We start from the raw sequence: 288358 nt of genomic DNA on the forward strand, positions 1-288358 counted from the left end.
CGCCACACAAGACTGACATACAGCCAGGTTTGTCAGTCCCTGGTCACCTCTAGCAATGAGAAATTGTTCCCTAGGTGAGCAGGCGGTGACTCAGAGTTTGTGACTTACAGCACAGTCTGAAGGGTAAGGAATTTTTAAAAATCCACTAGATGGACTCAATTGAGTGCAGATTGAATTCTAGTCAATTACTGAGCCAGTACTTTCACTAGATCTCTTGTCCTTTGTGCTGTAGAGAAACTCTGCTGTTTGCATCCCTTTAGGCCGCTGAAGACATGTTAATATTGGCTTTAATTATTGCTGGACATTTTCTTAATTCTGTTGGTGTTTGGGCTATAAACCACACTGGGATAATACTTGATGAAGGACAGTTTAGAAATTAATGAAATACGTATATAGATTAAATAAACAGAAGATTGTCATCTATTGCTCTGTGAATGCAGTCTTAGGCTTTGGAAAGAACTCTTTTATGTTCTTTCATTTGCCTTTTCCTTGCCCCGAGGCCGAGTCACAGGAAAAGGTGTGAGGTAAACTCTAATTAGCTGTTGCATTTGTTGCAGAAGCTGCAGCTGCCCTCATAAGAGAAAATAGCCTGGAAACGGCTTGCATGCAGAGTTGAGGGCTAGGTTAAGACTGCTTACCCAGTAAATAAAAATGGGTAGTAGACTGTATTATTTTTCCATGTCCTTGGGCAGAACTCCACATTGTGTACTGTATCTTGATGTGAAATCTGTACACTACGACTCTTGTATTCATGGAAGATAAGGTCATCAGTGCTACTAGCCACAATGGCTACGCTGTGCCCAAATGGTTGGAGGCAGAGATGCTTCTAAATACAGGGGTACCTCGAGTTACAAACACCTTGGCTTACAAACACTTCGGGTTACCGACTCTGCTGACCCGGAAGTAGTACCTCAGGTTAAGAACTTTACCTCAGGATGAGAACAGAAATCGCATGCCAGTGGTGTGGCGGCAGTGGGAGGTCCCATTAGCTAAAGTGGTACCTCAGGTTAAGAACAGTTTCAGGTTAAGAACAAATTAAGTTTGTAACCAGAGGTACCACTGTACAAGTTGCTGGAAACCACACAAAGGGACCTGATTTTCTGCTCAGATCCCGCTTGAAGGTTTCCCATGGGTGTCTGGGTGGCCACAGTGAGAAAAGGATGCTAGACTAGATAGGCCATGTTCTTAAATTCTTATGATGTGCAGTGATTGCCTGAGGGGTTAGTTCGAAGTCTATTCTCCATTGAGTGGACAGGAAGGAGATGGGGATGAGATTTATCAGGAGGGATGCCTTCACTTGTTCCACCTCTTGGGGGGAGTATAACATAAGGTTGCCAGACGTCCCTGTTTCCCAGGGACAGTCCCCGGATTTACAAATCAGCCCCCATACAAAATCCATTGAAGTTGAAGTGTCCCCGGATTCATTGAAAAAAATCTGGTAACCTTAGTATAACATTACACCTCTACTGATGTGGATTAACCCCTGACCAAGTTTAGAATTCCAGCAAAGGCCTACTTCTTCCCCACCACATCCCAGTTCCACCCACTTCCATCCTGCACTGGCAGCAGCCTGCTGCTGGCACAAGGCTATCTCCGCAGCAGCAAAATTTATTATCTGGTGTAGCTTTGCTCTAATGCCAACACCAGGAGGGTTTGGGAGGAACTCTGTCATGCTCAAGCAGGGAAAATCCAAGTACACCATGGCTCTTTATAATATTTCTTATCTCTGCAGCCAACTAGAAAGCTCCGTACTCAAGTGTGTGATCATAGACTGAATGTGTAAGGCAGCCTAACAAGCTGCCCAGTGCCTTTCATGATTATATCACAAGTGGTTTCCATCAGCCGACACATCAAACACACACAAAGCTTGCCACCAGAGCTGAAACAATGTTGTTCGCAACCACCAGATGGTTTAATTAAAAAAAATTTTTTTTTGAAAGCAAAAGTTTTGAAAAAAATATGGACCATTCTTTTAGGCTCCCTTGGCTAATCAACAAAGGAAAGCATGGCCTTGTTTTGTTTCTAGAATCAAACAACCACCGCCTTGTCTAATTTCCCCCTCCTTGGTGAGAAGAAAGATAAATGTAAAGCTAAGCAGCCTCTGTGTGAAAATTAGCTATGGACTTGGAGTTGTTACATCGTCACAATGTTGTTACATTGGAGCAGCTTGTTGTTAAGCCATTTAAACTCAACATGTTCCATAGTGCTGTAGTATAATACATATCCAAAAGGATGCAGTCATGTCTGTTCTGATACTGCCATGTCTTGGCGCTACTTGGATAGTCTTACATTACATGGAATTAGTTCCACATTTCTTATTTTGCCATTAGCATATTAATGCACAAAGCTGATAACACTAAAAGCCAAGATACTCAAGCACTTCTAGTTTCTTCACCACAGAGCCATGCTTCTTAGCTTTATAAAGCTGCATGAATGGATCAGCACATATTATTTTTATTATGTCCCCTGTACTATAGGTGATATACTTTCTCTGTTTCCTTGTTGATGGTGGAGGTGGTCTCAAATTGGTTGAAGTGGGTTTAACGATGAAGCATGGTTTGTTATGGTTTTGATTTCAATCACATCTTGTACCTAATAGTACATCATTTGGGCATAGGTATGATTCATTTAATTCAGGGGTGCCCAACCTTTTTCCAAAGAGGGCCAGATTTGATGAAGTGAACATGAGTGAGGGCCGACCTTTTTTTTTACAATTTTACCTCAAAGTTGTTGAGCTTTTTAAAGGATTTGACCCCAATAAATAAACTGCCACAAGGGCTGGATTAAACTGGCTGGGGGGCTGGATTAGGCCCCCAAAATGGACTTTGGGCATGCCTGATTTAATTGAAGCTGGGGGAACAAATTATCACACTGAATTTCTCCAGGGGAAGGAAACATTCTCCCAACAGATTCTGGGTGGATAGGGTCACCATCTGCAGTGACAGTAGCACACATTCTTCCTTTTCCTTGAAGTCTTCATATTTTTGCTGCTGCTGCAGCTTGCAGGGGCATCATCTGTGTTGCTAGACTGACCACCATTTTGCATCCTCCACCTAGCATCGTTCCAGAGCATGGCGAGTGGGGAAGATGACAGCTAGCACTAAAATTGGTGGAGAACACAATTCACAGCAACTGAATAATAGTTGCTGGAGGAGAGAGGGCTCCTGAGCTTGGGTCCTGCTTCCAGGATTCCCATCAGTATCTGGTTTGCCACTAGCCAACAGGATGCTGGCCTACATGGGCCACTGGCTTCATCCAGCAGGGCTGTTCTTCTGACTGAGTGGCATTCTGATGCATGCTTCTTTGAAATTAATTTCATTGTGTTCAATGGTGCTTGATCTCAGGACTGCAGTTTTAAATCATTTGAGCTCCCCTAGTAATGCAGGGTTCCTAGTCTGATGTCTGCACTGTATTATAATATGACAGACTTCAGATTATTTTCATAAGAACTCATACTCTTCAAAGCTATGCTGGCTAGAGCTGATTGGAGCTGTGCTCCAAAATGTCTGGAGGGCACCAGATTGATAAAGGATGAACTAATATATTCAGAGTGTAATAATAATAATAATAATAATAATAATAATAATAATAATAATAATTTATACCCTGCCCTTCCCGGTTTAAAAACCGGGCTCAGGGTGGCTAACAGCAAATATAAAACATTGATTAAAATGTGACTTAACAACAGCATAAAACAGCATCAAAATCAATAAAATTCAAAAATTCAGGGGTCATTTTGGGGGGAAAAAACAAAACAAAACAACCCAGTCAGCAGACAGCAAATGATCACCGGGGCTAACTGGCCAAGTTGGTCCTACTAGGGCCAGCAAGGAGACCAAGGAAGAATTCTGGGGTCCCAGAAAGGGTTTCTTCATAGAAGAGGAAAGGGAAAAGGCAGGGGTGGAGACTCCACACCCAGCGCAGAGACTCCCTTCCACAGTCCCACAACAATTACAGGCACTTCTCCACTTGTGCACGTTTGAGATGCATGCAGCCACACACAATGCCATTTTTGGCACTGAAAGTGGGTGGGGTGGGGGTGGAATGGGGCAATCCCCACCTGCGCATGTCCCAGTGATGCATGTGGCGGCTGGGAACAGAACCCTCTGCGTAAGTGGCGATTCCCCTGTATTCTTGAAACCATTATGCTGTTTTTGAGCCTAAATGCTGGAAGTGGGCAGGTATTTTGATATGGGAGTCTTTTTTGCAGCAAGGGAGGGTGGAGTTAACCCTGTGCAGCACCACACACACACACACACACACACACACACACACCTTCCCTCCAAAAATCACCCACCTGTACAGCAATTACACTAGAAAACAGCCTTCTATTAGTGCCAGTTTAAGACTGCATTCAAGAGTCCAATTGCTGCATCACAGAGTGTCAGTCTTTGTGGAGGTTGCATCTGGAGAAGGAAGGGCTAACCAGGGCCAGCCCACCCAGGGAGCAGATTGGGGGGCAGTTGGGAGGGGGGGCAGATCCAGGCTCCAAGGAGTGTGCAACATCAGTCGCCACCACCGTATCCTGTTGCTGCTCCGCTGCTACCTGCCCCTTTCTGGCCTCCTTTTTCTCCCCCACCAAAGGTAGCAGGAGGGAGAGGCAGATTCAGTGGGCGGGCCGGGGAGTGGGGCTTCAGTGACAGGTAGCATTTTCTGTTTTGTTTGGCTCAAGCAGCAAAACATCCTGGCCTGGCTCTGGAGCTAACCATTCTCTCTTTGTGAAGGTTTTCCTTCTCAGCAGCAATTAAGGCTGGTAAAAAGCTACCGCACATGCAGTGGCGTAGCGTGGGTTGTCAGCACCCGGGGCAAGGCAAATAATTTGCGCCCCCTAACCCATGGATTTGCGCCCCCTAACCCTAACCCCCAGATGTTGTGCCCGGTGCGGCCGGCCCCCCCTGCACCCCCCACGCTACGCCACTGCGCACATGCTTTTTCCAAGGGAAGTTGGTGCTGGAGTGGAAAGGAAGGCATAAGAGATGTCATGCATCCAGACATGTGAATTTTGGATCCATCTGTGGGTTGCTGCCATTGGAAGGTTGGCCACTACTGGACTGAAAAAAATCACCTGCTCCTTCAGATTCCTTCCAGCACGACACCTATGCATTTCAGGTAGTATCTCTTGATCACTGTGGACAGACGAAACTCATTCATGCTAAATTCCCATTGTAGAGTTGTTGTTACTTATCATCCCTCACACGAATAAACTACCAACCCTACAACAATAGGTTCTGAATTGCATCTTCCTTCTGCACCACAATGGAAATTCTAAAGGATGACCTGGATATTTAGATGGAAACCAGATTACTGCCTGACATAGCTGACATGTATGTGAGCACTTTTTATGGTGCATGCTAATACGCAGGTGTGTTTGCAGTATCTGCAGCGTTGTAATGGTCACATTCTGCGTGACTGCTGAAACTCTTAATCAGTCCCTCCTGATGAAACATTAATGAACTTTGTAAATGCAGGAAGCAGTGGGAAATAAATGAATTTCAGCTGGGGTTTGAAGAGCTGTCAGTTCCTCTTGCTGCAATGTTTCAGAGGAATGTCCTTTCTGATAAAGCCTCTGAGAAACGTGGAGGAGTTTGGAAAAACAGGATGCCGAATGGCAGGCTTTACTAATGTTTAGCATCTGCAAAGAATTCAGCAACAGCACACGGTGCAAGTGAGGGGAGTGCTAGCAAACAAGGGAAAGTTGTTAATCTGAGAGTGATGGGTGAAAGGGGAGAAATTAGTCGTCTGTCCCCCTTTTTCACTCTCCAGCTGGAGGCCTGCTAGCATTTTTCAGTAGTGCTACAGTGAACAGACTTGATTACAGCAATAATGAACAATGCTACTTTGTGTGCCTGTAGATTCTTTCATCCTAGAACCATAAAGGACTTCACAAACACCATGTAAGTTCTGGACGTTAAGTCGGTAGGGATCTTTCACAATGGGACATTGATACTCTTAGTAGCTGATATTAGCAGTATACAGATTAGTAAACAGAGGTATGGGGGGGGGGGAAATCATAGAAGTATTTAACTGTCTTGATTTTTACAACAATTCGTAAAAATAAAATAGTAGCACTACATTTGATGGAATCTTGAAAAATTATAACTGATTGGTGTCAGTGGCAAAGCTGGCATCTAGGTCACAACCTATTCAATGCGTCCATGTTCTTCTCTTATTGTGTATCACCAAGTAATACCTTGTTTAATTTTACCAATCAAACTGCTGCATCCACTGAGATTTTCTGCGAAGTCCAGCTATCTCAAAGGTGTGTTTAGTTATACACCTTTGCTGGTCTTTTTTGGTTCAAAGACTCTGGAATTCCCACAGTAATAGGCTTGCCATACGTCTCTAGCAGTGTCCGGCAAAATGTATGGGAAATATCCGGACGTATGGCAGCCCATGTCAGCAGTGCCATTTTTTCCAGTTTCCCACAAAAATATCTCAAAAATGGCTTCCCCCTTTTTTTCTTTTGCAATCTTGCCAAAAAAATGCAAGATCTTTGGGCAAAATGAAAAAGAAATTAATCAACTTTGCCCCCCCCCGAAAGCTCAACAACTATATGTTAGGTTAGTTACCACAAGTACAATGTTCACAAGTACCACAGGTACAATGTTCATATTACCTGACTCAGACATAATTATTTTAATATAGTTCATACGTTCACTTTGAGTATCTCAGTGTCAAGGCATCCAGCAATAAAAGACCAAGTGAAATATGCACATGTGTGAAGCAGGCTAAGCCTCCTTGGCCGTGGCTGCATATCACATATCACACCAAATCATAGTTTAGTCCAATGTGCCTGACCTACAACATGCCTCCAAATTGTGTGCTTCTGCTCCCCACATCCCCGCGTGGCTAGGAAGAGGTTTGGCTAACTAAAAATGTTACTCAAAGCTTCCAAAGTCCTCTTTCTGGGCATGCAGGGAAAGGAAACAGGAAGGGGGAAATGTCTGATTCCTAGACCATCTTTGGCTTATGTACTCATGCTAAACTGGTTTACTGTGATGAACCCGGCCTGTGGCTCACTTTTAGGCTGCAGTCCTATGTGTCCTGGAGTAAGGCCATTTACAAACAGTGGTGCTTAATTCTGAGCAAATATGCATAGACTTGTACTGCACCTCCTAGTGATAAATCTTGCACTTGTGGCTGGATTAGAGGGATCTATTTGTCTATCAAGAATTGCAGTAGTAATATAATTGGCCTTTTCGTCACTGGTCCCCGAAACTCACTTCTGGCAGCCTGTTGCCCTACCCACAATCCCTGCCAAAGCCATTAGTGGGTTGTGCAATGTGATTCCAAGATCATAGCTATTTATTTAGGCCAGATTTCTACTCTTCTCTGCGGTGATTGGAATCTTTGGAATTCCACAAAACTCTTCCTTAGGAAATTAAAGCCATTCAGTAACCCGCTCAAACCTTTATTTCCAGGACATAAAACATGCACCCAAGAAGTTAAACATATTCTCAAAATCTTTGCTGAACTGAGATATAAAACATTGTTGGCTGCAATGGTAGGAATGTGAGAGTGATTTTGCAGTTTACTTATTTTATTTATCTCTCCTTGGATCGTTATGGCTGGATCATTGCAACAGAAAGGCATTCAAAACATCCTGATCTCTATCAAACGATATAACCCGAGCCTATAAAATCCAAGGACTAGACAATTAAAGTACGTAAGCAGGCATGAAAAATACAGAATTTTTCAAAGCTAAAAACAAACATGGTCCTGATCCAATGAACAGCTGTACTGATGTAGTATCTTGAAGGAACAGGCAGGAAGTCTTTTATTTGCTCTGTCCGAAGAATTCAAAGTTTCCTGATTTCTTGGGCGGGCACAACCTTACAACATTAGCCAGACTAGACTAGATAATGTAGCGCACAGCTGTGGGTCTTGTTTTTTTTCTACCTAAGCAACGATACTCCTCAGAACGAACACAGTGGGTGGGCAGGAGAGGGTTATCTCTTCCTTCCGCAGTACATAGGAAGCTGGCTTATCCCAATCAAACATTGCTCCATCCAGCTTAGTATTAACTACTGGCAACAGCTGCTGTCCAACAGTCTCCCCCAGCCATACCTGGAGATGTTGGGGATTGAACTTGAGACCTTCTGACTTCAAAACAGATGCTCTACTGCTGAGCTACAGCTGTTCCCCAAAGCATGGCTGGAAAAACGCACACCCTAAACATGGCTGGGAGACTTTTCTCCTAAGGTTCCCTAGCTGTACAGGGAAGGGGTGTTGTTCCAATCATGCTGGGTAAGTACAGCCTCCCCTCTTCACTTCCTGCACTCCCCATCAGGATTTGTCCTTCTCTACATGCTTGCAATTTAGGAAGAAAAGACAAGGTATATAGATGCATGTACCTCTAGCCCTCAGCTGCCTCAGTAACAAATGGGATTGATATTCTCCTCTGTGTACCACTGGCCTGTCCTAGGAATATGCTTTAGCTATGTCAGTGGGTGGCGCTGTGAGTTAAACCACAGAGCCTAGGACTTGCTGATCAGAAGGTCGGTGGTTCAAATCCCCACAACGGGGTGAGCTCCCGTTGCTCGGTCCCAGCTCCTGCCAACCTAGCAGTTCAAAAGCACATTAAAGTGCAAGTAGATAAATAGGTACCACTCCGGAGGGAAGGTAAACGGCGTTTCCGTGCGCTGCTCTGGTTCACCAGAAGTGGCTTAGTCATGCTGGCCACATGACCCGGAAGCTGTATGCCAGCTCCCTTGGCCAATAAAGCGAGATGAGCGCCGCAACCCCAGAGTCAGCCACGACTGGACCTAATGGTCAGGGGTCCCTTTACCTTCACCTTATGTCAGTGGGAAAGAAAAGATGCCTTTTTGGAAAGGACTTCCAGTGACACCTTGAGCTGAAGTAGACAAGGAAGACAAGTCCCATTGATTTCAATAGAAAATTTCAAGGAAATGAGCTTAGGATGACTGCCTAAAGCTATGTCGAATGACTTTTAAATTGGTCACCTTCAGTTAAATGCATTATAAGTTGTTACACAGCGCTTCATTGGTGATTGGAGAGGGAAGTGAATTTACACATCTCTGTTTTGCTAACTGGAGGGAATTGTGAAAAAGGCTGGAAGGACCGTTCCCCCACTGCCTATGAGCTTTCAGAATTCGACTCACGGGGTAGAGAAGAAAAATTCAGGAAGAGAACTTGGGTCCCCTTTTGCAGCTTCCATTGGGTATTATGCTCTTCAGTTATTTCAGAAGCTTCCTTAATACTGAATCTTTTCGGATTCAGTAACTGTTAGGTCCTCAGCAGGTATTTGTGGAATAAATGAATCTTCTTCTTATTACTATTGTTATTTATTACATTTATATATCACCCTTCATCCGTGGAGCACAACATCTGAGGTTTACATTATAAAACCACAAAAAGACATACCGTAGCAAGTAGGTTTAGGAATGCAGTGTAATTTATTTCATTTTATTTAATCGTTAAATTTATATTCCTCCCTCCTAAAGGTGCCCAAGCATTTATGTGAATAAAATTGCAGTTAGAAACGAACATACTTAGAACTGTTAAAAACCTATAAAAACAATAAAACACAATAACACATCTGATGCAAGTTTAAGAACAGGAAACGTAAGTCAGGGAAGTGTGAAAAAATACACCCACTCTTTTATATGGCAGGGCAAACTGCTAGTATGAATGCATGGAGAATCATGCTGTACAGAATAAATAAAAAGAAGAAGACAGAAGACAGAAGACAGAAGACAGAAGAAGAAGAAGAAGAAGAAGAAGAAGAAGAAGAAGAAGAAGAAGAAGAAGAAGAAGAAGAAGATTAGGATTTCTCACCCCAAAGGCTTGGAGAGCACAACAAATGAAAAGCAGGGTACTAAGAAAAGATGAGTCCCTTCTTGTTTAAGGAGTCACATGACTTGATGTGAGGAATCTGTCTGGGATTGATTGATCTTTAATCTTGCTCACAATTAGGCAAGTTATGTCTCATGAATCAGATGCAGATTTAACAGCGCACAGGACTCTAAGCATAGCAAATGCAATTTTAGTTACATTACACTTTTGACAAATGGAAGTGTGTTTGGCTTTGCAACTACACAGAACTCACTTTTTCCTCCAGGGTTCCGTTTCTGATGGAACCAGTATTACCAGAACTGGGAAGGTTTCCATCTCCATTTTGAGCTCTTCCAGAATGGAGGTCTTTCAATCTGGCATTTTAAAAAATAAAACAAAAATACTCATCACTTTTTCTGAAGCCATACTCTGAAATGGAATACAGTATTTGGACCCAGCACCTAAATACGATAAATGCATGTGCAAATTATGAATGCAGGGTGTCAGTAAGGATATGGTTGGGGATGAAGTGACTTGAGACATCTTCAGCTCTGTGAAGGGAAACAGCTTTATTATAGATTCCCACACTGTAAGTCAGCTCATCAAATGAACGACAGACCTTTTTGTAATAAGCCGAATAATCACATCTGTTTCTCTAGCATGAGAAAACTTAGAAAGCGATTCAAATTCCTTAAATTGGCACTGCATACTTACGTTTTTATCAGCCTCCATGCAAGAAAGATGTTTGCATGTAATGGACCCCACATCTGTAAATATATATGCAATTGCAAATACTATCTGTATTTGTTTAAATGCATCTGTGTGAGGAGGTACGGTATATAAAGATAATACGTGACTCATAGAAGCCCTTTCCCGGTATTCAGTATCTACAAGAGTGGGGGCATCCTGTCACCCCCTCCCTCCTGCAGCAACATGTCCCAATCTTCTTTTTTCAGCCCTTCATGAGTTGGAGGCTTCCCATAGCCATCTGGCTGGCTGCTCTGAAGAGGATGTTCAACTACAAGGGCCTTTGGCCTGATCCAGCAGGCTTTTACAGGGTGAACTCCTGTAATTGCGGAAATTCCCTGGGCAGATTAGAACAGGGATTGTGCAATATTCTAAATCGCACGGGGAGTCTCAATGAGCACAGGAGGCTCCCTGCTTCAGAAGATCACACGCTAGCTGCATTGAACACCTGAATAGGTCTGTTTTACCAGCCAAATTCTAATCACATTTATCAGGAAGTAAAGCCCTATATTTTTTTTTACTTCCATGTAAAATTGCTTAGGATTGTACCCATCCTGAGTAGTCTTATATAGTAAAATTGCCACTATATTTAGAATGCGTATCTGCCTTCACCATGGGATTGCAAACAGAGGATTCAGGTGAGGGCGCAGCGAAATTCTTTAATTAATGTTGGTGGTACAGTACTAGGGGGAATTAACCAGATTATGGGAAAGTGCATTATCTGTTGAAGTGTTTACAGTTCCAAATAGTTCCGTTGCTCTCTTTCTTTCTTTCTTTCTTTCTTTCTTTCTTTCTTTCTTGTGATAAATAGATTAGGCACCAGAGGGCAGGCTTTCCCGTGTCTGAATCGCATAGCCTGGATCCACAGCTATTGTTATGTTTATGCAAATAGCCTTTGACATAATAGCTTTGAAACAGTTGAAAATTGGATTGTGCCTTGAGGCCAAACATTCAGACCACCACCTTGGCTATATTCATCTGCCAGAGTAAATTGGGTTCAGTGTAGGCTCCACGTGCTGTATTTCAGAGCGAGATTACAGGGTGGCAATAACTTTTGTCCAGGAAAGACAAACGCAGGTTTCTGGCAGGAACAGTGGAAACACTTAGCCTCCCACTATCTGATGAGATATAGATTGCACAGAGAATTTCTTTAGACTTCCAAGGACAAATTTTCAAAGTGGGATCTCCATTTCTAGCTTTTGCCTGCATCTCAATCAAATTAAGGTTGAAACTCCTGAAATAAATACCTAGTAACGAATTGAAGCTATTCAAAGAGTGAATTTACTACCCAGCACAAATCCATATCTCTTTACCTGATAGTGCCAGAAGGATTGAAGGTGCTATTGAAGGGTTAACTGTTTGCCTTTCTAAAGTCTTGCCTTTTTTAAGGCTACAGATCTGTCTGCCACAAGACAAATTATGCAGAATGTAAGTGGTAAGAGTAAGCCAATCATTAAATCTCACAGTCCATTCTGCCTGTCATCATGAAAAACTGAATGAAAGGAAAAGGAAGAGAAACAGCATCATCTAGGGCTGGAGTGGCCTGATGTGACTGCAAGGCCTCAAGAGAGATGTTTAATTTTGTTTTCATTCCAACCAGAGCTTAATGGCTCTTTTTGTTTTAGTGCTCATGAATGGTCAATGACGTGGTGCCCTCCAAATGTTGCTGGTCTATTACTCCAATCGTCCCTTGCCATTGGCCATGCTGGCTGGGACTGATGGGAGCTGGAATCCAACAATTGTTGTTGTTGTTTTTGGCATCTGTCTGTCTCTTTTTTTTTTTTGCATATAATTTTTTATTAAAGGTTTTTCTTATGATCTCATAACATTCCATTTACACATCACATAATTCACTTAATGGACCTCCCTCAATTCTCCTGGTAATCATCCGTAATTGTTTCTTCATCTACGCATTCCTAATTATTATATCACCTTTAAATAAATTTTTCTATCTACCTTTTCTTTTTTGCAATATTCCTTAATTTTTTCACAAAGCTTCTTTAAAACATACTAGCGTTATATGATCCTCACATACAGTTTCCAAATACTCCCTAAATTTTCCCCAGTCCTCCAAAAACTTGTGGTCTCTTTGAAATCTGATCTTTCCCGTTAACTTATCCAGTTCCGCATAGTCTGTTAGTTTTGCTCTCCATTCTTCCAAAGTCGGTGTCTCCTGTTGTTTCCACCTCTGGGCCAGTAGGGTTCTCGCTGCCGTTATTGCATACTGAAAAAGTTTTCTATCCCTCTTATTTATTGCATTCTTGGTTACTCCTAGCAAAAAAAATTCTGGTCTCTTTACAAAATTATACTTCAACATTTTTTTTAACTCACCATATATTGTTTCCCAGAACCCCTTTACCTTTCTGCATTCCCACCACATGTGCATAAATGTACCCTCCTTCTCTTTGCACCTCCAACATTTATTACAAGTTTTGTACATCTTTGCAAGCCTAGCAGGTGTCATATACCATCTGTACACCATCTTCATAGTGTTTTCTTTCAACGTGATACATGCCGTGAAGTTCAAATTTTCAGTCCATATTTTTTGCCATTCCTCTAATTCTATACTATATCCCAAATCCCTGGCCCAGTGAATCATTACCTCTTTCACCTCTTCGTCCATTGTTTCCCATTCCAATAAAATTTTGTACATTTTAGATATTATCTTATAATCGTTATCAATAATCTCTGTTTGGAATTTCGAGTCTTTTTCATTATATCGTCTCTCTTTTATCTCCTTTTTAAACATTTCACTTATCTGAAGGTATTGCAGCCAGTCATAAACATATTCTTTTACTTGTTCGTATGGTTTTATCCTCCATTTATCCCCTTCTTTCATGACCAAATCATTATACGTTATCCAGTTACACCCCATATTAGTTTTCTTAATAGCTATAGCCTCTACCGGAGAGAACCAATGTGGGACTCCCCTTTCTAATATGTTTTTATATCTGTCCCATACTTCAATTAACGATTTCCGGAAGATATGGTTTTCAAACGATTTGTGACCCTTTTTCTTCTCTTTCCATAAATGCACGTGCCACCCGAATCTAATATCAAATCCCTCCAGATCCAATAGCTTTGTATCTTTCAATTTTATCCATTCTTTTACCCAGCAAAGACATGATGCCTCATAATATAACTTCAAATCTGGCAGGGCAAAACCTCCTCTTTCCTTTACATCCGTCAACAATTTATATTTGATTCTTGGCTTTTTGCCCTGCCAGATATATCTGTCTGTCTCAGGGGACAATGGAGGAGTGTGCCTTTGAGCGTGAAGTCAAACTGTTGGAAGGTTGCAACGCCTGCTATGGCTGTAGAAACCGATAGAGGAGAGGCATGTTTTGTTGCAGCTGGGGCAGATGTAGGCGTCTGGTTGTGCTGCTGCAGATGCACCATGGTGTTTCTTCTCTCTGTGCTCCTTCCAGTGGTCATTTCTCATCTGGTCCCTGCTATGGATACGCAATCTGACTGCCTGTCTCCAGGCACTGCAGCAAGGGATTCCCAAACGGCGGGGTTTAGGTTGCCAGCCTTCATGCCGCATTTGCAGACCTCTTTGTAATGCAGAGTTGGTCTGTCAACAGACCTGGTGCCTGAAGCCAACACGCAAGCCTGGTAGACCTCCATCTTGGTATTAGATGTTAGCGTCACATTCTCCCATACCCTTTTGGAGAGGCGAGCCACTGCTGTAGCTGCCTTGCCAATACGCTTGTCCAGGTCGGCTTTGATGGAGTGGCTGCTGGTTATGGTGGAACCCAGGCAGACAAAATTGTCTACCACCTCAAGCATGTGTTCACCAGTGTTGATGTGTGAGGTGCTGGCAATGTCCTGACCCAGGAGGTTGGCTACCCCTGGGTAAGTTATTTAACTGACTGAAAGGCTGAATGTTATGAAGGTGGGCCAGAAAAACATCTTGCTTGACTGTGGGTATTTCATACTGAAATGCTCCAAAGATTGCAACATACAAAATTTAGGGACCTCTTAAACATGATGCCATGTCTATTTTAGACAGCCGTTGATTTGTAATAGAAGCAGGCCTGATCCAGAAGCCCTTAGCCATCACATAGGTGGGTGTGGGAGAGAGGTTGGTTAATTGTGGTGTGGATAGTTAGCACTGAGGAAGAAGCACTTGGCTTACACTTGGCTTATACTCTCTATCGTTTTATGCACACCAGGGCTGCTCCTTAAAAAACAAATAAATGAAAATAGATTCCAGGACTAAGCCCTGTGGAAACCTGGTTTGTTTTTGATAGTCCTTTCCTCAGGCATATACTAGAATTTGATTCTGATTTCACATGCAGTGATGTACTTCATTGATTACTGTTACCACTCCAGGTGAGCTGCATTGTCCCTGGGTCAGGAAGACAAAATATGGTTGTTCCATCTGGTTACATAGGATGTTTTCTCCAGACACTTAAAAACAACGTAAATCACAGTGGGCTGAAATAGGTATCCTGAATATTTATCGCATCTCACAGCTCCTTTGTATGTCAAAAGGTAAAGGTACCCCTGACCATTAGGTCCAGTCTGACCGACTCTGGGGTTGCGGTGCTCATCTCGCTCTATAGGCCGAGGGAGCCAGCGTACAGCTTCTGGGTCATGTGGCCAGCATGACTAAGCCACTTCTGGCGAACCAGAGCAGCACATGGAAACGCCGTTTACCTTCCCGCCCGAGCAGTACCTATTTATCCACTTGCACTTTGAGGTGCTTTCAAACTACTAGGTTGGCAGGAGCAGGGACCGAGCAACGGGAGCTCACCCCGTCACGGGGATTCGAACCACTGACTTTCTGATCAGCAAGTCCTAGGCTCTGTGGTTTAACCCACAGCGCCACCCGTGTCCCCCTTTGTATGTTACACAGCAGCAAATATTATATATTTCATCCCATGTATAGAATCCAATCTCCTATATCACATTCTCTATCCTTATATATTGTATCCACACTGCCTACAACTTCCTAAATATGTCACATGTACTCTCACAGTCAGTTCCAATTCCCTATATCAGTATGCATATCTATCCATCTGTCTGCCTGTCTGTATAATGATTCCCCAGCAGCTAACACAAAACAACAACAATACAATAATAAAACATAAAAACAACATAAAATAAGAGTAGCAGAAAAGCCAATAGCCAGATTATACATAGAATATTTAAGGCCTAATTCAGGAGTAGCTGATATAGTGCCCTCCAGAAACTGCTGCACTTCAGTTCCTATCAACCTTAGCCAACAGAGCCAATGGTTAAGGATGTTGGGAGTTGTAGTCCACCAACACCATCAGGAGGGCACTATGTTGGCTGAGCTGATCTGGTCTTCGAGAGGTATCAGAATTTGGAGCCAGGAGAGTCTCCCTGGGGTGGCACAACTGAAGAGGCTCTATATCAAGTGATCCCTGCCTCAGTGCCTCCAGTCTGAAAGTGCAGGTGGAATGGGACCTGCAGGCTAGCTTCTGAGGCCAACCTAAGTAGTCAAGTACGATGCTGGCAGGACTTAAGTTAACATATATAAAAATGTACGTTATCTATAACATGGTCCTTATTTTTTTCCTCAGCTCCTGGAAGCCTTTGATTTGGGGTGGTTGGGTTTTGGGGGTTGTCCCCCCCCCAGAAGGCTTTGTAAATGAGAACTCTTTTTGCTCTCCCTACCACTTTCCATTTCTTCTCTGTTTCTTTTACAATTAATTAGCTAATAATTTTGCTACTGATCTATTCCTCATTTAAAAAAAGAAAAGAAAAGCTGAATCCCTGCCTTAGATCTGGTCAGAACAAAGGTGGGAGAATTTATGTCTTAATTTTAGTTCATTACGGCAGAGAGAGCATCTCCTCCCATCACTCTCGTGCTCCCCCCTCCTTCCTCCCTGCCATCCTTTGGAGTATCAGTTATCCCCGTGCCCCTAAACTCCTCACACTCGGCAGCGGCACTGGAAGAGCCATCACTGCCCTTTATCTTCCGCTGCCTCATTAAGAGAAATGAACCTGAGTCTGAGAGAAATGACACAAGGGAAATAAAAATGTAATCCCTCGGTGCCACCTATAATGAATTGTTATGAAAACCATGAAAATATCTGTCTGCGGATATTGTTCTTTGATTTGAAGTCGGTGTTGTAAGCAGTAATTTTTGTCATTAAAGCTGTTAATCTGTTCGGTGCTCCTCATAAGTTTTTATGAAGAAAAACAGCCCTGCTGCCTACATGCTCATCGCGGGGAGCTCCTGAGCAACGCACCACAAAGCGGAGTGCATTTGAATAATTAGTTTTAATTATGGCTGAGGTCGCTGTCTGTTTCGCCTGCAAAGTTACGGCGCTTGTGGCGGCTTGTCCACAACAGCTCCATGTTGGGCTGATCGACCCACTTAGCTTGTCACAGTGTTAGCCTCCCCCTTGCCACCTCTGACAAATGCCAGCTTTGTGGTGGGTACAGCATGACACACCGAAGAACCAAGGCAATTCTGGCTGTTCCAGAAAGGGAAGGGACCATATTTGAGAAGCAGGTCGTAAGCTCTGGTGGCTTCCTGACAGCTGCAGAGTTAGGAGGACACTGAAGGCAGAGCAAAGGGAGCAGAAAGACCTCCTAAGAGAGCTGGCACGTTCTCAAATATACCCATAGCTTTCATAGTCTTGCTAGCTTTAGGACACAAAAAGTATTTTTCATGCAATAGGGAATGAGTGTGAGGAATATGTTATGACAGAGAACTAAAACACCATCATACATGGAGACTGAGGCCTATTTGTCACCATCAACCATGCTAGGCCAATGTGCAAAGATTAGGAATTAACTGTAGAGACTGGATTAAATAGAAACTGTTTTATGAACCTCACTGAGGCATCTGCTGTGGTGCAGTTAAGGGATTGTAGACTCCAGACTAATTCTTTTTTTAAAGGGGAGGGGCTCTATAAATAGTTATTGTTGATATAGCAGAGTCCATTTGCACAACGGAATGATGAATAGTACGTGCCACATGCTTTAAGTTGCTTTATTTTCAGTTCATTGTAGAGAATTTACAAACATGCATCTTGCCTCTGCTGGAGCAGAGAAGCAACCGTCCTTCTTCTCGGAATAACGAACACCCGAGAGAACAGTGAAAAACAGGAAACCAGTGTAACGTCACATCCAGCTTCCCATTCCCGTGGGAAAACCCAACAGTACTCTGACTGTGGAATGTAAACATTGTCTTGTGACAAGCACTTTGCTGCACAGTGAAGAGAGCAGAAACCAACATCCTCCCCCTTTCTGTGAACATCACTGGGCAGCGTGTTCGTACAATATCAGTACAAACCCAACTTCTGTACATAGGTACAGTGTTGATCCCTTGATACAATCTTGGACAATACATCAGCAGGAATTTCATTACCTGGCATATAGGACACCGTTACGAGTCCCTTCTGAATATGTTCCCTAGCATGTTGCAACTTCAATTGCAAGTGCTTCGTGCTTTGCTTACAACCTTCCGAATTCAGCAAAGCCAAACATGCTTTGTTGTCCTGGTAAACCTGGATTGGACATTTGACAGGAATTTTCATGTCTTTGCACAATTGTAACAACCATTCACAATCCTTAAGTGAATAAGACAGTGCATTTAGTTCAGCTTCACAAGTACTTAAGCTAATTGTTGTTTGCTTCTTGCATGACCAATCAAATAGACCCTGATTGTACATGTAGCAAACTCCAGACGTACTTTTCCTGTCTGTAGTGTCACTTCCAAAACTTGCATCTGCAAAAATCTCAAGACCACCAGACTTCTGATTGTTAAATCTCAGTCTGTAATGCATAGTGCCTTTCAAATAGCGTGCTATGCGTTTCAGAGCTTTCCAATCCTTAACAGTAGGATTGTTGACTTGTCTGCTTAGCAAATTACAGCTAACAGCAATGTCAGGTCTTGAACATCTGGCAATGAAGTTTAGCTTGCCTAGCACACTTCTGTACAGTGTAGTGTCAGAAAATGCTTCTTCAGTGTCTTCTACCTGATAACCTGTTGTCATCGGTGTGTCTACAGGGTTAGCATCCATCAGGTTTAGTTTGCTTAACACATCAGCAATCTTTCGTGACTGGTGTACTAGAATATTACCACTTTGATCTTTCTCTATTTCCAGAGATAAGTAGTTGTTTACCTCACCAAGATCTTTCATGTCAAAGTGCTCTTTCAGTTGAGCTAGGGCGTTATTGTACATTGTGACATCTTTCCAAAAGAATAAAATATCATCAACATAAAACAAACAGTACAGTTTCTTTTGCCCCTCCTCTTTGACAAACACACATGGATCAGCTTTCCCTTGCTTAAAACCTAGAGAAAACAATGCTTCAGTGAGTTTTGTGTGCCAACACCGTGCACTTTGTTTGAGACCATAAAGGGACTTTTTCAGAGCACAAACAAATCCCTGTTTTACCTGTACGCCATCAGGTGGAAGCATATAAAGTGATTCACCTAGAGATCCATACAAAAACGCTGTATTCACATCGTGGTGACTAATGTGTAGATTCTCCTCTGCAGCTAGCTTGAGCATAAGCCTTATGCTCTCATACCTCACCGTGGGTGAGTAGGTCTCGTGATAGTCTTCACCTGGTACCTGTGCAAAACCTCTGGCTACCAATCTGGCTTTGTGCCTGACTATCTTGCCATTTTGATCAGTCTTCGCTTTGAAGACCCATTTGCTTCCAAGCAGTTTCATTCCTGGAACTACTGGAACTAGCTCCCAAGTTTTGTTCTTTTCTAAGGAATCAAGCTCAGCCTTCATGGCGTTTAACCATGGCTCAGCTTCCTTAGAATCCAAATCCTGGATTTCTTGGAAACTTGAAGGTTCAAATACCTTCTTGGAGCTTTTAACAGCTGCTACTGCTGTCTTAGCAAATTCATCAGCAAATCTCTTTGGAGGTCTGCCTTTTGTGGCTCTTTGTGACCTGCGAATCAGCCTTTGGTCTTCAACACTCTCCTCTTCCTTCTTAGGAGAAAAGTGACCTATTGTGAACAATGGTTCTTCCAATTCCTGATCAGAGCTTTCAGAGGGTCGCATAGAGGCTTTCACACTCTTGAAATCCTCTGAAGTATCCGATTCAGTTTCAGCCTCAGAATCAGAACCTTCATCAGTGGGTGTGGGTTGTTGTTGCTTATCCTCAGTCTCATCACTGTCATCAGGATAACATTGAAAAATTCCCACGTTCTCCCCCCACTTGGCATTGTACTCAACACTTCTTGTGAGCCTAATTGTCTTAGAGTCAGTCATCATTATTCTGTAAGAACCTTTCTGATAACCTAGAAAGATACCATGCAATCCACGTTTGCCTAATTTGGAGCTTTGTGGTGAGTGAATCCACATATCAGAACCAAAAATTCTCATGTGTTTGATGTATGGTTTCTTACCAAACATCTTCTCATAGGGGGTACAACCAATCGCTGATGATAACCTGCGATTGTAACTGTAAAGAAAACACGAGAGAGCTTCGGCCCAATAACTCTCTGGAAGATTTGCATCATGCAGCAAGGTTTTTAACCCTTGAAGCAATGTTTGATTTGCCCTTTCGCAAAGTCCATTCTGCCATGGCGAGCGAGGACTGGACAAATCGTGTTGAATTCCTTTCTCAGTCAGAAAAGCTTCAAACTGCTGAGAAGCGAATTCTCCCCCGCGATCTGTGAAAAGAATTTTTATCTTCTTACCATGCACATTTTCCAACCAAGCACAGAATTCCTTAAACCTTGGAAACGCCTCTGATTTCTGCTTGAGATTGTACACGTAAATATACCTGGAAAATGCATCAATGAGAACCATGAAGAACCTATTGCCACCTAAAGAGGGCGATAGTGGACCTACTAAATCAGCATGAACAATCTGGTATGGTTCTGTAGCTTGCCTACTAGACACCTTACCTTTCGCAGCCATTTTCACCTTGTTTGCTGCGCATGCCTTGCACTTCATGTGGTACCTGCAGGGTTTTATAGTCATACCTTCAACCAAGGCAGGCATTTTAGATACTGCCCCAAAATGCAAATGACCAAATTTTCGGTGAAAATCATGAATACATTCTGCATGCAAACTTTTGTTAGAACCTGCAATGCAACAAGTCTCATTCTGCACAACATCATCATAATACAAAACAAACAAACGATCAACACATTCAGCATGCAATACATAATCGTCTTTCTTTGTGATGGTGCATTTCTTGTTCTTGAAGGAAACGTCAATGTTCCGTTCATTCAGCTGCATCACACTGAGAAGATTGTGTGTGGCATCTGGAACGTAAAGTACATCATGTATCTCTAAGTCCAAACTGTGAAGAACAACAGTTCCGTAGCCTTGACTGGGGATCGTGTGGTCATCCGCCTGGTGAATCGCACCTTCCTGCGGTGTAAAAGACACGAACAGTCTCTTATCGTTGCACATGTGGTGGGTAGCTGCTGAATCAACAACGAAGAAAGATCTAGACGTCTTCTGGACCTTTGCAACCTTTGGAGTGAAGCGTGAGACCATTGCCTTGTGCTGCGTTGTCCTGGACACCGGACCTTTGCCTTTGCTTTGGCCTTTTCCACGCGATGAACCTCCGCTGCGCTGCTCTGTCTTGGCCCTGGGATATTTGCATTCCCTCTTCATATGGCCTAGACGTCCACACGAGTAGCATTTCTCTGCCTTCAAAGCTTTGGCGCCCTCTGGTGGTTCCACTGCACTCTGGGATGACGTCTGTGAAGACTCCCCCTTTCCCATGCAGCTAGCACCCCGGCGATCTGCTTCATTCTGGATCACGGCAGTAACATAGGCTACTGTGAGCTGAGCAGTTGGTTGAACAGCAATCTGAGTGGCAACGGACTCCCAACTTGGACCCAAAGAATGTAGTATCATAAAGGAATACACAGCCTCTGGAAAGTTGAGTCCTCTCTGTTGCAACTCATGTCTCAGATTTTGCATCTCCATCAGGTGTTTACGCACATCTCCACCTTCAGCAAGAGCCATATCATGCAGCTTGGCATAGTAGTACATTGAGGAACCAGCCTCTGTCCTCAAGTGAGCCTGTCTTAAAGTGTCCCAAATTTCTCTGGCTGTGGTCTTTCCACGCAACAGACAGAGCTCTTCTGGGGATACTATCAACGTAAGCGTTCCCCGTGCTTTGGAATCTTTAGCAGCCCATTCAGCTGTAATTGGAGCTGGGGGGTTGTCTGTAATAACATTAAACAGACCTTCTTTCCGCAGAATTGCCTCTGCATACTGCACCCACGCCGTGTAATTTTTCTTATTTAGCTTAGGAATTCCAAAAGCCTCAGCCAGCTTTGCGTTTGCCATTTCTGCTGCTTAAAACGAGCTGCGTCACAGTCCTGCAGCTTTAGCCAAAAGCACTTTTAAAAGTACTTTCGTTTTCCCAGCCATCCAAGCCTGTGAGCTTGTGCCTTTTGGAGCCTTTGCCTGTTACGCGGCAAAACGGCTTTAAAAGTTCAAAGTCCAGCCATAAAGCATAAACAAGGAGCTGGCAGGCTGCTCCGGGAGCATGAGCACATACCTTCATCAATCAAACTTGACGCGCAGAGCAGATAACACCGATCCGTTCCTCTGTTCCTCTGCCGGCATTCCTCAGTTTGATTTACGTCTTTCTGGGCCCGGAACCAAAATGTTGATATAGCAGAGTCCATTTGCACAACGGAATGATGAATAGTACGTGCCACATGCTTTAAGTTGCTTTATTTTCAGTTCATTGTAGAGAATTTACAAACATGCATCTTGCCTCTGCTGGAGCAGAGAAGCAACCGTCCTTCTTCTCGGAATAACGAACACCCGAGAGAACAGTGAAAAACAGGAAACCAGTGTAACGTCACATCCAGCTTCCCATTCCCGTGGGAAAACCCAACAGTACTCTGACTGTGGAATGTAAACATTGTCTTGTGACAAGCACTTTGCTGCACAGTGAAGAGAGCAGAAACCAACAGTTATGTCTGCCACTTCACAAATAATACACCTAACTTCAGACTGTGGTAAGCCAGCCCTGCTGTATTCTGGGAGCCCTCCACATTTTGCTGAACCCAGGGCAGGACTCACCTAATGAATCCCATCAGTGGACTTCTGCTTCCAGAACACGGCTTTACCCCTTTCTTCTCCTGTGTGCCCCCCCAAACTGGCCTGGGAGGGTAACAGGAGAACCCTCTCCTCTAAAACACTATGCAGGGGAAAGAGAAAAGTTCCATCTGGCAAAGTGCAGTGTTTGTGTGTACGGAACATTTGTCATAGAATAATACTGAATTCCACCACAGGTGGTACAAAAGATGCAAAACACTTTCTGCTGGGTTTGGGGGGGGGGGTCTTCTAGCAAAAATATTTAATCAAATTTTGAGTACATGTGGTACATGTGAAAAGGATCTAGGAGTCTTGGTTGACCACAAACTTGACATGAGCCAACAGTGTGACGCGGCAGCTAAAAAAGCCAATGCAATTCTGGGCTGCATCAATAGGAGTATAGTATCTAGATCAAGTGAAGTAATACTGCCACTGTATTCTGCTCTGGTCAGACCTCACCTGGAGTACTGTGTCCAGTTCTGGGCACCACAGTTCAAGAAGGACACTGACAAACTGGAACGTGTCCAGAGGAGGGCAACCAAAATGGTCAGAGGTCTGGAAACAATGCCTTATGAGGAACGGCTAAGGGAGCTGGGCATGTTTAGCCTGGAGAAGAGGAGGTTAAGGGGTGATATGACAGCCATGTTCAAATACATAAAAGGATGTCATATAGAGGAGGGAGAAAGGTTGTTTTCTGCTGCTCCAGAGAAGCGGACACGGAACAATGGATCCAAACTACAAGAAAGAAGATTCCACCTAAACATTAGGAAGAACTTCCTGACAGTAAGAGCTGTTCGACAGTGGAATTTGCTGCCAAGGAGTGTGGTGGAGTCTCCTACTTTGGAGGTCTTTAAGCAGAGGCTTGACAACCATATGTCAGGAGTGCTCTGATGGTGTTTCCTGCTTGGCAGGGGGTTGGACTCGATGGCCCTTGTGGTCTATTCCAACTCTATGATTCTATGAGCAGGGGTGCCTTATGTTTTCAATTCAATATAGAAACTCTGAAGGGGCATCATCCCCTCCCCCCTTTTAACGGCAGGTTGAGGTCCAGCAGTGCAGATGTGAGAACTTCTCCCATCATCATCATCATCATCATCATCATCATTTTCTATACTGCCCTTCATCCAAGGACCACAGGACCATTTACAATGTAAAATGCGTGTTTTTGTCATTCAATTTTATTTATTTCCCTGTCTTCCACCTTTCTTCTGTCTTGGAACTCAAGGCAGTATACATGTGGTTCTCATGCAGTTGCACATCCAGATGCTGGTCAGATCTAGACCTGCCTAACTTTGGTAAGGTGGTGGTTTCATGTGCCTTCAGAGCAAAGCTGTGTACACACTATGCCTTCTAAAGCACATCCGAAGCACGTTCCACTCCTCCACAAAGAATTCTGGGCACTGTAGTTTATCACAGAAATACAATTCCCAGCAACCCTTAACAAACTACAGTGCCCAGCATTCTTTGAGGCAGAAAATGTGCTTCCAGTGTGCTTTACAGGTGTGTGTGTACACAATCTGTATCTGGTCTGAAGCATTACTGGAGGAGAGTGGATCCAGCCATAGGGAGGTTTCAACATGTACATTCACCTTGAATAGTAAATAAGTAAATAAATTTCTATCCCACTCTACATTCCAAAGGAGCCCAGGGTAGCAAACGACAAAGCAGCTAAACAACACAATTTAAAAATAAATCTCTGAATGAACAGAGATTATTGATATTTTACATGAACAGTGTTGGGCTTCAGCATAAATCCTTGTAAGAATGAGTGGCAGATACAATCGAAGAAACAGCGGGTGGATGCATAAGAGAGATGAGGCTACACTGATTTTTAACGTTTTCTTTAGGAAAGTGGAATTCTATGTAGGGCAGATTTCTCTGTCCTTCTCCTGAGTCACCTGCATGCAAAACAGCAAGCATGTAAGCCCCCTGCCCCCTGCTCTTCACATCCAGGAACATTGTTAAGTTATTTTATAGTGATTTTCTGAGTCGAGGACAAGATGATTGGTGAAAGAGAGGTTTTGAAGGCACCATTAACATGGTAGGCTGAGCCCGTTGACAATAAGTCAATGATTGTTTCTGACGTGACTCTTAAGAGTAGCAAAAGGACATCTGTAGGATGACTCATATTAATGGAAGAGGAGTATGTATGACTTGAGATTTAGGACAGATGTCAAGTTCAGGAAAGTGTAGTGTAAGGAAGATCATTTTTATCATCAGAGTAGCAGGAGACAACTTGTCAGATTGATGTTGACTCCCTTCTTTTTATTGTTTTGGCAGTTCTGTTGGCAAAGGAAGAAAGAGCAGAGGGAGAGGAGAGATACCAAGTGGCAACCTTGACCAAAATACTCTGTAGGTAAGGAGAACGACCTCCTCTGAAATATGGCTAATCTACGACCACAGCAGGGCAGAGGGAAATGGAAAGGGAAAGGGATTGGGGGTGGGCGAGTGGGAGGAGAAAACTTTGATATTAAAAGGAAGTGTTAAGTGCAGGTATCATGGGTTTCTAATGCTGCAGTTCTGTGCACACTTACATGAGAGTAAGCCCCACTGAACACAGTAAACATACATAGGATTTCAATTCAACACTTTCGTTTTGTTTGTTTGTGTTTTACTTGTTTTGGGGTGTGTTTTGCCTGCTTTAGGGAGAGGGTTCTGAGTATCGCCTGCTTTTCATCTGTGGGATGGGTATCTTGTGATGCCCACAGCTGCCCTCACGCTCTCGAAGCTTGGGCACCCTGGTTTTAAACTTGGAGTTTTGGCTGCTTCTTTATTCTCACTGTTTATTTACATATGATATTCAAAGAGATATTTGGTGTTGTTTACTTTCGTGGCTACTTGATATTTAGTTGCCTATATTTGCTGCAAGTTGAAACCAATTTAAACTGTGCGTATTCCAATACAGAAGTTATTAACAGCAGGCTTAAAATAGCTACCATGTTAAGTTCAAAGTGCTGGTTCTGGTGTATTTAGCCCTATACAGCTTGGGACCTGAAATATCATCCCACCCCTTAAATACCCCTGCTGCAAGTCAGTTCTTTACAGTGTGTGTAGGTATTGGCCATTAATGTTGTGGCACCTACCCTATGGAATTCCCTCCCACTGAGTATTAGGCAGGCACCATCACTGTTCTCTTGCCTCCTCTTTCAACAAAACTTTTAAGTGGAGATCTTTCCTGATCTGCATCTGTGCTGGAATGGTTGTTAATATGTTTTGTTTTTTTAAAATTGTTTTACCACTTTTTTGCTGCCCTGGGCTCCTTTGTGAGGAGGATTTTTTAAAAAATAAAATAAAATAAAATCAGATATTTTCAGAGGTGGTCTACTACTAGCAGAAACTGCCAGGAACTCCCCATTGCTGGCATGGCACCCCAGCTATGACATCACTTACGGCACCATTTGTTTTAGCTTTTGCAGACCGTGGTCAGTTCCTTGTAGAATGTACCATATCAAAGAACTCTTATTAGTAACAGGGGCCTCTTTCCTGATTAGTGAGGCATTGCCTAGGCCTTTGTTGGCTTTTTAATATTTTAAGCCTGCTGTTAATTTTTAAATGTTGCACGGTGCTTTATACATTTTAGTTACCGTATTTTTTGCACTATAACACTCACTCTTTTCCTCCTAGAAAGTAAGGGGAAATGTCTGCGCGTGTTATGGAGCGAATGCCTACGGATGGTGGCGGGATCTGCTGCAGTCGTGAGTAGAGGATCCATGGTTCCCCTTCCTTCCCTCCTCCGTGGCTCACTTTGAAACAGCAAAGCGGGAGAAGAGCTGCTGAGTGGGGAGGAGAGAGGGACAGAGAGCCTGCTTGCTTTAAAGGAGCAAAGCAGGAGAGGAGAGGGGCTGCTTACATGAGTCCGGAGCTGTTTTTTTCAGTGAGCCGGGGAGGAGGGAGAGAAGCAGAGCCTTTAAAGGAGCAAAGCGGGAGAGGAGAGGAGCCTTCTCCTCTTATACCCCTCTTCTGCATTATTAATAGCATCCTTCTCCACCCACCCCATGCGTGTTCCTTGCCCCTTGAGTGCTTTCCCCTCCCTCCCCACTTAAAATGTGGTTACAAAGCACGGATCCACATGGATCCTCAGGATTTTTGCATTGGGCTACCCCAAACTCACCGTCAGATCACATGTCTGGTGCCACAGCATGAACCACAAAAATCATACATCCACTGTTTCGTGTAGAATATTTTTTTCCTTGTTTTCCTCCTCTAAAAACTATGTGCGTGTTATGGTCAAGTGCGTGTTATAGAGTGAAAAATACGGTATTTTAAAAATATTTTTTCAGTGACGATTATGCTGTGTCATCATTCATGAAGGGACCATTTTGTAGACTTGCCAGTCTAATTCACATTTCTGTAATTTCTGTAACATTTCTCCCCATCCTTGGGGATTTGGCCCTGGATAAGGGAAGGGGTGGGACACGGGTGGCGCTGTGGGTTAAACCACAGAGCCTAGGGCTTGCTGATCAGAAGGTCGGTGGTTCGAATCCCCACGATGGGGTGAGCTCCCACTGCTCGGTCCCTGCTCCTGCCTACCTAGCAGTTTGAAGGCACGTCAAAGTGCAAGTAGATAAATAGGTACCGCTCTGGCGGGAAGGTAAATGGCATTTCCATGCGCTGCTCTGGTTCACCAGAAGCAGCTTAGTCATGCTGGCCACATGACCTGGAAGCTGTACGCCTGCTCCCTCGGCCAATAAAGGGAGATGAGCGCCGTAACCCCAGAGTCGGCCACGACTAGACTTAATGGTCAGGGGTTCCTTTACCTTTACCGAAGGGAAGGGGTGGACCACATGATTTGCAGGCAGGAAAATCCCAGGTTCTATCCCTGGCATCTCCAGGAGGATTTGGGAAAGGTTCCTTCCTGGAGAACCACTGCAACTCACTGTAGAGACAATACTAAACTACATAGGGAAACCATTGGGCTCAGTATAAGGCAGCTTCCAATATTCCTATATATTTATTTATATCTGCAAGTGCAACAAAGGAATCAGTACAGGTAGGATAACATGCAGATAGAGGTCCTTCCCCGTAGAGGTGCTTCTGGCACCTTTATTGTCCAGCTGTCCTCATATGCTGAAGGTACACCTCTCTGCCCTTTGACACTTGAGAGGGATATTTTTAGGACCTGCTCTGGTTGTGATTGTAATTGGTTTTAAACGCTGTATTTTGTATTGCTGTAACCTGCCCCAGAACCTTCTGGTGAAGGGAGGGTAATAAATCTAATAATAACCAAACTAGTACAGTGGTACCTCGGGTTACAGATGCTTCAGGTTACAGATGTTTCAGTTTACAGACTCCACTAACCCAGAAATAGTACCTCGGGTTAAGAACTTTCAGGATGAGAACAGAAATCGTGCAGTGGCAGCGGGAGGCCCCATTAGCTAAAGTGGTACCTCAGGTTAAGAACAGTTTCAGGTTAAGAACGGACCTCCAGAACGAATTAAGTTCTTAACCCGAGGTACCACTGTAATAATATTATCCTCCTGATGCTTCATGGAACGTACACCACAAGTTCCCATGTTTCTCAAACAGAGGAGAGCTTGCAGATTAGTTGAGAAGAACGTTATGGATAATGTAGCAAGTCAGCTAGGACTACCCACCTTTCTACAGTGGTGGAATTTGTTTTGGGATTGGTTGGATCTCTGTCATGGAAAATCCCAGCACTTGTATCCTTTTTTTTATCTTGATCCAAGATTAAACCAGTCCAAAAATGTTAAGAGTTTCTCTTAAATGGCTTCTTTGGAAAGAGAAATATGGAAACAATCCATTTCATTCAACCTCATCTCCAGCTGTTCAAATAGCAGAGGAGCATAAACTGGATGAAGAGCCTGCAGATCTGATGGCTGACACCGTTGGACTCAGAGAGACACAGCCCTCATTTTGGCCTAGAAGTGTGAGAAGCTTCTGTGGAAGGGAACAAATATTTTTTATCAAGAGTTGCTGTTCTGGGGTTGCTTGTTCTAATGCTTGTACAACATTTGGTTTGTTATAACATGCTTCTAGCACAACAGAATGGAATCTCTTGCCGAGGAGTGGTTAGTGGTGGCAGCGGCTGGATCTGGCACCTGAGGCTGCTGCCTGAGGCAACCACCTTACCTCTATGAGGGCCGGCCCTGTATACTAGGGTAGAGTGTGAATTAAAATATGCATTGTATGAACACTTTTACCCTAGTATATGCATCATCACATCTTAGTAAAAAACTACAAAGTTGCCTAATATTAGGGAAACCTGCTTGCAAAAATAATGCTTAGGAATAATGTGTGCATGAGGAGAAATTTTCACGAAAACTGATGAATTTTCATGGGCACTTTTAAAAAGAAGATTTTGCAAATTCATGTGGAAATGTGGAGAACTGAGCTTAAGATTGGAAAAATGAGAATAAGAGAGAAACTGAAATTGACAAATTTGCCCTTCCCTATTCCAAGCAACTAGCATTCAGAGGCATACTGCCTCCTACAGTGGAAATGGAATGCAGGCATTATGACTAGTAGACTTCGATAGCCTTATGTTACCTTTCCCTTCCATCTTTACCTGTGTGCAGTATTGCAAGCAATAAAAAGAGCCTCTAGTTTATTTATGGCATTTCTGTAGTTCGAACTGCCAGCAGAGGTAGAATGTTGTCTCTCTGTAGGAGGAGCTTGGAAGTGAATGGGAGCTGAACTCTGCCGAATCCAGAAGGATGGGACCTTTTCATGGGAGGATCCTCTCTCCTTCTCTGAGGTGAAATACGCAGGCAGGGCTGAGCTGTTTGTGCTGTGATTTGCTTCAGAACTCTCTGTGTTCAGTTCAGCCTTGAAACAGAAGCTGCGGGATGAAACATATCTTCAGAACCCATTTGGTGTTACGGTGCAGCTAAAAGGTCAGCTTGTGTCAGCAAACAGCACTGTTTGATTCTTGAAGCAATGTCGTTCTCTTTTTGCCCTGTGTGAAGCCCTCTATTGCTGTAGCTTCTGGACTCTTTTTTTGAAAAAAGGATGTCTGCATTCAATGACACTATGTCTAGCTCTCATCAAAACAAGTCTAATGAAAAAGCAAACCTCGCAGTCCATCGTCCGGTTCACATGTCCTTTAGGATTTGCTAATATTGCAATGAGTCAAGCCATAACTCCAGTGCCTTAGTTGTAGTGTTTTATGGCTGTGCTGACCTGGTGATGTCACACAGGCATCGGAGATGAGGTGTGGGGTTAGCAGCATGCCATCTCCTAGGAAACGGCAAAGTTACATGGGAGATGGGAACGTATGGCCCGAAACCAGCAGCGGGGAGCTGGGAGGAGAAAGGAGCTGTGTAGGAGTTCTCAAGGCAGGATTTCAGTGGCCCATGGAGGAAATGTGGCTTATTAGTCTGCTTGCCAAACTTTTAACCTGACCTCCCCCTTTACCCCAAACCAAATATATCCACATTCTCTTTAACAGACAGGATGTAGTTGCCAGTAAGCTCTGACATTGCAGTGACCCACACTGAGCAGAAATATCAACAAATCAGCACAGGGGAAAGTCAATGGTGAGGCAGCAGAAAGTGCCTATGTAAATTCCTTTCAACTAGGACCGCCACTTTTTCCATCTAGGGACTTCCTTGGATCCTGCAGTTTAATCAAAATAATCCTGTGATTACTGCTAAGTAATTCTTTAGAAATCAAGAGATCAGTTATGTTAGCATTTTGATGATACTAGTGGAATTAAGATAACCTCATGTAAGAAAGTGTATCCAGCAGATTGTGACTACTGAACAGTATTCCTTTGGATATGTTTCTGTGCTTCTAGCTTTTCAAGAAGGCTTTGAGGAAGCAGTTGATGTGACTTTTCTGGACAGAGACATTGTTAGGTAAATTATTTCATTTTACAGTATTTAGGGCAATCATTGGATGTCTTACTTGTGGCCACTAAATGCATTTCCAAATTTAGCTGTGGTCCCAAATTGATGTACCTCTGAGTAAACACACTGGGCATCACACTGTTCATGTACAGCTACCAAAAGTCAGTCAGTCTCACAGTTTACGGCAGAAAAGTAGCTTGGGATTGGAGTGATGCCATCTGAACAGCAAAAGTTGGTGCCACCAAAAGGCTCTGTTTGGTTGACCATAGAGATGGAAGGGGGAGCATGGAAAGCAGGGCTTGGATGCACCATAATGGAAAGAAAGGTTAATATAGGTTAATTATAGATATTAAACCTAAGCTAAATAGTGATCAGACCTTTTTGGCTTTACAGGTCAAAACTGTTCTCCTGTAGTGAAGCAATTAAGTCAGATTTTTTTGACCAAATTGTGCACTTTGGGTTAAAAGCATCAAAGTTGCCATGGACATCATCAGTTTATTTTTATACCACTTTTTTTGCCAGGGCCCCCAAAGGAGTGAACAGATTAATACAAAAGAAAATACAATAAAGCAGCAGTAAATACAAATAAAAAGTACAATACAGCAAATCAATAAAAACATAAAAGAGCAACAATCCAAGCACACCATGAATCACACTTTATACATCCACGAGTTGCATTTGTGCTCTCACCGCAAACATAGCTACCATCCACAAACAACTGACCATACAATAGGCTTCTCCCTGCAAACAACAAAATTCTTACACTTGCCCTCCAGGTCAGGGCTAGCTGGCTCAGCCTTCTGGCTCCTCAACAGGTTGCAGATCTTCAGGTAAAGGAACAGGAGCAGGTGCAGTAAAGGGTGGGCTAAAGCTGGTATTCACCTCCCACCCAGCAATAGTCCTATTACTGCTACCTATTACTGCTGAATGGCATGCAGTGATAATGCCTAAACATTTCCTGACATGGATCCATCCTCATGTCTATTTCTGTTTCAAAATAAATGAGTTTTAATTTTACACCGTTTCCTTATAAACAAATATTCTCTGCATCAATAGAATGTTCCCACTGGTAGTGGTAGGTCCCAACTGAATTAGATAACAAATATAAAATGGATATTCCCAGACAATAAATGCAAAACAAGAAAACAAACACAAAACGTATTTCATAATGTTGTATGTGATGGGAATTAGTAAGAGGACATATTAATTATATTTAATCCTCTACAGACCCACACGTGTGGGTTAGCAAACAAAACAGCTGGTGCTTGTTTTTTTTTTTTAAATGTAGGGCTTGCACATAAAGAGCCCCAGTAGCAAATCTTAAATCCCACCTTTAGGCAGATTTAATGACACATAGGAATAGGTTTTTAAACCTTCTTTTAATACATTCCAGCTCCTTGAGGTAGCTGGCCCGCTTTACCCCACCTGCAGAGAAACAGACCACACGCTGAAGTAAGTTTAAAATATACTTTACTTACAGTCATGCATTGCCCTTAGCAATGACAAATTGCAGGTAAAATATTCTTAGTTGAAAACTATAGCAAAGGCATCCTCAGACACATATCTGAGGCACATACATATGTTGAGGCCAGTCTTCCTCCATCATGTGCAGCATGAGAGAGAGAGAGAGAGAGAGAGAGAGAGAGAAGGAACAGGAAACAAATCCTACTTCCTTCCTCTCAGGAGAAGAGGGGATGTGACATTACTGAGCCTAATCTAGCAATCAGAACTCTGTGGTCCTTAATTCCTTCACATACTAACTAGAATAGTTAGGTGTGACAGTGTCTTCCACAGTAGGAATTCCTGTAACATCACTTTTAAATAACTATTTCATAAAATAAAAATATCCATATGCAATTATTTAGTGTAGGTCAATCTGTGTGTGTGCTAAGTTTCATAGTTTTAACCCAAAGTGCATGATTTTTTTGGCTGAACCACTCCACCACTGAACTATATCTGAAAGACAATAGGCAGCTGGAGCAGATGCTAGAACCAGGATGTAGGTTGCCAGTGTGTGAGGTCACTGCTATCAACCTGCTATAAGTGTTGTCAAGAATGATGGTGTATAGGAGGCTCAAGATACAGCTGTCTCACCACTGAAGAACCTTTAGACTAACTAGGCATGAAAAGAAATAAGTACTTGTACAGGGGAGAAATGCAAAGGCAGTTTTAGTGACCTCCATTGGAGTTCCAGCTGCAGAATATGTGAAAATACAGTTTGGACTGGAAAGAAAAAGGTTGTCCTAGAAGCTCTGTGACAAGAGATGATAAATAACATGTTAAATATAGATCCAGGTAATTTGTTGCAGATAAAAGCCACACTTGCTTATTGAAGACATGTAAAGAAAAATGATGTTCTGTGTTGGGATTTTGGGGTCAGAGGAAAGATGGTACGGAGGGGGGGGGGGACCGCCCCACAAAATGTGGTTGGGAATCTCAGTTAGGAAATTATACAAATATGAAAGAGAACACACTGTGGTGGTGGTAAAGAAGTCCCTGGCTGACCATTTGAAATATGGGAACAGCGACCTTTCTTACAGTGTTGTTCTAAACTAGCCCTACTGAAAGCATTCAGAAAATAGCCCTACTGGAGCATTCAGAAGAATGTGTGAACGCTCACACTAGGGAGTGAGTGCCTTCATGCATGTCAGGTGCACCCACTCCACTTCTGACCTTCCTAGAAGATCTGAAGGGGGCTTGTTTAGCAGAATAAGAATAACAACAATATTTTTAAATTTATATCCCTCCCATATGTTGCCCCAGCCACATAAAGGATACCATGACCTTGTTTGAATGTAATGCTAAACCATCATTGCGGCTTATGAAGATTGAAGGCATTTGTCTCTCTTTTAAAATTGCTCTGTGGCTTGTTGTTACCTTGAACTGAGACAAACTGTGATTTGTTTTAACCATGGTTTGTCTGAGCAAGCCAACTTTGAACAATGGTTTATATTGGGGTAAGTAATCCTCAGTTTGGGAGCCTGATCCACATACACTCACCACAGTAATTTTTTCTGTCCCCATATGAACCGACTTATTTTGGTGAGAGTAGTAAAAATTAAAATAAATAAAGTATATGCAGCACTAGGGTGTTTGGAGCCCAATGCCTTTATGGAGATGAAAAATAGCCCCCCAGTCATCGGTTTGAACATCTGATGAGCAGAGAGGGGGCAACAACCCCCCTCCTCAGCTGACCTGCATGGGTAAACTGAGGACTTCTGAGTAAAACAAGGAGTAGCAATCCATGGTTTACGTTCTTGACTTGTTTTGATAAACCATAGTTAAAACTAAACCCAACAAATGGTAGTTAGATACAAATGTAAGTGACTGAAGCTGTGCTGGTGGAGGAGAGGGAAGGAGGAAGCATTTGAGAACGGAGGCTTGCAGAGTTTTGTTCCTGTAGCACTAAATAATGGTTTGAACAGTGGTCTTGTTGGGTCACTACAACAGAGTTGGCAATTGCATCCCACAAGGCTTGTCAGTGTACATTACGTGTGAAAAGTGCTAAACTTTCTTGTCCAACCTAGAGAATGTTAGAGATGCCCAAGTCCACAGTGGGATTTAAGCACATAATTAAAGAGTTTTATTCCCTGCAGAATTGCACATTTTGTGATTAGTCTACAATCTGTCTGAAGTGCCTGGAAATATTTGCAGTGATAACCAAATTCACTTTCCTTATTGCTGCATAATAGGTACCTTTTTATACTCTGCCTGATTAAACACCAGCCCTTTAGCAAATTGAGTACTGTGTCAACTACTTATTTATCTGGCACTTATTCTAATAAGCTGTAGATCTTTAGTACGTTTAACCTCACTACAGCCCTGTGAGGCAGACAGCTACTATTTACAGACCAGGAAGGAAGGCTCCACAGTGAATCTATTGCCCCGTTCGCACTTGAGGCAGTGCCATAGGCTGTTGAGCTTGTGGCTGGGCACCACTCGCGCAGAGGTGCTATTAGTGAGAACTGGCCCCACTATGTGAAGGGTGGACAGAACATGTGATATATTTAATAACAGCTCTCTTTCGGGCCACCGTGCTCTTGCAAAATTCTTACAAATGGCACCTCAATTTCTTTATTTAAAACATTTTAATCTCACCCTTCTTCCCCGCCACCCCCAAGCTTCTGCAGTGGCAGACATATACTAGTTCTTAGTTACACAGATATTGTAATGAGCCAGCTGGAATTGAGCAATTTGGAAAGAGAGGAGCCAACTGTGTCCAGTTCTGGGCACCACAATTCAAGAAGGACACTGACAAACTGGAACGTGTCCAGAGGAGGGCAACCAAAATGGTCAAAGGCCTGGAAACGATGCCTTATGAGGAACGGCTAAGGGAGCTGGGCATGTTTAGCCTGGAGAAGAGGAGGTTAAGGGGTGATATGATAGCCATGTTCAAATATATAAAAGGATGTCACATAGAGGAGGGAGAAAGGTTGTTTTCTGCTGCTCCGGAGAAGCGGACACGGAGCAATGGATCCAAACTACAAGAAAGAAGATTCCACCTAAACATTAGGAAGAACTTCCTGACAGTAAGAGCTGTTCGACAGTGGAATTTGCTGCCAAGGAGTGTGGTGGAGTCTCCTACTTTGGAGGTCTTTAAGCAGAGGCTTGACAACCATATGTCAGGAGTGCTCTGATGGTGTTTCCTGCTTGGCAGGGGGTTGGACTCGATGGCCCTTGTGGTCTCTTCCAACTCTATGATTCTATGATTCTATGATTCAAATGTTGCTAGTCGTTCAGTAGAACTGATGCAAAGTTCCTGCAGTCTCGTTTCTCTGCCATAGCCTGATGGAATGGCTGTGGCAGATGGTGGTTGAGAGTGGAGGAGCCTGATGGAGCTGGTCTTTGGTAGAGTTGATGGAGAGGCCTTGCTGTGACTGTGAACCCTGCAACCACTTCCATGAGTTTCTGTGGCGGGCACCATAAATGTGAACTCAGCTTGTGGCAGAGGCGGAAAGGGAATTGAGCTCAGCCAAAATCCAAACACCTTGCACTAAGATGTTCTCATTAAAAGCCTTGTTTTGATTTTTGTACATTATGAATTGCCCACAAGTGTTCACCGCAGAGCTCACCAGCAGCCACAGTCTACCTTACATCAACTCTAGTTGCAGGGTCTTAAGTAAAAGAAATAAAAGAAATAAATAAATAAGCAGATTAGTATGGAAGAAATGTTCCAACTAGCAATGAGTACAGTATATGCAAGTAACATTGGAGCACTTTATGAGGATGCTGTTTTAAGGTAGCAATGTAAGATAGGTTCAAAAAAAAAATTGTAAAGCATTTATAAACTGCTTAATATTTAAACATCTCAGAGCAGTGTATAAAAAATAAGCAATATCATTAAAGCAAAAATATAGCCTGAAACCAATAATGCTGCAGAAGAAAAGCATCTAAAAGTGTATAAAAACAAATAAAAAACAGGAATTTGGGGGATTCAAACACATAAAATGGGGTTCAATCTTATTGGCCATGGAAAGCCTGAGCAAAAAGACAAGCCCAGATGATCCTAAGTGGTCTTACAGGTCTATACAGGGGCAGCCGGTCTTTCAGATGACCTGGTCCCAAGGGCTTTATATGTTAGCAAGAAGACCTGGAGCTGATTGGCAGCCGGTGGAGTTCCCTCAGCACAGCTGTAATGTATGTATGTGTCCAGGTTCTCCACTCAACAACCTGGTTGCAGCATTCTGCACTGGCTGCAGCTTCCAGACCAGTCTGAAGGGAAGCCCACAAAGAAATTGGACAAACGTGCTATTGCAGGTGTCCTTATCTGGTTATTGCACATCCCAAGAAAGATGGATGATGCCACATCTGGGCCATAATACATCTGGCAAGTCTGAAGAAATAAACATTAAGAAATCCTTCCAAGGAAAGGTATTTCTCACTCTTTTTCCCCATCTTGCTAATTAAGGGCTAATGAACCACAGACTTGTTACCAAGAAGGAATATTGTTTGCATTGATTATGTACCTAAAATAAATGATAAGGCATTGAAATGCATACATCTTGGGACACAAGCATTCCATGCAAGGAAGTTTTGGAATACATTAAATGTTAAGAGGCCGTGCCTGTGTAGCAGTACTGAAAGTTGTAAGAAACCAAATAAAAGTGGAACCTATTCCTTCATTTCCACAATAACATTGCTGCCATTTAGCATTTGTTCTTCTGTTCTTCTGTACTGTCAAAGCTCAATTAATGCTGCTTCCAAGTAGGGACGGGGTGGAATTTTACTTATCTGGACTTTCTGTAATAAAACGCAAACCAAAATACTCAGCTATCCTCTGAAATTCATCTTTTCCTGAATGTTGCATTGCATTTCTTCAACCAGAAACTATACAAAAGTGCCTATGTTAGAGGAAAGTGGACATATATTAGTGAAAACAACATATACATGATATTAGGGTATATCCTTGCATAAATATGTTTGTTGGGCATAACTGCATAGAAAAGTGCAGTGCTTTTTTCTGGGGGGAAGCAGGGGTATGCATACCCCTAAACACTTTTTGAAACTACGTTTGGCCTCATTGAGGGGCAATATTTAAATATGAGTAGGAAAATGAGAGTACCCCTAAACATTTTTTAAAGAAAAAAAAGCACTGGAAAGGTGTATATTACCTAAACCACATCTTAAAATGCTCAAGAATTGTTCTGACGACTTTCCCCCTCTAAACTGGTGCAGAGATGTAGCAAACTGGAATTAAGATTGAAAATATGAGCAGCTGGAAGAAAATGAAATTTGACAGATTCATCCATCTCTGCTTCCAGGTATACTTACAGACTATAACCTAGATCCAGCTTTCTGAAGATAGCTAAGGCTGTATTTGAATACTAGTGCTGTGTACCTAGATGCTATCATTGTAAACCTCCACAGCTGCTCTTGGAAACCACAGCAAGTTCAAACTGATGACACTTACCATTAACCAGCCCTGCCTGCTTTCTCTCTGCTACAAGGTTGGGACTGCCAGGAACTGAGCAAGCTGCCTGCTTCTCTCTTACTTCTTAATGACGGCTGTGCTAAATGTAGGTTAAAAGCAAAAACATTGAGGTGCATCTTACTGCTGTGCTTCAAGGCAGAACAGCAAATTTCAGCCTTTCTTCTAACCCTGCTAATTCTAATATAGGCATCTCCTGCTTAGATTGTTAATTAGGAGTTAATTAAGCAATTTTATTTATTTATTCCCGTTTGCCCTATCCCAAGTTAGTGATATTAGAATCAAAATTCAACGAAACCCATTAAAATCCCAATTAAAAGTGCAGAATCAGAAGTAAAAAATATTCTGTAGTTGCTTTATCCCAGCTGTAAAAACCAGACCTACCTTCCTTCCTTCCTTCCTTCCTTCCTTCCTTCCTTCCTTCCTTTTTGTCTCTTCCCTGGAAAATATTGGCCTTTGGCAAATCTACTCAGGCAGGGAGTTTTAAAGCTGTTGGGCTGCCTCAATTTGACATTGAACCCAACCTTCTAGTGATTATTGGAACAGTCAACAAGAACTAACAGTACAGGAAGAAGCTGGTACCTGACTCTATCTGACAAAGAGTATCAGTCAGTATTGGATCTTTAGTGGCTAGTATTGGATAAAATCTGACAGCTGGAGAGCTCAGTTGGTTAGAGCATGGTGCCGAAAACATCAAGGTTGCAGGTTCACTCAGCTGCATCTTCCTGCATTGCAGGGCACTGGACTAGATGTGGTGTAGTGGTTAAGAGCGGTAGTCACGTAATCTGGGAAACCGGGTTCGCGTCTCCGCTCCTCCACATGCAGCTGCTGGGTGACCTTGGGCTAGTCACACTTCTGTGAAGTCTCTCAGCCCCACTCACCTCACAGAGTGTTTGTTGTGGGGGAGGAAGGGAAAGGAGAATGTTAGCCGCTTTGAGACTCCTGAAGGGGAGTGAAAGGCGGGATATCAAATCCAAACTCTTCTTCTTCTTCTCTTCTAGATCAGGCATGTTCAACCGGTCGACCGTGATCTACAGGTAGATCCCCAGGTGATCGCTGTCAATCACAGGCTCCTTATCTATCATGGGATGGAAAATACTTGGGAATGAATGTGTCCGCCTCCCCCACCCCCAGGTCCCTCGCTCTTCCCTTCCATTGCATGTTGTGGTGGGTCGTTTTGCGTTTGCTGTTGACGACTGGGGATATGATGATTGGCTTGTGCACTGCGTGGTCTTTTTAGCGGTGGATTTTTAGGTGACCGATTTAGAAGAAGAAGAAGAAGAGTTTGGATTTGATATCCCGCCTTTCACTCCCCTTAAGGAGTCTCAAAGCGGCTAACATTTTCCTTTCCCTTCCTGAACAAACACTCTGTGAGGTGAGTGAAGCTGAGAGACTTCAGAGAAGTGTGACTGGCCCAATGTCACCCAGCAGCTGCATGTGGAGGAGCGGGGACGCGAACCTAGTTCACCAGATTATGAGTCCATTGCTCTTAACCACTACACCACACTGGCTCTCATTTATGCCATTTCCCCTTTAAAGAAGCTCAGCAACTCTGAGCAATCCTTCCCAAAATAAGCTCAGCAACTAAGGGCAATGCTTCCAAAAGCTCAATAACTCTTTGCAATCCTCCCCTTCCACCCACCCACCCCACGCATGCTCTCCCTCCTTCCAATGACAATGGGTAGATCACTGCCATTTTTTCTTATACTGGGAGTAGATCGCAGTCTCTTGGGAGTTGGACGTGCCTGGACTAGATGATCCTCAGCGCCCCTTCCAACTTTATGATTTTATAAGATATCTATGAGATGCAGCAGAGTATTAGATAAACTTTGCGCTAATTCCCTCTACTAATGGTTAAGCTTCAAACATCTCTGAAAACAAAATAGACGGCAGTATTTAAAATCTGAAATGCTTTGTATACAGTCAAGATCATAGCTCTACTTTATGCATTGTGGGACCCTGAAATGAGGGCTGCAAATATTTAGCAAAATGTAGTTTGCCAAATTGCCTAGGAACCCTCTTGCGAGGAGGATGAGATGTAGACCTGAGAGCCTCATTGACAGGAGTTATTCTCTTTCCTTGATGATAGGTTCTGGTCTCTTCTGTTTCACTAGGCAGTGTTTAACATCACGCCAGGTCTGAGCTGGAAATCACAGTGTTTGACTGGGAAGTTCTTTTCCCAGTGAGCTGATTGTGATTAGGGATGAAAGCAGTAAGAAGACAAGATGGTCAGTCTGCCCCTCCCAGCTCAGTGCTTTGCATATGGTTCAAACCCTGGCGTTGATGTGAAAGACTCTTGACTGAAACTCTAGAGTTGAAGTCAGTATAGACCATGTTGGGGAACCTAAGACACAGGAGCTGATGTGGCTTTCTCTGTTTGGCCATTGGAACTCTTTCCAGGCCACACCCTTAACACCCACCTGGAATCATTTTGTCTGGTTAGGATGCGCCCATAAACCCTGACAATGCCCCTTTGCTTTCCTGGATGGAGGGTAGAGAGTGGTGTCTGAGCATGTGCAGAAAGCAGTCCACTGCACAAAGGTCATTGCTATGCCTGCATTTGCCTCTGGCCCCACCTGCCGCTGGAATATGGTCCCCAGAAGGTTGCCTAGAAGGCAATGCGGCTCTTGGGCTGAAAGAGTTTTGGTTTCACTGTGGTAGTGAGCTCATGTTGGAGCCCACAAACTAGAACAAAAGCATTCATTAACAAAAATGAAATGATTGTTATGTTTTCAACAAATATTTCTCATAAATAGCTGTAGCAACCATCCAGCGGAGCCCTTCTGTGGCCATGCCTAGGCTAAAATACTTCCCTGCCTAGAGAGGCTGACTTGACCACTTGAGGTGGTCTTCTAACATTTCATGCAAAAAAAGGACTTTGGGCCTAGTCAAGTTTGTAGTTGTTTTATGCTCTCTGGAATATATTTTTGTCTAAATAAATAAATAAACAAACCCCCACTCTTGTTTTTCTTTCTTAAAGCTTTTATATCGTGTTTGTATTTTTATGCTTATTTGTTATTAACATTCACTCTGTAAACTGCCTTGAGTGCTTTTCTTTTTTTTAAAGCAGAAAGTTTGGGGTATACATTTTGTAAAAAATAAATAAATGGATGAATCCCGTGTCTCCTTGGGAACGAGCTCATCTTTCCCATTGAATTTCTCCTTCTCAGAGTTTCTTGAATGACACCCTGTTTGTTAAATGCTCCTGGTGTACAATTTTGGTCTTATCTGGCCTACTTCAAAAGGCATTGTGTGAGCTGGAAGCTGCAGTCAGTTGATATCCGGGCCTTGACGTACATCATTATGAAGCCTAACAAAAGAGTGCAGTCCAGGTCCTGTAGCCACTCCTCTCTCCCTGCGCCCAGCTTTGCATCAGATGTGTTGTGCGGAGGTTAAGAACCTATGATTATCAAGTGCAGGACAAGGGTCCCACCTGTTCCATCATTTCCCTAATGTCTGTGTGCAGCCTGCCCTGAGAGGATTCCAGCCAATTAAATTATGCAGCTAGGTACTAAGTACAATGTGCAGCACATGGTGGTGTAAAATTATGGAATTTGGGGGATTGTTAATGAGCTCAGGTGCTATACAAAAGAGTATTTTGGGGTGTTGTTTCCCCCTCCCCCCGCTTTTGCCTATAAAATTATATGACTTGGAATCAGGGCTTTTATATAACCCAAACACAACCATTCTAGTTAAAGAAGTGGAGGGAGGAATGAAAGGGGCATAACACAGCAGTAACAATGCCCGGGCCCAGTAAAATTAAATGCAGGTTTCTTCATAAATCCTTGGCTCCAGCAGATGTGTAACACATGTTGGAAATCCAGAATATGTCACTGGGACTTGAAACATAGGCATGAACCTGCTCCCAAAGACGAAATATCTGTTCACAGCGAGGGGCTGACCCTGCTCTTTATGCAGAGATCAAGCCTCTGCACAGCCTATTGTGTATCTGCCATGTGTTTATGCTCCAGGATTGGGGACGAGGGCGACTCAAGGAAGGCCCAAATGAAAGAAAATAACAAATTGCACACATCACAAAGGGGGCAGTGGCATGCCGGGGGCAATAAATGATTCGGGCAAAAGGTGACTTAACTACCACAGCCGTCAAGAGCCCAATTAAGCTGGGTCACTGGGAGTGTGCCAGCTTTCTCATCTGTATTTTTAGGGACTCACGGTCCCTTGCCCTCTAGCAAAAAATATTGTCACCCACTCCATAATGGCAGATGGCATAATCTGCTTCAAAATATGGTTGTGTGTTCCCTGCCTTCTTGCTCCTTTTGTTGAGTGGGGACCTGCCCCCCAGTAGCCTGCAAACACACCATACATTTAAAGGACATGGTTTCCCCCATAGAGTCCTGGGAACTGCAGTTTCCACCCACCAACAGCTACAATTCCCAGCACCCTTAACAAACTACAGTTTCTAGGATTCTTTGGGGGAAGTAATGTGCTTTAAATGTATGGCGTGTACGCAACCATAGGTTCATGGAACATGGCAGGGTAGTGCTGAGGGGAGGGCAGTGCAGACACACCAGTGGCACCAGTCTGGCACTCCTGCTGGTGTGCCTGGCATGACCTCATCCACCTCTGCACCTTCTTGGTGTGCGGCGGCAGTTCTGTTGGCAGGAAGCCAGATATGCAGTGCTGTTCTGTTGCTCCTGGGGGTAAACAGAAGGGAAATGCCAATTTATTCCTACTTATATATTGTACAGCCTGTTGACTTGCATTGTTTGTAAACCCAGCCCCGATTATGAACACCAGCATCTCTCTTTTACCTTACTAAGGATATAGGAATTTGCAATTCTCAGCTATGATTATGGTCAGGGGAGGTCTCATGTGAGCATTTCTAGGTAGGCATTTCTAAGCACATTTCCTTCTGAGAAACAGCATGAGGAAGGAGCTCCATTAGCTAATATGGCTTTAAAGTGTTTTTGTGGCTTTGAAACTCACCAATCATGACACTGTCAGCGCCTGAGCAATTGACAAAGTAAAGCTGGCTGTCAGAGCTTAGACACAGTTTCCTTAAACTGGAAAATTTTAAATGTTCCCAGTGGCCCAGCTATTTGTCCTTTCACATGACTACTAGTCAATACGGTGCCGGGGATATATATTAAGACCAAAAAAGGGGCAAAAAAGGGAGACAAGAGGCATTATTATTAATAAATGAATGGAGCTATTTGTTATTTATTATTTAAACCCTTGATACCAGCAGACCTGAGTGATACATGAAATATAGGCCAGTAATTTATTTATTAAGGAAAATAATGATTTCTTTGGGTGCATGGTGTAGCCCTCTGTGACCCAAAGCAGCGGGAGGTTTATCAAATCCAAATACGATAGCGTGTACTTTTAGAGCTTTTCAGAGTGCTGTAACTGACAAGCTTTTTAACATAAGTACGCTAAGCAAATTATTTATAGAAGTATTCTGGGAATATTTTAGGGTGTTTTATTATCACTTCTGAAAGCTATGCTGTGTTATTGATCTTGGTGTTTTAATAGAATCGAAAAGTGAGGGCACATGTAATCCAAATCAGCATTGATGGCATCCAGTATATCTCACAAGAGGAATCCTTGGAATGGAGGTTAAAAATTGGATAGCATATTATAGCCCGTAGCTTAAGGTAATGAATTTTGGTCATTATGGTGTTTCTTAACTTAAAGTGTCAGAAAACACCCTATACTTTCTTCTTTTATCCTAACCTTTCCGCTCACCGTTCTTCTGAATCTTTATTTCTTGCATTAGTATAATGCAATTTGCATTGTATTTATGAAGGCTTCATCCCAAGGAAGGTGTAATCATCATTATCCCTTCCTACATGCTATTAAAGTAGCACATTTCTCTTTAAAATTGGATTGCTTTCTTAGTTGAGCCTAAAAAAAAAAAAAAAGTTCCATGTGAATAGCTGCTGTTTGGGCTGTTTCCATATTTGTCTTTGAGGACTGCTTCTGACATTAGTGTGTTTGCTTGATGGCATGCACACACGAGTTACTTCTCTCAGGGAAACGGAAACATTGAGAGGTGCAGTGCCTAAGAACAGGGGCTGTAACCTGGCAGTCCCAGGTTCACATGTCAGATCAGACATGCAATTACTGACATGCAAAAGTTGGTGAATCATTCTCTGTTTCAGGCCTTCATCTGTACTATGGGAATAAGACTGGCCTACCTTGAAAGGCTGATTTAAGATTACTGAGGTTGCAATGTGGTGGGGACAAAAGAGATCAGTTGGATATGTCTTGTATTGATCAGCTGCACTGGATGTCTTTGGGAGAAGAGGAAGCATGGGTGGAGTAGATGGGAAGGGGAAATTTTGTTTTAAGACAATATAAAATCCACAACATATGGTATTCTTATTTGCGGTTGCCAAAGCAGCAGGCGACGGGGGAGAATTATACATCGAAAATAATGTTGGAAAGAAAACAAAACATGACATGTTAGGAGGCGGGAAAGGCCATCTGGTTTCCAAGGCTGCGCCTTTATAGCAGGCCTTAATCCCATTTTCCTGCTTTTTTGCCATGTGCTTGTTTGTGATGAAATGTGGACCTCCTTAACAAGTGCCACTGCATTGCTGGTTATCTCAATTGGCGACTCCTAATTAAATCAGAAAGGAGCTTTTTATATATGTCAGGAGAGATTTTCCTACACCTTTATTTCTCAGTAAAAACTCCCTTTGCTCCTTCATAGCTTATGGCAGGGCTGATGCCTTTCTGAACACACCATGTTTCTGGCAGTCCTGAGTGGTTCCCTCCACTCCTTTACTCTTTTGTCATTCCCCCTTCCTCCTTTTGCCTTTCCCCTCATTGGAGATTTTAACATTTGTTTTATCCTTTTTTTAAAAAGGGGGGGGGAGGGGAGGAGGAAATGCAAATGACACAGGAGACCCGGTACAGTTAATATGCTTGTTCTCAGAGGAGAGAAACACTTGTGTTAAAATATAAATTGTGTATTGCTTTTTCTATTATGCTTATTTCCCTCGTAATGGACAATAGGTGGTTTCGAAAGGATAATCACATTGTGACAGACTAAATGAGCCTCTTTAGAGTGCTAGGAAGCAAATATGCAAATGCAAAATTGTTTTAGGGAATAATCTTTCCAGTGATTGAGGCTGGAGATTCTGCAAAATCACTCTTCCAATCCCCTGGGATGAGTTGCACTGTGCGGAGGCCTGGAGCCCCATAGGAATTAACCTCTCACCCCGACTCCACGAACATATGCATGAGAGTGATGTATATACATTTGACTAATATATATTCCATACATTTGCCCCAATGATTGCTTCCAGATACACTCTCTAGGGCCAATTCTGCGGTAATACAACTAGGGCCTCTGGAGGACCAAAAGGCAGGGAATAAATAGAAATAAATTAATTTTCTCTCCCTCTTTTGAGGGTTAGGATGGTTGTATACATAAATGGTAGAGCAGCTCCAAAAAACAGACGTGAGTAGACCTCAAGAGAGTCTAGAAAACAGTGTATTAAAAAGGTCCTGCTTTGCTTTTTACCAATTCTTACGAGCACAGGAAACTGCCTCACACTAAGTTCATCTATTGGCCTACCAAGCTCTTCATTTGTTTACCCTGGTTCTCCAGGGTTCCAGATAGAAGCCTTTCTCAGACCTACCGGGAAATACCTGTAATTGAACCTGGGATGTAAAGTGTGTACATTACCACCAACCTACAGCCCTTCACTATGGTAGTTAAGCCAGCCCTCTTCTCTTTCCCTTTCCCCAAGGTAAGGCTTTCATTTTTGTTTGGGGAAGGTTTGTGAGGTGTTCCTGTGCTCCTATTGGAAGTTTCTGATGCCTGTTAAATTAATCTGTGTATGGGGCAATTGTACTCTAGGACCACAGTGGTTTAACAGTCAAACCCTCTTTCCAGGGATCTCTGGGAACTGCACCCTTAATAACGATGATTCCCAGGATTCTTTGGAAAAAGCCATGACTGCTTAAAGTGGTATGATACTGTTTTAAATGTATACTGCAGATGGCTTCTTAGAGAGACAGGGCTACTGTCCACTCAAGTTCTGCTGGTGCAGTTTCTTCTATCGCAGTGTCCCTGCAATACCATACCTGCAAAATAATCTATTTATAGCTGTTTGGAATTGAGGTACTGCATCCACCAATAGTTGAGTACAATATGGCTTCCTATAACATTATATGTATGAAAATTAAAGGTACGCTTGCATCATCAGATCACTGTTGCTCATGCTCGTTCTACATGGAAACTGCTTTCTGGGTAGAAAATCACATGCAGCCAGCATTGACAACAATCAATATAATATTAATAATCACAAATGATCCTCTGCTTGCAATTGCCAGTGAACCAATCCTTATCTGGAATGTTTTTCTAGATTTTTTTTAAAAAGGGAGATCTTCAAAACTGCAAAAATGTATCATGAGATTTTTCTATTGATTTTTCATCTGAATTTGCAGAGCACAGAATGTTATAACTTGTGACATTTCATATCTATAACTTGCAGTATCTTGTTATACTAGGTGAAAGTGTCATCATTGACCTGGTATAACAAAATATGTAGGTTGAAGCCAGGGTGCTTCTAATTCACAATTGATTCAATGACATTTAACTATTGCACTTTATCAGAAGCGAAATAATGTGAAGATATTTGGTAAAAGAAATAAATTCCTCTTCCATGTATGATCATTAAACTTTTTTTTTTAAAAAAAGCTGCAGTGAACTCGTTTCTGAAAATTCTTCTCATAATTCTCCATTTTGAATAGCAATAGATGTCAGATTCCTCCTCCCCATTGCCATGGAAGCATTCAGTGTCCTGGAGCAACCTAGGCCCAGTGTCACCAGTGCAAGCCAGAGATGGAATAGGAAATGACTTTGTCCTCATTCAGACAGCACTTTATTCCGTCTTTGCGACGTATCCTTACCTGTTAATTTTATCCAATGTGCTTAGAACAGGCCAAGTCTCTTTCTTTTTTTAAAAAAAACACAACAGCAGCTGAGGGAGAGGAGAATCTAGATTTGGACCATAGTGTGGGAGAGGGGTAAGCTTTTTCCCACACACTGCCTCCTTTGGGAGCAAATACCATAGTTTAGCTATGCACTGCATGAAGAAATACTTAATCTGTCCTGAATCTTTGAACATTCAGCTTCACTGGATGTGCACAAGTTCCAGTGGGGTGTGTTTGTGTGTGTGTGTATGAGAGAGAGAGAGAGAGAGAGAGAACGGTTTCTCTACACACTTTCTCCTTGCCATACATAATGTTCTAGAATTGTATCATGCCACCTCTTATTTGCCTTTCCCACCTAAACTAAAAAGTCCCAAGTGCCACAACCTTTCCTCATATAAAGTGGCTCATAGGAGTACCTCATAGGAGGTACTCTTAAAATGTATTTCAGAATACTCTTTACCTGTGTATTTTCTCTCAAACCACATATTATGACACGTGTAAACTACCAAGAAGTGTTGTAATATTAAAAGGAGTACAAAATCTTGTGGATAGCTAAGTTCTGATCCACATGTTAGCTGATTGGGTCATTTTGTAGGGGAATCCGCAAAAATCCAGCCCCTCCAACATCCCTAACAGAAGGTTTTACTCCAGCTGATTAATAAATACATGCACAAATTCCCAGATATGGCTTATAACCTCAGGGAGTTTGTACACACTCCGATAGTAATCTGTAGGGCTATAAACGCCAGGTAACACCATTGTTTTCTCTGGAGTTTTCCCCACAGCAACTCCTAGCTCTGAATGAACCATCAAACAGCTTCTCATACGCTATTTAATGATTTATTATAAGTATTTTTATAGTACCCTTTAATCATATTCTTAGGGTGTTTCACAAAAACAGTAAAACGGTAAAAAACAAACAAACAAACACACCTGTCTGACAGTATATGTATGCAGCCCACTCAGGCAGGGTAGTGTATAGAATCATAGAATTGTAGAGTTGGAAGGGACCCCAAGGCTCATCTAGTCCAACCCTCTGCAAAGTGGAAATCTTAAGCATCCATGACAGATGGCCATCCAGCCTCTGCTTAAAAAGCTCCAGTGAAGGAGAGTCCATTACCTCTCGTGGGAGTCTGTTCCACTGTCTAACATCTCTTATTGTCATAAAGTTTTTTCCTGATGTTTAGTCGGAATCTCCTTTCTTGTAACTTGAAGCCATTGGTTTGAGTCCTACCCTCCAGAGCAGGAGAAAACAGGTTTCCTCCATCTTCCACGTGACAGCATTTGATATATTTGAAGATGCTATCTTATCTCCTCTCAGTATATTTTTTTCCAGGCTAAACATACCCAGCTCCTTCAAGTGCTCCTTGTCAGGCTTAGTTTCCAGACCCCTGATCTTCTTGGTTGTCCTCCTCTACACACGTTCCAGCTTGTCAATATCCTTCTTAAATTGTGGTGCCCAGAATTGGACACAGTAGTCCAGGTGTGGTCTGACCAAGGCAGAATAGAGTGGTACTATTACTTCCCTTGATCTGGACACTATACTTCCGTTGATGCGGCCTAGAATAGCATTAGCTTTTTTTTTTTTGCTGCTGCATCACACTGTTGACTCATGTCCATTAAGACACCTAGATCCTTTTCACATGTACTACTAGTAAGCCAGGTGTTCCCCATCTTATATTTGTGCAGTTGGTTATTTCTGCCTAAGTACAGAAGCTTACATTTCTCCCTATTAAAATTCAAGAATATAATGTACATATACACAAGGTTCTTTCATAGTCAGTATTCCTGTCAGCATTTCAACAGAGAATGGTTGAGTATTTTCAGTCAGGATGAATGCAGGTTCCCACCTAGCTCACAGTGGCCATCAGTTATCCCTACAGTTGCAGCCTTAGGTTTGCCCTTTCTGCAACTTAAAAAAAAGTATTTTGTAAAGACAAAATAAAGTTACTGATTGCTGGGTTTTTGACATGCACTTGTTTGTATCTTTTCCCTGAATATGTTTAAGATTTTAAGTGAATAACTGGTGGCTTAACTCATACTTTCTCTGTTGTTTTTCTGTTCAAAATTTCTGCTTTTCTCCATAAGGGGAAAAGATTCTGGGTAGGGGGGCAGCCGTTTGAAAGGAATAAACAGCACTTTCCTCTGCTATTTCTCTGCTTTAACTCATAGCTCATGTCTGCTGAGGGACACAGGTGGCGCTGTGGGTTAAACCACAGAGCCTAGGGCTTGCCGATCAGAAGGTCAGCGGTTCGAATCCCTGCGACGGGGTGAGCTCCCGTTGTTTGGTCCCTGCTCCTGTCAACCTAACAGTTCAGAAGCACGTCAAAATGCAAGTAGATAAATAGGTACCACTCTGATGGGAAGGTAAACAGCATTTCCATGCACTGCTCTGGTTCGCCAGAGGCGGCTTAGTCATGCTGGCCACATGACCCGGAAGCTGTACACTGGATCCCTCGGCCAATAAAGCGGCACAACCCCAGAGTCAGCCACGACTGGACCTAATGGTCAGGGGTCCCCTTTACCCTTTACCATGTCTGCTGCTGCTGTTACTGTGAAGAGCCATAGCTCAGTGACAGAGCATCTGTTTTGCATGTGGAAGGTCTTTGGTTCAATCTCTGGCATCTTCAGGTGAGAGAGATGCCCACCTGAAACTCTCAAGAGCCACTGTTGGACCCCACAGACAATACTGAGTTACATGAACTTATGGTCTGGCTCAATATAAGGCAGTTGCCTATATTCTTATATAGGCAGAGGTGTGTGTGTGTGTGTGTGTGTGTGTGTTGGGGAGGGAGATACAGACGACTGGGTGTCATGCCTACTTTAGGCTTTTGCGTACCAGTCACATCAGTTTTATGCTTCCGATTTGGTTGGTGCCAGTGCATTTTTATTTAGGCTTGATAATGAACGGAACAGTCAGGTGCAAGATTTTAGGTTTCAGTGCAGATGAATTGTTCACAACACATGCCGAGCAGCCAGAACGCCAGCAACTCTCAGTGACAGAATGCATTACTCACTGCTGCACAAGCTCTTGGAGGTTGCCGCAGAAAGATGTTTGCAGTTACCTGAAAGTCATGTTATTAGAGCCTGCTGTTGCATTAACTCACTGATGTGCAATCAAGTCAGATACCAGCAGTGAGTGCCTATTAGGGCCAAACTGGATGTGAAGGCAGCAGTTCCCTGTGTTTAAAAAATGTGGAACTTCCCCAACCACATGTAAAAAAAGAAAGTAAGTCAAGGGTCTGGTTTTAAGAGCACAAAGGGCAAGGAATGCAGAATGCTTCACCCTGCCTTTCAGCCTACCCTTCTCTAGTTACTCTCTACTCTGGGTGTTTTTCTTGTCACCCAGATGCCACACATGACCCCTGGCTGAAAGACAGGGATGTGAATGCTCTGAGTAATGAGGCCCTCACCTGAATGAGCCCCTTTTGCCCTTTAATCAGTTTTAAGTAGATTTAAGCCCAAATGCGTTCATTTCAAATCTCTTATGAAGGGGGCTTCTAGGGATGTTTAATCTGCACCAGGTACTGATTGGTTTCTATGCTCAATTCTTTAGAGTCCTAAATGGTTTGACATCTGGGTATCTCAAGAACAGCCTTCTCCTGAATGTTCCTCCCCATGTGTGCTGCTCAACATTAGAGATCCTGTTCTGTGTCCCTGCACTATTGGAAATACAGCGGGTATCTGCAAGGTGCAGGGCCTTTTCAGTTGTGGCACCTTTGCAGAATGATGTCTCTTGGGAACCCCACCTGACTCCATTTTAAAGTGTTGTTCAATGCCTATGTCAAAGATAGGCTTTTCTGAGAGGCCTTTTAGGGTGTCTGACTACTTCTTGCTGCTGCTTCAACTAAGGTGTAAGGTTTGTACCTCATTTTGCTGTTTACTTGTTATTGCCACCTTCTTTTGCAACTATTTTTAATTGCCATTGCTGGCTGCCTTAGTTCTTCATAAGAAAAGAAAACAGAATGTCATTTTTAAAATGATGAAATAATTAACAAAATCACCTTTTTAATGTAAACATGTGGACACTTGGGACAGCAAGACTGTGAATATTTTCCTGGACTACCTGAAGAGGCAGCCATGATGGAAACCCAGATCTTGACATTGCCACCATGCCAGTCTTAGAGGCACTGGGAGTAGTACCAACATCACCAAGGCTCACAAGCCCTGTGCCTTTAACCAAGAAAATTCCACTTCCATAGGGAGAGGACATGCTGAAATACTGTAGATGATTTTCATGCCTGAGAATGCTTCAGACCAGCACTGGAGCAGTGCTTCCTGCTGCCTCCATTCTATCCAGCTCCCACAGGAGCTATCCAAGGTTCTGACCCTAGACTGATTCCATTATCTTCTCCATCACCATCTGCCAGCCAGTCCATAAAGTCCTGTAACCCATTCACTGCTCAAACATCAGGTAATTCACAGTCTTCATCATCCCCACCAGTAAACATTGGGTTTTGTCAGGGGCAACAAAATTAACACCTGAAGCAGTATTCATAAGAGTTTCACATCACAATCAGTGTTGCTATTTAGGAGATTGAAAAACACATGCTCTCCTATCACTGAGCTCCCCCATTATCTTTTACAGAAGGAGATTCCTTGTCATTTCAAAAGATTAACTATCAAATTTTGTCACTACTTGGGCTAGTTGTGTGGTTCAAATGAGAAACTCCTGAATTGTGTAAGGGCAGTTCTGCTCACTGCGAGCCAACCAAAAGCTTTTATACTGAGGATATTAAAGGCAAAAGGAAAATGTGGGTTGTGACCAGGAAATTAGGTGTGGCTGGAACAGTTCCATATGAACACCAGTCATCACTGGTGGGCTACATCTTCTTAGTACGTTTTAAAAATAACCCAAGTGGACATAAACATATTAAAATTGGTGCACATATCAGCATTACTGTTTTAATTAGAAAGAAGCAAACAGAAACAAGGAGCCATAAGTGATTCAAGGATGCCTGCTACTCTCTTGCTTTAATTATTTATTGGAGTCAATAAAATTAAATATTTTCATAGCAATCCTGAACAGGATCTGAAGTAATTACTCTGTCAAATTCATCAAAAATTCCCTCATCAAAATAAAAACCTTGATGTCACTGAATAATTTATAATACAAATACAGGGAAATTGTAAAGTATTATAAATAGAAATCTGCAGGGTAAGTGAACATGAATTAGTTAGGGGTTGTGTTTCTGAAAGAGGCTGTCATAAACTGTATACATTTTTAATAAGTTGTTTTTTGAGGCCTATTCCACTCCCCGCCCCCCCCAAACACTGTATACCAACAACTTAAGAAAAGAAATAATGGTGATTTAGGAGCACAGCTGTTTATGATACCAGATGAACTGAATGAAAATTGATGCTCAGAGATACAAGCAACACCTTGAATTAATGATATTTGCTACTGAATGAAAGCTTGTGGCTCAATACAAATCATTTACTGGCACAGCAAAATACATTCAATAACCTCCCATCTACTATGAATGAGTAATATCTCCCCACAGGTTGGTCTTCTACTGTGGAAGCACCATGAAAAGAAAAAGGCAGCAGTATTTATTGCCCAATATATGGATAAAAATGCTATTGCAGTTCCAGTGGGGGATGTGTGAGGTGCTTTGAGCCAAGCAGTCTGACAAGCAAGAGAAAAACAAAGTCAACCTCTGAAAGTAGTATATCCTTGTATAAGACAAACAGACCACCTTGGTAGAAGAGTTCTCCGCTCTTGATAGGCATCTTGGTTGTTGGACTGGATACTAAACCATGGGTTTCAGACAACAAGAAAGTGAACAATTTCCACAAAGTGCAGCCGAGCTGTCATAACTCACTGTAAATCATCAAGCACACCACCACCTCACGTGGACTGCAAGAATAGCATTGTAAGTATGGACAGATTGATGGATCTCAGTAGATCTGCATTGCTTGCTGTCTTAACAGAATGGAAACAACGTACTTTTCCTCCAGTTGTAGGTCCAGGGGGGACAAAAACAAAATCTGGATAGATTTCCCCTCGTTTATAATTTGTACCATTTTTCTTAAAGGATCTTTCAAGTCGATTTCTCCAGTCTTTTCTAGCATGTCCATTCTGATAGACATGTCAGTTTTGTTTACATCTAGAAGAGCCTGGGCCAATGTTGATCTTTTAGGAACCGAAAGCTTGCACTTAAAAATAAAATAAGATCAGTATACATGTAACATATCAGTACAATGATTTTCAAGCTGCTAACAAGACATGATGGCTGCTATATACTGCCATCAGGATCAGAGGCAGAATGAATACTTCTGAATGCCAGTCGCTAGGGAACAGCAACACAAGAGGACTATTGCCCTCTCATGTCTTCCTTGGGGGCTTCCCATCTGCATCTGGTTGGCCTCTTCAGAAACAGGATGGTGCACTAGAAAAAGACCAGCCTTTGGTCTGATCCAGCAAGATTCTTCTTATGTTCTCAATTAAAAAAAAGTAGAATAAGATGTAGTGTTTGTTAATCTTAGTTTATGCCATCTCTATTTCTAATATACTATGGCTGGAATCCTAGACACATTAAACTCAGTGGCACATACTTCTGAGAAGACATATAGAGGATCGTACTGTTAAGGTTATTTTTGAGTCATGGGGACATGTCTCAGTTCCATTTACAGCAGAGTTATCCTTGTGATGTACCTAGCATGTAGACAAGTAAATAAGCCAGACATTCCCGCAAATACTTTCAGTGCTGCTGGAAGTGTTCTTGTTGAACCTAATCTCTTTAAAACAGATATTGAGTTGCATTACCCCTGTGTTTGTGCAGTAGTTTGGAGACAAGTGTATTATCAGCTCTGGCATTTTGCAAAAGCTGTAACGGAATATAACGTTCAAACTCAATTACAATAGAATAGAGCCAAGCAATGTGTTCACCAATAAGGGCACATTGAAAACAGATCACGAGAGCCATATATTCCTGCAGCACAATCAGATATCTCCGTGTAGATGCTCTCCAGATTTCAAAACACACACACATGCGAGACAGTGCAGTGCTGTGTATGTGGCAACTCATTATTTAAATGTACTGTTTGACAATGAAATTACTTATTTTGTGTATTAGAACATTGATATCCTTCCCTTTTAAGATGATACAGAAGGACTTATTACTCCATTGGTGGAACTGACCCAGAGTGTGAGCCAGGAGCTCCCCAGTTCACATGTATACGGAATATACGGAAAATAACTCTGATCTTGTAAGGATTATACTGGGAAAGCAGGAAAAGTGCTTTTAACTCTGAAATGCTCCAAATGAATGCTAAGTATAAGTGGTTTTCCCCCTACTACTACAACTGGGTTTTTTTACACAAAAACCACAAAGTTATAATATGTAATATGGTCTTTCTTTCTTTCATAATTGTAATATGTATTTCTTTCCATTAAGAGCACCATATGTAGAATTACTGTGGCTGTTGTGACTTTTCAGTTCTTTTCAATTCCTTCTTTTCTGTCGGCTGAGTGCTTGACAACCTTCTTTTCCAACTCTCTCGCTGGCATTCAATAGCAGATCACTCTTGGCCATCCTCTAGAGATACATCACTGGGACGTACGGATTTGGAATTCAATTCCTATTTTGCTATTGATAACTCAACCCTTTTGATGATGGAGAGCTTCTCATTTACATCTTAAATGCTGATCGTCATCAATCTGGTGTGAAAATGAAACAAAGTCTATATGATATTTCCAGATTATTCTTGGGGCATTCATGATCCACTTGCTCGAAAGCATTTTTACTTTATCCCCTTGATTTCCCCTCCCTTTGGGTTTGGAGTCTTTAAAGGTTTCCTCTTCTGTTGCTTGTGGTTTCATTGAAATGTGATTCTTATCATTTTGTCCCCTTCCATCTGTTTCATTTTCTACTTGACAAGGACCTCATAGATTTCTTTTGGAAGTCAGATGGGACAACAAAGAAAAAAGAAGAACCCTACCATTCTTTTTTAAAACTATGAATAGCCCCCTTCCCCCAACTTTTTTATTTTTTAAAATAAAGTTCTGGTTCATCTGCAGCTGAATTTATTGGAATGTGTGGCTCAAAAGTTCAGCAAGTGAGTGAAATTCTCAAAGATCAGAGGCCCTCTGCTGTTTCTACTGTCTCCCCTATTTCAATCCCACAATAGAGAGACATCTTTGGGAAGTATCAAGGTCAGCCATGGGTCTATTATTATATTGAATGGAAAGAAATTATTTTGTAGTTGTATCCAACTTCTCATCTTTATCCTGAGCCCAATGGTTTCTTTGTAGTCCCTGGAAGCCTAGGTGCCTCCTCTGGCCCTTTGTAAATGTTGTGACTTGGTTATTTTAACATTTTCCTAACTTGTATAAAAAGAAAAAAAACTGGTCAGGAAATTCACACTAATTTTTAACTCTATTAATCATTTCCCCCCGATTTCCTTTCAAAGTTTAAGAGGGGAAATGTATGTCACTGAGACATTATATATATATAATTATTATTCTCATGTTAGAAGCGATAGAACAGAGACAGGAAATAGAAGGCAAAAAGAAAAATACCTTTTCTTTTGGCTTGATTTGATGCTCTGTGCATAATTATTGCTCTGGGATACTGCCCTGCGCACCAGAGTAAATGCCACACAAAGCACTCTTACTAGGAAGAAAATCACATCAAATTTAGTGGGTCTTAGAGCCAGAGGTGACAGCAGCCACGAAATTAAAAGACGCCTGCTTCTTGGGAGAAAAGCAATGACAAACCTAGACAGCATCTTAAAAAGTAGAGACATCACCTTGCCAACAAAGGTCCATATAGTAAAAGCTATGGTTTCCCCAGTAGTAATGTATGGAAGTGAGAGCTGGACCATAAAGAAGGCTGATCACCGAAGAATTGATGCTTTTGAATTATGGTGCTGGAGGAGACTCTTGAGAGTCCCATGGACTGCAAGAAGATCAAACCTCTCCATTCTGAAGGAAATCAGCCCTGAGTGCTCACTGGAAGGACAGATCCTGAAGCTGAGACTCCAATACTTTGGCCACCTCATGAGAAGAGAAGACTCCCTGGAAAAGACCCTGATGTTGGGAAAGATGGAGGGCACAAGGAGAAGGGGACGACAGAGGATGAGATGGTTGGACAGTGTTCTCAAAGCTACCAGCATGAGTTTGACCAAACTGCGGGAGGCAGTGGAAGACAGAAGTGCCTGGCGTGCTCTGGTCCATGGGGTCATGAAGAGTCAGACACAACTAAACGACTAAACAACAACAACAAAGAGACAGAGGACTTCACAGGAGACAGTCCTAATCCACCCTGAATCTTCTAACATTCAGCTTCGTTGGATATCCACTGGGAGAAAAACCCAGTTTCTCAATGCCATGTATAATTTTATAAACTTCAATCACATTATGTCTTGCTCGCCTTTTCTCTAAACTAAAAAGTCCCAAAGACTTGCTCCACCCCCTTGATCATTTTGGTTGCCTTTTTCTGAACTTTCCCCAACTCTATAATATCCTTTTTTAAGGTGAGGTGACCAGAACTGTACATAGTATTCCACATGTGTTTGCATCACAGATTTGTATAATGGGATTACGATATTGGCAATTTTATTTTCAATTCCTTTCCTAATGATTCCTGGTATGGAATTTGCCTTTTTCACAGCTGTTGCGCACTGGGTCGACATCTTCACTGAGCTATGCATTATAACCCCAAGGTCCTTTCCTGGTCTCTCACCACCAGTTCAGACAACGTGAAATTAGGATTGCTTACAAAAAAAACACCATTATGTAAGTTGTGGGGAGGAGGCAAGGATACTAATTGAGATCCTCTCTGCCCTCAGAATGACAGATTTGGGGGCTTCCCACTGGCTGCTGCTATTGGGGATCACTTTCCAGCCTTTGCCCTCCAAATTTCCTCTTTATTGGGAAATGCCAGGGATTGAACCTACAAAACACACACTCTACCACTGACTCATGGCCGCTCCCATGTAAAGTCAACTCAGATCTGACTTCTTCTAACTCCTTAGTAAGGTTTTCCTAATATTCTCCACCCAAAATGTAGAGTAGATCTGTAACAGACGGCCAGAGGTTTGGAATAACAAATGATTTTATGCATGCTTGGTTAACCTTTGGTTACATGGTGCAAGAACTGAGGTTCAGATAAACAGGCGCCCCCAATAGTACTGTTTGCCACAATGCCGTCTCTCATTCCTGGTCCAAGGTATGCTTCCTCCTTTTGGGGTTGCCATCAGTGACAGTGTGATAGATTATTCCAGTCCTCTTCCGCACTCCATCATCATGCTTAAGAATCACTCTTGTAAGCCATCTTCCTCTCTAGTTAAAATAGCATCTGCTAACTAACACACTGGTCATTAATCAAGAGTAGCAATAGATTTCACCAAGATTACAGTTCTACATGCCGTTTTTAAAGGGTGCTGGTGCTGGGGAACCTTCGCCATTTTATTTGTACTCTAAGAGTGATGTTCTTTTATTATTACATTTCTTAAAAGGATTATATGGAACATCCATGGTGATACGATATAAAAACACTGCAGAGAAACACTTAAAGAGAACTGCTACTTTACTTTTTCTGTTTTACAAGACGAAGAATCTATTCTCTGTCATCTTTCAATGGGTTTCTCTTGAACAATACGCCAAAATTAGCAATAAACACTAAGCTGTCATGGAATAGACACCATATTTTACACTTCCTATGGGGAATCGCTTTTAAAAGTCTATAACCTACAGTAGTCTTTTTATATGAGCGACTGAGTCATATAAAAATAAGAATTGATAAAAAAAGTAATAAGCCTGGATTCATATCATGAAATGAGTGAACACTAAATTAAAGGGTTGTATTAAAACCTTCTGCGATGCAGACAATTAAAAAGAGCAGGCTGAAGTGATTTGGATATCAGTTCCTTACATGAAACAAAGAGGACATCCCTGTGCTACTTTGTGACTGGACCTATCCTAGCAGCTATTCTACTGACACCACTGTTTGCAACCTATGCCCCGCGTAAAAGGAGATAGGTGTGCCCTCTTTGTGCCAGTGCTAGGATCTCGTCACATAATCTTTGCATCAGCTGCCATCAGTTCGGTCACATTCCTGCTGTGCCCCAACTCATTCTTGGTGCAAGGCTTTATGTTTTCCATGGGATCGCAGGGGTCATCAGAGCAATCCTGAAACTCCATTACTAGTGCAATACTGAACCTTTGATGTTGAGCAGTTAATGACTTTGAGAGGCTTTTCAATGACCAGCTCCACTGCTCTTTCACACCTGCTATGTTAGGAGACAACTTTTGCTATAAACAGGATAAACAGATGCTTGTGCCAGGACAGCTAAGATGCCCTTGTGGGTTGTGACTGCCCGAAAGCAAGGAGATGCTCCTTCTTACACCAATGCAACATAGGGGTGTTTTAAAACAACTTTAACGCAGAAGTGACTATCTAGGGGTTGCATCCCACAGCCATCAACACACCTGTATAATATATGAATGCCAGGATATTCCTTTCACCAAGTCAATATTATGTACCATTAGCAAATCACTGTGGTGTGCTTTGTTGTTGAACAATGAACTTTCCCCCTTCCTTATCAGTGGTTTATTAAGATTTTCCATTACCGATAAATCATACCAGAAATGAAAGTGATGAATTGTAACTAAAAGTAGAACAAAAACTAAACTTTCCCTTTTTAAAAAGAAAACAACTGCAATGTACCTTTGGGTGGTACAAAGCTCTTGGGAAGGAAAGCGTCTTCTAATAATCAAATTTTGTTCCCGCTGTTGCTGCAGTCTTGGGCTTCTGAATAATGGAAAACTCAATCTTTTGTTTCCAGTCAGGTAAGTAAGGTGATAAGGAGCAAGAGAGGAAAAGATAAACAAAAGTGCAAAATGGGGCAGGCAGTGGAGTAAGTTGTTATATTTATTTGTAGCAAGCGGGTGGTGCTCACTGAGCTTCTTGGGCTTGCTGATCGGAAGGTCGGCGGTTCGAATCCCCGTGACAGGGTGAGCTCCCATTACTCTGTCTTAGCTTCTGTCAACCTAGGAGTTTGAAAGCATACCATACAAGTAGATAAATAGGTATCACTGCGGCGGGAAGGCATTTCTGTGTGCTCTGGCTTCCATCACGCTGTTTCGTTGTGCCAGAAGATGTTTAGTCATGCCAGCCACATGACCCAGAAAGCTGTCTGTGGACAAACGCTGTCTCCCTCAGCCTGATGTGAGATGAGCACTGCACCCCATAGTCACCTTTGACTGGACTTAACAATCCAGGGGTCCTTTACCTTTTTTACCTATATTTATTTATATCCTACATATTCCCCAGACTCAAGAAGGCTTGCAGATAAAATGGGGAAAAAGCTATTGGCTTAATTATTATTTTTCTGCTGTTTGGATTCTTGTAATATTCTTGTTTGTTTCATTTGTATCATGCTCTGAAACTCTAATAAACATTGAAATAAAAAATGATGATGGCCACCAATTTGAATGGCTTTAAAAGAAGATTACAGTAATACCTCCACAAATGTCCACCTTGTCTAGCGTCCATTCTGGCAAACATCCACAGCAAACCTGGAAGTACCAGAACGGGCTACTTCCGGGTTTGCCTCTTGCGCATGCGTGGAAGCGGTAAATTGCGCTTTGCACATGCGTAGAAGCACAAACCGCTCCGCGCGCAGACGCCCTGTGTCCTTTTCAGCTAGTGGCCAGGGCTCTGGAACGGATCCTGGCTGCACAACGAGGTACAACTGTAGACAAATTCAGGGAGGACAAGGGTTACATTGGCCATGAACGCAATGCAATTTTCCCTAACCAATGTTCAATAGCAATACTTTCCTGAATTTCATTTGCATTTTCATTTATATTTTAATACAGCTATCATTATTATTGCCATTCCTATACCACTTAATGTGTGAAATATTTCTAAGTGGTATACAATAATTTAAAACATTCAAATATTTAAAAAACACACCCTGCAGATCTCTTGATACAAACCAGTTTTATGCATTGACTGAGTACATATTGTACTTCATATACTTCATTATGAAAGCATAAAGTGCTGCTTCACATTCCTTCTGAGTTTGCAGCCCTCTTTGTACGATGGAGAGGTGGGTATACACCACCCCTTCTGCCATGTACCACAAACCAGATGCTTCATGGAGATGAAGTACGGTGATAAGTCTGATTTACACAAGCTTCTCTTCTTCGTCTTCTTTGGTTGAGGGGCAGGAATTCGGCCTCCATGCTTATGAAATCCCATGTGAAGTGCCTGCCTCTGATCCTTACTGTGCATTGTTGAATGTATGCCTGTGCACAAGTTATGCAAAGAGGATCATCAGCTAGATAAGAGTTGTGTTGCCACATGGACATCATTCAAAGTCTGGTTCACAAAGTTCTCTGCTGAGTAATCTCTATATAAGGGCTGTTTGATTCTCAGATTTGCATGCTTCTAAGCAGAATGTCGTCTGTAACCTATGGCTTACAATACATACATGTGTTCGTGTTAGTCCACCCACTTCTTGCACAAATACATGTACCCATACGCTACATTCACGATGATGTTCTACGCATAATGGCAATGGAGCTTCTGTGTGCAGAGGGAAGGACTGAGTGAACTGTTCCTCAAACTAGGAGTATTGTAAGGAATTCAAACGTCTTATTCTCTCACTGATTCCAAGAATAACCTGTGATCTCAAACAGTATTACAAGGTGAATTAAAGGTTTCTGGAAATGAATGTTTCCCTTCCTCACTGAACAAATGCCTCTTCAGTATGGGAAAGTGAAGCTCAACCCTGCTGGAATCTATTTAGGTTTGGAAAAAACAAAGTGCACCAGCTGGAGGGCTTGAACCCACTCGCACAGCAACCTCTTATCATGCAAGCCTTTGTTTTCCCCGCTTAGCCTTCTTGGGTGCTTGGGGTCAGTGGCACAAGCAAGTTGTAAATGACACAACATACAAATCAGTTGAGCCTGACATTGTGCTGGGGCATTCATTACAAGCTGTAAAGGAACACAAGCAAGAGAGCTCTCAGTTCTCCGGCCCAATTTTCCATCGCAATAACCCAATTAACTGGTGTGTGTTTGTTTTACAAAACTCTAAGCTACAATAAACCACGCAGATACACAGGCTGCAGAAAGCCTCGTAATTAGGACAAGGTGTACAAATTAAACCACTCTTTTAAAACTTCAAACCAGCTAACTTCTGACATACTGTACGGCTGGGGCTTCTGGGACCAAACCCAATTAACATCTTAGTATTTTATAAGCATCGTTTTAATTGCATTTGTATGCAATCTTCTCTCCAAATGCCTTTCAAGGTGCTAGCTCTTGTTCCAATTTTATTACTTCAGTGATTTAAATCCACTTTCTCTGCGCTTCCTGTTAATAATGACTGGTGCTCCTTCAAATGATAGGCCAACATAAACCACTCTCTCTAAAGAATTATACATGAAAACTATTACATTTAACTTTATTATTACCCTTAAAAAAAGAAATCTCTCCCCATCTCTGTTGGAACATAACACCTTGAAGCATTTTTTTATCTAACTGCCAGATCTGAAAAGTGCCGCAAAGAAATGTTGTACTTTCATCACTTTGCTATGGTTCTTTTTTCTGGCCTACATATGGCACACTCTGCCTTATGTATTGCTAGAGACAGACTTTTGCCCGTGAACGTTTAGTGACTAGTCTAGAATAATGGGGGTTTAAAAGGGGTGTGTGTGATAGAACTATCCCAGAAGCTCTTTGCCCTTTTAGATGGACAATATAGGGATATACCCTTTCATTGGCAAGAATTGTATCTGCGATGAGTGTCTAGGGGAGGGCATTTCTTAGTATAGATGGGATTCAGCTAACTAGTTCTGTTAGCAGAAACCTGCACAAGGATTGCTGCTGGCATAGTAGGACTCCTTCCCTCTGCACCCCAGAAACTGGCTCTAGGGAGAAGCCCAAGAAGTCCGCTCTCCTTTTCGGGTGGGCAGGCATCAGGGCCCCTGCAGTGATCCGGCGGGGGCAGAGATTGGCGCTCCCCTTTGTTTCCATCTGGGCTGTGGTACTGGCACCAGGCGGTCCCCCACCCAGGGGTGGCCCCGCTGTCCAATCAGCACCGGCAGGAGACAGGACCGCAGGAAACCTAACCTGTGGTGCGGCTGGGGAGAACTCCTCTTGCACTTTTTCGCCAGAGGGGAAGAGAGGGGAGGTTGTTCCCTCTGGCAAGCTGAAAAGCTTGGACTGCTGGGCGGTTCCCATAGCGCTACACTGAATTCCTCCCTATATGTTGCAGTCCTCTTATTTAGCAGGAAATAAGATGGAAAGATCTGGTTATTCCCTTTGACTGTGCTAACTCCTGTAACCAGCAGAAAACCAAGTACCTGCTTGCTAACACAGATGGGGAATGCTGGAAAAGTAGTTTTCGTTGCTGTTGCAATGGCAATTTCAGCTTGCGGTAGTTTGTTATAAGGGTAATTAGATGTTTTCTACTGTATTATCTGCTGGTCTGTAACTATTTTCTCACTCATTGCACATAAGAGTCTGAGTACATTCATTGTTTGGTTTTATAAGGCTGTTATTTACTAGTGATTTTGGCCTATGGTCTAGACTAGTGGGGTTTTAAAAGAAAATATCTTCAGGGGATGCTTTCCACAAAGCTTGGGAACGTAAGAAGAGTCTGTTGGATCAGACTCATGGCCCATCTAGTCCAGAATCCTGTTCTCACAGTTGTTACCTAGATACCTGTGAGAAGCCTGAAAGCAGGACCTGTGACAGTGGAGGTAGAACATAGCCATTATGGCTTGTGGTCATTGATAACTTTATCATGAAAATGAAGCTTGCCTGCCCAGTGATGGATCTGGGTTTTGTGAGGCCTGCGGACAAGATGCCAACAGGGTGCCGGAGTGCTGCCACTTCCTCCCTTATTGGCTGTTTTAGTTGCCTATTTGCTTGCCTGTTCCTCTAGGCCCAATCAGAAAGGAGAGATGCAACTCTGAACTACTCTCTTGTTATTGGTCTTAACTTCAGTGGGTGGTGGGTCTGCTGATGAGTTCAGAAATGTATTTTCCTCAAGGGAAAAACTGCTTATATGATGCTGGTAATTCAAACCAAATGTTCACATCCACACATATTAATGTTTCTGTGTGCACAAAAGTAGGGATAGGGGAGAAACTGATTCATATTTTAACAAGAACCAAACTAATTTACGCTTTTTGAACATACCAAAATGAAGCTAGTCTTCAGAATTCATACTTCTCTCAATTTTGCAGTGCAGTTTTCCAACAAGAATGATTACAACATTGCATAAACTAGGGGAAAGTGTGCACAAAAGGCACATATTAATAGTATACAATTGTATTCTGTTAAGGGAAGCTGCTTTCAAACAGTGAATATTAGGCAAAATTGCATACAAAATGTGGATACTGGAAATCTGTCCTAAAATGCTGACAAATTTTCATGATGATTTTTTAAAAAATAGACTGATGTAGAATGTGGCGAATTGAATTTAAATGGGGGGAAATTAGAAAACGTAAGAAATTGATTTGCCCATCCCTATAGAGGCTGTGGAAGGACTTCTCTTTCCAGACTTCTCTTTCATTAATCTAAAAACACATGACAGTGTTAGTTGCAAGCCCTTAGAAAAAGGCTGAATATCAGAAGAGAGAGGAGACAAACATCCTCAAAGTATTTACTGCTGCTGATACATCACACTGACTAATCTTTCACCAGTCGGTCTGGGATTTCCATTTCTAAAAAACATATCACATAAATAATTTTTAAAGATTCTTTGTTTTGAAAATGTTTGGCAACCTCAAATGCAAAATTCCCCAAAAGCTTCTTGCTCTGTGTGAGCAAACACATTTATTCTCAGATTCTTGTATAAATACAAGCCTTAATGAACATTAAGGGTTATTCTCTTATATAGTGTGCCCTGGGCCTAATCTGGAAAGGAAGCGCCACGCTTGAAGAAAGAGGGCCTGATCCTGAAAGCTGAAATCAGAGAACTATTCTAGATTCAGGGTTGTTCCCAAGAGGTCCATGTGCTTGACATAAGCAGTGGGAGACTTGGTGGGACTTTGCCCTTTGCCCCCCTCATCTGAACCTGACAGAACTGAAATCCAGTCTCATAGATTATGTCACATATCCAGAAAGCTTCTTTTTTTGCAGTAATATTATTTCAATATTGTTATTATTAGCAGTAGTTGCAACAGCCTACAGCCACAGCTACATGTCTCTCCAATGGTTTGACTTCATTCCCAAAGGCACACTCCTCCATTGTCTCCCAAGGCAGACAGATGCCAAAAACAATACACCTGGTTATCACTATAGCAAAAATGTGGCGCTTTGTGTCTCATTTGTTAAGTTTTTATTTTTAAAGTAAATTTAGTGGTTAATTAAAGAAAAATAACTTCCATTAAGTTTTAGTTCCTTTAGTTTGTTTGCTAAATAATTTCCTTTATGAGTGAGTATTCAATGTTCCCTTAAAAAGAATTTCCTGGGTGCAAACCCTACTGGCAAGTGCTGTGAACACCTTATATGCTACTTTTCAGGACAAAGGCCTTCCAAGACACCTTATGAAAGATAATTATTTTCACACATGTGTTCCACATCAGCTAAAGACTTAAACATTTAAAACACATCACTGCATGTGGTGTGTGTTGCGGATGCAGAGCATAGAATTTTCATACCTCTGGAACACCCCGAAACCAGGGAGAAGACTAGGCCAGGGATAGTGATTTTTCCTCCCATAGCTTCCTATGGGAGGAAAATTGCAACAGACAAACAAAAAGAACACCCCAAAATGATGCAGAACAAATAAAAGGAAATAACTCTAATGTCTACCCTACCAGTGTAAGCCAAGATGGCTCTGCCTTCTCCCTCTGGCCAAGTCGGATTGGCCTGCACATTGTTAATTAAATAAAAGCACTGGACAAATTCACAGTGGAGGAATAGATCTAGTAACCACCTCTGTGCTCAGAGGCAGAAGGCAGTGAATACCAGATTCACAGGGGAGGGCTGTTGCCTTCATGCCCCGCTTGTAAGCTTCTCAGAAGCAGCTGGCTGGCGGCTGTTGGGAACAGAATGCTAGACTACATGAACCTTAGATCTGAACCAGCAGGACTCCTCTTCTGTTCTTAAAAGGAAGTAGCTCGGGAATCTTTCTCATCCAATTAACAAAACCATGCATACAGAGTGCATGATGAGCCTTTCCCGCCAATGTGGTATTCATGCACTTTCATATAGCGAAATGAAAAAGGAAGAAAGAGAGGCTATAGGAATACTTCTGCTAGTCCTGAGATGATAAAATGACGAACGTGTTTATGTTAGCCGTAACAGAAATGTTGGCAACTGGGCTCACAATATCCCCCCCCCACCCCTGCCTCACAGAACGCAGCTTATGGGGAATGTATACTAATGTTACTCATTTAGGATTTCTGTTATCTGGATACAAATATTGGGTCTTAAAAATGCAAAAGGCTCCTCCTGGAATATTTTGAACCTTTCCTCTTGATTGAATGTCTTGTCAAACAAAAGTGGCAGCAGCTCTCTTGGAGCTGTCTGAAGCTATGCAGATATGATTTCTATCATTTCTTTATTATGTGTAGTCCATAATAAGCACGAGCGTGTATAAATCATCGGCAGCTGGCACTTCGGATGCAATGCTCAAAGGAGAGAGAGAGAGAGAGAGAGAGAGAGAGGAAGACATTTCTCTCTTCCAGTGTCTAGCAATTTCAGATATTATACAGCCCGTCTTCCAATGGCCTTGCAACGTTCTCTTCCATGCAAACCTTCCTTGGAAAGAATAAGGCTTTTATATCTGCCTTGTGACAGAGTCACCGGTAAGATAAGAACTGCAAAGCCGCCACATAGCTACCTTGGTGAGTCGGTGAAGTTGCTTTCCAATGATTTTTGTGATGAATTTGTACAAAGGAAGTGGAGTTATATACCTGATACTCTCGTATAGGTATAATATTTTCTCTCTTCGCTTGGCTCAGTCTTCGATAGTGTATTGAGACACACAATGTGTATACAGAAGCGTTTATCTATATCGCTTTTCTGTGCCTTGCACCTCTCCTATAATGTGTTAGACACTTTCCAACACATATGGAGAAATCCTCTTCTGAGTCCAGATGGCAGTCATGATCCCAGGGCACACCCATAGTGTCTCCATGCATGAGTTCAGACTTGGGGAAGGAAGTGCTGCAGTTTTCTGCCTTCGGTAGCAATTCCCAGTTCAAAGCAAGCTTGTGGACTAATATGGTTCACTACCACAGCCATCAACATCTGAAACCTGGCCTTCAAGGATCTGTATGTAGGGTCTACTCATAAAAAGGTAAAGGTACCCTTGTCCGTACAGGCCAGTCGTGTCTGACTCTAGGGTTGTGCGCCCATCTCACTTAAGAGGCCGGGGGCCAGCGCTGTCTGGAGACACTTCCGGGTCACATGGCCAGCGTGACGAAGCTGCTCTGGCGAGCCAGCACCAGCACAGCACACGGAAACGCCGTTTACCTTCCCACTATAAAGCGGTACCTATTTATCTACTTGCACTTAAGTGTGCTTTTGAACTGCTAGGTGGGCAGGAGCTGGGACCGAAAGACGGGAGCTCACCCCGCCAAGAGGATTCGAACCACCGACCATACGATCGGCAAGTCCTAGGCACTGAGGTTTTACCCACAGCGCCACCCGCGTCCCTTCTACTCCTCATAGGTGATTCCAAATTGGGACTTCTGATGAGTTGACTGAGATGACTGCAGTATATAGAATCTTATACACTTTGTATAGTCTTTGTACACTTAGGAGAGATTTTCCACTCATGCAAAATACCATGTATGATAGCTCATAGGATATGGGGAAATCTTCTGTGACTCAGTCCCTGCTCTCCCTAGTAATGCACAATATACCAATGAATAGTCAGCTGCAATAGTAACCTAGAGCAGTGTTCCCCAACCCCTGGGCCGTGGCCCGGTGCTGGTCCGTGGATCAATCGGCACCGGGCCGCCCGAGGAACTTCAAATCATTTCACTGTGGCGGGTGGCCGAGGTGCAGAGCATTGTGCCCTCTCAAGCCCGCCCATTGTGTGACAATAGCGAATGAAAATTCGCTATTGTTACACTGATGCTCCTCCTGGCCAATCAGGGGGGCGGGTCCTCCCGCTTCCTGATTGGCCGAAAGGCAAACCTCATGCCATTGGCCGAGGAGGAGGTGCCACGGGAGGACTGAGGACTCGAGGTCAGAGACGCGGGGACTGAAGAGAAGCTGCCGTGAGGTAAGTGCATGCGGGGGGGGGGGGCTCAAAACAAGCGGGCCACGGAAAAATTATCAAACATTTACCGGTCCGCGGCGATAAAAAGGTTGGGGAGCACTGACCTAGAGCATCACAAGATGTTCCATGCTGGATTTATTTCCTAGCACAGCAAGGCTTAGGATAATGTTGTAAGTCAGTGTTTTCAGTTTAACACCTCTCATTTATAGGGACTGTTTTGTTCTGTTTTCTCTTGTAGTTTGCAGTGTTGTTGCTGAGAAAATGATTGAGAAATCATTGATGACATGCTTTGTAAAAACACTTTAGGTGGGTGAGAATGTACACAAGCTTTCAACTTTCTCAGCCTTATCTTATATGTAAGGGTTCCACTACTCAGCCAGGAATAATGTGATCTAAGGCAGGTCATTGTGTTTTTGCAGCGGCTGGGATCTGTGAGTTCGTTAGAGGAGCCAAATTCCTCTTTGCATGCCAGCTGCATGTAGAGAAAAAGTACCCTGACAGAGACCTTGGAGCCATTCCTTTAGCTCTGCTTCTAAGACGCCTGCTTCTCCTGCCAACACTCTTGCTGCCATCATTTTGAGAATAATGTCTGTGGTGTGGAGCCTTCTCTCTCTGAGTAGAGCTTCCCGCAAGATTTAGAGAATTCAGGGAGGCAAGAGAAGCCTCCACACATCAAGAAGGCTTCCTGATGCAGGCATTATTCTCAATACAACAATGGCAAGGGTGAGGAGAGAAGATTTAGCATGATTTTGGAGGTTGAAGCTAAATGTTCACTCAAGGGTCCATTTCAACATGCCTTCCTTGCATGTGTGAGTAATGTGTAGCGAGCTTAAAACCAAGAATGAAATAAAGGAAGTGAAGTGGCTTGCTCTGCCCACTTTTGCCTCTGGCCTCACCCACCACAGGCATGTGGCCCCTAGAAGACTATCTATATGGACCGAGAGGGTTTCCCCTCATAAGAATCCCTATTCTAGTGGAAACATTGTTCATGGAATTTGTGTGAATTCTTTGCAGGTTGAATTTTGACCAACCACAACGTGTAGCTATACATGCATGCTTTTAATAGCATGAGAAGTTGCATTACTGGGATCAGGAAGGTGAAAACAGGTGTTTTTAAAGTATGATAAAGCTTTGATGGGTGATAATAAGAAATTACACTTCTTAATTTTGATTCCTCTGTTAAACATAGCAAACTACTTGGAAGGGTACTATTTTCTATTGCATGAGCAGATAACAAATATGACAAATGATGACATTTTGAGTGATCTCATTTAGCAGACTCTGTTTCTTTGTTTCCAGCCACATTGAACAGGTTAAGGCACATATGTTGGCTCTGGGTTGATGATAATGGAAACCCGAGCTCCGTTAATTCCCAACTGATGTAAACCCACACTGTTCTCATTGAGAGGAACAAAGAGTCTTGTGGAATCTGAAAGTCTAACAAACTCTGCTATGACATGAACTTTGTAGAATGGAGTCCATTGGGGTCACAGCTAAAGGACTTGCTCTGAGTATTCACTCAACCCACTGTCCTTGCTGGTGTCATGTACTGGTATCAGGCACCAAGAATTTGAAGGAAAGCATCTGGAAATGAAGTCCTTGGTCGGATGCCCTCAGCACTGACCAGAAAGCACTGGGCAGTCCCCAGCACTGACCAATCCCCCTGCCCACCAACACTTGGGCTGCCTGGTAATGGCATTGCTGCAGTCATTCACCTCCTCATGCTCCCTTGTCTGCTTACTTGCAAGTAGTGGTGTCAAGAGTGGTGTCAAGAGTGGTGGTGTCTTGGTGGGGCAAGAGTTGAGCCACCATTTTACCTCTGAAGGTCACATGATAGGTATCATATTTTATCTCCAACAGTACAGGAAGTGTTAATTTGTTTATTAGTGTTGCTCCTTAGGTGAACCTGCACTAGGGATAGGGGAGAAATTTGATTCAGTCCACAGTTAAAGGGGAGTTTACCCAATTCGCTTTTTCGAAAACAAGATGCAAAGAAAAAGACAGCTATCCCCAACACTTATCCGAATTTTGCAATGCAGTTCCCCAGCCGAGTAGTCGGATTTTAAATAACAATCTGATGTGGAAATGTGGAGAACTCAAAATGAGAAACTTATAGAAACTGGAAATGAAACTTGCCCATCGCTAGCCTGTACTCAGACATAAGTGCATGGGAGAAGGCAACACTGATGTGAGGGTCCCAAGTGGTAGTGAGTGATGGTGGGCGAAGACTAGGTGCCAGTTCAGGTGAGCCCTTAAGACTCATGTGGGTCCTGGCAAATGCCCAGTATGCTAGGTCTGTGAGGCACCTTGTGTTAGTATAGAAATAGTTAGAAATAGTTCCTTTTCAGCCCTGGCCCCGGTCTGGTGGAACACTCTGTCGCAAGAGACCAGGGCCCTGCGGGATTTGACATCTTTCCACAGGGCCTGCAAGACGGAGCTGTTCTGTCAAGCCTTTGGTCTGGGCCCAGTCTGACCCCCTTCTTCCTATGGGATCATGTATGTAAGTGGCCTCCTTGGCTCTCTCTATCGGCCCATATAGGACCAGCAAGTGGACAGGCCTCGTGAAGTTTTAATTCCCTACCCCTACGGTTATGATTCGTGGGTTCCCACTTAATTTTATTTTGATTTTAAATGTGATTCAAATTGTATTTTAAACCAATCGTTTGATTTTGTGTTTTTAATGTATTGTATATTTGGTGTTAGCCGCCCTGAGCCCGGTCTCGGCTGGGGCGGTCAGAGTATAAATAAAATTTATTATTATTATTATTATTATTATTAGTAGTAGTAGTAGTAGTAGTATTCAAAGACCAGAGGATCCTTTCTGATTCTGTTTCTAAAGGGAGGGAAAAGCAACTGAGCAAGAGAATAAAAGGGAAGTAACACAGCCCAGCAGTATCAATTTTCTCCACCTATCTGCCTGTTCAAGGAAAAAATGTTGGCTCGTGAGGGGAGGATGCATGACCCGCAGCTGGTAACAAAGAGAGGGCTTCTTTGGCCATGAGTAGTTGCCAGAGCTGATAGCTGTTGCACGACATGGAGGCTTTTGAATGTGTGGGGCCTTGTTTAGATGATTATATGTGGGCCAGATCTCTGCACTGTGTCACAGCTGAAGAGAGTACGAAGGATGGACATTTTCTTTCTCAGCTATCACCAGATGGCACACAATAGGGAAGAACACACCTGGTCTACGCAACACAGCCTAGCCATTCAACAGAGGGTCTTTAGAGACCCTGAAAGGCTAATACAATGTTTAATGCATGGTCTTAAAGTCTTTGTTGTCATAGGTAGTTTCTCCCTGAGACTTCCTGACTGAGGCTTCCTGTTCCTCATAGCTGCCTTACAATAATTGGCACATTTTCTGCGTATCTCTTATGACTTGTTGTGTAATCTGGTGTTTAAAAGGGGTAACCCGACTGCTATTTATTTACTCCCAGCTACATGATTTGTTTATACAAGGGAAGGGGAACATTTCCAGACGTTGTTAAGACTATAATCCAAGACCATTGGCCAATGTGGGCTGGGGATGAAGGGAGTTGAAGTCCAACAACATTGGAGATCACAGATTCTCTATCCGTGGTTTATCCAATGGAGATTAATCTCTGTGTCAAGCAGCCTTAACAGGATGGGCATTTTCAACCTGCCAAACGTATGATACCACTATAGTTACATTGTCATGCTACTGGCATGATTATATCTATTCAACCAGAGTCCAAAAATATCGAATTCAAATGCATCAGATTTGCCTTAAACATTTAAAGCTTTCACTAAAGGAAATAGTGGGCTCCTTAAATTCAGTGGGACTGAAAAAACAACATTACAGGGTGCACGTGATTGCATTCAACTATGATCACTACTAAACCCTGTGAACATGGGTCTTTAGGAGCAGTGTGACTATTAAAGGAAACAGATATATTGTGGTACGGAGAATCAGGCAGCTTAGCTTGCAAATATATGTCTGCTTTAGATTCTCTAATAATTAGATAGGAACTGCTGTAGGCTTTACAGTTTGAGATAGGGCAAGTCTGGTTTGCAAGACTTCCCAGGAGTAAAATCCATAAACAAAATGATTTTATTTAGAGAACTGTTTCATTAAATGCAACTATTAATTGCTGTGAAAATTGGGGAAGTGTGCAAATATTTATGACATGGCAAGCTGAAAATACAAATACGACCAAGCAAGGATGTTCATGGCTCAATGCAGAAGCTCAGCAAGGCTGTACAGTAAGGCGTTTTAGGCTTTGCACAGCTACAAGGATAATTCACGATGAATTATTGATCCAATGAATCTTGCCTCTTTTTTTTTTTTTTTGTCCTGTAAGCAAATTGCCTGCAATAAGCATGTGAAATTTTCAAGTGAATTAATTATGGACTAGAACAAGTCTCTATTATGGACCTGATTGACCAGTGCCCATAAAACAGTGTTAAACCCTTGTTTGAGTTTGTTTTGGAGTGAATATGACTGAGCTGATTCCAGTGTAATATGGATCAAGCCAGGTTAACACCATTCACCATCTTCGTCTTCACTTTCTTGTCTTCTTCTTTTCTTTTCAATATTTGCATCATCAAAGACAGGATGATATTTTGAGGATAATTAGTGGAGAGAAATCAATCAATAGGCTAAGTAGCACAGATAAATTATTAGCTCATGGTGGGGAAATATCCTACATTGCAACCCTCTGCATGACTGTTCAGAGGTAAGTCCCTTTCATTTCAGGAAGGCTTTCTTGTAGGCAAGTGTATACCTGAGAGTAAGCCCCATTGAACATAGTGGGTATTACTTCTGAGTTAACGTACACGGTATTGCACTGTAAATGTAATATTGAACTCCAGGCATGCATCGGCATGGGGCCATTGTTATAAGCAATCAATTCCTTTATACAAGTGGCAGCTCTGATTAAAAATCCACAGTTATAACCTGCAGTTAACAAACAGATTAAACATATTGACAAATCAGTTTCAGCCGACTATTAAGTCATAAAAGAAATACGTTTGACTGGAGTTGCAGGGCTAGCAATACTTCCTCAGTTGAAGATGCTACTATAACTAGTTATACTGTGCGAATGTGACCTACTGTGTTTGTAGTCAAAGGAGGGAAAGCAGATTCACAGGATTTTTTAATTTCTCCAGATTTTTATTTATTTATTTTGCTGTTCTAATGTGGTCTTATTACCCACAGTGGTTCACAACAATTAAAATATCACAATCCATTATAAAACAATGATAAAACCAGGACTGGCAGATTAAAAAGCCTGAAACATCAAGACAAAAGCTGGCCAGAAAACGAAAGTTTCACCCTGCGAAGCCTCCACAATTATTTGTGCAGTTTCTAAATCCAGAATGTAACCATTAGGAGATAAAGGGAGAACAAGATGCTCAGGAATATTGTCCAGTAAAAAGTCTGCTTTTCAGACTGTTCCTGGAAAACATTCTCAAATTCAGGGGCTTAATTTATAGTTGCCAATTGAGCAAGCATTCCTGGCTTTTCTTGCTAGATGGCGCTGCTTTCTAACAAAAGTTAGTTTCGAGATTGCCTTGTGTGGTAAAAGCTCTGTACGCCAAGGCCACTGCCAAAGAAGAAAGAATTTAAGTTAGATCAGCTTAAATACTAACACTAAGTTATTGGGGTTGTTATTATTTAGTTGAATTTCTGTCCTGCTCCTCAAGACTTGGGGTGAGTATCAAAATACTTAAAGTTGACCGTAATAACAGAGAGCGATCTCTACCAGAATTAAATGTCTTGAAAGTGCCCCCGATCTCAGTTGGAGCGATTTATGCCCATCTCTCTCTACACACACACACACACAATTCTAACCAATGAGGTGTAAAAGTGGCCAGCTTGTTCTCGTAATAACCAATTATATTAAAATTATCCTCTGTTTGCTTAACCAGCTCTGTTGATGCCCAGCCCAAATATTCAAGTTCAGTGTTTGGTGGACCTTTCAGGGCAGGGAGTCCCTCAGTGATTGGGAACTGAATACACTTTGCTTTGAATGTTTGTATGTATGTTTTGTATGTTTCCTGGCTCTTGAATGCTTTAGCCAGTGCTCCACCCCCCTTAAAAATGTTTAGGGGTACTCTCGTTTTCCTACTCATATTGAAATACTGCCCCTCAATGAGGCCAAACTTAGATTCACAAATGCTATGGGGTATGTGTACCCCTGCTCCCCCCCAAAAAACCCACTAGGTATAGCCAAGAGTGCTCTCGTGTGTGTGTGTGTGTGTGTGTGTGTGTGTGTTTTATGCAGGGGCAGCACCAGAGAGGGGCAGCGGCAGCCCCACCTGACTCCCCCCCACCTGGTTATTTTTCTTTCAGAACTCTTAACATGTGGGACACAACTCGACCACCTAGAAATATACTCTGTCTCTTCTTTGCTCTCTTCTCCTCCCCCGATTCATTTCCCCCTGGTGTCACCACTGGTTTTAGGGAAGCGATGGTTTCAGGTAGGGAGATGGATGCTGAGGTGAACTCTGGCGCATCATAGGAACTAAGAGCACAAAAGACTTAGGGAAAAACCAAAACACAAAACTCCCCGCTGCAAACTTGACAAAACCGAGATAGGATAAATGTGGCCTTCCTTGTTCCTTCTCTTGCAGGAATTCTCACACATGTTGTGGAATAAAGCGATCAACTCTGTCTTCATGTTTATTGATTTCTGCAAGTTTCCCTGTGTGAAAGTACTTCTTTGATGAATTGCAAAACTGGACAGGTTTCTTATGACACACACACACACACACACACACACACACACACACACACACACACAGTAGTAAATAGTAGTAAATGTTTGGATAACACTCACAAGAGTTCAAAGCACTTAATATGCATTCACTGTTCAGCCAGATGCATGTTATCTGCTGGTTTTCATTCACACATATAAGCATAAGCCAAGTCTGACTTCCTTTGTCATCTTACACTGACTTCTAAGCTCCTTGTTTTTGACATGTTTTGGGTTTCTTTACCCAACATCTACCAGGAGTGTCATAAGCAAAATAGCAGATGGCATGGTGGGGCCGCTCTGCTCACCTGACTTCCCTTCAGCTAAGTTGCTGCTCCATGCCAGGATGGGAGGGGCAAAGCAGCAGCAAGGTTGGCACAGTGCTATTATGCTGGCAGGAGCACCGGATTGGCTTGATGCCACCTTGCCCCTCCCTCTCTCCATCCTAGTATGCAGCCGAGACAGCAGGAGGAAGGTCAGGTGAGTGATGTAGCTCCACCATGCTACTCACTAATGCAAAAGTATCACCCCTGACCCTCATCAATAGGGGGGTTGCTCTTGTTTTACTTGAACAGGATGTAAAGGGTTATAGAATCCTAGAATTGCAAAGCTGGAAGGTACCCTGAGGGTCATCTAGTTCAACCCAATGGAATGTAGGAATCTCAACTAGATCATCCACGACAGATGACCATCCAACCTCTGCTAAAAAACTTCCAAGGAAGGAGAGTCCGCCACCTCTTGTGGGAGTCTGTTCCGCTGTCAAACAGCTCTTCCTGACAGCATGTTCTTCCTGATGTTATATATATATTCAATATCTTTTGTCAAAGGAAATCTATTCTGAATACCAAATGCCTCTTTGGTCAATGGGACAACTCTTTATTGTTTCACAAGCCATTTGATCCTTGGGAATCCTTTTGCATGCCTTTTAAGGTCTGCAAATGGGTCATGTGGCTCTGTTGCATTGCAATTCCCCAGAACCAAACTTTTTTTGTTTTAAGCCAGGCTTTGGGGTTGTTTGTGTTTCCCCTCACAGCTTTCCTTGCACCCCCTGATCTTGTGTTTATTTGTGTAGAATGTTTGCACAACCACTGCTGGGGGCTGCAAACCCATCTTCAAATGTTCATTGAAAGGATGAAAAATGTGCCTTCCTTCCCCTATCGGTAAACAAATGGAGGGTAATGCAAGGAAATGTTTTGACCCAGTGGTTATTTCCATGGAATAGATGAAATAGACAGTTTCATGATAATAATCTCAGTTTGGAAACATTGACTATTCAATGGTTCTCAACCTTGGGTCCCCAGATGTTTTTGGCCTACAACTCCCATGATCCCTAGCTCACAGGACCAGTGGTCAGGGATGATGGGAGTTGTAGGCCAAAAACATCTGGGGACCCAAGGTTGAGAAAGGCTGACTGGTCAGTGGAAACATCCCCCTCTTCCAAAGTTATCACAGAGCAAGTTTAGCATCCTCCTGTTATATTAGTCAGCAACTAGTTCCTGAATCATCAGTCTCTGGCTTCTGGGCTGATCGTATCCACGGCCCTTTCTAATAGGAAAGGAGAGATTACGTAGAGGAGGGTAGTTCATTTGATTTGTAATTGGCCACCCTATCATGGTTTTGTTTCATCTCACTTTTTTGGGAGGGTGGGGGTTCAATGGAGAGGAAAACAATTGCAAAGAAAAGGAGCAAGCAAGCTTAAGGGCTGCATAGACAGCAGCAACCAAAAGTCTCTATTTTCCTTTCTTCCCTCTGTCTTTTCTTCTGTGACCAAGATGCCTAAGTGTTGCTAGTGTGCTGACTTCTTCCTTGAAAGGGCAGCAGGGGAGGAAAAAAGAGAAGAGATTAAGGTCATCAAGATAATACAAAGAATATTCAAACTGGAAGCAGAGTTTTGTGGGGGATATATAGAAGGTCTGCTTTTCCAATAGTATAAGTCATCAGGCTACAGGAGGATGTAATTTGCAGATTAGGGAAATGAACAAAGAGGATAAAATTAATTTTATAACAGGGAGGAAGAAAGTTCGTTTGAAGGGGACGAAGTAAAAAATGGATGGGAAAGCTCCCATAAAAGGGTTCTGGTTGATACAATCTGACGGCAGATTTAAAGTAAGCTGGAAATATCAGCAAATAAAAAGAAGTATGTTTCTCTCCCTCTTTATCCTTGTGGTATAAGCTGGTGCGTCTCCAAAGTTTGATAGTCGCGGCAGTCAGTTCCCAGAGTGTGGGTGGAGATGGTGCAGAGGAAGGGACAGGAATGTCACGCGCTGGTACAGGGCCAGTCCTTTCCTCTCTGCATAGAGGAGGCAGACCTCACTCTATCAGTCTGTAAATCCGGCAAAGGAGAAAGAACAACCCTTTTAAAAAGCCTCAAATCCTGTCTAAAGTACTCATTAAGCTCAGTTATTTTCTCCTACCTTTCTCTGGCTTCCAAAGTCAGGCACCCAACGCCTGATAAACGTCTTTGCTCACGTTGTAAGATAACATATTTTGTGTGATGCTGGAAGGACCCAGATGCGCTTTGGCCGCACACATACTGTGCATTTAAAGTACATTTCCTCCCCACAAAAACCTGGAAACTGTAGTTTTAAAGGGTGCTGGGAATCGTAGCTCTGTGAGGGGGGTAAACTACAGTTCCCAAGATTCTTTGGGGGGAAGCCATGTGCTTTTAATGTATGATGCGTATGCAGCCTTTGAACGTCTTGTGACTTTTTCTGGAATCTGTTTGCATTGTCACTCCAACATAGCCACTCTCTTTGCACCGATCATAAGGGTATAATCAGGGTTCATGCCTTTTCCTAGTCATATTTTCTGTAGATATCAGTCTCGTAGCCTTTTCTTGCAGGGCTGATGCTCTAATCCAGGGAGGATAACCTTTGGCCCTCCAGATGTTGCTGAATGGTATCTCCCATCTTCTCCAGTGGTTGGCCATGATGGCTGGAGCTGACGGGAGGCAGAGTCCAACTGCACTCTGGATGACTACAGACTCCTCACCCCTGTTCTTACCACTTTATAATTTTGTAGTGCAATATCTATGCATGTCTACTCAGAAGTACACTTATCTGGGGTCTAGGCCCATGTAAGCGAGCATAAGATTACAGCCTTCCTTGTCCCTTTCTTTACCTTTCCCAACATTTTGCTATTCTTTGTAAGGAGAACCAACCAGAACAGATCAGGTTCTGAGAACTGACTTTAAGACTGTTTCCAAGATATAAGTTCCTGGCTGTTGCATGCAGAAGCAGCCCTTAGAGTATTTATACAATCAAACACCCCCACTAATAACGGCTGCAAGGCTGGAATGTTTAAAATTTATACACTGCACACAGATGTTAGCATCCGTGGAAACTGGTATTACAACTCCTGCTTTGGAGCCTGGGGTACTAATAATCAAAATATGTCAAATCTTGTGGAAGTTGTTGGGAAAGGGACAAGTATTTATTAGAAAAGGAGAAAGAAAAGAGAAAGAAACCTATATATCAGTCATTCAGGGGAGAACTACAAAAAACCAAAGGAAGTTGCTTGGCTGGTCAACTGTTCCGGGTGCAGTAGCCAACGTGGTGCCCTCCATATGTTGTTGGATGACAACCTCCCATCAGTACCAGCAACCATGGCCAAAGGCAAAAGAAGAGTCCTGCTGGACCACGCCAATGACTAGTCCAGCATCTCTTCTCACTGTGATCAGTCAGATGCACAACATCACCCTGCCCACCTGTGATCCCCAGCAACTGATGCTCAGAGGCGTTGTGTCTCTGACTGTGAAGGCAGAACGTAGCCCTCGTGGCCAGTCCCCATTGATAGTCTTATCCTCTGTTAACTTGTCAAAACTACTTTTGAAGCTATCTAACTTGGTGGTCGCCGCTACCTCTCCTGAGAGCAGGTTCCGTAGTTTAACTACACACAGAGTGAAGAATGTGCAAAAGGAAGAATTGCATGCAATGTCCAGAAACCTACACAATGACTAGGCTCTACCTCTGTAGCGGGAGGCAGCCATGATTCTGAATATCAGTTGCTGGAAACCACTAGAGGGGAGAGTTCTCTTGTGCTTGAATCCTGTTTGCAGGTTTTCCATAGGTCAGCCACTGTGAGAAGAGGATGCTGGACTAGATGGGTCATGGACCTGATACAAAAGGGCTCTTACGTTCTTATGGAATTGTTTTCTTCCATACAGGGTAAAAAGGTAAAGGACCCCTGGACGGTTAAGTTCAGTCAAAGGTGATTATGGGCTTGTGGCGCTCATCTTGCTTCAGGCTGAGGGAGCCAGTGTTTGTCTGCAGGCAGCTTTCTGGGTCATGTAGCCAGCATGACTAAACTGCTTCTGGCACAAAAGAAACCAGAGCACACGGAAACGCCGTTTACCTTCTCACCACAATGGTACCTATTTATCTACTTGCACTGGCATGCTTTAGAATTGCTATGTTGGCAGGAGCTGGGGCAGAGCAAAGGGAGCTCACCCCGCTGCAGGGATTCGAACTGCCTTCTGACCGGCAAGCCCAGTTGTTACCTTTGTTCCATACAACTGATGTACAAAAGAAAAATTCTTATTTTATTTTTTAAAGAAATCTAATCCTAATCTAATAAATCTCCTTTACATAAAGTGGAATAAATAGGACAGTTTAGATAGAGCAGAATATATAGAATAACACTTCCATTCTGCCAGTGTAAGTTAAAGGTTCACATACTCAGTACACCATGAGTAAATTAACCTAATACAAGTCGTTACTTTACCTATTTTGGATCGCCATGCTGGCATTTCTTTTTCCAAGATGTAAAAAATTTCATTTTTTTTATTGAAAAAAAACCTGCCTTGCTGGTGTTTGCTTGCACATTTATGCAGTAATGCCATGGAGCGGGTGTGCTTCATTTAAATAAATACTTTACCAAACCTCTATTTTTCCACTTTATTTAACATCAGTTCATGTTGCATTAAATTCTCCTGAACTGAACTGTAGCTTGTGTATTACCCTGCTGAAGATTTTTATGCAAAGGAGGGGATAACCCCATTTCCATGCTAAAGTTGCCTTAGCATCCCAGATGAATTGATCTCGCATACCAGTCTTATACACATGACAGAGCAGAGTTTGCAGGAGCTGAGTCAGTCTTGTTGTGTGCCTCCGGTCAATCTGTGCTTTCTTTAACATGAATAACATTTGAAATCTTCAAAGATTGTAGAGATTCCACCACTGAGAGATTATCTTTGAAGATGTCAAACACTAGGTTAGACAGGCTAGTTTCTGAGACAACCATTGGCTCTGCTTTCTCTTAGAGAAGAGGGGCCATGGATGTTGGTTTACTTTTGTATTGGATTTCAGTACAACTAATGTTCCCTCCATGCTCCTACCACAGGCTTGCCATTTTATCATGTGGCTGGCCTGGCCTGGCAACAGCACCTGGTATGCTTAGGCAAATACCAGGTTGACAGGGGCTGACACTCCTTGCAGACATCCTTCCTTTTAAAACTGTTCTCTCTTTACCTAGAACAGTGTAATACAAATGGAAACAATTGCTGTAGCTTCCAACCATCCTCATTTCCCCAGAATGCCTCTTGGCCCTCCTTTGGTTTGCAGCATACCCAGCACACTAGTACAAAAGTTAGGAAGAAAGAAAGACAAGAAGACCCCAGTGTGGCACAGTGGCCACCTTGGACCTTGCCCTGGCCCTCCTCAACCCTGGCACCCCCTCTGTGCCTGCCACATAATATCTCGAGAATATAGACACTACAAAATGGGGGTTGGAGTAAGTACACTCACTAAATTTGGTAGATGCTTTGACACCAAACTCATCTGGTTTGAGGGTTTGCCTGTGAGTATTTGAGAACTGGACTTTGTGGGTCAGAGCTTACTTTTATAATGAGTCTCTCTATTGTATAGAGACTCAAGAGCACTTACATTTTGTGTGAAGTCCACTGTTCCCGGAGTCCACAGTTTGTGGGGTCACAGCAGCCATTGCAGCTTCAGCCAACCATTCCTGCTTTCCATAAAGATTGGCTTGAAACGAGGCAGGTGTAACTGCTACTGTTCTTTCTCCCTTTTGGAAGGAGAAGGCAGCTAGCAGGCTGAGGCAGGTCTAAGAACTGCCTGCTATGGTTTGGCAAATCCTGATCATGTGCTGTTTTATGTCGATTACATTTGTCATGGTTCATCTCAGTTGTAACGCCTGTCGGTCAATTACACAAGTTTGGCTGGCTAAAAACCCACAAACTAAAGATGGGATAAACTCCATTCCATCCCAATTTGACAGAGTTTATGAAACTATCATTCTGGTACAGATCATTTGTAACTTGGGAATGCAACAAACATTTGTATAACATAGATGCACGGGTTATCTATGGGTGTATGCGCCCTGTTATGTGTCTACTCAGTAGCAAATCTGGCTTTTCGTTTGTTTTGATTTATACAGGAATTTGTATCTCACCTTTCTAGTGCTTGAGAGCAGTGCTTTTTTTCTGGGGGTACCCAAGTGTACACAGTACCAGCACATTTTTTTCTAGAAGAAAAGCACTGGTTAGAAGTATGGCACTTAATGTAACAACTTCATGGCGACTGACACATATTTTTTTCTAGAAGAAAAGCACTGCTTAGGAGTCACACAGGGTTGCTAACAACCACTACAAAATACAATACTTTCCAAAAATACACAACCGTATTTTCCGCTCTACAGGACGCACGTACTTTTCCCCCTCCAAAAATGAAGGGGAAATGTGTGTGCGTCCTATGGAGTGAATGCAGGCTTTCGCTGAAGCCTGGAGAGTGAGAGGGGTCGGAAGCTATCCCCAGGAAGCTATCCCCAGGCTTGCGGATAGCAGCCTGCATCCCGAAGCCCAGGGAGTGCTGCACAGTGCACCCCGGGCTTCGGACAGATATCCGCAAGCCTGGGGAGCCTGGCGGGAGTTCTCGCTGGGCTCAGAAGGCTTGCGGATAGCAGCAAGCTCCGGGAGCGAAGGCGAAGTTGTGCACAACCTCGCCCCCACTCCCGGACCCCTTCTGGGGGCTGGGGTCGGGGGAAGCTCGGGCTTCCCCCGCCCCAGCCCCACGGCTAAAAAGGAACCAAGACAGCGAGCGGGATCCATTTTTTCCCCTTTATTTCCCTCCCAAAAAAGACTAGGTGTGCCCTATGGTCCGGTGCGCCCTATAGAGTGAAAAATACGGTATATTAAGAACAGAAACTGGTGCAGCAGATTTAAGCAGGCACGGGACAAAACCAGTTCTCTGTTTACTAAATCAGAAGCCCATCTAAACTTTTAGGACAGGTGTAATATGATGCATTTACTACAGTGGTACCTCGGGTTAAGTACTTAATTCGTTCCGGAGTTCTGTTCTTAACCTGAAGCACCACTTTAGCCAATGGGGCCTCCCACTGCTTCCATGCCACCGGAGCATGATTTCTGTTCTCATCCTGAAGCAAAGTTCTTAACCCGAGGTACTATTTCTGGGTTAGAGGAGTCTGTAACCTGAAGCGTATGTAACCCGAGGTACCACTGTATTTACTATTGCATTTGGACCCAACACAGTTTCAAGGTAGCGCTAGCGTACCTTGTATTGTGATAATCCCGTCAGATGGCTAATTATGGCATGTGTCATAGTGGATGGGCCTGACCTCATCAGGAATGGATGCAGTTGGCATACCAGCCTAAGCTGGACAAAAGCACTCCCAGCTTCAGCTGCCACCTGAGCATCCACAGTAGATTTCAGCACCAGGGACAAGAAAGGTACGCAGACCCTGAATTCTAAATTTTATTGCATAATTGGTCTGAATAATAGAAATGCTTGTGCGTAGCATATCAATAACAAGGGTTTATTTGAGGGAGGGAGGGAGGGAGAGAGAAGGGTTCTGAATACTTTGCTTTATTGAAAACTTCCACCAATGCTTCTGTTGCTTTAGTTAATCAAATTCTTCTATTGCTGCAGTGGGAGTTTAACGCATTCTTGTAACTTCCTGCCTTAGTCCCAAAGGTTTAAACATTATTTCATAATTAGCCTTTACAGTTATGCTATATGTTCAGATAGGAGGGGAGAAAGGAGGCAAGTAGCTTCCCTTCCCCTCCTTCTTTTTTCTTTTTACAGGTAGAATGATTGTTTCTATCTGGGGATTAAAAAAGAAAAAAGAAATGTATGCATGTATGTCAGAGAGAAAGAGCCAGAGTTGATCTGCTCATTTAATAAAAAAAGTTCTTCTTCCGTTAACACAAGAAACTCCAGCTCGTGATCATTGGTGGGATCCACATGCTAGGCTGAAGATAGAAAACACCATATGAGGCTAGATGCTCCTGTTCATGGCTGGCTCATTCAAAGCATAACCCAGCCCTGAGTATCCTTCTACAGCAGCAGCAGCAGCATAAGGGGCGGGGCCAGAAAGAGTGACAGCAGGGCCCTCTTGGTGTCCGCAGGGCTGCGCTCACTGGGATGGAGATGGGTGAGGTGATAACGAGGTCAGGGGAGTTCTGTATTGGTTTCCTATTAAGTGTTTCTGCAGAAAGTGAGTTGTGCATCCACCTGGTGTGGTCAGACAAACTGCATCTCTCCCACTCTCACTCATTATATATTTAATAGGGTACAGGCAACAACACATTGAGCATATCACCATTTTGTACAAATAGACTAATTGAAATGAACACTGCCAAATCTGTCACTGACAGGATAAAATCTGGCAAAAATGTGCATTTTTCACTTTTTAAAAATTCAGGCTTTGTGTGAGTGTGTGTTTAAAGTTGTTTTGGTTTTAATGTATTTTTTAAAGCGTTAAAAAAAACCTTTCCAAAATTGGAGCAAAGTTAGACTGGGATAATTTTCCAGCAACGTTTTGAAAAGAAAATATAATTATAGAAGAATACAGGATTCCCTGTGTGTGAGCGTGTGTTTGTGCGTTACGGTTTCGGCAAATAGTAAAAATGTAGAGTTGCCTTACAATAGCCCTGCTAGGAGCCCATTTCCCAAATGTTTTGCTTAGAAGGAAGTTATCTGCTTTGGCTCAGCCTATAGCCAAAGTCTTTATAGGAACATTTTCTGAGGGGCAAGAAAGAACATGGGAATCAAATGGTTAATTTCTGCCTTCGGCACCAGGAAAAAAGAAAATACATGCAAGCAAGGAAAAATATTAGTCTATGTCTTTTGAAAGCCTCTGAAAAGATTTGTCTGAAGCGTGTATTTTAATGGGAGCCATACAGGTGTTTTCTGAGCTGTGGAGCGCCTGCGAGCAGGGCCTGGGGGCAAACCCAGGAATATGGTATAATGTAACAAGAAACCTTCCTCCACCACTCTGCATGCTTCAGTAGGAAAATGCAAATCAACTCATTTCCTCTTTTGAGGAGGACTTTAGATAAGGGGTCCTGGGGCAAAGTAACCCCTTGCGCATTCCTTCTTCCATCAGCCATTCTCCTGCTTTGCCTAGAATGTGCTGTGGGGGTAACAGCAGGCACTGAGATGAGGGAGCAGATGCATACTAATGAGCTGGGGGTATAAGAAAGAAGAGCCGTGTGTGTGTGTGTGTGTGTACGCATACATGCCTATGTGTGTAAAAGGGGAGCTGCTTTTTTTTTTTGCCAATTCTAAGCATGTTCAGAATCAGGTTGTCCAAAAGATTTGTTAGGAGCCAATTGTGCAATGCTCTCACTCACTGACAGTATCCCTGCATGCACACATTGAATTAATCTCAACTGAAAATCGCTGCAACCTGAAAATAAGTCATCTTGCTCCCCTACCTCTGTGAAAAACGCAACAGACCCCTGTACTGCTAAAGAGGCATGCTTATCACTGAGTCAGTTTCTGCTTCCTGATTCATTCCAACCCCCCCCCCCCATTTTGTTGTTTTATTTTATTTCGTGCGAGGTTAGAATACTCTGTTTTGTTTTTCCATTTGTCTGGAAAGGTAAAATACTCCCATATTCGTGTTAAGCCTTTTAGTGGTGGTTTAGTGACAATAATCAATGCTAGTCATCATTATTACTGTTTATTTCCCAGTTTTTCAGGGGACTTAGAAATGATTTTGATATGCCACAGATCTTTCATCCTCTTTACTTGTTTAAAAGGCGCTTCCCCCTATGCAACTACTAACTACTGCTTAGTGCAGAGATAACCAACATAGTGCCCCCTGATGTTGCTAGATTACAATTTCATCAGCTCCAGCCAGCATGGCCAATGGTCAGGTGCACACAACATTGGCTACCCCTAACTTAGTACTATGCAGTTTAAGGTGAACACAGACATCATCCTTAGGACTGTTGCTGACATATCCACCAAGCCCAATGGAAGGTAAGCTCAAATGAACAAAAAGAGAGGCAGAGAAATTATTGTTCATCATCTTCATCATCATTGAAATATATTGCTATAATTAAAGGTGCAGTCAATGCTTTAAAGAGAATCAGGCATTTGACTAACACCACAATCATAGCATGGACCTACTCAGAAGTAGGTGGCGCTGTGGGCTAAAGCCTCAGCGCCTAGGGCTTGCCGATCGAAAGGTCGGCGGTTCGAATCCCCGCGGCGGGGTGCGCTCCCGCTGCTCGGTCCCAGCGCCTGCCCACCTAGCAGTTCGAAAGCACCCCCGGGGGCAAGTAGATAAATAGGTACCGCTTACCAGCGGGAAGGTAAACGGCGTTCCGTGTGCGGCTCTGGCTCGCCAGAGCAGCGTTGTCACGCTGGCCACGTGACCCGGAAGTGTCTTCGGACAGCGCTGGCCCCCGGCCAATAGATGTGAGATGGGCGCACAAACCCCAGAGTCTGTCAAGACTGGCCCGTTCGGGCAGGGGTACCTTTACCTTTACCTTTACTCAGAAGTAAGTCTGACTGTGTTAAATGGGACTCATTCCCTAGCATGTATGTTTAGAATTGTAGGCTTAAAATCTCTAGGGTTCTGAGGCTGCAATCCTGTACCCTCTTACTTGACATTAAATCCCATAAAACCCAAGGAGACTTACTTCTCAGTAGGCACAAAAAGGATTATACTGTGATTCTATTAAGGAATTATTAGCTGCTTAATCACCTGCCTTTAAAGTGATTGATAAATCGACTGATTATGTTTACATATGCCCCAAACTTCAGTATAGGTACAATTTTTGACATACTGAAGGAAATCTAAGAGAAAATTCAATAAACACACGTGACTTCTCAGCATTAGGAGGAAATAACGGATTAATATGATGAAAGCTTGCAGCCCTAGTATTCACATACTATGGTTAAATTTCTATGGCCCTTCAATGCATTCCTGATGACTGTGGAATTTGTGTTTTGTATTAGACAGCCACTTTTGGGCCCCCCAAATGGTTATTCAAAAGCACAACTTACACCTCATAAGAAATGATACCCTGCTTATACCACTCTTGGACTACTGAAAGCTACTGAAATTGCCACACTGCTGGACAAATTCTGTGCCCTATGGTGACATAAAATTAAAGCACCATCATGGCTTTTCCATGGGTGCTCACCGTACATGTCCAGATCATCATGATGATTCTGTGGAAGAGGCTAGAGATCACAGATGTGGTGCCTGCAAGGCCCAAACTGGGATCCCATCCCCAACCTGATTATTACCCAGCAGTGGTGGCTTAGTGAGGGTGCTCGACCTCCCCCTTTCACAGAATCATAGAGTTGGAAGGGACCTTGAGGATCATCTAGAACAACCCCCTGCAATGCAGGGATATGCAGCTGTCCCATACGGGGATCGAACCTGCAACCTTGGTGTTATCAGCACCATACTCTAACCAATTGAGCTATCCAGGTGCTTTGTTTGACTGCTGCTCAGCAGACATGGACTTCATTGTGCAAACGCACACAGACAATGAGTAATAAAACAACTCAGTTGATCTGGATAACCAGAGGCAGGTATTTCAGCAGCTACTGAAGCCACTTCTGAAAAGGCATGAAACAAGCCTGAGTCTCTATAGCTCCAGTGCACTGTTTTTAGCGTCTTTATTGCAGGGGTGGGAATGGGAATGTGCTGTTTTTGCCTATATGCCATATATTCCTTTGTTGCTGTCTTCTTCGTACCTTTACCAGTTGTGGCCAGTGTTGTCCAGCAGTCAAGCATCCCTGGAAGGCAGCAGAGCCCAAGATGAAGGCGCCAGATGAGAGTGGAAGGGAATGGTCCGGCAACAATAATTCTGCTTCCTCGTTGTTCTGTTCTCCTCTCGAAGTGACTGGTGCCGCCATGGAAATTGAAATCTCTAACCCTCAGACCAGAAACCTAACTTCACAGACTTACTTGGTATGTAAAAATATTCCATTTAAATCAGCAGTAAAGCTAACATGAAAGTGCCAATAAATAATATATGCAAAGAGTTTTTTTTATCAATATATAAAGAAAATGTGGAGTTGTGAAGCTGTTGAAAACAAGCATTAGGAGATGTAATGAAGCAGGAATTAGAACAGCACAGTTCCTCTGGCCATTATAAATGAGAACACCGGGTACCTTGAGAACAGGAAAACTGATGAGTACAGTCTGTTCAGGAGAGAAGGAGGGAAATTTCCCCCAGGAACACATTTCAAATTACTTATTTATGAACTGATGAACTGGGAGACCACCTATAGAGAGATAGGAGCAAGCAGTCTGCTGCAGACAGCTACAGAACTCCGAACTAATTGTGCTGCTGTTTTCTGTTATAACTCCTGCTATCCAGCTGGGCTTTGGAAGCAGGAAATTTAGGCACCAAGTCAAAGTCGCGCTTTCCCTCCTTCTCGCCCGCATAAATATATATATACATGGATATGTTAATCTGGCAGAACCACTGGTCAAGGGCCTGGGAAACAGCTGCTGCCTTTGTCTCGCAAAGTGTAAGGGAGGGGCAGGGTATAGCGGTGGGCAGGGAGGAAGAGGACTTTCAAAGGAGAGGCTCTGAAACGGCAAGAGGTTCTCCTGGAAATGTGCAAGTGTGAAAGACGTCATGCAGCTTCTTGTAAACGTATACCGCATATATGGGTGTAGATCAGCTTTCCCAAATGGGCACCCTCCACATGCTATTGGATTGCAGCTTCCATCATTCTGACCGTTGGCCATGCTGCCTGGGGCTGATGGCAGCGGGTGTCCAAAATGCCTGGAAGGCTGGCGTAGACCATGAGAATAGCTTCTGATCCCTTATTGACCTAGGGATGGCAAGAGGAGTCCTGTATCTGAAACGGAATGCCGTTGAACATATTGTGATGACGGAACCAGTTCTCTGTTTAATAAATATTATCCCTTCCCATTCATAAGTCTTTGTCTCCAACTCACTATTTATGAGAGTGTCTGGATGTAATTCTTTTGTCACTGAAAGCTCACAGCAATATTTTCCCCGCTTTAATAATTGCACAATACCGTTGTCAGATAAGTCTCTGTAATCACTCTTTTACAGTTATGGAATTGGGGAGGGGAGTGTTGGTCATCCAACAGGTAATCTTGCATCAAACTGTTGATATTTGACCTCTGACATCCAGCGAATGAGACCAGGATTCAACCCGCTGAGCCTTGTGCATGAGGGTGGGCTGATATACACAGGGAAGTGTTGTATAGGGTTTTCAGTAGAGGATGGCACCTCTGCATTCATCAGTCAGTAGAGCATGGTGGGTAGGGGGTTTAAAGTCCCACACTGGGAGAAAGATTCTTGCATTCCAATTCTACAGTGCTATTATTCCACAGGGGCCAGGTTGCCCCCAAGATTGAGGGGGTCCAGGGCGCATTGTGCGTGTGTGTGATATCGCAGGCATGTTGCATGCTTGTGACATCGCATACAGAATGTTCGCAAAGTCATGTCCTCTGGAGGAGGCCAAGTCCTCTGGTGGAGCCGAGCACTGAAGCTGCAATGTGTGTTGTGTGTGATGTTGTGTGTGCGCAATACACAACTGGCCCCCTCAGCATTGAGGGGGCTGGGACCCCTTGAAACAAATATCGAGTTGGCGCCCATGCTCCAATATTAAAGTCAACAGGGAACTGAGTCAATGGAGCAGGAGTTCTCCATTTCCTTCAGTGTGGGCAGCTTGCTGGGATGGCCTTAAAGAATGGGAGATGCTTCTTGATCTAATCCATCATGCTTGGAATGATGTGAAGGGGCTGCCACATCAAGGGCCTGGTCCAGAATGGAAACAATACATGGCAATGCCTCAGCTCAACTGATGTCAAGGACTTCAAGAATCAAAACCTTCCTAGGATTATACAGCAAGTGAGAATGCTATATAAATATCAGGAACTTCCTTTTCTATTGCCTAGTTAACAAAGCTATACTTTCTGCTGCACCTTAAGCCTCCACTTTCATACAGTGGTAACTTGGTTGGGTTGGTTATGGACTTCCGGGTCAGTGCCATCGGTGAATGGCGGAGTTCCTCCATTTGGAGGAACGGGTTCTGTGGAAACTGGGTCTTCCCGCCGCGGCAAAGGTGGGGACCCGCTAGAAATCCCAGGCGGAGGAAGCCTGGGAACGTGGGGTTCGGCAGGGCACCAGGAGCGCCCCCCTACTCGCACGGAATCCCATTTAGGGGCTCCAGAGCAAAGTGGGGTGAGAAGCGTGGTGCTGCGAACTGACTGCTACTTTCACGGAGTGAAGCCGCACAGCCATTGCCGGAGAGCGCGGACTTTTTCCTGTGGACAATTGCATTTAAAACAAGTACCCGTGAGTAGAAACGGAAAATTGGATCAAGAAATTTCTTAATTTGGTAACGAAGCGGGAAGGTTCAAAACAGGAAGTCTGCCTTCCACTTTTTGTATATAGACTAAAGCAAAAACTTTGTAAGCTAAAGCCTGGAAAGCTGTCAAAAAAGTTTAAATTTCCTGCATTTAGAATTACTGAAACCCCCTTGGAAGCAGGAGAAAAGGGGGGAACTTTGTTCAACCCTAGCAGGAGAGGGAGTGAAGAAGGATAGGTTTCCACCGTCTCTAACCTGGGAACGGGGTGTCAGAGACAGAAATTGTTGGAGAGGTTCATTGACTGTCAATGGAATATTTTGACAGATAGCTAAAGAAGAGAAACAAGCTGATTTCATTGTTGCCTTTTGCATCTTAAAGAAACAAAATATTTGAAAAATATCTGAAAAACGAAAGTAATTTTCCTTTGTTGGACTTGCCTAAAAGAAATGGATACAAATAGAAATTGCCTCCTCTAGAGGGAGCTTGTCAAATTGTTGCTGCAGTACATTTGAGGGCTCAACAGATGTGAGATTAAGACCGTGGGAACAGGCTTTTCTGACCTTGACTAAAGATGAGTTGGAAAGAAGAATGGGTGCTTGCCTTATGCAAGACAAGTGCCCTGCTGGAACAGATGCATGAGAAGATGGACTTGATGAATGAGAAAATGGATTTGACTGTTGCAGTTAATAACTGTGGGCAAATAGGGAATATTGATACAGAAATTATCCAGGGACCAACTCATGAGTCTGTACTGACTGGGCAAGTGCAGAAGATAATGGAGGAGGATGTGGTTGCACCCCAAATAATACAAATGGAGAGTCCCGAGGCTCTACAGGAGTATGAGCCGTTGTCATTGAAGATTGAAGTTGGAGTGGGCCAGGGGGCGTCTGGAGTTGAGGAGGTTCCCAACGTTGGAGAGACCTTGGAATATGCTTTTAAATACTTTTTGGACTATATTGAGGATTGTGGGGAGTGGGACTGTGGGGAATGGGCGGGTTTGATGAAGGGAGATGGAGACAATTTCGGCTTGGAATCCCCCAGAGGCCTACCCCTCAATGAGAAAGGAAAGAAACTAAGAAAGAGACCAACAAAAGACAAGGAAAAGGGCAAGTATAAACAACAAGAAGAAGAATTGCAGAAGGGACATGGAAGAGACTTAAAGGCCTCGGACATAAGGCTTCCAGGTTTATGGACTAGATGGAATGGACAGTAAGGACTGACACGATCCAAGACCAGGAAGAAGGGACGTTGGATGAAGATTGGAAGAAAATCTATAAAGAAAATTTTCTATTTGGGGAATTGGTTAAAAATTAATGAATATTAGGGAAAATGTTGGAATGAAACTATATGACTTTAGCAGAAATGATATCAGGAGTAATGTATATTTGATAACTAAGATTCAAGCTTTAAGGTGTTTTAGGGTAAGACAAGGTTAAATTAATTAAGGTAATGTGAATAATAGAATATGGGGAAAGATGGAAAGGATTGGTTGAGTTAATTATTAGATTAAATTAGGTTAGGATAATTTTTTTAACAAAAATTGAGAAAGATGGAAAGAATTTGCTGAAATAACTAATTAAACTAGAATACAAAAAGGGAGGTGTGAGGAAGTCAATGAAACAAGCAAATGGAAGTTTTAGATATGTAATTTGGGATTTGTGTTGTTTTCTTTTTTCTTTTTGTTGTATACTTGTATTGGTTTTTGTGTTTTTTCTTTCTTTTTATCTATTATAGTGTTGTTTTTTAATGTTTTTTCTTCTTATTATTATTCTGAAAACCACTAATAATTTTTTTTAAAAAAAGATAAAGGGTTGGTTATGAATATATTAGCTGAATGAGTCAATCATAGTCAAACTTCTTTCATTACATTCCCTCTAGCTACATATAGGGAAGAGGTCACATTTTCTATAAAAGATGGAAGACCAGGAGCTTTGGGTGTCTTCTGCCTTTGTAAATTATGCTCATGCAGGACAATCATATTTGTATTGTGGTGGCCAATACAAATCATTTGTGGCTAACTTTGGAGAGCACAAACAACTTGGATGTTTCAGGCATCTGAATTGGGACACAAAAGAATCAACACCCATCTAAGAACACGTCCCTGCATTAGTTAGCAATTCAGAATGATTTCCAAAAGCAATCCGTAAGTCTCCAATGATATCTGTCTGACAACTACTTAATCTCACCGAGAACTGGTGTTAAACGACCTGTCATCAATACTGCTTCATGGTGCTATGTCTTGAAAGAAGGGGATGGGGGCTTCAATCATTTGGAATAAATTATAACTTTTTTAGAAGACTGTCTGCTGATAGCATTACTATACTGAACGGAAAATGACAGTTACCATGTAGACAGGATGGCACAATGAAAACTGCCAGCTACTAGTAGATTCCATACCACTTTTGGGCTGCTGAGCTATCAAATTAATGTCAAAGTAATTGTCACTTGTGAATATAACTGCCAGCATAACCAAATTTGGATTTTTTAAATAAAAAAAATAAAAGGGGAAAAACACTGCAGTTGATCAGACTCACAAACTGTTCTGTTCTGTTCTGTTCATTTTTTAAAAGTTTCACTAAGTCCATTAAATACTCCTTTCTTTCAGAGAAATTGTTTTCTTTAAGTTTAAGCAGTGTAGAAAGTTTGAAGGCTTGGATTTAGAACCAATACCTTGTGTGTGCATGTGCACGTGCCAATCATTTAATAATTACTAGTTTCCTTGTTACACAGTTATTTATGTATCAAAACATTTACACCCCGACTTTCCATTGGAAAATAAATAAATCAGAACGCAGCCAGTGATCATTAAAATCCAGCACAAATATCAAAGCCAGAATGTAATCAGAACAAATTAAATCCACAACAATCTATCAAAATGACATCAGCAAATGAATACACATTTACTCCAGAGCCATCATACAGTTAATGGAAGAACACCTTTTCAGCAAACCAGGGCTTCCCATCTACAAGTTCAATGAATGTAGAAGGGAAGAAGTAGGATCTCAGCCACAAGTTATGCTTGTTCCATGTTGTTGCTGATCATTGTTGCCTTTGCATTTGGCAGTAGTGTAAAAGGGAACTATACTGAATACGGACCATATCTCTCTGCTCTGAAGAGGAGGAGAATTTAGAGGAGTAATGATAATGTTTCAAATTTAATGGACTCAGAGCATCATTAATATCATGAGTGAGCATATTTGGGCAAGTCTCTGTTTAATTCAGGCACAATCACATCATGTTTTAATGTCTCCCTGAAACTGATGAATGAGATTTGGAATTGGGTGTCATCAATATGCAGTGACAATCAACCTTGTTTTTCCTTTAAATTCCCCTTAAGTAGTATTTCCCAGCTTTGTGCCCTCCAGATGTTTTGGACTACAAATCCCATCGGCCTCTGCCAGCATGGCCATTGAGCAGGATGGCCAAACTTCTGGGGAGTTGGGGAAGGCTGCCCTAAAGGACCAGATTCACAGACAGAGAGTGCTTACTGATCCAGCGTTGTAGCTAGAGGCTTAAGTGGCATCATTAGCATGGAGTAACAGAGGTGGATTCAGGAGAGCGCAACCAGTTCAGTCGTACTGGGCACGGAGCCTCGGGGCTGCAACTTTGACTTACTACAGAGTGTGAGAGGCACTGGATTTTGGCACTGCTTAAATTTGAGACCCCAAGAGCCACCACTGGGAGTACCATTCACCAGCTGAGCTTGGTGTGCAAGCTATTGTTAGAGAAAGCTTGCCTATGGTTTTCCATATGTTGTCCATGTTCCTGCCCTAAATAATATTTGTCTAACCTGAATGACTTGACAAGTGGGTTAGGCAAATCAATTGAAGGTAAGGCTACCAATGGCTCCTAACCCCAGGGCCAGCATCCTCCCATGGGGCAGCACTCCTACGGGTGCCCCACCCACCACTGCCGATGCTAGAGAAGTGAAGAGAAGTGGTGGTGCTGGCTTCTGATGAGAGCTCGGGGGGTGGGGTGGCACCTCAGGCAGTGAAATGGTCCAGACCACTCCTGACCAACCCTGATGGGTATTTCAACCTCCGCAGTTGGAGCCAGTATGTTTCTGAATACCAGTTGATGGAAACAATGGGGGAAGATGCTCTTGCTCTCAGGTCAGGCTTGTGGGCTTCCCGTGGGCTTCTGTGATGGACCACTGTCCTGATCCAGTAAGCTCTTCACCAGACATTAAAATGTCTGTAAAAATGTGTCATCAGCAAATTCTGTGATGCGTCCAGCTGAAATCAACAGAATTGTTGTGACTGACTTTGGTAGTTTATGAGAAGGGTTATGGATCCACAGTGAAGAACAGATGGATCCCAACAGGAAAATCAACACTGCTGTGTAATATATATGGACGACATGAGGAATGGATAAGCCAATGGGTCAGGCGATTAATTGACAGTGTGCTTGATGATACAATGGATGGGTGAGTGGATAGATCAATGGATGGATTAATTGACCCCCCCCCATTTTTTTATAAATTTCCCATGAAACCATGCCTACAATAGTCTCTTGGAAAAATGACCATAGCAAGAATACAGTCAGTTTGCATCTGTGACTGAGAGACTGGAGTGTATCTCGCTGAAGAATAAAATGTCTTCTGCTAATAACAATTGAAAAAATAAGGAGGAAAAGTTGCATAGAAAAATTGCAATTCGTAAAGTTAAAATGGCATTACATTTAAAGGATAATTTTTGTGCATACAGGAAAATGCTGCTGCTGCTGCTGCTGCTGCTGCTGCTGAGTCAAGGAGAGCATGGGATTCCTGAAAGGTCTCCTATGAAATAAGGCATTTGCTCATTTTGGCAAACCAGGGCCTCAGTAGCTTCACCCTCCGACTTTGTACATTGTAGGCATGAAGTGCTATGATGACTAGGCTCCCTAGGACTATTAAATGTGCACTCTTCTTTTAGTAGCATTTTTAATAGCTGTTAAGGAAGACTCCTGGGAATTTTTGGCAGGGGGGAAAATGCTTGGAAGCTTAATTTCTATATGAACGTACCCTGCAGGCCAACAATGCAAGATCTGAATGAATTTCGTTCTCATGCATTGTAAATGGGATTACAATGAAAGCTAGAAGGGAGTTCGTTCATAGATAAAATTGTATATATTCTTGCAGTTCAGTGTGGATACAATGTGGCTGTAGTGGTTAGAACGGGAAAGATCTATGGCCAAATCTTCAGTCAATCACTAAGGTCATTGGCTGCCTTTGAGCCAGGATAACTAATTTGTCCAGAGGATAAAGAGTGAGGGGACCCATATATAGGCACACAGCTCTAAGCTCAGTGGTGGAAAAGTGTGTGTGTGATCAACATGGACAATATTTATAAATGCAAAATACTTTGGCTTCAGAAGGACATGGAACAGTCCCTCCGATGTGTCCAGAGGAGGGCAACCAAAATGGTCAAAGGCCTGGAAACGATGCCTTATGAGGAACGGCTAAGGGAGCTGGGCATGTTTAGCCTGGAGAAGAGGAGGTTAAGGGGTGATATGATAGCCATGTTCAAATATATAAAAGGATGTCACATAGAGGAGGGAGAAAGGTTGTTTTCTGCTGCTCCGGAGAAGCGGACACGGAGCAATGGATCCAAACTACAAGAAAGAAGATTCCACCTAAACATTAGGAAGAACTTCCTGACAGTAAGAGCTGTTCGACAGTGGAATTTGCTGCCAAGGAGTGTGGTGGAGTCTCCTACTTTGGAGGTCTTTAAGCAGAGGCTTGACAACCATATGTCAGGAGTGCTCTGATGGTGTTTCCTGCTTGGCAGGGGGTTGGACTCGATGGCCCTTGTGGTCTCTTCCAACTCTATGATTCTATGATTCTATGAACAGTCCCGCCCACAGGCAGCTGACTTACTAGATTGGAGAAGTCTTGTGTTTGGTTGGCATGTTCTATATTATACTAATGGTAATGGATTATTGCCATGCTTTCCTGAAGCAATCACAAAAACCCCCAAACCAAACCCCTCACTAAAATTTACGTTTTTGGTATCAGAAATGTTCAACCTTGAACCTCCAGACTGTCTGTTTAAATGCACTATGGATATTATCAGTAATGTATCAAGCTGTCTTCATGCAGGATGGCAGAAATGTCTTCAGTACTTATTGCTATAAAGCATTTCCCCCAGTTTTTATTTATATGCACATTAGCAGAGTAGTCTTGGAACTGTAGCCAGCAATTGGAATTGGAAGAATACACACACACACACACACACACATATATTTCTCTAGCCAGTGGCTGGGGTGCTTGAAAGGAAGCAGTAGCTCTATTTAAACCATCAGCATCTGGATAAATTGGAAATAATTCTCTATTTAGAAAGCAAGATGTAAGCCACTTGGCAGTCTGGGTCCCAGCATAGCAGGGTTATGCTAAAGAGACTTTTAAAATTTCATTTTCTATGCCTATGGGACAAAGACATAAAATTTAACTTTATACTTCTGCTATTAAACAAAGTCCTAAGAGGGAGAAAGGCTCATTTTTAAACTTCCTCAAGTGCAATGTGGAACAAAAATTCACACACATGAATAGTAACTGATTCACAATAAAGTGCTTTGCACAGTGTGATGCCAACCACTACCTACTAATGATTAGTTGAAGCATCAACAACCGGCTCAGGCTGCAATCCTGTACCCACATACTTATACCCACATAGCCCAAGTGAATGAAATCGGACTTACATCTGAGTAGACATGTATACGATTGGTCAAGGCCAGGGGTCACCAATGTGAGGGGGCTCTTGTTGCTTTTAGACTACATTTCCCATCATCCCATTTATGCTGGGTGGTGCTGGTGGGAACTGTAGTCTAACAACACGCAGAGGCGCCATATTGATTACCTGTGGTCTAGACTTGCTTTGGAGCAAAAGCCCTATCTTCAGCTGTGCCCATAACACCACGAAGATAATCTTTATTTCGTTTACTTTCTAATCTTAAAATAAATAAGAGGTGGCCGCATGGTGTGTATTCTTCCTTGTAATTTTTTTCAAACACTGCAGCTTCATACCAGCTTTTCCGGTGCTATTTTGTGCCTCCAATAGCCCCAATGCTGTCTAGAAGGATGCCTGTGGAGTTCTGAAGAGCTCTAGGGAGGGGAGTTGCTTGCTTTCAGTCAAATAACAGCAATGTAAGTTTTTTTTAAATAAAAAAAATCAATGAAGTTTTAAAAACTTTAAATAAATCCCGTGCTTCTGTATGTTATCACAGGCCCGCTCCCTGTGCTTTTCAGTGCTCTCACATTTTTAGACAGCCTCACTTCTTGCAAAGCCGACGGCTATAGGAAAACATAGAATTATAAGCAGCAGAACCAAAAAGAGAACAATTGGGAGACACAAGGCTTTGTGTGGGGCCCTGATAACTCAGGGTTTTTATTGACATACCACTTCGACATGGGAGAGGAGAAAGACTCTTGAATCACCTAATTTGCTTCGTTATTTGGCCAACACAATAGCAGCTATGACCACCATTGACTGGTAGTCTTATGCCGCATGAAATTTTCTAATCTCCTTTTAAATCCATCCAAGCAAGGGACCGTCAGTACACCATGTGGTAGCAAACTCCGTTGCATTTCTTCAGATCTTCCATAACATTTTAAAAGATATGTTTGAAATGCTGCTGAGTATTCCTTTCCTCATTTTGCTGCTTTGAACTTGGTTCAAAACATTTGCCAGTTTCTCCAGGCAGGATCTGTTCCATACCACTAATTCAAATTATAATTTCTGATCTTTTTCTTTTAGACAGGTGGTGGGCCACTGTGAGTAACAGGATGCCAGACTAGATAGGCCTGTATAGAATGATGCAGCTGGGCTCCCCCTTTTACGTTCTTTGCATAGCTAAAACGATACAAGTATCACACCCTCCAAAATTTCTCTGATGAAAGTAGGGACGTCCTAAGGAAAAGTGGAACATTCTGGGATCGAATCAGAAACTGAGACAGCTTTTGTCAATCTGGGACTGTCCCTGGAAAATAGGGACACTTGGAGGTTCTGGACCTATTAGCCATGTGCTTAGAGTAAATTGTAAGGGGAGCTAAAAACCACATGACATTTTTAAAAGGGATATACGTCAAGACGCTCTTGGGTTCATAACTCTGCTTATTACCTTTGTGTAAAGCCAAACAATTAGATTATCACCTTTCCTACCGTTCTCCTTTATCTTTTTTAACCTCTGAGAAGCTGAAATGTCAACACAGATGCTGAATTTACTCACACCCTTCCTTGGGCAGGATATGAACCGCTGGCGCATTTGTCCTTCCATTTGCAAAGCAAAAGCCAAACAGAAAAGCGAGCTGGAATCCTGTCTGTTAAATTTGTTTAACCTGAAAGGCAATCTGCAGCGCAGCCAGAAGGGAGAGAAGTCATTTCTGAGCAAACATGCAGCCTAGCCGATATGACCACAGGCTTTCCCCTCCAGTCCCCTCCCTCACCCCAAGGGGCGGAGGGGAAGAACGTTGAACAAATAACAACGATATGGCGTGCATTAGCATTCTTGCCTCGAAGAAAACTCCCCCAGCGGAGTCCCATGTGCCACTACGGCACTTTGAACATTCCCATTGCTCTTATGCCTCAGACAAATTAAATCTGTTTTTATTCTTATATCCATATTTTACCATGCTGTTCAGCACTTACAAAAAATAAAATAAAATAAAATAAAAAATAAAATAAAATGATACTATCTGCAATGTCTTGCGGTTTTAGCAGGCAGTATACGTTGTGCCACAATATGTGACATTCTTGTGTGATGATTCTTCCTTCAATCAACTCAAGGCTTGCATTGCTGCAGAATGAGAAACCTCTTGAAGCTGCTGCAAGTCCAGGGAAAACGGCTATGGCTGTGTTATAGCCGTGCCTCCAAAAACAACCCCATTCACACCACTGAAACAGGGCTGTCCCTATGCGCATGCCCATAACTTTGACATTTCCTGGCCAAAGGAACACAAAGGTCCTTTAGGGGTCTGACTGCCGCCACTGATGTTTTCTAAATTCAGGCAGAGCCTGCCACTAGTGCAGAAGGGAAAACCCTGCACTCACTCCCTAATAATAGTGACATGTGAGCGAAGGTGCAGACCATCAGTTACAAATTCACTTTTAAGAAGGTTGGACCAAGCAGCAACTATTCCACTATAAATAGTATGTGTGGAAGCCTCCTTAGCTGAATACCAGTCATAGAAATGACACGTGACTAGCTGTTTCCAAAGGTCTGGGCAAACAGGTGTGTCTTCAGCTGCTGGAAAAGAACATCAGTGATTGAGCCAGATGCACTTCCGGGGCGGGGATCATTCCAGAGGTTTGGTGGCACCACAGAGAAGGCGGTACCTCATGCCCCTAGTGGCACACCTCAGTTGGGATCAGACCCGCCAAGAGCACTCCATCCCTATGGTCTTCAGCACAGACAGGTTGATATAGGGAGAGATATTTATCAGTGATACTAAAAAGCGTGAGGTAAATTCCAGTATATAGTAAATCTAGATGTGCTTGAGATGGCTTTTTTCTCCTAGGATGTTGATCAAACAATTGGCACAATAGTGGGGATAGTTCTGATGTCCTTAGAAAAACAAAGGAAGTTACTATCACTTTAAGTACATTTTAAAGCCATATTCTAATTAATAGAAAGCACACAGAGATGTTTTATGTTATGCAGAGATTAGTTCATCTCTCAGCATTTTGTGAGAAAATAGAAATATAAAAAAGCTTAGGGAGAATGCAAAATAGTTTTGTATATCTACTGTTCGGAATTCTTTTATACTACTGTATGGAAAATATAAGAACTGTATGTTATAGCCCAATACAGTGGTACCTCGGGATGAGAACGGGATCCGTTCCGGAGCCCCGTTTGCATCCCGAATGGAACGCAAGATGCGACAGCGCGTCTGAGTGTGTGTGTACCACGTTTTGCCACTTCCACGCATGCACGTGATGTCATTTTGAGCATCTGCGCATGTGCTCCGTTACTTTCAGGTTGCCACGGAGCGCAACTCGGATGCGCTCAACCTGAAGTGCATTCAACTTGAGGTATGACTGTGCCATTACTTTACATGTGAGTAAGAAGAAGAAGAAGAAGAAGAAGAAGAAGAAGAAGAGTTTGGATTTGATATCCCGCCTTTCACTCCCCTTCAGGAGTCTCAAAGCGGCTAACAATCTCCTTTCCCTTCCTCCCCCACAACAAACACTCTGTGAGGTGAGTGGGGCTGAGAGACTTCAAAGAAGTGTGACTGGCCCAAGGTCACCCAGCAGCTGCATGTGGAGGAGCGGAGACGCGAACCCGGTTTCCCAGATTACGTGACTACCGCTCTTAACCACTACACCACACTGGCTCTCATGTGACAAGGGCTTGTATCTTGACTAGATGGCTGAATTTGATTCAGTATCTAGGTACAGTTTACAAAAGGCAGAGATAACCCCTCCTGCAAAGGATCCATTGCAGCAAATGAAAACTTGCAGAATGCTGTGCTCTTTTTAGAGCTCTGGGATCCATTCCCTTTTAGATTCCTGCTTCAGTAAAAGTCAGAACAGAAAGCCGTTTTGGAAACTGGGCTGAAAAATACTGGAAAAATGATCGTAGTTTCAAACAACACCCAAAAGAAAGTGATAATTGTAGTTTTGACACATTATTGCAGCAAATTTGTATTAACTGAAACATGTAAATGAACACCAGATGCTTTAATATTGTAAACATTTTTGCTATAAAATTGCCTTCTTCTTGTATCCAGCTTCTTCAGAAGCACCTATAATTGTGAGGTGTTTGTTTGTTTTTTAAGTACTTTTTACTTGGAATAGGGAATGTGAAACATTATGAATTTTGTACCAGAGGGATTGGCTTTCCGTTTAAGGCAGCTGACTGATGATGAAGTCTGGGGAGAAAAATAAACAAAGGTGCCAAATGAAAATTGTGCCATACTACAAACATTCAGGTGCAGTAGCCTAATGGACAATAAGTCTGTCAATGGCTACTAGCCATAATTGAGGCTGAGCTCTGCCTTTATGGACCAGTGCGCTTCCATGGTTGGAGAACAGTATGATGCAGGATAACAGTTGGTGGAAACCATGAGAGAGAGAGAGAGAGAGAGAGAGAGAGAGAGAGAGAGAGAGAGATGTTGTATTCAGGTCCTGCTTGCAGTTTTCCCATAGGCACTTGTTTGGCCACTGTGAGAACAGAATGCAGGACTAGATGAGCCATTGGCCTAATTTAGCAGGTTCTTCTTTTGTTCTTCATTCAGGTTTGTGGTCAATCTGGGGAGTTGGTCAGGGCTTAGTGGCTAGGGTTGTGTTTTAGAAAGAGTAAGTCGGCAGAGGCTGACACTTCCAGCTGCATTCTTTGTGCATTAGAATGCATAGCTCACTTTGTACCCCGGCTCTCAAATCATCATTCGGATACAGGTTTTACTGCCTTAGGAAACTGATCATTGTTCTTGAGGAATGCTCTAGCATAAACTGTCACAGCAGTCTGTAGAAATGCTTGTCAGTCTCATAGCATTTCATTTTTTTGAAGCTGTCATTTCTGTCACAGGATCCTGTCATTTCAATGACATCTGTTTGCTCCTCTCTTAGGAAAGCAGAGAGAGGGCTACAAAGTTGCAGTTCGGGGAAGTCTGGGGTCTTGATCTTTTAAAAGCATTTGACTAGCCATGCCTTTGCTTCAAAGGAAAGTCAGATCCAGTGCACCCCACAAAAAAGACACTATGCTGCTATTGCTTTTAGCTGCTATTATTTTGGTGGTGTGAGCTTTTAACTAAATAATCAAGAACATGGTCCTGTCCTAACAAAGGTACCTGCCAGATGTTTTGGTCTACAACTCCTGCCAGCCCCAGTGAACATGGACAATGGTCAGAGATTATGGGAATTGTCACCCAAAATATCTAAAGGGCACTACACCGGGAGAGGATGATCAAGTCCAGGGATAGAGAAGCTTTGGCCTTCTAGATGGTGCTGGACTACAGCTCCCATCATCCCTTGCCAGTGACCATGCTGGCTAAGGCTCATGCAAGTTGGCATCCAATAACATCTGGAGTGCCACAGGTTCTCCACCTGTGATCTAAGTACTTTAGTGCCAAATGATTTCAAAGGACAAGTTAAGCATAGATTTCCCCTCATTGCTGTATTTATTTATTTTTTGGAACTTGCTTAAAACATTTTTGTTTAGGCAAGTCTCTCAAGACACGTAGATTCTGTTATGTTTTAATCGCTTTTTAGTTTACTTTTTAAAATGTTTTAATCACTTGTTTTTAAACATTTTTTATTGATAATTTTAATGTTTCTCGTAAACTGCTTAGAGGTTTTGTTACAAACAAGCAGTGTATGCATTCTGTCAAATCAATAAATCAATAAATAAAATCAAATAGATAAAGAAAAATAAACAAATAAAAGGAAAAGGAAGAAGACAGAAATGGAACACTACAAATTTTATTGATTTTTGCAACAATAATGCTTTATATCAAAATATTAAACCTGTTTTTACAAAAATATAATTAGAGGAAGTTGGGATCAATCATAGGAATTATAATATATGAAAAAATATTAAAGTAGATGTTAGATGCACAATGCACCATAAGATGTTAAAGTATATTATATATATCCAATGACCAAATAACTTTTATGCAACATTAAAATTTATGTAAGTATATGGTCAACATGCCACACTGTGTTTTCTTGTATTAGTAAGATCTATGTATTAACGTCATTGTGGAAATAAGATATGAGTTCTGTTGAAAAGTAAGTAAATTAACAGAAATGAAAAGTGCTTAACTTTGGCTGATTTGTGCCTCAGGTAACTAGTTAATGTATAGACATGGTATGAGATTTCAATATTGGTGATTCTTTTAATAATAGAGAAGGACTAGATCAAAGATACTACCTCCCTGACCCTCACTACTTCCAAATTGTGATTGTGAAATCGCTAGAAGCACTAGATTCTCTAGGTATAAAGTCATATCATGTTTCCATGCATGAGTCTCCAAACCTCACACCAAAATATAAGGGAAGGCTGTGCCCATGTTAAAAAGCTTTCCATTTTGGCCATTTGTGGATATAATCTCACAAGGACTTATTCCTAATGGGTCTGCAGTTCATTTTTAATAACTGGTAAGATGTTGCATTCATAATAAGATTTCGGCAACTTTATGGCCACAACCTACTTCTACAGGTTTGCGAGGAATGCTGCATAGAGCTCTACCCATACTTTTCTGCATGGGGGAATGTTCTGCATAGGCAATGGCCACCTCTGGTTCACTGGCATTTTAAGTTCTTTTGTCATTCTCCTGAGCCTCTTGGCAGCCTTTGGTACCATTGACCATGCTATCCTCTTGGACTAGCTGGCTTGGTTGACATTTAGAGTATTCTCTACATTACAGAGCCAGTGTGGTGTAGTGGTTAAGAGCGGTAGTCTCGTAATCTGGGGAACCGGGTTCGCTTCCCCACTCCTCCACATGCAGCTGCTGGGTGACCTTGGGCCAGTCACACTTCTCTGAAGTCTCTCAGCCCCACTCACCTCACAGAGTGTTTGTTGTGGGGGAGGAAAGGAAAGAAGATTGTTAGCTGCTTTGAGACTCCTGAAGGGGAGTGAAAGGCGGGATATCAAATCCAAACTCTTTTTTTTTTTAACAGTGGTTCTAGTTCCTCCTATTCAGTTGTGTCCAGAAGATGGCCCTTAGGGACTGCTGTTTGACACCTCAACTTATGGCCTATGTTGTCCCACTGGGTTCGTTATTGTCCCTGCTGTTATTAAATATCTACATTAAACATCTGGGGCAGGTCATTTGGAGTTTTGTAATGAAGTGCCACCAGTAGGTTGATGATACTCGCCTCTATTGCTCCTCCATCTAATAGCAAGAAAGCACATTGTTCATTACTTTTCTTTCTGGTTGCATGTAGTATATTCTTAACTAACATTTGGTATGCTCACTATTTATCATTTGATTCTTTGGCTAAATTTAAGGGGAGCCAGGCATCTTTTTATTTTGTAGAAAAATCACTTAATTGAAATTCTGCTGTTCCCCTTTCTGGTTTTCAGTACTCCACTTCCCATAATGTTGCTTTGGGGTGTGTTTTTTTTTTTACCTTTGAGAACTCTGTCTCAAGACATCTGCGTTAGACAGAAGACTGATAGGATAATGATGATAGCATGTTAAATGCTATCTATGTAAATCACCTCCATCAATGGATACAAGATGCAGCTACATTACACCCCTTTTTTGACATACATTTTCATATTTTAAAGGGGAGAATACTGAACTATTATTAAGCTATTTTAGAAATACCTTTGCATTACCCGGCATGTTGCTATTGTGCATAAAGTCATATTAAATTTTGGGATGATGTACAACATAATTTTACTTTAAAGGGCGCTTTTAACTTCTAAGCATCTCTTTTGTGGCACTGGCTGAGCATTTTGTTTATGCTAACTGGAGATGTGAGCGGGCTGAGATTGTTGGGAGTAATTCATTACTGTCCTTCTATAAATCTTGATGGAGGCAGATTTGAAAGTGCACCTTTTTATTTCAACTGAATGAGGTTGGATTGACTCACAAAAGCCATACCCTTAAATTCAACTGCATGCTCTAATGTCACTGAATGAAAAACAGCAACCATATATGAACCCCTTGGCTTCCGTGAACATAGAAAAACTGACGGGGTCATTTACTTCTACAGCTTTGTAGCTTACTTTCTACCTCCCACTTCTCCTACATGACCCTCTTGTTACTTGAGACTTTATGATTAACCTGAAGTTGCTGTAACTTTAAACTTGCCTCCTAAGATTAGGCAACATTTCTAGTCACTGTTGTGAACTGGGGGCAGTACAGATACTATTCTGGTCATCCCATGCAGAAGATCTCAAGCTGAGAAAGGCTCCTTTAGGGCCTTGCTAGAGTGAGATGAGGAGGGAGGAGGCACAAAGCAAGGGAAGAAAGGTGGCACTGACAGCATATGAAGAGGGAGAGAGGCCACAGGAAGAGATGAAGAGCAGGAGTGAGATGGTTGTGGCAGTGACTCACGCAGTGCCCTCTCTTGTGCTTGCAATAATGCCTCAATAAGTAGCTCCTACCAGCAGCAGAGGCTTCTTGAGGGGACATTCTAATGTTCTGGGGCTCTCTCCCAAGAGAGATGTGAACAGCTTCCTCCCTACTTACTGGCTTTCCTGATGTCGACGAAAGCTTTGCCTTTATCAGAAATACTTTGGAAATGGAGTCTGATCGTTATGTTCTGTGCTCTGCTTGGTCTGCTAGCCTTTTAGTACGGGTGCTGTTTTAGCAATCGTTTTATTGTATTGTAAATGTTGTTTTTAAAATTGGAAATTTGCTAGATTAAAAAATAAAATAAAATGAATAGGCCCTGATACCAACAAGTTGTGCTCTGAAGAGACGACGCAGCTGGCGCCAAAGATATAAACGTCATGATGAGTTACACCACTGACAACTTACTGTCCTTAAATGATGTGCAAATTCTGCTGCCTCACTTTGCCTATTAACAGGGGTAAAGGTAAAGATAAAGGGACCCCTGACCGTTAGGTCCAGTTGCGGACGACTCTGGGGTTGCGGCGCTCATCTCGCTTTATTGGCCGAGGGAGCCGGCGTACAGCTTCTGGGTCATGTGGCCAGCATGACTAAGCTGCTTCTGGCGAACCAGAGCCGTTTACCTTCCTGCCGGAGCGGTACCTATTTATCTACTTGCACTGTGACATGCTTTCGAACTGCTAGGTTGGCAGGAGCAGGGACCGAGCAACGGGAGCTCACCCCGTCACGGGGATTCGAACCACCGACCTTCTGATCAGCAAGTCCTAGGCTCTGTGGTTTAACCCACAGTGCTACCCGCATCGTTGTGAGGTAAAATGAATAAATAAATCCTCCTGCAAACCTGTTTTACCTCACTATCCTCTTCGCAGTAAAGAATAACTGCCTGGCATTTGGTGAATTTGTGCTGAGAATAACATCAGAAAGTAGGCAGGGACTGAGTAATAATGCTTAACAACAGCAATGGAGGCAATATAACACTCTTGCCACTGCAGCCTGAGCCTTGCCATTGCCCTGCCCTGTCCAGGCAAGCTGTAGTGATCCTGTGGCAGCCCTGTGATTTTGTCCCACCACACCAGCCACTATTGTTCTCAGCACTTCAGAAGGGAAGTAGGGAAGATTAGCCACCCCTGGTGAGCACTTCAAGAGCCTCCTGGATTCCTTGCGAATAGGGATGGAGCCTTCATTCTAAACAATCAGAACTAGGCTGCTGTCCAAGAGGCAAGTTTATTTATGTGGTTTGGATCTAGGGCAACTGTCAGGGGAGCAGGGAAGGGGTGGCAGCGATGGACTTCCTTGCAAGGTTCTCCTGAGTGTTCAAGGATCCATTTCTGCTCAGTGTTTCTGGGGATAAGCCATGTCAACTGCTGTGCTTTTCCTTCTTTTAGTATGCTGCACCTACCTACCTTCATGTGAAAAATCCCCAGCTGACTGCTACTGAAGAGATAATGTGCAAAGAGGCAATTTCCATTATCCCATTTGTATAAGATTCTCATTTCTGTCATATTAGCTGGCTGGCACAATTTAATTTAGCTGCAGGTGGACACATGAACTTTTTGAATTAGGAGAATTGAAGGTGCCTGAATTTGTCACTGGTCACAGCAGTACTTCCTCATGTACCATGGGTCAATGGGTGATGAATTGGGCTTTGGGAGGACCTAGACTTTTTTTTAGCAACCCAGTTTGTAGATATCATCAATTATCAGATTCTTAGGTTAGAAAGGATCAAAATATGAGTCCCACTGAAAGTATAGTACTGGGCTCTTTAAAAACTTTTTGTTAATGGCAAGGGTTTAAACTTAATTCCCCCCCCCCTATAACAAATGGCAACCTAAATATGTCAGTAATGATTTAGTGTCCAGAGACTATGGAGCTGAAAATGTGGGTGAAGCTAATTAACCTAGCCCCCCCCATATAAAATGCTGCCACCTTCTGAACATGCTGTGGTAGATACTGCTTTGGCATCCAGTCTGTATGTCACATCCTAAATGGAAATGAATGGACTCAATATACTATTTTAGCCAGTCCAATGCAGAATATGTAAATTCTCAGTAGATGGCATATCCATTTGGATGTGAAAATGGCACAAGTGTGGAGATACGACACTTGCATGTGTATATAACACTCAGTGCTGGTTCCTCTGGGAATCTGGCAGGCAGGATAGACCCAGTTGGCTGCAGATTTCTTATCTTCCTAGTAATAATGATGACAAAGTAAGGATGCCACTGAGGCCAGAGGAGAGCTTCAATGGGAAAGAGGCTCATTGGTCTGTTATTTAATACACTTATATCCCAAGGCGACATAGATGGGATTCTCCACTGTGGTACTGACTAGAACTAGACCTGCTTGGCTTTAACAAGGTGGCATCAGGAGACCATGCCCTGGGATAAGCCACTACCACTTAAATGGCAATATGAGGAGTTCAGGGCAAGATTGTCTGAATGTATACTGAAGGGTGTAATGTTTTCCTCTAGCCACCCATTGCCTAACTTTCTATCATAGAAGATTTTCACAGGGAACAAAAAGGTCACAAAATATGCCCCCAGATCTGGTTTCATCTCCAAACCCAACTTCTAAGCTTTCACACTGAAGCCTAATTAATCATTGGCTGTAATAGGGAATTGATGAATTGCATTGTTGCTCTTTTACTAGTGTAAATCTTTGATTTAATGATTGTGGTCCTTTGATTTATTGTGCACTAGGTCCGTAATCAATATTTATGGCATGTGGATAATTTTATGGACTGCTTAGTATGTAATATCGTCTTACATATGTATTTATTTGCATATCTATAACTAGATAGATAGATAGATGATAGATATATAGATAGATAGATACCTATAAACAAATACTGTGTATTGCTTTATAATTCTACAACAGGGGATTGCCCACGTCTACACACTGAGAGCTGCATTTCCCCCCTGAATTTTAGAACTATTCCTAGGTATTATATTTCTAGAGAATCAAACACTGTCCATTATATTGATAAAATGAGAGAGCTTGATATTTTGTGCAACGACGCCTTCCCTTGCAAGACAAAGAAGAATCTGGTCCTAATCTCCAATCAAAGAACAAGGACCAAGTTTGCAAGAGATCAGCCCGATTCTTACTCTATGGTGTGTATTTAAAACTCACGTTCTCTTCTGGCATTGCCAACTGACCAGCCTCTTTTGCCTTTCCATGAACCATAGGATTGCATCCTAAAATATGAATGATATCAACATGTAATTGATATTATAAACCCTCATCTGTTTTTTTTAATATTAATATAAAAAGGAAAACATAAATGCAGTATTCTGAAACAAGCACACAGGAGTATACTGCGGAGCTACCGTAGCTGAGGAAACTGTAGGTTTGAAGCTGATAAAGAATAAAATGGGAAAAGATAAATAGTTCTTCAAACAGGATACTTAAGAAATTGATAACCAAAAAAAAAGCTGATCTAGATGCTGTAAGTGTCATATACATGAATTTTCACAAATAAACTTTTTTCATTAACTCTATAATAATAATAATAAAAATTCCTATCACTTCAATGAAAAGAAATTTTATGGCATCACTTTTGGATCACCTTGATATAGAGAAACAGAAACCAAGAAACAGAGAGCAAAGACTTTGGGAGAATGTATCGTATCTCATAACACGTAAGACATACATAGACCCAATAATGTATAATGCTAATTAAAAACAATTCTACAGAAATTTGGAGAAAGAGGCAAAATGCTACTACAAAAAAAGCAGGCAAGTATTAATATTAAGAATGATGATGATGATGATGAAAAAATGATCTCTTGAAAAGTGACCTGGTCCAGACTGATGGCTCATAATGCCGTAAATATAAATGGTTTCTTTTCACAGCCATTAGAAGTAATATTATAAATGACTTGGAATTGGAAATCAATGATATGGAAGAAAAGGTTGGGAGAAGGACAGCTGAAAAAGATGTAAGTTGGAAAGCCCCTGGAAAGGATAAAATATAGTATAATTGGTGGAAACATTTTGAAAGTACACATAAAAATCAATTGGTATCATTCAATCACATTTCTTTATGACATGGCGTCACATACGTGCTCTATGTGCCCTGAGGTTATTTATAACTAGGGGCAGTATAAAAATTTATTGAAAGAATAAATAAATATAAGCCTGGCAATCCATGTTGCCCTATCACCTGCTTACCAGTTATATACACCACCTCAAATTCAGTGATATATAAGGGCAATGGGTGGCATTCAACTAAGTTTTGCTCAGAGTAGACCAATTGCAATTAATGGTCTAAACTTAGTCATATTCATTAAGAAAGGAAGATCTGAAGGAGATAGAAGGAGATGACACACATGTTCAAACTGCGAAAAACAGGCATCACCATTCCATAATTACTTGGAACATCTGAACACTCAATTCTCTAAGGACTCCAGGCTGATCAAAAGTTTACCTCTTGAAAGCTGCAAGAGAAAAGCTCTGTGTTAACAGAGGGGATGTGAATGTAAACCTCATCAGTGAAGTGGTTCTCTAGCTTTCCTGAAGCTACCTGAGAGATCTGTGTGCCCTGAAGGAAAGACGGGTGAGAAGTCCAGGTCAGCAGGGATCCTGCTGGAGTGGGCTGCCCTGTTTTGCCCAGTACATAATTATCTTGCCAGACACAATGAGGTTGCAAAAATTCATTCACTGCTAATGGCACATGCGGAGCCAACTAAATGGTTCAGAAACATTCAGTTCCTACAGAACTATAGTGTTGGCCCTGTTCTTGAGACTAATGATTACACCATGTGTTGTGATAGAATTATTAGCACAGATAAACAACAGATGACAATAGACCAAACATACATTTAGGTGCACAGAAAAACCTCTGAAACAGACATTGTAATACTTCTTGCACATCAACAGGGAGCAAGGTATGTGTCAGGAAATCATCATGAAAATGAAAAAACCCAGCCTTGGAAATACAGGATTTCTGGAAACTCAAGACACTTTATAACAGCTACCAGATTTGTTCATTGGTGATATCCTGAAGCAAAACTTAGAGAGTACATGTGCCATTGTAACTATGAACTACCAATGTACAAGGCAAAAGCACTAGAGATGCCAGGAATTGAACCTTGTACCTGCTGCATGCTGAGCTATGGCTCCTCCTCCCTAGAAACACCTTCTTGATGGGCAGGATATACCTTTCTAACCAGCTAAGCAGGGAATTACTAATGAGCAATTAACACATAGCATATTTCATATTTAAAATATCCCGTTTCTTTCTTAGCAGTCAGGAATCAGATGCCCATGTAAAAAGGTTTCTAGTAGCAGATTCCTGATCCTGCCTCAGTAAACATCAGGAGTGCTAAGAAGAAATGGAAAGAGAGTTTCTAATATGAATTATGCTACTCTTATTATTTTTTGGTACAGTCCAGAATCATGCCACCTACTGCCTTGTTCAGAAGAAAATGTGTAAATTTACTCGGAGAAAGCTGCCAATATGAGATGAATTGGAATAGGAAGCTTCTGTTGGTGTGTATTGATGAAGCTCAAGGATTGGAGATTTTCTTGCATTCCTTTTACATTGTTCTTCAAAGCCTGTCAGTTCAATGTGAATCCGATCTCATGGATTATTACATAGGAGTCTGACTGTCTGCAGTCTTTTTGAATTAGAAACTAATTGTGGGATAAGAGCTATGTATAATTTAAAAGCTATGGATTTGTTGTCTTGCTTTCAAAAGGCTCCTTCTCCTGTCCCTATTGCCGACCATGAATTATAGTACAGAAGGCCTGCGACAGGCAATTGTTCTAGGTTTCTGTACCAAGCTGGGCAAGAGAAAGCAAAAGTAGAGCTTGTTTGCTGATGGCCACCACAATATTGCTTAGGCCAGGAATAGGCAGTGTGGTGACCCTCCTGATGGAGTCCAACTCCCATCATCCCCAGACAGAGTGGCCAGTGGTCGGGTATGATGGAAGTGGTAGTTCAGCAACAGATAACCTTTCCTTTCGCTGTGGAATGACAGAAATTTAAAAAGAAAGTTTTTGCCAAAATGTAAGTAGAGCAGTTTCTGGCTGAAAAGAACAAATCGTTTCAAGATCATGTGTGGCTAGGCAAGAGGAGAGCCATGGCTGCAAAACAGGTGTGCCACTGCTGGCAAGTGTTATTGATAGGACATTTCTTCAGAAATGCAAGGCAATTTTCACAAACCCCTTTCACCTGCAGCCCTTACCCCACTTTGCCTCCCAAGCTATTCCAGAGTGTTCCTCAACACTCTTGAACCAATTTCTGAGGGTATATAGGGCTGCATAGAGAAGGGAGAATCAGTAAATATTGCTTCCCTCCTTCCATTTACAAAAACCCTTGGAACAAAGATCTTTCTGTGCACAAAGGGAAACCACTGGACCCAACCTTTTGCATTTTCTGGCCAGTGTAGAATGTCTAAGACACTCAACAAAACCATATTTGTGCTGTTTCATTATTAAATGCATGGAATATTCTCCCCAGGGAGGCGCATCTGGCACCAACCTTCTCATCATTTCAGCACCTGGTAAATAAGTTTTTATTTTCCTGGGCGTTTGGGCAGCATCAGTAATATTATAGTTAAGTCGGTTTTTAATATGTTTTTGTATGTATATATTTTATTATTGCACTTCTCCTTGCTTGTAAATTGCTTCATGATCTGATAGTGGGATAAAAAGGTAAAGGGACCCCTGACCATAAGGTCCAGTCGTGACCGACTCTGGGGTTGTGGCGCTCATCTCGCTTTATTGGCCGAGGGAGCCAGCATGACTAAGCCGCTTCTGGCGAACCAGAGCAGTGCACAGAAACGCCGTTTACCTTCCCGCCAGAGCAGTACCTATTTATCTACTTGCACTTTGACGTGCTTTCGAACTGCTAGGTTGGCGGGAGCAGTGACCGAACAACGGGAGCTCACCCCGTCGCGGGGATTCAAACCGCCAACCTTCTGATCGGCAAGTCCTAGGCTCTGTGGTTTAACCCACAGCGACACCCGTGGGATAGTGAAACTTAATAAGAAACCTAAGGTGGTGCCACTTTGTTTCTGGGAACCAGAATGGAAGGGGCTCACATGAGTGTTTAAAGCCCTGAACGTCTGAAATATCTGAAAGACCCCATTCCTACCAACCTTATTGAGTGTTAAGATCTGCAGAGGGGGCTGTCTTGGCAGTTCAGAAGTACCCTCAGAAATACCATGAATGTTGGCTTAGAGGTTTTCTCTGGGGCAGTCCCTAAATTGTGAAACTCCCTCCCCACAGTGATGCATCTGGCATCTTCGCGGTATGGCTTTCGCCATATGCTGAAGCCACAACTCTTACTCTGGCCTTTGCTGAAATCATACTGTTCTGTTCTATTTAGTTTTATCCGTTTTTGATAATGGTCACTATTTTCATAACTATATGCTGTACTGTTGTAACTTGCTCTTGAACCTTATGATGAAGGGTGGGTACAATATCTCCTAAATAAATAGAACAAAACCTGTATAAAACCTGTATGTAACTTGATTGAATCAAGGGACCAGCAGGGGCTATGACTAGCCAACAAGAAGAGCCTGTTGAATCAGGCCATTGGTCCATCTTGTCTACCATCTTGTTCTTACTTTGCCAACTAGATGCCCTTGGGAAGCCTGAAAGTAGGATATGAGTACAACAGCACTCTGCCCACCTGCGATTCCCAGCAACTGACTGTCGAGGTAGAACACCTGCTACTGTCCATCTCTACTTTTTTGGATGGTCATGTGTCCTACTTTACAGTGGAAAGTCTTCTACAAGAAGGAATCCTCTATTTGAAGGGCTGCCTGCTCCAGATCTGGTTTAAAGAACCACCAGAATGGACAGTAGGGGCCTTGAAGCTTCCCATCAAAAGGTAGCATCTTCAACCACAGATTTAAGTAAGCACAAAGGTCAACTTGTCAGTTTCCCCCACTATGATGAATGGTACTATTCAAATTATTTTTTCAAATTTGCATCCATACAAATTTTACACTGGATCCATGCCCTCTTTTTGGGCGATGCATTTCTTTCTGCATAAGTGGCCACCCGACACACAGTTGTACTTCTATGAGCCCCCCTTGGGACCTGATTATATCCTAAGTGGGAAATCCAAAGCATGAGCTACCACAAGCTCTGCTTCTTTCAGTGCCTAAATTGACTCTTAATATGCTTTGCTCTGTAAAAACAGTGCATTATTCCATATTAGAATTGACCATGGGGCCCGATCCTCAGTTACTGAGAGCTGTCACAGTCCAGCTATCTGTGATGGTGCAGCTCATAGAGGAATCTTCCTGGAAGGATAAATCAAATTAGCTTTAACTTCTCGTTTCCCCACCTCTTCTTTCAGTGAAATAATATTGACTCTCTATTGGAAGCAGACAGTGGGGCCTCCTCATTGTTAACATTTTCAGTTTCAGTTCACCCATTCCTACAAACTAACCAATTCCTGCTGTTCTGTATTATTTATTTTGTTGCACTGAATACCAAGAGTTATAGCCAACATTCTTCACATATTGATATACATTACGAGAGTTGAGAGGGAAGCCATTCATCTGCCTTGCCTCTCTCTAAGCCTGGATTTCCTTGATTGCAAAATGAGATAAAAACTCCTATCTTGCCTCTAAATACTCTGGGAAGGAATGCTCTCTCTCCCTCTCTGGTCGCTTCCTTCCCTAAAGCATGAAACACACTTCGCTCTCCCCACCCCCAACTTCCTGTTGATGGGCTGGCAACATCCTCGCTTGTTTTCTTGGCAGGCTGGAAGTATTACAGCTGAAGATTCAGGAACCTTTGAGGCCTCTTGGGGGATATCATTTCATCCCCTTTGCTTCTAGGTCAGGAAGGTAGAGACTGATCCATTGAGTTCATTCCCCTTGATGTGAGGATGTCCCCCCACTGATTAACAACACTGGGCCAAGCTTGGCGTGCACAATGGCTCCATCAGGAAACTCTGGCAAAGCATCTCATATTCTTTCATTTATATTTATGGGAATGGAAGAGAAAGAGGTGGATGCTATGCATTGTCCCCCAAAAAGAGGATAAGGAGGGGTGGGGTGGGTGGGGGAGGAATGCTTATTGCTGAGCCAGAAAGTCAATTTTGCATTGAACACAAAGCCTATCAGCCATTGTGGCTGACAGGACAGCTGCAAAAGCAATGGATACATAAAGTGAAAGAAAGGAAAAAGGAGTGAGAGAAGCTCTTGCTTCAAGAAAAACATAATAAATCCATGAGCTACATGTAGCCCTGGGCGTTTTATGACCAGGAGCAAGCATGAGGGAATGACTCGAACTTAACTAAAGCCGTTAATTACCTGGCTACGATCAAAAGCCTAAGTAAAGGGAGTATATTTATGATGCACCTTAGAGGAGACGCTTCAACTTTCTGCATTTTTTTTATTAATTGGTTTGATTAAATAGATTTAAAGAGCCTAGGCAGGGATTCCTAAATCATACCCCATATTGATCTAACGAAATACTCGATAAATTTTCTAATATGGTTCCTTTCCTTTCTGAGGTCTGGAGGGAAATGTTGCTCTTGGCAATAACTCAGCGCTGAGCCCTCTGTTGTGACATGTGGATTGCAGAGAGAATGCTGCGCAGGGTGGGTGGCAGGGGGAGCCTCTGCTGCGATATGCAGGAGCACACAGCATGCTTAACACTTGTTTTCCATGCTCTGCCTCTTAACTGGGGCTAGGCAAAAGTCATAGAGGAGGGAGTGGCAGAAGCCTGGACAAATGGTCTAGTAGTGGCAAAGCCGGCCCTATTTTAAGCCAGAGTGAGGCTGTGTCCCCAGTTGGGAAATGCTGGAGGACAGGGAATGGAGAGAGCTGTGTATGCAACAAGGTGTGCCCTGTGCCCTCCAAGCTGGTTTGCTGCCCTCTGGTGTAGTGGAGGACACTGCCCCATTGCCCATGCCAAAGTAAGATTCCATTGCCAGTCTGATCAGTTTGTGTCAAGTGGGGAAAGCAGCGAAATATCTTTTCTTTTTAGCTCCACCTAGTTGCTAGATTATCAATCCAATCTTCTATCACGTTTTTTGTGACTTGCACATCTGAACTGACATGACTATTTCATTGGAAGAGCTCATCCCAGTGTAGTCCTTGTGCATCATCATTCATCATTATTTGGTAGGCAACAGACATGTCGAAATTCAATGCAGGAATTCTCTATAGAAGATGAACAATATATTTATCAAAATGTACAAATAACCCAAGTTGGTTAATTCGATGTTATTTTCAAGTTGGTGCAAAACACACACAACTGTGGACATGGCCCACCGACCAACATAGAAATTGAAGAGTTAAAAAAAGAAACCAGTCTAGCTGTGAATAAATTGCATGTGGCTCCAAATAGAACCTTGCTGCTGAACCAGATGAAGGAGGAAAAGATGAAAAGCATAGTTCAAAGTATCCTTCGAGCAGACTTCCTCCTTATCTCATCTCTCCCTATAGTGGTGTGAGATTGAATCAGCCACAACTTATGTGGGAAGTCTGTGGGATAGCTGTGCAATTCAAGGTAACTCTGGTGTTCCAGCCCTTGAGTCCTTGCCCTCTTATTGTGTTGAATAAAGGACAACTTCCTTTGTTAGCTAGCTGGTGTTGATAGTCAAAGAGTAATGCTCATTTTTGGGGTAGCAGTTTGAAGTTTACTATTTCCAAAGCTCAGAGACCACAAGGCATCACAACTTCTACTGTATTCCTCAAACATGATCCTGTTTCTTCCCACAATGATCCCAGTGAACAGCCACAGCTTTTATGCATGGGATGGAGGTGCTCCACCGACCCAGAGCCCCACAAACCCACTCACTGAAGTAAAGCCTGTTGAATTCAGTGGAGTTTACTCTCAAGTAAGCAAGATAAGGATTGCAGCCTAAGCACCCCACCTGGTAAATTTGCTTCCACTCAAGTGGCTGGTTGGCAAGAAGCCTGCAAATCTCTAACTTTGAAAAGGCACTTATTACATTTTTTATTTTTCTGATTTTGGGGGAAAGGAGGGAGGAATTCAACTCAGTCATGGGGGAGCAGGAGGAAGAGAGAAAGAAATTGATGCTGATCTGCAGCTGCCTGCTCTATGCTTGGCTGATTGACAGCCATGGGCCCGCCCCCTAGCCACCTTGTCTAATGCCACATCTTGCCACACTACTGCAGTTATTTTGCTGGTGAATTCTCACTTGCACGTTCTCTGATCATAGAATCATAGAATCATAGAGTTGGAAGAGACCACAAGGGCCATCGAGTCCAACCCCCTGCCAAGCAGGAATCATTTTACCTTCATACCGTCTTGCCATTGCTCCTACCACTCAGCTCCCATCTCTTATCTGAGATGGATACTCAAGGCCTTACAGATAACTGGAAACAGATTTACGGGGTGACTTTTGTGCCCCATCTGGGTCTATGCCCCCAGCAGAGGTAGCTTCCACCAACCCCTAGGTACACCTCTGCTGGAACTTGCATAGGAATCCTTGGAAAATAATCTCTATCCATCCATGCATCCATTTATCCATCCATTCCATGTGATTAATAGTTTGTCTGGAGAGAGAAAAAAAGATCCCAGGTAAAATGACATTTGTTTGGAAACTTTAAAAGCTACCTAGTTAAACTGCTGGGCAAGATAAAAATAAAATAAAATAGCCTGACTCAACATAAGACAGAGCAGCATGCTCATATGAGCACATTCTTTTGTGGTGTAATGCAAAGCGTTGGAGAACACAACAATACTTTTGTTAATTTTAGGTCCTAACTAGACATTGCCGAAAAATAGAGTAGGAAGTCACAGGAGCCACACATGAATCCCCCCCCCCTGTTGTTGGAAGTGGAATGCACAGGTCTTTTTGAGTTACAAACCCTGAGGTCTAAAAGTCATCTGCATCTAATAGATCTAAGATTCCCAAATCCCACTTTGCACATTAGAATGGAATGGGGAAAACATCAGAGTGTCAGAAGATGACTGCGGTATTAGGCCAAAGGTCCATCTAGTCCAACATCCTGTTCTCACAGTAGCCAACCAGATGTTTATGGGAAGCTCAAAAGCAGGGCTTGAGTGCAATAGTACTCTCCCTACTTGTGATCACCAGCAACTAGTATGCAGGGCTTGCTGCCTCTGACAACGGAGGCAGAACATAGCCATCATGGTTAGTAACCACTGATAGCCTTATTCCCCATGCATTTGCCCAAACCTGTTCTAAAGTTGGTAGAAAAAGAAGAACCAGGACTTACCCATTATTTTCCTTTCGTTATGGACAAACCAACAGTCTGATAAACGAAGCCTATTTAGCAAAGAGAAATTGTTCTTTGTCAAATAATTCCCCCCCCCCAACAGAGAGCTGGATTAGAATTAATCAGTACAGTTTTTGACAGTCAAGTCTGTTTTTACTGCAAGATGCAGACTACATGGCAAGAACTCTGCTTATATGCTTCAGCTAAATTATTCCTTATTTAGAGGAAAGTGAGAGCAAAGGATCTAATTGCCCTGCATTTTCATGTAAGTAGTGCAAGAAAATTATATATATTTTTTTCTTCTGTTAAGGCATAGGCCTGCGGAAGTAGCAAAGGAGGAAGTCTTGAAAATAATTTGTGACTAATGTGCAGCAACCTCTGAGCATATAACAACATCTGATAGCTTCTGAAGGCTATAACCACGCCAAAGGGTACCTGGCAAAGAATGGATAAGTTGTCCCCTTCCTGTGCATTGGAGGAAATGTTATATCTGCACTGTTGGAGGTAAAATACTTCTGGGTACCAGCTGATGGAATACAGTGGACAGGTGAGCACTACTGCACTCAGATCCTGCTTATGAACTTCTCATTGGCATCTGGTTGCCCTTGTGCGAAGAGGATGCTGTAGTACATGGGCCACTGGCTTCACCCAGTAGGATCTTCTTTACTTAAATGGAAATGGCCAAGTGCCATGTGATCTACCCAAAGATGCAGCAATCTGGGATTCCCGAGGAATTTCCATGATCAGCCTGTGAAAGAAGACTAGAACACCACTCGAATCACCTAGCGTCTGCGAGCTTGCCTTCCTGCTGTTCACTAATGAGAGAAGCAAAACAAATGGCACACTTTAGCCTTCATCTGAATCAAAGCTTTACTTCTAGAACACAAACGGCCGATGGAAATTAAAGGAATTAGCTGGAGGATTGCATTTCTCATTAGTATAAGATATTTATTTTATTGGAGTTTTTTTTAAAAAAAATTAAAAGTTTTTTAAGGAAAATGCAGAGGGAAGCACAATTCTTCCAGTCACCACTTTTGTTTTCAGTGGGGCTGTATTTAAACAGTTCCGTCGACAAATGCAAGGGATGTGGGGACGGTTAGTGGGATCTGGTCTCCCCTTTTCCAGTTCCACTTGCTCATCATGCCAGATGACAGCATCATTTAAGATGAGCTATGCTTGGGGCTGTGTATATTCACTGTCCCCAAACATCCAGACTGCGCGACAGAGAGAGCCCCAGAACCTGCTCTTGGAATAAATCATGTAAATTGTGGCCATATTGACAAAATTAGAATAATTTATTCTTCCAAGAAGCGTGTTAGTCAGAAAAAAATAGGAGTGGCAGAGTGCAAAGAGAGAGAAAGACATTTGGGGTGATCTGCAGTAGGAGTAGTAAGTGGGAAAAGGGAAATGTCTGGACATTAGAATTCATCTGCTGATGGGTCATTGCTGTTGTGAGCGTATAAACAGCTGGTATGAAACATCTCCATTGGCTGTCAATCTGTTTCAGTGCCCAGCGCTGGTGTGGCCTTCACCTTTAAAGCCTTGAAGAGTTTGGGTCTTGTTGTTGCTGTATCAGCTCCCCATAGTTCTCCTATTGAAATCATGTCTGGGTACTATCCTGAGGGAGCAATATGTGGCTAAGAACTGGAAACCTAGTGAGAAGGAAAGTGGCACAGTTTATGCAGATCGAGAGGAAGGGATGAAAGAGGGATGTAGAAGAGGGAGTGGTGCCTCAGGAGAAAAAAGGCAGGCAAGGCAGTTTGGGTGCTGGGAGGCATTTAATATGGAAATTTAAGTAATTTCAACCACAGGTATATTTTGGCCACTTCAAGTCACATTGATTGAACACGCTATGATATCAACTGCCCAACAAAGCAGGGTTGTATTAGTGAAGAATGCTTCCTCTTGGATCTTCCTTGTGCTACTTTGGTCATATCACTGCCACCAACTTTTATTGAAACAACAGCGGGGCGGGGGCGGGAACTCATGTTTCCATAGTTTCCTCTTTCTCCTTCAATTTTCCATCGTAAGACACTTGTATCACAAGGTAAAATACAAATTGCTTCTCTTGAACAAAGTCAATGGAATTGTTTATATAGTACGTTCTACAGGAGATTTAAGCTGTCGTGAATTTGTGTGTCCTTTATTCTACTCACAAAGTCATGAGACCAACTCATTAGCATGAGGAGGTCATTCCAGGTCTCTAATACACTTCCAAGCATATCAAATCACTTCCATACAATTAAAGGCACAGTGGACAACTTCGCAATTAGTTATGCATCATATTTTTATATTATTTTGTGAGTGAAGTAAAAAAACCTCTCTAAAGTTGTTTCCATTTCTCAGCTTACCTACCTGCCTGTCAACAACAAATTCATGCAGAAAGAAAATTGAAGGCATTATTCCCTCTCCCGAAAACAAGCCTCTCCTTAACTTCATTTCTGAAAACTACACCCAAAACCACATCTCCAAATGTTTACTACCTAATATATTTTTGAATGTTTTAACTGATATAAGGCATTTGTAGAATAACATTAACATCTGGGCTAACCCTAACTCCCCTACCAAGTTTCGGCCTGATGTTAATTAAAACAGGCAAGTTATAAACCTCAGGAAATGGCAGCTGACCCTAACTATGAATGTAATGCTATAATAATATGCAGTAAAAATACAGCATCGGAGAACTGCTACCCAAACCACTCTGGGAACGATACTCTTTCTTTCCAGAATATATTCTTTTTGCTCAAGGAAAACTGGATTGTAACTCCATTCCCTCTTCACCACCATCATGGTACCTTGGTAGGTTATCTTTTTCAATTCGGTAGGTGGCACTCTCTTCTATGTTGCTGTGAAAACAAATATCCATTTGCTACTTTAGAAGTCTTTTGTATTCCCTAGTCAATATCTTCTGGGGAAAGCCTTAACAAAACTAAAGCTAATTCAGGTTCTGTTCACTAAAGTTTTCTTTCAACATCTGACCATGGACAATTTGGGTTCTCCTTTTGTAAAGCCATACCAAGATGTTCTTTGAAAATTTTGAATTCATTGACTTTTATCAGCTTTGACTGATGTACCCAACCATGACTCTGTCTGGACAGAACGAATCCTGCTACAGTTTTGTATTCTCTGATAAACTCCTGTTTGGATTACTGCAGTGTGTTATACATGGGACTACCTTTGAAAGCAGTCCAGAAACTGGGACTAGATTGATCCAGTAATATTACACCAATGCTTTATCATCTTCATTGTCTTCCAGTTCATGTCCTACCTCTATTCAAAGTGCTGGTCATAGTCTTGAAAACCTTACATGGATGGGGCCAGGTTACCTGAAAGACTGCCTCCTCCCACATCTACCTCCCTGGATTATCTTCTCTGGCTCCAGGTCCGAAATAAGGAGGGACAGAGAAGGCCTAGAGTAGCAGTATCTCTGCTGTGGAATGTTCTCCTTAGAGATACTTACCTGGTATCCACATTGCAACAATTCTGGTGCCAGACTACCTTTCCTTTACTGCTCTTAAATTGTATGTGTCCGTGTATTTAGATCTGTTGTTATCATCTGCCACTGGTTTTATTCTACTGTTGGTTATGTTATGTTTTAGATTTTATGTTCTATTTTTATACTTTATGATCTTAATTCTTAATTGCAAACTATCCAGAGGACTTTTCTTAGTGGACCATATTTAATATTGTAAATCTCTCTCTCTCTCTCTCTCTCTCTCTCTCTCTCTCTCACACACACACACACACACACACACACAATTCTCTAAGGCGAGTGGTTATTTGTGCACCTAGAACCTTAGAAGCAATATTCTTTTTGTGCCTGTGAAGGGACTGGAAAGAAAAAAATCATAATTGTTCTATTCATGTGCAAGATGGTTATGTAGATAAGGACCCTCCATGGATATGATTTCAAATGACAGCATTTGCTATTTCAGTATTGTATTAATTGCACATGGTGTCCATTTATTCAAAACATTCCTCCAGTTTTAGTACAAGGAAAATAACCCCTTTCAACTGGATTGTCTCATGCAAGATTGGTGACTTCTCACAAAGCGCAAGGCGGGATGGCAGTGCTTTTTATACAGCTGCAACAATGTAGAAACAAATGAAGAACTACGTGCCTTTTCACATGCTGAGCTGTAACGTTGCTATCAGGAAAATAGGAAGTGCACCAGGAAATACTTAATTAAAGTGTTATTCCCTGCTATAGGTATTTGATCTGCTAGACTGGGCTTTGGCAAGACAGTGGCTCTTTCTTCCAAATCAGGTCTTCTAGACTGTGTAGATCAGCAGTCATCAGAAAAAAGACCTACACATTTATCTTATGAGGAATTGGCTCTGAGTGCTGATTTTATACAAGCATTACATGTAGAAGTATCCAAAGTAGCAGAAAGACCATTCCCCTTGTTCACTCCACTGTGCGTTATTTATGTTCTTGATGGTGCAGAAAAGGAATATGCAAGCCAAAATGACAGGTTGAAAATGCCTGAAAAAAATTCATCTTATGAAATAATTGTTTTTAATAGCAAAGTGCCATGGGGAATTCATGTTTTCCTTGGAAGCAGGCCCTCTATCTAAAGAAGCTAGTATCGTGTAGTGGTTAGAGTCCTGCGGACACCATGGTTGCAACCCCCATTCAGCCATGAAGTTCATTGGGTGGCCTTGGTCTAGTCTCACTTACTTACCCCAACCCAAGTGGAGATGGAGAGAACCATGTATATTACCTTGAGCTCCTTGGGGAAAAGTTGGGCTATACAGTGGTACCTCAAGTTACAAACGCCTCAGGTTACAAACACTTCAGGTTACAAACTCTGCTAACCTGGAAGAGTTACCTCGAGTTGAGAACTTTGCCCCAGGATGAGAACAGAAATCGTGTGCCAGCGGCGCAGCGGCAACAAGAGGCCCCATTAGCAAAAGCACACCTCTAGTTAAGAACAGTTTCAGGTTAAGAACGGACCTCCGGAACGAATTAAGTTCATAATTAGAGGTACTACTGTAAATGTAATAGGTAAGCTAGCAAGTTTTAAATAGACCTAAACAGTTCAATAGATATTGCTTTTCCTAGCAGTAGACATGCAGTGATGGTGAACTCTTCAACAGCTGAATTTCAGTTGGTCATGCCACTGTTAAAACGCACAAGAACCTCCATTGGGGCAACACTAGATCAGTGGCCCTGCTCCATTAGCTTCCTCTCTGGCCACCTGCAGCTCCGTGCATCTCTCCCCCCCCCCCCGGCAAATCTGATCCACAGGGTTCCCCAGCTCTGCAGAGCAGATTGTGAGGCTATTCAGAGGGCTGCAGGAGTCAAGAAAAGAAGGTGAAATCCCAGTTCACGAGTGGAAGTTTATTCACTCATGCATGGGCAGCGTATACAACCCTAAGTCAATAAAATTTTGCTGTATCTGATTATATATGGCTGAAGCCAAGGCCCCAAAATAAAAGGATGCCCAGCAGCAGCAGCAGCAGCAGCAGCAGCAGCAGCAGCAGCAGCAGCAGATAACCAAGTCATTACTGCCATTGGGACTATAAATTAGTGGCAGCAGAGAAAAAGGTGATGGGAGATTGTGGAACTTTTTATCACCCAATAAGACTTCTGAAGCAAATAGGTCAGCCTTAGTGAAATCTGAGGTGCTAATAGCAGACTCATGAGCACGTTCATCTCCAAAACCTGGAATTGAAATATTCTCTTCACTTTTATTTACTTGGTTGAGTCGGTGTGGTTAGATGAAGGGTGCACCAGCAGCAGCAACAACAACAACAATAGTCTTTCCGGCACTGCCCACTGGGATTATTCCCTCTCACAATTTGTAGGTAGCTGAATATTAGGAAGTATGTTTCTCCCTTCTTAAAGATACTTAATGCAATCAACTGCAAGTAGAAAATCCTGTCAACAGGCACAGCACATTTCCTAAGCAAGGAGAGTGGCACAGCTGGTGGAGCATTCAGAGAACCCTGGATAATATATTGCTAGGGAAATGTTGGGGTGATTTGAGTTAATTATGGTGATGATTATATAGTTATTTATACCCCGCCTTTCTTCCTGATGGGACTCAAGGCAGCTTACAGATAAAAATAAGAACTGCTAAAAGCATAGGGGAAAACCAATCATTAAAAACAATTAAACATTCTTAGAATTTAAAATATCTGCCTGCCTATCTACCTACGATATATTAAAACTATACAAATAATTACAATGAAAACAGTATGCCTGGGATAATTTTCCCTAAGGGGGAAGAGAGCTGCACAAGTCAAAAGTGTCACTGCTTATTGGGCAACTTTGCTCAGGACAGACATGGCCTTGTCCCATGTTAAAGCCGTGTAGGGGAGAGTCAGGCCCTGTTTGTCACCTGATGAGAGCCTTTCTTGCTGGGAAATGAGAGGTCACTACAGATGCCTGGGCTGGCAGAATGATGTCTTGACCAGAGGTCTCTGGCCAGTGAAGAGCTTGGTCAAGGAGAGTCTAGCTCAAAATGAATTGACCACTAATGAATTGATACTGATGCAGATTCAGGATTCTACCCTCTCCCTGGCTGAAAAGCACAAGTTATGAAGGCATGTCATTTGAATATTCTCTATACAGGATCTACCCCAGATGGATGTAAACCAAGCACTTGGGAAGAGGAATATTTGGCCCTTTATAGATAGTAATATCCTGGAAGCCTACCTAAAATGAATATTTCAGGCCTTTCTATATGACAAAAAAAGAAAGAAAGAAAAAAGAATCTCTTAGTTGGTGGGTGGGGAAGCCATGGTCTCTTTATGCAAGGTCTGAAAATACAAAGACAATGGTAAAGAACTAAATTAGTTGTAAATAAAATAAAATACTAAAATAAAAGTGAGATTGAGTAGATGCATTTTATGGTCTGTGAGAAGCTGATGCATCGGTGATATGCATTCTCCAAAGTCAGGGTTATGATGGATGCCCCCACAGACCTTCCTTCTGTTTATGGCATGGGAAAGGTCAATTTTTGTCCTGTACAATGTGTCACTGCTAAAAATATGACTCCAATAATTTATGGCAAATTGCTCAGCTAATTTACCACAAACTATAAATAACACTGCTTGAAAACAGCACAATATGCTCCTGCAATAAACAAGGAAACTATTCGCTTGATTCAAACCATATTGATGATAACATGTTAATTGGCACGGCCTAGTCTTTGAATTGTGTATTCTCAGGAATGTGCTTTCCCACTTTCAGTCAGCATTCATGTGCCATTTTGGGTGCAATTAGATAAACCTACTGGCAAAGTTACACTTCTTAGGTGATGAGAAAGCATTGACACAAGCTAGATCTGGGCCTTCAACTATGTCCATGCTGTGTAGGATGCCAATAGCATTCTGGAACCCCCAAGCTTCCTTTTGAAGCGAGCTTCTATATCTTAATGCTGCAGCGAGAAAAGGACCTGAATACTTGACAACAAAGAATCCACAAAGTGAAGAAAGAAGTGAGCCAATTCATTATGACAATCAATATTTCAGATCTCATAGTTTCTAAATATATATTTTGATACACCAGCTAACAACAAGAACAACAACAACAGCAACCAATTTATCATTTATATGCTGCCTATCTAACTGGGTTGACCCTGCCACTCTGGGCAGCTCCCAAGAGAATATTAAAAACACAATAGAACATTAAAAACTTCTCTATACAGGGCTGCCTTCAGATGTCTTCTAGGTCAGATTGTTGTTGATTTCCTTGACATCAGACAGGAGGGTGTTCCACAGGGCGGGTGTGACTACCGAGAAGGCTCTCTGCCTAGTTCCCTGTAACCTCACTTCTCGCAGTGAGGGAACTGCCAAAAGGCCCTTGGAGCTGGACTTCAGTGTCTGGGCTGAAAGATGGAGGTGGAGATGCTCCTTCAGGTACAAAAAGAAGAAGCAAGGCGGCTTGATATGGGGCTTATATCCCTAGGATAGTTATATGGCGATAACAAGAACCTCCACACAAATATTTCAATAATTTTGCCATATAGAGATAATGTTATCAGGAGTTTCTCAAACCATAGAAAACTTGCCTCGCTTTCCAACATACTACAGTTTTGGGTGGATTCCAAATCAAGAACTGAAATGAGCTACTTTGGGCAGATTTGGCACTTATTGAAGTCAAAACAGGATCTCTGGAAAAATTCCCTAATCCAAAGTGGGCACCTCTGAAGTGATTTGGTGATTCAGATTTTTTAAACAACAACAACTATGCAGATACTGTGTCTGCAAAAACTGAAACATTTCTCCCCTGGCTTGTCAAACAAAATGCAGGGATATTTGGACACAACAAGAACAACAACAACAACAACAACAACAACAACAACAACAACAACAACAAAGATTCTGCACATTCAAGTATTTCTGTCCACACATCCACCTCTGTCAAATCAGCTTTACACTCAGTTTCTCTGAACTGTAGTGTCAATTCAGCAGAACATGAGCTTGAAGCTGCCCACCTACATTCACCATAACTCCCACACGCAGTCTTCTAATATTTTCTTGGGGCACTTCCACAATTTTTCCAATAAAACCACAGGGAGGGAAGAAATTCCCTTTAATCCCCTCCCTATTTTAATGCAACCTAGCACAAAAGCCCCCAGGCTCTATCTATTTGAGGGGGGGGGTTGCTACGATGTTTGCAAATTCCATTCAATTCTGCCAAACCTATAATCTTTTAGAATTTCCCTAAGGTAGTGAATGAGGGAGGAACAACACCCCCCCTCGGAATTGGAATTGGAATTCATACCTAAATCAAATTACAAATGCTGTTTTCTGCAGCACCAAATCAGGATCCGATCTGAATCTTGTGGTTGGTGCACATTTCTTTACCTTAATGGTCCCTTAGGGATGGAAACACTGAGTATAAATATTTCAATAAAGAATAAACAAACTTTTCTGAAAGGTGCAGTTAAACCTTTTCTATTCCATCCTTTTTATAACTTCACCATGTCCTGTTCCCCTTGCCTTTTTGTGATCACCCTGTCCTGTGCAATACTTTGAAGAAGAGAAAACTGTAGCTGGAACTAACTGTAAAGAAAATATGCAGTGTGTTCACCTTCCATAGCCTCTCAGCCTCCAAAGTTCATGTCCATTCTATGTCAAATTTATGGCAATGGCACATGAAAGCTACTTCCTTTCAGGGCATCTACCACCATCAACTCAGTAACTATCCCTCATGATAAGGTTCCGATCTCCAGTTGCTCTCCGATGACTGGATATTCCAGTGACTGCTAGGAGCACCTACCTATGCGTGTTGAAAAATGTTGTGAGAGTGACCAAGCCTTTTTGTCAATGGCTTAAAGCTTAGATAAGCTCAGAGTGTTTAAATTGGCAATTCTAATAGCTACCCGAATCCAATTCAATTCACTGCGGCTTGACTTGTAAAGCAATTGGTGATACAGCGTTAATGCCAACTAATCTGATAAAAATTGACACAGTGACAGTGCTTGGCCGTTAGTACAGACAGCCCTTTATGTTATTGTAAATCCATTGCAGTTTTACAAGTTATCAGGGCGAGTTCATGAAAGGGCAGAAAATTTCCCCTCGCTACACAGCCAGATAAGGTGACTGAGCCTGCGAGGCAACCTGCAGTCTCCTGCCACGTTTCTGCCAAACAAGCCACTGAATTCAAGAGTGTTAAAAGGCAAAATTCATCACAACTAATTTCTATTTGCCGTCTATTAGGCTACATTGTTTTGTCCTCAACGTCAGGTTAAATAATGAACCTCTTGGAATAGAGTAAATTAACCTCCACTTTATGTTCATGTCATTGTCAAATGGAAACATCACTTGTACAAATGAAAAAGATTCATTAGTAACACTAATGCATAAGCTGCACTCTAGTAAAAGATAAGAGCGATTGAGGTCCTGTCATAATGCAGTGTCGAACTGCCGGCTTGTTATTTATGACGCCTGCCATAATCTTTGGAGATTATTTTCAGCAATGGTAATTAGCACACAATGCATCAAGAACAATTATGGAACAATGTCTTTGCTTGACAGGTACGCCACACAGCTGCGGGCGGGCTGTGATCCATGAGAAATTCAATCAAATCTGCATGCTGCCAGGAGTTTATTAATATTTCTCCTTTCTGAAGCAGCTTGAAAGGCAGCTATGCTTGACCGGCCACCCAAAAATACTTAGCAATGTGACATGAGCATGTTCCTTGTTAACATGTACCTGTTAGCACCAAGACTTCCCAGGCACTTAGACCAGATGAGAAAATGTCAGTTCATTTGCAGCTTGTAACATCAAGGGGGCAAGTCTGCTCATTTCTACATTTCCATTTTCTCTCTCTTATTCAGATAGTATGAATATCGTTAAATTAAAATGTCAGATCAAAATGCTGATCTGGCTTAAATCAATGACATAATCTCTGAAGGATCACCTGTGCTGCCCAGGAGGGCATCTGCCTCATTGAATACCTGGCCTACCTATTAAATTAGGATAAGCAACATCCATTGAGTTCCATATGTCCTTAAGGCCAACTGACAGTAACTTCACGACACTATGCACCTTACTAAGCACTCTGAGGGCATAGAGGAAAGACTCTCAGCCTTACAGCTGTGGGACACTATCCCTGGGAGAATCATCAAAGCCCATGCATTGGGGGATCAACTCCTGTTATTTCTGCGCTATGGGAACCACAACATCCTGTTCCCCAGAGTGGCCAACAAGAACTTCCAAGAAACCCAGAAGAAGGACATCAAGGCACTAGCTCTCTCCTATTCTGGCTGCCCAGCAGCTGCATGGTTTTTGTGTGTGATGTGAAATGAGTCTTGAAGTGAGTTTCATAGCAAGTTCAGTTCCAAGCAGTAAACTTCTTCCTCCAGAGATGGTTCTTCTCTCCCCAACCCTCCTCTAGTTGCCAACATTCTGTTACTTTGAAGGGACAAAGAAACATAACCCAGGAAGGGCCTGTGCGGACAACAGCAGGCTTGATTCTTCATGGCTGGATCTGAGAACAACTAGGCAGGTGCCTAGAGGGTCTCTTGGCATGACTGAGGTTCCTTCGTGCGATAGAAACTTCTTCCCCTCTTCTCCTCATGAATGCCCTCCAATCTGTTATGGGGTTTCCCCTCCCTCCAACCTTTCAAAGTGAAGGGAGTAGGCAGGGAGTGCACTGACAGTTGGGAGGCAACGCCCGGAGGGAAGGAGGAGAAATGCATCTGGAGCAAACAAGATGTGCAGGCTTGGCTGATAAGCGAAAGGAGTGCACTGGCAAAATGCTTTAGCAACACCCAAAGAGGCAATAAGGCAAATCGAGGAATATGATATGATGAGTTACTGGTGGTGGGGTGGTCGGGAGGGGCTGCAGGAGTATAAATATTGCTTGCTTACGTGTATTGGGGGCCGCCAGCCTTTGGAAACAATTCCGCTGGTTGCCTCTGCGCAGATCACAATAAACTCTTTTCTCCGAAGGAACTGAATCCCTGGTGCTTCTTTGTCACCTCTACGTCCTGGGTAAGCAGGCAAATGGATCCCAAGTAAATAAGGCTTCAAAAGCAGAGTTGGGGATGGCACATTTGAAGGGCCACAGGTTTCACATCCCTGCAGTAGCAGGCAGGCCTCTGCAGAGCTTGTTTGAGGCCTGGGGTGGGAGTGTTGATAGAATAAACTCAAACAAAAAAGCAGCTGGTCCCTGGCGGGGCACCGCGGCCAGCCTAACCCTCCAAGACCTGGGGCAATGTGCCTGCCTGCCTCCTCCCCCTGCATGGGCCTGGTAGCAGCTATGTCTTTGCATGAGTTTATGCACGGGCAATTTGTGTCTGTGTTCACAGAGTGAAGAAGTGCATTGTGTTCCCCAGAGATTCTCGCAGTATACAACCATCGCTATCTCCATCATAATAACATACATTTTAAGCATAGAAAGGCGCAGCACCACTGATACAGTCATATTACATTACTAATCCTCATGGTGAAAACAGCAACTTCTCCAGTTGTACAATTCAGGAGGTTTGAAATTCCAAGCCATTATAGTGACTAAAACCTGGGCTGTGGGGTGGAAGGAGTGAGTTTAGATCAGGTTTTCAATCTTGTTTTAATTTACTTTTTATATATAAAAAAGTCAATGTTAAGCAAGTCATAGAAACTAAACATAGTACATACTATGGACTCGGGATGGTTGGCACCAATTTGCATAATAAAAAAATTCTTTCCAGTAGCACCTTAAAGACCAACTAAGTTAGTTCTTGGTATGAGCTTTCGTGTGCATGCACACTTCTTCAGATACAGATACAGATATACTTCTTCTGTGTATCTGAAGAAGTGTGCATGCACACGAAAGCTCATACCAAGAACTAACTTAGTTGGTCTTTAAGGTGCTACTGGAAAGAATTTTTTTATTTTGACTATGGCAGACCAACACGGCTACCTATCTACTACTGGAACCAATTTGCATGTACATGTTCATAGATTTATATCATTGACATAACATTTACATGGATAAGCTGCATAACAGGCTATGAGGGTCATGTCACATTTCTTTTGTGATGTCACTTGAGCCAGAAAAACTCTCTTTGGGATTTTTCAATTATCTGGAGAAACTGACGAATGGTGTGGGTGGGTGTGATATTAGAAATTCTGCAAAAATCCAGTGCAAATTCAAATTTGCAACCCTGCTCTTCAAAACCATAATATTAAGATTGGAAACCATGGCATTTAAACATGAAATACATTAGAGGACTTCTGTGTGCATGCCTTCTGTTTCCTGAGCTTTTCAGCTGCTTTCCTGTTTTGTTTTCAAAGTTTTCTAGCCCCAGTCAGGAGACTATGGCTTCTCTGTGTTAATGAACACTGCCACTCGATCGGGATGTCAGTAAGGGCCCTGCAAGGCACACAGTAGTGACTGAGAGAATATATGCGGCCCAATAGACTGTGGAAATACGTGGCCTGCTCTTGTCATACAGCCTCGTTAAGATAGTTTGTCTGGAGCTCCAAGAAATGGGAGACAGAAACTTGCTGTACTGTCCTATGTGCAAGGTTAGCATGGTTTGAAGCCTGGAAAGTGGCTCTATCTGAGCAATCTGTTGGCACCCTCCTGTTTTTACCTTGCATTCGCTAGTGGTTTCACTAATGGTGCAGCGGGAGGTACATCACCTTCAGTTTTGCCACTGCACAAATTTAGACCAAAACGCTGTGTATCTGAAGATAATTGTACTTAGGAGGCCCTGTTTCCAGTGATATTTATCCTGATATTATTCCAAGTTGTCTCTGGCAATTGTTCCTCTCCTCACACAGTTCTTCCAGTTGTGCTGTGGGAAGAGCAAAACAAACAAGGAAATAAATAAGTGTTGTCAATGAGAGTCATTTTGTATTTGCGTTCTTGATTTGCGTACTTAATAGCAATGTATTCCTCTGGAAGCTAGAGCTCTGGTGGACTTGTCTCTATCTCCCTGCTGCTCTGTCCCAAATTCCCTTTTGCTAATTGTGACGCTATTTCCGAGCTATTCTTTGGTGGCTCACATTCTCTCTAAATATCTCCAGGTATTTGACACTCAACAGACAGCCGATATCTTGGAATATTTGCAGTCTGCAGCCACATTCAGTATGTGAATGTATTGTTTGCTGATTTGAAAAATGGTACACCATAGTGGTTTTCAGATTTTCTGCATTCAGGGAATATTTTCTAGAGCTGGGTGAAATGTCCTCTAGCTCACTCCACAAATTAGTTCAACTTGGGCATTCGAAAAGCCCAGTTACCATCTTTCCACAAACCTCCGTGATTCTGTCCCTACTGCCATATGCTCCTCTTCCATCTTTCCCCCTTTAGAAGCAACTTACCTTAGGAGTGACTCCCAAGTGGTGGGAGGCAGGACAGAAAGTCAGGAGGCCAGGAGAACCTTGAATATAACCTGTATGGTGCCTAGCAGAAACATGTTCTGTGGGTCATTTCCCACCAGGTATTGTGGACATTATCTTGGGAAAGGAAGAGGGGATAATGGGTGGTTGCATGCAGATGAATGGAAGAGGGAGACCTCACAGGGTCTTTCCTCAACTGTAAAGCTTGCCCTATTTTCCACAGACGATTATGGAGCACATAGCCAAACCCTATAATCCCTGGCAGTAGATAATGCCTGACAGGAACATCATTTGTAGCTGATAAATGGTCCTGCCAGGTCTTTCCTGGTCTACTTCTTGCCCACCACTTCCTGTTACCTCTTTTACAAAAGGTAAGCCTCTTTTGCTTCATTAAAATAGAGCACTGGCAGGGAAGTGGTGGAAGTTTGGTGTGAGCCCTATCTCAGTTTGGCTCCAGATCATAGTGGATTGGCCCCAACTTGAAATAAGAGCATCTGCTTTGCATGTAGAACATTCCTCCATAGCATGCAGATAGAGCAGGGTATATTGCAATGTTGTTTTTGTGAGCACAAGGATATAGTTCAAAAACATAAAGAAACTGCACCATACAAAGTGAGCATGGCATGGCACAGAGATGTCCCCAGGTCCACTAGCTCCACTTCATATGGAATGAGACTGGAACCCAGAAGCACACCTGCCCCAACTGGAGCCCAACTTGCTTGGATTTCTGCTCAGGTAGAACTCTGATCCATTTCTCTTTGTAGAGACAAAATGGGATAAACCCATGTATGCCACCCTGTACTCCTTAGATGAAAAGGAACATGATAAATAACTTAACAATCCATTACGGCTGCAACCTATTTCATTCTGCTGTAGGTTCCCTTAATTAGTTAAGCTTCAGTTTTGCAGACAGTTTCATGAATCTGAATCTTGTTAATTGCAGTGTGCATTAAGTACTGGGCGGGGTGTAACTTTGTGCGGAATTGCAACCATGAATTCATCACAATGGAAACATAAAATAGAAAACAACCCTTAACACATTGCAAGTATGAGAAGACAGAACTCGTCCTGTCCACTAAAATATTGAGGCCGCTTTGACTTGGAACATGTTCCTTCTAATGCAGAGGCCATTCAGCTAAACCTTGACCAAAATCCATTTAATGCCTATTCAAGAAATCTGTTTTCCAGTTACAATTCAGGCCCCCATTGCTGATTTGAGGAACCAAACTAATTTCATGTGGTTCTCCCAACACCCCTCATGACATTTATGACATATTTTTCTGTTTAGAAGGAATGATCTTTTCCAGATGCCAGCTGATCTGAAACTACCTAATGAGATTTCCACAGATGTAGAGAGGTTTTTTAAAAAATGGTATTTTATATATTTTTTTCCACAAAGGATGATGCTCTCCAACACAAATATTTCTGTTCCAAAAAACATTACAAATATACTTGGATGAGTGCTGAATTAATGAACACTTGTTCGATGAGAAAAAGAGAGAGGCAGTGTTGTCAGTTCTTTTACTCTTTTTTGGTTTCATAATCAATTATACTTAGGCTAGAATATAGTCACTGAAGTCCATGGGACTTCTTTCCAAGCAAGCAAGCTTTAAATTTGGGCTGTTAGTATACTTAAACACTGTTAGAAAGGCAGTTTTAAGAGATAAAATGAACATTGTTCATTTTATTCCATATATATCTCTACAATTCCATAGTTCTCTGCCCAATAAGACTATGATTTTGAGCTGTGGATTTCAAAACGACTTGCACTAATTATTATCAACAATATAATGTAAATTGTGATTTCTTAGTGGAAACAGAAAAGTCACACCACATGTAATGATTCTTTTCTTTCCCCTCTAAATGTGTATATGCGTGTTTGTGTAGGAAAAGGAAATAAATATATTTGGGTGGTGGTTTTGTGTGTGCGTTATTTTGGGATTGCAATAAACATTATGAATTTTTAACATCCAGGTGAGTGATTGATTCTTAATCCCTGTCCAATTCCTGCCTCTAGATATATCAATCACTGTCCTTACTGCTGGTCTACCTCAGTTTCCCAAAGATACAAACTCCCTCAGTTCAGGGCTCCAGCTCCTTTTCAGGGTGCAGAAATGTTGCATAAGCTAGCGATATCCTTCTGATTATGCAAAGCAGCACATTCAATCAAATTGACTCAAAACCATGAAAGCTTAGGCCATATAGTCTGTGCTCAGATATAATGACAAACCATGCTTTAGCATGTCAAGAACAAGTCAAGGTGAGCCTCAGCCTCTTGCACTTCCCTCTCCCCTCTCCTCTTCTGGCACAGCTGTTGCAAGGAGGTCAGAAGCTTAGCTTCTATTTTTGAGTAGCCACAGTTTGGGCTACATAAAAACTCTAAACCAGGGCTATGAAACCTGTGGCCCCCGGAAGTTTCTACACTACAACTGCAATCACCCTTGACCATGTTGACTAGGGCTGATGGGAGTAGGAATCTAACAACATCTAGAGGGGTACAGGTTCTCTGCCCTAAGCAATGGCTGTGGTTTGTTTCATAACCCATTGTTTGAAGTTGGCTTGCTTTAAACAAACCATACTTAAGGTTTGTTGTATTTGGATGAAATGACAATGGGCAGTCAATCAAAAATGGAATCTGAAGCTTCTGAACTCCTCCTTACAGCAGCACTGCAGGATGAGGGGGGAGCATCTAAATGCAAAGGGGGGCAGGCCTATTCCCATAATAGTAAACCATGGTTTACTGTGACATCCAAAGGAAATTACAAACCTTTTTTTCTGAAGCAAACTGACCCAGGCTAGTCCTCTGGAAGTTGTTCACATTAAGTGTGTGGAGCTCCCATATACCACCTGACAAGCGATTTTCTGTGCTTGATTACAATTTTAATGTGCTGAATAATAGATGGGATGTTGCATAGGCTCCAGTTAACCCTTTAAGCGTACCCTATGTCAGGCTTTACATAACTATTAAGTTCAAATATCTTTGATTTTCCTCTGCATTCATATTCTGTTCCTTAGTAAGTTGACCTCTTCCCACACCCAGTTACACTTGGGGGGGGGCGGGAATTGCAGTACAGTCTGGAAATATTTAAACGATATCCTTCTCACTGTTGTCAGAGCAGAACACCCACAATTGAGCATGTGAGGCCAGGCCCGTTCCAGCTCTGAGATCAGCTTCACAGATGTCTGTCACCTGTTTCTAAGGAAATGTGCAAGTGTTTGGGAAAGTGCAGAGCCTCATTGTTGTTGTGGGAATCTGAAACCACTCTGAACTCTGCCCTGACGTTGCTTGTCAAAAATATTTAAAAAGAAATAGCAACATTCTTTCGTCAGTCATTAGCCAGGACCTGCACTAAAGGCTCTGTCCTGTAAAATGCCAGAATGACTGGCAAGGATTTGAGTGGCAGGAGAGGCAGCTCAAATCCTAGAAGGCCTTTTCAAGGACCATGAGGACTTTGACAGCCAACCCTCTGCTTAGGTTAACTGGTTTCCCCAAAGATACTTAACTTTGGGAATGGGAAGGTTATTTGTTTGCAGGGGTCATGACTTGAATACTGTAGTCCTCCATTTGTGAGAATAAGGTAAAGGTAAAGGTACCCCTGCCCGTACGGGCCAGTCTTGACAGACTCTAGGGTTGTGCGCTCATCTCACTCTAGAGGCCGGGAGCCAGCGCTGTCCGCAGACACTTCCGGGTCACGTGGCCAGCGTGACAAGCTGCATCTGGCGAGCCAGTGCAGCACACAGAACGCTGCTTACCTTCCTGCTAGTAAGCGCTCCCTATTTATCTACTTGCACCCGGGGGTGCTTTCGAACTGCTAGGTTGGCAGGCGCTGGGACCGAGCGACGGGAGCGCACCCCGCCGCGGGGATTGGAACCGCCGACCTTGCGATCGGCAAGTCCTAGGCGCTGAGGCTTTTACCCACAGCACCACCCACGTCCCTTTATTTGTGAGAGTACCTGCAGTCAATTCAGCAGAATCGTTCAAGTTTGGCCTGACTTGCATATGATTTCCTTTTCCTCTAGTATACTTTCAATAACTGCTCTTTTGCTGTGTTGATAAAAGTGAGGTTTGTGTTCTGTTTATATTTCACGATGCTCTTTAGAGGGTGGAAAGGTGCAGCAGCAATCCTGGTGCAAACATACAAATGACAAAGCTGTTCCTGAGATGTACCACTTAAGACTGTAGAGGGAAGGGGTATGTAGGATGGGTGGTGCAAATTTGGATGCTCCCCCCACCAGAAAGGTTATTGGGGCATATAAAAAAGCATGTCAAGGAATGACCAAACGCTTCTTCCTGACATGCAAGTTTCTACACGTTGGGAGTTTTAAATCAGGTGACCATTCACACATGCAAGTCCTCATTCTGAAGTGTACAACCTAGGAAAAGCTTTCGCCAGATTACCACTCCGTAAACTGATCCTTTCTGAAGTTCAGACTACAGGCAAATGCTATGCTAAACATGTTGCAATGCTCATGCAATGGGCCATGACATGATTTACTACCATGTACATAAATATTTTGGGAAAGAAAATATATCACAGAAAACTGAATCTTTGACCTGGTCCGGTTTTTATGGATGGGTGCCAGGATTGTGTCAGAAATCCATTACTGAGTCAGTCTGTGAGGATTTATCCTTCCAAATGTGGCACGCTTTCATTATGTTCACTGTTATTTCCCCCCACCATGCACACAGGGAACTGTGTTACTGCAAATAAAAAGGGTGGACTGTTTTTAATATTAATCATTTACACAGCACTTTTATGGCCAAATTCCAAACAGATTTATTCAGCAGTAAGTCTCACTTAGTTCCATGGGACTTCCTTTCTAGTAGGTATGCATATGAACCTAGGAAGCTGCCTTATACTGAGACAGACCATTGGTCCACCCAGCTCAGTATTGCCTACACTGATTGGCAGCAGCTCTCCAATGTTTCACTCTTTACCAACTCTACCTGGAGATGTTGTGGATTGAACCTGGGACATCTTGCATGCAAAGCAAATGCTCTGCTACTGAGCTACTGCCCTTTGGATCACAGCCTTAGGCAACCCTACACATATTTACCAGGAGGGAAGTCCTCACTGAGGGAAAGCTTCTTTTCCACAGTTCCCTTCCCCCATGGCCAGTCTGGCAGAGTAAAATGGCCACTTTGGGCAGCAGTAAAATGACCACTTTGGGTAGCATGGAATGGTGCTGAGGTGTTGGAGGGTAAATGTTGGGCTATGTACACAATATCTTCTCCTTCTTCTTTGGCGATCACTCGTATCCGAGTAAGATTGTCTTCCATAAACACAGTTTTAACAATGAGTCCTTAAGTGACTGTGGAGGCCAATTCTGGATCCACACGCCCTTCCACAGTGGGGACAGTGGTTTCCAGGCGGGAATTGATCATGGTGTGGATTTGCCAGGCCTACCTTTCTCTTAGCGTGTTCCTCCCTTGCGTCCTGAGTTTGAATGTCTTCAAAGCCCGTGACACCTTTGGTAAAGGCTGTTCTCCAACTGGAGCACTCGCAGGCCAGTGTTTCCCAGTTGTCAGTGTTTATACTACATTTTTTTAAAGATTTGCACAATATACATATAAAGCACATTTCCCGCCTCAAAGAATTCTGGACCTTGTAGTTTGTTAAGGGTTACTGGGAATTGCAACTCTGGGAAGGGTAAATTACAGTGCCTAGAATTCTTTGAGGGAAAGTGTCTTTAATGTGTACGTAGCCTATGTGTTCAACTAGGCCTGGCCTGTATTACCTAAACTGACTGGCTGCTGTCCTCTGGTACACTGGGCAATGCTATCCCATTACCAGTGCCAAAGGAAGATTTAACTGCCAGTGCAGTTGGTTACTAGCGGCAAGGAGTAGGGGAGCTTCAGTCATGGAGCCAATGAGGCTCACATGTTTCCTCCTTCAGCAGTATGATGGATAGAGAATAATCCGCTGGGCCCTCAGGACAGGCTGTTTCTTGGGCTCTCTGCTTGAAGGCATCTTCCCCCCACTTCATAGTTCTGGAAGATGATGGACGTGTTAGCTGTGGTTGTGCAGAATTTCTGCCTTCTCTTGTGGCCCTTGCAGCTTCTTCTCCCGCTCCTTGTTCTTTATGTTGTAGAGTGGTGAAGTCACTGTGGAGAAGGCCAATTTCTATTGCACAGTGAGGCATCCTGAGCAAGGGGCATCAGACAACGGGGTTGGCAGAGGAGCAGAAGAAGCTGGTAGTCAGATATGCCTACATTAGACTTCATGAAAATAAATAATGCCAGCTTCTCGCAGTCTATTACCCACATAGATTTTTGGGCTTTAAAGGAACCTTCTGACGCAGAACCAGGAAAGGAGAATGAGCAAGGAAGTTGGAAATCAGCCTCTTTTGCGCAAAGCCAAGTTCACAGCTCTGGTAAAGATGACTAAGATTCTACCATTGTGCTAGAAGGGCAGCAAATTGGTGCTATGGGGAATTCTTTAATGCCCTGATTCCCCCTATAATGCTAGAATGCAGCATCGTTTTAGTATCATAAATTCTATTAAGCAAGACTCTTGCTTAAAGTTGTGGGGGATTAGAGGCCAACTGAAGGCATTTCTTCAAAAAGAAGTCGTGTGAAGCTGGATTGGAAGGAACGTGGCCTCAGCAACTAACCAACTTGTTTATTTCATGCAAAAGAATGGAGCAGAATGTTGATCTTGCTAGCAAGCTGTTGTATTCTTGGTCCTATGAACCAGTATAGCAAGGCTGCCCTGCACATTTTATACCTCAGCAAGTCAAAAACAATTCTCCAGCCCTACACTGTGGTCTGCTAGGTTCTTGACAAACCTTTCTGAATCCCCAAGCAATCAACAATACTAGGAGATTATTACATTATTTCTCGGGTGGAATTCTGTAAGCGGCCTGTGAGCTCTGCTCAGCTTAGGAAGTAAGAGGTTAGGTGAAGGACTGTCAAGGTAGAAAGCAATAGATTTATTTAAGAGATGTACAGTATGTTGAAAGATCCAGGCCAGAGAGGTCTAGATAAACAAGGCTTTGCAGAATTCTGAAAGGGTGGAGGTATCCAATGTGTAGCCTTCCAGATGTTGCCCATCAGTGTGGCTAATGGAGAGGGATGATGGGAGTAGTAGTCCAGCAACATCTGGTGGATGCCATGTCAGCTACCCCTGTTTTAAAATGCTTCCTTATATACATGGATGTGTTACATTCATGCACGCATACATGTTCTCAGAACCTGGATTAAGAAGAAAAACTTTAGTCTCTTTTCGCCAAAATGGAAAGGAAACTGAAGGCAATAAATAAGGGAAATCATTATGTACTAGTTTAAAGCGAGATTTTTTCCATTCAGCAATTTTCAGAAGCATCTGGAAAAAATCTTATTATGGATGAGGCATGCCATGATATCTACAACGAATATTTCTGCTGCACATATCCATCCACTCTCCATGCTCCGTCAAGTGCTACACACATTTAGATGCTTATAAAGCATCAAGTAAATATAAAAGTTCCCATGATTTATATAAAAACAAAAATGATAACGTGCTTTAAGTGCTCACATTTCTTTTTGTTTATTCTTATTTTCTTGTGCATGTGAATATCTGTGGATCGTCTTTGCTTTGTTGCAGTCATCTCCTGAAAAAGCACTATGAGTTGAACTAAAAAAAAGAAGTCTATTTAGAAAATTTCGCAGTCATGGGATAGGAAGATAGTTTCCCTTATGGATCACTGATTGCTTAAAGAACAGGAAGTGCTATGTAGACATGCCTCCATCATGGGCTGAAACAGTTCCGGCTTTTCGGTCCCAATCCCTTGCCTACGAGGTCCTTAGTGGGCTTGCTGACTGGATAAACCTGGCACCATATGGACATCATGTCATTTATGTTCCTGGTACTACACTTAAATGAGAACGTTTTGTGCAAATCTTTTGTAGGCAGCTGTGACAGCCCTTTGGGACTAAAAAGTAGGGCAGGAGAACTCTACACAACAAAATAAATGTAAGAGTAAATGGAAATGGACAGTTCTTACAACGGAACTTCCAGAAAAAGGCAACCAAAATGACCAAGGAATTGGAACACCAAAGCATTTGGAGCTTCTGCGTTTAGGAACAAAAATAATGTCAGAAAGGGTGTACATGGTAAAGGCTTATAAAATTATGCATATTGTGAAGAAAGTGGGCAGAACTAGTGTTGTTCATTTATTTGCAGATTTATAAATCACTTCACAGCTACCAAAGCAATGCACAAGAAGATAAAAATAAGATAAATCATGGGTTCAAAAAGCTATAAAATCATTTCTACCATTGTAGAATTAATAGTCCAAAATATGACTTTGTGGAAAGCCTTTTTAAACAAAAGTGTCTTCAATAGTTACATATTCTTTCTCCCCACCCCAAGACAACAGAATTCAAGGTCACCCAATGAAATTGACTGGCAGTAGATTCAAACACTCAAACTAAAGCACCTTATCACTATTGAGCTAATTTATGGTTTGTAGACCACTCCAGAGAACTCCTTTAGACATGATTGCTGGTTCCAGGTTCTGAACGCCGCTTGCTGGGAAGTGGCAAGAGCAGTTGAAGGATATTGTCCTCCTGTCCTACCTGTGGGCTTAGCAGCAGCATGAGATTGGTCACTGCAAGAAACTGGAGGCTGGACTAGACGGATCTTTGGCTTGATGCAGCAGGCTAGCCTAACAACTCCTCTCACAAGGATCACTTGGATAATTTATGTGAAGAGCCCTGAATTCTCTCAGAAAATGAGGGAGAAATTGGGTCTGGGGAACAGAAAGTTTCCTTGAGTTCCTAGGGAAGGCAAACAGGATTACACCCAATGTAGAAGTGGATGATGATGATGATGATGATGATGATGATGACGACAATATACAAAGCTGATCAAAGATGTCTTAGCATAAGCTTGTATAATCCAGTATGTTCATATCTGCTTTTGAGGTATTGTCATATCCATTTATGAGCTGCTATGTTGTATGGCTTTGTGTGTCTATTAAAAGGCAAAGTGGTTCTGAGAGGGAAGGTGGATTGCAAGGGATCTTGCTAATGAAAATCGATAGCATAAAAATCATAATCAGTAGATGCAAATATTTATGCTGCTGAAATAATTAGGGGACTTGCCCAATCATCTCCGTGTTGCTAAGCTCCTCCAAAACCACCTTGATTGATTTCTAGCTGCCGCCACCCTGGAGGCTTGTCTCTAGAAGCAGGTCATTTATAGTTATGATAATTCATTTTGGTCCTGTAGGTTTACAACTTAGCAGTATATCTTAGTGACTTCTTGGGAGGTATAAAGTTTATAATAGATCCATGTTTTGATTCTAGCCAGGATTCAAGAAGACCCTGAGTAATTGCAGTCTAGTCCGTTCCAAGGTCTTATACCACTCAGAAGATCCATGCTGTTCCCAGCATTAGTGTGGCACCTTTTAAATTGCTTGCTTTAGATAAAACTGGATGCTAAGTTTATGCTTCCCGCCCCTATCCTATCCCCTCCCACTTCCTACCTCCTTTGTTTCGAAGCCTCATAAGTGTGAATGCTGGAATTTGGTGGGTTCTTGAAGACACCCCAAGCTATATCTCTCACGAGATTCACTGCTTGTGCTGTGCGCTCCAAGGTTGGGGCAAACAAGGAGTCAGGAGAGGACAGGTGGACTCCAAGGTTACTTGGAGACTGTCTGCTAGTAGTTTAGAAAAGCCCAGAGTAAGAGCCTAAGATCTGTGGTTTTCTTAGCAGGCATGGACATTGCTCAGTGGCAGAGTGTCTGCCTTTCATGCGTAAGGTCCCAGGTTCAATCCCTGGAATGGAACAGCTTCATTCAGTGCTGACAGGGAAATCTCAAGCCTGTTATCTCCGAGCCCCCCCCCCCCATGCACAGGGACATAACATGAAGCTTTGCCCCTCTCATAAGTCTCTTAGACCCACAGACATATTGAAGCAGACATTATATTTCCCACACTGTTGGAAAAATAGATCATTTGGTGTCTGGATGCCTGTGCCTAAGGCATGGGGGAAAGGGGTTATAGAAGAGAAATGCAATAGCAGCACCTCTTTTAATCCCAAGGCTACAGCTCTTGTTCGACCTCCAAGGCTATATAACAACCCATTTATTGCTTTCATTTTGGGTTTAACACAGGGGGAGGAAAAACTACGCTTACCTGCCAGTGCATGTACACAAAGTCCTCAGCCATTCTTGTGCCATGCTCCTTCTTTACAAAAAGCCCATCTAAATACCAGAGTCACAGATGGAGAATGGAACGTAGCATGACATTCAGGAAGACACACATTTTCCTTCTGCATGCCTTTTCCTTATACTCAGGGGGAAAGGAGGACCTTTTACTGTGGCCTCCATGCATCCCTCTTCTCTTCTCTGTTCCCTTTGCTTTTCAGAAGCCAGAGCAGTGAATTTTCCATTCTCTGGAGGACCCACCAAACGGAACGGGACAGACAAAGGCAGCGTTGCTATTAATCTTAAACTTTTATCTCCTATTAGTGTGTCAATAAGCAAACCTTTTCTTCTGCCACCCTTTGATATACTGGACGTGTGTCAGAGGAAAAACACGGGCCATCCATATCTTATCTTATATTAAGGAGAGTCGTTGAGAAACATACCTTCATTACTGCGACAGTCATGTCAAAAAGAATCGACTTATTGTCAGCGCATCTAACCTAACAATGTTAATGGACCCTTCAGGCATCTCCTCCTCCTCATTTGTTTCTTACATGCCTATCAAAGAGACAATGCAAGGTAGTTACCAAGCTCTGGGGAGTGGTGTGTGTATGTGTTAAGAGAGTCCATGACAGCTCTTTGGGCTGCTCATAATGAAGTGAGATGAGTGCGTGGGAGGAGGGAAAGGAGAAGCATTTTGACAGTACCAAAGACCCAGAATGGTACTTCAGCCATCTTGGCAGTTCTCTTTACTCCAAGGTTCTTATTGGTCCAAGTGTTCCATCTGGAGTGACATCACCATCCTTTCTTCTAATGTTCCATTGCATAGCTGTGAAGGTAAACCATTTTTACAAATGCTCAGTTATAGACATCTTAAGTTATAGATTCCTTAAGAATGGACGTAACTATACAGTGGTTGCCTGAAAATGGTCTTCCCACCTTTCTCCAATACAGTGGTACCTCGGGTTACAGACGCTTCAGGTTACAGACTCGGTTAAGCCAGAAATAGTACCTCGGGTTAAGAACTTTGCTTTAGGATGAGTACAGAAATCACGTGGCCGTGGCGTGGCAGCAGTGGGAGGCCCCATTAGCTAAAATGGTACCTCAGGTTAAGAACAGTTTCAGGTTAAGAACAGACCTCCGGAATGAATTAAGTTCTTAACCCAAGGTACCACTGTATTCACAAGTCTGGCTTTCCTAATTCTTCAAGTACATAATTAGCTGCCCCTGCCACACAATACTCGTCCTCACACACATAGCTCTACCTTTCACATCACAATGTTCCCTGTTATTTCCTTGCCAAAGTACACAAAATAATGCAACCCAGCCTCCAGTAGAAATAATTTGTAGAAATACCATAAGAAGAAAAACCAAAGGTACTGCTACCACTGCTGAATTGTCTGACATGCGTGAAACTGTAAAGTTTCAAGCACTTGCTCAGTGGTTTGGTGATGGCAGCAGTATAAGGCCTAGCTATATATTATGTGAGGATCTGTGATGTTATTGTAAATAATAATAATAGTAATAATAATAATTTATTTATACCCCGCCCATCTGACTGGGTTTCCCCAGCCACTCTGGGTGGCCCCCAACAGAATATTAAAACACGATAAAACATCAAACATTGAAAAGTTTCCTAAACAGGGCTGCCTTCAGATGTCTTCTAAAAGTCAGATAGTTGTTTATTTCCTTCACATCTGATGGGAGGGCATACCACAGGGCGGGTGTCACTATCAAGAAGGCCCTCTGCCTGGTTCCCTGTAACCTCACTTCTCTCAGTGAGGGAACCGCCAGAAGGCCCTCGGCGCTTGACCTCAGTGTGCGCAACATTTTTCTATCTCTGCTGCATTTCATTGTCTGCAGCTTCCAGGGGGTGAGGGTCACTGAATGCACTGACCTCACATTTTAGTAAATGTTACCTGAGAATCACACAAGGCAGATAAGGTTTAATGGCAGCTGTGCATTCTCCATGCATAACATCTAGCTACGCCTTAAAACTCTTTTCTGCCAGAGAAGGTGTCTTCTGGTTCCATTAGAGAGGTGTTCTTGACTATTCTTACACATTTTCCAATTCAGCTGCTCTAGCCATGCTGCACTAGTTTTTATGGAATGCACATTCTCATCCACACTGGAATGTGATTCTGACACACATCTCAATGTGTAGGCAAATCAGCGTGGTGTAGACTGAGGGCCAAAAAATCTGTAGAGCAGTTTGTGCTTGCAGGAGCACATGGGAATTTGGTGGGTGAGGTGGGGCCAGTGGCTGCTATTAGTATACAAGTAAGAAAACAATATGGAAGAGCTAAATGTAACAATCACATAAATATCAGAATAGCATAAATATTATCATTAACTTAATTTATTTTACTCTTCACTGTAAGGAAAAATATTTCATATAACAGTTTCTCTTCAAATTTTGTTTACTAAGTCACAGGGGGAAATCATCCATTCATTCTACCATCACCCTATTTTTCTTCTTGTGTGTATGTTTTTATCAGCCATATCACAGCTCAAAAGAGAATCACATCATTGGCATAAACTTTATTTTTGTATTATCAAAACGATCATGATAATTGAAGCCACATATATGTGTGCCTGAGTGTAAGCCTTTGACAAACTTGTATGGCAGACTGAACAATGAATCCCAAGTTTGGTAAAAAAATAGCCAAGGGCACAGCAAAGTTTGTCATCTTGCAAAAATTAGTGACAACCGAGCCCTATTGGATTACTTTCAAAAGTTGTCCAAAATCTTTTCCTCAGATTTCCTCACAATTTTATCCTGCCACAGGTTCTTTGCTTATCCACAACTTACAGTCTCTAAGATGGTCATTTTCTATATCAGCCTGCCCCATCCTGGTTACCCTCCAGATGTTTTAGACTACAGTTCCCAGTATTGGCTGCTGCTGATGGGACTTATAGTCCAAAATATCCAGAGGGCACAAGACTGGGGAATGATTAATTTATTAACACCTTTCTATGCAAGCCCATTATGCCACATGACTGTTTATAATTTGGGAGTATTTTTAAAATAAAAAGTATTATTATCATAATTATCACATATACATTCTAGAAACAAAGATAACCCAAACCCATACTGAGGAAAAAGAACTTTCCCTGGAGACCCCTGAAAATACATTATGAAAACCTGTATTTCCATACATACACCACTACTTAGAACAGTATACATCTGTAAAACATGTTCTTATTAAGTGATCCACAAGCTAGTATGAACCTTTCAAACAGGTCTTTGGTTTTCTGGAGTATTTGTGAGTGAAACAAAGCTCACCATCCTCTAGTAAAGTGTTGTTGTGCTTTGGTAAAATTTATGCCCCATCTACTAACCCAGGTTCTCAACGTAGTTTACAATATATTTAAAACACAACAAAATAGACAATGATAGTTTCTTATGGATATGACATTCAGACGAGCAGGTTCTTCAAGCCATTGGGTTTACTCAGATTTTCAAGCTACTGATTATGTTTAATGTAATGATGGGGAGCCTCAGGCCTGGGGGCTCTTATGATGTGTGAATTAAGGGGTTTTTTAATCACTTGTTGCCTTGAAATTCACATCCATCAGCATGGGCCTTTTCATTCCCTGATTTCTATTCAAATGCTTTTTAGAGAACAAATGAAATGAAGTCATAATAATAAAAATAATGCTATACATGTGCATGGCAGAGAAAGGGTATTCTGAATATGGATTTTGTGTCAAGGTATGAGAGAGAGAGAAGGAGAGATCACCTTAGTGACCCAGGTTTAACTATAAAGCATATTTTTCAAATGAGCAAACTTCTTAAATAACGTGGAAGGGGCCCTTTTTACCCTTAATGTGCGGAAAATGATACAAGTTACTTTGCAAAGGAAAAAGTGTGCTAATGTGCCAACAGCAATTGAATTCCACTGGCCTTCTATTCATTAAACTTCCATTGCTCTGCACATAATTCATCTCAGCTCAGTTATGCTCCTCAAGGGTCTGCTACTAAAATAAAGAAGTAATCACTTCTATGTCGCCAAATAAGGTGCACTTGGCTCCAGACATCCACTTGGAACTATTGACAAAGAAAAGCAGACACACGGTGCCAAAAAACAAATGAGGATTCTCTTCTCACCCCCCATCCAAACTGGCTATTGGAAGGCAGATCCAATGTGCTGCACTTCAAAGGTTCCATTTTCTTAAGTCTTTCATGCTTACAACTCACAGGAACCTCAATATTTACTAAAATTCCCAGGGAGTGTTTTGCAAATTTAATAGGTTCTGACTGCTTAGGCTAAGTTGTGCTCTTGTAGTTCAGTGGAAGACAACATATAGTTTGCAAGAGAAATGTTCCAGGTAAGCCTGGGGAATACTCCTATCTGAAACCCATGAGAGCCATTGCCAATCAGTGTAGAGAATATTATCCTAGATGGCCCAGTGGTTTGAATCACCATAAGGCTGTTTTCCTATGCCCTTAACATTTGAAAACATTAAACAAGCATGGACTTAGCATAGCAAAATTTCATTTTCTTCCCTGTCATGTATATTGTCTTAAAGGTAAAGGTAAAGGAACCCCTGACCATTAGGTCCAGTTGTGGCCGACTCTGGGGTTGCGGCGCTCATCTCGCTTTATTGGCTGAGGGAGCCAGTGTACAGCTTCTGGGTCATGTGGCCAGCATGACTAAGCTGCTTCTGGTGAAACAGAGCAGCGCACGGAAACACCATTTACCTTCCCGCCAGAGCAGTACCTATTTATCTACTTGCACTTTGACGTGCTTTTGAACTGCTAGGTTGGCAGGAGCTGGGACCGAGCAATGGGAGCTCACCCCATCGCGGGGATTCGAACCACCAACCTTCTGATCAGCAAGTCCTAGGCTCTGTGGTTTAACCCACAGCGACACCCGCGTGCCATGTATATTGTCTTACTCAGCTCTAAATATGCAAAGGTGGAGGGGAAAGACAACACTTTCTTACCAAAAGGAAAAAGAGCAAATGATGTCGTGATCATTTGAATTGATAGGCAAGAGGTGATACAGCATGTCATTCCATCTTCTTCTTACAGCAGGGATGAGGAGCTTCAGGCGGGGCCTCCATAAAGTCCCCCCTTCCCCAGGTCTTTCTAGACCAGTGTTTCCCAAACGTTTTTGGGCAACGGCACACCTGTGTACTGAAAAAAAATCTCGCGGCACACCACCATTAAAGCCCCGCCCCGTGACGTCAGCGCGCAGCGTCACGCCGGGAGGGACGCACAAAAGTGAAAGTTTTTTCCCTCCCCCTTGCCGGGGAACCTCCAAGCTTTGGGCAGGCAGGCAGGCAGAGCTGGGAAGGGGGTTTCCAGGGGACACAGCAGCTCCTTGAAAGGCTTCTCTCAGCTGCGCTCAATCCTCCTCGGAGAGGATTTCCCCTCCGGTCCCATGCCTTCGTTTGGGGCATCGCTCCGGCTGCTCCCTCTCCCGCCGCGCAGGAGCGATGCCTCTCTCTGGCTCTCCCTCCGCGCATGCTGAGGGAGGGAGGGAGGGGCGCGTGTGACCCGTCTCTGCTGGGAGACCAAACCCAGCGAGGCAGAGTCGCGCGGAGGCGCCCAGGCAGCGCTGCCGGCTGCGAGGAGGAGCGCCAGGCAGCAGCAGGAGGCGCGGCCTCTCCTCGCCGCCGCCGCCCCGCTTCTCGCCGCCCGACTCACCCGCCTCCCTCCAGGCATCTTGCGGCACACGAGGCAACGTCTCACGGCACACTCGTGTGCCGCGGAACACCGGTTGGGAAACACTGTTCTAGACCACATCCACCATGCAGGCTACACTCTTTCCCCAGGCCACATCCCCCTCTGGCTCTGCTTTCCACCCTTCTTGAGCGTTTTGTCTGTCTGACATTAGTTCTTGAATTGTGAGAAAACGCCTCGCTTGACAGGATGGAGAATAGAGAGGGGTTTGGCTCCTGGCAAGTGGCTCTCCGGCTGAAAAAAGTTATTATTTCATCATCATCATCATCATCATCATCATCATCATCATACATTTGTACCTTGGAAGTCAAACGGAACCTATTCTGGAAGTCCGTTTGACTTCCAAAACGTTTGAAAACCAAAGTGTGCAGAAGCCCCATCAGAAGCTGCAGAAGTCCTGTCAGACGTTCGACTTCCAAAAATAGTTCACAAAACAGAACACTCACTTTCTAGTTTGTGGCGTTCAGGAAGCAAAACGTTCGAGAACTAAGCTTTTCGAAAACCAAGGTACGACTATAATCAAAATTTAAAGGTGCTCAGCATGAAAGCACCTGGTCCTATTTACCTGTGATTTGGCAGGATTTATCTGTTCTAGAGGGCTTATCACACACTGAAATTTCATTGACTTCTGCCAAAAAGAAAAGATTTTTGAGATTTGTTCTTAAAAATATAAAGCGGTATAGAAATGAAATGAATAATAAAAATAAAAATAAAAGATGCTGTAGCCATTGTTTGATTCTCCAATAGTGAATGGGGGCCAGAAGGGGAGGAAGTGAGACAAAGATCATTCAGATCAAGTATCTGATAATGGTTTCTAAAGCACCAAATGGGGGTCTGAACCATATCTACTTACTACAGCTAAAGCTAAAATACACTTACCATTTTTATGTTTCTTAATTTCAAAATTTGATTTTTGTTCACTAGTATTTCCTGTTTTGTTAATTTCATCATAATGACTGTAAAACTCATGATATTTGTCAGGGAACTGACATCAGAGGAAAGGGAGGTGGTAGGGCTCCCAGAGGCTGGGAGAGAGTCAGCAGCTAAAGCAGGGACCAGCAGGGGGAGCGAGGGGTCTCTGGAGGAGGATCTCAGTAATGCTGAGAGAGACGCAGCAGACAAGGCAGGAAACAGCAGGGGAGAGAAAGGGGTGAGAGACACGTCCAGCGAAAACAGCGGGGAGGTGTCAGAAGCAACCGTAGGGAGACCCATACTTCGCCGGAAGCTGCCACGTCGTGAATCCAGGAGACGCGTTTCCGTTAAGGAGCTTCTTTGCTGGAAACGCTTCCGCAGGCAGCCACTGTCAGACTCTACTAGTGACTAGAGCAGACATGTCTGAGGAGCTCTGTCACACACAGAGGTTTGTGGAGCCGCACAAACTCTGAGGGGGCACAATTTTAAGCACAAGCAGCTAATCATCCCCTGACAGCAGTCTGACAGTCTCTGTACGCTGCCTGTGCAGGAGAAAGCATCATGAGCAACCCAGCCGGAACCGGAGAGGCAGGGGTTGGAGCTGGTCCAAGCTTGGAAGAAAGGTATCAAGCTTTGGAGGTCCAACTTGCGCTGCAGACGGCGAGGCTCGAGGAGAGAAGGGCTCAGGATGCAGACAAGAAGGGGAGAACCACTCAGTTCCCCAGAAAGGTACCAGGATTGGTGCAGAAGTTTGGGGGGGACCCCAAGGATTACCATGCCTTTAGGACAGAGATGCAATATGCCCTTAATGTGCAGTTTGATGAGTTCCCTGATGAGGAATCGCGAGTTGCTTTCGTAATTGGGCATCTTGAGAAGGGGGCGCGAGACTGGGTTCGACCCCTGATGGCAACGCACAATGATATCCTAAAGGACACTATGAAGTTCTTTCGTGCAATGGATATCATGTTTTCCAGCGATATTGAGGAAGGGGTGGTGCGCAGACAGCTAATGGCTTGCAAGCAGGGAAGCAGATCTGTCCGTGAGTACTGGACTGAATTTACCATGCTGATTCACAGATTGGGGTGGGATTTATCGGCGGCACCCATTCAGATGCTATTTGAAGAAGGTCTTTCTTCGGCTGTGAAAGACGAGCTGTCCCGGAGCCCCAGGGCGGTGTCTATGGATCAGCTGACCAAATCTGCGCTGACCATTGGAGCGCGCCAGGAGGCAAGAGCCTTGGAGAGGCGGGAAGGGAGAGGGGAACGTTGGAAGGAGTTCCGCATTCCAGACATTCCTGAGCCAGCTTTCCCGCCGGCAGAGCCGATGGAAATCGGAACAGCCCGCGCGCGCGCAGTTTCAAAGCCCAGTGAGGGGGCTAAGAAGGAGGGAAAAGGAGCCCGGAAATGCTATCTCTGCCAACAGCCAGGCCACTTTGCCAGAGTCTGCCCCCAGAGGAAGGAATGGCAAGGGATGGTGGGAGCTGTTGAGGGGGGAGAGCAGGGAGAAACGGAGCAGGTAAAAGCCAACGCCTGGTTGCCACCGTCAGGGCACTGCAGCCAGGCCAAAGAGCAGTGAAAGTGCCCGTGCCAGAAGCTCCTCGACCTGCTCTAGTGATTGAAGTGTCGCTAGAGCTGCAAAATGGACACCCCCTAAAAATAAAGGCGCTGTTGGACTCAGGCAGCTCCTGCAATTTTATGAGCAAGGAGTTTGCTGCTGAACACCAGATACAGACGATCCCTTTAAGCAACCCCCTGCAGGTGACCACGATCGATGGCAGGGAGTTGTTGGGAGGAGGAGTCAGCTTGCAGACCGTCCCAATGATAATGAGGGTGGCAAGGCACACAGAACTGATAGCGTTTAATGTGGCCACCTTGGGAGGCGCTCCCATTATTTTGGGAATGAGCTGGCTGGCCCTACATGATCCGCTGGTGGGCTGGCATCAAAGAGTGGTTTCCTTCGGTTCAGCACATTGCTTAGAACACTGCAGGGGGGAAAAGGGGTCAGCAGGGGCCCAAGCCACCCTGGCAGGGACTGAAGTAATGGAGAAGGGGAAGGTGCCACCACAGTATGCTGATCTCAGCGACGTGTTCAGCGAGAAGGAAGCTGACCAACTACCCCCGCATAGGCCCTTTGATTGCCAGATCAATTTACTCCCTGGAGCACAGCTTCCTGTAGGCAAGTTGTATGCCATGTCAGACAGGGAAATGCAGGAGTTGCGAGAGTTCATTGACAAGAACCTGAAGAGAGGCTTCATCAGAGAGTCCAAGGCAGCGGGGGGTAGCCCAGTGTTTTTTGTGGATAAAAAGCACACGGACAAGCCGAGACTTGTATGTGATTTCAGGCGGTTAAATGCAGTGACAGAGCCGGCGGCTTTTCCTATGCCCAGGATTGATGATATTTTGACCAGGGTGCGGAAAGGAAAGATTTTTACAAAGCTGGACCTAAGGGGGGCGTACAACCTGATACGTATAAGGAAAGGGGATGAATGGAAAACCACCATGTTCACCCCTTTGGGGGCATTTGAATACCTCGTGATGCCTTTTGGATTACAAACAGGCTCCGCGTGTTTTCAATCATTCATGAACCACGTACTGGGGCCTTTGCTCTACAAGAATTGCGTGGCCTTCCTAGATGATGTGTTGGTGTATTCGGAGAATGAGGAGCAACATGTGAGAGACGTCAGAGAAGTGTTGAGCAGGCTGCAAGCCAACAGGCTGTGGGTGAAACTGGAGAAGTGTCAGTTTCATACCAAGGAGGTGGAATTCCTGGGGTACCGCTTGTCAGACAAGGGGTTGGCCATGGACCCCGGCAAGGTTCAAGCAGTGCTGGAATGGAAAACACCCAAAACCAAGAAGGATGTGCAGAGGTTCCTAGGGTTTGGAAACTTTTATCGTAAGTTCATCCGAAACTTCGCCCACCTGACGGCGCCCATCACGGACTGTCTCAGCAGTAAAAAGAAGTTTGTTTGGACGGCGGAGGCGGAGCGAGCGTTTGAGGAACTGAAAAGGGCCTTCGCCTCTGATGAACAACTTCTGCATGTGGATTTACAAAAAAAGCTGAGGGTCGAAACAGACGCATCTGACAGAGCCATAGGGGCGGTGCTTCTTCTGCAGCCGGGGAAGGAGGAGTCAGAGTGGCGACCGTGTGCCTTCTTTTCGCGAAAGCTGAACAAATCTGAGAGGAACTACACGGTGTACGACCGGGAACTTCTTGCGATTCATGAGGCTTTCCGGAGATGGAGGCACCTGCTAATTGGTGCACAACATAAGGTGCAAGTGTGCACGGACCATAAGAATCTAGAGTATTGGAGAACTGCGTGAGTGCTCAACCAACGGCAGTTGAGATGGGCCCAGGAGTTCTCCAAATTTAACTTTGAGATTTGTTACGTGCCAGGCCCAGAGAACGTTAGGGCGGACGCTCTCTCACGCAAACCTGAATATTTGGAGGGGGAGGGAGCACCCGAAGAGACCCATGTCATTCCAGAGGACCGCTGGGTGTGTGGGGCGGCATTGGTGGGGCAAAGGGAACTGGTAGAGGGAACGGTGCAGGATGAATACGCCCAGGACAAACTCAGGGGTCTCAGGAGGGAGGGAGACAAACCCGGGGGTTTTGAGGAGAGAAACGGGGCGTTGTACTACAAGGGAGCGTTATATATACCTGAAGGGGAATTGAGGGAAAAGGTACTCAAGCAACTGCACGATAGCCCCACAGCAGGGCATTTTGGGCAACACAAAACCATGTGGCTGGTTACCAGGGAATTCTGGTGGCCCAAGGTCAGGGAAGATGTGCGGGAGTATGTGAGAGGGTGTGACCAATGCCAACGAGCCAAGGGGGAGAGGCGGGCACCGGCAGGTTTATTAGAACCACTACCCACGCCGGAAAGACCATGGGAGGCAGTGGCAATAGATTTCATGACTGATGTGCCAAGGTCCAGAGGGAAAACAGCCATCATGGTTGTGGTAGACCTGTTAACCAAGATGGCCCACTTTATAGCCTGCTCACATGCAGTCACAGCGGAAGAAACCGCTAAATTGTTTGTGGGAAATGTGTTTAGGCTGCATGGCGCCCCCTTGAGGGTGGTTTCTGACCGAGGGAAACAATTTACTTCCAGGTTCTGGAGGAAGCTCATGAGCTTATTGCATGTAGAGGTGAATTTCTCAACTGCCCGTCATCCAGAAACCAACGGGCAGGCGGAAAGAGCTAATGGTGTCCTCCAGCAATATTTGAGGTGTTATGTGAATGACAGAGAGAATGATTGTGTGGAGAAACTGGCGTTGGCAGAATTTGCCTACAACAATGCAGAGAACGTGTCCACGGGGATGAGCCCCTTTTTGGCTAATCACGGGTGTCATCCCCGAGCCTTCCCAGGGGGGGAAGGGGAGAACTGGAGCGTTCCAGCTGCAGAACAGTTCGTTGAAGAAATGGAAGCGATCCATCGCCAGCTCCAACTTAACTTAAACAGGGCTAAGGAGGAATATAAGAGGCAGGCAGACAAAACCAGAAGGGAAGGGGAAAGCATTAGGGTGGGGGACCAGGTGTGGCTGTCCACCCAAGGGTTACCATTCAAAGGGGGTTGTAAGAAGTTAAGACCCAAAAGGCTGGGCCCATTTGAAGTCACGCAGCAGGTCAACCCAGTGGCTTTCAGACTCCGGTTACCGAACCACATGAAGCTGCACCCAGTGTTCCACAGGTCGTTGCTGTCACCGTATAAAGGGGACAGAGAAGGGAGGGTCAATAGGGGACCAGCTATGGAGGAAAAAGAACACAGCTACCATGTAGCGGAGATTCTCGATTCCAGGTGGAAGGGAGATCAAGTAGAGTATTTGGTAATGTGGGAAGGGGAGCCGGAGTCGGAAAACACCTGGGTCATGGCAGAGGATGTAGATGACGAGGTTTTGATAGAAACTTTTCATCAGAGATTCCCTCGTAAACCTCAGCCAGTGGCGAGGTTCCGGAGGGAATACTTCGCCACCACCGACGAAGAAGAAGAGTTGGAGGGGTTCTCTGATTCCGAGGCGGAAGAGGATTCAGCGAGCCGGAACGAAGACCGATGGAGGGAAATGTTCGAGACGTCTGAAGATGAAGAGGATTCTTTTCGGGGTTTTAGCTCCTCACCGCCCAGAGGAGAGAGTAGGGGCGGGGGGGAAGGGGGCCCTGGAGGGGAGGTGGATGTCAGGGAACTGACATCAGAGGAAAGGGAGGTGGTAGGGCTCCCAGAGGCTGGGAGAGAGTCAGCAGCTAAAGCAGGGACCAGCAGGGGGAGCGAGGGGTCTCTGGAGGAGGATCTCAGTAATGCTGAGAGAGACGCAGCAGCCAAGGCAGGAAACAGCAGGGGAGAGAAAGGGGTGAGAGACACGTCCAGCGAAAACAGCGGGGAGGTGTCAGAAGCAACCGTAGGGAGACCCATACTTCGCCGGAAGCTGCCACGTCGTGAGTCCAGGAGACGCGTTTCCGTTAAGGAGCTTCTTTGCTGGAAACGCTTCCGCAGGCAGCCACTGTCAGACTCTACTAGTGACTAGAGCAGACATGTCTGAGGAGCTCTGTCACACACAGAGGTTTGTGGAGCCGCACAAACTCTGAGGGGGCACAATTTTAAGCACAAGCAGCTAATCATCCCCTGACAATATTATTTATGGGGTGTAGGATGTATTTTTAAATGGAATTTGAAAAATTTAGTGGTTTTAATGGAACTGGAACCAGACCAATGGCATTAAACAAGAATGACTCGCTTTGACCATATCTAGTTGACCACTGTGGGAAACAGGATGCTGAAACAGATAGCTTTGGGGGCTAATTCAGCAGGGCTTTTCTTATGTTCTTATGACCCAGAGGATCATGAGTACAGGGAGGTTCACACAGAGCTCCTGTATCTGCAGAGTTTCCATGAAGAATTTGCTTGTATAGAGGAGTGTGCATGTAGTTCAGCTTTCTCTGCTGAAATAGGATGCAGAGTTTTGTGCACATACTGGAACTTCCACATCTGTGACACGTTTCTTGCTCTGACTGACAGTCACTTAGAAGCTCCATTACAATATCTGCATCTTAGGCAAGCCTATAATTTTATCTGTTGGTTTACTTGAAACTAAGTTTTGTTGAACTCCATGGGGCTTAATCCCAAGGAAGCAGGGATAGAATTGCAACCCCAATATGAATTCGACAAAGGGGCTGAGTTCTCCTCTAAACTCCAAACTCCAAACATGAGAATGTTTGCATTGGGAAGTTCAGGGTCAACCTTTAAAATTTCAACTTCACAAAGAACCAAACAAATAGAACTTTCAGTTCATTTCCCCTCAGCCCTGGTCTAGAGAAGATATGTCAGAGGAGAACCACCTTTGCAATAATATTTCCAAGACCCTTAATGGTAGCATATAACTGATATCTACCACCATTAATGGATACATTTTTTAAATGCCCCATTCATATAGAGCGGCTCAATGAAAATATTATTCCATTAATGGTTTGCAACTGCAGTTGAGCTCCAGCAGCAGAAAATTGCTCACCAGGGATATGAAATTGCGCAGACAAGCCCACATGAAAAATGCAAGCTTACTCATTAAAATTGCTGTTATTTTAATATGTGCTTGCTGCTGTCACTCAGGTATTGGCATCCCACCTCAGCCCCCCATGCCAAACCTGCAAGGGAGACCATGCACTTTCTTGCAGCTGAAGCTTTGGGGCTCAAGAGAATTTCTGAAGGTAGATTTATTGGAAGAGATCAGGTTACAGAATACCTCACTTTAGGCTTCCCCTTGAAATTAATGATGCTATTAGGGATACTGAGGCTCCTTAGAGCTGTCATTTTAAATTATGACCATTCTTGCTTTGACACAACACCACAAGAGCCTTTCTCTTTAAGAAGCATTGGTATGGGAGGAAGGTGTCTGATTCAAAACCCAAGAACAGTGTTCAAAAGGGCAGATATTTTCTTTTCCAAAAGATTAGACTTGACTGGAGTTAATAGCAACATATGTGTTTCTGTCCTCAGAGAATTCTGCCACTTTCTGAATCTAGTTCTGTAAGGCAACAGGAAGAGGATATCAAAACACCCACAGAGTGACTAGGAATAATGGTTAATTATAGTGTCATAGAGTGAGATACCTGCTTTAAAGGAGTGTGTTAACCAATCTTTTCGCCAATGGGAAACGGGACTGAACAGTAAGACCCTGTGGGCAACACCCTCCTTTCCTCTTCCTGCCAAAATGAGGAAAGCCGTTTCCATGGAAAGCAAAACAAGACGTGGAAAATAACAGGTATACACACAGACGTTCTTGAAAGGAATGTTCATCCACAGTGATTCAGAAAACCTTTGAAATCTCTGGTTTCTGGCAGGCCCCAACTTGTACTGTAATTATGTGGACTACTCAAAGGACAGGCAGACATGACACTGGTGGCAGTGCTAGCTAGTAGACAAATGGTTTTGTTTTGTTTCAGGGCCTGCATATGTCCCTAATATGGTTGCCCAATCATCCTCACAATGCTCCTGTTGGGTAGGTTAGGTTGGGAGACAGTGACTGGCCCACAGTGAGCTTTGTGGCTGAGTAGGAGCACCCTGATTTCCTTGGTCCAAGTCCAACACTCTAACATCTCTACATCTCACCAGCTTAATCGTAAAGGCCAAACTACATATTATGACAGATATGCAGTGGTGGTTGGAGAATGACATCTCCCTGTTGCGTGTTGAGTTCCGCAGTGCCACCCCCCAAAAATTCACACAGCACACGTTAATTTTTGTTTAAGGTTTTTGGCATAATTTTGGCCACAACTTTATTCAAATACAGAAAATGTGAGTGGTTGCTTAGGCATTAGTTATGACTATCTGTCCTTGCCCCCCAAGGACAGAGCTGGCACTTCTGGGCACCACCGGAAGCCAGCGTGGGAAACAAGTATTGGGGAGAAATGAGGCTGGGAATTCAGTCCAACACCTCTCACCCTCATGTTCCGGTGGGGCTTGCACGGCCGCAGGTCCGACTCCGGGGACAAGGACAAATTGTATGGCAAGCCCCTGGATTCCTTTAACGGAATTCCCATTCGCATCATTTGGAGGGGTAGGCACTTACCCCTCCAAGCACCAATTTAACCAATGCCTAACCACCAACCTTACAAGTTGTGACGATTTGCTACGCAGTAGGCAAAAACCAAATGGCAACAGCCAATCAGCCAAATGGCAAAATTCCTACCAGGCCCCCGCTCAAAGGCGAATGACCCCATGACAGGCATAGCAAGGTCAAATGAACCCAAGAACCACCCTATAAAAAGGGAGGGGGGCGGGTGATCCGATGCAAAACGGCCAAGAGGACATCCCCTATAGGGGACATCAATTTATAGACTCTGTCCCCTCCTCCAAATTAGCAACATACAAAAATCCCCAGCAACCCAATTAACCCCTTACTGGCTTGGCTTCCCCAAAATTGCCTAGTCATGATGGTGGCCTGCTCCCCAACCGCAACACGTGCTCTCTGCTAGTGAGAACACGCTTTATCCTTGATATCTCCCCTTTCTCCTTGAAACATATAATTCTATTTTTCCAAGGCATAATGTTGTTTCTTCCCCACCCACTCTCTCTGTGACACCGGCTGTCACTGGTGGGTGGGGAAGCAATGTTGTGTCTTCAGACATGGAAACTATTGTGGCAAGTAAGAAAAAAAGTGCAAAGAGGCACAAGATGATATCACATCATGGGTAGCTGAAATAAATTACATGTTGGAGGAGAAAAGGGAAAATGCAATGCAAAGAATACTTGACATAACAATGTCATATCAAACTGAGAGATTAAATGTTTTCCCCTGTATTTTGTTGTTCGGTCTGCCCTGGGCTCCACCCTTTCTGAATTCTAGCCTAGCTCTGAGAACTTAGTTTTTAGCTTCAGTTCATTTGCATCTCTTCCCACTATGCATGACCACCACAGTTTCAATCATTCCAACCTCCCCTGCTCCACAGCAGGTGGGAATCAGCAGCTTTTGACTCTTATGAAGGCAGTCACTGGGCAGATCAGCCATTTTATTGCCAGACAGAAGTAAGAAAACACAGAGGCAGGGGGAAGAAGATAGCCCAGATAACCTCTCCTTACTGGTTGCTGTACCCACCCAGATTCAGGGTGGTTGCTTGCTTGGTTGTCTCTGACTTCTCTCTGGCTTCCACAACTCCTCCTTATAAGCCATTGGGAGGAGTCTGAAAGCTTGCAGCATCTTGCCAGCCCCATCTGCCGCCCATCTGAGCCAATTGCTGGACAGGCTACTGTAGAGTAAGGAGTTGGTCTTGTGACTCCTTCCTCCCATTTCCCACAATGAACCAACCAATGAATTAAGAAAGGGAAGCTGTGGAAAATTCAGATGAGAAGAAGTCCACCTATATATTATGGTGAGAAGAGAAAAGCTCAATGGGAGTCTATGAAAGCATGCTGTTTGCCTTTTAGCCTTCAGCTTTGATGCAAGCTTCCATTTTCCATGCCTAAGAAAAATAATTTGTCCGAAACCCAGCAAAATAGTTAATTTCTTTTAAAATATTCCGATGGCCAACACCCATATCTTCAGAATTGTTCTTTGCACGCGCACACACAATCACACACACACACACACACACAAATATATACACATACAGTGAGTCCTTTAAAAGAGGTCCCATGGATACAGATACACATGTTCCATGGGGCCTCTTTTAAAAGACTCACCCTGTATATAACAGGCAGTGTAATCACTACATGCTGCATTTACTCAAATCTAATGCACCATCAAATCTAATGTGCACCCTAATTTTCGTGATGTAATTTGGCCAAAAAAGGTATGCATTGTATTAGAGTAAATATATAACCCATATATTATATGCCACAAATGCAGATAAACGTTTAAAGATACGTGCCCATGAATAGTTGTATGGTTTTTATTGTCTTCTGATTGCAGGAATAAGTTTTTTTTAAAGCAATTAATCACTTGAAATCATATCCAAGATATTATTATTATTATTAGCATTACTACTACTACTACCCCCGCAACGGGGTGAGCTCCAGTTGCTCGGTCCCTGCTCCTGCCAACCTAGCAGTTCGAAAGCACGTCAAAGTGCAAGTAGATAAATAGGTACCACTCTGGCAGGAAGGTAAACGGCGTTTCCGTGCACTGCTCTGGTTCGCCAGAAGCGGCTTAGTCATGCTAACCACATGACTGTGGACAAATTCTGGCTCCCTCGGCCAGAAAAGCGGGATGAGCACCGCAACCCCAGAGTCATCCGCGACTGGACCTAATGGTCAGGGGTCCCTTTACCCTTTACCTTTACTACTACTACTACTATCACTACTACTACTACTGCTGCTACTACTACTTTATTTGGTTATATCACACCTTTTTCATTGATAGTAACTCAAAAACTCTTTCTGAAATAAGAGAAGCAGGTCTTCATAGTGAAAACTGATTACTTTCTTGCTGTCTTTCTCCCCCTCTTTCAGGATATCCATTTCACAAAAATAACTATTAAAAGAGAAAAGGAAAAAAGTAAGCAAATGGTAGAAAACCTATTCTTAGTGTTCCCAGTTGTGACCTACAAAAGTCCCATCTCTAATCTCTTGCAGAAGAAACTCATAGCTTTTTGTGATGTTTAGGGATTTACAGAGTTGGAGGCAGTGAAAGCATTTATTGCTCTAATGGCAGTACAAAAATTGTCTGTACTTTGAGAAGTTGTATGGCAAAATTGCTCCAAACAACTAATGCCCTGTCCCTCTGCACAATGAGCAATTAAAATGAAGTAAGCTGTAAAACTTGGGCAATGCATTTTAAAATAACTGTTTCATTTCCAAAATTGTTAAACTAACACGTATGAAATATATATTGGGTTGTATCCAGCAGCACCACTCAGCTGATGGTAAGGCTTTTGTTGGCAGAATGGGGAGGGAAGCAACCCTCAGCACCCTCATGCCCCTAAATCTGCTCTTTTGGGGGATCCTCTTTTTGGGAATTGTCCAAATTTAGAGAGGTACAAAAGGAAGGGGAAACTGACGAAAATTGCTTCTCTCCCTAGTCTTATCACGTGCTGCGCAACACTGGTGGACGTTCAACCCTTTTCTCCTTCAACAGTTGCTTTAATAAATAGCCAGGAGCCAAGTCTCATTACAACTAAGGATTAGGGATGGGAAAATCATTTTCCATTTACGTACATCATGTTCTCATGTTTTCAGTCTAAAATTCTGTCCTCCACATTTCCACATCAGTTTGAAATATTTCTTTTAAAAGTCCTTGTGAAAATACACCACCATTTTAGTACATCTAGCACTAATATACAGGTACACAGGATGGTATGCAGTTTTCCTTAAGATGCACATTTTTGCAAAGCAATTTCTCCTAATAGAATTTATTTTTTTGTTACATCGGTGTCACTAACACCTGGATTTTTATGCACACTTTCCCCCAGTTACATGTACTTCTGTACACATTACTTGGCTGAAGAACTGCATTCACATTCCTTGAAGTGTGAATTTCAAAGTATGGAGGTGCTCCATTTCTCAGAATGGCTCAGACTAGGTAGATTCATCTTTAAATGTGGACTGAATCAGATTTCTCCCTCATTCCTACTGAGGATGCAATCCACAAAAGCCCTCTTGGAGGGGGTTTTAAGACCTCTTTTTGGATATTCTGTTAGGTGGAATAACCTAAAATCCAGCATGTAAAATGTGGTAAATTTCCCCTTTCAAGAGGGATGGAGCCACCATTTACCTGCTAGTCCTCGAGGGAAAGCAGAAGATCCATTTATCTTGACAATCCCTCACTTTTTTTTATTCCACAGGCTGTATGCGCTATGGGGCAGTGCTGTGTGTGGCCCAAGGGCTTTATACTGCCCACAACTGAGGTGCAGTAAATTGGCCCATTTCTTAGAACAGAGTTAACATTCTGAAGCTTTTTTCAGCATGTGTGCATGTTACATATAACACTTTAAAGATAACAGGATCTTGGCAATAAAAGGGAGCTTCCTTAATGGTTTTTATGATGAGTATTCATTATCTGTTCAAGCTTAAGAAGGCAGGTGCAAGATGGCATTTCTAATTCTGTTAAGTAACAAAATCAATGCTTCATGGGCTCTGTTGGTGCAATCCTACACCCACTTATCTAGGAGTAAGCTCCACTGCACTCAGTGCTACTTATTTCTAAGTAGACACATATAGGATTGCACTGTCCATTACTAGGTGTGTGCTTTTTTTTTTTTTAAAGAGACAGGCTATGTAGAGTCTTTAGCTATATGAATAATCGAGGCCTCTTTCGAAATACAGCTTGCTTAATAAGGTTCTGTTTTATTTATTTCATTTTTTATTTTCTGAAATCACAATGCTATTTCCACCCCATCACTTAAACACACGCCATGATTTGCTGCTTTCTCTTGGTCAAGGGCTGATTCTGTAGCTCTGGAAAGTTCCCAAACATATTAAGCTTCTTTATTGAAAGCAAATGGAGAAAGTGGGGGGGGGAGAGAAGGAGGGAGCATCTCTTGCTGAGCAGAAGCTGCATAATTGGATTAAAATCTCTCTGGGTGTACAGTATGGGGATCTGAGGACCCCTGCTGCCCTTTTGATTCCTATGGAGATGGCAGGCAGAATGCAAGAGCATCGCTGATGGAAACGGGAGCCAGAGGTATGCAGCACAATGTGATTTGCCATCCCAAGCCTGAGGATTTACCCAGTCGCGGCTTCCCCGGAGGAATAGCAAGCGCCTTTCAGCAGCTGTGGAAGGGTGGCCAGCAGTGCTCATTAGAAGCTGGTCTCTTCTGGTACTGAATGCAAATTAAGGAGCCATGTTTGTGGTTCATTAGCAGTCAAGTGGTTTGTCCAAAATACATCTTGTAGTTTTAGGGGTGCGGGGGAGAGAAGATCCACGGCCTAAGATTCCTTATGCATTTCAAATCACTTGCCCCAGCTAGCCTTTGATCTCCCTGTAATTTAAAATAAATGTGGGCTTCAAGTCCCTTTAAAGTTGTCAATCTTTTTCTGTGTGAAGGATTTGTGACAAGCTAAAATGTTTGTATTTGTGTTTGTTTTAATTTAAATTGCCCAAAATCTAGAAATGAAACAAATGTGTGAGTCATCTAACTTGCAAAAATTAACACATATATAATATAATATAATATAATATAATATAATATAATATAATATAATATAATATAATATAATATAATATAATATAATATAATATAATATAATATATATTCAACAATAAACTTGACCTATCAGTATTTATCATTATAGCTGCAAACTGTTCACCAATAAGACTTTTAAGGTTTAGGGTCCCCCCCTTAAAGGTCCAGAAGAAATTTAACGGGGTTTCATATGACCTTTTAAGTTCATAGAAGTCTAGTGCAAAGTTTGCTCAGGATAGACAAGGGACTTATTAATGAGTTAATCAGGATCTTTTGGATAGCAGAGGAACTCCCATCAGCCCCAGTCAGACTGTGGTGCAACTCTATAATTTCCCTTTTGAGATAAGGCAACCAGAACTGTCCACAGTGTTCCAAATATGGCCACATCATAGTTTTGTATAATGGCATTATGATATCAGGAGTTTTGTTTCCAATTCCTTTCCTAACGATCCCTAGCATGGAATTTGCTCTTTCCACTGCTCTTGCACACTAGTTTGACATCTTCATCAAGCTGTTCACTACGAACCCAGGAGATGCCACTCCTGGTCAGTCATTGCCAGTTTATTCCCCATGAGCATATATGTGAAATTATTATTCTTTTTTTGCCACAACATGCATCACTACATTGGCCATTTTACTACCCATTCACTCAATTTGGAAAGGTTCTTTTGGATCCCTTTTTATTTGAATGACCCTGAAGAATTTACTATCATCAGCCACCTAACTCTAGATAATTTATCAATAGGTTAAAAAGCACAGGTCCCAAGACCAATCCTTGGCAAACTCGACTTTCTGCTTCTCCCCATTCAATGGACTGTCCATTTATCCCTACTCTTTGCGTCCTGTTACTTAACCAGTTTCTGATCCACAAGAGGACCTCTAAACTTACCTCTTTGGTGAGATACTTTGTTGAAACTTTTTCAAAATCGAAGTACAGAATGTCACCCAGATCACCTCTATCATTTCCTGCTTGGCAGGGGGTTGGACTCGATGGCCCTTGTGGTCTCTTCCAACTCTATGATTCTATGATTCTAAATGCTTTCTAACACTCTCAAATAGTTCAAATAGTTCTATGGGAAAGGATGTGCCCTTGCAGAAGCCATGTTGGTTTTGCTTCAGCAATGCTTTTTCTTTATGGTTGGCTATTTTATCTTTAACAATACTTCCCACCAGTTTTCTAGGGGCAGGCATTAAACTAACCAGTCCGTAATTTCCAGGATCCCACTCCCACTCCCAGATACTGGGGGTGGGAAGTGCCATGCTTTCTTAGAAGAACAGCAATTTCACAAGTGAGTTCTTTGACCTGGAGATTTGTCAATTTTTATTTTGTCTATTGGGCATAGTACGTCAGGAGCAACCCCACAGAATTCAAGACTTCAAAATTCAGGTGAGAATTTCAAAAACTGGGCACAATCCACCAAGTGCTGCCATCGAAGCATTATTTAAATGGCCTCATGTTACACGGAAACGTTGCATTGGCGGATTTGGCCAACTTGCTTCAAATTGTCACTGTAGCGATAGAAAACAGGCTGTGGTGGGTCCTAGTGGAGGGTACTGAATAGAAACAAGCTGTCAGAGGGATGGTTGGCTACTTGCACAGGATACTTTTATTTTAATATGAATTAAGCATCTGGAGTCAAGCCAGAAGCAGACTGTGTCACCTTTTTGACACTGCAAGCCACTTGTGAATGGCTTTGTGTCATTGTTGCTGTTTCTCAGCTTCCCTGTTTCTCCCCCCACCCCAATCACCACACACACACACACACACACACACACACACACACACACACACGTTCCTTGGTAATATATACTGTATGTGCTAAATAGGATTAGCACTTCCATAGTCTGCGCAGGCTTCTTCTCTCCCCTCCCCCTCACGCCCGCCAGCACACACTTCACCTGTCTCCCATCCTCAAGCCCCAGCTCCTTCAGTGGCCTGACACAAGCCTTATGTAGAGTTTAGCTTTCTCACTGTAGGGCAGCTGGTAATGGGAGCTTGGCTGAAAAGAAGCCTTTCAGGCTCATTGCTTTGGAAGAATAGACGGGTGTCTGCTCTGCAGCTTTCCTTTTTTGATAGGAAGGGATAATCCCTTCCATAAGTCAGGGTTGTGTCAAAGCTGCAGAGAGAAAGAGAGATCAGGGGGCTCTCCCAGGATATAGAAATAGACCAGCCTTCCAGCCTAGGACAATCTGGGTTTTTGACAGCTATACCACTTTGGGGTTGGCATTTATTACTACCCAACTCATTTTAATTCTTCCTATTAAGGCTTGTTTCCCCACTCTCCCTTCCCCCAAGGCACAATAAAAATATCTTCTTGAAAAGTGTTTCTAGTTAAAAAAGAAAAGAAAATGAAAATGAAATTTTGAATCCTAATCTAGCTTTTTGGACAGAGTCGGCCTCCCTATATGTCTTATTTGTTCTCAGAACATCTGGAGGAGCAATCGATTCTTGTTTGGTTTTATTACTTATTTATAGCAAAATGTTGAAGCTCTTACTAGCTAATTTAAGAATCTCCACCCCCCCAAATGAAATAGCCCTATGAAAGTCGTCCTGTGAGAGATAGAAAACAAAGATAAAGACTTTGGTAGTTGCTGGTTAGGTAGATAAATAGCCTTGTGATGTATGGCGTGTGGTATTTTCATTCAATGCATGGGATGGTGGGTTTGGCCATTTAAAACAGTGTTCAAAGGGTTTCATTCTCCCACTGCTTGCTACCCATCTCCATTTTCCAAGGGCAAGAAAATTGAAACAATTCAGCAGGGGCAAAAGTAGGTTGACAGTGGAGACAGCTCTCTTGGTATGGGAGAATGCCTCTGGATGTTTCCTCCTGCCTTCAACTGCTTATAAACTGAAGATACTTCAGAGAATTGATGACACCTGTGTCTTTCTCCACCATGTTCTGCCACTGAGATGGGTCTCAGATTGCCTTATGCAAGTAAGGCTTTTGTAACTTTAGCAAAGCCTGGCTTGTTAGTTTCATACCACTGATGGACAATTAACAAAACTGCATGCAAGAAAGGGCAACATACATAAGTGTGCTGTGGATTTCTTGTTTCATGTGCTGTTAATTTTATCCTGTTAAATTTTTAGTAGCTCCTGGGTTACCTATTTAATACCGACTCTCATAAACCTAATAGGCTATTGCCTTCCACATAAAATGGTTAATGCTGAAATGCATTAATGAGTATAAAAGAAATCCCAGGTCTTCCTTCATATATTGCTCTTGGAGCATTGTGTCAACAAGAGTTTGGTTTGGAACTCTTGGGTAGCTGGTAGTGCATGTCAGTCTTGTAGTATAAAGGACTTTGTCAGGGCTGTCAATCTAAGAAGGGCACAAGCTTTAAAGTTAGAAATGTTGAGCAGTGGCCTTTGTCATTTCAGGAGTCCCTGCATCCATCCCTGCTGAGGATGGCTCCCTGCTAAGCTACACTGGAGACTGAATTAACCATTTACATACTGGAAGTCACTTCTTCAGAAGCTGAATGAAACTGATATAATAAATGAAACTTGTGTTCTGGAAATCCATCTCCCGCCTGTCCCCTGTATGGTGTGTGTGTGCCTTCAATAAGCGTTTAACAGGCAGAACTTACAGACTTTTCCTTAGCATGGGGAAGACATTACCTGGTCAATTTGTGATGTGTTTGCTGGCTGAAATAAGAGTTTGGGAACTAAAGACTAGGGCTTGGGACTTAGAAGAATAGGCTTGGTGGAAGTCCATTGTCTTAGGGTTCCAGTCTTATGCATACATAGTAAGAAAGTCCCTCTGAAAGCAGTGAGACTTGATTGCCAGTAAACATACAGAGAGCCAGGCTGCTATGTTATGTTCCAGTCAAATTACCTTCTGTTAAAAATAAAAACCAACATTACAATGGACAGGGCTTTCACTATTAATTATTAGAATCTTAACATATACAAACATGTTTTTCAGCAGCTATTTCATTTATGTATGCAACTGGGGTGTATGAAAGAAACTTCTCCCAAATGCAGAAGTGGGGCACCAAGATGGGGTCAATTCAAACATGTATCATTTAGAAACCCTATACATGAAACAGAACAGTAGATCTCTGTGTTGCCCCTTTTCTGCCTTTTGCATTGTAGTTTATTAAATTTATATTATGTGCTTTCTTTCAAAAGAAAAAAGCAGAAAAAAGATTATTGAAGTCTGGGACATTGCACATATGCAATATAAAAGCTCATGCTTTTGGAGGCATATATGTTTTTTGCTGTTCCATCACATGACCAGTCTTTCTAGGTAGCAGGTGTGTAATCTGACCCATACTCATTTGCCCAAGCCCCTGACTGAGCTTGGTTATCAGTCCAGATTCTAATCCAATATGTACTCCGTATTTGATCACAGTGTCTGCATTGTTAATAATCTGTTAAACTCTGCTTTCACAGGAAACAAAATAAATAACATCACATGAGGTTATAGATCACAAGGAGGTTAAGATTTTTCCATTAAACCTTGGGAATGCAAGGGTATTAATTCTTCACTTAAATCTAAGCATCTATAATTTGTTTAGAATACTGTATTATTTGATAGGTCTTGTTTTATTTGCAGACAAATGGGGAAGGACAATCATCATTACTTGGTCATATATTTTAAAGGCCCTTATGGTCATTACGCTTTGGTCAAGTTAGTCTACTCCTAAGTGATCTATGGAAAATGAATAGTGATGCCTGCTTACTTCAAAAAAACACCAACATCTCTGAGTTATTATTCTAGAACTATATGAAATTCATATGTATCCAATATTTAATCTGCCAGTTTCTCAAAAACTAATTGGTATGTAGGAGCATAATGCAAACCAGCCAACATTCTGTTTTGTACTTGGAAATATGGAATAAGCAAGGCCTATGTTTGAGAAAGGGTGGGAGTGGGAAAATCTTGGATCCTCTCAGTCAAGGGGGTTGGCATGCCAAGATGATCACTGTCAGCAATGCTCCTGGAAGATTTCTTGCCCCATTGTTGTGGGATGTGATTAAATTACACCATTTTCATTTTTTCCATCCCTCACTCTCACCACTTAAAATGGTTTGTCCCATGCAATCAAGCGTGATCTTCAAGTTTCAGTTTGACTTTTTTAAAAAACAAAAACTCTTAAATCAATAAAAGTATTTTGTGGGATGGGGATAAAGGGAAGAAATTAAATGGGGATCTATAGTAATTCACTTACATTTTTCTGTAGAATCCAGCAGGGTTTTACTGCAAATAGGCCACAATGAAATTCATACCATATCTCTGAATTGGGTGCACCCCCCCATTTTTTTCTCTTCATGTATATGTGGAAAGTACCATGATGTTAGCTCCATCTGACGCCCAGTCTCCTCCTACTCTCCCTGCGCGAAAGCCCTCTGCGCAAGGAGGGCGTAGGCAGCGGAGGACCCTTCCTCTCCCCGCTGGTGCCCGGCAGGGAGTCATGGGACCGCCTCGCCGACTCCCCCATCTGCCCCCCTTCTCTACTGGAGATACGCTGATTCTCTTCCCCATAAGATGGGCTGCCTCTCCCACTCCCGGGACGCTCTCTGGGATCCCTTTGGAGTTCGCTCTCTCCCTCGGACACTGATGGCAGTTCCCTGACACCCTGCCACAAAGCACTCTGTTTTGGTACCAGCTCCTACCAGACACGGGACAAGGGACAAGTGACGCGGGTTGCACTGTGGGTTAAACCACAGAGCCTAGGACTTGCCAATCAGAAAGTCTGCGGTTTGAATCCCCGCGATGCGGTGAGCTCCCGTTGCTTGGTCCCTGCTCCTGCCAACCTAGCAGTTCGAAAGCACCTCAAAGTGCAAGTAGATAAATAGGTACCGCTCCGGGGGGAAGGTAAACGGCGATTCTGTGCACTGCTCTGGTTCGCCAGAAGCGGCTTAGTCATGCTGGCCACATGACCCGGAAGCTGTACGCCAGCTCCCTTGGCCAATAAAGCGCACTGATCACCGCAACCCCAGAGTCGGTCACGAATGGACCTAATGGTCAGGGGCCCCTTTACCTTTACTACCAGACAAGATGGCTGCTGGTGCTAGCTTCCTACCTCCTCAGGCAGATGTGCCTCCATCACAGAGAACCGCGGAGAGGGACCCACCGTTCGTCCCAACACGCATACACCTCCAGCCATCAACTTTGCGGTGGGGTTTGGATTACTTCCAGAGTTGCACTCTTTATTTAGACTTTTAAAAATTCAAAATGTAAATTAATTCCTGCTATTGCTTCCACTAACATTAGTTTGACCAAACTGTGGGAGGAAGTGGAAGACAGGAGTGCCTGGCATGCTCTGGTCCATAGGGTCATGAAGAGTCGGACATGACTAAACAACAACAACAACAAATTGCTTCCACGTTGTTGCCTTCCTCTAGTGTTACCCCAGTCCAGTTTTTCTTGGTTTTTTATCCCACCCTTCTATCACAAAGCTCAGGGCAGGTAGGTTAGTATCATAGCTGTCAACTTTTCCCTTTTCTTGCAAGGAATCCTATTCAGAATAAGGGAATTTCCCTTTAAAAAAGGGAAAGGCTGACAGCTATGGTTAGCATACCTTCCAGCATTTCCCTGATGAAAATAGGGGCATCTTAGTCCATATCAACAACAATACTTTTATCATTTATCCCCACCCTGGTAGCTCTGCTCTGCTCTCTGCCAAGCCTAAGCTTACAAGGCAGCGATGGGAAGGAATTTTCTTTATTTCAACTAATGGCTGGGTGGCCAAGCACGCTGTGCAGTAAAGAGCCAGCAAAGCAAGACCAGTTCATGTTAAAATCAACAGTCAAAATACAGTAGCATAATAATGATTCCTAACAAAAAGTATATCCCTACGAAATAAAATAAAACAATTAACCATTCAACCAGCATGCTAATTCAACTAGTAAGCATAAAGCCAACCATAAAGTCAAGTAAAAAATATCCAGTAACTTCACATCCAAAAGTAGCCTCAGCGTTGGCATTAGTACCTAGCAACACCCACTACCCTCCAGTCTTTTATGTCTCAACCCCAAAGGGTTCATGAGTTCTTCTGGAACCAACTTTATTATGAATGTTATTGAAGTTGGAGGAGGATGGGGAAAGGCAGTTGGGAACAGCCATCCCCTGATGCTAAATGCATGACTGGCAGGAGTGTGGCCATATTGTGTATAGGTGTGGAGATAGTGCCAGCCCACATGGACCCATAGCATGCTTTTAATTACCGTATTTTTCCATGTATAACACTCCCCCATGTATAAGACACCCCCTATTTTGGGGGACTCCAGATTAAGAAAATGGGGGAAGATTGCCCAGAGTTGTTGAGCTTTTTACAGGGGGGATTGCCAAAAAACACTCACCCGCCAATTTTTAACATAATTTTTAAATAAAAAAAACCCTTGTTTTATACCTGGAAAAGTATGGTAATCAGTTGCAGGGCAATTTTACAAAATTAAAACATCAGTACAAATAGTACCAGTTAGTAAAAACCACCAGTAGATTTTTTTAAAAAACAGAGCAATTCGCAATATTTTAATGTGTAAGAGAGTTAGTCTGAGTCCTGCCTGCCTTGTGAGTGGCACTTCACTGCCCCCCTTCTCTCTCTCTCTCTCTCTCTCTCTCTCTCTCTCTCTCTCTCTCTCTCTCACACACACACACACACACACACACACATTGTTGGGGTAATTTTTTTAACTCTTTAATAATAATAAAGTATTTATTTATTTTGGGCTTATTTCTTTTGTTGTGGCCATTTCCCCCCTCATGATCTGGAAGTTTTATTTTAATTTGAATAGAAGGCATGTGATAATTTCATGTCAAGAGCCTGCATTTCCCTGTGCTTGCAATCAATATTCCAATGTAGAAACGTTTGTTTTAAAGCGAAACTGTCGGTTTCTTCTGCTTGCGCATGAAAAATTGTCACCGGCGGAGTGGCTGCCTGCTTAGAAGCGGTGAGCTTGAGGCAATTAGCTTGCAGAGTGCGGCTAGTGATCCACTGCAGGCAGCTGGTCCATGGGACTGAATGTCAGACCCTGTTTATCATCTACACTGCTAGGCCCAATTTGGCACCAGTGGTGGCGGCTACTCAGGGGAAAAGACTAGGCCTGAGCCAGCATGGATGATTAATTATCTTTCACATAAGCAGTGGCCCTCTGAGGTCAGAAATGAGGCCTCGGGGCAGTGAATATATGTAGTTTCCTTTATTGTGCCTGAGTTTTGTGGTTGCTTAAAGGAAATCAGTATTATTAGTCTCCTGCAGTTTGGCTAACCCTTGTGCTTAAGAAAAGACTAGAAAAATTGAATTTTATGGGGGGGGGAAATTCGGGGACAATGTGTTTGTGTGTGTCAAATGTAAAATCAACATATCCATATCTAGCTAGCTAGCTAGCTAGCTACTGAGAGAAGTTTAGAATTTGAAGGCTATTTTCAGCTGACTAGGCGTAAGTTCAGAAAGCACTATTATGTGCTTGCAACAGTTCTCTCCTGCCCTGCTTTGACACATACGTATCCTTCTCTCAAGCACTGCCGAGTACTCCATTACAAGTGGCTTTATAGATTCAGAGGACCACTATTATCCTCTTCAAAACATGGCGCATGTGGAGGGAAGGGAAAGTACCAGAAAGCACTCCGATTCGGGGAAACTGCCGTTAATTCTAGGTCTCATCTCCATCTTGGAAACTTAACGCCCTCAATGTCAGGCTTCTTGACAGAAGATAGATGAGGCTGCACTTTTGCCTTCTGAAAATGCAATACTTTAATACCCTTGTTGTGACCCTACACAACGTTCAGCCTATCTAGGCTTAGCTGCATGTGGAAATGCATGCACGAGCAGGTGCTGCAAAAGCAGCTGTTGAGAGCTTCCATTGAACACATGGAGAGAAAGGCCAGTGTGCGATCTCACCCTTCTCTCTCCCCACATTGATTCCCAGTTACATCACATGAATAGAACTTCCGGCTTATAGCCAATGCAACACTAAGTAAGCATCCTATCAGTGCAAGGATTCCCTCTTGTGCAACAGGTCTCCGCCCCACTTCTCCCCCATGCACACTCTGCACCCAGTGGCGTAGCAAGGTCAGGTGGTACCCGGAATGGAAAATTTCTTGCCGCCCCCTTCATTGAAATTTGGTTTGACTTTATTTCAAAAGAAATTCCGCAGCCAGAGAAGCCTGTGCATGCCAAAGCCACAGGGTCTCTCACAGACATTCAGCGCCGCACAGCATTTTGTCACCTCCCCCTCAGAGGTGACACCCGGGGTGGACCACACCCCACCGCACCCACCTTGCTCCGCCTCTGTCTGCACCCTCTCCAGATCTGCCTAGAACTGGGTGTCGAATCTTTGCCATACCTTTGCTTTCGCCAGCAAGTTCACTGGCCCTGAGCTTTTCAGGCTGGGAATGTGTATGCAGCTGCCTACTAGATAGATGGACCATTGATTAATTTATTTACAATCTTACACTACATTCCAATATGAAATATCATGGGATTTCAAAAAATTGGGAAGTTTCACTTTTTGTCCTGGAATCCTTTGGTCTCTTGAAACCTAGGAATGGGAACCTCTGTCCCCTGCCCCCTGCTGCTGCTGGACTCCAAATCCCATCAGCCCCAGCCAGCATGGCCAATGATCAGGGATGATCTGGGAGTTGTAGTCCAGCACCATGCTAGAGGGACATAGGTTAGTTGCAATTGCTCATCAGTTGTAGTCACTAATGCATTTCAGGCATAAGCCCTGGCTCTGAAAACCGGTTCTGAAGCTCAGCTTCTAAAGTGCTGGGTGCACTTTAGAAAGTAACTTTGCAGTACTTCAGAATGATCTTTTATTTCTTAGCAAATGGTCCTTTACGTACTACTACAACAACAGTATTCATTGATTTCAGCAGGGCTAATGTCAGCCAATTGCCTGATGAGGTGCTAGTTTCCACCCAAAGTTTACTTCTCTCCCTCTCTTTTCTTTTTTTTCAAAAAAGGCTTGTTTTTCTGTCATTCTGTATCAAAGCAAGAAAATACTCGCAAGTCAAGTCGCTGCAAAGAAAAACAAAGGAGCCACTCCATGAATAGGGCACGTGCATCTGAAAGGAAATGCAGGACTGCTGGTGTGGCTTTACAGAATCATTTCCACTCAATAATAGTAAAAGAGAGAGAGAACCTTTCACAGGAAGATCTGTGACCTTGGCTCTCCAGAACTGGTTAACCTGTTGTGTATATTTCACAGATGAATTCTGCCCCACGATTTCTACTTTGCTCTACCCTGTGACAGAGAGACACGCGCAGCATCTGCTGTTCATATTCCTTCCCAGGCTCCAAAAGCCAATCTCGTGGTGCCAAGGGAAGCAGTAAAGAAGAAAAGAAAAGAAATTATGCAAAAGAGCTGAGAACAGATTTACTTTCCCAGCTGCTCTTCTCCCACCCTAATCAAGGGCCTGCCTGAGAAAAGCCTGTCTAGATTTCATTTTTGTCTATTGGATATTTTCTGAGCATAGCCCACCGATCTTTGGAATTTTCCACATTTGGGAAGCCTGCAGCAGCTCATAATGAATCGCTCTTTAAGAGTCAATCTCTAAATCATCTCAGAGGCAGTTCCAGGGCTCACCACTTGCTCCCCTGCTCTCCCTGTGTCCTGGGCTGATGTAGTTTGCGATCAGCAAGAGAGAGGCTGAGCTGCAGTGCTTCTCAACATAAAGGGGGCTGGCTGGTGATGTTAACAGCAACGTATTATTTTCCTTGACTCCCTTTAAAATTAATATATTCTTTTTTTTCTTTTTTTGTCTCCATAACAGCATGAGTTTAGCACCATTTCATCTTGTCATTGGGGAATACCCATCAGGTGTGACTGATCGTGGGATTTTGTTGGGGGGGATTTGTACAGGCTGCAATATTGAAAGCATTTACTCGTGATTAATTTACCGGATTACTTGAGAATAAGGGGGCAGCCAGAGCAACATTCATGTGTTGCATTTAAGTAAACAGAACTTTTTTTTAAAAAAAAAAAAGTTTGCATGCCAGCCTCCAGCCATAATTCCAGGGTGGTTCTCACTTTCCCTTGACATACCTCCAGAATAGAGAACAAACCACATCAGCTCTGGAGCTGTCTTAGCTTATTATTTTCCCATTGGAATAAATGAGCAGGAAGCTATTATTTTAAATAATAATAAAGAGGACCCCATAAAATAGGAGAAAAAATGGGAAAAACCACAAGTTCCACCTTCCAGCATGAGCATGATAGGGTATAGGAAAAGGATGTTCACCCACTGTTGGTTCTTCCACCATGCTTTTTGTTGATCTGTAATTATCTAGTTACAGATAGGTAGCAGTGTTGGTCTGCCATAGTCAAAATAAAAAAATTCCTTCCAGTAGCACCTTAAAGACCAACTAAGTTAGTTCTTGGTATGAGCTTTCGTGTGCATGCACACTTCTTCAGATCCTCAGGATTTTTGCATTGGGGTACCCCAAACTCACCATCAAATCACATATCATGTCTGTGACCACAGCATGAACCACAAAAATCATACATCCATTGTTTCGTTCAGAATATTTTTTTTTCTTGTTTTCCTCCTCTAAAAACTAGGTGCGTCTTATGGTCAGGTGCGTCTTATGGAGCGAAAAGTACGGTAATTTCTGTATTAGACTGTGCATTCAAAGGACATACAACCCAGGAACTGCAGTTTATCTGTCACAAAGCTACAATCTCCAGCACCCTTAACAAACTACAGTTTCCAAGTTTCTTTGGGAGGGGGGATGTGTTTTAAATGCACTTTAAAAATGTATGGTGCATATGTAGCCTGTGTCGTAAGTGTTATAATTGCCAAACAAATACAGTGGTACCTCAGGTTAAGTACTTATTTGTTCTGGACGTTCATTCTTAACCTGAAGCATCACTTTAGCTAATGGGGCCAGAGCACGATTTCTGTTCTCATCCTGAAGCAAAGTTCTTAACCTGAGGTAATATTTCTGGGTTAGAAGAGTCTGTAACCTGAAGCGTATGTAACCTGAAGCATATGTAACCCGAGGTACCACTGTATCCCCATTTCAGTTCCTATTTTGTAGTTTAGCTCTTGAAGCCAGAGGAACACAAGAAGCTGCCTTATACCAGGCTAGACTGCTTCTACTAAGGGGATCTACTCTGACTGGCGATGGCTTCCCAGGGCCTATGGCAGAGACCAGTCACATCAGCAGCTACACTAGGGTCCTTCTGTGTGCAAGGGGATGGAACCTGGCCCTTCCCTTGTGCTGGGCTGCAATTTTGTGAAATGATGTGGCCTTATTTTTAACCAGTTCTGTTTGCATGCATTTGATAAAACATCAGGAATGCTGAATGGGCACTTGAAAAAGTAAATAAAGTACTTCTTTTATTTTGTTTATTAAATTATCATGCAGCCCATGATATAAAGTTATTTGGGGGGGCTTACAATAAAAAAAACTAAGAAAACAATTTGAAAAAATAAAGACACAAAAACATAAAATCCAGAGCCACATAAATGCAACTGAAACACAGCTGGGCACGCACACACACACACACCAAAGTTAAAACACAGATTTTAGTGACATGTTAGTTTTTTTACAAGCTGATGCTTCAGTCAGACTACTTCTGCCAGTAGAGATCAGCTCTAGCAATAGTTGTGCTATTATTTATCCATGTTCCATTTGCATGTGTGGAAGGCAAGAGAGGCTCAGTGTCATTTTGAATTGGTCATCTCAGATTTTAGACAAGTGGGATATGGTGGCATACTCAGGAGTGGAAAGTGTCAGGAGCAGTGAGTGGTATGGGAATTCGACAGGACCCAGTTTGTTTTGTGAGTTCAGTGTGCACATTCTGTGCTGGTTTTAAATTGTAGCTTTCCAGTCAATCTTTAAAAAACAACAGGGCACAATAAAATGAAACGCTCTTGTGGTCTGTGCAGTTTTTATTCTATTTTTAATCAGTGGAATCTTTTCAGTTATTGCTACCCAGTTAATCTTAAAGCTAGAATATGCATATCATTCTCTTTAGCAACAAAAGGAAATGGGAAAGGTTAAAGGTTAAAGTTCCCAGCACAATATTTCATAGGGTTATTTATTGAAGTCTGAGTCCTTGACGAAGTGGATGCAATTATTATACCTACCTGGTTTTGCTGTTTTCATTCAGTAGCATTGGTTCTATTTCCAAATAGTTGGGCAGTCTTCCCCAACTTGGTGCCCCCCAGAAGTTTTGAACTAGAACTCCCATCAGCCCCAGCCAGCGAAGGCAGTGGCCTGGAATGTTGGGAGTTGTGGCCCCAAACATGTGAAAGGCATCAGCTTTGGGAAGCTTATACAAGGGCAGTAGCACTCTGTGTCCCCATGCTCTGCCCAACATTTTTTTAATGACAAGATCAGTAGTCATGTCATTCCATGGGAGGGAGTCATTTTGCACAGCTTGTCTCCACAACATGCAGGTTCTGTGCTGCACCTGTAACAATACTCTCACAATTTTCTAGCAAACCAAAACTTCCAAATAATTAATGGAGTCTGAAAGGAGAAATTTCTTTCTTTCTGGATTTCCCATTTTCCACAGAAATAAAAAATGAGCAATGAGCAACAAACTCTGGCAGTGGCAGCTGTGTGTCAATTAATCTGGCAAACTAGTTTGCATACTATTGTCATAGCTAATGAAGTTTAGATTGAAGAACGTCTGCTGGTTAAAGGACACACATACATACACATAATGAAATTACGGAAACTATTCCCTAGAGATGCATTATTTCATGGAGAGAAGCCTTTAGCTTTATTGTGATGTCACCTTTAGTCACATCACTGCAGTGCTGAGTCAGTGCTTTAGCGAAGTCATCATTTTTCAATTGGTGGTGGTCATGTGTCCCACCTGTTCAGCAGCTAATACGAGCATTATAGTAAGGGCAGTTTGTATCTGGTATAGGGAACATACCCCAAGTGACTAACTGTGGCTTTTGACCCCATGCCAGGGTCCTATCCAAGTCCATTAGAGCTGCCTTCTAATATCTGAAGGGTTGTCACATGGAAGATGCAGCTTCCATGTGAATGTTTTCTGCTTCTCCAGAGGTTAGGACCCAAAACATTGAATTCAAATTGCAGGAAAGGAAATTGAATATTAGGAAGAACATGCTGATGGTAAAACTGTTCAACAGTGGGATGGACTGTCTCAAAAGATGGTGGACTCCCCTTCAATGGAGGTTTTTAAGCAGAGGTTGGATGGCCATCTTTTAGAGATTGCAGGGGGTTGGGCAGGATGAGTCTTGGGGTCCTTTCCACTCTATCTATTGGGGTCCTTTCCCTGGAGAGCCATGGTGGTGTAGTGGTTAAGAGTGGTGGACTCGTAATCTGGAGAACCAGGTTTGTGTCTCCGCTCCTCCACATGCAGCTGCTGGGTGACCTTGGGCCAGTCACACTTCTCTGAAGTCTCTCAGCCCCACTCACCCCACAGAGTGTTTGTTGTGGGGGAGGAAGGGAAAGGAGAATGTTAGCTGCTTTGAGACTCCTTCGGGTAGTGATAAAGCGGGGTATCAAATCCAAACTCCTCCTCCTCCTCCTATGATTCTATGAAAAACCACCACAGCATTTTGCTGATAGAGCATAACAATCTGAAGCTGTCTGTAAATGTCCTTCCATTTGACTGAATGCCACCCAGGACACATGCTGATAGCAGAGGAGTCTGCTTCATTGTGTACATTTTTTATTAAGCTAACAGCTGATGAATTTTAGCAGACAGTGTTTAGGGAAAGCTGCAATTACAGCTGCGATGCTGACACAAAGTTCACCTACTTTTGAAAACAAGCTTGGAAGGGTTTGGAAGCTAATGAGCTGCAGCTCAAGGGGTGAACTTGCCTTCCCTTCTTTAGGTGGATTTCATCTGAGAGCATCTCATGGCCTTCTGCTTTTCCTCTTTGCTCTCCAATGACTCACCGTGTTGACATTTGCCTTCACCTCTCCAGGACTCATTCCTATTAGCTCCAGTTGGAAAGCTGTCAACAGTTTCCATCTGTTTTCTCAACATTAAAAGTACAGATTTCTCCTTCCCCTCCCCTTCAAACAAATTTTTCCCTTGGAACAAATGATTATAGATGAGAAAAACTTTCATTCCATTCAATGTAAATCTGCACATTTATGCTATACATGCACTATGGGGAATGTAAGGTAAGGAAAGGCAATGCTTTGCAGCACTTTGCCTCCATTATCCTCACAACAATCCCTTTCAGAAATGTCACTATACATATTCCTATTTTGGGGGTGGTAAGAAAAAAAACCCTGAGATTGACTTTCCTAAGCCTATACACTGAGAGAGATATGGCAATTTTGCTTCAAAGATATCACTTTACTGTAGGAAAATTGCATGTACACCACCATAACATGTAATAAACACATACCTATCTTTTCCACTGTGTAAATACTATGAAGTAAATGCATTGCACTTCAATGAATGCAGGCTGTGGACGCACTATTTTTCTTCACCAGAGTATTCTCTTTGTAGGGCAATCACTGTGTGTTAAGTGGTCTCCCATTCCTTGGTTAAACTGATTTATAAAACCCATGTCATGTTTCTCAACTCTGGCTCGGACCCTCCCTCAGTTCACTGGGATCCCACTGGTTCTCAGAAAGTACTTGCTTGCAGTTTTATTTTATGTCTTTGAAATCATGTATCCTAGGAAAAGTATGGCTCTGTCATCTTGGCACTGTGCTACTAAGTTATTTTTGAATCATACTCTCCTTAGCAGATTTGCGCGCGCGCACACACACACACACACACACATCGCCAGTGCAAGAATTGACAGAAAGCAAGCAAGGGCAGAACACAATTGTGTTTTGTCCTAGTTCACATATCTTGATAACAGCTTGCTTGTTAGTTAGGATCTCCTTCCCTCAACCTCTGTCAAAATGATGGAAGGTGACAAGGATAGATATTTTTTTAAACAAAAGTCCATTTTGATTTTCAGGTGCCAAGCTGAACCTACTGCTCAGTCAGTGACTACTACTACTGTATTTTGACCTTCAGATTGAGTGGATTTGATAGGAACATTACAGAGAGGAGCATAAATATAGAACATTCATGATGTCATGTCATTTTAAAGAGTTGCTCATCTGACCCTAAATTCCACCCGCTGTGCTGCTTTAGTTTGAGATCAGACAGTAAAATCCAATGATTTCTCTTTCATCTTCCAACCCCTCCTAAACACGAAAAGACATTTGAAAACAGAATCATCAAAAAACCAAAACCAATGCTCTCGCACATGTTCCCAGTTTGAAATGTGCCATGTGTGGAAAACTCCGTAATGATCAGATAAAATTTGTTTGTGTATGACTTGTATGTGTCATAAATCTGATGAAAGCCTGTCAGAACAAACTCTGTCTTACCGAAGATATAGACATGACCCACTGGACAAGATTTCTGTTCTGCTTGTGAGATACTGGCTCTTCTGATTTGTTCACAGTTATGCAGGAAAGTTTGCTCCGAATCCACTCCCCCTCCATTTCTGACCTCTTAAACATAGGGACTCATTTGTACTGATTTGTAACTGCTGGCACCAATATGCGACACCTTGAGTGGGTGTGTGAATGGTGGAGATGACAGTCGTGTAAGCAATGAACATCCACACTGTATTTAGGGTGAAGCAGATATTGGTAACAATCACCAGGATCATATATAATGCAGTAAAGCTGTCTACCTGAAATACAAACAAAAGCCCTTTCCTGAGGCACTGTAGGATAATCACTCACAGTGACAGCATCCTCAGCCAAACACAGGCAGCTGCAGAGACTTCATCCGGAATACATGGGGCTTTGCTTGTCTTCATTTGCATCTCAGGATGTGTGTCACTTTTTCCCTTTATCCTAAAACTTTGTACAGAATGTGTAGCCTCCTCATTGCCGTCGGATAATTTTGAAATTAAACAGAGCAAGCCAACCTCAGAGCATGTTGTTTTGAGGCAACATTTTGACTGACGGCATCTTTCCAGCCCAATAGCGTCTCACCGTGTATTTGACAGAAAGGGGAACTTAAGCTTTTGCTGGAGAGAGCTGGGAAGCATTGCAGGGCAAGTTACATCTTCATCATCTTCACTCCAACTAAGAGAGTGTTTGAGTGCTGAGGACTGGCAGGAGTGGATCTAAAACTGGCCACTGATAAGCAAAAGAGACACATCACCATACTGGGAAGAACCCCCAAGTCTGCAAAAGGTGTTGTTTGTTTGTTTGTTTGTTTGTTTTTAAAGATCTTCAAGGCTGGTGGAGAACCTCAGACTCAGAGGCAAAATGAATGGAGCCCTCAAGACTACCACCAGGTCACTGCTTATCAGTCATACCTCCTCTCTCCAGGCCTTCCCTCTCAGCCCTGCTTTGTATCATCATCATCATCATCATCAACAACTTCATGAATTTATTTACACCCTGCCTTTTTTCCTGATGGGACTCAACGTGGCTTACAGATAAAAACAAGAATTGCTAAAAACACACACAAAAATAATAATTAAAAAACAATTAAACACGGATAGAATTAGAATGATATATGTATATAAAATATGTTTAAAAGATACAAATAATTACCATGAAAAAACAGCATGGCACTAGCTGTTTCATTAAAAGCAGCCAGTTCCCCAAAGCTTGTTGGAACAAGAAGGTCTTCACCTGCTGGCAGAAGGACAGCCAGGAGGGAGCCAGTCTTTCTTCTCCACGGAGGGAGTTCTAGAGTCTGGGTGTAGCCACCAAGAAGGCCCTCTCCTGTTTCCTCCCCCCAAAGGTCCTCCCCCAAAGAGCTCAGAACTTCATACAAGTGTGTAGGAGGGAATATGATCTTGGGCCTAAGCTGTGTAGGGCTTTATATTACCTTCCTTGAGAAATTCCTGCCTGGCTCAAATAATTTGTCCTTGAACTCTGATGATACCTCTTGCTCATCTGGATGAAGGCTGGAGAAGAATGTGATTCATACTCCAATTTTTGCAATGCAGTTCTCCAGCCAAGTAATATGGGCAAAACTTTGTACAATAGGATACATTTGCATTAAAATGTTGGTTGTCATAAGAACATTTGAGAACTTTTAAAAAATGACAAACATATGTGAAAATGTGGAGAACTGAACTTAAGATGAAGAAACGGAGAGAAACCATAATTCACAGAATTATCCATCCCTAGTTCAAAACAATACATTTGTACTTTGCCTCCAAGATGTATCATTCCCAAGAGACGATAATGGCTTCTGCATATCAGGGGAAACAGCCTAGGTAAATGTGTGTGTGTTTGTGTGTGTAGGTTGGTAGGTTGATAGAGAAATAGAAGGAGAGGTCAGATTAGGGAGACATTGCAGCAAGAGAGCAGAGTTCTGGTGCAAAACTTTGGTATGATGGGTGGCTGAGCCTGACAGGAAGCAAGCGGCAAACCTAGGACCTAATAATGGGAGGACACAAACACAGCCTAATTTCATTTTGTCTCTTCCAGGATCCTTGAAGAAAGTCAGTGTCCCTAAAAGGACCTTTGGATGAGGGTATTGGAGGTGAAAGCATTTTCTCCGCTTAAAATTTACCTCTCAGATGACTTTTTGATCTGTAAAAGGGAGAGCAGACCTCCTTCTCAGAAGCTTTAAAGTTCCTGGCATGTGGACGTTGGGGTTGTGGGGTGAGTGCCAACCTCAGTTACTGCCTCAGCTGTCTGGTGTCAGCAGGGGGGGACTTAGAGTATCAGACGGTTTAGGGATGATAACCCCTGTCCCAAAGCTACATTATCCATTTTGGGTGTATGTACAGAGAGGTACAAAGACTTGAGATCCATTTGTAACTTGCATTTTTACTCAAAGTCTCAAACAATGTTTTCCCTGCCAAGTGCCTTCAGTGTTGGAACACTAGAGAGGTGTTCTAAAGTTGTGAGGTGCTGCAATTACTGTGGAAGACTGAAGGGGGTTATGATGATTTTTTGAGGAAACTAAATTGCTTGTGTTCTCGTTAATATTGTTCCACCCCACCCAAATTGATTCCAACAGCAGGAGCGTTTGCCTTGGAAAGATTTTCCCAAGGTCACTCAGTGAGTTCATCTGTCTTGCAGCAGTTGAATCCCAAGGGAACTTTGTTCAAGTCTTCCTCAGCAACCACGTTTCCCCCCTCATAAACTTCTCTTTTCATCATGAAGTGTGTGGGTGGGGATGGGGGCAGGGGGGAATCGCAAGGAAATGGAATACAATTTGGTTTGGAATATACCACAAAAATGTCCACCCCCTTAATTCTCAGTCCAGCCCATTCTTCCCTCTGCATTCCTGAAGGAATAGATTATATGTGTACTTGAGAGCTGTTTTATTTGGGATGGGGTGGCTGAAATCAGAATCATAGGGCTGGACGAGATTATTTGTAGAATGAAGGAAAGGATCCTAAAATATAAGGTTCTACACTTAGGTAGGAAGAACCAGCTGCACAAATATAAGATGGCGGACTCCTGGATTACTTGTAGTACACGTGAAAGGGATCTAGGGGTCTTAGTAGTCCAGAAGCTTAACATTTCGACAGTGTGATGCAGCAGCAAAAATAAAATAAAGGCTAAATGCTATTCTAGACTGCATGAACAAAAGTATAGTGTCCTGATCAAGGGAAGTCATAGCCCCCCTCTATTCTGCTTTGATCAGACAACACCTGGAGTATTGTGGACAATTCTGGGCACCACAATTTAAGAAGGATATTGACAAACTGGAAGGTGTGCTGAGGAGGATGACCAAGATGATCAGGGGTGTGAAAATGTTTGGGGGAAATGGGCATGTTTAGCCTGGATAAGAAGAGACTTGAGAGAAGATAGCCGTATTCAAATATCTAAAGGGCTGTGGAGCAAGTTTGTTTTCTCCTGCTCCAGAGGCTGGGACCCAAACCAATGGATTCAAGTTACAAGAAAGGAGACTCTGACTGAACATCACGAAGAACTGTTCAACATTGGAACAGACTCCCATGAGAGGTTGTGGACTCTCCTTCCTTGGTGATTTTTAAGCAGAGGTTGGATGACCACCTGTCATGTATGAACTAGTTGAGATTCCTGCATTGCAGGGGGTTGGATTTGATGACCCTCTGGGTCCCTTCCAACTCTACAATTCTGTGATTCTATTAACTTGGGACCTTTTGCATGCAAAGCAAAAACTCTGCCACTATGGCCCTTCCACCATTATTACAAATCTGTGTTGTTATATGTTGAAGAGCTTCCATTTCCACCCCACTGACTACAATGGGGCTTCTTCTGAGTAAATGCAGAGGGGATTGTGCTGCAATCCTATGCACACTCAACTTTCATCTAAATTCCTTGGAACTGAAGGAAATCTACTTCCAAGTAGACATCTCTAGGACTGCACTGCACAGGACTTATTTGAAGTAAACGTATTCTGGAGCAATGTGTGTGCATCACTAATTTCACTTGTAAACTGAAGGACATGAATATGTGTTATAAGGGCTAGTTTTTTTGATTCACTAATTGGCAGCTGCTCCTTCTCTAAGTCAGCAGAACAACATGTTTGCCATATACACGTGATTTTTTTAAGCTCTCACATCTTTTGATCAAAAACCTGGCTAGCAGAAATTCCTTTTGTATTAGCTCCCTATAATTATGATCACATCCTTTATTCAGCAGAAAGGCTGGGATGCCCTTTCATGCTTACACAAATACTGCCTTCTGGGATTCATTTAAAGTCTCCCGATGCGCTACTGGTCACCTGTCAGTTATACACCTGAAGGGTGTGGGAGGCTATGGAGCCATGTCAGCTGAAAAGGAGCCTGACTTCAAGCATTTAAAATGAATATTGACAAAAGGGGCAAGAAAATCAAAAGGTAGGAAATTGCTGACTAAGGCCAACCTTAGTGACTATGATACGAAATGGCATCATTAAGGGAAAGAGAACACAGGGGGAGGTGGGGAGGTAGCAGTTATGCAACCTTCTCTTAACAGCTAGCCAGAGAGATCAGGTGAAAAGAGAACCCTAAATCTGGAACATGATTACTAAATCCACATATTTTGAAACCAGGGTAAAATTCCCCTATGGGAGTACTTTTGTGATATGAAAAGGGGGATTCAATCGGATGATGTCTTTTTGTGCTCTCCTTAAAAGGGAATTAGACCCTTCCTTGTGCAGAAATAAACACCCCAAAAGATGACAAGGCTGCCACAACTCTCCTGTGCAGAAAGGAAAGCCTTGATAAGTTCATAAAATGATACGTGGTGTGGAGAAAGTGGACAGATGGAAGCAGAACCCAGGACCATCAAACACAGCTGAAGGTTGGAAGATTCAGTGCAAACAAAATAAAGTACTTTTTCACACAGTGCATAGTTCTTCACCCAGCAGAACTGTGGGAATTGCTCTCACAAGAGGGAGCGAGGACCACCTCTCCTTATATGAACTGACCCGGACCCTGTGATCATCATCTGAGGCCCTTCTTTGTGTGTCTGCTCTGTGAGAAGTCTCTTAATCTGGTATTTCTGCCCACATAGAATCATGCAATTGTAGAGTTGGAAGGGATCCCAAGGGTCATTTAGTCCAACCCCCTGCAATGCAGGAATCTCAACTAAAGCATCTATGAAAGAAGGCCATCCAACCTTTATTTAAAAACCTCCAAGAAAGGAGACTCCCAACCTCCCGACATGCAGTCTTTAAATTTAGATTATTAGCTCCTTGGGTCAGGAACTTATATTCAGCTTATGTTATCCTGGAAAGCATTATGAACAATGATGCTTCTATATAAATCATAGGATCATAGAGGTGGGGTGGTTCCCATAGGTAGGCCTTCTAAACCACCTGCTTGTTCAGCGCAGGAAATCTAGAGCTGGAGCATCCCCAAGAGATGGCTGTCTCATCTCTAACTGAGGACCTCCAGCATCTTCAATTATCAGACACACTGTTTGCAAGACACACTTCAGGTATATGTAGAATTCTCAATATACTCATGTATGACCTGGTGAGTTCTGACATTGTGGTTGCATTATTTGGAGGCAGAAATTGTATCAGCAGCTCCATGATCCACACACAAGAACAGGCAAGTATACTTCTCCGCCTTTCCATCTCCTCTAGGATGAACCTTTAAAAAGATTTTATGGGCTGTTGCAAAATTCACAGCATTGGCAAACTAAATTATTACAAGGCAGATGTGCTGCGTTTTCCCCACCCCCTTTTAAGCAAAAGTACATTGCAACTAGTAGATACCCCTTAGTTCCCTGAAGCATTTCCTTCCCAAAGGCCATATAGTGTTTATTTTGATAGAATGCCATGCCAGTTTCAGAAAACCTTCTTTCTTATTTTTAATGCAGTAGGTTTCTTCTGCATATGCTCCTAAGTGAATGTGCGGGTTGTCTCTGGCATGCTTTAAACCTTCATGCATTTTTTATGATTTACAAGGCAGGGAAAAAAATTCCTCTCATTTGCTTTCCCCTCTCCCTTTAAAAGAAGAAAACAAAATAAATTAAATGACTTAATACACATCAAGTGGAATTGTTGGATTGTGGTGACGGTTTTATAATTCCAGGTTGGAGAGTTTCTCCCCCACCCCCACCCCACCCCGTTTAATTATGCACAATAACCCTTGCGGTCTATAATATAATAATCAAAAGCAGGCACCAATTTTGGCATGAGCTGGCTGGTTATTATAAGGGGAGCCAGGATTGTACTTTATGTTTGAAATGAAATATTTGCAACTGATGTGAATATATATATATATATATATATATATATATATATATATATATATTCTTTGTTAAGATCACACAGAAGGCTTCCTTTGAGAAATAATGAACTTTATGTTAACTTTCTTTTTAGAAAAATTGTAGGGCCATCGACTTCGCTAATATTGAAATGACAAAGCATAAAGTATAATGGTCAGAAACTGGCCACATTTTCTCTTGCCTAGCAATGACATTCAGTACTGCCTTCTACTGTTCACTTGTTACCACATCTAGCACTGCAGCTGGTAAAAGAAGAACATGCTCTGTTTATTTCTGTGAGCAGTCAGGAGATGTTGCTTGTTCATAGTCCCATAATAGCCACACTAATAATTTGATCAGTCTGTTGCTGTTGCACTGACCTGGAGTCCTCCATACTGTTTTACTTGTTCAAGGGTAAAAGTGATTACTTGATGAAAGGTTGTTTGTCATGCATATTGACTTATTACTTAGATAATGATATCCCTTAGATGTCAGACTTTGGATCAGCTGCTGTTATTGTCTTGATGTTAGAATGACAAGAGGAGGTCATGTTGTCTGCAGTCCCCATCACTTGGAATAATGCCCACTGTGAAAAACAGTGGGGAACTTTCCAGCATCAAATTTATCTTAAAGGCCCAGAGGTCACAATTCTGGAACAATCATGCAGTTATGAACAATCTGACGGGTTTCCTTTCTTATAGAACTATGTCTGTATTTAAGATAAGCCACAGGGTAGGTAAAGGTAAAGGCACCCCTGCCCGTACAGGCCAGTCGTGTCCGACTCTAGGGTTGCGTGCTCATCTCGCTTAAGAGGCCGGGGGCCAGCGCTGTCTGGAGACACTTCCGGGTCACGTGGCCAGCGTGACGAAGCTGCTCTGGCAAGCCAGCACCAGCGCAGCACACGGAAACGCCGTTTACCTTCCCGCTATAAAGCGGTACCTATTTATCTACTTGCACTTAGGGGTGCTTTCGAACTGCTAGGTGGGCAGGAGCTGGGACCAAAAGACGGGAGCTCACCCCGCCACGGGGATTCGAACCGCCGACCATACGATCGGCAAGTCCTAGGCACTGAGGTTTTACCCACAGTGCCACCCGCATCCCGCAAGCCACAGGATAAATACTGGCAAATTGAAAAATGGGATGTCGATACCTAGTGCAAATTTGGATTATGTTCCAAATCATGCGGAAATGTTGCATTTCTTATTATTTACACTAGTTATATCCAGTATGTCCAACATAACATAAATAATCTCAGATCATCTAACAAGGTAATAAACAAAGTACATCAAAAAGTAAAAAATAAAGCTTACAAAAAAAAGCATTGCAACTAATGCAACAAACAACAATAGCAATAGCCCATTTGTTTAGACAGTAAGATCAAAAACATTTCTAAGTTTAAGAACATTAGTAATGGCAGTTTTTTTAAAGCCTGGAGAAACAGTTTCTGTTTTTGCTTAGTGCCAGGCAGGTCTCCCTGGGGAAGGCATTCTAAAGTCAAGGAGCCAGAACTGAAAAGTTGGTCTCTCCAGTTGGCATCAGCCACACTTTAGATTTCAGGAAACCCAGACAAAGATCTCCATACCATCCATCTTAATGGATGGGCAGATTGATGCTGGAGAAGAGTGCCCAACAGATATCAGACTATGATATCATAGCAGCAGAGAGGGAGGCAATGTGTGGCACCATGGGGGCAAGCAGCAGCTTTGGGGAAAGGCCCTGGTTGCCATCAGGTGGGGGCCCATTAGTGGCCCCATGCTGAGGGCCCAGTGAAGGCAGTGCTGGCCTCCACCTGACTTAGCTGGGGAAGACAGAAAGACCTGGGAGTCATCATCAGCATACAGTGGTACCTCAGGTTAAGTACTTAATTTGTTCCGGAGGTCTGTACTTAACCTGAAACTGTTCTTAACCTGAAGCACCACTTTAGCTAATGGGGCCTCCTGCTGCTGCTGCAGGAGCATGATTCCTGTTCTGTTCTCATCCTGAAGCAAAGTTCTTAACCTGAAGCACTATTTCTGGGTTAGCAGAGTCTGTAACCTGATTCATATGTAACCTGAAGCGTATGTAACCCGAGGTACCACTGTAGATTCATCTTTAAATGTGGACTGAATTAGATTTCTCCCTCATTCCTAGTGATGATGCCATCCACAAAAGCCCTCTTGGAGGTTTTTTAAGACCTCTTTTTGGATATTCTGTTAGGTGAAATAACGTAAAATCCAACATGTAAAATGTGGTAAATTTCCCCTTTCAAGAGGGATGGAGCCACCATTTACCTGCCAGTCCTCAAGGGACCACTGTACTGAAATGTCAGCATTTTTATTGGCATGAACATATTGAATATTTTAAAGGATGAAGTAGAGGATGCTTCTTGTAGCTGGTTTAGCATAGTGATGTAAGAATGTGATCAGAGAGCTTGGAGCTTTTGGACCAGCCTTATGTAGAGTGTAATCCAGTCTTGAGGTCAACCCAGTGGTGAAGCGACCTGCTCCGGTACCAGGAGTGGCATACATCCGGGGGCGTGGCTGGTGAGCGTCTCAGGAGGTGTGGCGTGCATTGAGAGGGTGTGTGGCAAGCAGTGCGTATCTCGGGGCATGCACGGCGAGTGGCGAGCGTCCTGGGGGGTGGGGGCGGCTGCGATGCCACCCCCCCAGATGGCACCCATGTCAGACCGCCCCCACCTTTGTCCGCCAGTGGATCAAACGCTGCATGGAATACAGTGGCCAAGTGATCATGATCCAGATACGGCTGTAGATGAACCTGGTTGAGTGATTTCCGAGAGGTCAGTTGGGCCTCCAATGACAAAGGTGTATCCAGGAGTATCCTGGATTAAAGGAGCAAGTTACATATCTGCTCCTTTAAAGGGAGGGCCACTCTCTCCAGAATAGGCAGCTGGTCTGTCTTCCAGACAGGCCAGTAAAAGTATACCCCAAATTCTCATTTTGCCCCACACATACATTTTAGCGAACCAAAAGCATCCATTTTAGCTTTAAAATCTGTAAAGACTGTAAAGACCAAGCACAGCAACGAGGGAGATTTAAGCCAAATTAGCCTATTACTGCTTGTGATTTGGAACTCTTGGTCTTGATTCAGTGTTACATTCACCCATCTGCTGGCGGCTTTTGTCTGTTATCTCTTGCTTCTGATTACCCAGGATTTGCTTTATTTGTCTACTTTCGAATATATATTTGGTCATCCTACTTCTGAGCTACTTCAAACAGAACTAGATTGTCTTATGTAGATATGATCTTATAAGATATGGAGTAGGATTTCTCTCAACAAACAATTGACTTAACAAAGAGCAAGCCTTCAGAAAAGCACCTAGTTTCTTAATTTCCATTTTGATTCTAAGGTCACAGGTGACAGTGGTCTTTTATTCTCTCCCCCCTGGCCCCTAATGCATCCATAATGGGTCAACAGACATTTATTAGCTGTAGACATTAAGTAGGGCTAATTCTTCTTCATAGTTTTAAACATTGATATTTATGAAGCAATAAATAAGTTTTAATACTGAGATTCAGTTTCTTCACTGGGCATCAGAATATCTGCTGTACATTACGAAAAATAATATCCAGAAACAATTCATGCCAGAAAAAATATTCAATAAAAAGTAATAAGAGTTGCTTTTTGGAAAAAATAAAATAAACTTATTACTGTGGATCTATTTCTTTCTGTTCCAATCTGGTGTCCAGGAAAATATGTTGGATACAATTGGAAAATTAATGTTAGGTTTTTTTAAAAGAACAATTCTCAAACCTGCAAAAAAAAAAAAAAAAGTCAATCCTATTCAGAAAATGCCCCATTAGGGTCAGTGGGACTTATTCCCAGATAAATGAATCTAGGATACCTCCTCCCAAGTTTTGAGAGGGTGGGGACAGGATTAAGCATGTGTTCAAACAGACATGCAGAAAGTTTCATCGGAAGCAACTTACAAGGGTGGATGTATTGTTCAGAAGATCAAGGGTTTATTGAATGACAAAAAAAAGATGTTTAATTTTTATTAGAATTTTATTTACAACATAACATAAACCCCAACCCCCCAATACACAATCTACCCTCATTAAACATGAACATAACATACAGTGAGCATAACATACAACAATACAAACAACGAAATAAAAGACTTCCTTTATCCGGTATCTGGCCTCCTTATATACTTCTTATAAACTGTTTTCTTTATGAATAATTATTAAGATTTTTCTAATTATACCTTAAATATCCACAAAGTCTCCTGCAGACATTAATCGAAACAAGTCCAGATATGTATTTTAGGGCATTGAAGTATTGAGGGAAAACCTAATCGAGATGTTTTATAGATGGTACCTAAGGTAAAGGGACCCCTTACCATTAGGTCCAGTCGTGGCCGACTCTGGGGTTACGGAGTTCACCAAAATAGCTAAAATGTATGACAAAAACAAATCTGTGCTGGAGGTGTGGTAAAACAGAGGGGACACTTATACATGTTTGGTGGACCTGTGAAAAAATCAAAAGCTTCTGGAACACAGTATATGACGAGCTTAAAAAAATGTTTAAGTATAACTTTATGAAAAATACAGAAGCTTTTCTACTAGGGATAATGGACACAGGTATAGGAAGAGAAGATAATAAAATATTCCTCTATGCCACAGGAGCAGCAAGGATCCTAACGGCTAAAAACTGGAAAAAAGAAACTGCCAACAAAAAAGGAATGGCAAGACAAACGGTTAGAGTATATTGAACTGGCTAGATTAAAAGAGGCAATTAGAGATCACACTAGACAACAGTTTCAAAAAGCATGGGGAAAATGCAGAGAATACTTCACAAGATATACAACCTTTTTGAGCAATAGCAAACTGGTATACAGTATGAAGGGAGAGGACTAATGCCTACTGTCTCCACCCTGACTTCCTTGTGTTACGAAAGGGAGTTGTGTTGGCCCATAAGAAAAAAAATCCAAATCCCGTATTAGGCCAAGCCAAATATCACAAAAGTTTTGAGTTCTCCATAACTCTTCCATCAGGCTAAATGGAAAACAAAGCAAAACAAAGAAAGAGTTGGGGAGAACCCAGTTGTAGTAGTGTTGCTCCAAAACATGTCCTCCAGGTTGTCAAAAGTTTTCTTGCCCTGCGAAAGAGGCTTTCTGTCCTAGAATTTCTTTATAATTCTGTTGAGTGTAGTTGGATCAAGTTCACCCTTTCGGTTGTGAAGCTGTGTTGCGGCAGTTATTTGTTGGGACCGGAGGGGACATTCGGTCACTTTTATTTATTTATTTTAAACAGATTGCTACACATGGTTCTTTGTGACTTGTTATCAAAAATTAAAACAAACCAAGCAGAAAAATGGTATTAAAAATTATCTAGAATTACTTGTAGGTGCATTAGTAGGAATCCCCATTGTAAAGTGAATAATTTCAAATTGGACTAGACAAACCTTTGGGTCTCTTTCAACTTGACAATTTTATGAAACCAGTTCCATGATTTCTATGAAATGAATGTGGATATTGAATATTGGCAATGTACTTGACCTCTGCATTTTCTATCTATGCCGCTGACATTGTATTTACTGCAAAAAAAAAAAAAGTTTTCTAGAGAGTTAAGAAACATTAGAAGCAAGTTAATATTGGAAGCTACAATACCATTTAGTTCAGTATTGTGTACACTGGCTAGAAGTGATTCTCCAGGGTTTCAAGCAGGGAATCCTTCCCAGCCCCAACTGGAGATATCAGGGTTTGAACCTGGGACCTTCTGCATACAACCAAATGCTCCACCACTGAGTTACTGCCCTTCTCCTAACTTAACAACTCTAGCACCCTACACAACAGAGAGATTTAATTATTTGTTCAGCTCCCCCAGTTACCTTCTCCCTACCCCATGTGCTGCTATCCTGCCAGTAGCACACATCATTTGCTTCCCTTCATCTCAGGAAACTAAATCTTGGGGCATATTCATTTTTCAGCAGACAGAACAGCAGGTTTGCAATCCTCAGCCCACACGTCCTTCTTGTGTGCCATTGGGGAAAAGAGTACAAATCAAACAAAATTACTTTTCTTTTTACATTGAAATGCCATTCAAGCTGCAACAATGCTGCATTTTAATAAACATGCTGCAGGATATGTCAATGTGCTCTCATGACAGTACCGAGGGGGGGGGGAGGGAGAAAGTATTTTAGGTGTTTCTCACTTTATAACTCTTTGACACACCCACAGTAAATAATGGCAAACTCACCTGCCATTTGATAGGGATTTTTCTGCAAGCTGACACAAAAAGGGACAATAAGCATCTGTATACCCATTCTGGCTTTAGTAGGCTTCTCTGCAAATAAATGTGAGATTTGGCTTCTTTCAGGCACTGCCACTGTATTATGAAATAAGAAAGCACTCATTTCTTATTGACACAGCTACCTGCGCATTTTAATAGAGCTCTGCTAAATCTGTGTTCATCTCTGAATATTTCAGGTGAGGGAACTTGTTTGTGTGGGCTGGGAAGGGGGGGGTGTCAACACTGTCTTTCTTTTCTTTGTGCACTGGAAGTACCCTCCTAAAAGCACCCCACTTCTTTTGCAAGGTTTCCAATACCCATATCAGGAAGCAGCTGGGGCAGAGCAGCTGCGTTAATTTCTGGCAAATAGGTTGCTGTTGCTTAGTGGGAGGGAGAGGTGGGAGGCAAGAGAGACAAGGCGGCAATGAGGTCAACACACTGCAAATTGTACCAGTGGAGTCAGTCCAGTACTCCTGTTCTCTAGAGGCTGGAGTCTTCAGGCCAAGGAACTGAACAAGGCTCTCTAGTCCTCTCTGTCCATTCTCGGGACACATACATCCCTCCTTCAGCCATAACCTTCACTGACCCTGCGCACGCCTTGTGTGCTTTTGCCTGAGTAGAATGTGCCCTTGAACCATGAAAATGGGTCTTGCTTGTCCAGATGGAGAATGGAGAGGTTGAGTTGTGCACTCACCTTTAAGTTTTGCGTGGCTAGAATGTAACCTACTGAACAAAGCAGGGGTGACCTTCCAGAAGCCCTTGGACTCCAACTCCCATCAGTCCCTGCCTGCATGACCATTCTCCAAGAATAGGAGACACTGCAGTCCTGTAACATTTGGAGTACCACAGGTTCCCCATTCCTGATACAGAGCTATATGTAACTCACTGGCCTGAAGTCCCTGGAGGTCTGCCCACCATAGGTTCTCCAGTGTGAAGACAGAAAATGCTTTACGTCCAGATTGTTATCTACAGACACTTGGTTGCTGCCTTACTTGCTGGAAGTGTTCAGGGGTGAAAATATTGGCAAAGGGGTGTGGACAATAGAAAGAAACAGTGACTGCATTGACACATACTGTGCTACTTACTGAAGAGCTGAGACGTCAGGTGTGAGGCAAGTGGCTATGGTTTGGGAGAAAAGGCCTCGCAGGCCAAATCAGAACCCCTGCCCAAATCTTTCCACAGCTGCTTTGAAAAGATAGGAGCAAAAGGTGTTCTTATTTCTTTAGGGGAAGGGAAGGGCCATAGAGCCTCAGCTTTGCATGCAGAAGGGCCCAAGTTGAATCGCTGGTATCTCCAGATCCCTATCTGAAACTCTGGAGAGCTTCTGCCAGTGTAGACAACACTGGCCCAATATAGTGCAACTCCCTATGTTCTCATTCAGAAAAGTCCTCAGAATGCCAGCCTCTCCACTTCACTTCCATAAACCACACATGCAGAAAACTTTGCCTTTAGAACTTGGAAGGCTTGCCTTTCTCTTTCCATCTGAATAGCAAATAGAATGTGTCTCGCTTGCCTGACAGGTGGCCTGCCTGTCAGAGACATTCTCTGGCATTAACACAGCTTTAATCCTGTCCCAGATGAATTGCTTTTCTCCAGGAAGTGCAAGGTCCTTGCTTGTAACCTGCAAGGCATCTCTGTCTGGAGTGCTGGTGCCAGTTTGTGAACAAGCCACAGCAGTGACAGAAGAAAAGCAATGGGAAGCTTTATTCATGCTCTCCTACTGTATGAAGGTTTGCTCTTGTTTATTCCCTCCCTCCCGCTCTTCTAGCAGTTGGGTTGGAGACTGACTTAACCATGAGTATTAGCTGAGAATATGGGTTACCATCAATATGCACTATTTACGGTATTTGGGAGCTCTCAGTTTATCTATTCATATATCGTGTCCTCCCTAAAAGAAGGCACATGTTGTGGTGAGACTTGGAGACAGACCACCTGTGTTGTGGGTAGGTAAGATTGGTCAGCCACAACACCCAATTGGTAGGTCCCTCGATGTTGGGTTCAATCTGGCCAATGGGGCGCAGTCTGAGTGGATCAAGGGACCTATATATACCCATGCACGTGACCCAGAGCTTCTCTTTCGGCTCGTGCATTCGGAACACCTGCCCACCTCTCCCTACTTTTAGGGCATTTTGCGATTGACCTTGCTATGCTGTCGTGTGTCATCTGTCATTGTGACAGGGGCACGGCAGGAATTTCCCTACTTGGCTGATTGGATGTTGCCATTTGGGTTTCGCCTGCCGTGTAGCAAATCGTCACAACTTGTAAGGTTGTGGATAGGCACTGGTTCAGGTGATAGGGATGGGAGAACGCTCTTGCCATCCCTATGTGAAGGGTATTCTGTTAAAGGAATCCAGGGACTCAATGGTTTGGTCAACCCCCGAGGGGCTTGTGCCCGTGCCTGAGTCCAGGGGGGCATCTGGGAGGTGAACATAGTCTGTTCCCAGCTTTTTGCCTACCCAGGTGTTCACTCTTGGCTGACCTATGCTGGTGCCCTGGATCAGCGCTGCCTGCAAGGGTGCAGGGAGCTAGTCGAACCAGAGCCTATGCAACCACTCACCTACTGTAATCAATAAAGTTGTGGCCTATATTCTGCCACAAACCAAAACTAAAATTTGAGTCAAGTGTGACTTTATTAGGGGGGAGGTCTCTGGATCTGAACATGCAAATTGAAATTTGAACAACACCCCCTCCCAAAAAGTGTGTAGGCTCCTTCCCTGTTCATGAATTATCCACCCCTCTCTCTAGAGTTGTATTGTCCCCCAATTGGAGTTATGGGCATCTCTTGATCTGGGTAAGCAGAGCCCAAGCCCTGAATCTCTTTCTGAGATCCCCAAATGGCAGAGCTGCTTCTCATGATTTCACTCTTTTGTTTCGTCAGAAACTACAACACCATGGGTAGCTACAGTCAGTGTGGCATTCTGCAGTGGCAGCACTGCAGCAGCTGGGCAGGAACAGAAGTGGAGGAGGAAGTGGTAAGCTACAAGTACAAAGGAGCAGGGAAAGGCTGTTGCAGTTGCCACAATGTGAAGAAGCTGCTACATCTCCCTCCCGGCCTCAGTCCTGCTCCTCTACAGCCCTGCTGGCAGAACTCCCGTGTGGTATTGGCGAGTTGGAAATAGCTCAGCCTTAAAATCAGATTCTTCCTGAAGGAGTCCATATTGTTCAGAAACTGAGTGGAGGACTGATAGTTGGAAACTCAGTCTTCAAACCAGTTGTTATTTTGTGTGTGGTGTTTTTTGGATTTACCCAGAGAACTTTTGTTATTGGGCAGTATACAAATATTGAATACAAACAAACCAATTCTGCTCAGCTCTGAAACTCACGGCACGGCTCTGGGCAAGTCATTATTTTACAGGGGAGGTTAAACCACTCTCTTCATTCATTGAAGGAAGTTTAAGTATAAAGGCAACAAAATAATAACTGAAGTGGGAGAGTTGGCTTGCCCTTACATTGGACAAGCCAACTTTCTTGGAAAGTCCTTGAGTTTAGCCTGAGAATTCTTCAAGAACACTCAGGAAAATGGATTTCCTTATGAGGTGAGCCAGAGGAAACTGGCCCACCACTAATAAAAACTTTGAGTAATTGCAGTGCTCTACCTAAATGCTTAGTATTCTTTATATATGTATTTCCTTTTCAAGACATTTACATGAAGCACTTGGAATATTCTAAGACACTATATGCATGCTAGAGATATTGGGTGTTGTCCATCTAAGTAATATTGAGAGTAGATCCATTATATATAATCTCCCAATGGATAAGCAGTGTGTCATCAGTGGCAATCAGCCCCCATGAGGCCTCTGTGGCTTTTTGTCAGGAGTTCAAAACTAACACCTGATTTTCATATTTACTGAAGGAAGTCCTCTGATTGCAGCTGAGGCCTTGACCCAAGAATCTGATTCATGGTATACTCAGAGTAAACTGAATGGACAGTATTCAACTACCAAGGATTTCTGCTTGCACAATGGTACTTCTGCCCCTCTCGCCCCACCTCTGTGTGCACCGCAACCTCCTGATATTTGCTCCAGAGGGTTGGGGGGGGGGAGACTCCTAGAAGCAATTTAAGGAGTGCAGAGGGGAAGGAGAGGGAGAGAACATTCCATTGCCCAAGAAGGCATAATTGCGTTGACAGAACAGGAGACTTAGTGCTACGTTGGAATACACCGATTGAGTATATGCTGAGTTTGGCTAATGTTGGATATCACCAATTGTGATTATGATAGTGATGGTGGTGATAATGATGCATGAATAGTGCTAAGCCGAGGAGAGCTGCAGTATCCAACTCTGAGACATAACCACACCACATAACTTAGATTTTGCAACACCATGAAGATGAAACATTCTTTTCACAAGGCATCTGTTTACTATTAAAATGTTTTGTGCTGACATTTCAGGACTAGGATGCAGATAAAGTGGTCACTGTAGTACAGGTAATGCAAAGAAGGACAAGGCTGAATGGTCTGCTGAGGAGAGGGTTACTACAGCAGGCTACACCCCTCTCCACTACTATGCTGTGCTGTGTGCTACTACAGCTCTTTTCATGCTACGTCACCCCCTCCAACATTAGGCTGTGATTAACAAAATAAAAACAAGAAGTTCACAAAATAGCATGTATAAAGAGGAACACCTCTTGGTCTCCTTTGTTTCTCTGCCTTTTCTCCATTGCAATGGGTAGGAATGGTGCATATATTACTGTTGGACCAAGGAGTATCCAAGGGGAATGAGCAAGAGTGTTTGTGCACATGTGCTCATAAGGAGTAAGCAGTGTGATGCCAGCGCAAGGAACACATACCTGCTCTACCATTTGAGCTTCCTGCTAAACGATATTGTTAAAGACAATCAGGGCCTCACCTGTGATCAGATGGCTTTCTTCAGTGAATATGAAAATCAGGTGTTAGTTCTGGACTCGAGACGAGGACTGGCTGCCCCTGATTTCACATTGTTTATCCAATGGTGAGAGAAATGTCCTTCGGTTATGAGAGGTTATTTTCTGCTCTCTGCAAAAGTGGCTGACTTTGCTGCACACATGGAAGTTTTAATCATTACTCTCAAGCAGCCCTGGGAGAGTTCCCCCTCCCCCCTGAACATGGAAACAAGGTCTACATTACTCGTTAAGTGGGTCAAATTTCAAGAAAGTCAGGAAAACATCTTGAAAACAGCAAAAATGTAATTTACAAAGAAAACAATCCAAGCATTACTGCCAAAGAGTTTTCCAACAGGAAGGAAGAAAGAATTTCATTTTCCCCCCACACACAGAATGAATGTACTGTACATTTAATTTGTGGTTTTGGGAGCACAGGAAACATCCCCTGGCCCGGCAGCATTGAATGCAATGAAGTCAGTGTGTGATGTCGAGAAATGTCTCACCTTTGTTATAATTCTTGATGGCTCATGCTGATTACATCTTCTTTTATTTCTCCTTCTATAAATTGGTGCCTGGCAGAAGGCTTGGCTTTGCTGCTCACTCATTTACTGCAAGGTAGCAGAGAATTAAGTCTCAGTGCTAGAAATAGGAGCATCAGATCAATGACAAAATGCTGATGGGGACAGTGGGGATCTTCAAGCCTGGGGGATTATCTACGGGCCATACTCCCCCCCCTAAGTCCTCACAAGTCTTTCTCTGTGCCTAGGTTGAGTGCTTTTGCCCAATTGGAATGCATCCCTGAACTTTCATCATTCTCATACTTGCCAAGGTGTAGTATGGAGAGATGTGTGTATGAAGCATGTGTATGTAGAAATCTCTGACTTGCATGTGGCTAGAGTTCAGCCTATTGTAGGATAAAAGTCACAGATGTTGCCCTGCCCACTTTACCTCTGTGGCTCCAGCTGTGGGGACTGAGACTGCGGGCCTGACAATATCTACTCAAAAGTAAGTTCCACTGAATTCAGCGAGGGCATCTCCACATTGACCTTTCATTCTACTCTTTCAAGGCACAGGTCCTCATGCCTTGTCCAGAGTTTTCCTCATGAAAACCTGCTCTTTAAAGCTGAAGCACAACAAATGGCAATTCTGGTTTTTCTGCAGATTGGCGCTTGATCCAGTTCAGCTTTAAATAATGGGTTTTCATGAGGAAAGTGCATAAAAGCTCAAGCAAACAAAAAGCACTCTGAGATGGAGATTCAAAGTGTGGAACATGTCTGGAAAGCACAGAGGAAAAGCAAGTGTGGAATCAGACCTGAGACTTACTCCCAGGTTGAGTGGGGTTAGGATTGTAGCTTCATTGTGTGGGTCAGGGTTCTAGCTGCTTTAGTCCAGCTCCAGAAAACATCACTCAGCACTATCCTGCTAACATGGTGCCCAGTCCAGAAGTAGATACCAGACTGCTAGCAAATGCACAGCATCCTCAGTCTATGTATAGCAATAAATATGACCTCCCCTCAAAAGAACCCTACTAAACACATATTATTAAAAACAAAGATGTTTTTAGCCAAATTTATTTGGGATAGATTGGAATGGCACACTAAACTCAGAGATCCAACTTCGCACCCTGCTGATATGGAGCTACTGGGGCACAGCCCTTCCACTAAAAATGGCAAGAAGTTTTTGTTTTTGTTTAATCATCCTCACAGTCTTAAAGCCGCAGACTTTTTCCTGACCCACAATTTTATACTTCCTTGAATATATGGAGGCATAGCTGTCAATCTCCTGCTCTCTGACCAATCACCTCTCTGCCCTGCTCAGGCAATTCTAGTCCAGCACTATAGAATGGCAACTAAGCAGAAAAAGCATGTGACTGATTGGGCTGCCAGAAAGTCAGCCCTGGTAGGAATGCTCTGACTTCAGCTGTTGTTATGAAGCCTGTCCAGCACAGCCACTATAGCAGATATGGGAGGAGGTGGGACAGTTGTGAATACTGTACTTTTCCGTGTATAAGACTGGGTTTTTTTCTTTAAAAATCATGTTAAAAAGTGGGGGTCATCTTATACATGGGTAGTGCATAGGGTGGACATTTGATTGGTTGCTGCTGTGGCTGTCAGTAGCTATTGGGTGTATTATAGGTTGCAATGGCTGGTGATTGACTGACGCTGCGATAATTGGGCGGGCGATTGGCAGCTTCTGCCGGCGAGTGGGCAGACAAGAGGCGGAATTGAATGTTGTTGTTGTTGTTTAGTCGTTTAGTGGTGTCCGACTCTTTGTGACTCCATGGACCAGAGCACGCCAGGAATGAATGTACATTTAATTTGTGTTTGTGTACATTTAATGGACGTGGGTGGCACTGTGGGTTAAACCACAGAGCCTAGGACTTGCCGATCAGAAGGTCGGTGGTTCGAATCCCCGCGATGGGGTGAGCTCCTGTTGCTCGGTCCCTGCTCCTGCCAACCTAGCAGTTCGAAAGCACGCTAAAGTACAAGTAGATAAATAGGTACCGCTCCAGGGGGAAGGTAAATGGCGTTTCCGTGCGCTGCTCTGGTTCGCCAGAAACGGCTTAGTCATGCTGGCCACATGACCCGGAAGCTGTACGTCGGCTCCCTCGGCCAATAAAGTGAGATGAGCGCCGCAACCCCAGAGTCGGTCACGACTGGACCTAATGGTCAGGGGTCCCTTTACCTTTACCTTTACATTTAATAGTTTGCTTGGCAGTGGGAAGTAGGCAATGGTTACCAAATACCTGCATATGCAAATATTTTAATACAGAGCAGGAGTGATCACGGCTTTATTACACTAAAGTGTAGGTCACAACATTAAATGGGAATAGTATTCATTATTCCCTGAAAACCAGCTTTACCCAACATGGTGCCTCCCAGATGTTTTTGGACCACAACTTCACAAATTCCTAACAAATTCCCCAGACCTTGCAGACTGGGGTTGATGGGCACTGCAGGTCAACAGCTTTGAGAGGGCTGCCCTTAGCTATCAACTTCCTTGCTGATGCAGTTGAGAGATGTGAGATTTTTCCCCCCATATCATTTTTATTAGTTTTACAATATTACTTTCCATTGCAATATCTCCTCTTATATTATACATTTTGGCTTTTTAGGGCCCTGAATTCCTGCAAACCTTCCTTATGATTTTCTATCTTTCATTTCAGATTTCTGCATTTTCACTATTTAACCATTGCTTTAAAATCAATAGCATTAAAACATCATACATTCTTATTCTTATCTGCAGTGGTTTTTGTACTTTTCCTTACAAAGCTTCTTGCAATCCTACCAGCGTATTTGATTGAATACAATTCTCTTTCAAATAATTTACAAATTTGGTCCAGTCCTTGATGAACTTTTGGTCCCACTGTTCTCGGATTCTTCCTGTCATTTTGGCCAGTTCCGCATACTCCATTAGCTTCAATTGCCATTCTTCCTTTGTCGGCAATTCCTTGTTTCCACTTCTGTGCTAATATAATTCTTGCTGCTGCTGTTGTGTATAGGAAAAGCTTAATATCTTGTGAGAGATGTGAGATTTTGGGATTGGTTTTTGTTTTTGGTTTTTTGTATGTTTTTTTTACACTAGCATCATTTGTAGGCCAACAAATGGGAGTTTGCTCATAGGGTACTATTTGGAAAGTCTGGAAAGGAGGATTGCACCTAGAATAATGTGCATGGTAAAAGGATAATAAGACAAGGACTACACCCTTAGATTACAGTCATCAGATATTTGGCCAGTGTGCATTGCTAAACAAGTACTTAATTCCACATTGCTGAAGTCAATGGGAAAATAGAGAGCACATTAGGAATTAACTGATGGAGAAGACTAATGAATGAGAGAAATAACTTGACATGTCTCCAGAAACATTCTCAGAAAAACTATGGATGGTGATCTCCCTCTTTTGGCTGTTTGGTTTCCATAATCCTTCATCTGTGCTGCTATGCAACTTAATCCAGTAGTGATTACAAACTGCTTTGATACCCTTGGCTGTAAGAGGCTTTAAGAGGACAATGTTTTATTGTTGTTAGGTATTTTCAAGGACAAAGCTGGCAAAGAAATAAGTGTGGAATGCTGGACTCAGTAGCACTAGGCTGAGTGTACAGCTAGCATATTGCTCTTATTAACGTAGCTCCTTTTGGCCTTTTTTTTTTTGCTGCTTTTACAACAGCTGTGCTCCATCTTTAAGGCATATTTGTCTTTATCTTTCACTGTTTTGTCATCATTGGCAGATGGCAGAAGGAATCTTAGGTGGGGTTGTTCTTTTAGCAAATTAAACAATGACCCAAGGTTTGCTCATTCCTTCCCCTCATGATTTCAGATTTCCATTTCTTCAGCTTGGTTGAGACAAGACCTCTTTGCTCAGAAACACAAGGAGATGGAGCATGGGGTCAACTGGAGCTGTGTGGCGGCCAATTCACATGAGCACATGGACTGGTGTGGGTTGAGTCAATCTTTATTCAAGCTGGTAGTTTGATTATTTTGTCACTCACTCAGTTTATCCATCAAGAAGTGTTTAGTTTTGTAAATTTTAAACTCAGGAGTGAGCCTGCTCCTAGATGTTCATACTTAAGAGCCAGTACTCAATTGGAAGTGTCAGTGGCTACCAATTTAAGGAACAATTAAAAATGCTAATATTGACCTACAGACCCCCAAATGGCTACATCTGGATACCTACCTGATTTGAACTTGCCTCATTATTGATATATTCCCCAGAGGCTCAAAGTGAAGTGGGTGACAATGAGAGAAAGGGGTGTTTCAATTGTGGTTGGCGATGAGGCTACTGAGGTCTACCAGTCATACTGGCTATGTACTGAAAACCAATTGTTGGGAATCAAAAGCAAAGAGTGCTGTTGCCCTCAGGTCCTGCTTGTGGGCTACCCACAAACACCTGGTTCGGCCACTGTGAACTCCATGAGCCTTTAGTCTGATGCAGACAAGCTCTTATTACACTCACCTTTTTCTAGCTATTCATCAGCACCCTCCTTTTAAAGGCACTTTCCCTGTGAAAACACTTAATGGGATTTAGAATCTCTGGAGTATATTTTCTGTTGCTTATTTGAAATGACTTTCAGTGCATTATGTTTTGTGTCCTGCTGTCACCACCGTTTTTATTACTTTGGATTTAATCCTTTGTGCGTGCCCTTTTATTGTATCCTAAGTATGTTGTCTCCTGGATCAAGACTGAGGTGGGATATAGATATTTAAAGAAAAGTAAATATATTAGCACAAGCCCACTGATTCAGATGCATGCCTTCCATGGAGCCTTCCGGGGCTAAGCCATCTACCCAGGGCTGAAATCATGGGCAGATCACAGGGTCAAGTAGCATCAGCCCACTGCTCCTTGGTGTGGACTCCTTCAGCTACCACCACAAGGGCAAGAGAGCTAAGAGGGCATGAGTAGGCCTGCTTTATGTGGTGCAGAGGCCTTTGGAAGCCTGCAGTAGCCAATGCAACTGTCCACTAAAAATCACAGTGGTTTGCTGGCATCTACACAGTGTCATGATTTGCACAAAAACATCTTCCCTAGGAATCCACTTGCACTTTGTGTATACGTAAACTATGCCTCCTAAAATACCCTGTTTGTGTAGGGTCCACTGATGACCAAGTTAATATTTTGATGATCCCTAAGTAATCCCAGGTGGAAGGAATAGACTACCAATTTCGATCATTCACACACAAAGTCGGTGAATCCATCATTATTAATCATGCTGTCAGTTTTAATACCAGGGACATTACCTCACTCAACACTCATAGAAAGGAGCTGCCAAAAACGATGATGTCATCATCAACAGGCACATCTAACCACGGCTGCTGATTGCTAGAGCTAAGTACAAGTTAATAAATCCCTTGGTACCTGGATATGCAGTGGAGTTTTATTACAATGCAGGCAATCCGTGATACTGCTTTAATTAAAGGGCCTGAATGGTGGGGGAAGTAAAGCCAGGCAACTTTCCCCCTATTTAGGAAAACTGTAAAATATAATTGTCCCAATACATTTCAGATCAGCATGCTTCAGCTGCCATGTAAAATCCATTTTTATTTTGCCACCATGCTTCTTGTAACAAAAATTTTTAATACCAGCACTTCCACATTTTAGCCCACTCTCCAAAACACTTAGAAGAATAAAAATCCTCTGTTTGGATTTTATAAATTTGCCCACTAAAGTCAAATTCAGGCACTGAATGCCTTCCCTGGAAATAATGCAGGCGTGTTTTGTGTGTGTGTGTTAAAATCATCAGCATTATTGATTTGGACAGAAATGATTATATTTTCAACCTGGGCTGAAGTTTCCATTGAGCGGAGATTGAATGTGAACACAGAAGACCAGATGGATTGTTCCAGCTGTCTTAAATGAAGTGGTGGTGCTCTCTTTCCTTCATGAAACCTTCCATGGAGACTGAAGTCTAACCCTGAGAACCCTGAAGTCTAACCCTGAGAACCCTGAAGTCTAACCCTGAGAACCCTGAAGTCTAACCCTGAGAACCCTGAAGTCTAACCCTGAGAACTGCTTGTCAATAGCCACTGATAGTCAACTGATTGTCAATAGCCACTGCTTGGGCCAGGTTCTTGAGAGAGTTTTGGCAAGCTTGGGAGAAGCTGTTTCAGGCTTGCTTTGGCACCAACATAGCTTTGGACACTCTTATTAATAACTTGCATTGGGAGAGAGTTGGGAGGAGTGTGACTCTGCTAATTCTCTCTGAGATCTCTCAGTGGCTTCTGATACCATTAACTATGGCAGGGGGGAGGAACCTCTGGTTCATGGACCAATCTTGGCACACCAGGGGGTTCCAGTTTGGAACCATTTTAATATGCTCACCTGTCAATCAGGTGGCATCAACTTATGAGGGGAAGTTGATGGACACAGTGAATCCCCTGCCCATCAGCTGATCGGCGAAGAGTGATCCTGCTTGGTCACTATTTCCCTCCACCTGTGCTGGCCAACTTTGATAAGTGAATGTGACATAAAGATATTGAGTCATTAACAGACGGTCCCAATCACTTGTCAGAGTTCGCACATGCGGGTTGGGGGAGAGACAGATCTGGCCATGGGATCCAATTGCCAAGGAGCTGGAGACAGAGCGATATGATGGCTCTGCTCCTACCTGCAGGGTTGCTTCCAGAAACGGGCATTGGGAGACTCCTGCTCAGCCCCGCAGCAGTTGCACTCTAGAGGTCCCCGGAATTCCCTTCCATTCACAGTGCTATTGGACATCTATATGAATCTCTGGGTGTGGTCACTAGGAGGTTTGCACCTAGCCGCCATCAGTATGTGGAGGACCCCCAGCTCTGCCCCTCTATATCATCTGAAACAGATGTAGCTGTCTTTGTGCTGAGTCAATCCCATGAAGCAGCATTGGGCTGGATGACAGCCAGCAAACTGAAGCTGAATGATGGAGGTGCTTATGGTAAATGACCTGCTCCAGATGGAGATATACTACTGCTGAAGGTTCATCATCTGGGAGTACTCCCTACTCCACCCAAAAGAAAACCACAGGCATAACACCCACACCTCACAAAAAAGCAAAACCCAGGCAATACTCCTTGCCAAAGAAAAGGCCCAACACACACACACACACAAATCTAAGAAAACACTTAGCCTTCTACTGTGCACCCACCCAATAGGAAAAACAACCCTTGTCCCCTGAATTTACCAGGCAGCAGCAGGGGCCTCTTCCTTTCCATTTCTGAAGAGTTTTAGAGGGCTTCCAGTTACTCTCACCCCTTCTTTCTTTTCCTATGATAAGAAAGTGGGCCCAGAACCATTATGCAGTTAGAAGGGAGCGGGATACATACAATACACTCGGCTTTCCTGCCAGCCCAGCTCTGCCAATGGTGTGGGGTTGTGTTTTTTTTAAGTCCTAAAACCTCATTTCAAACTAAAATAAAATAAAATTTGGGGAGAAAGGAGGCCAAAGGGGTATCTGAGGGCTCTAGTCTATGGCACCCACAGGCACCAGGTTGGGAACCGCAGCTCTATTCTATCTGCTGTACCAGGGATGTTTACAAGCTTTGTTTTGTGTTCCTTAACTGGAAAGGAATTTTAGAATGACAGCAGAGTCTATTATAGTCCTTTTTTGAGCTTGTGTATCTGTGCAGATTCACATCCTGCTGTCTTAACCCGCACTGCCTGTTTGTCCTCCTTGTCCCCTCTCTCCCCCCCCCCACTACTTTGCAAGCTCCCTGTTTCTTTATTTGCTTGATGCATATTCTTTAAATATTAGATTATGTTTTCTCTGGGGCAGGGTGTGCCTTTGTGTACTTCATCTTCACGCTGCCTGCTCTCATGAGGCCCTGAGGCCTGCTTGGGGTCCTTAGGTGCCACTGCAGTTGGAATAATGAATGAATAATGGATGGGAATTTTGCCTCCTGGGCCTATCTCCAAATATAACTGTAAAACGAGACAAACAAGGTATTCATAGGGTTGCCAGATTCCCATGTCGGCATCATCATAACTGCTCCTGGGCTTATAGAGTTCTTTGCATGAAAGCGTAATTGAAGGAGGACTAGTGTAAGCTAACAGAAAGCTTTGAACACAGGGACAGACCTAGGGATTTTCACACTGGGGAAAACTTTCAAACGCAGCTTGCATGAACTCAGATCCATTTACCTTTCAAATGTTTATAAATAATATTGCTCTCTATTTGTGCTATTACAGACTTTTTTGAGGGAGGGGAAAGCTTCATATCTTCACCATCTCCTATCACCTCTCCTTAGCTCTTTGACGTTGTCATCGTTCAAGTAGTCTTCACAGCATCAAAAACTGATGACATGAAAACACAGGTCCAGATGGGAAGAGGGCATAACTGCAAGGTAGAATTAGCTGTGATTTAGGAGCAGCAACAACAGCAACACCCATTACCTAATAACTCCACAAGGAATTCAGAAATCCATTGGCTTTTGGATAACCTGCTTCAGCTTCCAAGGCTTTTCAAAAAGAAACTTCACTTCTTGAAACTCCTCTTTTACACAGGGATAAATGAATGTAGTAATCTGAAAAAAGAATTATTATTTTTTTGCCACACATTGTATAGGTCGAAGCTTTGCTAATCATGATCTCAACAAGTGGAAATGCCAAGCATGTTATAATTGTATATATTTTCAGATAATGGTGGCTCATTCCCCTATCTTCTGAAAGAATTTGGGCAACTTACGTGATTTCTAGACATGCCAAACAAGAAAATTTGTGACGGGTCAAATTTCTTCACATTCTTGATGTGATGCAGTACAGTGCTCTGGGCTTGTGAGAGCACAGAGCAGTTTCCCCTTCCAGCTTCATTTTGCTGTAACTATTCTATTTCTTTTAAAGTGAAGGATATGGAATGTGTGAAAATATGTAACCGAATGCATGATGTCAGAGTCACTAAACAATATCCTGTTGACAATTCCAGTTCTGCATAGAATATTGTCCTGACACAGCTGCAAAACTTCAACGAATATAGCTTTAATAAAAAAAGGCGAATAACATGCAATCAATAACGTATTAAGTCAAAATTAAATCCTTACACCAGGCATGTAATATAAAGTATGACCAATGTTTCTTTAATCAAATCGGCTATTCCTAAGTTTAACCACAGGGACAGGAGGCAGGTTTGAGATACAGGTTATATATAATTGCTGCAAAACTTGTTTGCAATTTGTTTGCTGTCTGCTTGACTAGGTGAGTATCACCCTCATTTCATTACTATGCAAGCAGAGGAGACGCTGTGCTTAGGTGGAGGGAAGGATAGCACAAAAAAGAAATGGGGGGAGTGAACCCTAAAATCAGCTGGTCTGGATGCAGCCATTGTCAAAGCCATAGTCAAATGACTAGCAACCAGTGTGTTGCCCTGTGCTTACCTCCTGCCCCTCTAGCCTTTAGGTTTGCATATACTGTATTCAGTCTTCTTTGGTATTTGTGGCCCACTGTGAAATCCATTTCTGCTGCAATCCTATACCCACTTATCTGGGAGTAATAGCTCCCAGTGGTAGAGCATCTGCATACCTGCCAGGGGCCCCAGGAAAAATGGGACATCCTGGTTTTTCAAGAGATTGCAGAGGCCATTTTTGGTGCCTCCACGAAAGGAGGTTTATACTTAAGAGGAAGTACGTGCTCTACAATACACATGTATGTGAAAACACCATCAAAAGGAGAGCAAGTCAGAAGTAATCAGTCTTACTGTGAAATTCGATCTAGAATAAATCTACCCACAGACAGACTCTGAAGTGGAAAACAAATTCAGGTGCTTTTGTCTCACGGCTCAAGGTTTACAACATTTCTCAGGAGAAAAGATGGTCTTTTGTTAGTGTGCTAATTCATTTAAATGTGTGCACATCTTTTTGTGACCAGTGTTTATTTTTCCCCATTCAGATTCATAATATACAAATTCCTCGTATAGAATTTGACAGAGAGTATTTAATTTAAACTCTCTGACAATTAGCACATGCTATTAATAAAATAACTGATAATGTTTGAGTACATTAAAAAAAACTGAATTGAAAGATCCATTATACCTTCTCCAAAAGGCGATAAGCTGATTCTCCTTTTCAATCAATAAACTCTTTTTCCACATCTCTTCCCTTAATTTAACATAATGTGTTAGTTTAATGAGACTCATATTGTTCTTAACCATTCTTCAATAGACAAAGTGTTTGCAAATTTAGCTCTGAATACTAAATACCAGACTAATTCCTTGTGAACAAACTGGAAATCATCCACAATTCCTAATACACTTGACATCATAATAGAATATCCTACTTTCCCACTTATTATATTTGCCACATTTCTTATCCAAATCTTATGCCCAAAAAATCACCACAAACCATTTAACACTGGCCACAAAATATGTGCGCATTTATCATGCTCCGTTTCCTGACTTTAAAACTGGCCTGTAAACATTCCCAAATGTTTGGATCTGTTTAGAACTGGGCAAGAAGCAAGCTCAGTTGGCTCCAGGCATCCTAGAGTTACCAAAAGCCTCTCTTTGCTGGAATTTACATTGACTGTAGGTTGAGAACATTTTTTTCATCCGGCGGCCTCATTCTCGCATGGCAACCTTCCAGGGGCTGCATCCCAGTGTTGGGTGGGGCCAGAGGCCAAAGTGTGTGTCTTACTTTTGTATATTGTGTTCTAGACACTCCATGTGTCCCTATTTTCCAGGAACAGTCCCAGATTTACAGAAGCCATCCCGCTTTCTGATTTGATCCCTGAACTTTTCTTTAGGACATCCTTATTTTCATTGGAGAAATGTTGGAGGTTATGGAGTTATGTGACTCCCAAACCAAGGAGATAAGTAACTATACAACCTTTTGAAGACACCTGAAAGTAGCCCTGTATAGGGATGTTTGTTAATGTTTAATGGGCGCCATACTACTACTACTACTACTACTACTACTACTACTACTACTAATATTGAATAGGAAGTCCTTATTTTCATTTGATAAATATTGGAGGGTATGGAGTTATGTGACCCCCAAGCCAACGAGATAAGTAACTTTACAGTCTTTAGAAGACATCAGAAGGCAGCCCTGTATAGGGAAGTTTTATAATGTTTAATGTTTTCTTACGTTGCAAGTTGCCCAGAGTACTGGAGCAACCCAGTCAGATGGGTGGGATTTATGTTGTTGTTGTTGTTTGGAATGCCCCTATTTTCATTGGAGAAATGTTGGAGCGTATGGTATTCCAGCTATATAAAAGCCAGAGGTTTTAATCTCTCTCTCTCTCTCTCTCTCTCTCTGGAAGCAAGAGGCATTATCTCTCTTCAGTGATGTGTTTCATCCAGGCCAAAGCACTCAAGGAGGGCCTGGAGCAAGGCTGGTTAGAGGTGAGACTTATGTGACTTAGGGAGAGTTTTGAGGACTGAATAGAGAGGCCTGGAGGACAGCATTGGTCGCCCAACCCTGAGGTTTCCCACCCTACTGTAGAGAAGTCAATCCCAGTGATTCAAACGTATTTTACTTTAGCATGTGGATCTTGGGACACTTTTATATATTTCCATTTATAAAGAGAGAAAAATTGAACCCATAATTATCATAACAGGGCCTAATGAACTACATTGGGAGGAATTCAACACAGCACTGTTACAGATGTTCCATCAGTGAAACCATTTCTGGTTGCTCAGTGGAGAATCTCCCATCTCCTCTCTACTCATGCTGTTCTGGGGGGGGGGTTCTCCTATGTCCCCAGAGCCAATTTGTGGAGGGCAAGGGATAGATTATGTTCCATCCACCTCCCCCTCCCCCTTGCATAAGGAACAGTGAGTCAGGGAGTAACATAAACATTTGCTAACTCAGAAGCATGTCAGCACTAATAGGAGTTGCACATGTAAATTCCCTTATGTGTAAAGTTGGGGAGGAATCTACCTCATGAGATGACATGCCAACAAGCTACTAGTGCCAAGAGCACAGCTGAAGAATGTCCTGCCTAAAATGATCTGAAAGAAAAGTTTGAAACAATATCCTATGGCAAGGCAAGGAAAACTAACATCTTTGCAGCCTGTTTGCTTTTGGTTTAGTTAGCATGCTAGTGATTTGGCTGAATTAATACAAAAAAGGGGTAAATGACAATTTAATGAAAGAAAAGACCCCCACCCAGGTCAAACAGTGCTTGGCACTGTTGCTCAAAACGTATTATGAAAGCTCATTTTATTAAAACAAAACCCATATGCTTCAGTTTTAAAATGTTTCTAGCTCTCAGTTTTTGCTTGCCGAGAGCTACTATTCTTCCTTAATTATTATTTTTGCATGAGACAATGACAGCTATGTATTTTCTCTCAAGTGCATAGAAAATTGTAGGCACTGTGTAAAAGTTCAAAGCTATAACACTTCAGCTAGCCACAGGGGGGCTCTGCACCTCAGAAGGTCTCTGGGCCTGCATGCACTCTTTTTCTGTCACCTTCATCACCTTAGAAATTAAGGCTGTTTAGTCAAATTAAGAAATATTGGTTCTCCAGAATCCAGATGTGCTGCTGCCATGCTTCAAATCCTCATGAAGGTCCCAAATCAAGATACAACCGAAAAGAAAGTTAAGTGGATGAACTACCAGCCTCTCTGCTTTGAATCATAGAATTGTAAAGTTGGAAGGGATTGTGAGGGTAATCTAGTCCAGGCCCCTGCAAAGCAGGAATATTTTGCCCAACGTGGGGCTCAGACCCATGACCATAAGATTAAGAGCATGGGTAGGCAAACTACAGTGGTGCCCCACAAAACGAATGCCTCGCAAGACGAAAAACTCGCTAGACGAAAGGGTTTTCCGTTTTTGCGTTGCTTCGTTAGACGAATTTCCCTATGGGCTTGCTTCGCAAGACGAAAACGTCTTGCGCTTTTTTTTTAAAGCCGCTTGAAGAGGCGCAGTTGTGACGGACCGTGCTTTGCAAGACGAAAAACATCGCAAGATGAAAAGACTCGCGGAACGAATTCTTATCGTCTTGCGAGGCACCACTGTAAGGCCCGGGGGCTGGATCTGGCCCAATCGCCTTCTCAGTCTGGCCCACGGACGGTCCGGTAATCAGCATGTTTTTACATGAGTAGAATGTGTCCTTTTATTTAAAATGCATCTCTGGGTTATTTGTGGGGCATAGGAATTCGTTCATTTCCCCCACCCCTTCAAAATATAGTCCAGCCTCCCACAAGGTCTGAGGGACAGTGGACTGGCCCCCTGCTGAAAAAGTTTGCTGACCCCTGATTAATAGTCTCACAAATTACCGACTGCGCTCTCCCTCTGCTGTCAAGTGGTGTAAATGTCCCAGCTTCAGGAAGATTTGCAGGTAGCCCAGTTTTTCAAACTTTGCAATTAGTGAGATTATGTGACATCAACATGAAACTGAACCTTTAGTGTCATTGTTCCAGTCCTGGGGAGTGTTTTTTCAATAGAGATTCAGCACGCACCTTCTATCATCTTTAAACAGTTGCTGAAAACTTTGCTTCGCTGCCAGACTCATGTTTTGTAGACCGTTAAGAAAAACAATTTCCGTAATGGATATCTGGTGATCCATTTTAAATTCTTATGTGCTTTTTTTCAGTTTGTGTGTGTGTGTAACAGCTTTGGTTTTTTTAAAATATAAAATTGTGGTGTAGAAGTATTTTTAAAATAAATAAATATACATGAATAAGCATAGAGTTTAGCAAAAGTATTAGGAAGTAACTACTTATTCCTCATGCAAACTCCTATGTGGAAATATTTTGCTCTTCCCCTGATTAGGATTGTTTTAGAGAATGTTTTGGGATTTAAAACACACACACACAAATAAAAATACCCCAGCTGAGAAGGAGCACTATGTAAGTACATTAATTTTATTTATTATTGTTGTTCATTTCGTTTCTATACCACTTTATATTTTAAAGAAAAAATCTCAATATTTGAAGATTAATTTGAAAAGTGTTGCTTTTTATAGTGATAATGAATGATAAAACAAACACAACACTGCAAGCATAGCCTTGAAGGATTTGATGGCTTAACTTTCAGGTGGTAAACCCCACTTTTTAAAAACCAGACTTAGGTGACCAGGTCTTGGACAAGATGTGTCAAAAGGAAATCAGTATCTGGTTAGATCAGGGGTCAGCAACCTTTTTCAGCCGTGGGCCAGTCCACCATCCCTCAGACCATGTGGTGGGCTGGACTATATTTTTTGGGGGGAAAATGAACAAATTTCTATGCCCCATAAATAACCCAGAGATGCATTTTAAATAAAAGGACACATTCTACTTATGTAAAAACATGCTTATTCCTGGACAGTTCGCGGGCCATATTGAGAAGGCAATTGGGCTGCATTCAGCCCACGGACCTTAGGTTGCCTACTCCTGGGTTAGATTGTGAAAGAGGGATTAGAGTTGGGAAATTGGGATGTAAATTTGCTAGAAAGTGAGCAGAAACCTAGGAGATGTGAAATACTGAAAAAGAAGAAACAAGGGCAACAGCTTGATTCAATGGTTTTTCATTTCTGGAGCCGATACCCCAAACCAGGCCGCTCTGAGTGCATTATTGTGAATGATACGAGAGCCACGATGAGATCTAGAACACGGTCTCAGGAATCACTCTCCACTGCCTCATCTTGCACTGGAAATGCAGGGTCACCTGGGATTTCATGGTTCCAGCCTCCCAGCAGCTCTTATGAAAGGAAACAGGAAGAAACTGCTGGTGGGTTGGGAAACAGCACCTGTCAGAGTGACCTGACTCATGCATACCACTTGCACTACTTCTCCTTTGTTAAATGACTAATCTAAAATAAGAAATTTAAAATCTTGTAATATAAACAAGGAATAGGGTGAGGAGAGAACATTCAATTGTGCAAATAGAAATCCTTCCACTTATGGAACAATTGTCTTTGTGGCACACTGGATTCCACCTATAGCAGTGATGGCCAAACTCCAGCTGTTTTGGGACTACAATTCCCATCATCCCTGACCACTGCTCCTGTTAGCTAGGGATGATGGGAGTTTAGTCCAAAAACAGCTGGAGGGTCAAGTTTGACCATCACTGACCTATAAGGTAAAGGTACCCCTGCCCGTACGGGCCAGTCTTGACAGACTCTAGGGTTGTGCGCTCATCTCACTCTAGAGGCCGGGAGCCAGCGTTGTCCGCAGACACTTCCGGGTCACGTGGCCAGCGTGACGAAGCTGCTCCAGCGAACCGGCACCAGAGCAGCACACGGAACGCCGTTTACCTTCCCACTATAAAGCGGTCCCTATTTATCTACTTGCACCTGGGGGGTGCTTTCGAACTGCTAGGTTGGCAGGCGCTGGGACCGAGCAATGAGAGCGCACCCCGCCGCGGGGATTCGAACCGCCGACCATGCGATCGGCAAGTCCTAGGCGCTGAGGTTTTACCCACAGCGCCACCCGCGTCCCTATTCTGGATTATACAAGCTGCATAAAAGCAGCACGGGCACTGTAATTCACTGACCTATAGGGTAAAGGTAAAGGGACCCCTGACAATTAAGTCCAGTCGTGAACGATTCTGGGGTTGCGGCACTCATCTCGCTTTACAGACTGAGGGAGCTGGTGTTTGTTGGCTTCCGCAGAAAGTTTTTCTGGGTCATGTGGCCAGTATGACTTAAGCCGCTTCTGGCAAAACCAGAGTGGTACCTATTTATCTGCTTGCACTGCGTGCTTTTGAACTGCTAGGTCAGCAGGAGCTAGGACAGAACAACAGGAGCTCACCCCATCATGGGGATTCAAACTGCCAACCTTTTGATTGGCGAGCCCAAGCGGCACAGTGGTTTAACCCACAGCGCCACCCATGTCCCATCTTCACTGACCTATAGTTTTGTGGAAGATGCACCCATCTACCCCAACTCTCTCTCTCTCTCTCTCTCTCTCTCTCTCTCCCCCCCACAGAGACCCATCCTATTCTTCTGACTGTAATTGGTTTTAAACTGATGTTAATATTCTATATTTAAATTGCTGCAACCTGCCCTGGGACTTTATGGTGAAGGGTGGGTATATAATATAATAATATAATATAATATAATATAATATAATATAATATAATATAATATAATATAATATAATATAATATAATATAATATAAACACTTAAATGAAATTATTTAATCCTATTTTAGGAAGACCATTCCAAAACTTCACTCACGTGGTGGTGAAACCCGTTCTTGACAATAAAAGTTAGAAGAAATTTTTCAGAACCAATTGCTGTTGTTTCAATTCCTCTCTATTCTCTGATCCACAAAGAATGAATGTTAACCCTTATAATGAGAGAAAGGACATTGGCAGGTAAATAAATGTACTTAAGTAACATGTAATCTAAGTACAATAAGGTATAAAGTTAATTCAACATAGGAGTTTAAAGTATGATTTCTTTCTTTCTTTCTTTCTTTCTTTCTTTCTTTCTTTCTTTGCTCTCTTTTTTGTCTGTGCTGAGATATGCTTTCTTGTATAAATACCATGTCAAAGGCCATGAAAACAAAAGAATCCCCTAATCAAGTGTTGGGAAATAAAGTAATGAGCCCAAGTGACTGAAAGAAGCTGTAATATAGCCAAATCAATACTTATTTATGAGGAAAAAGCAACCAATATCTTAGCAGCTGGAATTCTATTGAATAATCAATATCTGATTGCAGTTGGACCTTGCAAGAGGCAGAGGCCTCATTTGCACTGTGCACTGTGCATACCACTTTAAATAGCTCTGACTTCCCCCAAATGGGAACTGTAGTTTGTTTAGGGTGCTGAGAGTGGTTAGGGGACCACTATTCCTCTTACAGAACTACAATTCCCATTATAGTTTTACAATCAATTCCACTTTCTGGGAATGTAGGCTGCAATCCTATAACCACTTATTTGGAAGTCAGCCCCATTGTATTTAATTGGTCTTACTTCTCTGAGTAGCTATGTATAAGATTGCACTGTTATTTTTATTTACCACTAAAAGCTGGTTAACTTAATTGGGATACTGTGGTACCTCGGGTTACATACGCTTTGGGTTACAGACTCCGCTAACCCAGAAATATTACCTCAGGTTAAGAACTTTGCTTCAGGATGAGAACAGAAATCGTGCTCCAGTGGCGTGGCGGCAGCAGGAGGCCCCCATTAGCTAAAGTGGTGCTTCAGGTTAAGAACAGTTTCAGGTTAAGAACAGACCTCCGGAATGAATTAAGTACTTAACCCGAGGTACCACTGTATTGAAAAACAGGTGTAAAATCCATTCTAGGCTTCCTTTTCTTCCATCATTCATTAGTAACTCTTTGTCATCTGTGATGGGAGCTTGTGTCTCTCTCTGTGTGTGTGGGGGGGGTGCACTTCTTTGAACTTTATTTAGAATGGATTTGCTACATTTGTTGGGCTGTTACTGACAAACTGTGCGCAACTGTTCCCTGTTAAGAAATCCCTCAACTGAACAGAGGAAAGAGATATTGTGTATATCACGGCAATGTTAATTAAGTGAGTAATATTGCCCTAGTCATGTAATACAAATAGGACTGACTGAAGTGTGTATGTTTCAAAATTGCAACAGTATTTTAATTTCTAAAAACCTTTGAAGTTCATAAAACTGTTAGTTTTGAAAAATCCGTTCTCTGTCTCTCTCTCTCTCTCTCTCTCTCTCTCACACACACACACACACACACACACACACTTCCCTTCAAAGCTTCTGTTCAACAAACTTTACGAACTATTTCCTGAGTTAGATTAATGACAACAGTATCAACTGTCCTGGCCTTCAGTAGCCTAAATTTATAGCAAAAGTATAGCAAAATATTCAAAAATAAGGGGCCTAGAAGTCACTCATCTCACCCTGGAAACACATTCCTTTAATTTGCAGATGTTTACAGGTATGCTGCGCCTCTCCAGTACAGTTGTACCTTGGTTCTCAAACTTAATCCATTCTGGAAGTCTGTTCCAAAACCAAAGTGTTCCAAAACCAAGGCACGCTTTCCCATTGAAAGTAATGCAAAATGAATTAATCCGTTCCAGACTTTTAAAAACAACCCCTAAAACAGCAATTTAACATGAATTTTACTATCTAATGAGACATTGATCCATAAAATGAAAGCAACAATCAATGTACTGTACTATAAAATAAATAAGACAGTATTGTAGATGATAAAAATAAAAAAAATTTTTTTCTTACCTGCACTGATGATAATTGTTTGGATGGGGGGCTTTTATCCATTTCCGCAGTCACACAATCAATCAATCAATCAGTAGCTGAACTGGGTTCCACACAGTCACAAAAATAAACTAATCGAAAAAGCCTCAAAAACAATACAAAATAAATAGCGCCAAAATCAATAACACAAAAAAACAAAAGTACCAAACTTAAGCAGTTCCAGAAGTCCATTTGACTTCCAAAATGTTCAAAAACCAAGGCACAGCTTCTGACTGCTGCAGGTGCCCTGGAAACAATAGCCGACAGCCACATCGGATGTTGGGCTTTTGAAAAAACATTTGAAAATTGGAACACTTACTTCCGGGTTTTCGGAGTTTGAGAACCAAGGCATTTGAGAACCAAGGTACCACGGTACTTCTTCTTCTTCTTTGGCAATCTACTAGTGAAAGAAAGACCACACACCTTATGGTTACTACATATTCTAGTGCTTAGCTCGCTCAGTATGGGCCCTGTATTGAAAGCAGCCCAACACAAATTTGCTTCTTGTGGGTAGTGGACAGAAACAATCCGTGGATGGGGCATAAAAAAATTACATTTCATTTTATATTTATAATTATTTATATTTTCCAGAGGTCCTTGAAACCATTATGCTGGTGCAAATTCTGGCTTTGAATGAGTGGGAATGAGGGATGGATAGTTCAGTCTATTTCCGTTCCATGTGAGTGTTGCATGCATACAGTCACAAGTCCGTTCTCTCATGTTTCTGCAGATTTCACACAAAAGTCACAGGAAAATTGTACATATTATGTACGCACTTCTGCTCCAAATTCGGGTTTTGTGTGCATTTCCTCCAAATATATAATTTTCGAATGCTTTTCTATGTACTTCCTTTCACCAAATACACTTTCCCTCCTCCCAAAATCAACACCATTTTGTATGCATTTTGGGAACCGAAAGTGCATCATGGAATTTTATAGAGACACATGAAATACAATTGCTAACTGCAATCCAGTACACATATACTGTAAATCTGGGAAATGCAGATTAGGTTGATTTGCTTTAAAATGCGGACTGAACAAAGTTATCCTCCGTCTTTTGTGAGGACCCAGCACACAATACTTCATTTTCCAGGACCAGAAATTTCTTCCCTTGGCCAGCAGCAACACAAGACTGGGCTGCTATTCTTTTCCAGCAGCTTAATGAACAGCTGTTTAACTTAATGGCCAATATGTGAAGTCTATCTCTAGTAATGGAATTAGAAGCAGACAAATAGTTGCTCCTGAAGAATGAATGATGGGCCTTTAGAAAAGGACATCTGAAGGTCAAGGATTCAATTCTGGTTTATATAGCAGGATGTTTTATTACCCACATGACTGATGTCATTATTTTTTTAAAAATTTAAATAGCTGCTTTGTTTTTCCGTTGTTTCCAGGTAAGAGATAAGAAGTAGCTTTGCTCAGCTGAACTCCGCACAACGGTATTGCTTGTTGTCAATTTTTATTTTTATCCTGGTGGTAATCTTTGTAGGGTTCCAGGATGGCTGTCCATAGGCAGTGCAGTTGAATTCATTCGGTTCATTGAATAAGCCAGTGCACCTCTGCAGCTGCACACCAGCAACTTTGAAATCTTGGGTTAAATAAAACAATTATCCACACTTCCTCTTGTCCCACTGCTTTCTCCTGGGAAAAGTGCTCTTTAGCACTCAGCCGGATAAAACAGCAATTGGGTTTTCCATGGATTGTTGTTTGTTCTGATCAGCTCTGAGTGCTCACTGGAAGGACAGATCCTGAAGCTGAGACTCCAATACTTTGGCTACCTCATGAGAAGAGAAGACTCCCTGGAAAAGACCCTCATGTTGGGAAAGATGGAGGGTACAAGGAGAAGCGGACGACAGAGGACGAGATGGTTGGATAGTGTTCTCGAAGCTACCAGCATGAGTTTGACCAAACTGCGGGAGGCAGTGGAAGACAGAAGTGCCTGGCGTGCTCTGGTCCATGGGGTCACCAAGAGTCGAACATGACTAAACAACAACAACAAGAGCTAACTCTGAGTAAAACTTTGCTGACTACCACCCGCTGATCTTGAAAATTTTGAGGAGCTTCATTCTGAATAAGAAATAGCTGGTGATTTTTTAATAATTTGAATTTGGTTCCTAGTGGCTGAGTCTCTGGTTATCTTTGGCCAAAAAAACCAATTTGAATCCCATTTGAGGAGTATGCAATAGATTAGCTTTATATTTATATGGCGATTTCAGTTACTCCCTTCTAGTGCCTACTGACCAGTCAAGGAGGCTTGCAATGATTAAAATTCATGTCATGAAATAGAATAAAAGGACAATAAAAACAAATGTATTGTAAATACATCAAAATATTGGGTCCACTTTGATTTCCTGTTTCCGACCTTCAGAGTGCAGAAATAAAATTCAGATTGTCCCAGTCCATTTAGAACACAGGAAAGGCCCTAGAAGATCTAAACGAAAACTTTATTATTATGTAGGCTTGCATGAGGCCTTCACAAAATTTTCTCCACTTCACATTGTAGGGGAAAGTTATTTTTCAGTGGGTTGAGGGGGGTGCACGCACTTCAATATATTATGTTCACAGAGCAATGATTTGCAGGCCAAGTACTATCCAGTGGGATTAACCTTAGGAGTGGCCTGTAGTATGAGTCAGTAGAGATTCTCATGGGAATCACAGCTGTGTTAGGGTTCTGGAAACAGCACAGGGTCTGGACAGTTGGACAGCCCTTCAAGAGTATAAATGCTTCTTTGTTTTAGCCTCATAATCATCTCCTGATTGCTGGGAGGAGCCCCTTCAGTCTTTCTCATCAGATTCCTTCCCACAGTAGTAATATTATCTTTCCAAGGAATATTAGTAAGTGAGAAACAAATGTAAACAGCATATTTAACCAGTAACCAAGGGCTGTTTTATTAATTGCTGTGCTCTTATTGTACAGGAGCAGCAGGGATAAAGGATGCAGAAGGAGTCCAGTTGAAATGTGGGCCTTCTTCTACTCAGGAGGAAGGGGAGTTCTTAGGTTGGAACTAGGCATCACAGCAGGTACCACCCAAATAGCAGCCCCCTGCCTCTTTCCCCTCTCTTCCCATAATGTCTAGCTTGGGACTCTCCGAATGGGAAGGTCATCTTGCTGCAGGCTTCCCATAAGAACCCTGCTGGATCAGGAGAAAGGCCCATTTATCCCAGAATCCTGTTCTCATAGTTGCCTACCAGATACCTTCAGCACTCTTCACACTTGTATTTTCCTGTAACTGGCAGTTAGTGGCATACTGCCGCCGACAATGGAGGTGGAACAGAACCATTGTGACTAGTAGCCTTTTCTTCCATGGGTTTGTCTGATCCTCTTTTAAAGCCACCCAAATTGGTGGCCATCATTGACTTTTGAGAGAGCAAATCCCATAGTTTAAACAATATGCTCCATGCAACCAAATAATGGCTACACACACCATCAATTTAAAGCACATGGCGCAGCCCCTCAAAACAATCATGTGAACTGTAGTTTGTTAAGGGTGCTGGGAATTTTATTTGTGTGAGGAAGAAGCTACAGTTCCCAGCATTTTTGTGAGGGAAGTAATGTCCTTCAAATGGATGCAGCCAGTTCGTTCACTGTTAACGTATAGGATGGTATTCTGCTCTGTGGGTTTACACAATGGCACTGCAGGATACATTGATAGGCATTGTGTTATATGACAAACACCCGTTCCCAAACAGTTGATAGTAGTAGAAAGAGAGCACCGACTCCATCACGATTCCTCGCAGGTTTAAAATGTGACACACACTTATACAGCTTGCCGATTCAGGGGCACAACTTGTTTTTGCAGCCTGTGGAAATGTTGTCTAACTCCCAGACTAAAAATTAAGAGCTGTGGGATAACAACTATGCCATGAAAATGTCCTAGCTTATTAAAGACTTGAAGATGATAGCATGCTTTTAATGTTTCACATAAGTCATTTGGGATTTGAAGAACTTTCAGCGCTTGCAAAGAAGTCAGAATAAATGCTTACATGGGTAAAGGGGGGGGGGGAGGGAGACAACAATGCTGAATTAAATTTTCTGAGCATGGCATTCCTACATGTTGCTCCATTCCAAACTGGGTAGGGTGGGGGGACAACATCAGCTTTGTTCATGAGCATACGCTTTTGACATTTTTTCCCCCTTCTTGAAGCCTGTGAATTATTAATGAACTAATTTCTCTTTATAGTTCAATCTTTGGAGATTTAAAATGCTCACTCAAATGCATCGAGAAGGGAAATGCTTCAGCTCCAATCAGCTCCTGTCTTCAGGAGAGATGTTGGCCTTGAGGTATCTTGGAGTCTTTGAAAACCATCTTTTATTCAACCGGGAATTTTTGATGGCTTGGAGGTGTAGTCTGTTAATTCTACCTAATGCCCTGTTTATGTTCGGGCCGTTTTTCAATCATTATGAGTTCTTGCCCTCTTCTTTTTTTTAAAAAAAAAAAAAAAACTTTGCTCATGAGCTAAATGCATTTTCCTTTCCTTTCCGCCAACCCTTTAAGTCACCACAATTTATATTTCAGAATGTTTGAGATACCTTGGATCCTGTCCTGAGAACCACCATCTTTTGGCTGCTTTCTTTTTTGCAATAGTGATCAAATCAGAGACATCACAGCAAACTATAGTTTGAGCAGCAACTGCAGTCAGAAATTAAATTTCACGCGTTATAGGACCAAGGAAGTAATGGGAGGAGGAAGAGGCAGCAGGTTTTGGACTACAACTCCCATTATTCCTGGTCATTGGTCAAGCCGGATAGGGCTGAAGCTGGGCAAAGCTAGACATTTGTGCCCACTGAAGAAATGCTAACTGTCCATTAGTAAGGAAATACAAGAGCCACTTGCCAACCATTTTGATACCCTTGAACATTTTTGATCCTGTTCTCTGTACCACTTGTGGATGGGTATTCTGAATTTCACCTATTCCTTAGTATTTATATAGACATTATGTGGAATGCAACATAGTTCTAAGACTATTGTTCCATCAGTGCAAATATTTCTGCTTGCACAACAGAACGTTCTCCCCCTTCGCTTCCCTCCCCTCCCCAACCACCCTCTAATTCTGTTCTAGGGGTTCTCCCAACCCTTTGGAGCAGGGTGAGTGTGGGGTGTGTGCGGGGTGGGGAGTGGGGAGAGAATGTCCCTTTGCACAAGTGGAAATCCTTGCCCTGATGGAACTTGTTAGTAGAATATCGCCCAATAGATTTATATAAAACCATTCTTGGGTTTTTTATATATTAATACTTTTCCTTTTTTAAAAAAACAACCCTCTGGGATTAACACTGCCACAATCATAATGATCTGTTTGCTTACTGCTGCTGCTGTTTTTAATGGCTTTAGCGCTGAGCTGACATTTTTAGGAAGAATGATCTCTGCAACTCTTCACAATATGGGTTGAAAGCTACAAAACCACATTTTACCAAAGACCTCATGCTTGCCTCGTGTGCATGAAATTAAAGCACTATACAATGCAGCAACATGGTTTGATCTTTTGTTTCCCTTGCTTGAAAAACATGCCAAAAAAAAAAAAAAGCTAAGCAAGAATTAAATACAAGCCACTGGAGGGTATGGAAATATGCACGCATTCAAATTTGAAAATGTTCCTAAATGAAGCTATATGATAAAATTGTATTTCTTTATCAGAAACATTTAAATAGGAAGAACTACAAGAGGCAATAGCCTCATTAAGAAAACTAACTTGGATGGAGGCAGAATTTCCACTAATGGCAAGGGAGGGGGTTCAGTAAGAAACAAATCTGGGATATATTTTATAATAGATGCATTGCTTATTCCTTATTATGGAGGCTATTCACATGAAAAGCATCAGTTCAAATCACTTTCCCCCTTTTTTCTGGCTTTACTTAGTGCAACTCAAGAAGGCCAAAAAGGAAAAAAATTGATGCCCCGCCATTTACTTTAGAGTATGTAGGAGAAGAATCTGAACTGAAGCCATGCAAATACCTGTAAAATTAGCACAATAAAGATATTACTCAGAGAAAGGGAATTGTTTCTAGATAAGATCTGTATATGAATTTTCCCTGAGGCATCAACAGCTCTTTAACACAAAGAAAATATACTGAAACAGAAAACAGGAATGAGTTACATACCCACCACCATGAAAAACCAGAATGCTTTTTTCTGGGAGAAAACTATTTCTTAATTCAAAAATTATTGATGATAGCTCACAAATCCACATACTTTTGCTTGAGAAACTATCAGGGAAAAGGGTTAAGAGTAGGGAAGCATATTCATCATAATAGAAGTGGTTTTTGGGGTTTTTTATGTCTTAAATCACCTCAGTCCACCATCACCTTTTGAGGACCAGTCAGGCTATGATGAAAGGTACTGACTGTCATGCAAATGTTCCAGGTTCAGAGATACTTTGCTGTGGAGGCACTTGCGTGGTGAGGCCCCGTGGCCCTCCTATCCCCTAAGGTGCAGATAACTAGACAACACACAGCATATTGGGTTTGGGGGATCAAATAAGGCAACAACTTTATTGTGAAAGGTTTGGCCATAGGCATTGAGGTAAGCAACAGCACATGTCACTCCCGTCTGTCTGCTGGGAGTGTTTCTAAGGGTGAGGCCAACGGGGGGAGACGCCCTATGAGCTACATTAAATTGGAGCGTTTCCCCCAAGTGTTCCCCTTTGGAGGAGTGGTATGGCCCTAGCCCCCATCTGGGCATCAGCAGGAGCTCCTCTTCCTGGATCCTTTTAACAGGATAGCATTACTCATGGAGGGGCAAACAGAGGCTACAACCTTTCCCCCAACCAAGACTTGACTTAACGCAATGCCTATCCACCTTACAAAGTTGTGACAATTGCTATGAGGTAAATTAAAACGCAAATGGTGGCGCCAGTTTGCCAGATGGGAAAAATTCCTTTCCGGACCCTGAATATAGCGACCGACATTGTCCATAGCAAGGTTGTACCATTGGCAAAAAACCTAATCTGGGTGGGATTAGGGCGGGAGAACCGGCACGGCGAGAGAGAGGCTGAAAGGCCCTGCTGGCCAGGTGTTTATCCTTCCCCTGGGTGCAGTGCCAAGCTCTGCTACTGGTCAGCTGGCACCACATCTAGGTGAATGCCCCCTAGATTCCTGCCACCATTGGTCAATTTGGCGACAGGAGTACAATCTGGCTGGCAATAGGCTGGTTCACAGGTGAGACGCTGTGCCAGCTGCACGCCCAAGGAGGGCAAACAGACTTAAAAAAAATACTTGCTAAGGTAGCAGAGCCTATTGAGAAGATGAATAACTCATGCCATTTGAGAACCAACCCTTTAGATTAATTGTTCATAGGGGTGAGGGGAATCTATTGTCAGTCTATTAATTTCCCTATAATTAATATACATAATTAAAATATGTATACACATCGTTTCATGTAACAGCAATGGTGCACATAGCATATATTTTGTTTCTGGTTTAGTCAGCCCACCATAAAAGATAAAATACAGAGATAATGTCCATATCACATTCCTGTCAACATGTTCCTTCCCACCATAAAAGAAATGAATCTTTGAGGTCCATATTTTTCAGCTGTCTAACGTGTTAATTTCTCCATTAAACTGATTTGCCATATTTGTCTGTACCAGTCCTCCATTAAGTCATTACTCATTACTTCCCAGTGTTTTATTTGCCACTTCTTTATTATCACGAATTTAGAAATATAAAACACCAATCTTTTGCAGGAGTGCGACGGAGAGGGAATGAATGGTGTGTGTCCATGCAACACAACTCACACAACACACACAACTCTGGAACGTTTTTACTAGCACAGAAGTGTTGATGAACACCAGAACAATTGACAGATCTTCCATGCCCTGATTATTGCATGCAATGCTTTCAAGTTTTTATATTCTTTGTGACATATCAGCATAGTGTGTGGAAGGAGGAGGCATATGATCAAAAACCTTGATAATGTCATGTTACGGGGCGGGGGGGGGGGGGCGGCGGCAGCAGCTTCTAAACATGTTCAGCCAAATGTGCCTTCAAGCCCTCTTAAGATCTTCCTTCCTATGTGGGGAGGTTGAAGGTGAAATGGTTGGGACACTGAAAGTGGTCTGCTCCCTTTACACATTTTATGGCCACACACAATCTTTTGAATAGGACTTAAATATATGAAGGCTTTAAGGCTGTTTGGAAGTCATCTGCTTTAGTTGTTACAGTTTGAAATATAGCATAACCTTTCTTACCTAATGCAAGGAGGAAGCTTGCTTCCTGGCGATTTATAAGTAAGACCAAAACCTAAGAAGAATAGGCACCATTGCTGCCTCTGCCTTCTTTTGCCTCAACAACAGAAGATTCATTTCACTTTCTTGGGCAATTTTAAGGCCCAAGATGCACCTTATTATTATTATTTTAAGAAAAAGGAAGTAAGGAAGGTGGTTCTGGATGATGACGTTAATTTACCTCCTTTTAGTGGTGTATTTGTACTTTCAGGACAAAGAAAAGGAGGGAAGCAGGAGAAGGACAAAATCTGTGTTGTGAGGGAGCTTCATTTTGGCATAAGGAGAGTATTAATATGAACGTAGTAAATTTATTAGAGTGATGTTCAAATAAGTTTTACTCAGGGTAAAACAACTGAAATTAATCAAAATGACAAAGTTAGGTCTATTAATTTCAGTGGGTCTACTCTGAGTAAAATGTAGCTGAATACTACCCATAGTCTTTAAGTTGCCACAAAACTCTCTGCTGTTTCTGCTACAACAAACTAATATGGCTACCTTCCTGGAACTTATTGCTACAGAAAACATTAAAAAAGTATGTGATTAAAAAAACCCAACCACAACCAAAATGAGGAAAAACATGTCTCTGGAAAAGCAAACGATTACTCTTAAAACAATGTGAGGCCAACAGTAAAAAGTCCCATTACTAGATTATGTGTATTTCTTTAATGGCTGTTTCTAGTCTCGGAGGTAACAAAGTTGTCATGTGATGCAGTAGGTTGCCATGGCAATAATCTGTAATTGTGCAGAAAATCCACTGAACTAGTATGCAAGTCCTTAGTGTATTGGATGGAAAGAGGAATCAAGCCTGTATAAGCCACGAATTGATGTTGTGAAGCTGCACTGAGATAAGTTAGTCCTGTTAAGCCATAGCACATTTTATGTAGTTACCTTCCTCTATTCTTCTGGTTTTATGGTTCCCACACCCCTCTGTCTTTCTCGCTCTTTGGAGGAGAACTGCATTGTTTCTTTTTTAAATGTTTTCCAGAAGTAAAAGAATCATTTCGGGGGGGGGGGACACAAGCACATTAGAATAAAGAGAATGAAATGCCTTTTGGACTTGAACTGGTTGGAATCCTCATTGGCAGAATGCACATGTTCTGGCTTCCAAAATGGTCTGTTTACACACACAGATGAGGCACACACATGTAATTTTGGTCCCACTTCAGCACCAGATTAAAGTTGAAATCATATGCCCACTTATCTGGCAGTAAGCCTCATTTGATTCAGTGAGCCTTAATTCGGCATATGCAGTCATTGGTTTGCACTGAAGATCCGTTGTGATGATCAGTGGGTTTACGTTCACTTAGCTCTCTGTTGTACTGTGGCAAATGCCTCGGGGGGGGGCAATCCAAAGTGAAGTTTACTTAAAGTAGGTGGTGTTGAACATTGCTAGCCATGTTGGGTGCTGCTCTAGTGGTTGTAACTTGGCAACCACATACACTCATGTAAACATACCCATTTGGTGGCCTGCCAAGCACAGCATCTCTAACTCAAACCAGACCCATGGTGAAGAAAATGAGAATGTGGAGGCCACAATTCAGCACAGAGTTATTTGTGTTTTATACCCAGTGAAGTCAATAGGCATGAGTACACTCAACTCTGTGTTGAATATTCCTGCATAGATTTCCATGCACTGGAGCCCACTTCATCAGAAGTTGAATCTCTATTGGGTTATGACCAAAATATATCTTAATTATTTGAAAGTAGGGTTTTTATTTTTTAAAAGAAACAGTTTCTTTTATTCTGTGCCTATTAGGAGGAGGTTGGACTGGCTGTAGTACCTGTCAGCTCCATGATTCTAAGGATCATGCAAGCCCAGTTGCCATAACATATCAGTTATCAACACTGAACAACACTGTACATGTTAGAAAGGGAGATCTGACATCACATTTCCCCTTCCCATGACTTCTGAAGCTTCAAATGCCCTGGCTCAATTGACATTGGAGCTCTGACTTCAGTAGGACAAAAAAAATGTGTGTGTGTGTGTGTGTGTTGTTTGGAGGCATGCTGAGGAAGACCAGGAAACATCTGAGGAAGACCAGGAAACTGCTTGCATCTGAAGGATGGCTTTAAATTCCATGGTTAAAATCCATGGTTACTAGCCACAATGGCTTTGCCAGGGAGAATGGTGTAGCAGTCAGGTCCTGCTTCGGAGCTTTGGTTGTTTAGGGAAGCTTTTAAAGTTTGATAGATTACTGTATTTTAATATTTTGTTGGAAAGCCGCCCAGAGTGGCTGGGGAAGCCTAGCCAGATGGGTGGGGTATGAATAATAAATTATTATTATTATTATTATTATTATTATTATTATTAGCCACCTATGAGAACAGGATGGTGGACAGGATGTGCCATTGGAATTTAGACATGCTCCAGAGCAAGTGTAAATCTCTCCCTCCCTTTTAAAATGGTTTAAGAATGTTAAAACTATACAGCAGTGGAAGGAATGCAAGGTTGTTCCTCCACTGTTGGATGTGGCAGTTGAACTGCATTCAGTTTCACCACCACCACCTTACATCTGTAGCCTGAGAACTCATCAATGAATGTCACAGCAATAAAAATTCCTTGCCTGAATCCCTGCTGTGAAGGAAGTTAAAATTCAGATAACAGTTAATGTTCAATGTCATGTAGTGAGTTATTTATTTTTTTAAACTATGCATTAGGACAGGATGTTGTTGTTGTCATATTTTAAACATCACTATGTATTTATTTCCTTTGATTTATTACCCCCCTCATCTTGATCCCAGGGCAGGTTACAGCCAAACACCAACATAAAACAGAGCCAGTCAGCCCCAATTGAAACATAAATAATATTCTTTTAATAAAAAAATTCCTTCCAGTAGCACCTTAAAGACCAACTAAGTTAGTTCTTCGTATGAGCTTTCGTGTGCATGCACACTTCTTCAGATATTCTTTTAGAAATCGTAACACAGAAGCTGATACACTCAAATCGCAACTGGTCATTTATCTACTCTCTTCCAAAAGACTGAGCAAAGAGGTGCATCTTTAAAGCAGCACTGAAAACCAAACCAAGCTAAGCCAGGGGCACCTCTGCGGGAAAGGGTGTTGTTGAACTTCCATCAGCCCCAGCCAACATCAGGGATGATGGAAGTTGGGGGTCCAATAACACCTGGAAGGCCACAGTTCCCCATCCCTGCATTAAGAGAAGCATATTGGTTGCAAATACAGACTGGTAATGGAATAAATTGCAGAGTCCCCTCCCTTCCTTAGAGAGAAGTCCTACAGTCCTAGGGCACGGTCTACATGTGGATGATACATCAACTTTATTGAAGCTAAGAAATTCTGGGTTTCATCTTTGCCTGGACAGGAGACTGCCCAGGAATCTTTTGTGTATGCTGCCTTAAATTCTGTAATGGAAAAAGGTGGCATAAAAATATTAGTAAACATGAATGAAATGTTTGTTTGTTTGTTTATATTACATATATATAAAGTGGTTTACAAAAAGATTTTAAAAATCAAGGAAAAATTACAAACAATACTTTAAAACATAATAAAGTTAAGATACTAAAACAGATTAAAATTCACCTCAACATGCTAAGCCTCTGGGCAGGCTTGCCTAAAAAAGAATGTTTTTAGCAGGCATCAAAAAGAGTACAATGAAGATGCCTGTTTGATATCAAATATGCAAAGCTGCAACACACTGAGTCATAATATTCACCTATCTAGCCCAGTACTGACAGGCAGCAGCACTTGCTCCAGGAGATGCAATGGAGCATCTTTTAGAATACAGGTTATTAAGGTTCTCTTGGGGCATCTGCTTCACAAGGCTGCTGTTAGTATAAAACAAGGGAGGGAGCACAACCCTGAGCTCCTTTGAGGAATAAAAATATAACAAATATAACAAAGAATACCTGAATAAAGGAAGAGCTGGCTGAAATGCTTTGACAGAAATGGGTGGGGAAAACTGACACAGAGTCTGGTCCGCATTATTCCTGGCCCCAGTACAAGGGGGTGGGAATCATTCATTAGTTTCAATTGTACAAAACGAGAGAGATGAACATATGGTAATCAGATAATCCAAAGAACTAAGGCTTCAGCAAAATGTTTATATAATGTATTTTTGAAAATCTGTTGGGTAAAGCTAAAGTAATGCAGTGACATACTTCTGAATAGCTATCTCCATGTGTTATGTTTGTGGATATGTCCCATTCTTTGGAACATCTGGTTTTAACAAGTTGAGTTAAGTCCCCCTCGAAACCTCTAAGTTCTATATGCTTTAATTTAACTCTGTTTTTAATGAAAGCAAAAATCACATTTACAAGCAATTGTTGAAGCCGTGGAGACAACTTCTGTTCTCAGTCAGCAACAGGGGTGGAAGCCTGCAAAATAGTTTTTGAGCTGCCTTCCTCTTAGTTCCAACATAACCAGTGGTTGCCAACCATTACCTTGCCAGTTCAGTCAGGATGGCTGACCTAAGTATTGTGGGGCAAGTTAGGGAGAGTCTTCCTTTGGGGCCTTCCCTAATTACAAATAACTCATTGCATAAAAATGTGTGCTCTCTCTTTGTTTCTGTTCATATTTGTGAAAATATCATGCATTAACCTTCAAGTCTGAAAAGTTGTATGCCCCAATAACTCTCTGTCACTGTTGCCTTAACTCTAAACACATTGAGGGTGTGTTTACACCACAGTGTCATTTCATTCTTATAACAGTTTAACTGCTATGATGTCCCCAGTAAATCCTGGGAATTGTAGTTTGGTGGCTGAAAATTCTGTCAGAGATCCCTACAGTTCTTCACAGAAAATAGTTCCTACGGATCCCTAGATAGTGGAAATGACAATGAAAATGAGTTTAAATCCATAATATAGATTTCAATGCACTCTGATCTCAATGGACCTCATGTTCACAGCATTGGGTGTGTACAGTGTAGATTAATATTTCTTTGCCATTTCTTTGCCACCATTGATTCCATCAACGGTGTCTCTGGAAAATTGTACACATCACCTGGGAAGACAGGCGAACTAATGCCAGTGTACTGGAAGAAGCAAAGATCACTATTGTTGAAGCAATGATTCTTCAACATCAACTTTGTTGGACTGGTCATGTTGTTTGGATGCCTGATGATCGTCTTCCAAAGCAACTACTCTATTCCAAACTTTAAAATGGTAAGCATAATGCTGGTGGTCAACAAAAGAGGTTCAAAGAAACCCTCAAGGCAAATCTAAAAAAAGGTAGCATGAACACTGACAACTGGGAAACACTGGCTTGTGAGTGCTCTAATTGGAGAACATCATTTACCAAAGGATGTCATGGGCTTTGAAAATGCTCAAACTCAGGACGGAAGGGAGAAATGTGTTAAGAGGAAGGCATGCTTGGCAAACCCTTACCATGATCAACTCCAACCCGGAAATCTACGTCCCCACTTTGGAAGGATGTGTGGATCCAGAATTGGCCTCCACAGTCACTTACGGACCCACTTTTAAAACCATGTTTGTTTATGGAAGACAATTTTACTTGGCTACAAGTGATCACCAAAGAAGAAAGAAGAATATTTCTTTGGACTTTGGCGTCTTGGAACCTACCTAATTAGCTGCTGCAGGCAGCCTGCAAAACAACAGCCACCACTGATCCCAACCTTACCAGTCACACTGGCACAGAAAATGTGTATGCTACTGTCTGATAAGGAATGACTGCTATTCTTTCAAGAGCTCTGGGGCTTTAATAGGTTCTTAATGAATTATGTACCCTCCCCTTCTCTCTCCCCTACCTTAATGAGTAGGATTTTAGCTCTACTTTTCACTAAGTGAGTTTGCTAGAGTTGGATTGTTGCACATCATGTGGAATGCCTGTGTGACTTAGAATCAATCCATAACTGCAGCCAACCAGAAATCATTGAAAATACTTCCGGATAGCATCTTCTCTACATAGTTCCCATCATGGGTTTTATGCAGACTGAGACCCAACACTCAAGACTGAAACTCAATGTGAGCCCTCCCACTACTCTTTTCCTATTACTGGGATGTTGCAGTAGGAAGAAGCAATGGTAGGTGACATGGGACTGCCTCCACGAGACACTGCACACAGCATCTCCAGGTAGATCTGGCAAAGACTCAGCTCTGAAAGTCTGGAGAGCCATTGCCAGTGTTAATTAAGGAAGGCAGTCTAGACAACGGTGAACTAGGTGAACAAACTTAGTATAAGGCAGTTTCCTATACTCTTGTGGGAAAAGTGATGGAAGCTGATATGTGTGGTTTTATTTATTTGCCTATTTTTTGTTTTTGTTTTGAGAGCTGGGATGAGTTTACATCTTCATCCTTGACTTCTGCAACAACCTAGCATTTTTAGAATCTGGTCTATAGAAGCAATGCTAGAATGTTATCAACTGTTTACTTTTTGGTTGGCAGATAATGGAGAATAAAAGTTACATGGAAAAGAACATCACCAGCAGCCTATGTTATTCCTTATCATTTTAAGATATACAAGATTAAATATGAAGCAGAATTAGTCCAAGGGCCAGTGAAGGATCTTTTTTCTTTTTTTTCTTTGTAAATTCTCTTACTTTTGCGACCTTCTTTGCTGTCACTGCATGCACACAAATGGTTTGGGGTTGTTTTGTTTTTAGTTACCATCAGGATTTTTTTTGTAGCTATGAAACAGGTCCAAGAATGTGCCAGAGATTATTAGTATGTGAGATGTTACACATAGAATACCAACTGTTTGTAAGTACGCACAGCGGTTCCTCTTAAACTTTTCTGTGTTGCCATTTGTAATTATATAACATTACCACAATACCCCCAATGCTTAGAATAGAGGCTACCAAGGGAATAGTGTGAATACCGCACTACAATTATTTAGCTCGAAAGGCAATTGAAAAAGGGTTGAGTGTGACTGCAGCAGAGAGGAAAAGCTCGATTTTAATGACTTCTATTAATGTGATTTTAAACATTGTTTCCAGTACAGTAACATCACATGCACTGTAGGGCATTTGTTTCCTTGAAGGCAATATTGAAAATGGGAGCTGTTTGAATGTTTTCCAAGGTTCAGATACAATAAACAATGCAATGACTCTCCACTGCAACACAAGCTAATAAAGTGCATCAGATTTGCCCCCTACTTGTGACAGTCTCCCAGCCCCTCCGCCCCTATATTGCCAAGTTTAGCTCAAGGACTTCAGTTAGTGGTGTGCTGCAGAATACTGGAACGAGTGCGCCAACATTTAACATATGATAAACACCTCAATCCCTCCCTACCGCCACCACTGCTGCCCCTGGGCCAGCAGCAAAGCCAACTTAGTTGTGAGAGGGAAGAAGGGTGGATGGGTGCAGAAAAGGCAAGGAATGAGGAGGTGATCATATTAAAAACCAAGACGGTGAAGAACTCACAAAATTGTAATCACCTCATTGGGGAGATAAGCATCATTTGTCACCAAGGTCTGTATCCAAGCCAGGAATTATGAAATTATGTTCAACAACGAATTGTCCTGCTATGGTGAAGTGTCTGGATTGTAGTCCCAATGTTTGTACCGATCAGACCCCATTTCACGACATTGCTCGAGGACCTAAAGTAGTCATAGGAGACCTTTTAAATAAAAACAGAACCAAATAATTCCCAGCAAACCTTCAGTGACTTAGCCAGCCCAAATCCAGATATCTGCTCTAAATTTTATTCATTAAATTTATACTGGGCGGCCATAAGTACCAGGATTTCAAAAGTGGAATTGACATCCGAGGGGCGGCGCTTCGTCCTGGATCTTAGGCAAGTCAATTAAAAAATCACATGGCTTTGGCATTTTTGTGAAAGAAAAGAAAGCTCAACAACTACTTTTGGGGTGTCCTGGTTTTTGCTTTTTGAAATATGGCAACCCTGATTTATAGCCCACCCTTACTCCTAAAAAAGCCCAGGGCACCAAACCCCCTAGCAATGAAACCAATGTCCAAAAACACACACCACACAGTTCCAGTAGATGCAGACAGGGAAAGAGCTCTGTGTAAAAGGCTTGTTGGCAAAGGAAGGTCTTCAGTAGGTGCTAAAAAGACAACAGAGATGGCGCCCGTCCAGTGTTCAATGGGACAGAATTCCAAGGGGAATTCCAAATTTTAAGATAACTGCCAGCAATATGCTTCCTTCCTTTCTTTCTCTTAAAAGGCTCCCCTGCCTTTCTGTGCAAGGCTCCCAAGAGTGGCTTATGAAAAGTAATCCAAGTAAAACAAGCAATTAAGAATAAAACCGACAATTCAAAACAGTAGTATAGGCATACCAGTCAAATGAACTGACCCCAGCCCTTCCTAGAGACAACTTTTCAAAGAATGGTGCTAATGTATCCCATATTTTAAGACATGCAAACACTTGATATTTTGGATTAGATGAACACTTGTTAAAATGCTTCTACAACGATGCCCCACTTGGAGAGTAGAGGGTGTTGTTCAGTCTTTGTCAACCTTTTGCTTTGGACTACAACTCCCATCTGCCCCAGCCAACATGGCAGATGGGAGTTGTAGACCCAAACATCTGGAAGGTGCCAGGTTTGTAAAAGCTGCTGTCATTAAACATTTCATCTGATTTTTTTAAAAGGAACTTTGTTACATAGAAGTGGGCTTTGTGCATAGATTGCAGGAAAAATGACTACAAAATGTTTGCTGTCCCCCTTCTCCCTACCTCCTTGTTTGCATTTCTGCCATCATTTCAGGCCAACAGGCCATTTGCATAAATGTCTAGGGCATGAAAATATCCACTCTCATATCTTCCCTGTCCTAGCTGGCAGGACTTAATTGTTGTTTCCAATCAATCCCAGTTCCACTCCAGTGGGACCATTCAGGTGTTCTTCAAATGAAACAACGAGGCCGATTGTGCCCGTGTTAGTGGGAAGAAAGCATAATTGACCAATACTATGTTTATGCGTATGTTTAGGACTGGCGTCCTTTTAACATTGGGGATCCTTTCTGCCCTGGTAGCAGGTTGCAGAACAGTAGCATAGCACCTGCTGTTTCCTGTCCTTATCTCACCAAGTTTCTATTTTTATTTCACCTACACAGGTTTTTAATGGGGACTCCACAGAGAAAGCAGCTCAGGGGCAAAATCTGTGCCACACGTTTACTGCATCAATATTGGCTGGGATCTGGAGTCCATAGGAGCAGAACTTCCCTCCCATAAGAAAAACCAATGGCCTATCTAATCCAGCATCCTGTTCTCACACTGGCCAACCAAATGCTTTTGGGAAACCCAAAAGCAAACCCCACACCCAAGAGCACACCCAAGAGCGCTCTCCCTCCCATGGTTTACAGCAACTGGTATTCAGAGGCATGCTGCCTCCAAGAGTTGAGGTAGACCACCGTCCTGTTGGCTGGTAGCCACAAATAGCCTTATCCTACATGAATTTGTTTAATCTTCTTATAAAGCCATTTCATAGTTTACATGGAACTTCTAGCAGAGGAAACAGGAGGATGGTGGTCTTCAATGATTCTGCTTCCCCCCTGCAGAGGTAAACATTCAAAGGCTTCCTTGCTTCAGACAGCCATGTTGATTCACTGATGGCAGGGGCAGGGCTGAGGGAGATATGTGCCATGAAGACAGGGCCAAAAACATTCTGGCTCTGCCTCCACAGCTGAAGGCAGGAATGCTTCTGAAAACCAGTTGCTGGAAACCGCAGGAGGGCCGAGTGCTCTTGTGCTCAAGTCCTGGTTCCAGGTTTCTCACAGGCATGTGGGTACTCACTGTGAGACCAGGATGCTGTGGGAACAGGGGACATTAGCCTGATCAATAGGCTCATCTTATGCGCTTATATTCTTCTCTTCATAGACTCTCTCCATGCTTTTCCTCTTCATATGAGTAACTGATGAGGAGAGATGGACTCATACTCTAAACCCCTTGGCCATTTTCTCTACTGACCTTCCATACGTCATTGGATCATTCGTTCAACTTCGGTGCAACTGCAGTTCCTGAATAATAAAACTCTCCCATTCCCCCCCACCCACCCAAATGACACAAGTTAAATACAGGTATGCAAATATGATTGTTTTCATAGTAGTTATACCAACCACAGAATTTGAGCCTTTTAGTACAGAAGTGTCATCACTCTGAAAGATTATCCATTAAGAATAAAGAAACAATACTATTTGATTATCAGTTTTGCATTTCCCAATTTATCATTCACGGATCGTGCAGTAAGGTTTGTTTGTTTTTTAAATGATTAAATCTTTCCATCCTCATTTGATTTTATTAGGATTAGCTGAAAGTTGAAAATATATCTACTCAGAAGTAAGTCCCATTGAGCTCAGTGGAACTTACTCCCAGGTAAATTGGTACAGGATTGCGGCCAGAGATATTGAATGGGTAGGGGAAGTCAAAATGAACTGTGTGAATGGCCAGACATCATCAAAACAGACATTTCAAATATTATTCTGGTATGTTTGCACTGAGCTTTTGTCAAACAATTGACTTGTAAAAAGCAAAACTTGACCACTAGTAATTGACAGTCAGATGGAAAGGCCTAAATTCCTTGAATAAATCATTCATTAAAGATCGTTTGCTCAGCTGCAGGCTGGCTTCTTCTACAGCTTCCAGCATTTTTCACTGTGCACCAATCACATTAGCCCAGCATAAAGCATTAGCTTGTGGAAAAACTAAGTTCATGGCATAGCAACAGATCCATCTCCACAATATTTAAACAATAAATAAAGTGCACCTGCTAAGATGGCTCGAACTGGGAAAGCAGCCTGACTAATGGATGGAGACTAATCCTGCAGCGCGGAACAGGCCAGGTCCTCTTTGTTGCATGAGATGTGATGCTGAAGTAGCCAAAGCACTAAACAGTGCACGAATGTGCCACACAACTGCAACGTGTCATATACGAAACATTCTACAACTTGTAATTGTTTGTGCTTGTAGCATCTTCAGGATCTTTGTCCAAATCTTAGAATCATGGAATTGTAGAGTTGGAAGTGACCCTGAGGATCATTTAGTCCAAACCCATCTCAGCTGAAGCATCTATGACAGATCCCATCTAACCACTGCTTAACAACCTCCAAGGAAGGAGAGTTCACCACCTCTCATGGGAGTCCATTCCACTGTCTACTCTAACAGCTCTTACTGCCAGAAAGTTCTTCGTGATGTTTAGTCAGAATCTCATTTCTTGTAACTTGAAGCCATTGGTTCAGGTCCTACCCTCCAGAGCAAGAGAAAACAAGCACGCTTCATCTTCCATGTGACAACCCTTTAGATCAGGAGTCCTTCAATGGGCTGGATCATTCACAATTTCCGGCGTCTGCGCAGACGGGATTTCTGGCACCGCAAAAGCGAGTCCCCACGCCGCACTGCGCCAGGTGGCAGCTTGGTTTGGGGGCGGCCTGGTTAAACGACCCCCGTGGGCCACTTGTGGCCCATGGGCCTTAGGTTGCTGACCTCTGCTTTAGATATTTGAAGATGGCTATCATATTGCCTCTCAGTTTCCTCTTATCCAAGCTAAACATACCCAACTTCCTTAACAGTTCCTTTCCTTTTAGGAAGGAGTGTGAGGCATTGTCCTGTATCTTTTTCTTTTTGGGGGGGAAAGTTAAGAGTTAAGAGTTTGTCAAGTGCTCCCCAATGCTCCTGAGCTAACTAAATATGTTGGTGGGCTTTTCTAATATGGCTTAATTATATTTTCTCTTATTCATAGGTGATGCCAGGAGGCGGTTTACTCACCTTAACAATTACCTGCTTTCCCTGTTATTCTACGAGAAAGCCATGTTGCTCCTTCTACGAAACGTTCTCCTTGTATGCAGCAGGGGGTGGGGTGGGCAATGCTTCTGAGCATGACTCTTGACTTTTATCTTGGTTCCTTTTTATTTTGCAAATTTATGAACTGTTTCACAGCCAGAAGCTACTGAAGTAGTGTGTAATAAGATAAAATACAAAGATACTCAATAAACTAAAAACAGTAAAAGCCATTTCCACAAATGTACAGTTCATGTTCCATAAAATGACTGGGTCACACTTCAGAGAAAGCCTTCTCAAGCAAAAACTATTTCAGGAACTGCCTAAACATCAAGGTGCTTGTCTCATTTCAGTTGGTAAGTGATGTTGTTGTATACAGTTATTGAAGCATATTTGTGTGCATGAAAGGGTTAACCTGAGCCCTGAGTTCAAATTACCAGAATGGGTGTGGCTTAGCAGTACTCAGCAGCTTCTGCTCCCCACCTTCTCAGTCTTTTTCTCTTTATGCTTCCTGAAACAAGCAAGAAGCCATGCATTCATGGCTTCCTAGAGGAGAACTGAATCTCCTCCAAAAAGGAGATTTTACAGCCTGTATCTTTGCTAATGCAAATATTCCATGGTCCTTTTGTAAGTAAGACAATTCCATTTCTTTTAAAGTCATTTGGAACCTTTTTCATCTTCATTTTAATGGATGGAGATTTGCTTGTTGTAACTTCTGAAAGCTCTAAGTAAAATATTCACTTATTTGCAAAGCTAAGTGTCTGTGATTTATTCTAGCCTAAGTGTTTTTGAGGGGAATGTTTATTTAAAGGTGGATGAGGGAAGATGCAAATCTAACCAAGTTTTAATGTGCTTAAAGCAATCACCATTGTGCTAACTCTGCTTCAAAAGGGTAAGGATCTATCTCCCAAAGCTTCCTCTCCAACAAGTGATTTCAGAGGGCTGGAGCTACAATGCTAAAAGCCTGGTTTCTAAGTGCACCAGTGTGGTATGTGACACGTCCAGCAGTACCCCATTTAAGGAACAGGGATACATGGAGAAAGACAGCCCTTTAGGTAACCTGGACCTGAGAAACGAGGCCTTTTGCTTTTTGGATAACCACTTTTCTTCAGGCTGACAGGGGAAAAGAAAATACCACGTGGTCTACATAGTAGCATTTTAACTTAAACGCTAATGTTTCCAGTGGGTATGTAACATTTTGGAAGCAACGAGATCTACTATTGAGGCATTTGGAGCCAGTTTATCAACCTGTGAGCCTCATATACTAACTCTGTTCCCAAAGAATGGAACATTAATCTAGAATTCCACCATTTCAAAAAAGATTCCGCCCCCCTCCTTTTAGGCCTATGCTACTAGACTGAAGGGGGAAAAGACTTGACATTTACCATTATTAATAAGTTGGGCAGAGACATTGACTCAGGCTCTGAAGCTGCAGGAGGAAAAGAGCACGAAGTTCACTGGTCTCTCTGCAGTCCTCTTGAAGGAGAAAGGAGTTGAACCCTGACTTCTGGGACTGAATGCCCCAAGAGAAATGTCAAGTTGAAGACCTTTCACTGTTGCAGATGCCTAACAGTGCCTTCTATTGTGTGATGCTACAAAGGTGCCTGAGACCCACACTGATACTTACACAAAAGAGAATAAATGTTTGGTTCATCCTTGAAGTTTAGGACTCTGCCAGCAACGAGAAAGGTAATGGCTCTGTCATGTTGTACACAGAACTGACATCATGAACACTGCAAAGGAATCTTCTTGAACGGTGAACCTCACGTGCTTGCGGAAACACAGCTAGCGTACATTTTATTTAAGTTGTATATGTCAAGAACATTTCTGTGCCGTGTTTGCCCAGTTAAGAACATGGCTCATCATTTTGAAACAGGTCCCAGGTATGTCTACTTTTAAAAATTATTTATGATTTCTCTGCGACCTTTGGATAGCATCATTTTGTGAGAGATGTCGTGCAAAAGGTGAACTTACACAGCTACCAGCAAAAGTGCCCTCGGTGAGGAGTGAATAGTTTGGCTGCTGATTCGAGGCAATTGTGCAAGCGTTGGCAATTTCAATTAGGCTGATTAATCTCTTGGTTGCTGGCACTGTTTCTTATGCTGATATTTTTCACATGTGCTTTTCATATAGCCAGCAGATAAACATAAATGTCTACGACAATTCTTCATGTGTGTTTATAGACGTTCCCCTACCCTCCTAATGGGAAGCCATGGGACTGATTGCAGATGTTCACAAATGCAGAGATTGTGACTGATGGGGATTTGGCATGGAAATCTCACAAGGTGACCTCCACTCAGCTGCTCCTGACCTCCTCCTATACCTTTCAAGAGTTTAGTTGCAAGGCAAAGAAAGGGGTGGTTGCAAGGCCAAGAAAGGCACTGTCTGAGTCACAGTGCCTGTCTTCGATCTCTTATAACAAAGAGGACAGACAACCCAACCCAACTGCTAGGACTGAGGGGATCTGTTTATTTCACTTTTGCATGGGCTTGTTTACTGTCATTTCAACATTAATCTGTGATTTATTTATTTTTTAAGACACAAAATATCACTTTTAAAACAAAGGTGCCATTGTACTCATGGGCAACATGTTGGTGGCCCAGGAATGCTATGGATGATGAGCTATTTTCCAGAAAAAGTTGCCTCATATACTGCAATTGCTGTATTTTTTTCATCCATAAGACGCCCCCATGTATAAGACGCCCCCTATTCTGGGGACTCAGATTTAAGAAAATAGGGGAGATGGCCCTGTGTATAAGACACCCCCTAATTTTTGACATTATTTTTTAGAGGGGAAACCTAGTCTTATACACAGAAAAATACGGTATATTGCAAAATGTATATTAGCTTTCGGGGTTACATTACACTTGATCTTGTCACCCACTGAACATCTCTTGAAGGGGAGCTAAGACCCTGATAAGTTTGGGTAGGTTCATATGTGGAAAGGCAGTCCTCAGAATATAGGGGTCTTTATAAACTGGTGCCGTCTTTCCAGCTGTCACTCTTATCTGCCTCTCTCCCCTCCTCTGTCTATATTCATTAAAACTGAAACTGCTCTTTCTCACACACATATCTGCAGAGCTTTAGTCTCAGATCTCTATCCTTGCAGGTGAATTGCTGATTCAAGAATTATCAACCACCATTAAAGGAACATAAAGATTCTTTCGTCAAAGAAGTGTCCCATCAGGTGACACTTTAAGCAAAACCATAGCGATGGACCCAATTCATAGTCATCAAATGGCCAAACTCACACCTTTATTAAACAAGGCTTTAGGGCCTCTTGAAATGCCACAGCCCCATAACCAAAAAGCATTGCTTATATTAATTTCACTTTTGAACATACAGCCAGGATGTATAAGTCAAACACTTTACAGTGTAGATGATATGAAATTTCTGCAAAGTGAGTTAACAATCATTCATAGCATAATCTCTTCAACCAATTAGAAAAAGATGTTTTAGCTTCAGGGAAACACTTGCTTATACCTTCGGGGGGGTGGGGCGAATGAGGCAGTTGAGAAACTGTTTCAATGAAGCTATTATGCAATTTAATATGGTTTTGTATAAAATTGTAATGTTCTAAAGAAATATACTGACCCCAATGGAATGGAATGCTAGAACAGCTTTGTGTATCAGATGAAATCTGACCAGCGGTCTGTCTAGTGTGGTATTCTGCTTTTCCCAGCGGTCTATTTCAAAATGTGAAGGGTGAGGTATACTCACAGGAGCCGGTTATCTATACCTGAGTTCCCTTTCCAAGCTGCTGCATTTGGGCAAGTCACAGCAGCAATGCATGCTACTTATACCTGGAGGCAAAAGCTCTCACAAACTGCACATCCATGTGAGTGCAAACTGGCCATGAAGCCATTGCCAGCTCTGGGGCACCACGTTTCAAATCTTTACTCAGCCATGAAGTTTGCTGGGTGACCTTGGGCCAATCACTGCCTCTCAGCCTAATCCACCATATAGGGTCATTGCAAGGATAAAATGGGGAGGAGATTCCTGTAAGGCACCCCAGGTTCCTTGGATTGGAAATAACAATAATAATTTATTATTTATACCCCACCCATCTGGCTGGGTTTCCCCAGCCACTCTGGGTGGCTCTCAACAGAATATTAAAAACACGATTCAACATCAAACATTAAAAACTTCCCTCAACAGGGTTGCATTCAGATGTCTTCTAAAAGTCAGATAGTTGTTTATTTCTTTGACATCTGATGGGAGGGTGTTCCACAGGGCGGGTGCCGCTACTGAGAAGGCCCTCTGCCTGGCTCCCTGTAACTTTGCTTCTCGCAGTGAGAAGGCCCTCGGCGCTGGACCTCAGTGTCCGGGTTGAATGATGGGGGTGGAGATGCTCCTTCGTGTACACTGGGCTGAGGCCATTTAGGGCTTTAAAGGTCAGCACCAAGTCTTTGAATTGTGCTCGGAAACGTACTGGGGGCCAATGTAGGTCTTTCAGAACCGGTGTTACATGGTCTTGGCGCCCACTCCCAGTCACCAGTCTAGCTGCCACATTCTGGATTAGCTGTAGTTTACAGGTCACCTTCAAAGGTAGCCCCACGTAGAGTGCATTGCAGTAGTCCAAGTGGGAGATTACTAGAGCATACACCACTCTGGTGAAACAGTCTGTGGGCGGGTAGGGTCTCAGCCTACGTACCAGATGGAACTGGTAGACAGCTGCCCTGGACACAGAATTGACCAGCACCTCCATGGACAGCTGTGAGTCCAAAAGGTGCAACAGAAATGAAAAATAAATACAGATAAAGTAAAAACATGGCAAAGCAGGCCATTTGGTTTTGTGCATCCTAATTCTTTAATAAAAAATCAGAAGCAGAAGCAGCAGAATGAAAGCCCATTTCTGGTCAAAGCAAAGAGACTTTTCTATTTGTTAAGGAACCAAATTTATTTACCAATTAGGCAAGTCTTAGGAAGTACTAAATGAAAAACAAATGAACAAATGAAAAATGCAATACACAAGCCAGCCACTCATGTTAGGCGATATGCAGAAGAAGTGGGAGGCCGTTCCTAATCATCTTTCTCTGAACCGTCCACTTTGAACACCCACTAGCTATTTCATGACTCTTTTTATTATTCCAAGTCCCACACTGTAGCCACAGATGTTATTAATCTATTAAAATAAAATTCACAATTGATACTTGGACTCTCATGTCTGACATTGCCCTCTCAGATGCTTCAGCGTATGAGGTAATGTGTTTAAGATCCAGGGCATTTTTTCGTATTCATCTGTATTGGTTATTTCAGATTCTCCTGGCAAAGACATTTCCCAAACTCTGGACAATGCAAAACAACCAGGCAAGCGTTATACTGGAAAAACTGACTTAGTGTGCTCAGTCTCATTGAGTGCCTGTTTCATACATTAAATGGCTTTAATCATATAAACTTTTACTACGCAGCTTGGCAACAGGAACATAGAGGAATTGCATGTTACCAGTTTAATGCACTTAGAACTTTAAATGGCTTCCAATATATTTAGTCATGGCAATTCAAATGAGAATGCTCATATTTTAGGGAAGGCTTAGCAAAAAGAGATGATGTCATGCGAGTCAGCAGTACATTAAAATTACAAAGGAAAACATAATCACACATGAATCATGCGGCAAAGAGAAGTGTCCAAATTGGCATTCCAGCCTTCAGTGGAAATTGCAGAGATTTACAAAGTGCAAAGGATCGCTTTGCTCCTGAACATATTGTGACCAAGTGAGGCTTCAAATATTGATTTAAAACATTTCTGCCCCACCTTTCCTTATAAAGGCTTAAGGGAGTGATTGTTGAGGAATTATGAACAAATAAAACAAAACTTATATATTTTTGCAGCAGAATAGGTAAACGATAAAAGGTCATCAATGAAACAAGTAGAGCTCTCCCAGTGATAAAATCAGATCTTAAACCCTTTCACACCCCACAAACCCTCCTAAAAAGAAAACAGTGGTAGCTGGTGGCCACTGGGATTGGTAGGGGAGAAGGCAGAGAGACCAACAACCAGTAGAACCAGAGCCAATCAGAAGGAGGTCCAAATAATTCTAGTTTTGGCCCCATGCTCCTCCTTGCTGAATTCTACAAAGGCAACACCAAGGGTAAGGAGGAGGAAGCTGGACAGGTTGTAAGTAAGAAGGCAGGCAGGTGGAGGCAGACTGAAGTTGGTGGGAAGTGCTCAATTTGGCTCAACAATTTCAGTGGTCTTCCTAAAAAAGGCTCAACAACTTTCAGGGTGTCCTGATTTTTAATTTTCAAATATGGCAACCCTAGAAATGAAGGTTTCAAGCATCCTGGGAGGAGACAAGATGAGCCTCCCTCAAGAGGGAGTTCCAGAGTCTGAGTGAAGCCATTGAAAAGGCCTTCTTGCTGGTCCTAACTAGATATATTTCTGAAGACATTAGGATACACAGGAGGGCCTATGATAATGCTCTTAATAGGACAACGGGTTCAGATAATTTTCAGATAAACTGATCCCAAGCAGTAAGGTAGAGATGGGGAAACTATGGCCCACCAGATGCTGATTCTGTTGGACTACAACTCCCATCAACCCTGATCATTGGCCATGCTGGCAGGGGATGCTGGGAATTGGAGCCCACTAACTGGAGGGTCATGGGTTCCCTATTTCTGCTGCTTTGAACTGTGTTGCAAATAAAAGCCAGTGCAGTTGTTTCAATAAGAGGGTTGCCTACTCCTGATGTACAGCTCCAGTTAACAACCTAGCCCACCGCACTCTGGATCAATTGCAGTTTCTGGACACTCTTTAAAGGAAACCTTACCCACAGCACATTACAATAGTTTAGACATGATGTAACCAAGTTGTGTGTCATTCTGGCCAGGTCTGCAGTCTGCAGAAGTGGGTACAGTTGACTCATGAGCCTCAGTTGGACATAGGTGCTCTTGACTACATCTAATAACTGACACCCAGGGTCAAGACTAGTTCCAGAACCCACAATTTTCAAAGAGATGCTCTGTTGACCTGGATCACATGTGTTCTGTCTGGATTAAGCTTCAAGTTGTATATCCACATCCAGGCACTCCTCAGAACAAGATGAAAAGGAAACATGGAGTTGAGTGTTTTCCACATCTTGATGACAAAACCCCAATGATCCCCCCAATAGGTTTCATGTAAATTGTCAACAGGATGGAGGACAAGATGGAACCATATGGATAGTAGGGCCAACTGCCAAAGTGTCCAACCAATAGTTCCCAGGAAACACTAGAGTAATCATAATGCTACATTGAGTCTCCAAATCTCATCCCAGTCCAGAAGGATACCAAGGTTGATGCTATCAAAAACCACAGAGAAAGGTCCATTAGAACCAACACGGAAGCATTCCACTGCCTGGTTTAGATTATCTATTGGGCAGCAATGGGGAACATGTGACCTTCCAGATGTTTTTGGTATTCAACTCCTGTCAGCCCCTGATATGTGGTCAATGGTCAGGGATGTTGGAAGTTGTAGTCCAGCAACATCTTGGAGACCACAGGTTTTGTATCCTGTATGTAGATTATCATAATATATCTTAGTGATGTCCCCCCCCCCCCACATTAACCTGTTTTTTCGTACAGATCTTCCATGGCCCGCCATGCCCATAATCTGTCTCTACAAAAAGTTCATAAACTAAAAACCACTCTTATTCCATTGTCACTACCACAGGAATTTATATAATTTCAGTTCTGAGAAAAACATATCACAAAAACACAATAAAATATTATAATATATGAGTTTGCTTTTCATATTAAAAATTATCCAACCACATTTAACTAAAAGGATTCTGTTTTTCTGGGGTTCCTTCGTTTATTCTCCCAATCCTACAATGAACACAAACGTAGGCTGAGTTTTATTTACAATATCTGGTGCCTAAATTAAAACGTTAAAGAATGCCATAAAAGTTATATTTTTTTTAGTGAAAGACTTCACTCTTGTGGCTAGGGAATTGATGTCAGTCGGAAAATGATTTCCCAGTGGTTTGGTTTTGTAGCAAAAGTCTTCAACTTTTATGTATATAGTCTTTGAAGTTAGAAATTGTTGTTAGACTATCAAATATTGTTTGAGGTGTCACTCATTTTTTCTTTTTGTTATGGGAATGGGATCTTAGTAGAGAATTATTGAGGCAGAAAATGAGCATGTGAGTGACACCGAAAAGAAAGGTGTTTATAGGGCATATACAAGGTGAATTGTTGTGGAACTTAAAACTGTCAATAAAATCTTGGTTAATTCTCTAAGCGTCTGGTTTCTTTTTGAAAAAAGGTGGGGTTAAGTCTCTAAGGATATCTGCTTGCATGTGTCATTTGCTGTGTGGATTTTTTTTTAAGAAAAAAAATATTCCTGCTTGTGTAACCAGATTCTCTGGTTTGTGTAAGTCACACCCAAATGAGCAGTTGATCAGCCGCTAGTATGGCTTTCTCTCAGAATGGATGCACTGACATTTCTATCCAGTATGATCTCCATAATCTCATCTCCAGTTCCCATTAGTGTGGACATCCCTGCACTTGTGGTTTACTCCTGAATGATGGGAGAGAAATTGAAGGCGATCCTGCCATATTCGGACTTTCCAAAATGATGCATGAACTAAAACACAGCTATCCTTCCAAATCTGCATTGCACCAAATATTGCAATGCAGCTCTTGGATAATATAGACTGTGTATATGAGTGAAAATACAATACAGAAATGCATTCTGATAGTAATTGTTTTGCAAAAATGAGAGTGTTAGACAAAGTTGCTTTCAAAAAATTGAATATTAGGAGAAAATCGCACTAAAGTGCCAATGAATTTTCATTCGGACTTTTTTGTTTTAATCAAATTCATGTGGAAACATGGACAACTAAATTTGGAGAAACTGAGAGAAACCAAATCTGGGCGGTTCACCCATCCCTAATGGACAAACCATGACTGAGTCATAGTGGAGAGTGAACTCAGATCCACAAGGGCAATGGATGTGCTTGCCATTCAGATGGCAAGTCAAGCAGAGCACAGCATGGGGATGAACTCTTGTGTGAACACACCCTGTTGCATCAGATGAACTGTTCTACAACACACACATAACACAGAGTAAGATGAGTGGATTCTGGACTGTAACCCGGCACACTGCAAGCTCTCCCCAATGTAAAAGTTCCCTGCATGTAATAAACTAGCACTTCAGAAACACAAACACTGAACCTTTCTCCCTAATGTGCTAGCTTTCTTCATCATGTAGGGAGTTTTGTTTTGTGATTCATAAATATGTTAAGTTAAAATGGTACAGCTCAAGAAATCTTCCGACTTACTCTACCATCTCATTTCATGAAATTTGCAGAGTAGTTCTCCTCAAAGCCTATTTTTCATTCAGAACAACAGGTCAGATGTACAACCAATACAGCACAACTGACAAAGGCAATGGGGTTCAAGTAGTTGTGAAGCCATTTAGGGACTGGGAATGAATCTGACTAGCATATATAGCCCAGTCCCAAACACTACCTGGAACGAGTCCCACTGCAATAAAGTAATATAGATCCAGCCTTTCTCAGGAGAACTGCAGATGAAATTGTAATTCCAGATCCTGATGTTCAGCGTAGAATTATTTTGGCGATGGCCCCAGAGAAAGAACAAGACAAAGGACCAAGGCAGAGGAGTAATATCTGTTATTGGATTATGTTCATTAAGAGACAAACCAACTTTTCTCACTTAGCGCTTCTCACTTGAGACTTGACAGTTCTCTCTTAGAATCAAAGAGGAGGTTTACTGACAGCAAGAGACAAAGGTGGATCAGTGGTGGAGAACTTGTGGCCCTCCAAATGTTGCTGGTCTACTATGACTCCCATTGTCCCTCACCATTGGTCCTGATGGCTGGGGCAGAGGGGAGCTGGAGTCCCATAACAGCTGGAGGGTCACAGGTTACTCATCACTAGCATAAACCACCAGGACGACACGTGGACCAGGTGCTCACTCTGAGATGTCTATGGCACTCCCTCTTCCCAGACCCAGGCATACACACACATACACTGGAATCAGGAAGGAAGCCCATGGATTCCGGAGCATCCAAACCCACATGAAATTTGGACTGGAGATGTAGCGCTGCCTACATTGCCATGGGCTAAAGTCATAGTGGCATTCTGGGTTATTGAAGGGCAGCGTTGAAGCTGCCTTAAAAATGCATTATGGGCCAGCTTCGTTTTTCTCATGGTGATATTTCTTCCTCTTTGGGCAGCACATTTACTAAAACTGGAATGATACAGAGAAGATTAGCAGTGAGGACATGGTCAGGTTTTCAATATTTTTACATCTCAACTAGATCAGAGGACAGACAATAAAAAAGGGATGGGTGCCTTGAGATTAGCCCCCCTTTTCCTTTTCTGGAGGCAGCAGAAGAGAGTTGGGTACTGAACAACCTGCTTGTCTTGGGTGCAGATGGCTTTAATTGTCATTCCCAGATGTTCTGCCTTCTGAAGGTCACATTCACCTTGTGTAAATCTGGCTGAACCCTTCCAAGGAAGAGAGATCAGATATATCTGCATTCTATGCTAAGAAATGCAGCAAAGCAGCAACAGTCTTACTTGTTTATTTAGAAGCAAATAGGACTGCACAAGACACAAATTGATTTTAAAAACACACGCACTATTGTTGTTGGAGAACAGTTTGTAGAACTTCTTAATCAACATTTGTTGAAAGGATTCAATAATAATAATAATAATAATAATAATAATAATAATAATAATTATTATTATTATTATTATTATTATTATTATTATTATTCCCTGGAAAGAAAATTTAAAATTTAGTAAAAATGAGTTTCTAGTTTTGTTCAATTTATACATGCCAAAAATCTTTCCTCCCCATTTTCATAATGCCACTGTGAAATTGGTCCCTATTGTTCCCATTTTACAGATGGAGAATTGAGAGTGCTAATGGGCTTTCCATGGCCACACAGCACATTATTTTTACCACAGGATCCTTCACAACATAAAAATACAAAATGAGAACATAAATACATAATAAAACAAAAACAGAACATTAACCCCTCTCCCACAAACACACAGAATGTGAATCAGCCAAAGGCTTGGTGATAGAGAAATGTTTTCATGGGGTGCCTAAAGAGATGTAATGAAGGCACCAGGTGAGCCTCACTGGGGAGAGCATTCCACAAATGGGGAGCCACTGCAGAAATGCTGCTGAATTTGAACAAAGAATCTCAGTTTAGTAGTTCTGAGGAACTCAAATGCACCAAAATTCAGGAAAAATTAAGAGACCAAAACATGATCACAGCTGCACTAAGTAGCAAACAAAAAAACAGAAATAACACTCACTGTGCCATTGACGCCCCTTATTCTGTTCAAAACCTTATAGAGTGGTGTCTCACGAACCTCTGATAGCTTAAGCATGTGTTTTTGTTTCTGCTACAGAAGTACAAGATAATTTTAAGTGGCAGTCACCTCACCTGAAAATTTATCAGCGTGGAAGCATCATTGAGAAGCAACAGATGAAGATTTCTGAGACCTGAAACTTTCTATTTTCTGAATAAAGTATGCCACAATTTCATTCTGCCAGTTATTGAATCAAAACCTCAGGATACCCACTCATCACACAAAAATAATCATTGATATTATTTGGTAAAATCCAGTGAGATCTCATTGATATGAAATGGGAAAGCTATCAGGTTATATCCTATAAACTATACTTTAAATGATAAACAACTTTATATTGCCTGAAATTGTTACAGGTTGCTGAAATGAGTAATGGAATCTGTAATAGGTATGAGTTACTCATGCGTAAACTGGTGCCTTTCTCGGTTAAATTGCCTTGTTAAACCTTTCTGACTGCACAGCCCCTTCTCATCATGGCTGCCTCAGTCACTGGCAGAATCCGTCAGTGGGCATTTCTTGAACCTCTTCCAGCATAAAAGTTGTTTGACGCCCAGTCTCCTCCTCCTCTCACTGCGTGGGAGTCTTCTGCGCATGGTAGGCGTGGGTAGCGGAGGACCTGGGCTCTCCTCACTGATGTCCAGTGAAGAGTCCTGGAGCCCTCTATCCAATTCCCCCGTCTGCCCCCCTTTATCCCTGGTGTTGCGCTGATTGGCTTCCCCCTCTACTGAGCTGTTTCTCCCCCTGCTGTTGGGTCCTTCGCCAGCATCATCTGGGAGCCTCCCCTTCGCCTCTCGCTCCGATGTCAGTTCCCTGACAGAATCTTTCCCTTCTGGACAGATACATGCACCATCGAACCACAAATCTACTTATTTTATATAACCAAGAGAGAGTATTAGATACTTTTGTCAGGATTTTCTCCAGAGTAGTAGCCACTGGTGGCACATGCGATAGTGAAGCATTATCTACAGTAACCCATAAAATAAATAATATGTACCAATTCCTTTCCCCTTTTGGCCTTCTGGTGCTTTTACGATGTGCTTCTTGCCTACTCTCACCAATGGCCATCACTGGAGAAAGAGCTTCTTTTAAAATTTTATGCATATTACAGTGGGCATCCGTGGATGAAAATACAGTGTTTTAAAGTGTGGAAGGGTTTCCTCCCTTTCCCTTTTTACTATGCAGACTGAGAAAACTGCTTCGCTGAACTTACAGTGCCTGTACATTTTCCAGCACAAAGATTATCTTGCATAGAACCTATACAGTGTATTTAAAAGCTCCAAGGCAGGATTGGCTCTTTCCCACATTACTTCATGTGGTGTGCCTTCTCGAGCTTTGTGAGGAGCCAAGATGAATATCTGTGGCCAGTCCCACTACACTGGTACCTGTAACTAAGCCCAAAATGGCATCAGGGGACCTATAAGGAATAAGGAGTATCACATGACCTTTTACCACTTGACCAGTGGTCCAGCCTCCAATCAGGAACCAGCAATTTATGGGTTACTTCCAGGTGGACGAGGGAGCGGTAAACTGGCCCCATTAGTGAGCCTTGGCTATTTTTACTGTAAAATAGTTCCATAAGTGCCTTGAAAATGAAGAAGTGTGCATGCACACGAAAGCTCACACCAATAACAAACTTAAAAAGTAAAGGTAAAGGGACCCCTGACCATTAGGTCCAGTCGTGGACGACTCTGGGGTTGCAGTTCTCATCTCGCTTTACTGGCCAAGGGAGCCGGCGTACAGCTTCCGGGTCATGTGGCCAGCATGACTCAGCCGCTTCTGGCGAACCAGAGCAGCGCACAGAAACACCATTTACCTTCCCACCTATTTATCTACTTGCACTTCATGCTTTCAAGCTGCTAGGTTGGCAGGAGCAGGGACCGAGCAACGGGAGCTCACCCCGTTGTGAGGATTCGAACCGCCGGCCTTCTGATTGGCAAGCCCTAGGCTCTGTGGTTTAACCCACAGCGCCACCCGCGTTCCAATAACAAACTTAGTTGGTCTCTAAGGTGCTACTGGAAGGAATTTTTAAATTTTGTTTTGACCACAGCAGACCAACATGGCTACCTACCTGTATCTTGAAAATGTAGTGCACCTATTTAATTTACACTGCCTCTCCACAGCTCACAAAGGCTTGCATAAATTTTAAAATGCTTCAGGTACAGGAACATAGGAATCTGTCTTACGCTGAGTCAGACCAATGTTCCATGTGGTTCAGTATTGTCTACAGTGGTTCTCTGGGGCTTCAGATGGGGTCTCTCCTAACCCTGGCTGGCGATGGTGGGGATTGAACCCTGAACCTTGGCATGTAAAGCAGATGCTCTATTGCCGAGATCCAGTTAATGCCCTAAATATAATAATGCAATATAGTAAAATACCACAAAATTAACATATAGAACAATGAACAGCATTGAAAAGAGTAGGGAGAGAATCTGTTTCTAACATCAACAGCCAAGAGCATTATGAAAACGAAAGGTGTTCATCTCTGCTTAAAGACAAAGAAGGAGGAATATTCCTGGCCCTCATCGAAGAGGCTGCTCCAAAGTCTTGCGGAAACTGCCGCAAAGGCCCTGCTCCCAGCAACAGCCAATCTCAAGGTGGTCTTTATCAATCAAATAATTGCAGGGGTTGTGGCATGCTGAAAGTCTTTTCTAATGGGCATTTCCATCCAGTGGAGCAATCCAGGACTCAGTCACTGAAAGGTGTGAGCAGACAGATTGCGAATCTATGTGGTGTGGTTTTTTTTTTGGGGGGGGGTATGCTATTGGGCTGCTGGAAGCTATTGGGATTTAACACACTGCACAATGCAAACTATGATTGTGTAGTTGGGAGTGGGCGGAAGTAGGTTTATACCCCACAAGGTGAGAAGTGGAAATGGCCCAGGAGGTGTGAGGCATGAGCCCATGAGTACTTCAGAGTGCTGTGTGTTCTTTTGGGCCATGTGGGTGGGTGCATGTTTGGGGTGCTTACAAGCTGGGCCATGTGGGCTGGTACCAGTGTGCTCCACATGGGCTTGTTAACCTTGTTGCACAATGTCCCACTGTTGTCATGTGTGGTTGCGCAGTTTGCAGAGCATGTGGTGGGCATGCTTGGGATGCATATTGTGCTAGGGTTGCCATATTTCAGTAAGTTAAATTCCTGACACCCGCAAAGTTGTTGAAGACCACCAAAATTGTTAAGCTTTAGTTGGGAACGCACCCAAATTGTTTTGCTTTAGGGGGGGAAATCTAACCAAAAATATATAGTGATTTAAGTTTTAAGAGCTATTCCTGCTGCTTTTTCCATTGCGTTGCCATACATCCGGGTTTTCCCTGACATTTTGCCAATCTGGCAAAATTCCCACCGATGCCATTTTTACACCCAAAAACCTACATGTCAGGAATTTTCCTGGCATATGGCAAGCCCATGTTATGCGATGTGTGCAGTGACCATTGCTAGGGACACTGGGTGTGCTGTTTTCTGCTCGTTTGCAGACATGTGTTGTCCGTTCCCATGGGCTGTCTCTGAGCGGTCTCACTGTTCACACATTCCCAATGCAGGTGCTTGGGAACTTTCCCTTGTGTGTCAACAAGTAGGCCTCATTGCCATGGTGATGCCAACTGAACTGGCTCTCCGTGTCTGTCTTGCTGGTTTCTTTTCTCTTTGCTGGGCTGAGGCCGACTCAGCTGGCACTTGCTCCTCCCAGACACTCCTGGGTGGAGTTTGGATCAGACTTATTTTGTGCCAGCTTAATTTTCACTTATGCTGATTTCCCATGTTTAGGCTGGCTCAGCCCGGCACCTTCCTACAAGTCCTGGAATTGGAACTGCTGGTACAGAATGCCTCATGTTGAGCATCTTCAGTAACTGATGATTGTAACAAATACATTTCTTCTGTCATTCAAGTTCATTTGTGATTATAACTCTCCAATAATGAAATCTTTCTAGCTTTGATGACTTTCTGTATCACAATTTGGGGACAAATAAACAAAAAGTACGCACAAGTAGCAGTATGAATTTTACTGGAGAAATTACTAGAAATTTCAAACACGATTAAGGAAGAATTAAGGTGCCATTAACCAACTGCACAGAGTAATTCTGGACTAGGAAAAATTACAGACTGAGATACAGTACTTTGTAAACAGAGCCCATAAAAGGGATTGAAATTTTCTACAGATGATATTTATTCTATTTACCTTTCTGGTACCCTGAAATACTGTATTTTATCATTCTTGCACTAAAAGTTCAAAAATTTACTTTTTAAAAAAATGCCTGCATTGTTTATGACGGCTAATTGCTAATCTAGGAGACTTTGGGAAAGCGTTTAAAACTATTTCAGGCTTCCTGCAACCTGATCAGCGTACCTCAGCAAAGATGAGAAATTGGGACTCTGTGTGACAAAGTGGGAAGCCATAATGGCTTAAGGGTTTTTATGACAGTCCCAGCATTTTCGGAGCAGTTGGCGATTATGTGATTGTATGCCAGGAAGACCACAAGAAGATGGTTTTAGCTCCCTGGGAGGTTTTTATTCAACTTTCTTATTTAAGCAGCATTCTTCTCTCTGGCGGCATAAAGCACATTCCCAATACATGCTTTCCTGCAAAGAATTCTGGGCAGTGCAGTTTACCCCTCAAAGAGTTACAGTTCCCAGCAACCCTTAACAAACCACAGTGCCCAGAATTCTTTGAGGGGAAATTGTGCTTGAAAAGGATAGTCAATATGTAGCCAGTCCTGTCAATCCTCATACCCATCTGCTCTTTTGAGCTTTTTCTTGCTGTCCTCAGTTCCCAGATTCCATTTTCTCAGACTTCGATCATACCACACACCCCATCAGACTCCTGATGCTCAGTGTCCTACCATCCCTCAGGCACCCTAAGTTCAATTCCTTTCCTCTTAGCATTTCTATCTCCTGGAACTTCCACTCGGCTGTCCAGTTCTCTTAATGCCTTGTTCTGAACCTATGGCATCCCTATCCCTGTGCGGTTTCCCCCACCCAATTTTCTTTACCCTCCATTCATCAAAGTTGGCCTGCTTGCAAATATTACTTTATCTACACTTCTGGCCTACTCCCCTTTAGGGATCTTCACAAGCATGCCAAGAGAAACAGTAGTTATGGTTGCCATTACTAATCTAACCCTAATTCCCATATTAAATGATCCTGGGTCTTTCAATTTCCCTAGCATATAAAGTCTACAACCATTGCTGTAGGGAGGGGGAAAGGGCGCTAGAGGAAGACGCCAAGGCACAAAGAATTGAATAAACCCACAACAAAACTGTTCTGCTGCAGCGTTAAAAGAAAGAGAAGATATTTGGTGGGGGGGTGGACGGCAGAAGAAACAGATGTGCCTGCCAGAAGTTAAATACACATCTGTTAAGGATGCTCTTCTCATATGCAGGGTCAGAAAAATATGTACAAATGTAGCACCTCACTGATTGACAGAGAATCCTCAGTTCTGGCACTGTGAATCTTGTTTTCTTGACAGCACTTTGTTTTAAGGCTAGAGGCAGAAAAAATGTCTTATGCATGTCCTTAAACTGGAAGGCCCTTTGTTCAGGATACTTATACCATTTGCAGATAATGATGTGCATAGCAGTTTCAGCTGTCTGCATATGCATTTTTATGTTTTTTTATGACAGCTCTGCGTACTGAACTAAAAGGCCATTTAGAGCTGTCAGGAGCTGACAAGCATTACCCTTTACATTTACAATTCTGTTAGCATGCATTGTCAGGTGGGCTCACCATTCCACCGACATATGATTTCCTTTGAAACCCATGTATGACTTTAATTTAATACAGCAGTCTACCCCAAAAAGGAACCTTATTAAGATTTCCTTTTCCATTTATCTTTCACTTCTCTTCCCCCCCACCCTCTTTTATGTGTTTCTCTTCCCTCCACCCCCTTACTTCTCTCTCTCTCTCTTTCAAAAAACAATGTTCCTGATAAGAGATACAAGGAGAAAAAGAAAGAGGAGCCCTTCCACACAACTCACTCCCTGTCTTGGAACATGGAAAAGAGCACCTGAGTTGTGGCACGATGTGGAATTGATTTTAGTCTCTTTGCTATTATTATGCTATATCTATATAGGGAACCACCCTCTCTATATAAGTATGTGTGTGAGGGGTGTAATTGCAAAATGTGCAATACTAATATTATATACATTATCTAATCATAACCCATAACAAGAAAAACATGTACGTTGCTTTAATACCTGAGGTTAGCGTAGGATGTTACCAGGAAGAGTTGAAATATTTAAAGCCTTAGAAGCATCAGGTTTACATTACCGGATGATGTTACTATATTTGTGTTACATAAGTATATGAAAATCGCCGTTTAAAAAATTATTTCGTTTTCCACAAACAGATAGGTACATATTCGTATTTGTAACAAAACAAAACACAAATGACAATTATAGAAAGAGGGGAGAAAGAACAATTCTGATAATCTTGTCGGGGAAACAATACCCTGCTGACATAAATTAAAACAATTATTCTTTTGAAGATTTTGAAGATTTTATTACAGGAGGTTCAGGATCCAAATTTCATCATCAGTCTTCAGTGCTGGCAGACAGGCAAGGACCACGTATTTAAAATGCTGACATACTTACTAGCAGCATTCATGGTAGCACATCCTGTTTTGCCTCTTGAGGCGAAACAAAAAGTTCTGTCTTGCCCTGCTGCTGTTACCACCACTGACAGAGAAGCGGTGCTACCATTGGTGCTGATTTTGGGCAAGTTCGTGCTGATTTGGGGTGAGATCTCACCCCAAATGGATGTGATCATGCCCCAAATCAGCGCCTGTCGTGAACTACTTCTCTGCCACTGGCAGAGGTGGTGGGGGAGGTGGGGCACCTACAGGTATGCAACCTGGTGGGCATTTCCTGCCTGAGGCAATAGCCTCTACCTTGCCTTGTGGCTGGGCTGGCTCTGACATCATTTATACAAAAAGAAAGCAAGCCCTTTGCCAAACCTTTTAAAAAAATACTCTTTCTAGGTTTGCCCTTTACCCAGCCATATCTTAAAGATTCTAATCCTTAGAAACCACACGTGGTTTGTAGAAAGCCCTCTATCTCCACAAGTTCTGATTCCTGGGTTATAAAACCAGGTTATTCCTAGGCCTGGTAGACAAAAGCAGATGAAACAGTATATGCACATGCCCAGGCCTGTCTCTATTTTTAGTCAAGAGGTTCTCTCTTTCCACAAGTTATCCTGACAACAACCCCGTGAGCTGTTCGGCTGCAAGAAAGTAACTAGCCCAAGATCACCCAGTAAGCTCCAGTGCTGAGGGGAGGGGGTATTTGAATACAGATCTTCCATGCCTTAGTTTTAGACATGCTTAGGTGGGGCATGGCCAAGAAAAGGTTGGGAACCACTGCCTTAGTCCAACACTCTAACCAGTGCACCACACTATTACTTATATCCTGCTTTTTGTCCAGTGAATTCAAGAATGGCTTTTGTTCAATACCTCTTCAGGCATTTTGTTTAAGTGTTTCACAAAGCGGGCAGCAAGGAGGAGTGACCTAGCTCTGTCTGTCACCTTGCAGGTCATGGGAGGTGACGTCTGCAGTAGGGAGCATTTCCCCACACATTTTAGAACTCTGGAGAATAAGAGCTCTGAAACATGCATGGAACCTCAATGGATGCAAACTGCTCTCCACTACAGATGGTTGACTTCCACTAGCTGTAATGTGACAGGGCCAGTAATAGGGGGCGGAGCCAGTGCAGTCACCCCCACTGCCCCTTCCCTGATTAATTTACACTTAAGTGGAATCACTTGAAGAGGGCTACTGTTCCTTTTATTCGTTTCTTTTAATTGTTTGTTGCATTTATATCCCATGTCCTCCTCCAAGGAGCTCAGGGTGGTGTACATGGTGTCTCCTCATTTAATTCCCCACAACAACCCTGTGAGGTACAGGAGTGCCAGCTTGGCCCTTTGACCATGGGTGCCCGGGGACGTGGGTGCCATGCAGTGTGTATGGCCCCGACGACAAATTTTGTGGGTCCTTGGCCACCCAGGGGCCTGGGGAGTTGGCACCTATGGTGAGGTAGGTTAGGCTAAGAGACAGTGACTGGTTCAAGCTTCCTGGCCAAGTGCGGATTCTGAAGTCTGGTGTCCCAGAACATAGTCTGACATTTTAACCACTATACAACACTGCCCCCTAGGTTGTCTCCAAGCCATGAATTTTAGCAGCAGAATTGCTTCAAGTGCCTTTGGACCATCAGCAAAGATGTTGGTCATGATCCATCACATCAATTATATATTTGCACTACATTTGTAGAAGTCACGTGCGGTCTCCATAATTTGACACCCACCAAGAACAGTTCAACTGTGACATCTTTGTTTTCAGCTTGGTTAAATCCTGAAAGTTGCTCAAATAGACCCCATCTGCTCATTGGTACTGTTCACATTAGATATTATATTCACAGCACGCCTAGGAAGTTAGTAGGCAAAGCAAGCAAATAACAAGGTGAACCAGCAGAACGGCTTTGTCCAAAGCCACAGAGGAGGTCAGGAGCAGAACTGAAAATAGACCCCTACATCACTGGACCCCTAGTCCAGCAGTCTAGACAGCGTGATATAACATTCAAGTGGCACTGAAGGAGCAGCATGCACATAACCCTTCTGATGTTATTATTGATTTATTGGTTAAACTTGTTTTTTACAAGGCACAGGGAAAGTTGCATCCCCAAGTAGCCTGCAAATGACACAATGAGGTCTAAATCCTTCTTCTTTTGAAAAGCAGAGAGATTGTCCAGTTGATTCTAAGAACTACTGTTAATCAAATTAATCAAATTAGCCTGCTTGGTGTTTCAGAAGCACAACTAAAAAGAGGAAGCAAAGGCTTCAGACATCACAAGAAAAACAACAACAGGAAGATGTTCAGTGCATTGTGTTTTTGCTCTGTTGTACTTTTGGTATAATGTCAGTTGGAGTTGGGATGATAAATCCGTTCGTGTATGGAAATCTTGATCATTCCATTTTGTTAGCTCCCTCCTGGACAATAACAGTGGACGGATAAAAAGTGGGATCACAAGTCACTCTGCTTATCAGCCCTTTAATGCTCAGGGGCCAGAGCCATTCTCAAAGACCCAAATGAAAGGATTTGTTCGATAACCCCAAGAACACTACCAATAATGATGCTGAAAAGTTCTCCTTTGAAGACATTATGGCCAATATGATCAGCTGCATTACCTCAAGACACCTATTCCATGTGTACAGCCATGTTAATTAGGGTGCCCTCTGTAGCTTAAGAGTATGTAGGGCCAAAGGGTGGATACATGCATGATCAGCTGATGCCAACTGAAAGTGATCAAGTGAGAATACAAATACTCTGACTTATCTCAAAATTAGGATGCAATTTATCCTATGCTCTGTCTTTTCTCAAGTGGCCATGATATCTAGTGGCCCAGGAACCCCCAAATTTCTGAACACTTAATAACTTTTTCTTATTAAAATACTAGATTTATCTATGGCTGATCTGCAGCCATTAGTTCTTGGGCCCACCATCAAAACTTTTATGTAAATATTCCTCTTTATCTATCTTATTCCTCTCTCACCTCTTTAATGTATTGGAAGCAATTGTAGTCTTCTTCCTCAGCTTCTTTTTTTCCTAAGCTAAACAGGACATATTCACCATATTATTGCTATTCTGTTTTTTTTTTTTTTTGCAATTAATGGATTGTTCATTCCTCTTTGAATGCAGGTGGCTGGAATTGGATATGCTTTATTCCCACTGAGGACATTTTTACAATAGCCTTGGAGCTTCTTTATTTGCAGATGCTCATGGAGTAGCGCATCTTATGGCCAGCTACAAAACTACAGTAAGACCCTTTTTATACAATGACTAGTCATATGTATAGTAGTCTACTGTAGTGCAATTAATTCCATCCCTATCATAGCCATCCATAAATTTGTTCCCTTCAATCTGCATCTTTATTCATCCTTCAGTGCTTTAACTAAACCTCCCAGTTCACATCAGTTGCTTTCATAATTATATGTTTCCACTTCTTTTTCAACCCTTTAACAATTGCTCATGTATATCTAACATTGAACCCTATGAGAACTTGCACTGAGATTGTGTAGGATTTGTTGCAAGGACCACAGTTCTGGCTTAAGGGGATAAAATACTTTGGCAACATACCAGTTCTACTGCCTGCCTTTAATATGATACCAATGCTGCACACACATACTTCTGCAGCATAGCTCTGCCACACACAGGCCACTGCACTCCTCTTGGGGAGTGAAGCTGAATGGGCTGTCTTCCAGCAACCTTGTTGAACACTGTCTGGGTTTTCTTCACCCATACATGGCCTACAGGTCACTGCAGAACATGAAAGCAGACAGGTACCCCATGACATTTCAAGAGGAAGGCTTCAAGTCACTAATTAAAGGGGTTCTGAGAGGTAGATGGAACAAATCATAGAATCATAGAATCATAGAATCATAGAGTTGGAAGAGACCACAAGGGCCATCGAGTCCAACCCCCTGCCAAGCAGGAAACACCATCAGAGCACTCCTGACATATGGTTGTCAAGCCTCTGCTTAAAGACCTCCAAAGTAGGAGACTCCACCACACTCCTTGGCAGCAAATTCCACTGTCGAACAGCTCTTACTGTCAGGAAGTTCTTCCGAATGTTTAGGTGGAATCTTCTTTCTTGTAGTTTGGATCCATTGCTCCGTGTCCGCTTCTCTGGAGCAGCAGAAAACAACCTTTCTCCCTCCTCTATGTGACATCCTTTTATATATTTGAACATGGCTATCATATCACCCCTTAACCTCCTCTTCTCCAGGCTAAACATGCCCAGCTCCCTTAGCCGTTCCTCATAAGGCATCGTTTCCAGGCCTTTGACCATTTTGGTTGCCCTCCTCTGGACACGTTCCAGTTTGTCAGTGTCCTTCTTGAATTGTGGTGCCCAGAACTGGACACAGTACTCCAGGTGTGGTCTGACCAGAGCAGAATACAGTGGCACTATTACTTCCCTTGATCTAGATGCTATACTCCTATTGATGCAGCCCAGAATTGCATTGGCTTTTTTAGCTGCCGCGTCACACTGTTGGCTCATGTCAAGTTTGTGGTCAACCAAGACTCCTAGATCCTTTTCACATGTACTGCTCTCAAGCCAGGTGTCACCCATCTTGTATTTGTGCCTCTCATTTTTTTTGCCCAAGTGCAATACTTTACATTTCTCCCTGTTAAAATTCATCTTGTTTGTTTTGGCCCAGTTCTCTAATCTGTCAAGGTCGTTTTGAAGTGTGATCCTGTCCTCTGGGGTGTTAGCCACCCCTCCCAGTTTGGTGTCATCTGCAAATTTGATCAGGATGCCCTTGAGTCCATCATCCAAGTCGTTGATAAAGATGTTGAATAAGACCGGGCCCAAGACAGAACCCTGTGGCACCCCACTAGTCACTCTTCTCCAGGATGAAGAGGAACCATTGATGAGCACCCTTTGGGTTCGGGCAGTCAGCCAGTTACAAATCCACTGAGTGGTAGCATAGTCAAGACCACATTTTACCAGCTTCTTTACAAGAATATCATGGGGCACCTTGTCAAATGCCTTGCTGAAATCAAGGTAGGCTACATCCACTGCGTTCCCTTCATCTACCAGGCTTGTAATTCTGTCAAAAAACGAGATCAGGTTAGTCTGACATGACTTATTTTTCAGAAATCCATGCTGACTATTGGTGATCACAGCATTCCTTTCTAGGTGCTCACAGACTGTTTGCTTAATGATCTGTTCCAGAATCTTCCCTGGTATTGATGTCAGACTGACTGGGCGGTAATTATTTGGGTCCTCTCTTTTCCCCTTTTTGAAAATAGGGACAACATTTGCCCTCCTCCAGTCTGCCGGGACTTCGCCTGTTCTCCAGGAATTCTCAAAGATGACTGCCAGTGGTTCTGAGATCACATCTGCCAGTTCTTTTAATACTCTTGGATGCAGTTCATCTGGCCCTGGAGACTTGAATACATCTAAACTAGCCAAATATTCTTGTACTATCTCCTTAGTTATTCTGGGCTGTGTTTCCTTTGCTGAATCATTTGCTCCAAATTCTTCAGGTCGGGCATTGTTTTCTTTATCGGAGAAGACTGAGGCAAAGAAGGCATTGAGGAGTTCAGCCCTTTCTGTGTCCCCTGTTTGCATTTCACCATCTTCTCCTCTGAGTGACCCCACTGTTTCTTTGTTCTTCCTTTTCCTACGAACATACCCATAAAAGCCTTTTTTGTTGCTTTTAACCTCTCTAGCAAGCCTGAGTTCATTCTGTGCTTTAGCTTTTCTGACTTTGTGTCTACACGTGCTGGCTATTTGTTTGAATTCCTCTTTGGTGGTTTCCCCCCTTTTCCATTTTTTGTACACATCCTTTTTTAATCTTAATTCAGTTAAAAGTTCTTTAGATAGCCACCCTGGCTTCTTTAGGCACCTTCCACGTTTCCGTCTCATTGGTATTGCCTGTCGTTGTGCTTTTACTATCTCCCTCTTAACAAACTCCCAGCCATCATGAACTCCCTTTCCTTTTAGTATTGCTGTCCATGGGATCTCACCCAGCACTTCCCTAAGTTTTATGAAGTCGGCTTTCTTAAAGTCAAGAAATTGAGTCCTAGTATGCTTGGCTGCTCCTTTCCGCTGTATAGTAAACTTCAGAAGAGCATGATCACTCGCGCCTAATGATCCTTCCACATCTACCCCACTAACCAGGTCATCAACATTGGTTAGGACCAGATCTAAAATGGCTGTTCCTCTTGTTGCTTCTCCCACTTTCTGGACAATGAAGTTGTCTGCAAGGCCAGTGAGGAATCTGTTTGACCTTATGCTCTTGGCTGAGTTTGACGTCCAACAAATATCCGGGTAATTGAAGTCCCCCATTACTACTATCTCCCTTCCTTTTGCATGCTTGGCCATCTGTTCCAGGAAGGCATCATCTATGTCCTCCGTTTGGCTTGGGGATCTATAGTAAACTCCCACAATGAGGTCTCTGTTATTCTTCTCTCCCTTAATTTTGACCCAAATGCTCTCACTTTGGCTTTGAGGTTCTAAATCTTGGATCTCTTCACAGGTATACACATCCCTGACATATAACGCCACTCCTCCTCCTTTCTTGTCTGGTCTGTTTCTCTGAAATAGATTGTATCCCCCCATTATTACATTCCAATCGTGGGACTTATCCCACCAGGTTTCAGTGATGCCTATTATGTCATATTTAGTTTGCTGTACCAAGAGCTCAAGCTCATCTTGTTTATTTCCCATGCTTTGCGCATTAGTGTAGAGACATTGAAGTCCATTAATCATTCCCCCGTGTCTCTTATTTAAGGATTTTTTCCTCCCACCACTAGGTCCGCGTGCTGTTTGCTCCATTTGGTCTATGACATTTGGATGATCATCTTCATTAATTGATAGACTCCTACCTTCAGGAGCACTGTCTCCCTCCCCCACATTAGTCAGTTTAAAGCCCTCCTGATGAGGTTTCTGAGATTTTTGGCAAAAACATTTCTCCCAACCGTTGTGAGGTGCAGCCCATCACTTGCCAGAAGTCCATCTTCAAGAAACTGCAGTCCGTGATCTAAGAATCCAAACCGTTCCTGTTTACACCATTTGCGAAGCCAGCTGTTCACTTCCACTATTTTCCCCTCTCTCCCTGGGCCACGTCGTTCAACTGGGAGGACAGACGAGATGACAATTTGTGCATTTAGTTGCTTCAATTTCCTGCCGAGAGCCTCGTAGTCTCTTTTGATCTTCTGGAGGCTATTGCTTGCAGTGTCATTGGTTCCCACATGAACCAAGAGGAAGGGGTATTCGTCAGTGGGTTTTATGATTCCTTGCAGTCGTTCAGTTACATCTTGGATCTTAGCCCCGGGGAGACAGCACACTTCCCGAGACATCTTGTCAGGCCCACAGATCACTGCTTCTGTTCCCCTCAGTAGGGAATCCCCTATCACCACTACACGCCTCCTCTTGGGTTTGGTCGGGGTTCTTCCGTGAGCTGTCCGTTCCAAGGTCACCTGCACATTCCCTGAGGACTGACTTTGCTGCTCGTCTTCATATACCTGATCGACTGTAATGAGGGAGAGATCCTCAAATGGAGTCTGCTCTTCGTCTTCCATGCTAGGGGAGAGGACCTCAAAGCGATTGTGTATTTCTAAACAATCAGAGTGAACCCTGGGCCTCCTACTTCTTTGAGTCACGTTTCTCCATATATCTGGCTCCTGTGTTGGTGAACAAGCCTCCTTCTCAGGGGAGTCCCCTGTCTCCTCCTTGGTGGGGACGGTGTGCTCTGTTGCTTCCAAGAAGAGCTCCAGCTCTCTAATTCTTTGGAGCGTAGCTACACGTTCCTCCAGTTGCTGGACTTTGTCTTTTAAAAGGGCAATCAACATGCAATTGCTGCAGGTAAAGCTGCCTGCAACCTTTGGCAAGATGGCAAACATTGCGCAGGAATCGCAGGCGACTGCAGCTGTTCCCTCCCCTTCCATCATGAGATCGTGTTGTTGGGGGTGGCTACAGAGGTCCTCCATCATAAAAAGCTTGAAGACAGGACAAATAACTTCCCCCACAAAAAAAAAAATCTCTTATGTAAGATCATGAAAGAACATTTGCTAGATAATACTTACAGAAGCATGCACTGTTGCCTGATCTCATGCTGCTAGCTGTCTCAAATTTATCCCCATGGCCCATTAAAAAAGAATCAAAAGGTAAGAGTCAATGGGATCAATTGTTTTATATGTTCAAGGCAGATAAATCAAGAACGTGGGAGGTGGTGTTCATGACCCATCCTGTGTGCTCAGAGTTATTCTACCCTCTGAAATGCCATGATAAATCTGTGGGATTAGAAGGGTTGTGTTTGGAAAGAGTTAGGGAATGCCCCATAGTTACCCATCACAGATTGCTTAACAAGAGCAAAGCTTTGGCTGCAGGTCTTAGTTCAGCGAATTATGTCATTCGTGTTCACAGAATGGAGTGCTTACATTACAGATTCTAAATTAAAGCTGGTGGTTGGAAATTAAAAGCAGAGAGGACAGATGTGCCTAGAGAAGAAATTTATATTCACATCCTTTGAAACAGCTAATTGTTCTGCCAGGACTTGAAATCAGTTTTTCCTGTGTAGGCCTCTGTTGCACCACACCTCCTTAAACCACTGTGAATGATGTGAATTAAAAAGTTACTAGATATTTCCTTCTTTTTCTGTGTCCCAAAAAAGTTACTAGGTATTTCCTTCTTTTTCTATGTCCTCCCCCCCCAAAAAAAGTTTCATGAATATCATTTCCAGGCAGCCAAAACTGGAATACAGCAATACAGGGAAGGGTCCCATTTCCAGCTCTGGGTCCCATCCATTTATTGATGCATATAGGACTCTTCATTCATATACACAGACTCATGCTTACAGGAGCCATTTTTCCATGGACAGTGCTGGTGATGTCCACAGTCTCTACTTGCATGGGCATCTAGATGTGGACATTACTGTTGTTAGAAGTAACAGCATGTCAGAAGTGGCAATCATCCACTCTTGTCTTGGTTCATGGTTTATATCTATATGTTGTTACATATGCTTGTTACAAGCTGTTATTTAAAAAATTAGAAATAATAAAAAGGAAATAATGTTATGACACTGTCACACAAATTCCAAACTGTGCAATCAATGGAATATGAGATTATATCATTGCATTTGTCCATGAATGTTCTAGCTCATGACACGGTGTTCAGTTGGAACTTTGGAAACTTATACAATTCTTTAGCTATGAGCCTGAACTTTGACTGCATTCAGGATTGTCACATGGTCAGTTTGCAAATGGATTGCCACGTTCTTGGTTTTTTGTTTCTCTGTCCATGACAGGAAAGATTTATTTCCCTTACTCATCTGTTGCATGAGAAATTCCTCTGTTTTGTTATGAGTATCCAATTTTTCATGCATTCACCTTGACTCTGATTCTCTGATGTATCTCCCAGAAAACCACTTGCGACACACTAAGCTTATTAACATATTCAAACCACTGCCACATTAGCTTACCAGAGAATGATTTCTTCACCTAGTGAGAAAAATCCCACCATTGCTACAACTTACAGTGAGGTCTATTGCAGACAAGATATTATAAATGGTGACCAAAACCGGGGTAGCCTTAAAGCCAAATACTATCTGACCTTGAACATTATGTTTTTTCAACACTCAAGATTTCAATTTTTTAAAAAAGAGAAACAATAGTATTTTTTCCTTTAAAAGCCCAACCAAGACTTGACACACAAAACTTCATGGTCCCCTGAAAGCAACAAAAAATCAAGCACTTAAAATGCTTTTTAGAAAATATCACAAGACAAACCACACACATTCTAGTATAACATAACCAAATATATAGCAAAGAAATGTACACTCAAAACCCTTACAGTGAGCTATAAACCACTTTGAGTCCCCCCCATCATGTGCTATATAAATTTTATGAAATAAATTACTTAACAACATGCTAACAACTTGCAAATGACATACCCATGCTTTTCCATTTCCAATGCTGAGTCAGAGTTCCAGAGTAGGGCTGTCATCCCGGAAGCCATCTTGTTCTCATGCCAATGGAGGTTCTGTGCAGGCACCTTAGCTAGCTATCTTCCCTTGCACAGTTATTTCCTTGACCCTAACAGCATAATGTCTGAAAAGTACCATACAGAGCCATTGAAATACATGGCTGAGGTGCCATATATCGATACTTTTGATATATCGTTCCTCAAGGCCCAACCTGTTGGTCTGGATTAGGGTGCTTTGTAGGGAAAGCTTCCTGGAAAGATGGGAGTACCTGTTTCTTCTCACAGTTTCAGCTACTCCATTTCTCTCTTTCCTGCAAGCAAGAAGCACAGACCTTACTGAAAGTCCCATCTTGCTTACCCATTGCTACATCATCAATCACAAAAGTAGTAACGGGAGTTCTTGGGTATCTAAATGGAGGTGGGGACAGGTCAACCGAAAACACATATAAAAGCAGGGGCTGCATCACCCTGTGGTCTTTGATTGCATTAGAAATATCTCCAGTTTTATATTGGCTTTGCCTGCTTTTAAATCCACATAAACAGTGGTTAAGCTAGCAACCTTCATTCCATAGCTCGGGGTACCCCACTGCTTTTCAAGCTATTATTTTAATAAGCCCTATTTTACAATTAAGGAACCATGGGCTTTAAATTACATGTAAAATAAAACATGGAAATTGAAGCATTAAGTGGGTAGCTGCCTTTGGAGGTTCAGCAGCCGTGCTTTGTATTATATTAAAGCTCCTGCCTGCTATAAAAGTCAGAAAATGGAAAAAAGGCTACAGTTTTACAGAACGAAGGAATGTATACCACATTCACCCACCTTCTCCAGATCCTCTAGGAATGGGCTGCAGCAGTAGGTGTTCCCAGGGCTGCTGACTGATCATTACAATTCCTGTGTACATTGATGGGATCTAGCAAGAACCTTTCAAAAAAACCTACATGACCCAATGTAGTTGCCTCTCATGTGCCCCCTATTAGTCCTTTAATAGCTCACGAGGCTGACTGCCTTGGCACCAACTCCTCCACTATCTCATAAAATGCAGCGTTTTAGGTTACAGTCGTTGTCGCTGACGTGGTCTGTTGTGATATGAGCAGCAGTTCTTTCTCCAGATGGTTGTAAAGGTTAATGAGGAATTTATGCCGTGCTCGATACATATTAAACTGTATCTCTCAGTGGAAGCATCTACCACGGACATAAATTTACTTCTTGAACATATATAGCTCTATGGGTAACTATGAAGGAATGCCAAGCTGTTACGAAGAACATCACCCAAGTTTGCTACTTGTGTGCACAAGTACAGAGTTTAAGGCGGGGGGAAATACAGCCTCAGAGCCCTCTGTGGAAGCAGCAAATAGTAATTTCCTTACAACACTATCCTATGCATGCTTACACCCAGGTAAACTTTGTATAGGATCGCAGCCGTAATGCTTTTTAAATCAGGCTATCCATTATTTCATTCTGTATGGACTGATCAGACTTGGAGGAAGAAGCAACAAAAGTGATACAGATGCTCTATTTAAAAACAAACGATTGCAATATTTGCTGAAGACCAGTTTATTCATGGGACAGCAGCCATGGAGTTGTTACAGCTCACATCTAGCCAATAACAGCTTCATAAATGTTTTTACTTTTAATTATTTAGGAACCTGTATCCTGCTTTTTCTGTGCTCAGCATGATTTACAAAACATAATAATAATAATAATAATAATAATAATAATAATAATAATAATAATTTGCAACTGTGGTAGGTTAGATACATGGCCATTGAAAGCACCAGTGAAACAGATGCATCTTATGTACCTTATGGCAGGCAAAGAGGGAATAAAAACTTATGATCTCAACAGGTACTCAGAGGTTATTCTGTAGGTTCAGGGTATCTGCAGTAAAGGCCCTGCTCCATCTGCCCCGCACCCAGTACTCCAATTAGGTCAAAAGGTGGGGTACAAATAAATACCTCAAGGGCATCCAGAGAATCTCCTGGGCAAGAAGACTGCCTAGTGATGCTATTAAGCAGTTTCCTCATGTAATGGCATATTTCCAAAAGAAATTCATTGTGGGTGGATTGTTCTATTTGAATATGCAATACATTGTTCATTTGAGCAGGTGGGCCAATGAAATAATCTTCCACGAGAAGAGCAGAGCAAGCCAGCTTTGCTTTTGGAAATACATTTTCATTGTTAATAAGTATATCAAAATACTGAGCAGCAATACCTATCTAAGCAGTGATACCTAAGCAGCAATGTGGAAACCTGTTGTTCAAGGCTGTGGTCCAGAAGGCTGGCCGTATACTCCATCAGAACATAAACACCCTCTTTTCACAGGAGGTCCAAGTCTTCCTTTCATAAAATAGACTGCGAAAACTTCACAATGTTCCCTCAGCCCTTCCAGAATACCAAGGAACTGTTTTGAATCTCCTTTGTCATCCTGCGACTAACATTCATCCAGTTCCCTACTGAGTCAAAACCTTGCCCACTCCTCCTAAGAACTGTGGCAGTGTGGTAGTGATGACACGGGACTTTTATCTCATCTTAGTTGTAAACGGATCAAAGTGAGATGCAATGGAAGCAGCTTAAGACTTTCCTGATGCTAGTACGGCACTGCACATTGTGCTGACTTGCGGCAAGGGAAGAGGGAAGCCTTTGAATCTTCTTCTCCATTGGAAGCTGGGCAGCGTGTCTCCACAGCATGCTTCTGTGATGCTCTGGCTGTGTTTCTCTGCTAGGGTGTTTCACTCAAGGAGATGGGAAAAGACTGCCTCAATTTAACCTTTACTCAGATGAGGCAAGAGTGTAGCAGCCGAGAAAGGAGAAAGACATGTGCTGTTTTACAATAATGTCGCTCAAGTAGTTAGGAGATCCTGTGGCAAATAATCTTCTCCTCCGAAATGCAAATGTGATTGTTAATGCTACATATTCCTTGCTGTGCTGTCCTTCAGTATGTAATTGTCTCTTCCAGGCTGTACTTCTTAATTCTCCAGGACAGGTTACCTCTTTATCTCATGCCGTTTATTGAATCATATGGATCTGCTAAGTCAGCTTTATAGTTATTTTATCTCCCCTGCCCTCCCATTTGTGTTTCTGCTACTTAGTAGGGCTATCTCATAACACGGTTTTGCATTGAAAGATCAGTGCAGGATATGTGGGTATAATCTTGGCACAAATTGCCCTTTCTTTCTTTCTTTCATTATTATTATTTTTCAACTGAGGTTTGCTTTTATAATTATTCAAATCAAACTTCACTTTTTAAACAATAACAACAACAATAGCATTAATATAAACTGTAAAGCTATAAATACTTTAGTTCCCCAAAACTTTAGAAGGTTGAGTACTCAATGTATTGATCAACTTAATATTTCCAAGTTTCCCCAGGCAAAAAGCACTTTGGTTAGGTACAAAGAACTAAAGAAATAGAAGAATATTTAAAAATAAAATCTAAGAAAAGGAATTGAAATAGCACACAGAATCTGATCCCTTTGTGGAAATTCACCATTAGGTATTATATTTTCATATGGTAATCCTTTTCAGTAAGAAATATTTTGCAGGCTACAGTGATGACAAAAATAATAGGATGAGAATAAATTATTACACCACCAACAGGGATAGCACTGTAACAAACTAAGCCAAAGTAATAAAACCCTTCAGTACAAGATGTCTTCTCCCACCACAATGCAAATGAGGAACAGATATGAAACAGACAGCACGGTGGTTTGTTCACATGTTATGCTTGTGGGAAGGACTTTTGTGATTAGGGCAGAGCTGAAGCCACTCGACTTTTTCTTAAACATTCTTGGCAGTGGTTAAAAATGCCTAGTGTTTCAGTGATTTTTCACAGTACTTTATGAAAATGCTCACCAGTTGATTGGATACATGGTTTTACTTATTTAATAGACTTTTAGATCACTTTGTTGAGGAAAATCTCTCTCAATGTGGTTTACAACTGTATACAATACAGATCCATGAAATTCAACAATAAACTAATTAAACATTCAAAATATCCATTTCCATGCAAGATGCACAGACCAGCTTACCTTACAAGAAAACAACCACACCAGCTTAAAAACAATATCCAATTGACAGATCTTAATTAACCCCAAAAGACTATGAGTTTTTAAGTCAACTTTAAATTGAACAAGGAATAGGCATGCCTGATTTCATTTGGAATTGAATTCCATAGTTGGCCACACATACTAACTGATTTTAGAGGCAGGCATTTCAAGAGGTACAGGAAGTACAAGAAGGTTGATATAGGTTAAAGTGATCCTTATAGATCCTTATAGATCCATTTAGGGCTTTAAAAGCCATTGGCAGAGCTTTGAATTGGGCCCAGAAACATTCTAGCAACCAGTGTAACTGGCATAGTATTTGTGTAACATGTTGCAACTGCCTGGCCCACTGAGTAGCCTGGTGGCCAGCCATATTCTGTACCAGTTGATGCTTAAAAATTGTCTTCAAAGGCAACATCACATAGAATGTATTACAGTAGCCTATCCTGGAGGTTACTAGTGTAAGAATAACTAAAGCAAGGTCCAGACTATCCTGACAGGGTTGTAGCATCTCTGGCAACTGCTGCCAGCCAAGTTTCCTTAGGTAGCTTTATGCCTAAGAGCAAACCCAAGTTGCATCTTGGTCCTTCATCTATGACTGGTTGAACACTTTCAGTTTAAAGGAGTTAGTTTCTCCTCCCACAGCATCTCCATCTTGTCTGAATTAAGTCTCAGCTGGTTCACCTTCATCTAACCCAGTGCAGCCTCTAAGCACCGATTCAGAGGATGAACAGATGGAAAAGTGAAGTAGAGGTCATTGATAACTGCTGCGCCCAAACCTCTTGAGGACTTTTTCCAGTGGCTTCAAGTTGATGTTAAAATCTCAGTGTGAATGTTGACATTCTACAAGACAATCAGCCTAGAGATTCTGGCTATCATGTCCGACACTACTTCTGAGAGCTAACTGGATGCTTAATTCCATCTTGGATTCCAACAACCAGCCAGACTGACTGTTTGACAAGGTATCCATTGCATTTCCCCAAGTCTAGGCTGGTGCTGTACCATGAAACCTGAAGAGATATATGAGAAAGAGGCAAACCCCACCTCTTCTACAAGAAGGCTAGCAATAACTGATCCTTGGACTTTGGCCAGACTGGCAACAGCGCCTGAATACTTGAGGGGACTGTAGGTTAACCCTCTAGGCTGCCAGAGCTGGAAGAACCAAGCAAATATGGAACCACACAGTTGCCTTGTTTGCCTTTCTCTCCAAAATCTCCACCCACTGTTCTCTGCCCTGTAAATGGTGGTGGCCACTTCCTTCTAGCACCCACTCCTTCTTCCCAACCACATTACAGGAGACTAGGAATGGGCAAATTTATCGCTTTTGATTTATCTTAGTTTCTTATTTTTCCATTCTTAAGTTTAGTTCTCCACATTTCCGCAGTTGGTTTGCCGGATTATTTTTTTAAAGTCTTCAGAGTTTTAGTTTTCTCCTAAAATACACATTTGTGTATGTAATTCTCGCCATGCATGTCACTCATTTATGCATTTTATGCACACCTTACACTAGGATATGCATTTTGGTACACAGTGCTTGGGTGGAAAACTGCTCTGCAATTTTCGGAAAAGTGCAAAATTGTGTAAACATGTGGGTCTTTATAAGGAGCCTGAAAGAGTTCAGGGCACTAGCCCAAACTCCTATTCAACATCCTAGGAAAGCAAACTCTACCACACTCCATTAAAAAAAACCCTGTAGCTACCTCTGTCATGACTGTAAGCTGAATAAGGTTTCCAAATGGCTGGTTTTCTCTTATGTAATATAGTGTACCAGGCTTGGGGCCCACTAGGCCCCCAAAACAGCTAGGCATTCCCCCTGCAGCGTTAAAGAAATCATAATGAATCCCGCTGGTGCTGTTGGCCTGTACTGCGGAGTTGTTCAGTACCAACCTGGTTGTTAAATCACAATAATGTAATAAAACACCATATTTGAAAATTTTACATTTCCCCACAAACCTCTTTCCTCATTCCCCCTCCCTCGATTCCAATCCGCCCCCCTCCTCAATGACATCATTTCTTCTCTTTCTTTCAGCGTAGCATTGTTCTTAAAGCCTCACACTCTGACTTGCTCTTTTCATTTACGCTGGAGAAGTTGTTCGATTGCTGATAGTAGAATACATTGCCATTAGCTTCAATCAGCATGCCTACCGAGAATACCACATGCCAGTGTCCACTAACAGCTTGAATGTCATTTATATCGTAAGTGCTCTCCCCCTTCCTCCCTATCCTCTCTCCAACACCCACCCCCACCCCATAATTCCTCTTACAATTCACAAACTCACCATTTACCAAATAGCTTTTCTGGAAATGTCAGTTCTGGAAACTGATGTCTGCCTCACTTCTCCACACATCTGGCTTCTTTTCGTTAGCTGGGCACTGAACATTCCCTGCAGCAGGCATGGTTGTGCTGTTTTTCTCCATGGTATAATGGCTGTGATGCAACAAGGGCACCCTCAAATCATACGTGTGACAAAAATTACAACATGGGGAAGATTCACCATTGATAATTGATACTCAAATGAGCAGGGAATGTGTTCCTTATAAGAGGCAAAAAGAATCCAGAACTCCTTTATATGTTATTCAGGAGTCTGTACTGTTCACAAATTCCTTATGCACAACTGAAGATTTCACAAAAGGTGTATAATTCCAACGAAGTTCTGAAAAGAGACTCCAGGGCTCTCCTCTCCTCTCCTTTATTAATTCCTCTTACAGCCGACCTGATCCAAAGGATTACATATCTTAATTGCAAAACAAACTCATGTCATTTAAACCCAGCTTGCTCTATTCTTTCCCCTCTCTGTCCCTCAAATGCCACACTGAATTTTAACAAACCAATAGTGGAGAACACATAGAATGGAAAAAATCTGCAGAGTCTCCAAGGTAAATGAAATCAAGAGCTGCCACCAATAAAGAAGGTCATGAAAGGACAAAGTGTAGTACACAGGAAGAGCCCTGCTGGATCAGGCCAAAGGCCCATCTTGACCAGCATGCAGTTCTCACAGGTGCCCATGGGAAGCCCACAAGCAGGACCTGAGGGCAGCAGCATTATTCTCACAATGATTCCAAGCAACTGATATACCCAGGCAAGCTGCCTCTGACACTGGAGGTAGAAGATAGCCGTTGTGGCAAATAGCAATTGATAGCCCAGTAGACAGTAGGTCACCACCAGGACCTTGAATTGAGCCTGGAAAGCTAAAGGGACCCAGTGTCACGCAGAAGCAGCTCGGTGGGTGGGGTGGAGCCACGACACTAGCTTCCTGGCAGGTAGGTCACTGGCAGGCTTCAGGGACTCAGCTTCCTCCCCCCCCCACCTTTGGCCGTAGATAAGCGAAAAGAGTCACTTACCATTTAAAGAGTCTTTAATGATCACAGCAGGGACGCAGGTGGCGCTGTGGGTAAAAGCCTCAGCGCCTAGGGCTTGCCGATTGAAAGGTCAGTGGTTCGAATCCCCGCGGCGGGGTGCGCTCCCGTTGTTCGGTCCCAGCGCCTGCCAACCTAGCAGTTCGAAAGCACTCCCGGGTGCAAGTAGATAAATAGGGACCGCTTTATAGCGGGAAGGTAAATGGCGTTTCCGTGTGCGGCTCTGGCTTGCCAGAACAGCGATGTCACGCTGGCCACATGACCCGGAAGTGTCTCCGGACCGCACTGGCCCCCGGCCTCTTGAGTGAGATGGGCGCACAACCCTAGAGTCTGACAAGACTGGCCCGTACGGGCAGGGGTACCTTTACCTTTACTAATGATCACAGCAAAAGAACAAAGCAGCTATTCTCAGAATAATAATAATAATAATAATAATAATAATAATAATAATAATAATAATGAAGGTGTTCCCAATTAAGGTTCCCACCCATTTCTCCCCAGTCACTTCCGTGCCTTGCAACCTGATTTCTCAACCACTGCGTTTTTTGTGTAGCCACCTTATCTGCTCTATGTGACCTTGGGCTGATAGGCTGGACACTTTCCAGTGAGAGACAGTCTGTTAGCTCTCTCTTTTCCAGTTCTTCTTCACTTTCCTGTTCACGCCCCACTTCGTCCCAACTTTTGTCTTCAGAACTAGGCCCCTCTGCAAACCACTGTTCCAAATCTATACTGCTTCAATGTTCCTGGGCAGCTTTAGGATCCTGGTCAGGAGCAGGGGGAGGCTCCCACCATTCCTCATCAGAGCAGTACTCCTCAGCCTGGTCTCTGACACTCACTGCTACTTACCAGAAGAGGGGAGGGGCAAAGTTGCAGGAAGTATGGTATGGTGCAAATGCACCTGCAGGAGCACTGGTTTGGCTCTGCCAGTGTGTTTACACCACACCTCATGCCTCTGGGAAGCAACAGTGATTCACCTACAAGAAAGCCAGTGTAGGAACTCTTGCTCCACCTAGTGAGCTGCTTCTGGTGTACCACGCAACCAAAGACCCATCTTTCAGGCTCCCTAGCTTTCAAAGATGAGAAATGGTAATTCTGTCTATAATGGTCTAAGGCATCCAGGGAATTTGGAAGCAGATCAAAGCTTCATTCAAATATATTTTTCAAATATCTAGTGTTACTCTGCTTTAACCCCATTCCAAAAACTTAGGGTCGTCCCCCCCGACAGTGTTGGAGATTGTAGGGCCTACCAGGAGCCATGCAACGCCTATCCGAGGACACAAGCAACTACCAGATAGACCAGTATGAAGCTGCAGAATTTTTCAAAAAATATACATATACAAGCAAGGATATATATCACTCAGCCTCCTCTTAATTGTTTTAAAGTAAGAAAGGGAGAACTCCCTATCCCCTCCCATATAAGGCATTATGGGAAAAAGTTAATCCCAATTACTTCCCCCACAAAAAGCCCCTGAACCTATTTGTCTGCAATTTAGCAGGTTTAATCTACTCTGGAGGGGCTCATGCATGTGGCTGAAATGGGAAAACATTATCGCCAGGATTCACCATTATAGTGAATGGGAAAACACTGTGCTTCATTAGAGTAGCTCAGGACAGGAAAAGGTTATAGCTTTTCAGTTTTAGATTCCTCATTATTAGTGAATGGTGAAACAGAGAGCTTCATTTTAGCAGAGTAGCCCAGGAGCTGGATTACAGATGGAAGCCGAGAGTGCACAGAAACAGACTGGAATTTTAAAAAGTGCACAGATACAAGACACATCTTGAGGCCTGTGCACACCTCTAGAATTTACTCCTTCTTAAAGAGGAATTTATATCCCAGCTCCCTTCTCACTTTAGTAAGATCAGAACATGAATACACTAAGGTTTTTTCATAGAGATGTATATTTATGTGAATATATCCATTGATATAAACCACACACTCCACTATTTTCATATGTAAAAAATCATTTAGACCATGTTCCTATGCAACATTTTCCTGGGAATGTCAAGGCAATGGTACTTACTTCTAAGTAGATGTGCATAGAATTGTGGTATAAGAGTATTTCCTAGAACGTCTACAGAATGTGGTAAGAGGAATCAATTAAGAAAAAACTATCTCCCCATATTGAATGTGGATAGCATGCATGCAGTTTGAATTGTGATGGAAATTCTAAGTAAACTGTTTAGCAACGGACCACAGGAACTCACAATAATATAAAGAAAACTGTTAATATTGCCTTAATATAGGATATTAGCAAGCAAGGTGACTCACAATAATATGTTAGCACAAATTTTAAAATAACACTCAAAATTCAAACAAACGTTGGAAGTTCATAGATGCAGGGGAAAGCCTATTTGAGAAAATGCATGCATTCCTCTTGCAGACTTAAATGGATTTTCAACTAAGTTCTACATATTGATTGAAAAGCTCTGAAGCACAGTTCCAAGAATACCTACTCCAGAGAACAGTATCTGTGTGTGATATGACACTACCCATAGATCTGTAGAAGGCTCCTGGCAATAAAATGCCCAATCTATTATTACAAGTTTAGTGCTGGCCCAAGACATTTTGCTGTCTGAAACCGAGTCCCAGTTGTGCACCACCCTCTGCCAGGGCCAACGCTTTTGAAAGAATCCTTTGGAAAGCTACAATTCCCAAGAGGGAGTGCCTGTTAAACCACCCTGGAAACTGAAGCTCTGTGCCAGGAACTGGGGTCTCCAAACAATTCTCAGTATCTTTAACAAACTACACTTCCTAGTTTTCCTTGGGAGAAGTCAAGGCTGTTTAACTGTTTGCTGCAGGAGCTGCTCTGCATTCATTCATCTATCTCTCTCTTTTTTAAAAAAGATATTTATTAAAGTTTCAGAAATAAAAAAAGAAGTTACAATAGTAATAATAAGAAAAAGAAGAAAGAAGAAAGAATAAAAAAGAAAAAAGAGAGTACAAAATACGAAAAAAGTAAAAACAATTAAAAACAAATCAATCTTTCCATATCTTGTCTTTCATTCACTTGTTTCCCTGACCTCCTCACACCTCCCCTTTTTTGTATTCCAGTCCAGTAAGTTAATTCAGCAAATCCTTTCCCTCTTTGTTTTTATCTTAAACCTTTGTCTTAATATGTAATAACTGTATATTCTCATCTGTTAACAGTCCATTTTTACATACTCCTTATAACATTGCTGCTAAAAACCCCTGCATTCATCTATCTCCAGCCCCTAATACTACTACCTGATGCAGGTTAATAATAATAATAATAATAATAATAATAATAATAATAATAATAATAATTTATTTCTAGCCCACCCATGTAGCTGGGCTGCCCTATCCTAAGTTTCTAACTGCTGTGAGCCACGCTTCTTTAGGCCAAACTGTCGACCATTGTGTACTGCTTTCTTCTACCAGTTGGAACACTCTGGAAAGGTATCTAAATTGACCCCAAATTCTGTTCTGATTTTTTTTAAAAAACTGCCCTGTGCTGCCCTGCCCCTGCTTCGTCTCTGTTCTCCTTTCGTTCAGCCTGTTTATGTTTATTATTGGGAAGTAAGCAGAATTATTTAGCATTCCCTGCTACTATATTTTTCACACATTGAAATAAAAAGGAGGTGGGTTTCCCCCTCTCTAATGTTTACTTTAAGATATAGAGGTGCCCCTGAGCTAGTGATAAGAAGAGGAAAATGTATTATGAGTGTTCTCTCCCCACCCTCATTTATCACACACACACGCTTCTGCTAGTGATCTCAAACCTACCTAGACGGACCAATTTCCTCTAGGGATCTGTCTACTGCATCCGCCTCAGGCTTTTCCAGAAGAGAGACTGCTAATTGGGAAAAATTATGTTGCTCTACGTGTGGTGATTTTGTGATGCAGACTGTTGTCTGCAGGGAAGTCATCTGAGGCCCTTCAGACTCACGGCAAAGATACAAAACCTCAGTAAATACTTGGCTCTGCTTGCAGCGTATCGCTGGTGCTCATATGGTGGCAGATGCTAATGTTTTGGGTTTATGGGATTCTGCTGGACTCCTAATTTTAAGCTAACAAACAAGTTATGCTCTCGGAATTGAGTGCATTAAATTTGGTAATGAAAATCCAGCCTTTTTAAAAAAATAGGGGGGGAAACCCTGTTTTGTAGTTAATAGTCCATCAAGAGAATAGGAATTGGAGCAAGAGGAAATAATAAATGTTCAATCCAAACCTGGTTGCTGTTCTTTTTCACGGGAGGAATGCTGCTCTGGCATATAACATATTCGTATATTTAACCACACAATAAAATGTTTAATTTTAAGAAAGAAGAAGCTGTACCTAATTAGTTTCAGTTAGTTGCTGGATTATTCAGAAGACGAGAGTCTACGTATGCAGGGACTTCCTGTTTGTGTGTAGGTATGAGACAGGAAGCCATGATGTGAGCAGTGATGAATGCTTCTGTTTTCACAAAATCACCCTTCTCATAAGAAGGTGTGGGCACATGCAGCTCCACAGACTTTATGGGTTTCAGTTTACCCAATAGGACTCACTCCTGAAAGGCAGGAGTTTATTGGCTTTCAGGGCTTAAGTGGAATCCACCAGTCTCCCCGAGAGGAGAGGTCAGTATTGACTCTCTTAGTTACTTGGAACTGGGCAGGAGTTTGAAACTAGTTTTCCTAATATACTAGGAAACATTCCTGAGGTTATCCTGAGTCAGCCACTATCATTGAAGGTCACATCCATCCCTCTCCAGGTGCCACATGCCAGCAGTGGCTTGAGCTAAAGGAGCATGTGGCCACCCCACATTCTCTCATGCATGCACAAGGTGAAAAAAGGTAAAGGACCCCTGGACGGTTAAGTCCAGTCAAAGGTGACTATGGGGTTGCGGCGCTTATCTTGCTTTCTAGCAGTTTGAAAGCATGCCAGTGCAAGTAGATAAATAGGTACCACTGCGGCAGGTAGGTAAACATGCATGCACACTCAAAGGCAGACATAGGCGCACAGCACCTATGTGCCTCATTTAATCTTTCAGCTGATCTCACCCTCTCTCCACTCATAAAAAGATTTATCTGGTTACCAGGAAGGGGGTGATTTGCATCCTTTTCAGGGCAGAGGAATCCATTCACCTCAGCACTGACTCTGTTTTTGAAAAACTAAATAGATTTGCCTCTGCCACCGAAATTGGTGGGGTTTGGGCAGGGGGACAGAAAAATTGACTTGGTGGTATGTAAATTGGGACCATGGAGTAGAGATTAGTTACTATTGCTGCATCCACAGCACATGCATGGTCCTGCTTTTAAATAGACGTGTGTTAGATTGCACTGCCACAGACTTGCACTCGGTTCCATCTTCAGAAACTCAAAAGCAAACCCCAAACTGAGCTGAACATGTCTGGCATCCGCTGTGGGATTTCACATAACCTTTTGAGCCCATGGCCAAGGAGGAAAAAGTCAACTTGGGTTCACCAAAAACGTGACTACCAAAGGCTTGGAACATCTGAACAAGCCCATAATTGTCCCTCAGTCTTAATCACATTCATCCTACCCTTTCCGATCAGTTTCTTCTGCAGGGGAATACTAGAAAAATCAATGCCGACGTAGCAGCTTATGCATCTTGAATTTTCACTTATTATTTATGCAAGCACACTATCTGATTCATAAATACATAAAGTGAGCCAAGACTGGGATTTATCTCTAAGAGGGTCTAAGCAATGCTCCGTGTACTCAGCCAGCAACTATTATAAGCTATTTCCCTCTCCCTTGTTTGTCTTAAAATTCAGAAGTGTTGCTCAAATTCATTTCTTAAACCTCCTGGGTTGGGGCAGGGGGAGAGAAGGATGGGCACCACAGATTTATGGCCCTTTAATACAATCAATTCTAAACATCTCTTTAGACAAATAACTTTAAAAGCAGTGCCTCCAGAAACACCTCTATTAATTTTCAAGTTCAGTATATTTTTCTGTACATTTTTTTTTCCAAAGGAAGAAATAAAGAAAGAAGACCTCACTTTAACTTGGCTCGGAAACAAATTCCGAGAGGGAACATTTTGAAATAAAATCCCAGAAGTGTACAATCCCTCAAATAATTAAACTGGGAGAAAGTCCCCTGAGGGCAGACCAACAAAATTTAGTAAAAAATAATTGCTGTGCAGAGTCCTTGCTGTATTTGAGCTGAGTATAAGCAGACGCGCATACACACACACACACACACACACACACACACACCCTACTGAGAGCAGGAACATTCCAACTTGAAACAGGCAAACAACAGAGCCATGTAACTACCTGGCCACACCACTGGACTAGTTGCTGGCATGCAACCCAGAATTTTATACTTCAGCCAATATAAAATAACAACCGGGCTATTTACAAGGCTCTGCCAAATATTAACCTTATATCCAATTCGCTTCAAACCTTTCAAAGTCTCTAATGTGAACCATACAAGATCCTCGTTACTTTATAGGATTCCGTAAAGGCCGCATTATGAGCTAGTTATAGGTTTTAAAACATTGCGTGTTTATGTAAACATAATGAGGTGGGGCGTTTTATGCCAGGCAAACCCAGCAATTAATTCATTTGTAAAACTCCATCTCCCCAGCACCACCTGAAAGAAAGAAAGAAAGAAAGAAATTAATTTGCTGAAGAAAACAGGTTCAAGTTTACCCTTAAGTCGGGGGGACCAAATGGCTTTAGCATGTGGGCTTGTGGTTTTAATGAGTTAGGATTTCAAAATGCTTTCTGCCCGCTGAGGATTATTAATGAAAAAAGGTCTGAGAATGAGGGAAGCAGATATTGATGAGGAGGACTCATTAAAATTGTTACAAAGATAAAACAAACATTCATTACAAGGTTAAAAGGAAATTTCAAGGTGAGATTCCTGGAATGATCACATTGCGTTCTGTGTGAGATTAAATGCCCTGCACTTTGGGAAAGGGAAAGGGATTCCCCAGTATGCGAACCTCAAAAATTAACCTCTTGTTCCTTATGATCACTGAATTATTTCTGTGTTGGTGTCAATAAAATAACACGAAGAACAGCATGTTTACCTGAATTTTCGTTTACCCTAAGGCTGAAATAAGTATTTCGCAATTATCTAAAATTGGGCAAAGTTGGCCATTTTGTCTGTCGTGCTTGAAATGACAAAATTTGAAATCAAAATGCAAATGTTCAATTTGAATGGGAATTTTCCCCAAGAAGGGTCTTCCCTTATGACAGGAGGGTGTGACATCCTCCTTGTTTCAATTTCCAAGTGGGACAGGACTGAAACAATGTCAGAAAGCCCCACCTTCAAAAATGAAAGAATGTGCTGGGGGGGACACACCTGAGCAAAGCCTTTTCTAGTGATGCCTACACATTGTGACATGATTATTACATGCTATCTCTATGGATCAACTGATGTATTGAGCAACATTTTAAATTATTGTGATTTGGGGGGAGGAACCTTCTTTGGAAAGGTGGTTCATAAACATATCTAGTTTTGTATTATTTTAGTGCAATTAGCTTCCACGGCAGTGGGCTGTGTGGTGGGGCAGAGCCACAGAGCCGCCTTCTCAAGACCAGCATCTCTGCTACTTCCAGAGTTAGGACAAGGCAGTGGTAAGATTGGGGTCACATGGGAGCACCAGATTGGCCTTTTGAATTTGTTCATTCAGTTCTGTTTGTTCCCACGTTTTATACCACATAATCAAATAAATATATCTATGCAGTGTACAAAATACCACACAGAAGCACAGGAATTTGCCTTCCGCTGAGTCCATCTAGCTCAGTATCGTCTGCATTGATTGACAGTGGCTCTCCTGGGTTTGTTTTCCTCAGTCCTACCTGGAGATGACTTTTTGCATGCAAAGTGCATGTTCCACCAAGAGCTGGGACCCCTCCACCAATGTACTATTCATTCACCCAGACATATAATCGCAATGTTCATATGAAGCTTCTAATCATGGATTTGAGACTGGTCTGGATCTAGAGAGTTTTTTTTGTGGGATCTCATATTCAGAGAGTGGGGTGGGGTGGAGCGGGGAGGCAATTTCTGCCAATTCTCCATTCCTCCTGCAGCCCTCTGAAAATCCGCTCCAGGGGATTATAACCCTCTTTTGAAAAGTGGGGAGTGAGGGAAGGCACTTGAAATAGTACATGCAAATAAACGATAATATTCAAATGGTTCATAGACCTCACTCCTCTATAAGGCTTTTCATTCTTTAGTGCAATTCCTTGGTATTTTACAACCATGGCCACAAACTACTTAAGATGGTGCTTAAGTGCATTTAAATGGCTTTAGCTGCATTAAGGTCAATGGGAATCCTTTTAGGCATTAAAAGCTTACAAATGAAGTCATGGTGGGGGTTGTGTTAAGTCCATTTTGTCCATCTCAACCGGTTTGTGTATCATAAATGCATTAATACAAGCTATCTAAATACACTTAAAGCCTACCGATTTCTGCATTTTATAAAATGACTTCTGGGAGGGGCGGTGAGAATGTACTTAAATTGCCCAGAGAGAGAGGGCAGGGCTACTTACCTGAGAATTTAGGCCCACTAAGAAGATACTCTCCAGAGGATAAGTGGGGCTTAGAAGGACTGGGGCCCGTCTTACAATTTTGGCTAGGATTGGGACCAAACGTTTGGCAGAATATATTCTCTGGCAGCTTCCTGGTCAGGGGGTTGTAGGTGCTGAAGATAATAAATGGCTATTAGAATTCCAAATATCTTTTCCATCTTTCTGGTTTATTTGCCATATGCATATACATGCTTGGCTTCAATAACAGGAAGCAGGTAAAGTAAGGGTGGGAAATCACATATGTGTGTTAATTAACACGAGAACTGGGTTTTGGATGTGAATGTGAAGGATTTGGTCCACTGGAAGTTTAGGAGAGCAGTTCCACTGTACTTTGGATGTGGATGCTACAATGAATCCTAACCTCTTCAATCTTAAACCGTGTGAAATGAGAATATGCAATTTTTCCAGCCCAATCCTCTACCTATTTAACTGAGATGCAAGTTTATGGCCAAGTAGGACTGTGGCCTTATTTACTTGAACGGACATGTGTACTCACAAGGGCTTTCAGTGTTGTGGTGTAATATTTTACGCCATTTATTGTTTGGAACAGAAGGGACACTTCTGCAGATAGTTATCAGGCCCCCCTGCCCCCTCCTAATTAGGTGTTATTTCCAATTGACTTTGTTAAAGTGAAGCCTTGAAGTATATTTTGTAGACACATTTTTAATAGCAGCACTGTTATTCTAACAATGGTATACTATTGTTCTATCTCACATACACACCATCTGACTAAAAGCCCATATTTATTCCCCTAATTTTATAAACATTTAATAGGTCCTTATTAAACACATCAGCCAGCATGATTTAATAACACAATCAGTCTAGAAGTTTGAGAAAATTGAAAACAGGATTTGAATGTAATACAGCCACAATTACCGGAGATTATAGACAATCATTTCCATATGTCTGCAATGGAGAGCTGCTAATCTCTGTTTGCATGGAGGTGATTTCCCCTGGAACACTTCCCAGCCTTCAACAGCACTAGCGCTGAACAAATTAGATTTGAAAGTCCCCCATTTTATGACTAAGGTAATATACTCGGTGTGTTTAGAGAAACACTGAGTTTGTATTTTAACTGGCTTCCAAAAGCTGGACAGAGACCTTCTCTTCATTTAGTTTGGCCACATTAATATATAGTAATGGAGGTAGGTTCCCTCCCCCCCTTTTCCTAGGGTCAATACATGTTTAGAGGGTGCTGTCATACACACCAAAAAACGGCTCTCCACCCAAAAGGCCCTAAAACATTGGTGACATCATGATGTTGGAATGCAAAGCAATTAGCCTCAGTCAGAACACTGTGTGTTGCTTGAGGCTTGGGAACACACACACAACCTCCTTTCTTATTTTAGAGTCCTCCTAACACCTTGCTCCCTGATCTCCATCTTATGAGGCTCTGAATAGAGGTGTTTGTGTGTTCGGAGACTTCAGAATGTAGAAAGTAAGCCTTTTGTGCAACACTGACTGGGCTTTCACAGCAGCAGGACTGTGCTTTGGAAAGGTGTCCTAATCTTGTTCAAGAGAGTCACGGACTCTGAATATTCAGGTGGCCAACGTTCCAAATGTGCTGGATCTTTTTGTAGACACTGCCTAGCAGGATGCACGTTAGATTGATTCATGGGAAGGACCTGCAAGCTCTGAAATGATGCATTATGAAAATGTTCGAGAGAAGGAAAGATGCAGTGGTTACCCTGCAAGGGCAGCCGCTATGGTTTTGGGCTGGGTGAAAAAAGAATAACTTAATCTACACTCACGTTTTGTGGGCAATTGTTCTGATAATTGCAGGTACAAGGGAGGTGCAAGGGAAAAGGTGGGGGGAGCTCCTTTGTCACCCACAGGTGGTGCTAGTAATCAGAATGTATTTTTTTTTACTCAAAAAGTGAGTCCCTTTTAGTTTTCCCCGCACCAAAAACAACTTTAGATGTGCCTTGCACAAAAGCCCTTGGAGCTATTTGTCTGCAATTAGACAAGTTTAATATCCATTCCCCTTTCCTACCCTGTGTTCAAAACCAGGAAAGAAAAGCAAGGCTCTACATAGTAGCTGGAACCTGGGTTTTGGGGCCCTGAAACACAACTTTGAGTCACATTTGTGCCGCAATGCCAGGCAGATCCCCTAGCTCAGGCAGCACTAAAGAGGCACGTCTAGGGCTGCTCTGGCAGCAGCAGGCAACAGCGGGATGCTCAGGGCTGCAAATGTGGAGCTGCTTGTTCTGCTGCTCCAACTTCTTAAACAGCTCCTGCAGCTTCAGCACTTTGGCAGCGGTGTGCCTGCAAAACGTCCCCCGCGACCCAACTCTTTGAAGCCCCGCTTCAGCTTCGGCAATCTCTGTAACACCCTCAGCGCCAGCAGTGGCAATTGAAATTGAAATCTTAGGTGCAGTGTACTGCGGCAAGAGTTCAGAAAATGCTCACAATAATAATTCTCTATTGCAGAATGCACCCATTTCTATTGGAGTTTCGCACACCCTGCCATCTTCCTTAAGCTTAGAGACATATTGTTATGAGTTCATGGATGACAGAGTCCCCAAAATTCCTGGGTTTAGGAGGTGTTAGGATTTAATCATGTCTTAGGTAGTCCAACTGAATGTCAGGCTCCTAATTCCTGGACCCAGCTTTCCATGTTTATTTTTTTTTTATAATAATTTTTATTACATTTTTTTTCAATTACAGATAGAACAAAAAAGAATAGAAGAAAAGATAAGAAAAAAAAAGAAAAAGCCAAGCCATTTCAACAACTTATTTCAACTTTCTATTGAACTTCCCCACACCTCCCACACAGTGCATTCTTAACAATAAATTTATCAACAAATTATAACCTTGTTTCGTGTGTTTCTTTTGTTCTTTCAATTACAATTTAAGTTTAAATCCCTTATTTTCCATTTACTCTAAAAACAAAACATATTGACATTTTTAACCATTTAAACTTTGATTCTTTCAATAATATTGTCCAATTTCATATATAATCCACTCTCATTGCTGGGGCTAACCTTCCAAGTCATGCGGCATCTTAAAGTTCATATAACTTATAAAACTTTTGCAAATAGTCCTTAACTTTTTTCCAATCCTCCTCCATTGCTTCTTCTCCCAAGTCTCGGATCCTGGCAGTCATCTCTGCCAACTCCATGTAGTTCATCAATTGCGTCTGCCAATCTTCCAGTGTGGGTAAATCTTGAGTCTTCCAATACTTAGCAATAAGGATTCTTGCTGCTGTGGTAGCATACATAAAAAACGTTCTATCCTTCTTTAACACCTTTTGGCCAACAATGCCCAAAAGGAAGGCCTCCGGTTTCTTAGGGAAGGTGTACTTAAACATCTTTTTTAACTCATTGTAAATCATTTCCCAGAAGGCTTTCACTCTTGGACAAGTCCACCAAAGATGAAAGAATGTCCCCTCAGCCTCCTTGCCAGCTTTCCATGTTTAGATCGCCTGGGAGATGGGCCATTAGGAGAACCGAGAAAAGGTAATGGGCCATTAAAAAAGCAAAGGCTCTAGGCCAGATGGCAAACGGGTGGTGGGTTCTCCCTCAATTCATGTGCGAATAAACCACATATCATAAAGACACAACAGTCTCCGTTGTACCTCATTCCAAAAAGAAGCATGAAACCTGAGTGAGTGCCTGGAAGCCCTTGAATCTCCTACCACTTAGAGATTGGGGTGGCATTCAACAAGATATTTTGCTCCTCCCTCCTCAAAAGCACCAGAACCAGAAACTGAAGAGGCCTGATCATTGACATGGAAGTTCATCGAGCTATCCTTATGACTGCAAGATATCAATAGACCCATCCTTCATAGATTTGTCTTAAGCTGCAATCAGATGCACAATTAGGAGCCTGTTTGATTTCCCAGCAAGGTAAATGGAGCATACTTCTGAGTAAACTTGCATCAATGTGGGCTGTAGTTCTTTTAAAAATGTATCTAAGCTGGTTAGAAGAAAAAACTTTCTCTCCTAGCTACAGTACATAAGCCGAGTAACTGTTGCCATCTGGCTAGCAGGGGTTCCGTTTGCTCAATAGATCTCTTCTACACACAGTTCCTTTCATGGAGATTTCCCCTAAATATCTGGAATGCAGAAGATCTTTGGATTCTTAAATCCTCTTCTCCTTTATCTTTACCAACTTTTAGTCTTAGGCAAAGGAGAGCTATCACAGCAGGGAAGCAGTGGAACTCTTTACACCTCAGGAGCACCAATGTCTGGCCAGCTCACAGCTTCTAAATATACACTGATTATTTTAATTCAGGGATGGGGAACCCTTTTCAGCTCAAGGACGAAATTCCTTCCCGGACAACACTCCTGGGCCCACAAAGGTGGGTGGAGTCAGAGGGGAAAGTGGGTAGAGCAAAGGAAGAACATTTAAACCACACAAAAGCCAGAAGGTTCTATACTCACACACTCTTTCCCCATCCAGAAAGCAAGAGACCTTAGCACAGTTTAAGGACACATTCTGGCCAGGCAAAAGCCCTGGGGGTGGGGGATAGCAAAGTCAGTGAAGGCTGTGGCCTAGAAATAGTACTGAGGGTCTCATAGAGAAACCTGGCGGGCGGCAGCTCCTCCCCTCCCAACCCTGAGGCTTCTCATCTCTGTTTTAAATCAACAGGACCCATGTAGTCAGCAACTATGCCAAAGCACAAACCCTTTTGCTTTTAAAAAGGGTGTGTGTGTGCCTCTTTGTCTGATAACTGTGACAGGAATTCAATGTCACGCAGAGGCAATTGTTCCATCAGGGGAAGCATTTCATTTTGGCAGATGAAATTATCCCTTTTCTCCTCCAAGAGCACGTTGTTCTGAATTCCCCCCCACACCAATACAATTTTGGAAGGAACGGGTGGGTTTGGATGTAGGAGAGGGGGGAAACCCCCATTCTGCGAGCAGAATTGTTTCCACAGGGTTTCCATGGATAGGGTTTGTTATATGAATCCCACCCATTGCTATTGTTATTATGAAGTATGAAGTATAACAGGGCGGAAGCATAACCAGTTTCTCCCATTTTTAACACTTCAACGGGTTAAACGGTGGACGTCTGGAACTTACAAAATCTTGTTCTCTCTCCAATAAGGAGATTTATCTCCCCTCCCCCAGATCTGAAACAGCACTCCTGAGGGGAAGCGAGCACAGAGTAATATGGAAGGCTGTGAATGACAGACATTTGCACTCCTTGAATCAGTACCAAAATTAACTAGATTTCCTCTCTATTGCTGGCTACCAGTTGAAACAATTATGAAATATGACCTACTAAGCTGTGTTGGAGGGGCACTTCTCCAGCTGTCGTCCCCTACCCTGAACATGGTCTTGGTCGGGTTAGTGTGCACTTCCGTAGTCCCCGTTTGATTGCAGCTGGGGATAACCTGAGAAAAACATTCAGAAACAGTGTGCAACTCCAAGATGGGAAGCAGGTTCAGTATGGAAGGGAAAAGTCAGGAGTGCATCAGGAGTCCGTGGAGGGTACTGCTGTTAATTTTGTACATTTTTGCTGTAAGTAATTAACATAATATGCATCTCATTGTCATGAACACAGCAGATGTCACACTACAGCTGGCAAACTGATTGCACTTTAATCTAGATTGTTCTAATTCAGAGACTGTCACACTCAAACGTCAAAAAACCTGAACCTAGTCTGTGGCTGGGGCATGTGAATTGCTTTATGTGGATACGGCTGGAGACTGGCCTCCTCTCCGTCGAAACCCGAACCTGGTTAAGAACATTTAACTATTGGCTTCGCTTAAATTTAAACCCATCCGGACTACTACCTCTAGTAGCACGAGATGCTCATAGAAGTCGGTGGTCCAAAGTAGTGCATCAAAAACTACTTATATGTGGCCTCCAAGCACAGCATCTCCTGAAAATGGGCCTCCCCAAGGCAAAAACTATTATTGAACAGCGCATGAAGGATATTGAGCAGCAGAATAATCTGGCCTATATTAAGAAATTTAGTGCTTGGTATGTTATCTGCCCCCCTCCCACTTTGATTTTCGGGCACCTTACTTGTCTACCTTAACCATTCCAAAACTCAGGTGGGCCTTTACACTGGCCAGACTAAATATGTTACCCTCAGCTGTTCTTGAAGGTAGATATCAAAAAAATTCATTCAAGAACTGGCTCTGCCCCTGTGGAGCTGGCTACGTAGAGACTGTGTCACATGTTCTCTTGTCTTGCTCCCTATATAAAGATCTCAGGAACGAGACCATCACGCCGCTCCTATCTGCCATCCCGGGCCACTCTTGTGAAGCCAAACTGTTCTCACTCCTAGCCGACCAGAACAGCTCGAGAACAGAGAAGGTTGCCAAATTTATCAAGAGAGCAATGAGACTGAGAGCTGCTATCTGAATGACATTAGTGTCGTCACCCAGATTCCTCGCCTAGGATATTATTATTATTATTATTATTATTATTATTATTATTATTATTATTATCATCATCATCATCATCATTATGTTTTACTACTATTATTTTATTACCTCTGCCAAGTTTTAAGTATTGAGATTATTAATTTATCTGCATCTGGTTATTATTATCTTTCTCCCTGTCCTGACCATCCCTCCGAGGTTATATTTAATATTTATAATCTTGCAATTTGGCTGGTCTATTTACTTAACCGACCTGGAACAATCTACCAGAGAAAAGGCCGCTGCCCATGGGACAGAGGGTCATTGATGAATGATAATCCAGTTTTTACCTAAGGTTTTAATAGGTCATAAGATTTTATGGCATCTATGGTACAGTGGTGCATCGCAAGATGAAATTAATCCGTTCCGCGAGTCTCTTCATCTAGCGGTTTTTTCGTCTTGCGAAGCAAACCTATTAGTGGCTTAGCGGATTAGCGCTATTAGCGGTTTAGCGGCTATTAAAGGCTTAGCGGCTATTAAAGGCTTAGTGGATTAGCGGCTAAAAGGCTATTAGCGGCTTAGCGGCTTAGAAAAAGGGGGGGAAGCAAAAAAAAATTGGAACACTCGCAAGACGTTTTCGTCTTGCAAAGCAAGCCCATAGGGAAAATCGTCTTGCGAAGCAGCTCAAAAACGGAAAACCCTTTCGTCTAGCGGGTTTTCCGTCTTGCGAGGCATTTGTCTTGCGGGGCACCACTGTAATGTATTCTTGTCGATGTTTGTCCTTCGATGCTATGGCTTGTTGGCTACGCAAATAAAGTCTATTGAAATGACCAGACGTCCACCAGACGTCCCCGTTTCCCAGGGACAGTCCTCAGATTTACAAATCTGTCCCCGGAAAAAAATCAATCCCTGGAATGTCCCCGGATTTTATTTAATGTCCCCGGATTTATATTTTAAGTGTTATAGATTTATTAATAGGAAATGAATGTTTCGGGGGGGGATGTTGTTTATGTGGATTTATTTATTTATCTGTTGAGTTTATTTATTTATTTGCTGAATTCATATCCTACCCTTCCTCCCGAAGGAGCCTAGGATGACATTTATACAACGAAGACTCTGGATGTCTGCTTACATGTACCCTTATCATGTTTAGGACTAGAAACCTTTTAAAAACAAAAAGTGGATTCCTCAAGGGCCTAAGAAGTGCTCACAGAAGGTTCTGCATAGGCACAGTTTATCTAATGGCCATATTTGAGTTCTACAGCTTGCCTGCCATTATTTTTTTTAAATTAAATTAAATATATGTATAATTATTCTTATTACTTAAACAGTCAGAGGTTGTTCTATTAAATGCATAATTTGCCCTTCTGCAAAGTTGTAGCATTGCAGTCACCAGGAATCACTGGACCAGATTTGTTTTCAAAAGTATGTATGATGAAGCAGTGTAAGTCTGAGTCTGAAAATTTCTAGTAGGATGTGTACTCTTATTTTAAACTTGCCCTGCCCTTTTAGGTCAATGCTACAGGGGTGTCTTAAATTTAGGTAGCTGAGGGCTTCCGCATGTATTAATCTGGCCCAGTTCCCAGCCCTACCAGGAGATGACCAAACCTGGGATGTCTTTGTGCCCCCCACTTGTTTGCCTCAGGCTGCAAAATGTCTTAGGCCAATCTTACCCAGCCCACTATCCTCAAATCGTATTGCTCACGCTACTCCTAGCGGAAGCAGGATGATAACCAGGTATGGAAGGTTGTGGGATGGCCTCCGCTGGGTGTGGATAGAAGAAGAAGAAGAAGAGTTTGGATTTGATGTCCCGCTTTATCACTCCCCTTCAGGAGTCTCAAAGCGGCTAACATTCTCCTTTCCCTTCCTCCCCCACAACAAACACTCTGTGAGGTGAGTGGGGCTGAGAGACTTCACAGAATTGTGACTGGCCCAAGGTCACCCAGCAGCTGCATGTGGAGGAGCGGAGACGCGAACCCGGTTTCCCAGATTACGTGACTACCGCTCTTAACCACTACACCACACTGGCTCTGATAGTTTTAGTCCTAGCACTAAGAACAGCAGCAGCATGCTGAGTGTGCAACAGCCTAAGGGGCAGATTCATACCAGGCTCCCCTTGCGCCACTCCCCAGCCCAATCTGCTCTCTGTGAAAGATTGCAGACTTTTAATTAGTTTTAGGTTTTTAAAAAAGCCTGTTGCTTTAAAGCACAAATATTTTCATCCTAAATGTAAGGCGTAAGTGCCAGATAGTTAGAAGAATGGAATTTTAGAATTATAGGGGCAATCCACAGTATTAAAAAAATAAAATATAGGTGCCAAATTCATTAAAACTGTGATCCTTGATCTTAAGGAGTTTATAACTAGAGTGATTCCAAACTGAAATTTGAAAAGCATGGGAACATTTATTAGACTATAGTTTCCTTTCTATACACACAAATCAAACTGGATGTGTGTTTTTTCCTGGGGTCAGAGGGGCATTATATTTGTAACGTGGTTTCTTGGCTTTCTTTCTGTATTTAAAACCAATGTTGATTAGTTTTTGAAATGGCAAGTCGTTAATCCATGCATGTTGTAAATATTCCTTGGCAATGGCAAGTATAACATTCCTCCGCAATGCAACACCACCCAAGATAACTGATATCCAGAACCAAGGAACTATGAGTGCTAAAGAAGGCTCTAGACACATGTGGAGGCAGATAAAGGGACAGAATCCTGACCTCAGACCTGAGACACAGACATAATATATGGCAAATTGGCACTATAAGAGGTTTCTGAGGCCAGTTCAAGTATTACTGCCCCTCCCCACCATGTGAACACCACCTAAAGCTTTTCCAGATTGTGGCACACATTATGCAGAAGTGGTGATATCTAAAGCTATCTTATTGCTTGCGTTTACCCAAACACATTTAGGGAGGGCAAGGCTTGCAGTAGCTTCCTGCTTTTCCATGTTTCAGACCATATGATTACTCCTTAGGCTCATCGATCAGGGGCAGCAGCAGTTTCCACTGAAAACCCCTTCTTTTTTAATGGAAACTGGTGTGAAAATGTGGATAACTGAACTTTAAAAAGGTAAAGGGACCCCTGACCATTAGGTCCAGTCGCGGTCGACTCTGGGGTTGCGGCGCTCAACTCGCTTTATTGGGCAAGGGAGCCGGCATGCAGCTTCCAGGTCATGTGGCCAGCATGACTAAGCCACTTCTGGTGAACCAGAGCAGCGCACGGAAACACTGTTTACCTTCCCACCAGAGCAGTACGTATTTATCTACTTGCACGTTGATGTGCTTTTGAACTGCTAGGTTGGCAGGAGCAGGGACCGAGCAACGGGAGCTCACCCCGTCACAGGGATTAGAACTGCCGACCTTCTGATCGGCAAGTCCTAGGCTCTGTGGTTTAACCCACAGCACCACCCGCATCCCTGAACTTTAGGTTGGAAAAAATGAGCAAATGAGAGGAACTGAAATCGACGGACTCATACTTTGGAGTAAGGCACATTGAACTTAGGGGACGTTACTTCCCAAGTTCCTAGTAAACACCCACAAGACTGAGCTGTAAATTGGCCATGATCCAGCCAAGCCAATCTTCATGCAGACTTGAGTGCTCTAGTTGTTGGCTGCAAAGAGAGAAGAGGTTTTGTTCACTGTTCTATCTTTCCCATCTGTAGACATCAATGCAAGACCCAGATGTGTGTATGGAGCTCAGGATTTCAAAGACCAAGGGAAGAAAATATTTAGGACTTCCCTCTGGCAGCTGCTTCTAGTGTAGCTCACCCATGCAAGCTAACAAACTGCTTGGGATGTGTCAGCTCTGACAAGTGACTCACTCTAAATACAGAGAGAGATTATGAGCCATTTATGCTGAGTGGTTTATCTATATTGTATGGGATTTGTGGCAGTCTCTGACACCGATTAGCTGAGCTGTTCCGAAGGCTCTGAATGTGCACTTGGTGGGACAACAAAGCCATTTTCAGCCTTGGTGCTGTGAAGGAAGAGAAGTCAGTTTGGCTGGGATTAAAACTTCACGCCAGTGACTAGGAATGTATGGGAGTTTGTGGGTGTGGTGAGGGGAAGACCAGAGGCAAGGAGGCTGAACAGAAGAAAATGGATGGCAAAAGGAAAGCATAAAGGAAGGGCGAGTGGAGATTACCGTATTTTTCGCTCTATAAGATGCACCAGACCACAAGACACACCTAGTTTTTGGAGGAGGAAAACAAGAAAAAAATATTCTGAATCTCAGAAGCCAGAACAGCAAGAGGGATCGCTGCACAGTGAAAGCAGCAGTCCCTCTTGCTGTTCTGGCTTCTGTGATAGCTGCGCAGCCTGCATTCGCTCCATAAGACGCACACACATTTCCCCCTACTTTTTAGGAGGGAAAAAGTGAGTCTTATAGAGCAAAAATACGGTAATACTTGATGGATGGATGGAAGGGAGGGAGGGAAAAGAAGTAATGCTCAAAGGGACTATCTAGAGAGAAAAAGAAATCTCACTGAAGATGTGGAAGGGTTGCATGTTATTGTAGATAAAGAAAGGGGTGCCTGCTGGGAAGTTGGGAAAAGGCAAAAGAAAAAAGTAGCCAATGACCTGAATAGCAGGGGAGATAATGCACAGTGGTTAAAGAAAAGGACAGCCAAGTAGAAAAAGGATTAGTATAGGTAAATGTAAAGGACCCTGGACATTTAAGTCCAGTCAAAGGCAACTATGGGGTGTGGAATTCATCTTGCTTCAGGCCAAGGGAGCACAGGAGCTGGGATAGCGTGTTCTCCTTCATGGAGAGCACGTGTTGCGGGGGGGCCGCCAGGACACTCCAAAGTTGGGGGCGGGCTAACTGATCGTTGGCCACTGATGCGATTGGGGCTTCCCTTGTTGTTGGGAAAAAATTAATGTTGCCATTTATTGATTGACAGCCAGAAATGCTAAAACTCCTTGCATGAGGCTAGGGCTTCCTCTTTTCGCCCGTGCAGCGGATTGCCCGTCCCTCCCTCCCTAGAAAAGGGTTGTTCGCTTTGACCTTGCTATGCCTCTCATGGGGTCGTCTGCTTTGGAGCGGGGGCCTGGTAGGAATTTTGTCCATCTGGCTGATTGGCTGGGGCCATTTGGTTTTTTGCCTACTGCGTAGCAAATCGTCACAACTTGTAAGGTTGCGGTTAGGCATTGGTTTATGGTTTGGTTGGTTGAGGGGCATGGATTGGCTGTGCCTGCCCCTCTAATGCTGCTGCTGCAAGGGATTCCGTTAAAGGAATTGGGGGCTAACTATTGCTTGTCCACTCTGTCAAGGGGGCTCGGGCCATAGCAATGAGCTCCTGGTTGCATTTGGGGTGAGGGCAGATTCCCTGCTCCGCGTAACCCCCAAGTGTATTTCCCCATTCTGACTTTCGCATTGTGCGGAATGTCAGTCTGTCCCCCATGGTGGGGGCAGATAGTCGCAACCAATGCCTAAGCAACCACTCACAAATTTGTATTTTAATAAAGTTGTGGCCAAAATTATGCCAAAAACCTTAAACAAAAAATTCTGTGTTATGTGTGAGTTATTGGGGTGGACCTGGGGACCTCGACACGCAAAGAGCAACAGGAGCTCACCCCACTGCTCAATTTTGAACCACCGACCTTCTGATCGGCAAGCCCAAGAGGCTCAGTGGTTTAGACCACAGTGCCACCTGTGACCCAGTGTATAGAACTACACACGGGACTTTGAAAGAGGAGGCCTGTGAAGTGTATTATTTGGCAGGAAGGGAGGAAGCAAGCAAGGCAGGGGCCAAGTGGTCATCATGTTGCTAAATATTCTACACCCTGGACTCAACTACACAGCTGCAAATAAAACGTTTTAAATGTGTTGTAAAGTGCAATTAAAAATGTGACACTAGATGGCGAAAGTGAGCTATGCAAAATTCAATGTATTTTTCAAAGCGTTTTTGAAAAAAAGCATTTACACAGCATTTTTTTATATGTGTGTAGATTCCACCTCTGACAAGTAAATCCTACTATTTTTAATATCTAAATGGTATCAGACACATTGTGACTCAGTTCTTGGTGGGTAATGAGGGCCAACAAGCAGTGGGGAGGTTAATAATAATAATAATAATAATAATAATAATAATAATAATAATAATTTATTTATACCCCGCCCATCTGGCTGAGTTTCCCCAGCCACTCGATTGTTAAAAACAATACAGCATTAAATATTAAAAACTTCCCTAAACAAGGGGATTGATTGTACATACTGATTTGACTAGCCAGTTCTTGGGTCAGGATAATGTATGTTCAAAGTATAATGATGATGATGATGATGATGATGATGATAGGTACATATGTAAGAAACCACATGAATTTCTGGCCAAGCTGCTGTCCCTGAACAATGTTTCTTTAAAAAATAAGAAGAATGAATGGATGTTGTGGCAACCAGCACCAGTCTTTGTGGGCTCTGTCATGCCCAAGCCAACCCAGCTGCTGGCCCCATGATCTGCTGCTCTTTTGGTGGTCATTTGGTGGCCCCCACTGTAGGGCCCTGGACTTTGGCCCTGAGGTCCAGCCTTAGCAGCACCACTATCTTCTTCTTCCAAGTATGTTTGAGATATGATCCTTCTGCACTGGAAGCAGCTGAACAGGGAAAGGACATGTATCTCTACAAGAGAGGGGATACCTGCCAGATTCCCAACATGAGCCTCTCTTGGACTAATTCCTCTTCTCTCTTCCAATTTCTATGTATTTGCAAAGGGGAGGTCTCCATTGTTTCTCAGTCCCCAGCATATCTCAGTGCAACATGAGACATTTTGCCCGAGGCACATACCTAATCTAATTCATCTGCAGAGGGCTTCCTCTGCAACCATTTTAAGATTTAAATAAACTGCAGACAGGGCTTATCATCATGCCCTCCAAATAAACACTTTTTTGCCCTTTTTTGTTATTGTTTTACCTTTATCATCCAGTCCGAATGAGAGTTTTGTACACCTCAAAAGCTTGCACACCATACTGTGAATTCGGTTTGGGCCTGCTAAATATATTGTTTTTACTATGCTTGTCTGGTTTTGTGTGTGTGTGTGTGGATTGACATTTGTGTGCCTGGGATTAAGTTTACAGAGCTTTGGAAATTTTAGCGTATGTTATATTTGTGGCTGTTTAATGGGATTTATGTTTAATTTGAACAGGATATTTTATATTTGCCTTCTAATATGTTGTTGCCCACCCAGAGCTTTTGGGATGGAGTGAGATTCAAAATACATAAGTAAAAAAGATTTCGACCACTGGGGTTTTTTGGAACTAGAGTTTTATTTTATAGTAGTGCCTCCTGCTTTTTCTATGAACATTTTCTGGCTCATGCTGAATCTCTGCAATATTAATTCTGAAAATCAGTTACGTGTCATTGGTTTAATGGCCTCTGACAGGAAACATGATTTTTTTCCAAGTGAAACAGTTACTCATAAACTATCCAACAAGGTCAATTCCTGTGCATGTAAACGACAGCATAAAGAATACAGGTGTTAATGAATACATTCTAATATTGTTTCCCGGCTTTGCAGATATTGTACATTTAGAAGCATGTGGGACTCATGTGCCTGCAATAGCTTTTCTGGAAATAAAACAAAATGGGAAGCATCTCAGGCATTTTATTTCATTGTCAGCTTTAATAAAGACAAAATGATTTTCCTAAAGAAGCAAAATATCCATGCTGATTTT

The 288358-nt window shown here is 42.6% G+C and overlaps 1 protein-coding gene and 1 long non-coding RNA gene across 3 annotated transcripts; one reads left to right on the forward strand and one right to left on the reverse strand.

Moving 5' to 3' along the window:
• Positions 1-5821: 5821 nt before the first annotated feature.
• LOC309527064 (uncharacterized protein) lies at positions 5822-177009 on the forward strand. Of its 2 annotated transcripts, XM_082213549.1 has the most exons (4): positions 5822-5894; positions 24849-24920; positions 85125-85332; positions 176910-177009. In XM_082213549.1, the coding sequence occupies exons 1-4, from the start codon at positions 5824-5826 to the stop codon at positions 176916-176918; spliced, it is 360 nt and encodes a 119-aa protein (XP_082069675.1). In that variant the 5' UTR covers positions 5822-5823; the 3' UTR covers positions 176919-177009. The 2 variants fall into 2 exon arrangements, 1 of the variants encoding a protein (XP_082069675.1); XR_014217089.1 differs by lacking the exons at positions 5822-5894; positions 24849-24920; positions 176910-177009 and adding exons at positions 80779-80842; positions 161926-162401.
• On the reverse strand, positions 135611-139585 carry LOC309523660. Its single transcript, XR_014215501.1, has 2 exons — positions 139276-139585; positions 135611-135893 (listed from the first exon to the last, which is right to left on the reverse strand). It is a non-coding gene; the product is annotated as an uncharacterized lncRNA (long non-coding RNA).
• Positions 177010-288358: the final 111349 nt, after the last annotated feature.

The sequence above is a fragment of the Podarcis vaucheri genome, assembly GCF_965113315.1.
Source record: "Podarcis vaucheri genome assembly, chromosome: 2".
Lineage (NCBI taxonomy): Eukaryota > Metazoa > Chordata > Lepidosauria > Squamata > Lacertidae > Podarcis > Podarcis vaucheri.

Coding starts and splice junctions, on each gene's coding strand:
- LOC309527064 (XM_082213549.1), top strand. CDS start 5,824: ATGAACAATGCTACTTTGTGTGCCTGTAGATTCTTTCATCCTAGAACC. Junction 5,895..24,848: donor AAGGACTTCACAAACACCAT/GTAAGTTCTGGA, acceptor TTGTTTTGGCAG/TTCTGTTGGCAAAGGAAGAA. Junction 24,921..85,124: donor AACCTTGACCAAAATACTCT/GTAGGTAAGGAG, acceptor TACCTTTACCAG/TTGTGGCCAGTGTTGTCCAG.